We start from the raw sequence: 262,417 nt of genomic DNA on the forward strand, positions 1-262,417 counted from the left end.
TCTAAATTCTGCATATTTTTTTTTGTTTTTGATGTAAAAAGAAAGACATCAATTGATACTTTAATAATAAAATATTAGTGTTTTTTGGGGATTGTTCAAGTATTACGTAAACATCTAAGGGGGAGGGGGGAGGGTTCCTCAGTTGCTTACGCACCATTGGGATCTGAAATACTGTGATACGCCATCTGGTGACGACACCGTTGTGTCAGCCATTTTTCGTTTCATCCTTTTTAAAATATATGTAGAAGAAAGAGATAAAAAATGAAGATGGCTGACGCAACGGGGTCAGTTTCCCCATAATTCCCTATGATTTCAAATCCCAATACAAAATTCTTATTTTTTCCATTACAATATGCTTATTTGGGGAAGGGGAGGTCCAAAACCCTTTAAAATATGCTTACATAATACTTGAATGGCCCCTTGAAAACATTGCCAATAACCTCAAATTTTTACGCTAATACAATTCAATGTATTTTTGCATTTTGATTGATTTTCATTATTTCTAACAAAACATAATTATTCATAATTCTCGTCAACTACCGCACCCTGCTCTAGTGAAAATTTAGTTACTTTTATAGTAACTTTTAATTTTAACAATAAAGTCACTAAATTTTCACTAGAACAGGGTGCGGTAGTTGACGAGAATTATGGCGAGTGGGGATAATAAAAACCAAACGCGCGCATACTTTTAAGGAGAGACCACAATAAAGATGTCTAACGTGATTTCACATCAGTCGGTAAAGTCACAGAAAGTAGAGCGATTACTACAGTGGCCCCAAATTTCCATTGCCTTATATGGGAGATTTCAGAAATTAATTATTTTCTAATTTCAAAGAGAATAATTAATTTCTGAAATCTCCCATATAAGCCAATGGAAATTTGCGGCCACTATGATAATCACTCTACTTTCTGTGATTTTACCGACGGAGGTGACGTCACGTTAGAAATCTCTACCCAAAAAGCACGTAATATAACCTCAATATCAAGGTAATATTCCATGTAAGATTCGTAATATAACGTTGTAATATTACAGTAATCTTACAGTGATCTTAAAATGTCCGCCTCAAGGTAATATTACCAGTAATGTTACTGTAATATTACGCGCTAATATTAAGGTAATATTACAGTAATATTGCAGTAATATTATACCGTAATATTAAGGTAATATTACAAGAGAATATTACAGTAATATTATTGGAACATTTCTTTACGAAAAAAATTTACCCATCCAGGGAATCGAACCCCGAACTCAAAGCACACGAGTCCAGAGTTTTACCAATAAGCCAAATTGACTTATAATATATTTACGTTTTTTATGCTTTATGAATAACTCAAATCAGTCTGTAATATTACTGTAATATTACCGTTAATATTACAGTAATATTCCCGGTAATATTACCTTGAGGCGGACATTTTAAGATCACTGTAAGATTACTGTAATATTACAGCGTTATATTACGAATCTCACGTGTAATATTACCTTGATATTGAGGATATATTACGTACTTCTTGGGTATTACGTAGTTCAACTTGAGTGGGGGAAAATTCAAGATGGACGTAAGCCAGTGCACAAATAAATATTGGAAATAAATGGGACGAAATCGAATTTTTTTTTTAATATCTCGCTTTAATTAAATTTTGGAACGTAAGTATATTAGGATTTTTATTTCTATTTTTAATGGCCTATTTAATACAATAATAAAAAAAAAAGTTTATTTTCCTTCATTAATTTTATTATTATATATAATTAAATTCGACATTAAAAATAGAAACTCAAATTCAAATATAAATTCCAAAATTTCATTTAAGCGAGATATTAAAAAAATTCGATTTCTTCTCATATATTTTTAATGTTTGTTTGTGCACTAGCTTACATTCATTTTAAATTTCCCCCCACCCAACTTGAACTATCTAATAAGCTCTGTGACAGATTTTCTTTTTATACGAATTTTTATATAACAACATTTTTAGCTACCGAACTTTTGTTTGGCAGAATTTTTTGTTTTACAGTCATATTCATTACATGACTTATTTTTATTTAAAAGAAATTTAATTTTAAGGAATTTTAATTTAACAGAATTTTTATTGAGTCGAATTTTTAAATGAAGGAAATTCCAATTCACGGAATTTTAATTTGTCCGAATTTTTATTTGTACGAAATTTTAATTGACAGAATTTTTAAAATGCTGAATTTTTATTTATCCGAAATTACAAATGGCCGCGAACAAACAATTGACAGAAAGGTTTCGACACAATTTCCAAAATTGACCAATCACGATTTTCTTGATAATTTCTAATTGGTCAATTTTTAAAATTGTGCCGAAATCCGTTTGTAATTTCGGAAAAATGAAAATTCGTACTAATAAAAATTCGGACAAATTAAAATTCAATGAATTGGAATTCCTGACATTTAAAAATTCGAATGAGATAAAATTCGATTGAATGAGAATTCTGTTGATTTAAAATTTGATTGAATTGAAATTCACTTAAATTTAAATTCTTTTAATATAAAAATTCAGGTAAAAAAATGACTGTAAAATAAAAATTCTGTCAAAAATTCGATAGCTAAAAATTTTGTTATGTAAAAATTCGTATAAAAAGAAAATCTATGAGATTTTAATTAGAAAATTGGTCTAAAAAATAATTATTTCCAATAAAATACTTTAAAATAAAAATTATAATTGATTTTTTATGGGCAATGACAAAAAGATGCGTGCGCATGAAAAGAAAAGTTATAGAAAAATCTTCAGTCACAAGCACCTTAATTGTGGAATTGCCTTTATGATTTAAGGCCTATTGGAGTTGACCGAACCTGTCATGGAGCCTGCAATATGGCTTCTAGTTGTTTGCATGCATTTACAATTAAATGATTAGGGTTTTAAGTAATAAATAGTTTACTTTTGAAAAAATTTGTATACCGGCATTATAAGATCTCTTATTATTTTGTCGAAAAATATTTTGATTTCCCTTTCTTTCTCATTTGTTAAAGTGATTTTTAAAATATAAAGACAATAAAATAAGATAAATTATGAATGAAAAGAAATGTAAATGTATAAATAAAGTACATCTCGAATAAATTTAAACGGTGAAATTTCAATTTGAGTGTAAATTATTAAATATTGGAATATTAACAATGTGTGATAGCAAGTGTGATGACAGTGTACCAGAGGGTTGTCAGGATGTTGAGAGTGAAGTTGAAGATATGTTAGAGAGAACATCCGAAGATAATGTCAGTATTCAGCAGATTTTACAAGAAATGACTAATGAATTTAATAGAGGCGTCAGTCCAAAACAATCAGTTGAAAGAGATTGTTCAAATAAACAAGAATTGCCAAGTCCTGAAAATTTTGATGTTATTCTTAAGGACGATGTAAAAATATCAAAAGCGGCAAAAAATGTGAAACTTGGAAAAATAACAAATTTAGTGAATTCTTCGGGAAAACTCACGAAGGATATTAGCGAAAAATCGGGACAAGAATTAAAAGATAATTTAAAGACAAATGAATGTAATGAAATTAAAGAGAATCAAGATGCTAAAGAAAGTTTTAAAAAAGATACAAATATTCCAAGAATTGTTCTTACATTTAGAACAATTGATGAAAATACAGATTCAGGAAAGAAGACTAAAATTTCAAGTTGTTCGTCAAATTTAACATTAGTGCCAGACGAATTAGTTAATTGTAATCAAATTGGTGGAGTTTCAGTGAAAATTGAAACATCCGAAGAATATTCGGATTGTATTGATAAATCAGATAATGAAGAGGGTAAAGTTGAAAAAACCATTGAAACTATAAATAAAAAAAATGTTGATAATGAAAAAAATGAAGAAGATATAAATGAGGGAGGGCAATCTGAACATTTGGATTCAGATCAAGTTCCTCTTGTTTATAAAATTGACGAAAATAGAGATGCAGATGTTTCATTTTCGGAACCTACTGCCGATAAAGAATTTGAAAATAATTCAACATTTATTAAAAAACAAAGGAAAAGAAGACTGAGGGTTGCTAGGTATGTTATTATTTTGAAAATTTTTATTTTCAATGTTCAATTGCAAAAAAAAAAAAAAAAAAAAGTTCTGGAATTGACTTGATACTTTGGTAAATTGTTGTCCTATATGAAAGTAACAAAATCTGAAAATATAAATTTATATATGAGACACGGTCCACGCTAAACCAATTTTTTATCGTCAACTTTGACCTCTTTGATTTGGCTCAAACTTTTTTTTATCATTTTGTACCCTCCAAAAAAGAACTTCATGATTTTTTTCAAATTTTTTCATCAAGCCGCTTACGAGATATGAATTTTTCAAAATTGGAGAATTTTAATCATTTTTTATTTCTGAATGCTCATAACTTCCTTAAAAATGTATTAATTTTAAAGGTTTTTTTTTCAAAATGTGTGCTTTTAACTCAATTTTTCAAAATTTTCATGCAAAAAATTATAAAATTAAAATTTACTATATGAAAATTAAAATTAAATTAAATTAATAAAATAATTAATTAATTTAAATTTACTATATTTTATCATAATTTAAAGGTTAAAATCTTGTTTTTAAAACTGTTTGTATCCTTCGATTTTTTTCAAAAAAAAATACTTCCTTTTACAAAAAATTTTAAGCCTAGTCCGATCGAAAGGAAACAATATTTTCAATATTTTCAAAAATTTTTTAAATTTTGGAAATTTTGAATTTTTTTAAAATATCTCCGATTTTTTTGTATATTAGGTACTTTTATGTATTTTGATGCGCTAATTACAAAAATTATAGTGACAATACCCAAAAATTTGTATGGTGAAAACCATAAAAAAATCCTAAAATTTATGGTTTTTACCATAGAAATTAAATTTTTTGGTATTGTCACCATGATTTTCGTAATCAGCGCATCAAAATACATTTTTGTGTCTCATGCTTTTTTTTAATTTTTAGTATTTTAATCGAAAATTTGATTTTTATGATGAAAACCATAAAAAAATTCTAAAATTTATGGTTTTTTTTGTTTTTTGGGTAAAAATGAAAAATTAAAAAAAAGCATAAAACATAAATAATGTATTTTGATGCGCTGTTTACGAAAAACATAGTTACAATACCCAAAAATTAGACTTTTATGGTGAAAACCATAAAAAAACCTTAAATTTTAGGACTTTTTTATGGTTTTCACCATAAAAATCTAATTTTTGAGTATTGTCACTATGATTTTCGTAATCAACGCATCAAAATACATATAATTACGTAATATACAACAAAACCGGAAATATTTTTAAATAATTCAAAATTTCTAAAATTTTAAATTTTTTTGAAAATATTGAAAATATTGTTATCTCACGATCGGACTAGGCATAAAATTGTCATAAAAGTAATTAGCTTTTTGAAATTTTTTTTGAAAAAAATCGAAGAATACAAACTATAAAACAGATTGAATCTTCAAAAATATGAAAACTAAAATTTTTTTCTTTTTATTTTCTAAAAGCTGATAAAATTTCGAAAAAAATGACACCTTGACAAAGAGAATATGTTAATTTTTCAATTAGATATCTAAGAAAACTCCAATTTTCAATGTTTTTACTATTTTTTTTATTTCTGTGGCAAAAATTAATATTTTTTTTCGCCATTGACATGAAAAAGTTTCTTTTTTGTGCCTGTTTTGGGCAGATAAAGTAGCACTTTTTAAGGCAGTTTGGGCCAACTGCCTAAAAAAGACTTTTTTAGGCAGAAAACTGCCCTATAAAGTCTTTTTTACGCAGTTGTTAATTTTTGCATAATTTTTGTTTTGCTTTTATTTTATATACTATTTCATATATATTATATATATATATATATATATATATATATATAAATTCTTTTAAAAAATAAATTTTTTTCTTTAAAATTGTTTCACTTTTTCATAACAATGGCGAAAAAAATATGGCTCGCACGTAGTAATTTTTAGGTTCGGATGATTTCAATACTCGCTGTCTGTGCGACTTTGGTTCGACTTGGCTCGCCTTCGTCTCACCTACGTCACACTAACGACAGTTCGTACTGAAAATTACATCCTCATCTAAAAAGTACTACTTTACGTGCTTGCCACATAATTAACTATTAACGTTAATTACTATTAACGTTCTTGGGTTCATTAGAATGGTATTTTGTTATAAGATTCAAATTATTTGAAACAATTCATGTCCACATTCTTCCTTAGCGTATGCAAATGACAAAAAAAGATCAGTAAAATGTGTGAATCTTAAAACTGACATAAGACAGAGAAGTTTAAGTTGATCTATTTACTTGATTTTTAAACATTATATTTTGTTGTAGAATTGAATTTTAATTTATTGACTTTTTTGGATTCAACTTTTACAATTTGCATACGCTAAAGAAGAATGTGGACATGAATTGTTTTAAATAATTTGAAAATACCAAAATACCATTCCAATGAGCCCAAGAACGTTGAAAAATATTAATTTTTGACAGAGAATTAAAAAAAATAGTAAAAACATTGAAAATTGTGTTTTTCTTAGATATCTAATTAAAAAATTAACATATTCTCTTTGTCAAGGTGTCATTTTTTTCGAAATTTTATCAGCTTTTAGAAAATAAAAAGAAAAAAATTTTAGTTTTAATATTTTTGAAGATTCAATCTGTTTTATAGTCAACGAAAAACCAGAGGTCGCAGAATTTTCGACGGTAGTGTACTTAGTTAAATTTATTTTATTATTTCTTAAAGAGCATCATAATTTTACTTTTATTGGTTTAAATTCTGATTTAAATATAATTGCAGCAGCCTTGTTTTATAATTTGTTTTAATTATGGATCAATCCATAGACTTTCGTCTGAGAGATGTTGCAATCAAATTTTTCAAAATTTAGTTTATTGCATCTGAGAGTTACGAAACAATAATAAAATGATTTTGCTAAAGTAATAATTACCATTTACAAATCAGTAATGTTTTTTGCATTTATCATTAACTCATAAACCTCAATAAAATAAATAAGCGCTGAAGAGTTAAAAGATGGAGAAAACCTTGCTAATTTGTAAATGGTAATTATTTCTTTAACAAAATCATTTTTGAAAATTACATCAATTTTAAGGAATTATTTAAAACAATATGTAATATTTCCTTTATAGTCACGTTATTGAAGGTGCACCAAGTCCAAAACGTTCTGCTCGACGTATGTGCAAGGAATCACTAAAAAGTACCGTTCTTGAAAGTGCTATAGCGCGCAAGGAAAAATCAAATTACACTGAAGAACATTTACAATTTAAACCAATAAGAAAATATAATAAACCCGGAAGACCAAAAAAAATTTTATCAACAAAAGAGGTTTCGAAACAAATTCATTCTAAAGTGACTGAAACAGACAATGAATCTGACAATAATACAGTCGAAGGAAACAATAGTTCCAATGAAATAAATTTGTCTCAGGAAAATTCTAAAAATTGGTCTATTAATGAAAGTTCCACAAGTGATTTAACTATTAATGATTCACAAAATTCTTGCACAGAATTTGATGGAATGCCTAAATTATCTCCAATATTAAAGAATACAGATTCTTCACAAACAAAATCGGGAAATTCTATTAAAAATTCAATTACTGATGACGTTGCTTCTATGTCGGATAATGATAAGCCTTTTTTGAAACCCGTTATTGGAAAAACAAAAAGAGAAAGAGGTCGTCCTAAGGGTAGTTTAGGAGCTCGGAAAATTGCTAAATCTGATTCATTTGAAGGTTTTAAATTAATTTATTATTTTTTAAGTATAATTTTTATATGTATGCAATTTTTTCTTTAATTCTTACAGATGGATCAAATGAAACTGGAAAACATCAAGATTCAGAAGGTAAGTGTTAAAAATTTATTTTTTCCAATCAGGTCATAAATAATTTTTGCATATTTTAGAGGACAGTTTTCCTGCAAAAAGAACACGACGAAGTATGGCACCGAGTCCAAGTCTAGTCGAAATACAAGGATCAAAACCCGAATCAACTGTAATTTTAAATGAGGTAAATAAAATTTTAATAAATTTTAATAATAAAATTTTAATTTTAAAATTATTTCCATGGTAAAAAAATGATTTTAGACATGCAAAAAATCAATGATGTGCTTGTGTCAAGTAAGATCACAATTGTACGTAACAGTCAGCGACAATAGTACTCCACTTTATTGTACAGCAATAGATTCGATTGACAACAAAAAAGTTGGTTGTTGTAATGAAGTTGACAATAATGATGTAACAATGCGAAGACCAAGTACTTGCGTGCCTTTTATCGTTCTATGTCGCATGCATAAGGAAAGATTATTTCGTCATAATTGTTGTCCAACTTGTGGATTATTTTGTTCACAAGGAAAATTTATACAGTGTATGAATGGACATCAATATCATCGTGATTGTGAAATTTATCTTTCTAAACAAGGTGCATGTCCACATTGTGGATGTGAAAGTCCGGATTATGATATTGTCATATCAATAAATGGATTGAGAATACCAATTTATATTCCCACTCGTAGAAAATTTTCATCATTGCCATCTGCAAAAATGACATTACCAGGAAAAGGTGATAATACAAAACTTGCTGGTAGACCACCAAGTCCATTGATTCAGCCAGAATTGATTAAAATACCAGAACCAACGACAGGTAATTCTGATAGACCTGAACGCTACACAATAATGAGTCTTTATACTTCAGTTAAAAATGGTGATTTGGAGAAATTGGTCAATGTTTTAAGTAAGTTGATTTTTCAAATATTTTATAAGTCTATGTATTATTAATTAAATTTTTATTCAAATTGCAAATGAGTATTTGCGAATTTTAAAGATTAAAAATTTTCTTTTCAGCCTGTGGTTATAATGCAAATCATACATTTCGCGACTATGCTAACCGCACAAGTTTGCATTTAGCTGCTGAAAAAGGTCAATTGGCTTGTTTACACGTTTTAATTCAAGCTGGTGGTCAAGTTGATGTCATGGATAAAAATCAATTAACACCGTTAATGTTAGCAGCATGTAAAGGAAGAGCTGATGTTGTGCGATATTTAATTAGAATTGGAGCTGATACTACATTAAAGGGTGTAGATGGCATGACAGCTTTGCACATGGCTGCTAAAAGTGGACATTTATATGTTTGTCGAATTATACTAACTGAATGCAAAGTGCCAAGAACTTTAATCGGTAAGTGAATTTAAAATAACATTTTTTTTATTTCCAAATAATTCCAAAACTATATTAAAGATATCACACATATGTGACGCTCCACGAGAGAAGGGACCTATCCCCGAAGTAACATTAGGCTCAGTTTTCCGTGCACCGTACATGAAAACTAAGCCTAATATTATTTCGGAGATAGGTCCCTTCTCTCGTGGAGCGTCATATATCATTAATTATTTGTTTTCTGTAATGATCTGCATTCAGTAATTAATCACGTTTTTTACAATTTTTAAGAGAAAAGTGGCAGATTTTATTAATCTTCGATTCTGAAGCTGTTGTAAATCGAGTAAAAAATCATTTTGGCGAATTTACTATTCTTAGTTATCCAGATCTATCAAAACCATTTTATTAACAAACAGAGACGCTAGCGATGTAGCGATAGGAGCCGTATTGTATCAAATAGACAAATCACTCACCTATAGCTTTCGCAAGCCGTACTTTAAAAAGAGCTGAACTTACATATTTCACAACAGAGAAAGAACTACTTGCTATTGTATGAAGTTTATTAAAATTTTGATCATACATTTTAGGTTGTTATATAATTATAAGAACCGATTATAAAGCGTTATCTTTCGTGAAAAGTTGTAAATTATTAAGCGCTAGAATCACAAGATGGATCTTAGCTATTCAGGATTTCAATTTCGATATTGAGTTACACCCATAAAAAAAACTAATTCAGATGAATTGAAATGAATAAACTTTTATGTCAAGGTCCAATTCGTATTTGTCGCTAAGCAAGATTCAGTGAAGCTCTTTGTATATTCAATTCAATTCGTATCAGTAAGTTTTCACCGATTGAGAATTCAAACAATATGACCAACTCGTCTATTGAATTTGTACCGACGAATTGAAAAATATTAAAGCTCAAAAGTTTGTTCATTGAATTAGTACGAATAGAGAGTTTGGAAGTTAAATAAAGCTTTATAGAATTCAGGAGAATTGCAACATAGCTCCAATTCGAAATTATTACTAAGCGGGATTCACTGAAGCCCAGGGTGTATTCATTTCAATTCAACTGAATTAGTTTTCATTTACTGGGTTAGGCAAGAATAACACCGTAGCTGATACTTTGAGTAGAGCACCAATTTTTGAAGAAACAGGCTAGATTCTCATGAAGGAAAATTATTTTTTTATAATTTGTCGTAGAAGATAATAAAAAATTATGCTTAACAATAAGTATAATTAATGATTTAATTGACGAAATACATGAAATTTGGTGAGACGTAGGTCCACTGCGAGTTTTTCGTATGTTAAATGAATATTTTTATTATCCACATTTTGCAAAAAATGATAAGGCCTAGAATATCAAGTTGTGACTTATGTCAGAGAAATAAAATTTCCAACTAAACAAATTTTTATGAAATGAAAAACTATGCACCCAAAAAATCAGGTGAAATTTTTTTTTATGGTCCATTATCAACTTCTAAGGGTGGATTTATATATTTTGACAGGAAATTCTTTTATTGAAACTTAACACTCAAATTTTGAATAAAGTTGACATTTAGGGTCCTTTTGGTTAACGATTTGATCTTGGAGATTAATGAGAAATGGAACGTATACGTTTGACGGGACCCCGCACAGTGAGAAAAACTGTAAATTTTTGTGTCAAAATCGTAGAACTTGGGACAGAATTGATACAATTTAATAAAAAAAATTGGAGATGAAAGCTGTGACTCTAGAGATTAGAGGAAAAATACGGAGAAACCTGTAAAAAAATTGTTAACCTATAAAAAAAAAATATGCAAAGTTGGAATTTTATGGTAGAAAATTGGTTTTCAATGTACTGCGAGCATAAAAACGATGAAATCTTTGTCTATGTCGACTATACTTACGTACTTTTTCATGCTGAATACGAATCCGATGCCAGAATTAGTGAAAAAAATCGAGGAATAGAAATCGACCATGTTTTTTTCATAAAAAGTCCAAATTATTTAGATTGAAACGAAACTCACTTTTTAAGTGTTTTTGGGGTCGCTGATAACGAATATGACAGCAAAAATTCAAAATGGCGGATCCAATATGGCCGACTATAATTTTTAAAATGCTTCTGTTTTAATCAAAACTTATGTTTCTTATGTTTTTGGGGTCGCTGATAACGAATATGACCTCAGAAATTCTAAAGTCAAAATGGCGGATCCAATATGGCCGACTAAAATTTTTTAAATGCTTCTGTTCTAATCAAAACTTATGTTTCTTATGTATCTTATTCTTATCTCTGTAGTTAGCCATATTAGATCCGCCATTTTAAATTTTGAATTTCTGAGGTCATATTCGTTATCAGCGACCCCAAAAACATAAGAAACATAAGTTTTGATTAAAACAGAAGCATTTTAAAAATTTTAGTCGGCCATATTGGATCCGCCATTTTGAATTTTGAATTTCTGCTGTCATTCGTTATCAGCGACCCCAAAAACACTTAAAAAGTGAGTTTCGTTTCAATCTAAATAATTTGGACTTTTTATGAAAAAAACATGGTCGATTTCTATTCCTCGATTTTTTTTCACTAATTCTGGCATCGGATTCGAATTCAGCATGAAAAAGTACGTAAGTATAGTCGACATAGACAAAGATTTCATCGTTTTTATGCTCGCAGTACATTGAAAACCAATTTTCTACCATAAAATTCCAACTTTGCATATTTTTTTTATAGGTTAACAATTTTTTTACAGGTTTCTCCGTATTTTTCCTCTAATCTCTAGAGTCACAGCTTTCATCTCCAATTTTTTTTATTAAATTGTATCAACTCTGTCCCAAGTTCTACGATTTTGACACAAAAATTTACAGTTTTCCTCACTGTGCCCCGTAAAACGTCGTACTTGTCGGGCACATGGCACTCTTGAATCGATCGTTAATATCAATAGACGTAAAATTATATATTTTTGAATGTGAGTGAGTGTTTCGTACATTCTGTCGACTTAGGAAGATTTTACTTTGATAAATTATGGAAAATAAAATCTACCTAGTTGTCAATTGTAAGTAGATCTTACAGAAAATTAAAGGGCATTAAAATAAGCTGCAACGCTTATTATTTTAATAAAATTTTGCTTATTTTAATCCATTTTGGTATTAAAATAAGCAAAATTGGATTAAAATAAGAAGCGTTGCAGCTTATTTTAATACCTTATAATTTTCTGTGCTATTATTGATTCAATCGACTGATTGAATTCGCTTATTTAATTATTTTAGGTTCTCCCATTTCTCCCACCCTGTAATTATATTTCTCTTGCTCTAATCTGAATATAATTAATATATTATGAAGAATTTGATATTCAGTAGTTTCTTTTTTTTATATCAGTTCTGGAAAACCGTTCTTTTATGAAACTGCGTGTTTTATACCAATTTAAAACACATTTTTAAATTCTGTTATAACGTCAAAATAAATAAATAAATAAACTTGTGAAATTTATCACATACGTTTTTATTTTATAGATTCTGTTGATGATGGAGGTTGGACTAGTTTAATTTGGGCTTGCGAATTTCGACACACTGCTGTTGCGCGTTTTTTGATTGAACAAAAATGTGATCCTTTAATTAGAGACGCAGAACAAAACATTGCTCTACATTGGAGTGCATTTAGCGGAAGTTCTGAAATCACAGAATTACTATTAAATGAAGGCTGTGATGTAAATGCTGTGAACGTTCATGGCGATACTCCTTTGTAATATAAATAAAAAAATCTCTTAAATTTCATTTTAATATTTCTCGAAATATAATTTGAATATTTATTTATCTAGGCATATTGCTGCAAGACAAGATCAGTATGCAGTTAGTATATTATTATTGGCTCGAGGTGCAAAAATTGTTGAAGTTAATAGTGCTGGTGAAACGGCAATAAATTGTTGTTCATCTGATGGTGATACTTTAGCTGCATTAAAATTGAATGCAAAAGTAAATGAACTCTCAGAACATATGTGGGAGAAGACTGTTAAAATTTTATGCAAGTAAGTTATAGGATTTCTTTTATTGCAACATTGGGGTTTTTTATTTTTCTTAACAGTTGAATTTTATTTTAGTGATATTTCCCGTGGTAAGGAAACTAATCCAATTCAATGTGTAAATGGATATGATTCGGAGGATAAGCCAACTGACTTTTTATACGTGACAGAAAATTGTTTTACAAGTAATATAAATGTAGATCGAACAATAACGTCCTTACAGTCATGTCGCTGTGAAAATAATTGCAGTACAGAAAAATGTTTATGTGGTACTATTAGTTTAAGATGTTGGTATGACGAAGAGGGAAAACTCCTTCCTGAATTCAATTATGCTGGTAATGTAAATTGTTTTAATATATTAAAATATAAAAACGATAATAACATTGTGAATAAAATTTTTTTTTAGATCCTCCAATGTTATTCGAATGTAATCCATCATGTGATTGTAACAAAATCACTTGTATTAATCGCGTTGTTCAACATGGCACGACTCAGAGATTTCAATTGTTTCGAACAAAAGAAAAAGGATGGGGACTACGAACTCTTAAACACATTCCAAAAGGTACTTACGTTTGTGAATATGTTGGAGAAATCATCTCTGATTCAGAAGCTGATCACAGGGAAGATGATTCGTATCTGTTTGATTTGGACAACAGGGTAAGTGTGAAATTTTGAATTCTTGTAAAACATAATTTTATTCTTAAATCCTGGTTTATTTTCACATTTGCAAAATCGTTAAATTAAATTCTAATAATAGAAGTTTAACATTTTGAATTAATAGGATGGAGAAACTTATTGCATCGATGCTAGACGATACGGCAATGTAGCTCGTTTTATCAATCATTCTTGTGCTCCAAATTTACTGCCCGTTCGACTATTTGTTGAACATCAGGATTTACATTTTCCACGAATAGCATTTTTTGCAAATCAAAATATTGAAGCGGATGAGGAACTAGGGTAATAATAAATTTTTCTTCTCGAAATTAGTTAAACATTTTTTTTTTATTAAAAAAAAACAAAAGATAAAGCGAATAAAAACAAAATCTTAATTCTATATGAAAAAATAATCTATTTTCATTAACTGAAAATACAATTATTTAAAGTATAATTATTTTAATTTGCTTTTTTTTTAGATTTGATTATGGTGAAAAATTCTGGATAATCAAATGCAAATCTTTTACATGTACCTGTGGTGCTGAATCCTGTCGATATTCAAAAAAAACCATACAAGCAACCCTTGATAATTATCGTAGAAGGATTCAGCAAGAGGAAATGCTTATTACTCAAACATCTTTAGAATAGATTTCCTAAAACATTATTTATAAAAAAAAAAAAACATGGAGTACAAAAAGCACAGTAACCCAAAAATGGGTTTCTTTAATATTAGTAAATGTTGATTGTAAATATCATAAACGGCCAAAGGCTATAATTAAGTTATATGACGTACTTGCGTGAATTTCACATTTTACATTATTGTTATGAATATTATTTCAGTACGTTTCAAATTTATTGATTTGATATTTAATGTCCACTATGTTGAAAATATATATATATTAATTTTTAATATTACTAAATATTAAAGTGTAAAGTGTAAACAAATTTTTTTTTTAGATCAAAAATAACATTTTTTTTTTATTTCTAATAAATAAATATTATGCTGATATTTATTTTTTACAATTAAAACATTATTTTGTTTCTTTATTTTATGTTAAAAATAAATTTACAAATAACAATGAAATCTATATTATTGGGATGTGGTAATTTTTTTTTAGTAAATAAGTAGGTAAACAAACAATTATACGACGCATTGTAAATTGTTATTTAAAATTGATATTATTGTTTTTCTTTATCTAAATTTTCGTGTAAAAATATTTGAATAAGGAAAAAAATTGTATTAAAAAAAACTTTTTTTTTAGTATTTACTTTGCATGATATTTCCCATTTACTGATTACAAGATTTTTACTTTTATAAATCCTTCCTTTTTATAAATCAATTATAATATAATTATAAATCAATGAATTTGATTGTTTGCTCTGATTATGTTCATCTTACAACGAACAATTTTACAGTGGAGGTGGTGATGGTGGTGGTGGTGGTGATGGTGGTGGTGGTGGTGGAACATCATTATTTTTCTTTGGTTCTTCCTCAGGTAATGGAGGATTAATTAGTTTTAATTTTTCTAAAATTATCGCTTCTCTTTCCCTTTTTAAGCGGCGATATTCTTCTAACGGTAACCAAGATTCTCCATTAAGAAACTTAATCTTTTTTAATTTTTTATTAAATCCTTTTCTCTGTGTACTAGTGTATTTTCTTTTTAGCGCCGGAATATGTTCTGACACTGAAAATCAAAAATAAAATCTGTTAGTCTTTGTCACTATCAATCAAGTTTATTTCAAAGGGTTCATAGTATTAAGTGAATGATTTTCTTAATATTAGGAAATTTAATTTGAATTTTAATATCCTTATTATTAATTTAATTATTTAATTAGAAGGTTTCGTATGAATAAAACGATAACATTCGGACCATTGTTGTTTTAATAAAGGTTTACTCCAACGTTTCGAAATCTAAATGATTTCCTCTTCAGGGAGTCTATCAAAATTACAATAAATTGTCAAATAAATAAATACAAAAAATAATTTAAAAAAAAATAATTAAAATAAATACAGTGAAACATCAAAAATAAATATAGTCAATGATAAATTAAATACAATAATAATAATGAAAATAGAAATAAAAACAAATACAATAAAAATAAGAATAAACACAATAGATAGTAAAAAATAAATAAAATAACAATAATAAGCAATAAATTAAATACAATCAATTTAAAATAATCTTACCAAATAAGAAACATATGTCAAGTCATAGAAATAATGGTCAATTGCGGTGTCAAATTAATAAAAACAAAACCACCCTAACGTTGGAGAAAAACATAGAGTTTGGAGTTCAAATCTAAAATTGAATGAATCAAATTCACTATAAATTAAAAATTATATAAAGAATAAATTAATAATTTAAAATTCGAAAATTAAAATAATAGATTACATACCAATCAATCCATTTTTTAAAAACAAGTAATAACTGAACAGACACATTATAAATAAAACATATGATAAATAAATAAATAAATCACACAATCTATAAATAAACAATATAAAAAGAAATAAATAAAATAAAATATTATGTGTTCTGTTCCCAACGTCAACTTTAAAACTGATCTCCAAACACTATCGACTCTTTACAATAAATTATCAATTGAACAAAACGAAAATAAAAACAAAAACAATTGTATAAGAAATAGAGAATAACGAAAATGAGCAATTTTTCATTTTAAATTGTTAGAAATAAAATTCAAAATTATTTCATACGACTTATCAAAATTTTCCAAGTCTGTCATTTTATTTAAGCTATTTTTTCCTTCTTTTTTAATAAAACACATTTCAGCAAATAATCGCTTTTTTAGATTTGATTCAACATGCAATATCTCAAATTCATCCCATTTTATAAAGTGTGAAAAAGTGTCATTTTTGCAACTCGTTAAGTGATCACTGATAACATTATGATATTTTTCATTTAATTCAATATTTTTCATATGTTCTAATCTACGAATATGTAAAGGTCTTTTTGTTTGACCAACATATGTTTTTCCACAACTACAATCCAACTTATAAACACAATCACATTGATTTAATCCATCAAGTTTATCTTTTCCGAGTTTAATAAAATGATCAAGTTTTGAATTTACATTAAAAATAGTTTTAATATTTAATTTTTTAAGTAATCTTTTAATATTTTCTGATATTCGTCCATAATACGTAAATACTACACTTTTTTCTTCCTTACTGATATTGTCAACATCATTATTATTTAATTTAAATAAATTTTTGTTTTTAATTTCTAAGATTCGCTTTTTGTAACATGTTTTTTGATGAATTCATCTGGATAATTATTTAATCTTAAAATTTTTGTGACTAAATTAATTATTATATAAAATTAATTATTTAATATTATTTTATCTGTAAATTATATTTAAAATTTCCCTCCATTTATTTAAATTATTAATTATTTTAAACCTCTTTTATCAAGAATCAATTTCTGCAGCGATGCTTATCAGTACTCGCATTTGCCTAGAGCAGTTTTCTAGAGAAAGGGAAAACTGCAGAAAACCCATTCCTGAATACCTACTAATTTTATTTATAATTATTAATTATTCTTATGTTTATTTCCAATTTATATTCCTCAAATTAATACATATATATGTATAATAACAAATATACAGGGTGATTTTTATATTCCGGACCCCCTAAAATTTTTTTTAATCTCATTTTTTTAAAAAGTGGAATTAAAAAAAAATTAGGGGGTCCGGAACATAAAAATCTTTTAATTTTAAGTCAATTAATTCTTTTCTCAACTTCTTGCAATTAATTATCTCTAATTTATCTTTTTTTATTAAATATACAATCTTTTAATTCTATTTCATTATTTCAAATAAAGTATATATACAAGGCGAGTTTACATATTTTACTTCGGCCCTGTTGCAATCAAGAAATTTTGAAGTTATACTAGGGCGACTTAATATTTAATTCGTCCCTGAGTAACGCTATACCTAACGTTGTGTTCAGGCCTTAAAATACGACCACGTGGATTTCATAAAAACATTTCATATAAACAAACAAAATATTGACATTCATTACAAAATGAACGCTTCTATTTTGTCAAAGGATCAACAGAAACGAGTAATATCAGTCAAAAAGAAAGGGCCATCAAAGGGTTTACGTAATGTTCTTGCTCAACCGTTTAATAATTATTGGTAAGAATAAAATATATATTGAAAATAATTTATAATTTTTTGTTAAAATTATATAATAAATTAATCTCGAAATAAGTTAACGGTCAAGAGTGAGACATTCTTTGAAAAAAGCCACCAAAAAAAAATTTTTTTTTTGTCAATGAAATATGTTAAAAGTATATATATATATACATAAAAACAAGTATATATAAGGTAGGTTTATAGGTCTGTGTAAAGGAGGTTCTACAATAGATGCAAGTCCAAGTCCAAGTACAAGTACTAGTGCAAATTTATTGTACTTGGATGCGCGCGCAACGTACTGCCAACTGTCGCTGAGGCGCAGTTGAAAATACTGGATTCAATTTTTAATTATAAATTAAATAAATTAAATATAATTGCTGCCATTGCTGGTTGCATTTAATTAAGTGAGGTAAGTAATCTTAAAAAAATAAATAATATTATTTTGAAAATAAAAAAATTGTGTGTTATGTGTACATAACCTATATGCAGTTTTAAAACATTGAAAGTAATTTTACATTTTTCACAGCGTAATAAAATTGTAATTGTTTAATTAATTAATTAACTAATTAATTTAATTAATTAATTAACTAATTAATTTAATTAATTTAATTGATTAATTAATTAATTAAACAATTACAATTTTATTACGCTGTGAAAAATGTAAACTAATTAATTAAACAATTACAATTTTATTACGCTGTGAAAAATGTAAAATTACTTTCAATGTTTTAAAACTGCATATAGGTTATATACACATAACCCACAATTTTTTTATTTTCAAAATAATATTATTTATTTTTTTAAGATTACTTACCTCACTTAATTAAATGCAACCAGCAATGGCAGCAATTATATTTAATTTATTTAATTTATAATTAAAAATTGAATCCAGTATTTTCTACTGTGCCTCAGTAACAGTTGGCAATACGTTGCGCGCGCATCCAAGCACAATAAATTTGCACTTGTACTTGTACTTGGACTTGGTCTTGCATCTATTGTAGAACCTCCTTAATGCGTAGTTGCCACTGTTCTCAGGGGATAAATTTTTTTTTTGCAACATAATTTTCAAATGGTTACCCAGATCAAATGGATTTAAAAATTTTACCAACATTTTTTGCAGGAGAATTTCCTAAACTTTCAAATGAAATTATTGATTTTTTTCAAAAAATATAGTTTTTGAAAAAATCGTCCGCCATATTGGATCCGCCATTTTGAATTTTTAAAAACTGACATCGGATTCGTGATCAGCAACCTTGAAAACCCCCCGAATAACAAGTTTTGAGCCTATTTTATAAATTTAAAATCTTTTGTTAAATAATTTTTTTTAAAAACATTTTGCCAGTTTTTATTTAGAACAAACAAAAATCACAATTTTTATTAAATATTTAAAAACGTAATAATTTATTATGAAACATTCTTTACAATATCGTAAACTTTTTTTCAATTGTTAAAAATATGTTATTAAAAAATTAAAAAATAATAAAATATTTATTTATTAACTTTTTAATAACATATTTTTAACAATTGAAAAAATTTTAGGATTGTAGAAAATGTTTTATTGAATATAAAATAATTAATATTTATAACAAAAATTCGGATTTTATCTAAAACTAAAAGAAAATAATCAAAATATTTTTAAAAAAAAATGATTATTTTTAACAAAAGATTTTAACTCAACATAATTTTTTCTGAAAATTTAATCTTTGAAAATTGTTTAAAATGAATTTAAGTTTTAATTGTAAAACTATTTTTCAGTTTCGAGCTTATATTCGCCTCCTTAAACTTTAGATTAAAAAATTTTCTTTTCGAATTTTTTAAATTAAATTAATTTAAAATTATAATAATTAATAGAAATATTAAATATAATAAATATTTATTCATAATAATAAAATATTTATTAACTTATTTAATTATTTATTTATAAAAACAGTTTTAATTGAATTTATTAAGAATTAAATGTATATAATATATAATTTTTTAAAATTTTGATTCATTGAAACGTTTTATCAATTTTTTTTGGTTAATTACTTTAGAAACAATTTGCAGTAGTTTCATTATTTTAATCACTAAAACTGTTTTTAAACCTCTATACTTACAATATTGCTAAGCGACCGTAACGTTGCTAGGTAACAGTAAGCAAAACAATCTTGTAAAACTTAGTATACTATTGACATTTTTTTCTTCACATTGAATTGAATTTTACAAGTGAAAAGTAAATGTTTAAAAATAATCTAAACTCAAAAGATTAATTATTCAATATAATGTCGGACGAAGTGAAACCAGAAGTAATTAAAAAGACTCAAGATTTGCTTGGAAAATATTTTAAAAAACCTCCACTCACTGAAAAATTATTGAAAAAACCTCCATTTCGATTTATTCAAGACATTGTTGCTGCAGTAATTAAGGAAACAGGTTTTCTCGAAGGTTTATTTATTAATGAAGAATTAAGTGCAAATATTTCCAAAGATAAAGAAGCAAAACTTGCTTTTTTAACAAAACTTATTGATATTATTAAATTAATAACAGGTCTTAATCTAACAGTACGTGCAACAAAAATTATCTCCGGTCATGAACCAACAAAAACAAATGAACTATTGCAGGCAATTGGAAAAGCATTAGATAAAAAAATTAGCAGTAAAGAAGCAATTCTTCATTACAAAAATCGTAATGAAAAACAAGATGGTAAAAATTCGTTAAAAAAAGAACGAAATGTTAAAAAATCAATTACTGGTACTTCATCGTCAGTAAATCAGAAAAATGTAAAAAAAGATATAAGAGAAAATGATGGGAGAAAATTAAAAAAATCTAAACCACAGGAAGAAAAAATTGATGAAAAAAAAGTAAAATCAAAAGATAAAATTGAAACTTCCTCGCAGAAAGTTAGTAAAATTGAACAGAATTTGAATCAAACTCCTTTGGAAAAAACATCCGATGTTGTAATAAATCCACCTTCTGAAAAAATTCCCACAGAAAAGCCAATTGATGTTCCAATAAGTCGACCACCTTCGGTAAAAGAATCTCAAGATATTAAAAATCCTACAAATGAAGATATCAAACCACAAATAGTTCGTCAAAAGAGTATAATTTTAAACACTGAAAATGTAATTGATAAAGATTTACCAAAAATTTTAGATACTCTCAATAATACACAATCTAATGAGGAAAAAGATGGTGAAAATTATATGGAAGCACAAAAGAAAAATGAAAATAAAATTAATTTACCAACACGTGAAAGTACATTTTCAGCAAAAAGTCGCAATTGGATAGATGCAGGAAGCAATCCAATAAATACTTTTAATATTATCGTTGAAAATCAAGAAAAAGAAGAGGAAGCAGAAAATGATATGGTCGTTGTTGAAACTAATAAAGAAAATTTATTTAAATCCTATCAAGATAATGATAATAATAATGTAACGGAAGATCATGGATATCTTGTTGCACAAATTTTAAAAACAGAACAAGAATTAGTTAATACAAATAATATTGATCCTATTAATAAAAAAGTGGAAATTGTATGGCAAACAGGAGTTTTAAAAGAACGAGAATCAGCTGTAAAAGCAGTTGGTAATTTGAGAAATTTAATTCAAACATTAATTAAATATACAAATCCTTTGGGTAAAGTATTGGATTATTTACAAGGCGATATGGAAATTACATTGAAAGAATTAATGGATTATAGAAAACAATATGCGTCGGTTAATGAATTACTTGAAGAAGAGCGTATGCAGACGGAAAAATTTATGAATCATATGGAAGAATCATTGAATGATATTAAAATGCATGTTTTTAATGAACAGAATAAAATTCATCAAATTAAAATTAATATTTCAAAAAATGAACATCAAATTCAACGTTTATTAAATGATAGTGCCTAAAAAATTTTGTTGAAACAGTGTGTGATATATATTTTTTTTAATTTTATAAATACAGTCAAATCTCGAAACTGAGATTTTAGAAAATTTCGCATTTCTCAATATTCGTAAATGGAAGTTAACATCTTTTGTGTAATTACAAGTAAGATACATTACAAAAATATTTATTTATTTTTTTCATATTATGAGTGTTTCACTCAAATTTCATTATTTAATTTAAAAGAATGATTAAAAATAAATTTTTCTTCTATTATTTTTGTCTAAACATTATTTTCAGTTTATTTTAATTAATATTTACAGGCCTCGGATTACACGACTTTTTTCGACTTATTTTAATAAAATGCGACTATTTCGACTTTTTTTTACATTTTTAAAAAAGTTTTTTAAATAAAATATATTTTTTTTAGTATAAAATGCAGATCTTCTTCAGATCTCATTTATTTCAATTATTTAACAAATTTTTAACTAAAATTCTTCACTAAATTAATTATTTTTAATAATTTTAATGAAATTCATCACAAATTCAATTATTTCAAATTATTTTTCAATTAAAATTTTTATGAAATTTAACAATTGTTTATAATTTTAAAAAAATATCAAATAAAAATATCAAAAATTTTTAATTCAAAATAATAAATCAATTAAAAATCAAATAAAATTTAATTATTTTCAAAAATTTCAATTCAAAATCAACTAAAATTTAATTATTACCCAAAATTTCAATTCAAAATCAAAGAAAATTTAATTATTTTCAAAATTTTCAATTCAAAATCTTTTAAAATTCCATTATTTTCCAAATTTTCAATTTAAAATCAAATGAAATTCAATTATTACCAAAAATTTCAATTCAAAATCAACTAAAATTCAATTATTACCCAAAATTTCAATTCAAAATCAAAGAAAATTTAATTATTTTCAAAATTTTCAATTTAAAATCTTTTAAAATTCAATTATTTTCCAAATTTTCAATTTAAAATCAAATAAAATTCAATTATTTTCCAAATTTTCAATTTAAAATCAAATAAAATTCAATTATTACCCAAAATTTCAATTCAAAATCAATTAAAATTCAATAATTATCCAAAATTTTAATTATAATTCAATGATTTTCAAAAATTTGAAATTAAAAAGCTTCTAAAATTTAATTATTTCTAAAATTTTCCATCGAAATTTTTTTTTTGAAATTTAATAATTTCAATTATAACTCTAAGGAAATTAAATTATTTTTAACTATTTTTATAATATTCTTTGAAAATTCAACTATCTGAAACCATTTTTCAAATTATTATATTTTTGTCCGCAATTTATAATAAATTTTTTAGTGAAATCATCAAAAAAATTTTAATTAAAAATCACTTGAAGTTCAATTAATTTTTAAAAAATTTCAATTGCAAATCTTTGAAAATTCAATTACATTTAAAAAATATTTTCCAAAAATTGTTTGATAAATTATTTTTAGTTCTGTAAAATTTAATTATTGTCTGAAAATTAACAAAATCTTTTAAAATTCAATTATTTCTAAAAAATTTCAACTTTAACTATTTCAAAAGTATTATTATTTAAAAAAAAAATTATTTAAAAATCTGTAAAATATTTTTGTTAAAATAAAAAAAATCGACTTTTTCGACTTTTTTTGGAATATAAATCGACTAAAGCGACTTTTTTTTGTGCCTTTAAGTCGATCCGAGGCCTGTATTTATTATTCTATTACATTTAAAATATTTACTGATAATTATTGATATACTTTGTAATAATATATATAGTAAAGAAATTAAACTTTTGTTTCTATTTTATAATTTACAATTTGTTAATAGAAATAAAATATTTAAATTAAATTTAAAATTTAAAACATCGATTTCTTCTCTAGTTATTTTATACAAAATAAAATTTTAAATAAAATAATTTATTAAATTAAAAATAAAATACTTATTACTTTTTTTTTGGTTCAAATTGTAGATATTTCAAAATTCAATTTATTAGAAAATTTAAATCTAAAAAGTCTGCAAAATTAATTATTTTCAATAATTTTAATGAAAATTTTCGAAAATTTAATTATTTAAAACATTTTTCAATTGAAAATGCTCTATTCAATAATTGCCCAAAATTCTTGCAAAAAAGTTCAGAAATTAAAATTTACAAAATTTTCAATACAAAATCTGAAATTTGATTTTGTTGCAAAAATCTGAACTGTAGTTTCTCTAAAAATCAATTATTTTTTAAATATCTAAAATTCTTTGTCAAATTTATTATTTTAAATAATTAAAAAAAAAAAATGTTAAAAAATATTTTATTAAAATTGAATTATTTAAAAGATTTTATTTAATATGAAATTTATTTAAAATTATAAATTTAAATATTATTTATTTAAAATATTTAATTAAACAAATTTTCAATTATTGTCCGTAATTTGTAAAAAAAAAAAAAAAAATCTTTAGCAATTCAATTTTACAAAAATTTCAATTTAAAATCCCTTGAAATTCAATTATTTTTAAAAATCTTAAATATGTAATTTCAAAACTCAATTATATTTAAGATAATTTAAAATTCTTCTCTAAATTAATAATTTTCAATAATATTAATCAATTGTTTTAATTCTAATATTTTTTTTATCTAGTTCATCTGAAAATTAGTCAAATAAAAATTTAGTTGAATAAAAATTTCTTCAAAAGAAAATTTCCCATCAAATTAAAATTCGTTAAAAATTCAAATTCTGTGAAATAATGATTTGGTTAAATTAAAAATTGAAATTTTAATTAAAATTTATTTTTAAAACTGTTCGTATAAATCAGTTTTTTTAAAAAAATTTTTCTAAAAATCTACTTCCTCTTTTCAAAAATTTTAAGCCTCGTAAAAAAATAGTCTTAAAATTAAATTAAATCGGTGGGTGGTAGGTACAAAAAAAATTTTTTTTTCTCTGATTTTCTTCGAATTTTTATCAAATTTTCGTTGTTCAATTACACTCCCGAAGAGTCTGCTTAGGTGGCACTACAGTGTAATAAAAAAAAATTATTTAAACATTAATTAAATTTAATTTATTTAAAAATCTTTATCTATCAATCTAATGTTCATTATTTTTATAGGCCAGTTCTCAATAACGAACAAGTTGGACCCTTCGAACAGATTTTAAAGAAGTAAGTTTCTAAATACATATTTTATTGCATGAGATTTTTAATTTTTTTGTTTTTGTTTTTCATGTTTTTTGAAAAACTTAAATTTAGCAGAATTTTCAATGAACTGAATTTTTATTTGTCCAAAATTTTATTTATTCGAATTTATATTAAAATTCTTAAAATGCTAAATTTTTATTTGCCCGAAATCGCAAATGATCGAAAAACAATTGACAGTAAGATTTCGGCGCGAATTTAAAAATTAACCAATCAGAAATTATCAAGAAAATTTTGAATGGTTAATTTTTAAATTCGCGCCGAAATTTTTCTGTCGATTGGTCTATTCGTCAATTTGCAATTTAGAACAAATGGAAATTTGGCATTTTAAGAATTAAAAAAAAAAATTAAATTAAAAAATCCGAATAAAAATTCGGACAATTGAAGGTTCAGAGAATGAAAAATTCTGTAAAATAAAAATTTTGTTAAATAAAAATTCATTATCTAAAAATTTTGTTAAATTTCTTAGTTGAGTAAATATTAAAGATTAATAAATATTCACAGATCATTATCTTTTCTACATCAACCAAAGAAATCTATTCCTTGGACACAATTACGGAAAATGAGTCGAGAAGAACGTTTAGCAATAAAAAAATCAAAATTAGAAAATAAAGAAATTTCCCCTTTAAGCTTGTTATTTGTCAGTGGAATTAATGCTGTTACACGAGGATTGGAAAAAAAATGTTTGAGTTCTGTATTACTTGATTCCCATGTTGAACCAATTTTAATTAAGCATATTGTCATAATGTGTGAGAATGATAATATTCCAATTATTTTAGTACCTGGTTTGAAAATTATTTCTTTGGAAACAATAGGATTTAAAACTGCTGCATTTGCAATTAAGGTATACTATTTTTTAAGTTCTTTAAATTTAATTTAAGGAGGTTATAGGGATAATAGATCTGATATTACCAATTTAATGAAACTTGGTCCACTACTAGATAAAGGTTTCAAAAAAATGTTGTTAAATTTTTGAGACCTCTAGGTACTTGTGAAAAAAGTTATGAGTGTTTTTGTTTTTTAACATTTAACATTGAGTCTTATGGGAATTGAGTACTTTCTCATACATATTTGTTCACCACAAATTACCTGATATTAAGAAATTGATGAAACTTTTTTTAATACAAAACAGATATATAATGATTAAATATCCGTTTAAAAAAGGGTCATTAGGTTCTTGTGAGAGTTGCAATAAATTAATTTGTAACAATATTTCACGTTTTATACGTTAAATTGAACAGCTGTCAGAACGTCTGGCAACGTTGCACACTTGATCATGCATATTATACGTTAATTTTGCGCGCTAAATTTTAAAATGTTGATTCTGATAGCACGTATAAAATACGTTATATTTAAAAAGAAAATAAAAGTTAATAAATAAAATTGATTATACATTTTTAAAATTAAATTAAAGTTAATTAAATAGAGGGATAATTGTTTTATTAAAGTAAACAAGTCATAAAGCAACCATTTGCAACTCGACTGACGTAATGTGGTGTTGCCAGACGTTTCACAGTACCGAGAAAGTCAAATCATAAAATAATGGTTTCTGTTTTGATTTATTCAGTCAATCCCTATAACCTCCTTAATATAAACTTCTTTCAATTTTAATTTTCTAGAGTGAAGCTCAAAAGTCAAAGAATGAGAATCTCAGTTGTCTACATAAAAAAATATTTGAATTATCCAGTGAATTTGAACAACTAAAATTATCCAATCCTCTACCTTTAGAAGTGATTTCTACATGTGAGAAAACTGCAGGAGAGATTTCTGCAGATTTTCCAAAAAAAATTGATACTCCAGTTACAGTATTAACAAACATTTATTTGCATAGATCTTCAAATGAAGAAAGAGTTTTTATTCCCGAAGAAGAGAATAAAGATTGTTCTCTTTCTTTCAATAAATGGACCGACTATATACCATTAGGAAATGATGAAGATTCGGAACCAAAAAAATTGTGTAATAAACGATATACCACATCGAATGCTGTTTATATACCTGTTAAAATGAAACGAATGCAAGGGAATAATAATAGAATAAAAGCAACGAAAGCTCAAAACTAAATATTAAGTTTTTGTTTCTAAATAAATTAAATATTCGAAAATAATATTCATTTATAAGTTTGTTACGTATTATAATACAAATAAAATTTTAATACCAATAAAAATTATAATTATTCTTTTAATTTTTGAGTCTAGATTTTTTATCTAATAACTTGGGAATACCTTTTTTTGAATTAAAATAATAGGATTCAATTTGGAATTTACTAAAATAAAAGAAATAATTGTTCACTAAATGTACAATTTATTCTTTTGGAATTTTCATTTGTGAAATAGAGTATTTTTATTAGTGTGTCAAATAAAATTTTCAATTAAATTATCAAGACTTACTTTTTATTTGATTCTTTCCTAATTTTGTTCAATATGAAATTAATCCTCGGTTGAATTTATGATTTGAAAATTAATACGGAATTGAATTTTAATACGGGATTGGAATTTTGATGCGATTCTTGAAAAAGTTGTTTTTAAAGAATTTGATTTTAACTAAAACTTTTTAAGAACAATTGAATAACAAAATTTGAATTTGGAGAAAAGAATTAACTTGGAGTGTTGGAAAATAACTTGAATACAAAACTTGGGAGCAATTTCAATTAAAACATGGAATTCACTTAACTGTTTTTACGGGAATCCTAGTTTTTAATATAGTTAGTCCCCCACTACAATTTTGAAATGTTTGGGGGAAAATTTTTAAGGGAAATGGAAAAGAGGGTTTGAGAAAACTTATAATTGGATTTTTCAAAAGAAAATGGTTAGAGAAAAGAAAGAAAAACAGAGAAAAACTCATTATAGGGTACGATTTTTATTGGTTCTTTGACCCAATCCTCCAGACAGGTTGAAACTATTGTGCTCAATTGTTGCGTTCAATGTAGGCAATTCCTATGCTTTAATTTTGGGCAATATATTTTTTTCAATATAAATATTGAATACAAAAATCCTTAATGAGTTTTTAAGCTGTCTGGCACCAGGGCCTTGTTGGTGTGAAGGAACAATAGCTTTTATTAGACTGATTTTTGTTAAGAAAATTTTATATTATGTTATAAAGATCAAATTAAAAGTCTTGATAATTTACAGTCAATAATCTTGTATAAATATTTACTATATGCTATAAGAATTAGACTTTGAGAAGAATTCAAAATATAAATACCAAGATATTATCACAAAAAAGAAAAATGAATAGGGAAAAATGTACTAGCGTCATTTGGGGTAAATATAAATATTATGTTTGAGATTAATTTAAAGATTTAAAATTAAGTACGACGACAATAATTTTGAATTCAACTGTAAGAGATTCTGCGAGTATTAGTAATATATTTTATTTTGACAATTGACAATAACGTACTCCAAGTTATTTCTTAAAATTTGTTTGCCATAGAAAACTAATTTTTCTAAATTATCGTCATATTACCACTTATATGAATTTTGAATAGAATTTTGTTTTCCTAGAATCTAAATACAAAAATTCAACTTTTTTTGAAACTCATGTATATAAATCAATATTATTGCTATAAAAATGTTAGCTACAGCTAACCTTTGACATTCAAATTGTCGCTATAATAAAATATAGGTATTAAAAGAAAATACAATCAATAATATCGATTTTTTTAAACTAAAGGAGTCATTTTATTGTCTTGTTTAATTCTATTCTGATCAAATTGTTGGAAACGTGGTATACACTATGCAGTAGAAGTTTTTCATTTCAAAATAAAATAGAATAGAAATGTAATAGAAAAATACTGATTCGTAAGTATTTAAAACTAATAAAACAAAATTTAGTACAGATTTCTTTAATTTAGTTACATTTGATGAGAATTAAAATTAAAAATTATATATAGAAATCAAATAAATAATTAATACAATTTTTTTAGCGTTTAACTTACTTATAAAACAATATGGAGCTAAGTTTTGTTTTAAAACTTTTCATTAGGATTTTATTCCAATTGTACTGCATTTATGAAAAAACAGTAAATGCTAATTACAAGTGGCTGAATAACTTAGAAACCACTTTAAAAAAGGAGACTAAAATGCATCAACAGCTTCTTTTGTACGAAAACGATTTTTACAACAGTATTATTTATGAGCTTGAAAAAAGTATTTCTAAAATGATACCAACACGAGTTGCTGATTTTAAGAGCATTATGAATGAAGACAAAGGGAGTATAGAATTACTTCCATATTTGCTAAAGGTAACAAGAGTCGTGATCATTCCGGCAAGAAATGAAAATAATTTGTCGAACCTACACAACATTCTTGACTCTGTTGCTGAGATGTCACAGCAGAAAACTCGCCCAAAAGTTCTGATTGCAACCAAAGTTGAAAAAAGTATGAAGTATAAAGAATTCTTTCAGATGTGTTGGGTCAAACAGTTTTTGGACATCACAATTCTTGAGCTAAAACAGCGTAAAGATGATAAAGCAGTACTGGTTGAAAATTACAAAACAGTGAATGTAAATTTACACTACTATAATCCATTCACTAAAAAATATACTAGAACTCTATTCTCAAAGCAAAGTATTTTGTTTCCGTACAAACTTCGTAATCTGCATGGTTACAAGATGAATGTGAGTTTATTTCACTTTCCACCTTATATCCACATTAATCGTAATTCAACAGGGCATATTTTAAAAGTCCACGGTCCTGACATCAACTTATTGAATGCTATGTCAAAAGTGATTAATTTTTTTATAAAGATGAAAATTTACAATTTTACCGCCTTCCCGAAAGCAAACTGCACTAATAAAGAATATAATACTGAAATGGTGAGAGAAACTATATTCAACAATCATCAATTTTCCGCTATACAGTCAACACTGACGATATCATGCATTAGAAATTTTGCCGAAACATGCCGAGGTACTAGGCCAATTAATATGGTAATATTAGTACCAATTTTTCCCAATGAAGGAAAATTTCTGATAACTGAATGGAAGCTTTTAAAAATTTTATATATATTTTGTTTAATTTTGATGCCTTGGTTGATAAGTAAATATCTAAATTTCGATCAACGAAACTGGAAATTAATGTACATTATTCAAATGGCACTGGGTTTTACAGCTCCTCCGATGCCAGTGAAAAGATTAGAAAGAATAGTATTTCTCTCGACAATGTTTTTTTTCTTCTTACAATCGTCATTCATCCATTCGACATTGTCAAATTCTCAACTCGAGAAAGATGTTTCACATGAAATTAAAACATTTGAAGAGCTGTATGCCAAAAATTTGACTTTAAAGACACATGGGGCAAGTCATAGGTTTGAGAGCAATGACACTGCCTACGAAAAACTCTTTAATACTGCAATTTGATCAGAAAAGATATTTGATGATTGTGCACAATCCGTTAATAATTATCAAAATGTTTCCTGCTTTGGCAGAGAACACGTTGTTTATTTATCAATGAAAAAAATTAAAAATCCTGATGGCAAGGTACAAATGAAAATGTTTAATCAAGTTCATGTAATTCCTGGAAGTTTAATATATCTTGCCGGAGGCTCACCATATCCAAGTCGATTTGATTTAGTTACGACTGCTCTTATAGAATCTGGTATTAGTGATAGGTAGGATGCTGAATACATTCCAAAAGTGTCTTTTCAACAAAATCAAGTTGATTTAATTAAACTGGAAATCTCTCTTACATCAAAGGTGTTAAAATTAATGATACACCTTCTTGTTTTTGGATTTACAAGTGCAATTCTTGTTTTTGTTGTTGAAGTCATCATCCACAAGTTTTTGGGATTGTAAATTAGATTTTTAAGTTAAAAATGTTAGGAAAGTAGGGACAAATTCATTTTCTGATAATAATCATAAGGAAAAACATGAGACCTTTTTGTTTACTGCAAAATCTAATAAGGTTGTGTTTAAAAAATTTAGTGCTTTTTTGTAATGATTCCAGTCATTCTAGATTTTTACTAAACTTTATCAGAAACGCAATTCAAGAATAATTTCGAAGAATGGAAACTTAAACATCTACTTGTCGCTAATTTAATTTTTCTGATGGTTGGTAATAGTTTTGAGGAAGAGAAAATTGATGCAACTGATTCTTATCAGAAAATGATTAAATATGGAATTATTTTTCAAGTACCGCTTGAAAATTTGGAAGTTTTGTATTGAACATTGAACAACATAATCAATGTTTGTTTGGACTCGTTGGTGAATACATTCCCCAATCCGTTTTTCCCAATAGTTAAAATACCCAATCTTTCTGTTTCCCATAGTCCACTTTTCCCAACCTATTATTTTCCCAACGTACGCTTCTCCCAATCTATTGTAACAATTTTCTTTATCTATTGCATTTCAACCACAAAAAAATTATTTATAAATCAAGCGAACATTCGATGGATAATTATGACAAAAAAAAACAGATTTATATAAAAAAAATACTCATCGAGATGATGGAAGATCGAATTCGGTTTGAAGGAAGATTCAGAATTGTATCAATCCAGAAATTTAGGCTTGCTTCCTTGGTAAGGGATCGACTATGCATTTTCGCATATACATTATGCTTCCATTCAGTATATTAAAATAATTCTCCTACTGAACTCCATCATTGGCGAAATCGATGGTAAAACAATAAATAAAATTCCAACCATAAAAGTTGGTTTAGGCAAATAAAAAAATATAGCACAAAAAACGTCACACTCGAGAATTCTCGCCAAGGTCTTCGAGTGTGACGCGAAGTTTTAGATACAATATTCAACCGAATGACTAATTTACATATGTGACGCTCCACGAGAAAAGGGACCTATCCCCGAAATAACATAAGGCTCAGTTTTCCGTGCACCGTACATGAAAACTAAGCCTAATATTATTTCGGAGATAGGTCCCTTCTCTCGTAGAGCGTCACATATAGTGACAATAATTTTATATTAGTCAAATTTCTCCTTCCTCACAAAATTAAAGGCAAGTCTTCGTTAATTTATATATGATATCAGTGAACATAACGATCGCTTCACTATTGTTTTCACAAATTATACTTTTTCCAATCTATTGTTTTCACAACCTTCAATCTTCCAACCAACCAATTTCATATTATACTTGGCAATCTTTTTTGTTTTGTCTTATCAAACATTATGCGGTGAGAAATTTTTCCTCTTTGATTCTCTCAAAGATGATTCCACTGTGTCGAATTATTATATTTGCTACAAAAGAAAATCTTAAACAGCTCATGAGAAATTTAGCTATTGGAAAAATCTTTCTTTGGGAATTATTGGTTGTGAGAAATATATCCGTCGGGAAAAATAGATTGGGAAATGTGTCCTACAATCTTTTGGACTTTTTTCAGTAGATTAGACCAATAACGATTAATAGGTAAAAATTATAAATAAGATAGGTAAAATTATATATTTTTTTTATTAAAATTTCTTTGTGTATATTTTCAATAAATTGAGTAATAATTAATAAATAATAATAATGATACATTAAAGTATCTTAACATAATTAATATTACACAAGCAACGAGGAATTAACGGATGACTTGAACATTTTCGTAAAGAACATAATGCCTGTAGTACCGCCTGGAATGTGACTGATGGCAAACGATATCATTGCAATCAATTGAAAAATTGCACACAAAACAGTTAAAGGAGTCGATTGTAAATGCAGAGAAAAATAAAGTGTTCCAAATAACGTTAAAAAATAAGATATACTAAAACATCTTCTTTCTGGCGTTGAAAGTGATTTCAAATAGTTCATTGGACCCCATAAAAAGCAAAAACTGTAAAATATATTTTTGTTAAATACAAAATAATTCCATAGAAATGGAAGATGTTTATAGATATTATTTCAGAAATAAACTTATGTCTTACCTTAAAATGAAGAAAAAGCTTCCTAGGGAATAACAAAGTGCAAATTTTCTGGCCTTAAGTAACAGTACAGGTATATAGATAGCAGACAAAATAAAACAAACTATTCCCGTAAAAAAACAGAAAGCGAATGCTGTAAGTCGTTGGAATCTTGTCTAAAAAAAAGTAATTAACAAAATTTTTTATTTAAGATAAATAACATTTAAAAATTTTAAATTTAATTTAATTTTAAAATTGATGTATCTTTTAAAATCCTCCTATTTTTAAAAACCACTCCTATTTAATTCTTTAAATTTATAAATCTGTAGAAGAGCAATAGGGATGGTTTTTAAACATATAGGAGGGTTTTAAAAGATACATCAATCTGAGAATAATGTATCTATATCAATAGAGCTCTTATATTAAAAACACAAAAAACTAAAAACAGTTTATTTCATGTTTTATGGTTTTTTGCTTTAAGGGGGGGGTATAGTTAATTCGGTGAAAATAATGCATACTTTTAAGAATTTTTTTTGGCGATACAAAGAAAGTTAATATATTTATTAAATTTTTATATAATAGTACAACATTTGAACAGTATTTCACCAAATTTTCATTGCAAAATATTGCGAATTGAGCGAGTAAGAGCAAATCTCCTCAGGCGCTTGCAAAAAAAGTTATTTTACGGTGTACACTCTAACTCGCAACAGAATCATCTAAAACAAAAAAACCAAGATGCATTAGTCAAAGGAGATGTTTCTCGAGGTAACGCTGGGAGGATTTTTTTTTTTTCATTTTTCGATTTTTCGTAACACATAAAAGCCAAAAAACCGATTTTTTCTATAAAAAATCGACGAATTTGTTATTGTAAAATGAGTAATTTTTTAAAAAACAAAAAAAGCTCCCAGGGTTACCTCGAGAAACATCTCCTTTGACTAATGCATCTTAGTTTTTTTGTTTTAGATGATTCTATTGCGAGTTAGAGTGTACACCGTAAAATAACTTTTTTTGCAAGCGCCTGAGGAGATTTGCTCTTACTCGCTCAATTCGCAATATTTTGCAATGAAAATTTGGTGAAATACTGTTCAAATGTTGTACTATTATATAAAAATTTAATAAATATATTAACTTTCTTTGTATCGCCAAAAAAAATTCTTAAAAGTATGCATTATTTTCACCGAATTAACTATACCCCCCCCCCCTTAAGGGATGAAATAAAAGTGGTTTTTAAAGGTGAAAAGAATGGTTGCAAAGCTTTATTAATTCAAGAATATTATATTTACCTTACAAAAGAATTTAATTGCAAAAGATATTATCATTTATTAGTTTTTTTTTTTTTAAATTTTCACTTTAAGGGATGAAATAGGGGTGGTATATTTTTAATAGGGTTGATTTTTGCTTAAATTACACAGGCCAACAAAATTTGATTCAATTTAATTTCCAAAAATCAGACTACACATTTCCGAAGATTTTCGACGTGCTGAATCCGAATTCGGATTCAGAATTGACGTCAGGTTTTCGAGTTATTCTAACCTTAAAGTGCAAATCCAAGCAGCACGGTAAATTCCCTGAATATACCTTGAGTACCACAGTGGAATATTCTCATGATCTTCTAGGAAAATCAAAATGTCCGCATCATGGGAATATTCCTCGGTGACATTCATGGAATATTCCAGTGACATTAAGGGGATATTCAAGGTGATATTGAGGGAATATTCCAGTGATATTGAGAGAATATTCCACGGTTATTTTGAATTTTTTTTTTAATGTGTTTTTAATCTTCCTGCTTAGTCAAATAACAATTTATAACACATTTCTATTATTTCAACACTTTAAAAAAAAATTCAATATAACCGTGGAATATTTCCTCAATATCACTGGAATAATATCGAATTCGTGTTCAGCGACCCCAAAAACCCTTGAGTAACAAATTACAAGAAAATACAATCGATTTATAAAAAATCGTCATATTGGATCTGCTATTTTGAATTTTGAAAATCTGACATCGAATTCGTGTTCAGTTAATACCAAAAATCAGCAGAACTGTTTGAAATTTAGATGTTTGTAGTTATATTCTTCTGTATTATCGAAGTTTTATTTGTTTCTATTCAATTTTGGAATATCGAAGAATTCGCCATGCTCAGAAAATTCAATGAACGATTACTCAGAGACAAATGTAGATTTTTTAAATTTTCAAAATGGGTTTTAAATGGGAAGAATAGCACTTTCAGATGCAATATTGACCTTTTGGGGAAAAAGTTATCTCTTGATGTTGCATGTACTCAAATATAGTTAAAATCGGGTTTTTCAATTCTGAGTCCGGATTCGGATTCAGCACGTCGAAAACCTTCGAAAAAGTGTTGTCTAATTCTTGGAAAGTAAATATTGTCGGCCTGAGTTATAAGATTCATATTTTCAAATAATTCATAAAAATAATTTTTTCACATGAGATTATTCGTTTAGTTAATTTTTTCTATAAATGGCTGTGTTTAAATACATGATCAAAGAAAAGTATGATTTCACCCTTTTCCCCCACATGAATAGGATGAATTAGTATGTATTTCTTGTTCCTTATGAAGTAATGAGAGAATTGATACGCGAATTTGGGGCGGTACGAATTCAACACAAATAAACTCTACACAAGAAAATACTGCACCGCTAACTGTACACGAGTCAATTGTCAACAAAATTAAATAAAAATATATTCTTCACAATTAAATACTACATCGAAAAACCCTACACAATAAACTATTTACTAGAAAATTATCTTCATAAACTCTACACAAATAAACTCAACACATTAAAATTTAGAATTAGAAAAATGAAAAAAAAAAATTTTATAATTCTACACAAACAATAAAAACACAGCAATAAAAAATAAAAAATTAAATTCGACACAATTAAATTTTACACATGAAAAAAATATTTTCTTTATTTCCGATTATTTATAAAATTCTACACAATTAAACTCAACATTTATAAATCCTACACATCAAATAAAAATATTTTAATCCTACACAAGTAAACTGTACCCATTTAAAATTCAACATATTAAATGAAAATAATTAAATTCAAAACGAGAAAACTCTACACAAGAAAATACTCCACCGCTAACAGTACACGAGTAAATTCTCAATAAAATAAAATAAAAATATATTCTACACAATTAAATACTACATCGAAAAACCCTACACAATAAACTATAACTAGAAAATTATCTCCATAAACTCTACATAAATAAACACAACACATTAAGATTTAGAATTAGAAAAATAAAAATATTTTTTTTTATAATTCTACACAAATAAATATTACATTAGTAAATTCTACACAGCTATAAAAAATAATAAATTAAATTCGACACAATTAAATTCAACACATAAAAATAATCTTTCCTTTTGTGTCGAATTTAATTTATTATTTTTTATAGCTGTGTAGAATTTAGTAATGTAATATTTATTTGTGTAGAATTATAAAAAAAAATATTTTTATTTTTCTAATTCTAAATTTTAATGTGTTGAGTTTATTTATGTAGAGTTTATGGAGATAATTTTCTAGTTAACAGTTTATTGTGTAGGGTTTTTCGATGTAGTATTTAATTGTGTAGAATATATTTTTATTTTATTTTATTGAGAATTTACTCGTGTACAGTTAGCGGTAGAGTATTTTCTTGTGTAGAGTTTTCTCGTTTTGAATTTAATTATTTTCATTTAATATGTTCAATTTTGAATGTGTACAGTTTATTTGTGTAGGATTAAAATATTTTTATTTGATGTGTAGAATTTATAAATGTTGAGTTTAAATGTGTAGAATTTGGGGCGGTATAGATTCTACACAAATAAACCCTACACAAGAAAATTGCGCACCGATAATTTTACAAAAAAAAATCCTACACTTGGATAATAAGCAAAATAAAATTAATTAACAATTTTTTACTTTACACAATTAAATCAAACATAATTTTATTCTACACATTCAATTGTACACAGGAAAACCCTACACCGTTAACTCTGAAAAAAAATTCTACACAATAATATGCGGAATAAAATTTAAAAACAAATAATAAAAATTCTAAACGATTAAATACTACAAAATATAACCGTACAAATTAAATTGCACTCAGGAAAACCCTACACGATTAACTCTGCACAAGAAGATTCTGCACCTTATATACTTACTCATAAGTATGTTTATTTATGAAAAAAACAGGGTTGCCATGTCGACTGTGTAGAATATAAAAAATTCTAATTAACCGTGGAGAGTTGTGCAGAGTTAATCGTGTAGGGTTTTCCTGAGTGCAATTTAATTTGTACGGTTATATTTTGTAGTATTTAATCGTTTAGAATTTTTATTATTTGTTTTTAAATTTTATTCCGCATATTATTGTGTAGAATTTTTTTTTCAGAGTTAACGGTGTAGGGTTTTCCTGGGGTGCTATTCTGTAACTTCACTTCACTTTCACTTCACTCACACTTCACTTTCAAGTGAAGTGAAAGTGAATTGAGAGTGAAGTGAAAGTGAAGTCAAGGTGAAGTGAAAGTGAAGTGAAATTACAGAATAGCACCCCAGGGGTGCTATTGAATGTGTAGAATAAAATTATGTTTGATTTAATTGTGTAAAGTAAAAAATTGTTAATTAACTTTATTTTGCTTATTGTACAAGTGTAGGATTTTTTTTGTAAAATTATCGGTGCGCAATTTTCTCGTGTAGGGTTTATTTGTGTAGAATCTATACCGCCCCGTAGAATTTTATAAATAATCGGAAATAAAAAGAAAATATTATTTTCATGTGTAAAATTTAATTGTGTCGAATTTAATTTTTTATTTTTTATAGCTGTGTAAAATTTACTCATGTAGTATTTATTTGTGTAGAACTATAAAAAATTTTTTTTTTCCATATTTCTAATTCTAAATCTTAATGTGTTGAGTTTATTTGTGTAGAGTTTATGAAGATAATTTTCTAGTAAATAGTTTATTGTGTAGGGTTTTTCGATGTAGTATTTAATTGTGAAGAATATATTTTTATTTAATTTTGTTTGACAATTGACTCGTGTACAGTTAGCGGTGCAGTATTTTCTTGTGTAGAGTTTATTTGTGTGGAATTAGTACTGCCCCTGTGAATTTGAGGTTCCCTGTCGGGTCGAAAAATTGACTCTTTCTAACATTGTCCTTTGACTGTTCGTGTTATCGAAGTTGTCATTTATAAACATTTATTACAATGATTTATATAAAGAATCGCATATATTTATTTAAAGTGGTTTGAAATAGTCTGTTATGCTTTTCTGTTGGCTAAAATTCCAAAATCAGATGCAATTTCACTTGCTTAGTTTTTTTTTTTTTTTATTAAGGCACATTTTCTGATAGCATATGATTAAACCAATCTAATAATAAAACTTCGACGTCAAACGGTATTTAAGAAATAGAAACGTCATAATATTGAACTTTTAGGTTAACTCGTAACTAACCAAAGTTGGACAGCAATTAGTAGTTATACTTTCTTCTTCCTCCTTTTTTTGAAACCATTTGGCTAATTGTGGTTTAGGTATTGTCACTGAAGGAATTGATATTTTAAATTGTTTTTCATTTCTATTATTGAGAAGATATTCATTTAACTCTTGGTTAAGATTGGACATTTTGACACTTTAGAGAACGTTACCATGGTGACCGATAATGCCCTATGGCGGACCCTTTGGGCCAACGCACAATAGTTCCGAGAATCACAAGCTGATATTACAATAACTTTTTTTTCGTCGACATACCGAAGCTCCATCTCAGTTATACAATGCCCCCTCTTAGCTTGCTTTCTACAATTGACTATTAGGTTGTTCAAGTTGGGTGGGGAGAAATCCAAAATGGCGATTAAGCGGTGCACAAACAAACATAAGAAATGTACAGGATGAAGTAGAATTTTTTTAATATCTCGCTTAAATAAAATTTTGGAACTAAGTGTATTAAGGTGCTTTTATACCTCCAGTATTTTGGTCAAGCAATCGGCTGGATTGGATTTTCACGGTTATATCACTGAATTTGATTGGCTCTGACAAATATTAGATTTTCACCGTGAAAATGGAATTTTTTTAGAGCCAATCAAGTGATTCTCCGTGAAAATCCAATCCAGCCGATTGCTTGACCAAAATACTGGAGGTATAAAAGCACCTTTAGGATTTTAGTTTCTATTTTTAATTACCTATTTAATGCAATAATAAAATTTATTAAAAAAATAAAATCGTTTTTTATTATTGCATTAAATAGGTAATTAAAAATAGAAACTAAAATTCTAATACACTTAGGTTCTAAAATTTAATTTAAGCGAGATATTAAAAAAATTCGATTTCATCCTGTACATTTCTTATGTTTGTTTGTGCACCGCTTCATCGCCATTTTGGATTTCCCCCACCCAACTTGAACAACCTAATATATAAGTTCCCATTCTATATATAATATTATTCAGTGACTCAAACTGTTTATATCATTCTGCTTTCTACCCGATAAACTTTTTTTTGTTAATATTTTACTTTTTTTACACTGTTATTATAATAATACAAAAATATACTTCTATTTTGGTTATAAGAGATAAATCGAAACTTTTTTTAAAAATTTATAATAGATACTTTTAAAATAACTTTCGAATTCGTAATTTGATATAAAAATAATGTTTTTGGAAAGCCGGTAATTAAACGCGTGTAGTAGTGTCTGAACTTATATTATATATTTTCCGTTTGTTTTGTTTTAAATAATATAAAAAAATAAATATGGAAGAGAAATATTCACTTGAGAAAGATGGTACCTATTGTTTAGGTTTTCCAAATAAATTCGCTTTATCCGAAAAAGAAATTGAAGAAATTTTTTCTGATTTTGGTGATGTAATTTCGGTTAGAACAAGTGGCGATGAGCGAGGTTTTCGATTTGTAAGATATAGAACATTAGAGGAAGCAGAATGTGCTGTACAAGGTTTAAATGGTCATAAAAAAATTCGTATTTTACCTAAGAAACCAAAAGTTACCAATAATAATGGGAAAGGAAAAGAAAACCAAAGGAATGGACAGCAAAAAAATTTAGGTAAGAGTTGTTTAAAAAAAAATATTCAAAAAAAAAAAGTTTAGGAATTGGCTTGATACTTTGGTAAATTGTTGTCCTATTTGAAAGTAACAAAATCTCAAAATATAAACTTATTTTTTACAAAAAATTATTAAAAGTAGAGGGTATTGAAGGTTTTAGGTAACACTGTTATTTTCAAATCCGTATAACTTCTACAAAACTTTATAGATTTTACTTTGTCAATGTTTTTTTTGGTGGGTTTTCTAGTAGTTTTCTTTGTCATTTTTTTTTCAAAACAAATTTTTTAACCCATTTTTTCAAAATTCACCCTTATTATTTATTTTTAACTCCTTCAAATTTTTTGTTAATTTTTTTTCGAAAACAGATTTTTCCAACAAAACTATAAATATAAACAAGAAGGGGGTCCTTTATGTTTATTTCATAAACATTATGCTTCCTCATTATGTGAAGCAAAAAATTCGCTTCCTCGTGAAGGAAGCAATGAATTTGTCCAATTCAATTGATTGATTTAAAAAATTTCGAGTTAAAAATGTTTTAAATTAATTAAATTTTTTGAAAAATAAAGAAAATTTTAATTAATTTTGAGTGTAACATAAACTTTATATATACGAATCGATTCGTTTTAATGCAAGGAATACAATTATTTTATTCATCAACTTGAATTTTAAAAAAACACAAAATTTTTTAGCTAAAATATGAATTTTCGATTTTTCAATTTTTATTAATTCTCAAATTTTCAATCAAATCTATACTTTATATATACCAACCAATTCGTTTCAATGCAGGGAATAAAAATATTTCATATATAAACATGAATTTAAATAAACACATCATTTTTTAGCTAAAATGAGAATTTTTGATTTTTTAACTTTCATTAATTCTTTAAATTTCAATCAAATCTATATTTTATATATATCAATCGATTCATCTTGACATAAAGAAGACGATTATATTATATATTACCTTAAATTTTTCGATTTAAAAATTTTTTCAATTAAAAAAAAATTTTTGGAAAAAAGACGATAAAATTTTTTTTTTGGGGTATTTTTAAAAATCCTCTCGTCATTTTTGAGAGATTAATGTGTTAAATAAGCCTTCCAAATTTTTTCCCAAATCCATTAAAACCTGTTAAAGATATCGTGTTCACAAAAACTATCCACACACACATACACACACACACACACACATACACACACACATACATACATCCGGACAATTGATCAGGATCTCATATAACATGTTTCTATATAGAGGAAAATTTGTTTTCACCATTTTTAAAAATTTTATAAACGAAAGGACTACATAGCTTCCTCCACGAGGAAGCAAAATGGTATAACTTTGGGTTTACGAGAAAATTATTATATAATAATAAAATGCTTGGTCTGTCCTTCTGTCCTAATTTGAAGTTGTCCTTTTCTGATTTCACGTGTTTTTTTGAATAGTACGTAATCTTATGACGTGTCAAATTTTGACAATTCTTTTTCTCATTTTTGCCAAAGTTGTATAATTGTGTTTCCAAATTACGGAATAAGTTTCTTTAAAATTCCAAATTCGAAAATTCAATTCACGAAGCTGAAGTACACAACGTTTACCAACGAAATTTTTTTAAGTTGTATATTCATTCAAAAATTGTATACAAATACAAAAAATTTATGATGAGAAAAAAGATGCGCCAGGAAATTTCGTACAAGATAGTAATTTGAAAAAAATTTATTTTTAAAAATTAATTTTTAAGGTACTAGGGGCCAACGAATACCTATTAAATATTAATTATAAAAATACAGGCCTTGAATCAACTTAAACACACAAAAAAGTCGTTTTAGTCGATTTATATTTCAAAAAAAAGTGGATTTGTTTTTTATTTTAACAAAAATATTTTACAGATTTTTAAATAAAAAATTTTTTTTTTTTAATAATAATCCTTTTCGAAGGGTTAAAGTTGAAATTTTTAAAAATAATTTAATTTCAAAAGATATTGTTAATTTTCAAACAATTATTAAATTTTACAGAAGTAAAAATAAATTATCAAACAATTTTTGGAAAACATTTTTTAAATTTAATTGAATTTTCAAATATTTAAAATTGAGATTTTTGAAATTAATTGAAACTTTAAGTGATTTTTAATTAAAATTCATTTTTAATTGAAAAATGGTTTCAGATAGTTGAATTTTCAAAGAATATTATTAAAATAGTTAAAAATAATTGAATTTCCTTAGAGTTATAATTGAAATTATTAAATTTCAAAAAAAAAAATTTTCAATGGAAAATTTTAGAAATAATTAAATTTTAGATGCTTTTAAATTCAAATTATTGAAAATTCAATTAATTTTGAATTCAAATTTTTGATAATAATGAAATTTTATTTGATTTTAAATTGAACATTTTTGGGAAATAATTGAATTTTAATTAAAATTTTGAAAATAATTGAATAATTAGTTGATTTTAAAACCACAATTTTAAGAAAATAATTGAATTTTAGTTATTTTGAATTAAATACTTGGAAAATAATTGAATTTTAGTTTATTTTGAATTGAATACTTGGAAAACAATTGAATTTTAGTTGATTTTGAATTGAAATTTATGAAACTAATTAAATAGAAATTGAAAAATTTTAAAACAATTGAATTTTAGTTGATTTTGAATTGAAATTTATGAAACTAATTAAATTGAAATTGAAAATTTTTTAAACAATTGAATTTTAGTTGATTTAGGATTGAAAATTTATGAAACTAATTAAATTGAAATTGAAAATTTTTAAAACAATTGAATTTTAGTTGATTTAGGATTGAAAATTTAAAAAAAAATTAAATTTCAGTTGAAATTTGGAAAATAATTGAATTGGAGTTTATTGTGAATTAAAATTTTTGAAAATAATTGAATTTTAGTTGATTTAGAATTGAAATTTGAATAGAAATTTTAGAAAATAATTGATATTTTTGGATAATTATTGGATTTTTTATTGATTTTGAATTAAAATTTCGGGTAGTAATTGAATTTTAGTTTATTTTGAATTAAATTTTTTAAAAAATAATTCAATTTTATTGTGATATTTTTTTTTAAATTATAAACAATTGTTAAATTTCATAAAAATTTTAATTGAAAAATAATTTTGATATAATTGAATTTGTGATGTATTTCATTAAAATTATTAAAAATAATTAATTTGGTGAAAAATCATTTTAGTTCAAAATTTGTTAAATAATTGAATTGAAGAAGATCTGAAGAAGATCTAAATTTTATACTAAAAAAATGTATTTTATTTACATTTTTTTTTCAAATGTAAAAAAAATGTCGCATTTTATTAAAAGAAGTCGATAAAAGTCGTATTTTTGAAAAAAGTCGGAAAAAGTCGTATAATCCGAGGCCTGTAAACATATAATTTTCATTATTATCATTTAATATGTAATAATATTCTTATAAATTAAATTATTATTGATAATATTAATCTTTAATTTCTTTATAACAAACAATTGAATACTCAATTTGGCGCGCGTTTAATTTTGCTAGTATAAAATAACATATTATTTCCCCCTGTTTTAAATATTTTCTTCTTGTCCCATTTTTATATTTATACATTTTTGTTGGAAAAAATATCAGTTTTCAAATAAAACTGCTGAAAAAAAAATTTAAGTGAATTTAAGGAGTTAAAAATGAAAAATAATTGTTTAACTTTTTTTGACATTAAAAAGTACATTAAAAATACAACTAAAAAACTCTATTGATAAATTAAAATCAATAAACTTCTGCAATAATTTCTGGATTTTAATTTGTCGATGGGAATTTTTTTGAATGAATTTTTTTGCATGAATATTTTCTAAAAATCATTAATTAGAATTTTCATTTTATGGAATTTCATTTGTATTTATCATAATTATTTTTGAGCCGAATTTTTATTTGTTCGAATTAATATTTTGCAGAATTTTCATCAAATCGATTTTCTATATTACAAAATTTTTTTATAACCGAAAATTCACTTCATAGAATTTTTATTTGTTCGAATTTTTGTTTGCTCGAATTTTCATTTAACATAATATGCATTTTAAAGAATTTTTATTTGATAGAATTTCATTGCATATACAATTTCCATATAACCGATTTTTCATAATACACAATTTTTACTTAACCGAGAAATTATTTAACGGAATTTCTAATTGACAGAATTTTCATTTGTCCGAAATTGCTAATGTCCGAACAAACAATAGATTTTGGCGCGATTTTTAAAATCAACCAATAAAAAATTATTCATAAAATTATGATTGGTTGATTTTAAAAATAGCGCCAAAATCTTTCTGTCGATTGTTTGTTCGGCCATTTGCAATTTCGGACTAATAAAAAAAGTAAAAATTGTATAATATGAAAAATCGGTTATATGGAAATTGTATATGCAATGAAATTCTATCAAATAAAAATGCGAACAAATAAAAAATTTTATGAAGTGCATTTTCGGTTATAAAGAAAATTCTGTAATATAGAAAATCGATTTGATGAAAATTCTGCAAAATATTAATTCGAACAAATAAAAATTCGGCTGAAAAATAATTATGACAAATAAAATTCCATAAAATTAAATTTCTAACTAATGATTTTTAGAACATATTCATCTGAGACGTATTTTGTTAGATTTTTATGTACAAAAAAATGTTTAATGGAAGATAAGGGGTTAAAAATGAAAAATAAGATTTAATTTTGAAAAACATTTTTGTCATTAAAAACCACATGACAATCTCAACAAAAAACCCTATTAACAAATTAAAATCCATAAAGTTTTGTAGAAGTTATATGGATTTGAAAATAACAGTAGGTATTATGTAAATTTATCGCCCCGACAGAGTTCGTGATCAGAATTTGTTTAAATTTATCGAAAATCGATGTAGATAGTAAAATACCTAATTACAAATTAAATTATATTTAACAATTCTGATTAACAGAAAAATTAAAACCATTTTTTTATTAAAACTGGTTTAAGCTGCTTTTTAAAACAAGATTTCATAAAGTTTAATTGAATTTTTATAATTTTAGGTGCAAAGAAGAAGGTTAATGAAAAGAATAAAAAGAAAGATGATGATAACGAAGACTGGAACGATTCATTCAATGAAGATTCATCTTCGACACACTCCATAAATAAGCATAAATCACAATTATATGGTGGTGCATATAATGGATCCTTTAAAATTAAATCTCCAGTTGCTAATAGTGAAGAAGATTCAACAGATACTTCAGAGACTGAGAATTTAATGAAGATTTTGAGACTTCGTTCATTGCGTGGTCAATCTTCTTCAAAAAATTTTGTCCCTAATCTCAATTTGAATGTTCATGAAGATGGTAAGTAGAAAATTTCAAATTTACCAATTTACATAGAACTAAAATTTCCAAGTTTTAAAATTATTTAGTCATTTTAAGTTACTAATATTAGATTTAAAAACTTTTTTCCAGAAACCAAAACGAAAATTAATCAAAGTCATGACGAAGATGAGAAAATTAATAGAGATGTCTTTAATCCTAGACAATTAAATAAAAATGTTAAAACAAAAACACATAAGGCGGTGGATTCATCTTTAAAATTAATGAAAGAAGAAAATGAAAATTTATTGAAAAAAATAAGACGGTATTCCTCGCAAGGGAATTCAGAACGTAATTCTTCTAATTTGCCAAACGATAATGAACCTCCTGAACTTATTTCCACCGATGAACTCAAACAAAGAACGAGCAAAGTATTTGTTCGCAGTGATAATACTGTGAAAACTATTTTAGCAGAAGAAGTAATTGTTGCTAATATTAATGAAAAATCTAGTGTTTTATATATTTTGTATCTTCTTGAAAAATTTGATCCAATTTCTATCACTGAGATAAAAACAATATCTAAAAATGGAATTAGATATTGTAGTGTTTATTTCAAATCTCAAAAAGATGCGATTGCAGTTGAAAAGGAGTATGATAATTTTGAACTTTCGGGAAATAAATTAATTGTACGCACTCCACAATTATTGATAAAAGAAGTGTCAACTGATTAAAAATTCAAAAAATTATTCATTTACTAAATTACAATTTCCTAATCATGCAGTTATTTTTACAAAAAAATTTTTTTTTTATACAAATGTTCATTATTTTTACAAAAGTTTTATTTTTATAATAAAATCAGTTTAATATATATTTCATTCACAATTATAAACATGTTTAGTTAATACATTATAATCATTATTATGACTTATAGATATTCGATTAATTTGATGTATTAAGCGGAAAATATCACTCCTTCATAATGTAAAAATTAAAAAGATTTGTATTTAAAATCTTTTTTTTTATAATTAAAATAATTATATTTTATTGGCTTTGTCCTATTGTAATGTGTAGGGAACATGCATAAAGAACTTTGCACTTATTTAACTATATTTTCATTTTTTCTAAAGGTTGTTACAAATAGCTAACATCCCCTTTTTCCTTGAAGAGCAACGTTCTTTATAAATGTTCCCTATGTTATAGAAACTTATATGAATTAATACGTTCATCATTATTTTTGTAATACAATGTATTTAGAGATCACGGAAAGAATTTCTATTAATAATTATAAAATTGTTAACTTCATTTATTCTCATAAATTGTAAATTAATTTTTAATGTTATTATATAATCGTTTAATTTTTTTTTTAAACGTATTCCTATGAATATTCATTAATGGGCGCAAATGATTAACTGAACGTAAAAACTTGTACGTGCATTGAAAATTATTATATGTATAAGAATTATAAATCTTTAATGTAAAATAAACATACAAACATTTATTTCCAAATAGTGTTTTACAAATTTTTTTTTTAATTGATTAGAGGAGAATTGGGTGTAAATGTAACCAAAAATGATCCCAAAAACATAAAAGTAATTAAAAATATCCAAATAATTGCAATTATTTTCTCAAAATAATTAATACATTTGTTTGATGAGCGAGTAAAAAAATTTTGAAAAAATTGTCACAGTCACGCCATTTTAAATTTTTGAATTCGACACTTTTTAATTGGAAGAGTATGAGCTGACGATTATTTTGAGCCGTATTAAGATTATTTTCGTTGAGTAGATTTTTGGAAGGTGTGAAAATTCTTCAATAAAGCAAGGTCTCAGGTTTTCCTTCTGGATTATTATCAGAAAGTAAATTTGTTAATTTGCGTCCCTACTTCATAACATTTATACCAATCAAATTTACAATTTCAAAAACTTGTGGATGATGACTTCAGCAACAAAAACAAGAATTGCACTTGTAAATCCAAAAACAAGAAGGTGTATAATTAATTTTAACACCTTTGATGTAAGAGAGATTTCCAGTTTAAATAAATCAACTTGACTTTGTTGAAAAGACACTTTCGGAATGTATTCAGCATCCCACCTATCACTAATACCAGATTCCATAAGAGCAGTCGTAACAAAATCAAATCGACTTGGATATGGTGAGCCTCCGGCAAGATATATTAAACTTCCAGGAATTACATGAACTTGATTAAAAATTTTCATTCGTACCTTACCATCAGGATTTTTAATTTTTTTCATTGATAAATACACAACGTGTTCTCTGCCATAGCAGGAAACATTTTGATAATTATTAACGGATTGTGCACAATCATCAAATGTCCTTTCTGCTCGAATCGCAGTATTAAAGAGTTTTTCGTAGGCAGAATCGTTTCTCTCAAACTTATTAATTGCCCCATGTATAATAAAAGTCAAATTTTTAGCGTACAGCTCTTCATATGTTATAATTTCATGTGAAACTTCTTTTTCAAGTTGAGAATTTGACAATGTCGAATGGATGAATGACGATTGTAAAAAGAAAAACAACATTGTCGAGAGAAATACTATTCTTTCTAATCTTTTCACTGGCATCGGAGGAGCTGTAAAACCCAGTGCCGTTTGAATAATGTACATTAATTTCCAGTTTCGTTGATCGAAATTAAGATATTTACTTATCAACCAAGGCATCAAAATTAAACCAAATATGTATAGAATTTTTAAAAGATTCCATTCAGTTATCAGAAACTTTCCTTCATTGGGAAAAATTGGTACTAATATTACCATATTCATTGGCCTAGTACCTCTGCATGTTTCGAGAAAATTGTCAACGCATGATGCCGCCAGTATTGACTGTACAGCGAAAATTTGATGATTGTTGTAAATAGTCTCTCTTACCAATCCAGTATTATATTCTTTAGTGCAGTTTACTTTCAACCAGGCGGTTAATTTGTAAATTTTCATCTTTATAAAAAAATTAATCACTTTTGACATAGCATTCAATAAGTTGATGTCAGGACCGTGGACTTTTAAAATATGCCCTGTTGAATTACGATTAATGTGGATGTAAGGTGGAAATTGAAATAAACTCACATTCATCTTGTAACCATGCAGATTACGAAGTTTGTACGGAAACAAAATACTTTGCTTTGAGAATAGAGTTTTAGTATATTTTTTATTGAATGGATTATAGTAGTGTAAATTTACATCCACTGTTTTGTAATTTTCAACCAGTACTGCTTTATCATCTTTACGCTGTTTTAGCTCAAGAATTGTGATGTCCAAAAACTGTTTGACCCAACACATCTGAAAGAATTCTTTATACTTCATACTTTTTTCAACTTTGGTTGCAATCAGAACTTTTGGGCGAGTTTTCTGCTGTGACATCTCAGCAACAGAGTCAAGAATGTTGTGTAGGTTCGACAAATTATTTCCATTTCTTGCCGGAATGATCACGACTCTTGTTACCTTTAGCAAATATGGAAGTAATTCTATACTCCCTTTGTCTTCATTCATGATGGTCTTGAAATCAGCAACTCGTGTTGGTATCATTTTAGAAATACTTTTTTCAAGCTCATAAATAATACTGTTGTTAAAATCGTTTTCGTACAAAAGAAGCTGTTGATGCATTTTAGTCTCCTTTTTTAAAGTGGTTTCTAAGTTATTCAGCCACTTGTAATTAGCATTTACTGTTTTTTCATAAATGCAGTACAATAGGAATAAAATCCTAATGAAAAGTTTTAAAACAAAACTTAGCTCCATATTGTTTTATAAGCAAGTTAAACGCTAAAAAAATTGTATTAATTATTTATTTGATTTCTATATATAATTTTTAATTTTAATTCTCATCAAATGTAACTAATTAAAGAAATTTGTACTAAATTTTGTTTTATTAGTTTTAAATACTTACCAATCAGTATTTTTCTATTGCATTTCTATTCTATTTTATTTTGAAATGAAAAACTTCTACTGCGTAGTGTATACCATGTTTCCAACAATTTGGTCAGAATACAATTGAACAAGACAAGAAAATGACTCCTTTGATTTAAAAAAATCGATATTATTGATTGTATTTTCTTTTAATACCTATATTTTAATATAGCGACAATTTGAATGTCAAAGGTTAGCTGTAGCTAACATTTTTATAGCAATAATATTGATTTATATACATGAGTTTCAAAAAAAGTTAAATTTTTGTATTTAGATTCTAGGAAAACAAAATTCTATTCAAAAATTCATATAAGAGGTAATAAGACGATAATGAAAATTTAGAAAAATTAGTTTTCTATGGCAAACAAATTTTAAGAAATAACTTGGTATTATCAATTGTCAAAATAAAATATATTACTAATACTCGCAGAACCTCTTACAGTTGAGTTCAAAATTATTGTCGTCGTACTTAATTTTAAATCTTTAAATTAATCTCAAACATAAAATTTATATTTACCCCAAATGACGCTAGTACATTTTTCTCTATTCATTTTTTTTGTGATAATATCTTGGTACTTATATTTTGAATTCTTCTCAAAGTCTAATTCTTATAGCATAGTAAATATTTATACAAGATTATTGAATTGAAGACTGTAAATTATCAAGACCTTAGCTTATGTGCAAGCTGTAAACTTATTTAAAACTTATATTGAAGATAAAATACACTTTACTTCGATAACAAAAAAATTATTAGTTAATCAATTAGGAAATTTTAAGGATTATTAAACAGTCCTTAGACAAATGTCAATGGATGAACCCAAAACAAATTTTTTTTTGAAATTTCCTTTTGGTATCCTCCTTGGAACTGTGGCCACTTTGGGGCCGCCTAGCCTATAAAAAAGTTAATTTTCTTATTCCCTTCAAATACTGAAATTATTTACATTCGCCTTAAGTCCTGGTGAGACTTCCAAGTCCCATAAAAAAAATCACTGATTGTCAGCATAAATTAACATTTTCAAAAAAAGATACTTACATTTTAGAATATATGATCTAAGGAGCGGAAATCGAATGTGACTAGGAGTTATGGAAGGTTTAATAAATTAAAAATTTTTTTATGTGCAGGCTCACAAGTATACTTAACATTAAATATCATTCAAATAAATACGCAGAACTTTTTCACAATAAAAATATATTATGACTACAGTACTCGATATTTGACTAGAATGCTTTTTCTCTCGAATTATATTCTTTCAGTGAGAAGAAATGCTTTTTCTTTTTGTTTCATTCATAATCGAAGAGTTACAAATATCCAGAGATTGTTCACTAAAAATGCTTACACAAGTATTACAATCTTTAAACAAAAGCATATATATATCCTTTACTTAAAAAATTCTGTCAATTCTAAAATAATTATAAAAACAATTTGCAAAGTCAGTTAAAAATGTATATTAAAATTACTAAACACACTCTCCCTCTATTACAAGTAACTAATCTGTAACAATTATAATAAAAAGATAACCAAAAACATTACGCAAAACCTAAGAGACGTTTAATTTTAAATTTAAATTGTATTTAAGAACTTAAATAATTGTCAAGGTAAAAAAGTGTCTGTTGAAAATAATTTGGGTTAAACAAAAAACACTTATTTTCATTACGTATGTGTAATTTTTTATATAAAACATAACAATGTCATATGCTTTATTAAGAAATCATGTTGAATTGAATTTAGTAAGAAAAATATTGTTCAAATGGTTTCATACTTTTTGGAATACAAAAGTACGAAGTGAATTAAGATTGCGGAAGGGAGCTAACATGATAAATATATGCTCCATTGATATGTATAATGTATTCTAAAATACAGAGTATATTTAATTACATGTAAGATAGTTTAAATATCATTCAATAATCACTGAAATATTTTTCTAGTTAAAAGTCTTTCGAAAAGTTGTAGAAAACGAAACTGGTTAAAAGTGTGCTTTTTACAAATCCTAACTAAAATTTGAATATCCGACAAAAATAAATATTTATTAATTTCGAAGTCTTCTCTTCCTTTATAGGAAAAAAAATATTATCTCAGATTTCTTAAACATGATTTAGAGTTCGCGACTATACTATATTTATTTTCCTTCTGATGTCTATTCCTATCTGATTGTCATTCATTGTTTCAGTGAATGATTTATTGAAAACTGGACAAGGATTGTTTCTTTCTATACCAATTCATCGTATACGTGTTTTAAATAATGTTTCATAAAATGTATTGGTCAGTAGATTTATTTACCCCGTTCCCTTAGTTCAAATCCTTTTGCTTTGTATATAAATCGGGGAGCTAAAATATTAAAATAACTAAATTCATCCCTTTCGGACATAACATCCCTAACGTGGATGGGATACAGGTGAAAAAGCCACGTGTTGATGGATCTCCTGTTTCGAGACTGCAAAATAATTTTTATACACTACAAGAAAAAGAAAGGAAGGAAATTATTATTTCCTAATATTACAAAACGCTCCTTTAGTTGGTATTGCTATTTCCAGTTAATAATACCGATAAAATCGTTCCATTTATATATAGCCAAAGGCAGAATCCGGTTGCTATTAATGCATATCTTCTTCATTGTATGAATGAAGAAGATTCGTCATTGAATGATTCCATTTTGGATCACTCTAAAGAAATAAAGATTTCCTAAAAACTACATTCAAAAAGACACTTTTTTACCTTCTAAAACAATATTTTCTAAACTTTCAAAGAATTATTTTTTCTCACGGTTAGTTAATGAATAGCAAATTCAACGAATCAGTTATAGATGTAAGTCAACATAATTCAACGATTGATTGTTAACTAGGAAAATTTTTAAGCTCTGAACTAGAATATTTTTGGTTATTGCAGGTAGTATAAGAAGACCTTACGCTAATGGTTTGTAGCGACAAAAAAGAGCAGTTTGGAGATTATATGTATGAATGCTATTTTAATACAATATTTTCATTACAGAGGCTCTGTGATCTCTCCGACATTTTTAAGTCACGCGAGGTCTTCTTATACAACATCGTGATATATTCCAATAGATCAAATAGACATAATATCTCTATTAAAGGCGTAAATTATAATATTATTACGATTCGATGCAAAATTGTTAAGAGCCCAGAATCCATTCTTTTATCTCTGTCCATTTTATAATTCTTATCTAATTATCAGTATGTAACTCTAATTCTAATCAGTCTTCATAAGTTATATGTAAAACGGGGATTTTAATTTTTTTACAGAGGTGTTTGCTTTTGTCAAATCAAAGAAGTTATTTCCCTGGCGGATCTCGAAATCGGAATGTACGCTGAATTCGTTGAACATTCGTTACACATTGGTTAAACATTTAGTTGGAGTGAAAATTGTGTAGAAACTGAGTGGAAACTGTGGAAAAGTGTAATTGAATTGAATAATAAAAGTATTTAGTGATAGATTTGTGCAGTATTTGTGATAAATTAACATGTTATTATTAAATAAATAAAGTTTAAAGTGTAAAATGTTCGCGTAAGTGAGTTTGACAGGCTAGGGAATTTTCTAGTGACATCCAAATTGATAGTCGATAAAGAAGTTGAGCCGCCGACTTTGCACGGTAGGTGGCAGCATTCATACTTTCTCCTTTTTAAAAATTCTCTTTTTCAATTGTAAATAGAAAAATTAATTAATTAATAAGTTATATAGTTTCTATGTTGTCATTTTTTTTAACAATTGAATTTTTGAAGATTGTTTAATGAGATAAATTAAACTTGTATAATCGATGCAAATTGTTGTTTTTTAATTAAATTCAATTAAATTAATTTAATCATAATTTTAATAAAGAAAACTTTTTTTATCTTTCTTTATTTTATTATTATTGATTTTTAATATAAATGTAATTAAAAGAAAAGATTTATTTAAAAGTATTTAAAAAACAACAATTTGCATCGATTATACAAGTTTAATTTATCTCATTAAACAATCTTCAAAATTCAATTGTTAAAAAAAATGACAACATAGAAACTATATAACTTATTAATTAATTAATTTTTCTATTTACAATTGAAAAAGAGAATTTTTAAAAAGGAGAAAGTATGAATGCTGCCACCTACCGTGCAAAGTCGGCGGCTCAACTTCTTTATCGACTATCAATTTGGATGTCACTAGAAAATTCCCTAGCCTGTCAAACTCACTTGCGCGAACATTTTACACTTTAAACTTTATTTATTTAATAATAACATGTTAATTTATCACAAATACAGCACAAATCTATCACTAAATACTTTTATTATTCAATTCAATTACACTTTTTCACAGTTTTATACTCAGTTTCTACACAATTTTCACTCCAACTAAATGTTTAACCAATGTGTAACGAATGTACAACGAATTCAGCGTACATTCCGATTTCGAGATCCGGCAGGGTTTTAATTAAAATAAATGTATAGATTTTAGAATATTTTTTTTATGAAATACAGAGTAGAAAGGATTCTGGCTTCTTGTTAAGATTACTGTTAAAAGTTTTGGCGTTACACGCTTGCTACCCAGATAATATTCATGCTACGCATAGAAATCACATGTGAGATGCATTTTTAAAGCACCTTAGTTATACACATTTAACGCACATAATCTTTAAATTGAAAGCATTACGCGCAGTCACTTTGCAATTAATATGCGTATTCACAAATGTTATTCGGGTATTGTTATATAATTATTCATTAATTGTTACTTCAGATTATTTAATAAGTCGGAATTTACTTATCCAACTAAAGTTGGTATTTCTTTAATTATAAAAATCACCTGACAATATAAGGAAGAATGTAATAATCATTTAAATTCGTCATTCTTTGTGCGTGATTATATATATATATATGTCTCCTTTAAATATTTTGATTATCTTGCAAAGTAAAATAATAAAAATATATTATTAATACATTTATCTTTAAAGATAAAATAAAGCAAAATTACAATATTAATTGTAATTATATTATAATATCAAAATAAAATTAAAATTTGTGCAATGATTTTTATGTCAATTATCATTTATAGAAACTAATTATTATAAAACTGTGAACAACCTTTTTAAAAAGCAGTGTACAATAAAAACTTGTGTATAATTAATTCAGAAATAGAATTGTAGTCTTAAAGAATATAAAAATGCAAGTTAGTCATAAGATTTATCTGCTCATATATTATCAATCTTTAGGGAAAGTCTACTTTGGAATAATAAATTAAACATTTACTTTAATCAACTTATATGCAGAAGAATTATATAAATGTCACTATATTCTTTCAGCTACTGAACTATTTATTTTTTAATTGTACATAATTCTAGTTATTTGCGAATAGAAGACGGCTTTTTGATGGACATTACGTTTTCAGACATCTAATGATTTTTTAGAGCAATCTTCAGTCTCATATTTTAATTGAAATCTTTTCTAAGTTTTCTAATACATTCCTTATGCAAAAAATTAATTTTAATCATTATATGTTTATTTAGATATAGGCCTACGTTATATTGAGGTACAAATTTTATCAATAATCCTACAATTTTAAAGATACATGATGCTAAAAAACCTAGAATCATAACACTTTTTCGAGAGTCGTTTACATGAGCATTTATATCTTAGTTTCAAAATATTAATTGAAATTATTGAATATATGTATATTAAAAATATACCATATTACATTAAAAAACATATCAAAACACATTCAAAATTTTATTCTAAAATTGATTTCGTTCAAACTTTTCTATCAATAAAAATATTGATTACAGTCATGTGGTAATACTAGATTAATACTTTCTTGTTTCATCATTTAGTACTAGAAATAACTAACGTTATATTTTTCCGATTACTTTAAAAATGAATTTTAGTTTAATAATTCATTTAAATAAATATGATATATTTTATTGTTTTGTGATTCTGCAGTATAATATAATTTGAAGTTTATTTTGTCATTAAAAACTCTAAAGTTTTATTTTGATTGTCTCGTAATCAGATTTAATTTTTTGATTAATGTTAAATTATGATTAACTCAGTTTAATTGAAGAAACCGTCGGAGAACCCATCTTTGACGGCTTATTGTTATATGTGAATTGTGCGTCTTTTATAATAAAAAAGTTTCAAACTTTTGAGCAGTTTTCTTAATGTTAAATGTTTAAGAGATAAAATGATACATAGGCCGAGAAATAGGCTTACTAAATAATGATAACATTATTCAGATTCATTATTATTATTTCAGTTCATTGTATAGCGTTTCAGTACAATGCAAAGTGTTGTTATTGAAAATATATAATTGATATTAGTGCCTTCACCTGTTGAATTTATGAAACAAATAACATTTATTACTGGAAGCCTTGAAACTAGTATAATCATTTGAGAGAGGGAAAACGCCTAAACCAGATTCTAAATTGTAAACATAAAAAACATTTTGAGCTCAAACTTTTAGTGCAACGACAGCGGCAACTTTATAATGTAATTCTAAATTAGATATAAAATATTTAGGTAAAGAACTACTTGGTTACTTTAAAGTTCAAATCTTCTTTAAAAAGACTTATGATAATAGTTCCATATTAACTAATTATTCTGGATTTATCAAATACTCGAACTCTCGTCGAACTGAGATCTTTTGTGATTGTTTAATTGGCTGTGCTATTTTCACAAGGAAAGGTAGCTATCAATAAGTGTATAACTCTGAATAAGAGCGATTACTAGAAATAGTAATCCCTGTTTACCCTGTAAAGGATGCCAAACGGTAGGCCGAAAGACGATTTAAATCGTTTTTTTACTCCCATGACCTCTGAAGAATAATGACCCTTACCTATCGTAAAAAATTTAACTATAATCTTTTTAAAATCGATATAAAAACTTGAATTTAGATGCAGATATACGATTATTGCGTTAAATTATATCAGGTTGGCCACTAAAACTTTTGACAAAAAATTCCCTGCTTTTTCCGGTTTTCCATATATGCAGAAGAAATAGGTTTCCTATAATTCCTCTTGGTGCGCATCGTCATCATAGACGAATTTTCTAAGTTTCCAAGTTATGTTACTCTGCCTAAATTCATATTCGTTTGGACTTAAAGGAATTTCTATTACGACGTAAAAGAAGTTCTCCATCAACAGTTTGGAAGAAAAATCATCTATGTTCATGACAAGTCAACTCTATTATAATCCTAGGGGAACATTTTTACTCCTTTTATGGAAGAACTATTTTTCTTCTAATTTGTGTTTCGTCACAGTTAATTATAACACAGAAAATTATAAGGTATTAAAATAAGCTGCAACGCTTATTTTAATGACTTTTAATTTTCTGTGCAGGAGGATAAAATAAAAGTGATACTTTTTAAGGAATCAAGCAATGTGCTTGCAGATGAAAAGAATAATGTCTAAGGATAAAGAAATGAAGGATTTGAAAGTAAAATACGACAGTATAGTGAAGGAAAGAAATTTGGAAAAAAACCATTTCGAATTTCTAATATTAATTTCTTCGCGATGCGTTAGAATTAGTGCCTTTGTTTGATGGACAAAATATGCCATTAAAATCATTTCTTGACAGGTGCCATGAAGCAAAATTAATGTAGCAAGATTCACCCCAAGTGAAGGAAAATGTAGTAAAATTAATTCGCAGCAAGTTAATAGGCGAGAGCAGAAAATCAATATCAGGAAACAATTTTAAAATTGGGAACACAAAAAAATATTTGACCCAATAGAAGAATATATCAGTTACAAGGAGAATTGGGGAAAATCTTTATCTGGGAGAGAAAAGTGTCTTATGCAAATTGAGTAAAAGAATTATCAGATCAAATTTTTGATACATAGAGATTATCGAGTAAAGATGGTACATTGTCCAAAACTAAGAAACATTAGAAAACGATATAGTTTCTTGCTTCCGTCGTGGGTTATGCCCAGAAATTGAAATTCGTCTACTTTAAAGGAAACAACTAACAAAACTTTAGAAGCAAAAAAGAAATTAAGTGCGATGATAGAACTTAGAAACTTTAAGATTAAAAAAAAGGAAAATACATTTTTTCTTCTTATCTTAAGAGTACATGTTTCGAAAATAATACTATATTCCTTCAACTTATAAGTCGCCCTAATACACAATGATTAGATGGTCAACTCGTTTAATGAAAAGGTGGAAAATGCAGCCTACTTCCGAGAATTCGTCAATCCTCTTTTATAGGGCAGGTGTACATTTCTCAAGAGACTTCAGTTCAAAACTCTTCATCGTACACGTTACTTCTACTTCATATTTGACACCAGTTCATCGAAATCTTGTTACCTTGCACGATTTCTTATTCAAGTTCTATTTACGAATGATTCCAAGACAAGTATTATAAACCTCAACATTAAGAAGTAATCATCTCATAATACAAGGACCTGTTGTTTCCATTATATTTGGGAATTCTTCCTTTGTGGAAGAGTCTCATTGTTGGGTCTTTCGTCACGGCAATTCAAACTCCGGACTTGTGATCATTACATGGAGCCGTCAACCTTCCTGAGGGTCATTAATCGACATCGCTAGTACCAGCCTTTTCCTGTTATAAGAAGGACACGCGTCCTTTTTCACACACCTTACTACTAAATTTAAAGTTAAGCTTTTAGGCCCCTAACTCTTTCCTACACTTCTTGTAAATTTGTAGTAACCTTTGCATTTCTTGTTACAGTGGAATGCTGAACTGTTATCTCCTTTGGATTGGTTACTTCACCCTGTTGAAAATTCCGACCTCGTTTACGACGTCGTATTCTAAGTAGTTTGTGACGTAGTAAACGACGTAGTAAACGACGTAGAAAACGACGTCGTAAATGAAAGCGGAATTTGGGATAGTAAATGACGTCGTTTACTACGTCGTTTACGATGTCGTTTACTACGTCGTTTACGATGTTGCAAAAATTATTTTAATATTATTTATTTAGTAATTTAGTAAGTCCAATATCCAATATTAAAAATTTTAATAATAATTTAAAAAATCAATAATTTAAAAAAAAATTTATTTTTATTATTTTTTAATAGTTATTATTATTATTATTTTATTTTTAATATTTAAATTAAAATAAAAAAATGGTCATCAAAATATTAGTGAAACCATTTCTTCCAAAAAAGAATTTGTCTCAAATCCAATAAATAGGTAGGAGAGACATCGGGCAGAAAAAAATTTCGACAAGAAAAAAATTTTTGATCACTGCTTATATACCAATCTAATGGCACCTCAACTGCGAGAAACAGTTATGATGTTGGCCCTCCCTGTGGCGTTGAGCGAACTTAAGTCCAGAGCTGAGCCATCAGCGCAGCGCGGAAACATTTGAAAAATTTGATTTTATTAGATATTTTATTTTATTTTAAATATGACAAATAATTAACTTAATAAATAACTAATGTCATGAATAATTATTAATAACATAATGTCATACTTAATAATTCGTTAATTAATTATTTTTAACGAAAATTTGACAAAAAAAAATTGTTGGCCAAAAAAAATATTACCATTAAAAAATAATTTTTTTGTTAAATTTTTGTAGTAAAAAAAATTTTTTCAAGACAATTATTTGTGACCTAAAAAAATATCACGATGAGAATATAATTAACAAAAAAAATTACTCGTAGCACAGAAAAAATTTCACCATGAGAAAATAATTTTTTTAAAATTTTATTTGTAAAAAATTTATTGGTAGCTCAAAAAAAATATCACGATGAGAAAATAATTTTTTGTCAAATTTTCTCTGTAAATAAATTAATTAACTAATTAAATAATTATTATCCTTATCGTGATAATTTTTTTAGGCCACAAAAGATTTTTTTACAGAGAAAATTTAAAACTGATTAAATTTCTCATCTTAATATTATTTTTGTGCTACAAATATTTTTTTGTTACATTTTCGTAGTAAAAAAATGAAGTAACTAATAATTACCGTAAAACAGGGTTATTTCGCTCAATGCGGGTAAAGTCGCTCACCCATTTTTTTGCTTTAAATTTGATTTAAACTAAAATTTAGTATTTCTATTAACAAATTTAACATTTTAACCTGGTAATAAATGTATTAAACTTTATTTTAAAGCTGAAATAAAGCATAAAAGTGGGTGAGCGAATTTACCCGCAATGAGCGAAATAACCCTGTTTTACGGTACGTTATTTAGTTAATTAATTTATTTACAGAGAAAATTTGACAAAAAATTATTTTCTAATCGTGATATTTTTTTTGAGCTACCAATAAAATTTTTACAAATAAAATTTTAAAAAAATTATTTTCTCATGGTGAAATTTTTTCTGTGCTACGAGTAATTTTTTTTGTTAATTATATTCTCATCATGATATTTTTTTAGGTCACAAATAATTGTCTTGAAAAAATTTTTTTTACTACAAAAATTTAACAAAAAAATTATTTTTTAATGGTAATATTTTTTTTGGCCAACAATTTTTTTTTTGTCAAATTTTCGTTAAAAATAATTAATTAACGAATTATTAAGTATGACATTATGTTATTAATAATTATTCATGACATTAGTTATTTATTAAGTTAATTATTTGTCATATTTAAAATAAAATAAAATATCTAATAAAATCAAATTTTTCAAATGTTTCCGCGCTGCGCTGATGGCTCAGCTCTGGATTTAAGTTCGCTCAACGCCACAGGGAGGGCGAACATCATAACTGTTTCTCGCAGTTGAGGTGCCATTAGATTGGTATATAAGCAGTGATCGAAAATTTTTTTTTTGTCGAAATTTTTTTCTGCCCGATGTCTCTCCTTTATTGGATTTGAGACAAATTCTTTTTTGGAAGAAATGGTTTCACTAATATTTTGATGACCATTTTTTTATTTTAATTTAAATATTAAAAATAAAATAATAATAATAATAACTATTAAAAAATAATAAAAATAAATTTTTTTTTAAATTATTGATTTTTTAAATTATTATTCAAATTTTTAATATTGAATATTGGACTTACTAAATTACTAAATAAATAATATTAAAATAATTTTTGCAACATCGTAAACGACATCGTAAACGACGTAGTAAACGACATCGTAAACGACGTAGTAAACGACATCGTAAACGACGTAGTAAACGACATCGTAAACGACGTAGTAAACGACATCGTAAACGACGTAGTAAACGACATCGTAAACGACGTAGTAAACGACGTCATTTACTATCCCAAATTCCGCTTTCATTTACGACGTCGTTTACTATGTCGTTTTCTACGTCGTTTACTACGTCGTTTACTACGTCACAAACTACTTAGAATACGACGTCGTAAACGAGGTCGGAATTTTCAACAGGGCAAGATTCTCTCACTCAAAAGAACAATTTTATAACTCTAAATGTTTGTCAAACAATAAAGTGTAACCTTGTCATTTAATACATTTCTCTTTCTTAAAAGTTCCCTTAGCTTAGAGCCTTCTGCTCTGTAAATGAAACAGGAAAATATCACTGAATCACCGAAGCGGACATAAATAAAATAATAATATTATTTCTAAAATTATTGTCTCAATTTGAGACGTAACAGTAATATGAACGCGCAAAACATGACAAAAAATAAACTCTCCAGTGACCGAGTTGGAGAATTTATCCATCGAATTTTCATTTACAAAACCTATATACTCATTACCGGAATCGAGGAATCAAGATACAGCAACATAAAATACGAAAAAGATTACATCGAAGTGTCAATTTACAAATATTTCAATAATGACACAAAATGAAAAACTTGAGGAAATCATGTTAGAAAGATTACGTAAACGATATGATTTTAATAATCACGAAATAGATATCGATACATGGAGTGATCAAATTCAATTAATTAAATGGAGCTCTTCTTGTGAAAGATGTTACAAGATTCAGTCAATATTAAAAATTTTGACTATAATCCATACCAGTAACAAAACTAATTCAGATGAATTGAAATGAATTAACTTTTTTTGGCAAGGTCCAATTCGTATTTGACGCTATGTAAGATTCAGTGAAGTTCTTTTGTATATTCAATTCAATTCGTATCAATGAGTTTTGAGAATTCAAACAAAATGATCAACTCGTCTCTTGAATTCAGGCTGCGAATTGAAAAAAATTAAAGCACAAAAGTTTGTTCATTGAATTAGTTTTAATGAATGAAAGCTCGCTCGAAAATAGAAGGACAGATAGATTCAGTAATATTTTTGTTTAAAGTTTTAAAAAATACGCTTGATAGCTGTTATCTACTTTCTGAAATTCCTATTGCTGTTCCTCAATTCTTTTCGCGGGGGTCTAATCCATTTTATTCAGGAATGGGGAGTGCAAACAAAGCAACACCTATATTGAGTATGTGTGGTACTTTAAATAACATATATATAGTAATGGTCCTATGATTCTTGATGTCTTTGATCAATCATTTGATTCATTCTTGAAAGCAGTTCTCAATTTAGTTAATGAGAATACGATGCCTTAATATTAAGTAATTTGTCCCATTTTCAAAATTTGTAATTGATAATCCTGTAATTAGTCTTTGTGACTGTTGGATTTATTTCAATAAAATAAAATAAATATAGCTCCAATTCGAATTTGTCGCTAAGCGGGATTCACTGAAGCCAGGGTGTATTCATTTCAATTCAACTGAATTAGTTTTCATTTGCTGGGATGATGGTATCATTGTAAAGAACCTACGAAACACACCCATATTGGCAGAAGGGTAACCATTTTCATAGAATATGGAAATTAGTTGTAGGAGTTGACACTTTTGATATAATAGAATTAACAGGATAAAAGATTTTTAAAAAACTCTCTTGATATTAGAACTCTCGGGCACTAAATGATGTATTTTTATCTATATCTTAAACCTTTTAAGTAAGGTTTAAGTACCCTCGATGAAAATGATATGAAATTAATTAACAAAACATTTATGCTAATTAGGAAATAATGTAACAATAGGAAATCAAACGAGAATTCTAAAAACTTTATTGAATTCAGCATCGTATGACTTGAAAAACGTCTCGCTCAAAAAAAATCAAACTAATTCACGGTTTTCCCGTTTAGTGGCCATCCTGAAGATAGAGTAATCATCTATCTTTAAAATTTACATCTATCCTTAAAAAACAGAAGTATCTATCAGTCTATAGCTTAACAGTTATCTAAAAGCTAAATGGATTAAATCGTTTAAATTTTTTTTTTTTTAAAGACAGTGGCCAAGATTGAGATTTGATTAAATTCTTTCACGTCTTATTGAAATTTGATATAATGGAATGAAAATTTGCTCATGTAAATTAAGCGACACTCGAAAAGCAATGTTTGTACTACATTACAAAGAAATTTTTTTTTCTTTCATTATCAAGTGGCAGAGAAAGAATTTTTATAGTACAATATGTAATAATATATTAGTATAAGTATAATTTGTATTGAGCATAATTTTAGAAAATTTTGAAATCGTTGTAGGAAGTGTTTGATTATTGACTTCATTTCAACTATATACTCTAGATATTGGGTGCTCTATATAATAAATAAAATTTAAAAATATTTGTGCGACATTTGATGTGCAAAAAAATAACTTATTAAAATTTAAATTAATGAATTTACAAGAAGACAGTGATTTCACATTCATATTTTTCAAATATTAAAAAACAGAAAACATGTCCTTTTCAAAAAAACACCCGCGTTATTAGTTGTAATAAGTTCAGTTATCAAACCTCATTTTTTGTAATTACCCTCCTATCCGTTATATTTGGAATCTCTAGGAACTTGAGATAAGTGACTTGTTTCAGAAGTTACACGTTCAAGATTCCTGTAATTATTAAAATTACATTAATTAATTGTATTAATTCATTTGTATGAATAACTTACCTTAGAAAATACAAAATGTTCTTTTGTTAAAGACTGCCGCTCAAATGGTGAACTACTCATATAACCTGGTGATGGTGATTCACTTTTCTCTTCAACTGAAGCGATATTTGCATAATTTGTCAAAGCTGAATTTGCATTGCGTTCAGAATCTAACAAAATACTGCGATCAATTTTATAATATTCTTTGCCATTTCGAGGACGTAAAGTTGTAGCTAAACCTCTACTTTCGTGACTGCAAATAAAAGAAAATATAAAAATATTTTGAAAAAATAATTAAGTAAATTTATTTATTTTTGCTAAAACTAACCGAAGACAGTCTGGTGTTTCTGCCGAAGAATGTGATGAAAGAGACAAAGTCTCAATATAATCAGACATATCAGAAGTGCCGCTGCTTGTGCTACGCGAATCAGGAATTCTATTTGTTGTAATTTCAGTAGGATTTGTAAATCTTTTAGTTTCCTTTGAAGGAATATCTGTTTCTGTAGATGAAGATTTTGTGGGCATTGTAATTTTTTGAAATTGAAAACTTATATCTTTTAGTAGATCATTTGATTTTGATTTTCTTGGTAAACTATCGTGAAAACAAACTGATGATTTATAAGTTTCGACAAGAGTAGATTGCTTTTTTTTCAACGGTGTTGATGTTGAAACAGATGCGCATTCAAAATCGTGAAATCCATTATTTTTTTGTGTACCTGATCCTGTAAATACACCTGAATCATTACTACTGGAAGAATCTCGACTATGTCCTGATTTTGAAGGAACGGAAGATGATCTTCGAATTTTAATACAAGAACCAGAAATTAAATCTTTTTCTATTTTATTAATTTCAATATTGGGAAGAATTTTTTTATTCACTTCATTTGGACAATTGCAAATTGTCGATTTTTCCTCATCAACAAAACGAGATTCTTCTGAATATGAACGTTTTCTTAGTAAAATACTTTCTTCATTCTTATTGTTTACGTCAATTAAACGTCTCCTTAAATGAGGACTAGATAAAATTGCAGAACCAGGAACTCGGTACTCGGAGTCTGATCTCTTTCTTATCCCATCGAGAGATGATCCTGATAAAGTAGGATTACTTGAACTTTTAACACTGTTGAGTCTAGATAAAACTTGCTTTGAACAAGCAGGTTGCATTGGTAGATAGCATGAAGTAGGACTTTTAGGAGTTTTAAGTTCTACCTCGAGATAATCAGTTTTTGAATCTTTTTTTGAATTATGTATCTCTTTATTGTCCTGTATTTGTAGTTCCTTAGAAATTTGTTTCCATTCATTTTTTGAAATTCCGGTTTTTAATACAAGATCTTTACTGTTTTCATAATAATTAAGAGACTTAAAGTCAATATTAACGTAATTGGGTGTATTTGCATTGGGTTGAGTGTCAATAATTGGTTCAATATTTTCATAATTAGCTTTAGAACTTTTGTCATTTTCAGTGTAATGTTCACAATCTTCTGTTTTGTTGATACTATGATTTTTTGAAAAGAAATTCATTTCTGTGTTATTAGCATTAACTACGGGCATTTTACCTTCTCCTGAAAGGCGAATTGGTTGAACAGCGACACCGGTGGATTCAATTCCAGCGCCTCTACGACAATATGGTAACACAAAACCGGCCCAACTCAAGACATTTTGGCAGGGACAGACACGAGGCGTTTGTGATAATTTTGTGGGACAGCCACATTGTTGTAACATCACAGCTTGTGGCATATCATAATTAGCATATTCATTGGGTAATGACTCTTTAATTTTTCTCGGTGTATCGTAATATTGATTTTGTAATTCTGGTTGATTGAGAATTACACGATGAACCAATATCGGTTTAGGAATATCGTAATTATTATAGGGACCAATGAAAGAATCATTTTTACGGATAGAATTCTTTTTCTTTAGACAAGCACAAGCACTTGGAAGAGGCATTGGTGGTTTTTTCAATTTGGCAACATTTGTAAGTTCATGATTTTTAGGTGGTCTTGGAGGTACTCCTGAGTTTAATGATGAACAAACATATTGAGTTTGCTCCAATTTTGTACGTGAACAACATTCCGTTTGTTGGGAAATTGCATCTCTTTGTGAAACAGAATAATCACTCTCGTGACTGCTGCTACTGTATGACGATAATGATAATCCATCGAGTGCTCTATGTGTTAAATGACTTAAATTATTATGTTGAATTCCAGAATTATTTATGGTCGTTGTTTCGACATTTGTAACACATGTTGATGATTTTGATATTGTTCCAAGTTTTCCTATGCAACTTGCACATCTTTCTAATTTTGAATTTCCATGTCGAGAGAAGGAATATCTTTGCCAATCATTTGGTTGTTCAATTAATTCCGAAGTAGAAATAGAATCTCGACTGCTAAAATTTTCTTCTGATTCCATTTCCTGTGGTCTATCAGAAGAACACCAAAATGATGAATTCTCATTTTTACATGATTCATAATATTTCTCATGATGATTTGACGCGTATGATGAAGATGGAACAAAATTGCTGACTCTAGTTTCTGATCTTGAAAATTGACTTCGAGGACTTTCTTGAGAACCTTGATCACGTCCTATAGTTTTATTTCGACTAGGTAATTTTCCCTCTACGGCTAATTGAAATGTTTTTACTATTTCGTCGCCTTGATCAGTAATTAGTACATGAAGTCCTTCTCCACGATCACATCGTGAACCGCCTTCAAAACAAAATCGACCATCGATGACTCCATATTTGCGGAGATGGACGATTTTCCAAATTCCTACAAGTCTCGGTGGAATTCCAACTGTGATACAAAATCTGTAATTTTGAACACAAAGATGTGCTGGACCATTATTTATTTTTCCTTTAGATGCGGCAGTGGCAATGAGCACCAAAAATTGACGATCTGAAACAAATGTGTTTTAATTTTAAAATATTCATAATTTAAAATCATTTAATTATTATTACATACCTTCTCCTAAATTATTTGATATTTTAACCTGCCACTGTATCAAACGTTCCCTTGTATCAAATGCAAGAACTACAATTATATCTCGACAGATTATGGCAATGGTGTTTGATTCCTTATCAAGTGTGAATCCACTTTGTACACCAAGAAAATGTTGTAAACTCAATGACGCTTTTGTATGTGCATTTTTAAATCTATCCTTGCTATCTCCATAAAGTTGCAAGTGTAGACAATCTGAAATTAAATATTACCAATTTTTTTAAACACTTTAATTTTTTCTAATAGAGTTCTTATTGTTGAAGATAATAGTGCAAGCATATTGGTCATGTACGAAACTTGGGGTAACCTTAACCCAAATCCAAAATGGTATCGAGGTAGTAATCGCCTACGCGAACCTTTAATTACATGACCAAAAATATACCCTTATATCTAAAGAAATGGTATTACTGAGAGGAAATGGAAAAAGGAAACACAACAAAGGTTTTAGTTAATTCTTCTAAAATTTATAAGATAAATAGACAAAACAGAATCATCATGTTTATTTACCTGCTACTGGTGATAATTTTCTCATGACACACCATCGTGATTTCCACTGAAAAGAAAAAAAAGAGTTAAATATCAAAATTTACTGCGTTTTTAAAAATTTTTTTAATTACTATAAATTATAAATTATCACTGTCAACGAGGAATAATCGTGCTTTGCCTAATATAAAATGATTCTTTTATAGGGTAAAGGTAAAGCTAAAAATACTTTGAAAAAATTTAAAAAGGTTCTTTGACTCCATTGTATTAAAGTTACATTTATCGGAACCTAATATTTAACATTGAGTAACGATATAATTTTTAATAACGCTCTTGAATGTATTAAAAGATATTCTCTCTAAATAAATAATTGTTCCTGATGATGATGATAACAACGCTTGCAACAATGGAAATAATTCTATTGAAGATAGTTTTCCACTTCTTAGTCGAATTCCAGGATTAAATAATTGTTCATCTGAAGATTTACAGAATTGGCTCAATATTGATAGAAATGATTCTGATGGGGAAATTTTTAATATTCAACAAATATATCGTGGGTAAGTTTATAATTTTCATATTTAACAAGTACATACAAAAAAAGTAAGGCAATAGTTTTTAAATTTTAATTTCTGACTTAGCAACCAAAACAATGAACATGGAGAAAAAGATGAAGAAGAAAATAATAGTAATGATGATTTTCCAAATGAAATTGCTCATTTGCAGCAGAAGTTGGCTTTCGAAAGCCGTAGCAGTTGGACATTAAATAAGTAAATTAAATAATAATTTATTTATTTTTATTAGTTAATAAATTAAGTAATTAAATTATAATTAAAATAATTATATTAACTAAATTCATTAAATTGATTAAGTTAATTGAATTAAATCTTTGTCCAACTATTGGATATCACATACAAAGCGGTAGGTTAACTTGGACAGCAATTTTAGAGCATTCGTTTTATGTATTTTTTTTTGCTCCTTCAATTAATAAATTTTACTCTGTCAAAAAGCTAACTACTTATCTAAAGAGTATCTCAAATTATTTTTACTTAATTTGAGGGCTATTTTAATTTCTTTTTGCTACTGTCCATCTACTGGTACCAATTTTTGCTTTGTTCAGGTACTGCTGCTTTTACCTTACATCTCTATTGAAATTTCCCATATAATTTCGTATTTGTTATCTTATACGGATAACTAAAACAGTGAAGTTCACACATAACATTCTATATGGATTCCCACTCTCTAAATTTGAATTAGCGACTATTCGCTTATTCGTAGCTGCATACTCTGGGCTGATTAAAATAGCGACTATTCGCTAGTAATCAGCGAATTTTCAATTAGTGATTATTCACTTATTCCCAGCTGCATACTCTGCGCTAGAAATAAGCGAATGGTCACTAATTCAAAGCAAATAGTCGCTAATTCAGATTTAGAGAGCATATGATAAATTCTTACCTGAGATCTTATGTAGAAATCTATATAAGAACATATGTAGGATCTCATTTAAGATTCAGCATAAGATTCTATATGAATTTTCATATGGATTTCTACATATATGAAGGGATGCATGTAGGATCTTTTGTAGGTTATGATTTTTAATTTTTAAACTTTCGTTTGCATGACGCAGTCATCTGGAAATTCCCACCCAAAATCGTACATTGTTTCCCTTATATAAATTCATGTGAAATTTTATGTTTACATTTAAGAATCTACATGATTTTGGGAAGTTAGATATTATGCGACAAATGGAAATTCGGAATGTTAAATATTTTGACAAATTGCAATTCGGAATGTTAAATATTTTGACAAATTGCAATTCGGAATGTTAAATATTCTGACAATTGTAATTTGAAAAGTTAAATATTCTGACAATTGGAATTTGGAAAGTTAAATATTATGACAAATGAAAATTCGAGAAATTAGATATTCTGACGACTGGAGAATCGGGAAGTTAAATATTCGGACAAATGCAAAATCGGTAATTTCAATATTCTGACAACTAGAATTTCGGTATGTTAAATATTAATGACAAACGAAAATTCGGAACGTTAAATATTATGTAAAATGGAAATCCAAAATGTTAAATATTCTAACAAATGGGGAGTCGGGAAATTAAATATTCGGACGTATGGAAATTTGTTAATTTCAATATTCTGACAAATGTAAATTCGGCAAGTTAAATATTATGGCAAATGAAAATTTGGGAAGTTAATTATTCTGACAAATAGAGATTCGTCCCGTATAACAAAAGGATATCCCTAGGATATCCATATCAATGGTCGATATCCTAGAATGGTCCCCAGGATATCCAAACCGACGGTCTGTGGGACATAAACAGGACATCCATAGGATATCCACAGGATATCCCTAAGACATCCACAAAATATCTATTGGATATTATATCGCAGGATATATATGGGTATCCTCAGGATATCCATGGGATATTCTTAGGATATTCACGGGATATTTAATATCCTAGAATGGTCCCCAGGATATCTTGGGATATACATAGGATATCCCTAGGATATCCAAACCGCCGGTCTGTGGGACATCCATAGGATATCCCTAAGACATCCACAAAATATCTATTGAATATTATATCGAAGGATATCCATGGGATATCCTCAGGATATCTGTGGGATATTTAATATCTCAACATATATTTTTAAAGGTTAAAATTGTTAAGCTAATATAATGAATAATAATATAATAAAAAGAAAAATCTTATGAGCTTCTAATTTATTTTAAATGAAGATTTGAAACGCATTTTTCAAAGTTTTTAAATAAACTCATGCAGTTGATGTATAATTAATATTAATAGTTATTCGTTATTTGCGGGGAAGAATTTATATTGTTTAAAGCCAATTTATTTTCTGACAATATTAAATAAAGGAATGAATCACGAATGAGAAAAAAATTAGTTAATAATTTTTCAAATTAAACAACTTTCTTGAAAAACATTTTATTTTATTTATATAAAATTTAATTCACAGAATATTCTCACTTGTAGACTCATAATGACTTTAAAAGCAGTATCCTGAGAATATCTTCTTGACATCCAGAAGGTATACTGAGAATATCCTGAAAATATCTGTGGGATATCCTGACGATATGTATGGGATATCTGGAGGACATTTATGAAAGTCTTTAGAGATATCCAGTGGATATCCTCAGATATCCATGGGATATCCAAACCGCCGATTTTTTGGATATCCTTAAGAGATCCTTTTGATATCCATAGGACATCCCTAGGATATCTGCGGGATATTATTAATATATCCCAAGATATCTTGTGTTATTAGGGGTAAAGTTAAATATATTCTGAAAAATGGAGTGTTTGAAAGTTAAATATTCTAGCAAATGGAGATTCGGGAATTTAAACATTCTGACTAGGATGGAGTTTTTGTGAATTAAGTTGTCTGATCAGTTGACTTGAGATTACATAAGTATTCGGAGAAATAAGTTTTTGACATTTGGATATTCCGTCAATAGGGTTTTGGAGAAAATGATAGCGATCCAATTTCACATACGGTTTTTTTTTGGATTTCCATATGGATTCCTATAATTAATCTGGGATTTCATATGGGTTATTTAATAGGCTTCCATATAGTACGTAAGATCTTATATAGGAATTTTCAGTAGGTTGTAAAGAGTAATTATTACTCAAGTAAAAATTATTAGATTAATGTTTCATTGTTTTCTAGGTTTTTTTTGTGTAAGTTGTTTAGTGGTATAGTAGTAGTACAAGTATATTTAGAGGGGTGGTTTTTTATATTGGTAGGAGTTAAATTGAACATTTAACATTCCGGCTGTTATTGTTGTTACTCAATTATTAAATTATAGTGTAAACATGTCTTCTTAATGTTAATTCTTCATATTTTACGATTTTTAAATTTATTTTCCAATTCAGCAGGTCAAAATCTATTCTATTTTTACATATTCCTATTTTAGGTAAATTTTTGACTGTTTTTCAGCATCGTTCTTTGGATTGTGTTTACATTGAGCCATAAGTAACAATTTCCCAGTAAAACACTTTCCGAAAGTATAATAAACATAGACTAGATGAAGAAAGTATATTTTCTATAACTTTTTTCCATCCTGCATTAGACGTAGTTAATAAAATAACTAACCTTCTTTCCATCTCGAAATTTGACATTTCCCTCGATAATACAGCTATTATCCACCATTGTAGTTCGTAATATGCAATATACTTTTTCAGTAAAGAATGCTAAAACATTTTATTTTTTAACCACTAAGATCAAAATTCAATGAAAGCATTTAACTAGAATTTTCACAATTTACAAAATATAGTCTTTATTCAATCTGTGTGAAATAACTTCATTATTAACTAATAACCACAGTTCACTAATGATAATAATACCGGTTTCTAAATAAATAGAAAACTCATGAAGACTTAAACAACTTAAATTTTACAGTTCAAACAGTAAAATCACATGATTCTGTAATAAATTTAATTGAAAAAATTTTGGTGATTTTACTTTATTCGATATAATCGTTTTTGAGGTTATAAATACACGATCGTGTAAATTTATAGTACTAAATAGAGACAAAAAAAAACGCGTTGTTAATGTCCAATCACTGTTGTAAATTTATCCATTCTGATTGGTGGTTTTTTTCTCACATTACTGAGTGTGTAATTTTATTCGTGATTGGGCATTTACAAAGACATTTAAAGTTAATCATCTTATCAATGTAGTATTTATAAAAATATGTTCAATTTTTTATTTAATTTTACTGTTTGAACTAATAAAATTACACAAATCTTGTAAAAAGAACACACTCAGGGATGATTTTTTTCGCACATACTCAGTATGTATCTAAAATTACATTTATTTTTTTAGTGTGTAGAGAAAGAATCAGGCGGTAAAATCTATACCAATTTGGCCCATGAAAAAGCAGTACAAAGAATCATAAAGGTGAAATCACATAGAAATGATGGCGGTTTACAACTATTACTGCCAAACCTATTAGGTTGTTCAAGATAGGTGGGAAAAAATCCAAGATGTCTATTATCTGGTGCAAACACTTTACATTGAAAGTATTTATGGAATAAAATCTAATTTAATTATTTCATTCAAATGAAATAATAAAATCTAATTTAATTAATTCGTTCAAATGAAATTTTCGAACCTAAGCATATTAGGTCTTTCTTTTTAAAGAACTTTCTAAGAACTTTCTTTCTTTGCATTAAGAACAAAGTAGAAGAAAGAACGATTTGGTTTTTTTTTAAATTAATTTTATTTCAAAATTTCATTTGCACGAGATATTTAAAAAAATAGATTTTATCCCATATACTTTCAGTGTAAAGTTTTGTACCAGATAATCGACATCTTGGATTTTCCCCCACCCAACTTGAACTACCTAATATCTTTTGTTAAAAATTTCCTTTTTTTGTATTATTCAAAATGTGCAAATTTTTTCCATTAATTGCGGACAACCAATTAGGTTTGTGCATTTTGAAAAAGGAAAGAAAAAAAAAAAATTTTAATAGAAGGTGTAAATGCACCATTATACCTTCATCTTTTATTAGCATTCTCTATAATAATAAAGGTTGTGCAGTTAGACGTAACAAGAGGCAAGGATGGGTGATGTAGAGGAACGTCACTTTCCAACGAAAACTTCTGCGCGCCATCTCGTGACGAGGCGAAACCGAATTATGCTCATAGAGATAATATAAATAGAGTAGACAAGGTATAGGCGGCTGCGTAAGAGGGAAGTGTCCTGACATAAACAGAATGGGTTGGAAAGAGAAGAAAGATTTAACACCAGTATCTGTCCTTCAATAAGCACCAGCGCAAGAGAGACACCTACTGGTGCTAAAATTGCGTTCTCTTTCTATCAAACGGACGCCTCTATACAGACCATCTCCACTCTATTTATATTATCTCTATGATTATGCTCGATTCATTTGCTTCATGATTTTTAGTCTCCAGAACAGAGGTGGTCTTCTACCAGTATTGGGCACAAGTTAAATTCTTATGGAAAATTTTTTTTTGATATGAAATATATAATTACAAAAATTAAACCGCCGCCAAGTTGAAGTATGAATTTTTTGTGTTCATTTCATTTGATAGAATTTCCATCAAATAGTAGGATATGAATGAAAAACAATTTTCAATGATAGAATTTGATAGAATTTCCATCAAACAGTTGAATATGAAAGGAAACAATTTTTAATAATTCGTTTTTAATAGAACAGGATAGAATTTCCATCAAATAGTTGAATATGAATGAAAAACAATTTTCAATGATAGAATTTCTATCCAACAGTTAGATATAAGTGCAAACAATTTTTAGTAATTCATTTTTGGTATAATTCAATAGAATTTCCATTAAATATATAGAAAAGAATGGAATCATTTCTTAATAATTTGTATTTGATATAATTTAAAGGAATTTCTATCAAACAGTTGGATATAAATAAAAACAATTTTTAATAATTCGTTTTTTGATATAATTTCCATCATACAATTGGATATAAGTGAAAACAATTTTTAATAATTCGTTTTTTATAGAAATTAATAGAATTTGCATAAAATAATTAGACATAAAGGGAAACAATTTTTAATAATTCATTTTTGATAGAATTTGCTTGAATTTCGATCAAATAGATAAAATAAGGAATGGAAACAATTTTTAATAATTCGTTTTTGATATAATTTGGTTGAATTTATATGAAACAGTTGGATATAAATGGAAACAATCCCATTTAATAATTCGTTTTTGATATAATTTCCATCATCATACAATTGGATATAAGTGGAAACAATTTTCAATAATTCGTTTTTAATAGAACATGATAGAATTAACATCAACTATTCATATTCCATATTTCATACAATTTGTAATTATTCGATTTTGATATAATTCGATAGAATTTCCATCAAACAAATAGTCAGAAAGGAGTGGAAACAATTTTTAATTAATTAGTTATTATATAATTTGTAAAATTTCCATGAATCAGTTGGATATAAATAAAAAGAGTTTTTCTGAGTTCTTCGAGATTTTAGAAATTATTAAGTAATTTCGAAAAATATATTTTCTGAAAAAGCAGATTTCTGTATTAGGGCAGTTGCACTGTCGATATACATGAGATTTAAGATGCTCTAGTGAGAACATTGATTCTGAGAAATTGTTAACTTCTTTCACCTTTAATTTAATAATTATTACCAAAGGATAAATTCCTTTTCTTTAATTAATTAGAAAAAATTCTTAATAATTAGTTGTTGATATAATAATTTTATAGAATTTTCATCAGATAGATACAAAGGAATAGAAACAATTTTTAATAAATCGTCTCTGATAGAATTTCCATCAAACAGTTGGATATGAATTGAGACAATTATTAATAATTCCTTTTTGATAGAATTTGATAGCATTTCTAACAAATAGTCAAACAGGAATGGAAAAAATTTTTAATTAATTAGTTATTATATAATTTGTGGAATTTCCATGAATCAGTTGGATATAAATGGAAAGAATTTTTAAAAATTCGTTTTTGATAGAATTTCCTTCAAATAGATAGAATAAGGAAAGGAAACAATTTGTAATAATTCGTTTTTGATAGAATTTCCATCAACTATTTATATTCCATATTTCATACAATTTGTAATTATTCGTTTTTGATATAATTCGATAGAATTTCCATTAAACAGTTGGTTATGAATAAAAACAATATTTAATCTTTCGTTTTTTATATTATTTTTATAGAATTTCCATAAAACATTTGGATATCAAAGAAAACTATTTTTAATTAATTAGTTTTTATATAATTTGATATAATTTCCATCACAAAATTGCATGTATCTGGAAACAATTTTTAATAATTCTTTTTTGATATAATTTGATAGAATTTCCATCAAATAGATAGAAAGGTATAGAAACAATTTGTAATAATTCGTTTTTGATAGAATTTCCATCAAATAATTGGATACGATTGGGAAAACAATTTTTAATTAATTACTTTTTATATAATTTTATAGAATTTCTATCAAACAGTTGGATATGAATGGAAACAATTTTTAATAATTCGTTTTTGCTAGAATTTTGTATATCAAAGAAAGGAATTTAAATATTTTTTAATAATTCGTTTTTGATAAAAATTTCTATCAAATAGATAGAAAGGACAATTTAAATAATTTAATTATTTAATTATTAGAATTTGTAATTATTCAATTTTCATAGAATTTGATAGAATTTTCATTAAATAATTGGATATGAAGGAAACAAATTTTAATTAATTACTTTTTATATAATTTCATAAAATTGCTATCAAACTTTTGGATATGAATGAAAACAATTTTTAATAATTCGTTTTTAATAGAACATGATAGAATTTCCATCAAATAGTTGGATATGTAAACAACTTTTAATTTAATTACTTTTTATATAATTTGATAGAATTTCTATCAAACAGTTATAGATATGAATGCAAACAATTTTTGATAAATCATTTTTGTCATAATTCAAAAGAATTTTCATTAAATATATCTAGAAAAGAATGGAATCATTTCTTAATAATTTGTTTTTGATATAATTTAAGGGAATTTATATCAAACAGTTGGATGTAAATGGAAACAATTTGTAATAATTCGTTTTTGATAGAATTTCCATCAAATAATTGGATACGAATGGAAACAATTTTTAATTAATTACTTTTTATATAATTTTATAGAATTTCTATCAAACAGTTGGATATGAATGGAAACAATTTTTAATAATTCGTTTTTGCTAGAATTTTGCATATCAAATAGAAAGGAATTTAAATATTTTTTAATAATTCGTTTTTGATATAATTTCTCTATCAAACAGTTGGATATGAATGGAAACAAATATTTAATTTTAGTACTAAAAGAATCAAGAATTTAAATGGTTTTTGTTTTATTAGGAACTACATATTTTGTTGTTTTATTTCTAAAAAAAATTTTGTAACGTATATCTTACCTCCTGCGTTTTATATTTAAAAAATATTCTTTATGTATATATCAGTAAAAATATTGTAGAAAATTTCTTGGTATTTTTTGTGTGCTATCTGGAATTGTGATTGTTAAATCTCAGTTAGTTCTACGCATGCAAGGAACGATTCTTCCTAGTGATGAAATGAGGAAATGTTGGAAATAAAAAATGATAGCTTGGATGTCACCAACACTTGGTCCACGCGAAGCGTGTCTTCAACGGGACGATACGGTTCAGGATTTGGTTATGCTAGGTTCGGCATGACGTGAAGTTGCATAACTATATTTATAACGAACGTAATATATTTCATAATAAATTCTATTACTTTTAAAATTGTCAGTAACTTCTGTTTGTTAAATTATTGAGATTTTTCTTTGATTCAGTTGAAAGAAATTGCGACTTTGAAATTGAATTTTTAAATGAAACTTCAAAAGTTTCTAATAAATTCGTAAATGTTAGATTAAACTTTTAAAAAATTAAGAACACAATTAAAATTGTAATCAAAACTTTTTAATTCTTTAAAAAAATTACATGATATAATTGAAAACTGGTTTTAGATTTTTTAAGAACTTCTATTTATAGGAGTTTGTATTATTATTTGCCACTAAAATAAAAAGTTTAGATAAAAATATGGAATACCCTTGGTAATTCGTACACTTCAGAAAGCTTTTCCCTATATATAGTAAATCGAATATTTTCATATTTAAGTCTCTTACAAGGTAAAACCTTTTTTCTCGTTTAAAGGAGCAATAAACTCCAATGAACACAAAAACGATTATTTCTCAAGATACATAACTTTTCTCTCCATAATAATTTGATTTTCTCTATGAGATAGTTAAACTGAATATTTGTAAATATTATATGTTAGCTTATCCTTCGTGAAGGTCATTTTTGATAAAGTTTAGTTAAGTATAAACATTTTATAAAAAGAAAATAATTCATAAAAAAAATTCCATCACTATTTTATTTATATTGACTATAAAAACTATTGTCTAGAAAGCTAATTTTCTACTTGTATAATTAATACATTTTACTTCTCAGAAGCAACAGACTTTCAAGTGCACTTACCAATAGCGGACGAGGGAATCGCTAAGCTTAAGGGTTCAGGGTCGGTCAAGGACTCGTACTTGTCTTCTACCACATCTATAGTGAAACGAAGTTTCGATCTACGAAAATTATAGCAACAGGTTTATGTTTTCTGAGGTATGTTGATGACAAGAAGGAAATGAAAATGGATAAAAATCTAAGATCAGCGAAACAATAACTGAGTTTAAAAAATAATATTTAGTGTTAATAAGCTATGAGAACAGTGAATTTAAATAATAATCTTTACAAAAGTCCACAGAAAAATAATTTAGTAAAAATATTGAATATACATTAACTAATATTTATTTATTGTTTTTGCATACAATTTAATTGATTTATTTACATAAAACTAATTAATTAAGAATTTGATATTTTATCTTAATAATAAACATTCGCTGTCCAGTTAAAGTACTAAATGTTTTGTTTTAGTACTGTTTTCTTAGAGATTTAATATGCTTTGTTAAATCAACATCGTTAAATCCTACACACATTTATTTATTTAAAAAAAATTAATTTTGTTAAATTCTACACACTTAAATTCCACATGGCTATAATCTCTATTCACATTTATTTTTTATTCAGAAAATTGTTTCCATTATTCTACTTATTTAATCGAAATTTTATCAAATTCTATCAAAAACGAATTATTACAAATTGTTTTCATTCTTATCCAACTCTTTGATGGAAATTCTATCAAATTATATAAAAACCAATTAATTAAAAAATTTTTCCATTCCTTTACGCCATTTGTTAGAAATTCTATCAAAAACGAATAATTACAAAAATTGTCTCCATTCCTGTCTATTTATTTGATGGAAATTCTATCAAATTTAATCAAAAAACGAATAATTACAAATTGTATCCATACCTGTTTATCTATTTTATGAAAATTCTATCACAAACGAATTAATAATAATTGTTTCCATTTATATCCAACTGATTCATGAAAATTATACAAATTATATAATAACTAATTAATTAAAAATTGTTTCCACTCCTTTCTGACTATTTGTTAGAAATGCTATCAAATTCTATCAAGAAGGAATTATTAATAATTGTTTCCAGTTATACGCAATTTTATGATGGAAATTATATCAAATTATATAAAAACTAATTAATTAAAAATAGTTTTCTTTGATATCCAAATGTTTTATGGAAATTCTACAAAAATAATATAAAAAACGAAAGATTAAATATTGTTTTTATTCATAACCAACTGTTTGATGGATGGAATAGAATATGTTCTATTAAAAACGAATTATTGAAAATTGTTTCTATATCCAATTGTATGATGGAAATTATATCAAAAACGAATTTTTAAAAATTCTTTCCATTTATATCCAACTGTTTAATGGAAATATCATTAAATTATATAATAACTAATTAATTAAAAATTGTTTCCACTTCTTTCTGACTATTTGTTAGAAATGCTATCAAATTCTATCAAAAAGGAATTATTAATAATTGTCTCAATTCATATCCAACTGTTTGATGGAAATTCTATCAGAAACGATTTATTAAAAATTGTTTCTATTCCTTTGTATCCCTCTGATGAAAATTCTATAAAATTATTATATCAACAACTAATTATTAAGAATTGTTTCTAATTAATTAAAGAAAAGGAATTTATCCTTCGGTAATAATTATTAAATTAAAGGTGAAAGAAGTTAACAATTTCTCCGAATCAATGTTCTGACTAAAGCATCTTAAATCTCATTTATATCGACAGTGCAACTGCCGTAATACAGAAATCTGCTTTTTCAGAAAATATATTTTTCGAAATTACTTAATATTTTCTAAAATCTCGAAGAACTCAGAAAAACTCTTTTCATTTATATCCAACTGATTCATGGAAATTTTACAAATTATATAATAACTAATTAATTAAAAATTGTTTCCACTCCTTTCTGATTATTTGTTAGAAATGCTATCAAATTCTATCAAAAAGGAATTATTAATAATTGTTTCCAGTTATATGCAATTTTATTATGGAAATTATATCAAATTATATAAAAACTAATTAATTAAAAATAGTTTTCTTTGATATTCAAATGTTTTATGGAAATTTTATAAAAATAATATAAAAAACGAATTATTAAATATTGTTTTTATTCATAACCAACTGTTTGATGGAAATTCTATTGAATTATATCAAAAACGAATAATTACAAATTGTTTTTATACCTTTCTATCTATTTGATGGAAATTCTATCAAATTATATCAAAAATGAATAATTAAAAATTGTTTCTAGTTATATGCAATTTTATGATGGAAATTATATGAAATTATATAAATTAAAAACTATTTAATTAAAAATTGTTTCCACTCCTTTCTGACTATTTGTTAGAAATGCTATCAAATTCTATTAAAACCGAATAAGTACAAATTGTTTCCATTCCTTGTTCTATCTATTTTATCAAAATTCTATCAAATTCTATCAAAAATGAATAATTACAAATTGTTTCCATTCCTGTCTTTCTAATTGATGGAAATTATATCAAATTATATATCAAAAATGAATTATTAAAAATTGTTTCTATTCCTTTCTATCTATTTGATGGAAATTCTTTTAAAAAGGAATATTCCTTTTTAAAAGAATTATTAAACATTTTTCCATTTCTATCCAACTATTCTATAGAAATTATAATCAAAAAGAAATTATTAAACATTGTTTTAATTTCTATCCATCTATTTATTTATCTATTAACTACTATATTCAATCTTTACACAAGAACCCAGTAAACAATCAACAATTAAAAAGTAATCGAATAATTTTTGCTAGAGTAATAATTATTTTTTACAATCATCGACTGAAAATTCTATCAAATAACAATTTTCTAAATATGATTTTTGTTATATACAAATTCTGTTTATTGGTAATTCAGTTAATAAAAAGACTTTTAAATGAATATTAGGATAAATAGAAATTTGACAAAAAAAACACTTCTGATAAATAAAAATTCTTATGAAAATTTTTCTAAATATAAATTCGATGAAATGGAAATTATTATTTGAAAATTTAATATATCCATTAATTTAATGTATTAATATCTGCTTTATCAAAGTTCAGTTATATATAGAAATTCTATAAGATCAGAATTTGTTATAAATAGAAATTCTTCGATATTAAAATTAATTGTAAAATCCTCTTTTTTTTTAAAAAAAAAAATTCTGCGAAATGTAAATTTGATAATTTTTCGTTCGATACAAACAAAAATTCCGACAAGTCTAATTTGGGAGATTTTTGATGCGTTCCGACTAACCTCATGGGTCTATAGTTAGACGGATCGTCACGGTCACCTTTTTTTTTAAAGAGCATATGCTTATTGATAATGACTCCGATGAGTCAGGGATTTTATTAGGGTTCCATAATTTTATTATACAGTTTCTAGAGATAATGTATCCAATTTTGCGGATGTCTTTTATAAAAATTATTATTATTATTTCCTTTTGATCTTTACATTTATTTGTGCTATTAAATAATTTCTGTTAGTTCAAAATCTTTTAAAATGTATATTGTTTTTTAATTTAAGGATTCGGTTTTGAAATTTTTTAAATCAGATATCTTCCGAAATATACGATAGCGATATATTTTTTTACAAATAATTTCATTGAATTCACAGAAAATTAAAAGGCATTAAAGTAAGCTGCAACGCTTATTATTTTAATCCAATTTTTAATACCAAAATGGATTAAAATAAGCAAAATTGGATTAAAATAATAAGCGTTGCAGCTTATTTTAATGCCTTTTAATTTTCTGTGATAATAACTAATGCCATAGTAACTAATGCCACAGTAACTAATGCCACAGTAACTAATGCCACAGTAACTAATGCCACAGTAACTAATGCCACAGTAACTAATGCCACAGTAACTAATGCCACAGTAACTAATGCCACAGTAACTAATGCCACAGTAACTAATGCCACAGTAACTAATGCCACAGTAACTAATGCCACAGTAACTAATGCCACAGTAACTAATGCCACAGTAACTAATGCCACAGTAACTAATGCCACAGTAACTAATGCCACAGTAACTAATGCCACAGTAACTAATGCCACAGTAACTAATGCCACAGTAACTAATGCCACAGTAACTAATGCCACAGTAACTAATGCCACAGTAACTAATGCCACAGTAACTAATGCCACAGTAACTAATGCCACAGTAACTAATGCCACAGTAACTAATGCCATATAGTAAATAATGCCACAGTAACGAATGCCACAATAACGAATGAAATAGTAACTAATGCCACAGTAACTAATGCCGCAGTAAATAATGTCATCACAGAAAATTAAAAGGCATTAAAATAAGCTGCAACGCTTATTATTTTAATCCATTTTGGTATTAAAATAAGTAAAATTGGATTAAAATAATAAGCGTTGCAGCTTATTTTAATGCCTTTTAATTTTCTGTGTTCCTTGTAAATAAAATAATTTTTGTATAAATATATTAAGAAACAAAGCAGCTATTTGTTGATGTTTGTGGCATGAGTGGAGGTCTGAGACGGTGGTCCGTTAATGTGCCGCCACTGGGACGAGAGATTCTAACCGGAATTTTTTTTTTTTTATACCATTTCGTAACATGAAACTTCTATTCGCTTCCCTATCAATTCAGAACTTCCGCTAGATCGTCATATGTTTCTCGACTTTTTAGTTATTATACAATTTCCGACTGACCGCTAATATTTAATTTAAACATATAATCAACATTTTCCATTTATTGCTTTCAAGTTCAGCCTTGAACCTAGAAATCTCTGAAATAATAGATCTGTCTTATAATAAACTTGAAGTAAATTATACGGAAGGAAGCAACAGGAGTTGACAATAAAATTCTGAAGAAAGAAGAAGAAAAAAAAGAAGAAGAAGAAGAAGGTAGTGAAAAAAAAATGGTATAAGGTACAAAGGAAAGAGAAAGAGGGAAGGCTAAGTGAAAGAGAGAAAAACGGTAAAATGTCACTGTTCCCTAATTATACGGAGTAACTAGCCTGCAATTCCAAAGCAAAGAGGATGCACGGAAATGTTCAAGTTCTACAAGATTCACTGTATAGTCGAGAGCACCTTGACTTCTCTCAAGGTACCGCTATCCTAGCAGCCAATTGCGTCACAGCATAGAGCAGAACAGACCACTCCGGACTCTTCTTTAAGTCCCTTTGGCCGGATGCCACTACCACCTTGGTTTATAAAGTCAGGACATTCCGCGGCCTCCAAGACAGAGCCGTGTCGACAGCCCAGCCATCAGGACGTTTTTCAAAAAATCGAAAAGTGTACGTGTGGTCGGGTTCGCGGTGCGAGTTGGTTTTTTCTTTTTTTTCAATATACTAAAACATATTTCTTCACTTTTCGCATCGTGATTGTTGTTGAAGAAAAATTTCTCCAAATACAAAACTCAGTGGCTTGTGATTTATTATTCAAGGTGAACTTTGAACCCGGTTTGTTGGTAACATTGACTCGGAAAGGTACGTGTGTTCAAATTTGTGTGGATTATTGCAATGTGTTGTAATTAAATATGTGTTAATGGTGGTTGTGTTTAGAAGAATCCTAAATCTCTTGGAATTCATTTTCAACATTTCCTTTATTTTAATTATACATGATCATAGGAAGGCGAGATTTCGTTATCACAGTTTTCACAATTTTTACATTAAAATTAATTCAAAACAATTTTTGAAATAAATTAATTATACTCTCTAAATCTGAATTAGTAAAAATGTTTGTTAATTTGAATTAGTGATTCACTTTTTGCTTCTGAATTAGTAAAATTTTACTAATTATTATAGTAACTTTTACTAACAATTAGTAAAATTTAACTAATTCTAAAGCAAAAAGTGAGTCACTAATTCAAATTAGTAAACATTTTTACTAATTCAGATTTAGAGGGTAAAGGTAATTGGATTTAAATTACAAATCTATTAAGAATTTTAAAAATATCAATTTACTTTTATATCCCAATTATCTATTTTCAAAATTACACTTAAGGCACTCTCACACCTTTTTGGCTGCCTGCAGGTTACCATGGCAACGCACGAGTGTGAGTGAGACAGAAAATTTGAATATTCAAATTTTTAAATTTTCTGTCGCACTCACTCTCATGCGTTGCCATGGTAACCTGCAGGCAGCCAAAAAGGTGTGAGTGCGCCATTAAATCTTCATATTCTGGTGCTCTTTTGTGTTTCAAATTATTTATTTTTATTTGAAATTCTGCCGTTTTGTTTCCTTAACAACTAAATCAAGAAAATGTTCTGCAATATATATCTTAAATAAAAAAAAAAAGTGATTTCATTTTTGTCTTCATTTATAGCAAAAAGCAAATCTTCTCGATGAACTCTTTGAGAACAAAAAATTAATAGTAAAGTCGATTGCTATTTCTTTATTCAGCTGTGCGGCTGAGGAAATCTCAATTATTTTCAAAGCAATTGAAAACAGAAATTGATCTTCAGATCTGTAAAAAGTCTTGATTCCTCGATATTTGTTTTTGAATAATAAAAATAAATTTAAAAATAAAAAGCCAATTTTTTGAGGGAATTTTTTTTTTTTTGCCTTAAAATATTTGGATAAAATAATTTTTTTTTTTTATTTACGTTAATATAACTGCTTATTTGCAACTTTGGGGATAAAACACGCGAGAGCAAGAATAGATAACTGTAAAAGTAGAAAAACAATCGCTCTTCATTTCACAGGTTAAGTTAGAATAATCAGGGCAAAGTGTCATTGTAACCTCAATTTCCCTCAAATACGAACAATCGTAACATTCCGTTTTGTTCTGAACTGTTTTTGGCTTCCAAGAATGATCACAAATTACTTCCTTTTTTTAAAATTCGAAAATAATAATTATAAATTCTAAATTATCTGTTTATAAAAAAAACAAATTATATACTTTTAATGGAGGTGTATCTATTTCTTTTCTATATAAAATACATTAAATTATATTAAGCATTTCGTCATGGTTTAAATTGATTATTCTACCCTCGAAATGGAATTTTTTTTTCTATTAGTAAAAATTATATACCTCCTTTTAGAAATACATCTATTCTCGTATAGAGAGAGAGAGAGAGAGAGAGGAGTTTTTTTTTATGCACACTTAGGAGGAAATTATAAAAAGCATTTTTTTTTTCTTTTAATGAATTTTTTTTTCTTTTTATAAGATATTTCAACACACTTTTAAGATTCTGAATTGTAGATTCCCACAGGGAGCGAGTTATACAGTATAAGTCAAAGTCAGGGTCACCGACGCTCCAACAGTCACACATTGAGTAATACTTTGTGTGTGCGGCGTGCGTGAATTTGACTTCAGTTGTACGAGAAAAAAGCATTAAAAAAAAAAAAATTCTTATTCAATGTTATTTTCTCATATAATGAAAAATTCCCCAAGAAATTCCTTCGCCTGAAAGTTACTAAAATTCTTTGTCAATAATGAAATTTTTATAATTTTATAAATTTCTAAATCCATTAAAAAAATTTAACAATATTTAAAGAGCCGACAAAAAATTAATTTTAACCCTTAATTGGCACTATGGGTCCAGTAGACCCGAGCATTTTTTCTCGCTCAAATTAATTGAATATTTTTTTATATTTTAATATATTAGTTTGATATATTCTTAGTAATTTTGTAAATTTTTGGATACAACTAATTCGATACAAAAGAATAAATTAGCTTCAAACATTAATAATAATTATCAATTTTTAATTTTAACCTAAAAATTCACATTTTACAAAATAAATACCTTTTTTGCAAGTTTTGCTGTTGTGGTAATTTTTTCCTTAAAAGAATAATACTTCATAACTTTAAATTTTTAAGTCATAATATTAAAATTTAAATAACTGACGCGTTTTGAAGAAAGGGACCTTAGAAGTAAAAAATTATAGGTTATGTTTTAAAATTTCTATAAGTGAAAATACACGCAGAGGATCAATTTTCAATACAAATTATTGATATTTAAGTCATTATTACATCCAAAATATTCAATAAAACATGATTTTTATTTTATATAAATAGAAAAAACTTTTAATCAAGGTAAAATTATCGTAAACATAACCTATAATTCGTTTGCTTCTAAGGTCCCTTTCTTCAGAGCGCGTCACATTATACTCATTATACACGCAATTTTTCGTTTTTATTTTTCACAATTTTTTTTAACTAACTTAAAATAAATTAATTCCTGCAAAACGAATTACATTTTAAAAAACACATCATAAGCTACCTTAGATTAAATTTTTGTGCAAAAATATTCAATACCGGCTGTACAATACACGCGTTTAAATACGTCGGGTCCAGCAGACCCGTTGTGCCATTTACATTCGAATTCGGAATTGTTAAGGGTTAAATAATTTTTGTTATATTAAGCCAAAAATTTATTATTACGATAAAATAAAATTCTGAAAAGTTATATGGTTCGTGATTATAAATTTTTACAGCGTCCTCTTCAATAGTCAAAGAACAAAAGTTTTTGTTTCTTGAACTGTTTTGCCTAAGTTTTGAGGTTATGTTTATGACTATAAATAAGTTATATCCATAGAATTTTTTCAAAATGGAATAATGTTAATCCTTTTAAAAATATTTACTTGAAATTTAAATTATAATATTATGATTATTAAATTTCTAACCTATAAATAATGACGAATATAACCTACATTATACATTTTACACCCGCATTTTTGTTATTCTTTTTAACTGTTTAAACTATTGTTTTCTCAATTGCAGAAAGTTATATATACTCAACGAATAAAAAAAATAATTAATTGATAAAATAAATTTCAGTAAAATTTTAATAAAATATAGAAAAATATAAATCTCTACTAGCCATGTATTATTTCGTGATCATTTAGTCCTAGAATAATATGACTATCCTGCTGTAAACAAAAAAAAAAAAAATTATATTTAATTATAATAAGCAAAATATTTAAAATTAATTAAGGGGCCGTCCATAAACTACGTTACCTATTTTAGGGGGGAGGGGGTCAAAAATTCTAAAAAAAAATGCATTTAACGCAATGGTAACGAGGGGGGGGAGGGGGTCTAAAAAGAATGAAGAAGTGGTAACGTAGTTTATAGACGGCCCCTAATATAAAAATTTATTAATTGAAAATTATAATTCAACTCAAATAAAAAGTTGAAAAATATTAAATAATAATAATAATAATAATAATAATAATAATAATAAAATAATTATAAATAAATTAAGCAAACAAATATAGACAGAAAATAAATTAAACTATAACAAAAAAAATAACGTTAATATAACGTTCACGTTTAGTCTTTTGTTTCACTATATATGTTTTGAAAAACGTGAAAATTTTAAAACTAAGAGATTTTAAAATAATATATGTGTGTGGTTTTCTTAAATTTTTATCTTTTTTTTTTTTTGAATATAGATATTTGAGTATAAAAACAAAAGTCAATGACATAAAGAGACGTCAATGAACTCAAAGTGAAACACATCCTCACCTGAGCCGACGAAACATCGCAATTTGACAAAAAGCCTGGGAATTTCTTTATATTCCATTTGCCTTCCTATGATCATTTATCGCCTCATACTATTCATTTAACGGTGAAAGGAAAAAAACTCTTACTTATCATCTAACGTTAATTTAAAGTTTACAATAAAAAAATTTTAATTTTAAGTTTCAATGACATGTTTTTTTTTATATAAAAATGATTATTTACGAACAAAGGAAATCGAAAGTAGTTCATTTTGAAAAAAAAGATTTGGATATCGAAGAAAATACCTTTTTTCGTTTTTTGACTATAGATATAATTATTTAGATTATTACACTAAAAAAAAATTTATTTGATTCAAATACTCGATTACTTGACTATTATTAAATAAATATTTATTTGAACCAAATAATTTTTATTTAAATTAAATAAATTGTATTTGAAACAATAATTTCTATAAATACTATTTAATAATAATAATAATAATAATAATAATAAATATTTATTTGATAATAGTAAAGTAACCGTTTATTTGAAACAAATAAATTCTTTTTTCAGTGTATAAAATATGTAGTTCATTTAAGTAGTTTTGAAATTATTGAAATTAATTTGGATTATAAAATATGTTGCAAAATATTTGTGGCACGCTCTGAAGAAAAGGACCTTAGAAGCAAAAAAAAAAATGTATTGAAATTTTAAATTGAAAATACACAAAGGGGATGAACCAATAGAAATAATTGATTTTAAGTCTTATAATTATACGCATCCAATATATTTTATAAAAACTGATTTTAATTTTACAAAAGTAAAACGAAACTTTTAATCAAAGTATATAAAAAAACCGACAATGCATTGCTTCTCAGGTCCCTTTAACAAATTACACACTGTAACAAAAAAATAGATTTTAAATTCCAACGGGACTTTATATAAAACTCACATCCTTTTGAAATTAAATCAAAGGAAGTTATAATGCTAAGGGAATTAATTTTATACCTTAGGAATTAATCTTAAGAGTGTTAATTTAAAATTAACTTTTTTTTCAAGTTGATTTTTAACTACAAAAAATTTTACTCCCAACTTCATTATTAACTTCCAAATTGTCATTAACTTTCTAAATTTTGTTCACATCATCAAATCAGTACAATAATTTAAACTATTTTATATTAATTTTTGCGTTGGCTTCGATCGATATCAAATTTCTTATCTTTTTTTTTTTTTGTATATTATAGTCGTTCAGGTCTTTTGCATTTCAAGGAAGAGTTCTCGCTTGACTGGCATCGAACTCTCCGTGAGCATTCTATATTATATATATATATATATATAGGTATATTGGTCGTTTCAAGTTGGGTTTAATCGACCTGCAGTCATGTGTAAATTCGTTGCACGCCTTTAGTGTACAAGCGGTAGGCATGCATCTTGAATACAAATCGGTCTAGGTCGAACAACTACATTATTCTTATCCAGAGAATTCGAATTTATTTCTTTAATACCGTAAATCAAAATATTTCATATATACACAATACCTATTGTAACAAATTCTTAGACCAATTTTATATTTTTAAAAAGATGTGTATTTTAGAATTTTTTATGTATATAACACCAATAGATTTTTGAAAATTTGAATTAGCAAAAGTACTATTAAAAACGCCACACAGCGCCTAAAATTGCAACAATATTGCCAATAATTCTTTAGGCCGTGTCCACAGTAAACCTTTTTTTTAGCGTTAGTCGCAAATACATGGAGAAAAATGTAAAAACGAATAAACTAACTTTTACTATACTTTAAAAGTAAAACCGGAACTGCGCATTTCTGACAATTTTTATTCCAGAAATAGTAAAATTTACTATTTCCGGAATAATTTTTACTATAACTCAGGAGTAAATTTTACTATTTCTATGGAGTAAAAATTGTCAGAAATGCGCAGTTCCGGTTTTACTTTTAAAGTAGTAAAAGTTCCTTTATTCGTTTTTCCATTTTACATAACCTCCAAATTTTAAAAAAAATATGTTAATATTTATGTTCCTTCGAGATTCAAATTACAAAAGGACACCGCACTTTTTACATTGAAAATGGCTTTCAGCCAAATCTTTTGAAACTCTGTAGTTTTGTAGTTTAAGGCTTCCTGAACAAAAAATCCTTATGCCAAAATTCAATCCTATGAGTAGTTTTTTAGCTACAGCACTTTAAAGTTAAAAAATAATAATAACCCTCGATTAACAGATTTTAAGCGATTTTGATTCATTTGTGAAAAAGAAAACATTCATAAATACATTATTTTTACGTTATTATTTTTTAAATTTAAAGTGCTGTAGCTAAAAACTACTCATAGGATTGAATTTTGGCATAAGGATTTTTTGTTCAGGAAGCCTTAAACTACAAAACTACAGAGTTTCAAAAGATTTGGCTGAAAGCCATTTTCAATGTAAAAAGTGCGGGGTCCTTTCACCACAATTTTTTGATAATTAATGAATAAATTAATAAAACATTTCTTCTTTTCTCCTCCTCCTTCTATAGTTTAGAAGCATATGAATATATACTTTAAGATAAATTAATTTTTTTTTAAATTGCAATTTAGTTTAACATAAATAATTCATTTTACCTATTTGTATACTGAATCACAACGTTTTTGCATTAAGATTCCTATGCGAGGCGTATAACGTAATGGTTGGATTATTATTTGTATTCGGTGCGTTGTGTAAGATAAGCGTGGGTTCGAATTCCAAGCGTTAGAAATTTGAATGTGTATAAAATTACTTTAAGTACTAACCGTACTCAACGGTGCTTAACCCCGATGACCGCAAGGCGCTTCGCACCCTGAGCTGTATCATCGATTTAACCATTTTTTTTATTGTTTCTAATATCTCAACAACAAATGTAATTCTAACATATTATAAAACATATGTTTAAAAAAATCTTTCCTTTACATATTTCACATTATTTAGAATGCTGTTTGCAATTTTAAGAATTTTATTATATTTTAAAATTCAAAACTTCTATGTGTTTTTCAATTTTTAACATATTCTATCATTTTTTAGATCCTCAAAGAATTATACAAAAAGAAAAGCCGGGTTTTCAATATTCACTTTAATTTTAATATACAGAAATAAAACTGTCAGGTTGTCTACCCTGATTTTATCTATTTTTAACTTAAGTGCTTTTGTTTGTTACAAGATTCTTTAATTATTATTTAAAAGAAGAAGAAGAGGACAGCTCCGATAACATCAACTGTTCTCTATAAAATTTTTGTTTCTTGAAACCTGTTTTTGATTATTTTTCACTCTAACAATGAGATTAATTTCAATTAAATTTTATACCCTCTGCTCCACCCTGATATCATAAATCTTTAACATATTTAATCACAGAGCACGAGGTTTTTGCTCATTTTCAATTTGTGCGACCTTGAAAAGCATGCTCAGCCGTAGTGAATTTATAATGAAAGTGCAAGCAGCAAGCGTAAATCCGCTGTATTACCTGAAAGCACATGTCTGAGTAAATAGTAATTATTTTGAGATCATATATAATTTCTGATGTTTATAACGTGTCAAAAAGGGTCTCTCGAAATATTTATCTTTAGTAAGAAAAAAAAGAAGCAATCCTACGATTTGTATCTAGAGTGAATTTTCACTAGAGCGATGAATGTTGTCGCCAGTTATTTTATTTCTGAAACTGCTTTTTGAATTTTTCATATATATATTTATAATTAAAGTTCCCATGGCTAGTAATGGAACAAATTGTACAAAGCAACTTTATGAAGTACATGACTGAAGGTAATATTATGGTAACCAGATGGAAATTACAAGATCCACTTTAAGAAAAAAATGCAGTATAAATTACTAAATCTATTTATAGAATAAAATGAAAAGTAAAAAAAAAAGTAATTACTATTTCATATTACTGGACTGCAAAACAATGAATTTCTATTCTTCACAAATAATTTTGCAAATGAACTTTTAGAATTGTTTTCTCGATTGATATACACAGAAAATTAAAAGGCCTTAAAATAAGCTGCAACGCTATTATTTTAATCCAATTTTGCTTATTTTAATCCATTTTGGTATTAAAATAAGCAAAATTGGATTAAAATAATAAGCGTTGCAGCTTATTTTAATGCCTTTTAATTTTCTGTGATGACTTTAGTTACTGTGGCATTAGTTACTGTGATATTAGTTACTATTTCATTCGTTATTGTGGCATTCGTTACTGTGGCATTATTTACTATATGGCATTAGTTACTGTGGCATTAGTTACTGTGGCATTAGTTACTGTGGCATTAGTTACTGTGGTAACAGTCAGTTACTGTGGCATTAGTTACTGTGGCATTAGTTACTGTGGCATTAGTTACTGCGGCATTAGTTACTGTGGCATTAGTTACTGTGGCATTAGTTACTGTGGCATTAGTTACTGTGGTAACAGTCAGTTACTGTGGCATTAGTTACTGTGGCATTAGTTACTGCGGCATTAGTTACTGTGGCATTAGTTACTGTGGCATTAGTTACTGTGGTAACAGTCAGTTACTGTGGCATTAGTTACTGTGGCATTAGTTACTGCGGCATTAGTTACTGTGGCATTAGTTACTGTGGCATTAGTTACTGTGGCATTAGTTACTGTGGTAACAGTCAGTTACTGTGGCATTAGTTACTGTGGCATTAGTTACTGCGGCATTAGTTACTGTGGCATTAGTTACTGTGGTAACAGTCAGTTACTGTGGCATTAGTTACTGTGGTAACAGTCAGTTACTGTGGCATTAGTTACTGTGGCATTAGTTACTGCGGCATTAGTTACTGCGGCATTAGTTACTGCGGCATTAGTTACTGCGGCATTAGTTACTCTGGCATTAGTTACTCTGGCATTAGTTACTGTGGTAATAGTCAGTTACTGTGGCATTAGTTATTGTGGCATTAGTTACTGCGGCATTAGTTACTCTGGCATTAGTTGCTGTGGTAACAGTCAGTTACTGTGGCATTAGTTACTGTGGTAACAGTTAGTTACTATGGCATTAGTTATTATCACAGAAAATTAAAAGGCATTAAAATAAGCTGCAACGCTTATTATTTTAATCCAATTTTGCTTATTTTAATCCATTTTGGTATTAAAATAAGCAAAATTGGATTAAAATAATAAGCGTTGCAGCTTATTTTAATGCCTTTTAATTTTCTGTGTATTCAAAGAATTTTAAAACCCTATTTTGAAAGATCGCTCCTTTACTAATATTCTTTATGTAAATTTTTAGATATGATTGATTATAACTGTTTTTTCTCTTTTATAGGGTTTAGGGTTTAGTTCGTTAGTGATGTCATAAACCAGACACCCATAATCAAAGTAAACTTTCAATTAGTAGGATTCGAGAAGATGTATATGGGAAACTCATTTTTAGGTTTGAAGATCTTAAAAACTGTTATAGATTTATGAAAAAATTCCAAGAACGTGTTTCCTCCGAAAGATATAATAGCTGAGATCGTTGACTTTAAAAATTCGATGGGTGATTTAAATTATAGTTTTTTATTGGTACTAATTTATGCCATCGTTTTAGATATGTTAGGTAAGAATTCTGACTTCTCAAATTACTCAAAATATTAGCTGAGGAATTCCATATGGAGTAGAAGTATCAGTGGTTTAAGCAAATTATTCTTTTTAGAGAAATTGATTTGTGACAATAATAAGGATAGTGATTTTTGGGTGATTTCCCTTTGCGATTTTAGATTATCATTTAAATATTCCTTGATGTAATCCTAGTTCTCTACACAGAAAATTAAAAGGCATTAAAATAAGCTGCAACGCTTCTTATTTTAATCCAATTTTGCTTATTTTAATCCATTTTGGTATTAAAATAAGCAAAATTGGATTAAAATTAGAAGCGTTGCAACTTATTTTAATGCCTTTTAATTTTCTGTGTAAATATTCCAAAAAAATATATTTTCTAGATCTTATTACGAAGTTCACTTCTGCCAAACCAACGTAATTACTTTTTTTCAATCTAGAAATGTGATAATCAAGTAAGAATTTCAAGAATCCGTGAGGTATGTGTACATATCTTGTTGTAATTTAAACTCCCTGTCTAAATAAAGAGAAACAAGGAAAGCGATAGTCAAAGGAAGTTTTCTTCTTCCTTTGAAAATGGAAAGGTAGAAAATTGTGGGAGCTAGAGGAGCGATTCATTAATTAAGTATTCTTTTCCTGTGGCATACACGACCTGCCCCACTATTCAGCACTCGCTCAGGTCGTTCAGGATCTTAGGCGCCGCCTGGCCATTGACCCTATTGCTTTAGCCCTGACCAAGACTCCATTTAAAGTTAACACTTATACAACATCGACATACACACACACATACATATTCTGTATTCGCTTGAGGCATCAGCAGGCGCAACTGTGCAAAACGAAAAAAGGTGCCATTTTAAACACCCTGAAACTATCTTCTTCAAGGCTACATTCTACTTGATCTAAAAATAACCAGTAGTCGTTTAATGACTATTTACCGATCAAACGTAGCATTCAAGAGTCAACCGTTCTCGCGTGATTTCGATTTAGCACGGCTAATGATGCCACACAAAGATTTACTGAGATATACTTATAAAATTCTCCTTTCATTATAATTTTTAGCACCTTTTTCCCTTATTCGATCGTTAATATATAGGGAAATATTCTCTTTATGAAAATTATTTATATCTTGTTCTTGTTTCGAAAAGATGTGAGTGAGCACGAAATCTTTCATGCGAATAATAAAAAGAAAAGAAAAATATTTGTATAATTAATTTTTCTATATCAATAGTTCCCACAATTTTCTCACAAAGGTAAATATATTTTACTTTTTTTGAGTAAAATGCAGAAGCAAATGCAGAAACATTTACTGATTGTAAATGTAAATATATTGCATTCCTAAATATAAATTCTAAAGTTTACCAAGCCTTAAAACTGTTGATCTTTTGAGTTTAAAAGCTAATGTTTAAAGCAGGCAGAAGCATTTGAATTACAATGAAAACATACTCGTAAAGAGACTCTCCAAAGAAACTTGAGCTTATATACTTCAGCTAACATCCCATTTACAAAGAAACTGTTGTACCTTCGCAACATAATATAGTGCATTAATCCTGCACATAGAGGAAGCGAATTTAGAAAATAAATTCCATGGGAAGTCATGCGCCGTTTTAAGAAAAAGATTATATTAAGGGGGGTTTTTTTAATATTCATATAAGTTATAATAAATTCTGTAAATTTAATACCCATTACAGTGATTCAATTATAATTTACGTTTTTATATATAAATGCAAGTGTCAAATTAAAATTCTTATGTATTAAGTTATTTAAATCCAAAATAGGAAGTTTAATATCCTGTTTATCCATACCGCAAAGAAATAAATTCAGAAGAAAATAATGTCGCATAAAACTTACAGATAGTAACTGCAGTATAATTATTGTGTATAATTATTATGCATAATGTTTCAAGTATATATCTGCACATAATGGTATAACTAAATTATTATTATGTAAAACATTAGACATACCCGACAACTTTTGTTGTCCTTATAATAAGTTGTACTGTTACATACTTCATTAATGCGATTATTACAATCTGATGCCAATTAACAAAGAAATAGTGGCACATAGTCATATAATTTTTTTTTTATTGTGAAATATATTAATTATATAATGCATTGTTACAATTATCCATAAAGAGTAGTGGCAGACGCCATAGTAACATATGCAATATTCAAATTACTCTCCAATTACTTACTTGGAAATAATTTTTTATGTATTAAAAATTTTATTTTTCTACATTATTTATGATCACAAATCATATTTTGATTTTAGGAAATATAAAATAAAAAATAATTTTATAATATAATATGTTTTCACTATAATAATAATTAACATTAATCTATTCGTATTGCAAAAATTATTTTTGATATAATTTTAAAAGTAAAGAGCACGCATTAATTTTGTTTAATGCGGGAAAAATATCTTCTAAACATATATATTAATAAACCGGACTTCAATTCGAGTTGGCGATTAAAATAGTACATGCGTATATCTATACCGGATGATAAATTTTTTAAACACGTTGAGCTGAGAAGAAGATCTAGAACAAGTTCTTCAACAACAAAGTACAAATAAAGTGAATGTTGTAAGGTATATGTAAACGCGTTGGTTGCTACTACCTTAAGACCAAATAGCGCCACAACATATATATTGCTAAAAGATTGAGACAATATAATATTCATATATTATATTAAATATTAATAGCTCTATTTTTATCAAAAAATCGTCTATTTTCTAAAACATTTTAATTAAATTTTTCCCTTCAATAAAATTTAATTAATTAATAATAAATTTCAAAATTCTACCAAACTTCAATTTGATGCATTTTGGAATGCAACGTTTTGGTTTGATATAAGGACATAAGGTATCAAATTAATCCAAATATTGGAATCATTTTAACACAGTTTTCTTGTGTGTATCAAATTGATACAAGAATTAAGATCAACTCATGCAACGTTTTGATTCGATATGCGGTATCAAATTGATATAAATATTTGAATCATTATTTCAAGGAATGATCCAGAATATGGGATCATTTTTTGCTACCTGAATTGGTATTAAAGTATAACTGTCATGGCTGACATGCTCCTATTGACAAGTTTATTAATTAATTTATTCACTGCACTGAATATTCAGATATTAAAAATACTTTTATTATGAATTTTAAGAAAGAGAGAAGCGAAAACTTATAAATTGCGAGCAATTAAATAAGAAAAAATTTATTTCGAAATAAAATGAAATACACTAACCTTTATTTATGTTTATCACATGAGATTTAAGTTCACAATCACAACACTTGAAAATTTTTAATTATTTTTATGGTTCAAATAATTATCAATAATTTATTTATTATAAATGAACAAATTTTAAGCAATGCACGCTTGATAAATATTTCTAATGCGTTGTCAATTAATGCAATTAATAATTTCCTATTACACAATATCATAATCGACATATATGACATTTGTAAACAAACAGGGTTGGGAAACAAGAGCCCAAAATATGTTCGTCCAAAGCAGAGTTGGGTAGGATTGAAATTCGCTTTGGATGAATATATTTTTGGCTCTTTGCTTCCCAACCCTATGCGTTTATTTACAAATGTCATTTGGCAATTAAGAATTCAATCAAATTATATCAAAGCAAATTATTAAAAATTGATTCCATTCATATTCCAACTATTTGATGAAAATTCTATGAAATTCTGTCATTAAAAATTGTTTCCATAACTGTTTAATGGAAATTCAATCAACTTCTATCAAAAATAAATTATTAAAAATTTTTTATTTTCATATCCAACAATTTGATGAAAACTATCAAATTCTATCAAAAATGAATTATTAAAAATTGTTTCCATTCGTATTTAATAATTTAATTATAAAATGAACAAAATTTAAACATTGCATAAATAAAAATAAATGCGTATACCTAAATATTTTTCATGCGTTGTCAATTAATGCAATTAAAAATTTTCTGTAACACAATATATATCTTAAATGCCAGATGACATTTGTAAACAAACAAGGATGGGAAGCAAGAGCCCAAAATATGATCTTCCAAAGTAAAGTATAGGGTAGGATTGAACATATATTTTGGGCTTTTGCTTCCCAACCCTGTTGGGTTGGGAAATATTTCGTTACAGGAAATTATTAATTATTATATTAATTGATAACGCATGAAAAATATATTTATAATAATTGTTCAATGTTTAAATTTTGTTGATTTATAATTAAATTATTAAATATGAATGGAAACAATTTTTAATAATTCGTTTTCGATACAATCTGATAGAATTTCCATGAAATAGATAGAAAAGAATGGATACAATTTGTAATAATTCGTTTTTGATAGAATTTGATAGCATTTCTAACAAATAGTTAGAAAGGAATGGAAATAATTTTTAATTAATTAGTTATTACATATTTTAATATTTCCATTCAACAGTTGGATATAAATGGAAACAATTTTTAATAATTCTTTTCTGATTTAATTTGATACAATTTCCATTAAATAGATAAAAAGGAATAGAAACAATTTGTAATAATTCGTTTCTGATAGAATTTGATAGAATTTCCATCAAGTAGATAAAATGGAATAGAAATAGACAAATAGTTAGAAAGGAATGGAAATAATTTTTAATTAATTAGTTATTACATAATTTAATATTTCCATTAAACAATTGGATATAAATGGAAACAATTTTTAATAATTCTTTTTTCTGATTTAATTTGATAGAATTTCCATTAAATAGATAAAAAGGAATAGAAACAATTTGTAATAATTCGTTTCTGATAGAATTTGATAGAATTTCCATCAAATAGTTGGATATGAATGGAAACAATTTTTAATAATTCGCTTTGATAGAATTTAATAGAATTTAATTTGTGTAATTCAAAACGTAGAATGGCATAAACATTTAATTATTTTTATTTCATTTTAATTGAAATAATCCTTTAGTTTATAAGGATTATTTTGTCTGAATTTTAAGTTATTGTCACACCTAGTTGAAGGGAAAATGTTAATTAATATATATTAAAATTTTTTTAAATAATTGATTATTTGATAATAATATTGTAAAGATAATTTCCGACAGTACTTTGTAATAGTTAAATTTGTCACTTGGTAAAAGAAAATACAATAAATGAGATGAAAAGTATCAATTCTTGATGTCCTTCACCTTGACTTCGAGGATTTTTACTTTTCATCTAACGCATTTATGTGAACAATGCATTATAATTCTGTCAGGTAAATGTCATCATTAAACCAACATTAATATTGATAACTTTATTAAAAATTGAGTTTTCTTCTTTTTATATACAATATTTAGAGTTTTTTGACAGTTTCATTTTACTATTTTACTGATACAAAGTAAATAAATAAAAAAAATTTTAAACAATTTCAATATGAATAAATTTGGATTTTATTTAATTTATGTACTTTAGTAAAGCAATGTATTTGCTCAACGTAAAGCTTATATAAAACACGTATGATAAAGACTTAAACGTCCCTTACAAACGACATCGTAAAAGGAAGATGACAAATAAATAAAGACAGATGAAACAACTTTCTTTCACGCGCTTGCAACAAGGCGAAGATGATGAATAAATTTGCAAGACGCGAAGCTTATAAATCAGACTTTGTCATTACTGTTTGAAATTTCATATACCTATATATATGAAAAGAAATTAAAAATTCAAAATGGAATACAACACATAGATGTTAGAATCCAATTCAGAAAAAGAAATTAAAGTCAATGTCCTATACATAGTGAAAAAAACAAAGATGGTAATCCTAACTGTAAACTAAATTCCAAGGAATGAATAAATAAAATATATTAGTTCTATTTGCAATAAACTTTGAAAATATCGAAGCGTTACCTTAAAAATTTTCTCCCCTAATTTATATTTCTTTTTAACCATAAAATCAGTTTTTGGTTCGTTTTGATTTTAAAACTCGAAAAAAATGTGAAATTATATCTATATTCGAATCAGGATTTGAATCAAATTTAATTTAGAAAGCGAATAAGATTTTCTTTTTTTGATATGACATTAAATGTCATATTTTAATTATTTATTATATGCACTTTGAGAACTGTTCTCATACCATCAGGAGGGAAATAAGCAAAATTTTCTAAGGAGCGTATATATACATTTAATGGTCGATACCTGGACGATCACCGCACCGTTATGACATAAGGTCGTCGATATAACGGTGTCTCAAGAGGCAAACATTAATTATGCTTCTTATTAGTCTAGTTGACCAGGAGATGACATTGGAAAAACTTAAGGATATTAAAATTTTAACTGCTTCTTAATTTTTTCACGAGTAGAAAAATATAGCAATATGTGATAGTAATTATACAGTAAATGTCGTGTTTTACTACTCACGTAAATAAGTGTTTCAAATCTGTAGCGTTTTTTTTCTATTTAGAAGCGAATCCCTTTTCATTTTGTATTCCACTATTAAACTCGTTATTAATTGTTTAAGTTTACATTGAGATTTTAATTGTTTTACCTTTCAAGAATCCAGTAAAAAATTTAAATATTTAGTTAACTTAAAAATTTAAATATAAAAGAAAACTTAATTTTCATTGCTTTTTTATTAAAAACTAAATTTACAATCAAGATTATTAATTTCTACTTTTGACCTGGTATTGCAAACACATTTAGAACTATTTCAGATATTAATGTCAATGAATTATATAAAATAAAAATTTTTAAATTCATGTCACATTTACATTTTACAAGCTTCAGGTTGGTAAACGTAGTTTTATATGTAAGAACGTTTCGCGAAATAGATCAAATTTTTATATATATATAAACATCACGACTCTTATAGGAGCAGGTAAATTGTAATCAAAACAAGTAGAACTTTTTGTGATTAGAAAATGATCTTATTGAATAATCTAGATATATCGATTAACTAATATTAATTTTTCTAATACAAAATAACGGAAAAAAACTTTACTGCGAAAAGATATTTAACTGAAACAATTAAAATTTGTTATAGTAAAACGTTTTTTGAATATTTGTTAATGTCATCGAAAGCAAATTTACTTAATGAGAAATATTTGTACAATACTCGAGGAAATTCTAAAAAAATTCTTTGTTGTTTCATATATACGTTGAACCTGTTTTAGAAAGATTCTAAAATCATTTCCTTATAAAATATGCAACAGCAGAGTATGTAATACCGTATACCTGTGTTGAGTCCAATACCGTTTCATCTCTAGGATGACGTAATTACTCTCCGTTAAAAAAAAATACGATCTCTTTAAACTTGCTAACGAGCTAATAATAATTTTAAAGAATAATGTTGTGCCTCAGCAGTTCTTAAACTGTTTCGTAATTTATGAGGATGTAAATTACATACAAAAACGCTATATAATCTTTTTTAAAAAAAAGCACATTCACTTTAAAAAAATGTCTTTAAAATTTTGAAATATATTTATTTTACATTACTTATTTGTCAAATTGATACTTATTATTTTTTAAAAAAAACTTTACAATCTTAATGAAGTGTTAAAGGTGTATTATACAATTACCGCATTAAACAATAGACATATATACCATTCATGAACAGAAAATATAACCTGTTTGAATGAATATTAATAAGACAGAGAGACTCTGAAACCATTGTTTGACAATTTTAGCTTCCGTCACTACCTCCAGATTTCTAACTGTAAAAACCTTGTCATTGGAATAAAAATTAGCCTAAGTGGAATGAGATTAATGTTAGCCTGATTTGTTTAAGGGAGGGTCGCAGATGAAACGACCTTGTTACATTCATAAGTTATAATAATTTTTATTATTTTAATTCAACGAGATATTTCAAAAACTTGTTCACAAACTAGAACTCCATACAAGCTAATTTGATTTTTACTAAATTATTAAAAACTGTATATTTACTATAATAAAAAAAAAATTTACACCGTTAACTGAATTACAGAACTTACAAAATTTTAATTATTAAAAAATTACTAATGAAACAATTGAATTCATAATACTAGTGTTTTAGAATTTTGTTGTAAAATTACTAAAACTATTAAAACAGCAAAAATCGAAGATTTTGGTTTAAAAAAAAATATTCTCGACACAAAAGCCTAATACAAAATATTTAGGTTTAAAAATTTGAAACACATATTATAATTGAATGTCAAAATTGAGTTTTTAATCATTTTTTCGAATATCCTCAGGGGATTTTATCTAATCCATTAAAAATTTCATTCTTATGGAGTTTACGATATGTTTCTCAGAGCTATCTTTCATTTCACACTAATCTATATTGCAAAAGCAATAAAATCAAAATTCCTCGTATCTATAAAATACTAAGTATTCCTTCGACGGAAGTAAAGGAAAAAGCTTAGAGGAAGATTTATAAGAGCAGTTAGAAGTCTTGTAAAGGCTAAACTTTGCAGAAAATGGCGAGAATTCCTCATGTAAACACATAATGGGCTTCCATTTTTTTTTCCACGAATTGATCTCCTTCCATTTTCTTCATCTTGTCCCTTTCTCTCTCATCATTCTCAAAGTGTATCGCAGTAGTATCATATATATATATATATACGCGTACTACTTGATGTTGTGCGGCATTTGGATCATTTTGTTCTTGAGGAATAATAATCTGACAAAGAATGTAATCAAAATTTAGTGACATTTCGGGAAAAGCTATATTTCTGCGTAAATTATGTAGCATAATTTTTTTTTACAAATAAATATAATTAATAGCAGTTAATTATTATTAAAAAGAAAGCCTCGTTTTGTTAAAGTAACATTTAATGTTATAAAATAGCATTTTTCAGTGGAAAAAAAAATTAGTCATTAACTGTATGAATCGCAAACCTATAACAAAATTAAGATGAATTAGTCTTTTTAGAATTCTAAGGGCAAATAACCTTCCCTAATAACACAAGATATCTTGGGATATATTGATAATATCCCGCAGATATCCTATGGATGTCCTATGGATATCAAAAGGATCTCTTGAGGATATCCAAAAAATCGGCGGTTTGGATATCCCATGGATATCTGAGGATATCCACAGGATATCTTCTGGATATCTCTATAGATTTTCATAAATGTCCTCAAGATATCCCATAGATATCGTCAGGATATCCCACAGATATCATCAGGATATCCCATAGATATCGTCAGGATATCCCACAGATATCATCAGGATAAAATATCCAATATATATTTTGTGGAGGTCTTAGGGATATCATGTGGATATCCTATGGATGTCCTGTTGATGTCCCACAGACCGGCGGTATGGATATCCTAGGGATATTCTATGGATATCCCAAGATATCCTGGGGACCATTCTACCCTGTGGGCAAAAAACCATGTACGTTCTAAAAACGTTTAAAGAACGTTTTTAGAACGTTTCATATCCACCAAATAATGTTCTGGAACATTATTTGGCGGATATGAAACGTTCTAAGAACGTCCTTAAAACGTTTTTAGAACGAACATGGTTTTTTGCCCACAGGGTAGGATATCGACCATTGATATGGATATCCTTTCGTTATGAGGGTTATGGGAGAAGTTTTGTAAATTTGAAGGAAATTTCATTGTAAGTTAAGGGAAAAAAGTGAAATTAGACATGGGGAACAAGGGGGTCTTATATATATTTAAAAATGTAGACGAGATTTAGATTGTAAATTTAATTGAAATGTTTTCATTCAACTGGCAGAAGGTAGAATGCTTTTTGATAATGTTTTTAATGGTCGTTGATGGAGCCAATACGTAATTGCGAAAAAATCTTTGGTGGAATTTTTTGGGGTTAAATAATATTGGAAATTGGGAAGTGGGGTTGATAATCTTATAGGAATAGGTATTTAGTTCAGTAACATTAAAGACACTTGTCGTGGAGGTATGGGGTTAGAAACATTAAAGGGTCTTGCAGGGTTGGTTCATTTTATCTTGTGGCCAAATTCAATAGATTTGGTTTGCTTATAAAATTGCATAAAATGAAAAAAATGTGATAAATATTTATTTAGTCAATATTTAATAGAATAAGGAGTGTTGAAAATGTGACGTGATTCCAATTCGAAAAACGTTAAAGCCTAATTCGCGGATAGAAAATTTTCTCTGCGTTAGGTGTAATAAAAAGTTTATCATAATTAAATGAAGATTTCTATAAAAAAAAAAGATGAATATGAATCTAGTGTATATATAAAATAACAGTTTAAATTAAAATAATTAATTAAATGAAATTAAAAGATAGTTATCAAAAAAAGTTTTAATTCAAACGTGTTTCAAATTGAGTAATTGATTTCTTTTTTATTGTTTATAATTATTAAAAATATTTGAATAATTCAAATTAAATTCTATAAATATTCAAATTGTATAAAAAATTAGTAAAGTTAAAAAATAATTGAATAAATTTAATTGAAAACTTTTAAATAATTTACCAAAGTTAGCCAATTATTGACTGATAAAGAATACTGCAATAATATTTTGTCTTTTATTATAGTATTTGTTTTTATCGGTTAGTACCACATAATATTCTGTTTGTAAATGCAAATGACTTTACCGCATTGCAAAATTGTGAAGTAATAAAAAAAAAAAGTACGTTAGGATGTGAAAATTTTATGCATAAATTGTTAAACTGTAACGGTTGAATAGCTGAGTGGCGTCATAAAATTGGTGACAGAAAAGATAGAGTTCCATGTCTTATGGCATGTTGTTACTGTGCGTGAGATCGGTGGAAGGGAAAAAGAGAAAGAATAGAAAAGAGAAGGAGATAAGGCAAGTTTATCTACATACTTGAGAATTTGTGGACCGCGCAACGGTAACCGCTTGGTCGCTTCGACCATTGCGTCCAAACACCGTTACACTTATGGGCACACGTATTCATTGGATGTCGGCGGACCAACAAGAAAATAATGGTGTAGAGCTCACCATTATTTTACTATTAGCCCATCATGTCCGCGAGGGAATAGTGTGTCGATGCCTTTCATTGATATATAATAATGCTTCGGCAATTGCAATATATGATTCTGAAAAAAAAAATCAGTAACACAACTTCATCTTGCACTGGTTTTTCAAATTACATTTTTCCTTCAAGTAATTTGGATAAAATAAAAAAAATACAATTTAACTTTTTTCGGAGAGAAGATTTTTATGTTAACAGCCAATTTTTATTTACATAATTAAGGATATGAAAGATAGAAGAAGGTTATTGTAACACTCAGTGACCTACAGATAACAAAGAATTTTCTGAAAGCTCATTTTTCACATGCTGCACTAATTGCAGAAAAATAATACAATAATTTAACTTTGAAAGTGGAAATTTTACATTATGTGAAATTGGATCAGCATTTCAAATGACAAAGTCATTCTACAAACATAATAATACAATTCTCAATTGTTTGTTGTTTTAGAACAGTTTTTCTATTTCTAATTTTGAGTTGCAAAAATTATTCATGAATCATTGAGGCAATATTAGGTTCTATAATTATGGGTTGCAGTTTCCCCTCTTGTATGAAATATATTTAATTTAAGATATGCTAGCTTTTTTTTCGCGTCTAAGAAATCATAGAAATTTTCGTTTTTAGAATCGCATCAAATTAAAAAATAAATAATTTTGACCAGATGGCAATGCGAGGAAGGTAGGACACAGTAACTAACTCGTACCGTTAAAGTGCGTATCGCGCGGTTTACTGAATAGATCTAGGTGAAAAAAGGGATTATTGCACACAGAATTGGCGGCCCCGATCTGGATTCTGTCTTGCGGTATATCTCCACTTATCTTCAACTGCTTCCCGGCTTCCGTGGCTAACGCCGGTTTAACGCCAATTTAACGACGAGTGGCGGCACCGTTAGTATGCACATCCACAGTTCGCCCGCCTGCCTACCTTATATTACAACATATCTGCTTCCTTCCAGAAAGAAACGCAATCTCATAAGGAACCACTCTAACTGGATATTCAGTTGCTTGATTCCGCCTCCTCTAAACTAACAACTTTATTAATATATATATTTCCCTTTGGATAACAATGTTTCATCAACATTCCATTATTTTTGCATTTTGGCTTTCATACAGCATAACTATATCCTTCCATTAGTTTGAAAAAATATATATAATGAAATAAATAATCGTGACTAGACAAGCGGTACTATGTAAAATTAAATTAATTTAAAATAAACATAAATATAAGATCACAATGAAATAATTTGGTTAACCAGTCCGAATTTGGTTAAGACAGTGAAGGGAGATCGACTAAAAGAAATTTTTAATTAGATCAAGTTGTAAAGGCGCTGTTACACCTTTTTGGCTGCCTGCAGGTTACCATGGCAACGCATGAGAGTGAGTGCGATAGAAAATTTGAATATTCTGAATTTTCTGTCTCACTCAAACCCGTGCGTTGCCATGGTAACCTGCAGGCAGGCAGGCAGGCAGCCAAAAAGGTGTGAAAGCGCCCTTAAGGAGATTCTCTTATAATTTGAAAATATAAAGAGGGGAATCGAAATAATTAATAAATTTAAATTACGTCCCTCCCCATTCTCTTGAAAAGAATTATATATTAGTAAACGCATCTGATTTTAAATCAAATTATTATATATTTGTGTGACATGTGTTTTCAACGGTATCTTGTCATTTTCACGAATCGAATTTCCCTAATAACAAAAATCCCGACTGCCTTTTTCCCGAATTGCTATGTCCCCGAAAAATAAAAAAATATTTTTTATTAATAATGAAGGATTTACTGCAAAATATTTATGAAGCGCAAAGATTTCTCCTATGAGAAAACAAACTGTTTTAATTTTTTAATGTAATTTCATTAAAGACGCTTTTTTTCACTTATCATATTTTCTTTTGTTGGGAATCTCAAAAAATTTAATTAAAAGTATCAAATAATAATAAAGACATATAAAGGATAAATATTTAAAAAAGGAAAAATATCTCAAATAATGATTGGACATCAAAAACTATATATTAACAAAGGAGATTAATTTTTGGAAAGAACGACCATTTTGTATCTTTTGGATTTTCTGGTATTTTATTTCTGTTTTTACAAAAGATATTTCAAAATTGTTTATTGTTTAAATTTTCTAATAATGAATCTTATCTAATTTTGAATTTAATCTAATTCTGAATTTAATCAATTATTAATCAAATTTTGAATTTATTTAAAATTATTTCTCTAAATTTAATCTAAAATTTGTGAAATTAATTGAAATATTCATTTAATTTTAATTATAATCTATTGTATCTATTTCCATCTAATTTTGAATTTATTTCAGAATGAATTTGATTCTCTAAATTTAATCTAAATATTTTTGAAATTAATTATGAAATATAATTCATTTAATTTTTATCAATAATCAATTGTATCCATTTTCATTGTTTTTTCTTTCCATTCCTCGAATTAAAGAATCCTTATTCTTAAATGAATAAGTAAACAATTTTTTTTTAATGAATATTTGAAATTATATCGAGTCTAATTGAATTTTTTATATTATTTTAGAAATGAAAAATAAAGAAATTTATTAATTTTGATTAATTGAGATAATTAATTTATTTAGTTTTGTTTATTTGTTAAGATTGACGTGATTAGCCTGGTGGCCTTGTTCACGTACCAATTTGACATTTAAATATTGAGATTAATTAATTAATTGATTCAATATTTAATTTCTTTGTCCCTTAATCATTTTAATTTTTTTAATTTTGTCCCAAGAAAGAAAATCGGTCCAAAACAATTCCTTCGAGTATTCTTCATGTTATCTTAGTTAATTTTTAATTAATTAATTTGATTTAATAATTTCATTTAAAAATTTACTATTGATAAAAATAAAATTTTATTGTAATTAACAGTGTTGCCAATTACATGGAAATTTCCCGGAGTACGAGAAATTTTGACAGCATTGGGAAATTTTACGGGAAATGAATAAATTACGGGAAATTCCGGGAAATACTCTAATAATGCACAAATTTAATAGATTTTTAACTAAAACTCAAGTTTTCTAACAGAATATATTTTAAAAAAGTTTTAATGATTTATAAAACGATAATTACATTCAAAAATTAAAAATAAAATACATAAAAATTCAATATAAATAGTAACAATAGCAATACAAATAATAATAAGTTTTTAGCAGAGCTTATATATTATATTATAATTCTAATAAATTACAATTTTATATGGTGGGAAATTGCAAGGAAATTTAAGAAATTTTTCCGAGAGAAATCGGGAATTTTATATACTAGACTGACGGGAAGTTGAGGGCTCTCGCTCCGGCAACACTGGTAATTAATAAGAAATTAAAATTTCTTTAAATTTTTTTTTATAGATTATTGATTAATAAATTCTGATTCGGAAACCGGTTTTTCGAAACGTCAAAGATGATTTTGATATATCTTTCCAATCCTAAAGAATTGCAAAAAAAAAAAAATTTTAATGGAATTTATAGGATAAAAGTTTGCAGCACTTTATTTTCTTTACATCGCAGCTTTTATATATTGTTTACTCCGTAAAGTGGTAAGAAAACTTATTGTGAAGAACATCAGTGATTGGTATTTACAATCTTTAACATTTCTCCTCTAAAATCCAACAAAATTACTGGTAGAGACTATTTTCGATTTTTAATAAATAATAACTAAAATTATCATATAATGAAGATGATATTTTAATATAAGTTATTTACTATATACTCGTTTGCTAGATAGCGTTTTTGGTCCAAGCTAAAATTAACGCGGGAAACCATATTCAAGGTCCGCATTATAATTTCTGCACGGAAAGGATTAAAACTTGTTTACTTAAATAAAAGTAAACATTTTTTTTTTTTTGTTCGTTTCTCCTATCCAATTAATTATAACCAATTCTGTTTAGGGCTTCCGCAAGTGTATATGTTTATTCCATTTCATTTAACTTGCAAACAGTCGGTTTAATTTTATAGTGACTTTGCATTTTCTGCCATAAGCCATTCAGTAAAGAAGCAACATCTTAACGATTTCCACTAATGTTTATTGACTGCTCATGCAACCAAGCAATTTTGTAACGCTCTTCTCATTTCCAATTTAATTCATTGCGCTTATGATATTATTGACTCAACGATGAATATTGATTTGATCTATAATATATATATCGGTGAAACGTGATTAAAATTAAAACGAATCAATTTAGAGAAGTAATTTGAATTTAATTTAGAAAAATGCGGTTTTTTTGTCACATTTTTATCATTTTACAAGTAATTATTATTTTATATTACTATAAACATTAATATTAATTAAGAAAGGGAGAAAATAATATATGAATTAAATATTGAGAATTTGTTTTAGTGGAATGAATACGTGATATTTTTTGTAGTAACTTTTTTTTAGAATTTTTAGAGAATCGCTAATTCCATCACGTATATTAGTAGCGTACGTGATGTAAAATGTGATGTCTCATAAATGTCAGGAATTATTATATGACTACTCACATCCATATGCATAAGACATAAATATTTTCTAAGTAACAGTTACGTATTCCATCAGACATCAGTAGCCTAATCCCGTTAAAAACTGAACGGAAATGAATCGCGTCCAGATTATTCTCGGTGTGTCTTCCGTTATTGTATTTTTATTTCAATTAAAAAAGGTCACCTAAAATTAATATTTATACAAATAATAGCAAATTATTTTTAAAAATTTAGTTTCTAATTAACTTTTTTTAATTATATATTCCTAATATATTTCAAATATCAATTGAGTTAAAAAATTAATTTTAAATAGATTTCGTCACGCTATATAGTGACATAATTTATTGGTCATTCCTTTTTTTTTGAATAAAACTAACGGTCAAGGCCGTTTACACATGTACTGAAAAGTGGTATATACTGTGACTGACAGGACGTAAAAGACAGCATAGAAATAATGTGCAGGAACGCGTGGAATTTCGTAACGCTTTTTATATGTTGGTTTTTCATTAAAGTAATTCAGAAGGGAAATAAGAAGAAGATAACATCAAAAAAATTTTTTCTTTTTGATTGTTGTATAATAATATGTCATGTAAATAATCACCAGGAAGGTTAATGGAATAAAAATACAATTATGAGTTGTAAAATATAGTAATGATTGGTCAATCAAGGTTTGATGACCTCATCAGATTTCATGATTTGACTTATGAGACTATAATGAGGTCGACAAACTTTGGTCAATGTAACGTTTCTATTTTATAACGCATAATTTGATTTTTATTCCATTAACCTTCCTGTCATCATTTGACATAATTATTATTTTATTTCGATTAGTATATATAAAAGCATTTCACATCCTCGTGATTTGTCAATATATAGTGAAACAGTTATACTTAAGGAGGCCTCACTCTTATTTTTCATACTACTATCATAATTAGAACGACGACGACGACAGTTGGTTCTAATTAACAGTTATGTCTTTTCATTAATACTTATTACTCCTGTTTGTACCAATCAATGAAATAAATTAAATCAAAATTCTTTTTTTACAACTGTTACAATTTAGAATCATTTCTTTAAAATGATTTTTATTAATTTGAAGAGGTTTTGATTATTTGTTTCAAAGAATTTTTTTTAAAGAAATAATTTTTCTTAAAAAAAATTTTATTCAGAAAAGAATAAATTTTTTTTGTATGATCCAAACTGAATTTTCAAGGCAATGTCTATCAAGGAAATCAAAGCTAAATTCTATGATATCTGACTAAGAGGGTCGACCTACTATCACAATCGTGAGTCGTGATTGCAAAACCGTTATAGTTTCTTGTTCGGAGGATCGATTTATTGTTCACGAAACTCTTTACAAATTCTCTACATCACAAATATCCCAGCAATTTATTTCATATGGATTTTTGTTACATTCTGAAAGATATGTTTACCCGGTGTAATGATAAATTGATAAAAAAAAAAAACGATCCAATATTGGAATCCCATTTTAAATTTTATTGAACTGAACGAAGAGAACTATTCAGAATTGAAATTACAATTAAATTAACCCTGTAGGACCTTGGATTTCGTGTGTGTAAAAAAAAGATTATTCTGAGGTGTGGCGCATACCATTTGGATAAAAATTAATGACCTGGATTAAAATTTCTTTGACTCTATCTTGAACCAACTCTGTCTTAGGGACGTTAAGCTTATGATGGATGGGCAGAAAGGATGGAATAAAATAGTACATTAACAAGGGGCTAAAGGAAGCATTTCATTCACTTCTTAGGGGTTTTTGGAGACGGTAATTTTAAATTAATTTTGATATTTAAAATTGGAAATATTTTTTCTAATACTTTAAAAATCTATCTAAACTTAACAAATTAGTTTGTATAATAATTTTGAATTCAAAATAACATATATTTTTATTTTAGAAAATTGTAGAATTATTATGTCACTATTCCGAATTTCATTTTAGATTCTGTTTTTTACATTCCAAATTCCACTTTTCACATTCCGCTTTTCACATTACAAATTAAATTTTCCAGATTTCGCTTTTTACATTCCAAATTCCACCCCTCACAACAAAAGGATATCCTAAACTAATGTAGGATATCCTGAAAACGTCCATAGGATATCCTAGGCTATCCTGAGGATATCCTCAGAATATCCAAACCGACGTTAAGTAGGATATTTTTGGGATATCCTGGGGATATACTGAGGATATGCTAGGGATATCCTAGTGATACCGTGGAATATTCTTGGGATAAACTTGGTATATCGTTAAAATATTCTAGAAATATCGCTAAGATCTCCCTAGGATATCATTATGATTCAAATTTTGACTATTTGAGATAGCAATTTTTTTGATACAAATAGGTTTCCCGTGATTGTCAATCATCTTTCAAATCTGGGCCTTAAAGTTGATAATTAGAGCATATATTTAAGCCAAAAATGCGATTTTCGACACTTTAAATTCGTTTTTTATGAGACTGACCGAATGAAAAATTTTTGTTCTAACACACGCACCGAAAGTACACCATTTCTTACCTGTTTAGCGGGAGAAAAGTATATCCTTTCCAACGAGCGGGAGGGAAATGATTAGGATATCCCTGGGACGTCCTAGGGACATCCTTAGATATCCCTGGGATATCCCTAGGATATCCTAACCGCCGCTACTTTGGATATCCTTAAAGTATCCTTAGGATATCCCTGGGGTATTCCTAGGATATCCAAGGGGTGTTTTTGGAATATCCTAGGATATCTGGTGCTGTGAGGGACTTTTCAAATTTTGGATTCCAGATTCTGCTTTTTACATTCTAAATTCCACTTTTTACATTCCGGATTCCATTTTTCAGATGAACGTGAAACGTGGAATTTTGAATATGAAAAGCGGAATGTGAAATTCAAAATTTGAAAAGTGGATTTTAGAATATGAAAAGCGAAATGTAGAATAATTACATAATCGATCCCAAGGGGATCGATAAACAAAGAAACCAATTCAAATCTAATATCGGAGTTTAATTTAATTTAATTTAATTATTGACAATTTATAATTAAAAATTGAAACAATGAAAAAGAAAGTATATAATAATTAAAGTCAAAAAACGTTATTTTATTATTGAATATATTTACCCCGATGAAAATTTAAGTTTTTAAAAATTATATGAACTGGTTCATCAAACAATTAATGATATTAGTTATTAATTAATTAATTAGTAAATGAAAATGAACAAAAATAAATAAATTAAAAATGAAATTAAAATAAATTAAAAAGTAAAGTAAAAATTAAATTAAAATTAAATTAAAAAGTAAATTATAAAGTAAATTAAAAATTAAATTAAAACAAATTAAAATGCAAATTAGAAATTAAATTTTTAAAAAATTTAAATTAAAGGAATTCAATTGCAGTGTAATTTATTATTATTACTGCTAGAATTATAACAATCAAAAATATTTAAAAGCGAAATTTTTTTTTAAGATTTTACCTAAAAATCTTGTTTACTTAATTTAATAAATACCAGAAATCGGTGTTTTCCCAAGTGACCAAGTTTTTTTTTAAGCAAAAATAGAATAATTAAATATTCCAATTAGTCTAAAAGTTATAACACATAAAAGAATTTTTCTTGTATTTTAAAAGAAAAAAAAAGTTATTTAATTTAAATAAACGGTTACTTAACTATTATTAAATAAATATTTACTAGAATCAAATAATTTTTATTTGAATTAATTATATTTCTATATTTGAAACAAATATACCATTTATTTCGACTTAAATGTAATAATTATTTAATACAAATAAATAATTTTTTGATAATAATCAAGTAACCAATCCCTAATAACACAAGATATCTTGGGATGTATTGATAATATCCTGCAGATATTCTAGGGATGTCCTATGGATATCAAAAGGATCTCTTAAGGATATCCAAAAAATCGGCGGTTTGGATATCCTTTGGATATCCCATGGATATCCTGCGATATAATATCCAATATATATTTTGTGGATGTTTTAGGGATATCCTGTGAATATCCTATGGATGTCCTGTTGATGTCCCACAGACCGGCGGTTTGGATATCCCATGGATATCCCAAGATATCCTGGGGAACGATCTAGGATATCGACCATTGATATGGATATCCTAGGGATATCCTTTTGTTATGAGGGATTATTTGAATCAAATTAATTTTTTTTGTATAATCTTTGTTACTGTTATGTATTTTTTTAAGGCAATGTCAAATCCTTGAATATACTTGGATGAGTTCTTCTTGATGGAGAAACTTTATTTTTATTATAATATTTTTAAAACTTTTATTGTTTTTTCAAAAAAATGATTGTAATTGAAAAAAAATTAATAATCTAATAGGATCCAATAGGTAACTAGCACAATTATTTCAGTTATATCTCATTAGCCATCAGATAGCGCGCACGAGTTTGAAGTTGAAGAAGGTCGCAGTGAATTAACAACATTTTGTTCACAATCTGATTTTAGAATCAACTCAACGGAATGTACCGTGATCAATTAAATTTTGTCTAAAATTTCCGTCCAAGTTTGGCAAAACTAAAAAAATTTATTTACGTGTACATATAAAGAAGATTTTAGGTCAAACTCATTTTTTTGAATAATTAAACCTACACAAAATAATAATATATGGATTGAGAAATAAGATAAGATGATCAAAAGATATCGACTTTTGCCTCCTACTCTTTTTATTGACGAATCTAACGGGATTGTAAGGTGATATGTTAAAAAAAAACTCAAGCCATGAACAACTACTTGCGTAACGGGCGTGAGATGTGATTAATTGTTTTGTGAAAACAGTGAGCATTGAACACCTCGCAAAGAGTCATGCGGCCGAAAGGTTTTGACCGTACCGTTATCTTCTGTTAACCCGCGTACAGATCGCATATTCTCATATCATTCTGGAATAATTCTTAAAAAAAAAAGCAGGAACATTTTCGAAAAATTTCTAAAATTAAAACAATTTCAATATAATTAAATTCAGAAAAATTGCATATAAAGGAGAAAATAAATATTAAAATATACTTACAGCTCATTTGCTTTTAAATTGGATTAATATATATATATATTTCATAGTCATAAGATATTATCATGTAAATGGAGATGGAATCAAAGCCACAGACTGTGACACCAAGTGAATATAATTATATTAGAAAAATTTCTCGATTATATAATAATTGCAAAGCGTGGAGTATCATTATATATTATAACGGGAACATCAAGTCAAGTTGTTATAAAAATTCTAATTATTAATACTCGAGTTAGCTTATAAATGGTTAAATGGTTATTACTTTGTCTAGTTAAATCATTTTCTAATTGGTAGACTTCATATCACTGAAGGTGAGAAAATGTTTTACAAATACAAATTCTGGAAATAAAATAGATGACCAAAAAAGACGAGGGAAAAATCCCTCATAACAAAAGGATATCCCTAGGATATCCATATCAATGGTCGATATCCCAGAATGGTCCCCAGGATATCCCTAGGATATCCAAACCGCCGGTCTGTGGGACATCAACAGGACATCCATAGGATATCCACAAGATATCCCTAAGACATCCACAAAATATATATTGGATATTATATCGCAAACCGCTGATTTTTTGGATATCCTTAAGAGATCCTTTTGATATCCATAGGACATCCCTAGGATATCTGCGGGATATTATCAATATATCCCAAGATATCTTGTGTTTTTAGGGATGGGTTATCAGAAAATTCACTTTAAATGAAAGTGCAAGTCGAATCGATGACTGTGATGATAAATTATCAAAAAAAAATGGAAATTAACCCCGGAGTTATAAATCGATAAATCTGTCAGAAATTATTATTATAATATTTGTAGCACCAGTTAAATATGTTAAAGCACATCATGAGTCGCGAAATCTTTTAAAATGAATTCTTCCGGGTGCAGGTATGCTATGGGCTTTACGGTTCATAAGTCTTTGCGCGAGATAATATAGCAAAGTCATTCTCAACTAAGGGTCGCGGCCTCTTTGCTGTCGCCGCGGCATTGCAAAACAGAAAAGTTCTGTTAATTTTTAATGTAATTGTATCTTTCATCTAAACTTATAAGAACTACACCATAAGTATTTGAAATACTAATGAGTTTACGGTTTTTTTACTGTGTGAGAATATTATTTCTAAAAAACATCAAAAACTATTTTCTGACTTGCAAAAATATAATTTTAACCAAATTTATTTATATAATTTATTAAAGATTTTAACCCCTTGGGTGTCGATGACGTGTATACACGTCATGAAATAGGCGGGCTTAAAGTGTCGATGACGTGTATACACGCACATAAATTTTGAGCCCAATAATAAGACTGAATTGGCCTAAAATTTGTTACTCGGGGGTTTTTGGGGTCACTGATTCCGAATTTGATGTCAGAATTACAAAAATTCAAAATGGATACAATAATGATCACACCCATACTATATGCTATTTTGAATTTTCAAAATCTGACTTGAATATCGTAAACAGCGACGTTCAAAACCCCAGAGTAACAGATTTTAAGTAATTTTAATTAATTTTTAAATTTTTAGAAAATTATCTGCCACATTAGTAACGCCATTTTGAATTTTTGAAATCTGACTATAGATTCGTAATCAGCGACCTTCAAAACCCCTGAGTAACAATTTTTAAGTATTTTTAAATCATTTTTGCCATTTTTTGAAAAATTGTCCGCCATATTGGCTCGACCATTTTGAATTTTTGAAATCTAACTTTAGATTCGTAATCAGCGACCCCAAAAACCCCCGAGTAACAATTTTTAAGTATTTTTAAATCATTTTTGTCATTTTTTGAAAAAATTGTCCGCCAAATTGGTTTCGCCATTTTGAATTTTTGAAATCTGAATTTAAATTCGTAATCAGCGACCCTCAAAACCCCTGAGTAACAATTTTTAAGTATTTTTAAATCATTTTTGACATTTTTTGAAAAATTGTCCGCCATATTGGCTCGGCCATTTTGAATTTTTGAAATCTAACTTTAGATTCGTAATCAGCGACCCCAAAAACCCCCGAGTAACAATTTTTAAGTATTTTTAAATCATTTTTGCCATTTTTTGAAAAATCGTCCGCCATATTGGCTCCGCCATTTTGAATTTTTAAAATCTAACTTTGGAATCGTAATCAGCGACCTTAAATACCATAGTATACACATTTGCATAAATTTTGGTCATTCAAAAATTTACTGACATTTTGAGCCCACTTATGAGATTTTGGCCTCGACTGTGAAGGGGTTAAGGAGTCTTTTTAACTTAGATAAAAGGAATTCATAGAACTTGAAATATTAGCTAATTGTAAGTGTAGAACCTTGCAATTTTAACAAAGTATGGATTGGCGGCAAGAATTTACACTTGAACCTTTCATGTAATTTTTAAAAAATTCCTAAAGCATATCCTAATCATTTAGAATTCTTGAGCTATATTGAAAATTTTCACGCTGGTTGTAGTATGTAATACAGTCTTGACATTTAAAGAGAAGTATTAGGTAAAAGGTCTCCAGGTCAACGTGGCTGTGTGGTCTGCGTATGCGGTTTACATCGTTTTTCTCTTGAGTGTGCGAGAATTTTTAATTCCTTATTTTATTTTTTTATTTACCTAAGTTGCAATATAAATTAGAAATTTAAAATTGTAAACATTTCTTATAAAATTAATTTAATAAATTTAAAAATTTTCTAACAAGAATATAGATATTTTAAAATTATTTTTTGTCTTTTACAAAAAACTAAAAAAATTCCAAAGTACATAAACTCTTTTCAATTAAAAAAAAATTTTCTAAGTTATAAAAACTAATACTAAAAAATTATTAAAGGCTATAATTTGTCTAGTTTTTCTATACCTAGTAAAAGGTTTATTTTTTTCCGTAGACAATTTTTAGTTTTTTTTAAATATTTTTATGTTTATCAAAAAAAAAAGTCGAGACTTTCTAAGTGTTTTTTTTTCTTCAAGTCTTGACTCGCGGCATGTGGATTTTGTTGAGGAAATAAAAATGGTCCGGTGTTACCCATCATGTTAACCGTTATTTTACTCCAGATGCGGAGGTATTCTAATAGATATAATTTTATTTGTACTGCAGTAAAGTCGTAGGTTAAAAACTGTGTTAGACCGTGACTACTGTCATGATCATCATAACCACTGTCGTAACTTGCTCTTAAAGAAAACATTAAAGTACCACAAGTATTTTAAAGATTCTACTGGAGTTTTATTTATTTTTTTTTTTTTATCGATTCTCTCTATATCTAATTGTTCAGATTTACAACGTTAAATTCTATGGACATCACAATTTATGTACCAAGTTCAAGTAACCCGGAGATAAAAAATTATTTGTGAATGTTGTTATTTGAACCTCTGACAAGGGAATTTATTTCTTTTGCACGCAACATCTAATGGGTTAGGTAATAAAGCAATTATGCGATCGTTTTCGCCAGCTCCATCAGTGCCACACTGCTATGCTGTCCTTAACAAAAAAAGGGGTCTTCGCCAAATCCGAAGAAGAACCGGATTCTTTTTGTATTAAGGTCTTCAAAAATATATTTCAAGATCACATGCCAATCTTTATTTTCATTTTATTGATATAACTTAACTAATAGCAATCAAACATTTATTAAGGATCAACAAAAATTTATAATTCGTATCTTATCAACTCACTTGAAAAGATTCCCCGGAAAGTGCCCCCTGGAGCTTCTATCAGAATTCCGCCGGAATTCCATCAGAGTTCCAAAGAATTTCCGATGGGATTCAGACGGAATTCAGACTCTAAAAATTTTGAAACAAAAATCAATCGGAATTCCGTCGGAACTCCGTTGTAATTCCATCGGAAATTCTTTGAAACTCCGATGGAATTCCGACGGAATTACGTTGGAAGTTCCGGCGGAATTCTGATAAAACCTCCAGGGGGTACTTTCCAGGGAATCTTTCCAAGTGGGAACATTTGTGTTAATAATTATAGTTTTCATTTTGGTGACAAATTGATATCTTAAATTGGAACAAGAAATTTGTTTTGATTCGATTTTAGATATCAAATTAATACAAATATTTGGGATCATTTTTTAGAAATTATCTGGATATTGGGATCATTTTTTGATACTGATAAAATTTATTAGATTATGTCACATTACATTAGAATTTTTATATGAATTTTGCTAATTCAATGATATTTTATGTTACAGGTCTTGATCAACTGGTATTTCTACACTACAAACGCTTATAAGGTAAGAATCAACTAGAAAGACACAAATCAACACCTATGTCTAATATTATGTCGTTAATTGTACATGTACACAAAGGAACTTGTGTTTTAGGACTTGTTTTTGTAAACTCATCTTGATTACTTATTTTGTAAATTATTTAACTGTAAAAGTAATTTGCCCCCCGGATGTTGCCTATATGATGATTACGGTAATCAACTATTTATCGTTAACGGGTATAAGCGCACTGCTCGACCTCGCCGCAACTACTCGTATGCGTTACGCGGGCGATATAAAAAAGATCTCGCGACTTTTTTCTCAAAAAAAAAGTCACAATTGAGCCAGGTCACTAAACTCACTAAACGAAATAAGAAAATTGAATCCTGAAATGTAGAAGTACTTACAACCCTCATAACAAAAGGATATCCCTAGGATATCCATATTAATGGTCGATTTTCCTAGAATGGTCCCCAGGATATCTTGGGATATCCTATGGATGTCCCACAGACCGGCGGTTTGGATATCCCAAGATATCCTGGGGACCATTCTAGGATATCGACCATTGATATGGATATCCTATGAATATCCTATGGATATCCTAGGGATATCCTTTTGTTATGAGGGTAATTAGAAAATATATAAATTTAAATTGACCTACTGGTATTGTTTTCAGGTCGAATGAAACTTGAATATCATATGAATTATAGATTTTTTAGAATTGCAGACAATTCCTTTTAACAAAAGGATCGTTGTATCCTAATCCATTATATGAATTAATCTAGATACATGAAACGAGTATTTATTTATACCCATCTTGTGTCCTTGATCTCGAATGTCGATAGTCGATGAACGATGATTGTTAGTATATAAGAATGCTGATGGACAGGTTTAAATATTTATATAGGTATAAGAAATATTGTATGCTATTTTTGTTATAACCATATGCATTCTATATAATTTGATTCCTATGGATATCTAGTCAGTTTTCTAATATATATATATATATATATTTATATTTATATATAAGAAACGGGAACTGAAGCCCTTTGAGAAATAATATGAAACCTGCGGATATAATGAAAAAAGTGCAATCGTATAGGATCGCATGGAATATATAGGAAAAGAGGTATATGGTATTGTGAGTGTGATAAACGCCGGTCTAACCTTGCTATAAAACTGGTAAGAAGATTTTAATGGCGACCCTACGTGGCAGAAGATGATCCTTAACGACATAGAATTTCCCGGCATTCTTCAGCTAACACTTACGCTGCTGCTTGGTTTCATAGTATCCTCCTTTTGCACGACTATTTTTCCTTTGGGGGCTGAAGGTATTCATCTGGGTAAATGTAGCCAAGGTAAAATTTATGAAGACGATTTATGGGTATATTTAAATCTTAACTTTACATCACTGAATAACGATATTCCAAATTTTTAAATATTCCACTGAATAAAATTTATTTAGTTTTATTTTCACATTTATATATTAATTTTAACATTCTGAGAAATTTCAGGTTAATTAAATTGCTTCCTTATTCAAATCATGTAATTTAAATTATCTCAATATGATTCAATTTCTAATTAATTAATTAGGTGATAAATAATATCTCCATTATCTTCTAATACAATTTTGAATGTAGAAATCACTATATAATAGCACAAGGGGAAATTAGTTTAAAATGTATTAGCATCAGGCGATTCTAATGGAAATTCCAACCTTGGAATATTCCTTGCAACCTCCAAAGGAAATTATTTAATAAGGAATTTTATAATTCAAAAGAAATTGTAACTTGTAAAATTAATTTAATTTTACAGCGTTACAATATACTAACTTAATTTTTCCCGAATATTTTTTTTTTCTTATACGGTTGTTAATTCTGTACATGACAAATCTGGCTGCTGATTGTAATCATGTACCGTTTGCAGACTATTATTTTTTCGTACCTACTCCTCCGTTCCGTTGTTGACTTTTTCGCTCATATGGGGTACCGTTAAATTAGTTTTAACATTTTTCAAATTTTTCTGGTCAATTAATTTTAAAAGAATTTGTATTTTTTTCAATTTTTTTCTATCTATTTGAAAAAACTTTCGTTGGGAATTATTGGTTGTGGAAAATATTTGGGAAGATTGGAGAAAAAGGATTGGAAAAAGGGACCTATATGTCGCAACTTGACAAAATAACATAAATCTGTTTTATGTGTTTTTCTTTACCTTCCATTGATCGAATTTACTTCATATCAAAATATACACTTGGAAGGGAATTTCTCATTCATATTTAAAATACTACTATTATGTATCATAATATCCAAACTTTTTCCGAAAGGTTCAAGAGGATGTAAATTTCCCTTCGTGAATTTAGATCTCCAAATTTTTCTACAAGTTTTAATAATGGAAAATAACAATTTAATTACGGAGCATTTAAATTAAATGCATTTTGAATTAAAATAGATTTTTAGTGATACAATAAGTATTTTCTTCTTTTTCTACAATTTCAAGGGATTAATATATGGTAACTGCAAAAAAGTATTAATTTAAGACTCTAAAGAATGCAACATTTCATCATTAGAGTTTTATCCTTGTGGAAGTGTGTTCGCAGTCCTATAACAGGAAGATAAAATAAGAGACCAAAAACCGGTGACAGAGTTATCGTTGTTGTACGCTGTACACGATCATTCCTCTCTCGATAATAAAAAAAAAAAGGAAAGGATAAAGAAAGGCAGCTGCGTGAGCTAGAGTTAGAGAAGTTAGGGGAGTAGTATAGAGTCACGGTTTTTCTCCGATCTTGTCATTGGCGCGGTAAATGAACGACCAAACGATACGATCGTGTCGAATAGTACAATACCCCGAGTCAATACACGGCCATGCTAAGCTTCAACACAAGAGAGTCTACCATTAAATCGAGTAGCGCCTCTGCGCCTGCAAGTTGATTACAGAGCCTACAGCTGTGTAAGCTATATATATATATATATATATATATATATATATATATATAAAAGTACGCTTTGCGTTTGATAACAGGCGTCTTCCGCACTCATCATTCCAACGCAAGGCCACATTGGCAAAAAAAAAATAAACCACCGACTGTGATTATTTATATTTATATATCTTTATGCAATTTTCCTATTTATTTCCGACACGTTCTTGGAAGCTAATGGCAACTCGGGATACAAATTACATTCTTTTTTTTTCCAGGGTAAATTAAGATTCTTCTTTTCCATAATCATTCCTGAGTCTCCCTCCTTTTATTGCCTTCTCAATATATAGGTATATTTGTTTCATACTACCCAAGATGGAATTTATTAACTATAGGGAAAATAAGTTTTCATATTTTTAGTTATCATATCCCAGGTGAGAATTTATAACCGGCGCGTATATCCGCCAGACAGTACCGCGTTAGATTGACAGTACTATAGTTGCGAACTGGCAACCGGATGCTGAGGAATCAGCATGATTACGGTATACGTGTCGAAGCAAATATTTTCATTAATTATTAATTTTTAAAATTATCCTAATTTAATTTGATCAATTGGAATGGAATAAAATAATAAATAATCAAAATTCCGCCCCTCAATAATAATTTTTACACGCTCTAATTAATTTAGTGAAATCCTGAGAATTCGTCAATTATTACAAATAATTAATACTCTCTAAATTTGAATCAGCTAAAATCCGCTGATTGGCAGCGAATAGTCGCTGATTGAAAAAGCTATAAGTATGCAGCTGCGAATCAGCGACTAACAACTATTTCAATCAGCGGAATACTCCATTTTTAAAAATAAATTTATCTTCCGACGAAAATGACCGACGTTCGCCGATCCGATGATTCAAACAGTGAAATTTTAGCTAATTCAAATTTAGAGAGTAATTAATCAATTATAAGTTACTCGAATGTTAAGAAGGTGGCATCATCCAGAAGTTCACGAAGATTTTAAATTACCGCTTCAAACTATATCTTCGTTTATCTTTATAGTACATTTCAATGAAACTGAAATTACAAATTAATTACCTAGTAATTTTGATTGATCACGGTAATTGTTTTCCAATGAACATAAATAATCGTGATACAATTAAATCAGAAAATTATATTCTCTTCATATATAGATGATTGAAGATTGACGATAGACGCTGCTGATGTAAATTTGGTAACGACTTCGACATAAACAGGTATCGATGATTTATGATATATATTCATTGGCTACTCTTCGGACAATAGATACGAGACACTGGATGACCGTTTAGGAGACTTACTGATTGAATTATCAGTGTATTTTGACCTGAACGTAGACTGCAATAACTGGAATGATTGATGCAGTGAATAATAACAGAGAGACTTCTGATGTCCGCCACTGTGTTGATCATCATATTTTCTCGCTTTTGGGTCGTTACTATCTATTCCTTATATCTTCCAATGTTTTCAATATCATTTATACATCGATAAATTATACACTCCAAATAATCATTCGGTTCTTCTTTCATAATTTTAATGTCGATAAATGATTAATTACAATAACTTATTAAATTACATTGTTTCAGAATTGGTGTTTTACAATTATTCGTTATCACAATTAATTTAATTAATAATAATAATTATCACTTTGATGATAGAATTTAAAATATGAAAACCAATTTTTAGCATTTGGTCTTCATCCATCTGGCAACGTTCAGGATTTTCTTATTAATTTCTCCTATTCGTCATCTCCATTATATATAAATAATTAATTAATTGTTTATACCTATACAATATATATTTATAATTAATTAATTTCTTAAAATTAAATAAATGCACTGCGATAATTAACAATTTGGAGAGTACATGGATTTTTATATGAACAACGCGAATATGTAAATATCCCTAGAAACGAAGATGATCATCCTTTTTCTCCTCTTATTTGTTGCATCAACTAATAAATGCAAATATGCAAAAGGGCATAAATAAATTCGCACATGCTGTGAAAAACTGATCTTGGAATGACGATAAATTATCCAGACTCTCTGTTAGTACCGCATTAACTTTAACCATAGGAAAGTACAATTATCCTATAGGGTCGTTGATGATATCTGAAGAAATACACTTTGAAACCTGATGAAAATTCATGAGATTCATTTATGAAAAATGCATCTCATATATATATATATATATATATATATATATATATATATATAAGTAACTCCCAACTATAATGTAATAACTGATACTGTAATTGGTTGAGAGCCAGTAAACGATGACTTGGTACCTGTAAACTAAACAGTGATAACTCAGCTATGAGCCGGCAGTCATACCAGTTAGTACAAAAATCTCTGGCAAAAGGTGGGGGACTACGCCCTGCCGGCGCGACGCTAGTACCAACCCAGGTATTGGATTAATAAATAGTATGTACGCAGATATTTAATATAAAAATTTACATATATCGTATATCATGAATTTACTGAAATTATTAACATCAAACATAATGTTGAAACATACAAATTAAAATTTATGAAAATCTGAAGACATGAAGAATCGAACACCCAACGGCTGCAAATCGCATAAGAAGATCCATTGGGCTACATATATATAGTTTAGAAATACTTTATGTCAAACTATATTAAATTCTTTTGGACTGACAGAAAATAACTTTGCAGATAAATTTAAATTATTGGATCACGAAATTAATTTTATATATAATTTTTATGTCACAAAACTCACCAAAAATTTAATTCCAACACTAATGGTTTCTTGAATGATAGAGAATTCAATGACGTTGAGGAAAATTAACCATTATCGTCACAGGATTCCCGTCATTTGAGATTAATAATTGGTGTATAGAACTTCGTACATTAAAGAAAATTAATTAATTAATTTCTACTCTAAATCCATTTGAGGAAGTGTTTATACTTTGGGAGAATTCACTGTACTATCATAAGATCAGATATTTAAACTGCCTGTTATCTTTACAATAATGATTTTGGTAAAGGACTGATATAAAATTATCATACGGGATAAACAATGAGCGTGCGAAGTGAAACTATTGGCTACACTGGAACTGCTCTTCGCTTGGCTGAACCCAAATTGCGTGCAGACGATCGAATTGCATCCCAAGGGATGGTAGTTATATATATATAGAATTGCGTGCAGATCTTTGTACCTTCACATATTTTCCCTTCGCACTTTATTCAGACAGCTTTATAATCAACATTGCTGACATGTTTTAAAAAAACGTGAGTTGTCAATAATTTAAAAATTACGACAGTAAGTTTAAAAGTGGCAACACATTGCCTTGTCATTTCAGTAAAAATCAAATAAACAGATAATAATTGAATATTATATTATTAAATTAAAAGAAGTTTTTATAATTTTGACACTCACTTTTTATTTGTTGGTAATTTCCCTATATAAATCGTCCTTGGATTTAATTTACTCCAATGGAAATTATAATTAATTTTCCTTGAATTTCCTGCACCAATTTAATAATTTCCGGCTAGTATGAATTTGTTCTTATCAAAATTGTTTATTATAATGCAGTTAGGTTAGTTGATAAAGAAATTAATTTACAACATAATCTATAAATACATATACAGTTTTCGTTCAATATTCCTTTATGTCTAAACAGATATAGAGACCTGTTTGTATTTTATTAGATAAAGTGCGTAAAGGAATAAATATACAATCTATAATTTTAAACTTGCAGTGCAACTTCCGTTGATATTTGATTAATTAAAAATAATTTCATATCACAGTGAAATGTATATTGCTTTAAATTCAATTTGTATTTTTCGTTAAATGAAATATTTTTTTTAATTTGAGTTTTTTTGTGTACGAGTATAATTTTCTCCTATAGAATTTATATTGTATATAGAATAGTAACATCGGCAGAAACTTTTAATTGTGTTAATTAAAAAGTATAATGTGTGAATAAATGTCTATATAGATATGAAACAATGTCTATAGTTTTTATTTATATATTGTAACAAGAAATAAAAGTTGGAGAGCAATTTGACTTTTTAAATAAATAATTATATTGAATTAATATATAATTAGACTAGATTTAATATTTTTCCTGTTTTTAAAATGCAAATTATATCTCCGTTTCTATGCATATACTTAATTATTTATTATTATAATAAGTTTTTTTAGCATTATTTTTTCTTTCCTGGAATTATGATACCAAATTTTGTGTCAATTATTCGCAAGTTGTCTATCAGGATTTGTGCGACTTAAATTTTTAATTTAGGGAATTTCGACATTTAAGTCAAAATGGAATTATGATTAATTAAGATTTTTAATTACCAATAAAATGGTAAAATGGAATAATAATGAATGTATATGGACTGTAATAGAAGTGACTTTAAAAGTATATATTGAAAGATGTCCTTCAACCTTCAATGGTCTCGTTTACATCTTGCATCGATGAAATTTTGTTCAATTATTTCAACTTTTGAAAGCAATGACAGAATAAGAAACTCTGTTTGAATTGAGGATTTCTATATTGCAAAAGTATCAATAAATCAATTTTTTTATCTCCAAGGGTTTCGTTAGTCCGAAGAGAAGATTTATGAGCACAACTTGTATTTTGCCAATCATTCCCAATTGTTTTCATGAAGAAGATCTGAATTTTATATCGTTCATATAGTGTTATACTTCTGTCGAGACTGAAAAATCCTTGAGATAGGTCATGTGCTTTTACGAATCACTTAGCCAGAAGCCATTGAAGGAAGTAAATAACTTGGCTATACCCTTAATTTTCTTTTTGTTTTTATTGATTCACTTATTTTCTGTTTCTTCTTTTCATTCTTCATTCCGCAACCATCTTCTTCATGAATTGCCTTTAAGTACCTGTGTCCTTGTGGAATAGTTCTGCAATGCTCTCGAATGGTTTATTTGCATAGGCCAATAAGGAATGAAAGATCCGCTTAAGAAACATTGAAAAGAAGAAGGATAAAGAGTGATCGAGACATGTTTTGGTGCAACACTTTTGCCTTTCAGTAACGTTTTACCTAAGAGTTTACTTATTATCATTGGAGGTTTTCTCACAGAAAAGTCGTGTTGCAAAATTTACGTGAGTAAGCAAACAAGAAAAGATTAGATTTCAGGTTAAATTGTATCTCGTAATTATTTCCCTTTATGTTATCTAATTAGAAAAAAAAACTAATCCTAAGGAATCATTTGCAAAAAAGAATGGATAATATATTTTTTTTTAATTATTTATTATATCTGATTTTATACATACCTGTACAGCTGTTTTCCAAGAATAAGGGCATTTTCATAAAGACAGCTGTTACAACAAAAGCTAACCAGCATCGTTGAGGCGGAAACTTATGTTGAAAAGATCAAGAAAACCGAGCATAAATATTGCATTAACGGTCCTTTGACGATCATCCAAGAAACTGTCTGACATGGCATCCTGTAAAACTTCGCTTCCCAGAGTAATGTTCTTCCAATGTTCCATTAGCACGACTCACGCAAGTTACGTCAGTTTAAGTGATTTTCAGAACTGGAATGCTTGAGCCTAAAGCAACTATCGTTTCCTGCTTCTTGGAATATATCATTTCCACAGATTCCCTAGCAAGAGCGAAACGCGCGAATTACGTCAGTGATAGTAAAGTCTCAGATGCGCGCGATCTTCTTCAAAAGTGCTTATTCACACAAGGTTCTCGCAGATATCTGACAGGAAAATGTCTATGCCTTCGTCGATTATCTTGATATGTGATTATAGCATTCAGATGCTTGTTAATTAGATCCACGAGCTCTATGCGGTTTCAATGACTATATCAATATATTTTTTCTACGTAAGAATCTTGAGCTTCAAATCAGAGAAGTAAAAATTACTTCCCTGATTTGAAGCTCAATTTCACTTTCTTAAAGAAGGAAAAACACTGCCTTTTTGGATGAGAGAAGAGCTTTCTAAGATATAGCGAAAAAGGAAAATCCCCTATCATTCTCCCTTGGATCCGACCCTCTTTTGAATCAAACCCTTTTTCATAAATTGCGAAAGTGAAATTCATCTTAATTAACAGTTGATATCATTTGGGTCCAAAGAAGGGGATAACATAATGAAAATGTTAAAAAATAATCAATTATTTAGTCATTTTTAATTGTAAATACAGATCTGTCGATATGCAATTAACTTGAAGAAAAAAACGATCTTCAGAATTGTTACCCTCTGTTCCTGTAGAAGGAATATACGTACAACCAAAAGAAGATGCTTTCAATTGCGTTAACGCCTTCTTCCGTTGCGCAGAACTTTTTTTAATTCAGCTATTTCTTATACCCTTAAATTAAGGAAATATTTTATATTCTCCTTCCCCCTACATTTATTTTGTAAGTTCAAATTAATTTTTCAATATTTTGATCATGAAAAATATGTATTTGAAATGGATTTGAAATTCTTAATTTTACTATTCTTTTGATAAAATATTAATCAAAAATCTCCAGTTAAATTAACTTTACAATTTTCAGAATTAATTAAATCAACTAAATTAGATGTAGATAAGACAACTATCAAAACTTAGCGGAAACTCACACATATATTCTATGCACGATCTGAAAAATGTTCTTTTGTTTTCTTAACCATACGGATATACACACTACAGTAACAATCAGTGAGCAAATCCTTCTTTGGTTCAACCCCCTGTAATCTTTTTGAGTATCAATAGACCCACGTGACCTTTTTATGATACTCACAGTCACTTATGATTCCTCTCTCGCTTTTTGCCGGCTATTTCCTAACGTTTTACAAAACAGCTGCTCAGTCGCCTTTTTTGCCTATATATATTCTATTCCGCGGCACAAAATACATAAGCTTCTTCGTCCTTTGCGATGAATCCTGTCGAATCGTGAAGATGCTATAAGTGACACTGCAGGCGGATACGATCTAATCCATTATTCATCAGCCGGAATACAAATGAAAGGATAACCTACCGCGAGCCCTATTTGTTCGTTAAAATCTTTGCGTACACTGTACGTCATTGGCGTTTGTCGTACTTTGAAAGACGAAATTGACTTCCCTCGCATCTCTTCTAGTTACAGATCAAAGATGGAATAAATTCTTCAGAACGGCTTAATACTTAATATTTATTATTTACCTAATACTATCGCCATCCACGTTTGGACATTGGAATTTACAGAGAAATAATAGCTTTTACCGATGAATCAAATTTATTTTTATCTTTTATATACATAAATGAATAAAGTTAAATTATTGATTAATCGGAAAATAACAAACTAAACTTGTACCTTTATGTTCGATGTCAATAACAAACTAATTAGAAACAACAAAAATCTTGCTATTAAACTTTTATACTGATGATTAAAAAAAAAAATTAAATCACAATATTGATATATTCAGAAAAATTAAATAATTCGTAACAAATCTCAAAATACGATGATTTCGCCTATTATTACGTAAATTTAATCGTTTTAGGAAAAGGAGAAGGTTTTATTTAATTTAATAAATTCCAAGTAAAATTGTTAAAATACCACGCGAAATTCCATTTCGATCTGGAATTCGTCCTCATTATTGAAACAGTTCATTTAAGGATTACAATAGTAGAAATAAATACTAAATGAAATTTTTTTTGTCAATATCCCTCTGATTTTCATGCAATTTTTTCCGTACAATATGGTGTCAAATGTCTTAATTTGAGAGAAGATATTTTTAATAAAGTCAGAATACTCAAAGCACAATATACTTATTACCCACAAAGTTAAATTATGTTTCTGATTCGAAATTAAATTAATTGAATTGAATTAAGTAACAATTAATGAATTAATTAGTAATTCATGAAGTAAATAAATTAAATTAAGTAACAATTCACGAATTAATTAAATTAAATTAAGTAACAATTCATGAATTAATTAAATTAAATTAAGTAACAATTCATGAATTAATTAAATTGAATTAAGTAACAATTCATAAATTAACTAAATTGAATTAAGTAGCAATTCATAAATTAACTTAATTGAATTAAGTAGCAATTCATGAATTAAAAAAAGTAGAATTAATTAAATTGAATTAAGTAGCAATTAATAAATTAATTAAATTGAATTAATTAGTAATTCAAGAGTTAATTAAATTGAATTAAGTAGCAATTCGTGAATTAATTAAATTAAGTAGCAATTAATGAATTAATTAAATTGAACTAAGTATCAATTCATGAATTAATTAAATTGAATTAAGTAACAATTCATGAATTAATAAAATTGAATTAATTAAATTGAATTAAGTAGCAATTCATGAATTAATAAAATTGAATTAATTAAATTAAATAGCAATTCATAAATTAATTAAATTGAATTAATGAGTAATTCAAGAGTTAATTAAATTGAATTAAGTAGCAATTCATGAATTAATTAAATTAAGTAGCAATTAATGAATTAATTAAATTGAACTAAGTAACAATTCATGAATTAATTAAATTAAATTAAGTAACAATTTATGAATTAATTAAATTGAATTAAGTAACAATTCATAAATTAACTAAATTGAATTAAGTAGCAATTCATAAATTAAATTAATTGAATTAAGTAGCAATTCATGAATTAATAAAATTGAATTAATTAAATTGAATTAAGTAGCAATTCATAAATTAATTAAATTGAATTAATTAGTAATTCAACAGTTAATTAAATTGAATTAAGTAGCAATTAATGAATTAATTAAATTGAACTAAGTAGCAATTCATGAATTAATTAAATTGAATTAAGTAACAATTCATGAATTAATTAAATTAAATTAAGTGACAATTGTTGAATTAATTAGCAATTCATGAATTAATTTTCAGTAACAGAAAATTGGTTGCACGTTCATAAATTTAGGAACAAAAGAAAGAATAACTATTGTCCAAATTTAATGAGTATTAGATTTAATTATTTGATATAATGAAACACATGTGCTAACTATATCAACAGATATGATTGAAACAGATATAATAAATAATTTAAATTAGATTGATTTTTAAATTTATATATATATATATATATATATATATATATATATATATATATATATATATATTTAAAGAGAAATATTTATTTTGTTTAATTATGTTTCTGATTCGAAAGAAAATCACGCGTAGATAATTCGAAGTTACTTTAAGTTCAAAAAACAGACATGTAATGCGTTCAAATTGCAGTTTGCTCAATATATTCAAAAGAGAAGTCATTTTCTCACAGTTTATGAAAACAGTTCACAACTATACAAGAGATTCGTGACGTTCGTGACCTTATTCGCAACATTTGCGACGAACTCCATAACTACATGACGTCAGTTAGCGCATGTGCAAATGTAGTTTATTTATAGCGAATCCTCTTTAAAAAGTAGGATTATTCTTTACCCGAGAATATTATTTTCATTTAGAGAGAATGAACACATCATAATAGCTCCATTATCTCAAAATCAATGACTGCAGAAGATATTTTAACCGCTGACTTCTAATTTCCATCAGTGCTACGGTTCCGACGATTTTGGGTAATAGAACGAGAATGAGTTCATTTTATTTTTTTTTTATATACTTTTCTAATTTATTCTAAAACTATTTTATTTTTCATCCAGGAACTATATTTTATTATTATGATTCTTTTTATTTATATTTATTATTTTGTCACTTAAAGAATTTATCTATATTAAATTTTTCTTAAAGTTACATTATATACCTTCTTTATTTTATACCTTAAAAGAAATACCACAGATGGAGTATACCCTAGAATGTTCAAGCACTGAAGCATCTCTTGAGGTTTATTTATCCTGCAGCCTACAACTATCGAGAAGAAAGTCGCGTGTTAAGGAGGAATTTTCCCCTTCTAGACTTAACCGTAACCTGACTCTCGGGAGATGAACCAAATTACGATATAATTATAGGCAATAGACCTAAGTTCTCGATCTTCAAGGCAAAATGAGTGAGAGTTGTTGGTGTTGTACTTTCCAAGGACCTCTTTGTTTAAAGCCTTCTTTGCAGAAAGAATTTGTTTCTTATACATGTTCCATATAAAAACGCAAATAATATATTTTAAATATAGACGCATCTGTTGTTGTGCATTTAAATCATTTTTTGACTCTCTTTTATTGCTACGTAGAAACAACAGGAGGATGGATTTTATTGCTGTAGTGATTTTTGATTTTCAAACATTTTAAATGAATGCATTAAAAATATATACAACACATCATTTCTAGGCTAGCATAATTTTCACTTATTTCAATGAAATTGATATCTTCAGATGAAATAAAATAGTCATCACCATTCATAAAATAAAAATCAGTGAAGCAATTTTATGTAATAATGTGAAATTATTCTTTTACAAAGTTTTAATGTCTTGGAATTACAAATACAAGTAATAAAAATATATAGTAAACAATTAAATATGACATTATATTTACGAAATTCAAAAATGAAAATAAAAATGATGTAACTTACAATAATTACGGGACTGATGAGGATTTGACGATTATTACCGGAACTGATCGAAGGGTTTAGCCGGGTCAATCGCTAAATTCCCAAATCGTCACTTCTTCTCAAACTCCCGGCTCTAGTGTTTGCTCTCGATGCCGTAAAATTTTTGTATAGACGTTACGCGAGTTATTCTCATCTCGGGGAACCATTTTACACTGACTTGGGTGAATATGACATTTGTGAAATCTTTATTTGCAAATTGGATAATGAGTAATTAATTCGTATTAATATATTAATAAGTTAATTACAAACTAATTAAATAGAATTAATTAGTACCTAATTCATGAATTAATTAAATTGAATTGAGTAACAATTCACGAATTAATTAAATTGAATTAATTATTACCTAATTCATGAATTAATTAAATTGAATTGAGTAACAATTCACGAATTAATTAAATTGAATTAATTAGTACCTAATTCATGAATTAATTAAATTGAATTGAGTAACAATTCACGAATTAATTAAATTGAATTAAGTAACAATTCATGAATTAATTATTCGAATTAAGTAGCAATTCATAAATTGATTAAATTGAATTAAGTAGCAATTCATGAATTAATTAAATTGAATTAAGTAACAATTCATGAATTAATTAAATTGAATTAAGTAGCAATTAATGAATTAATTAAATTGAATTAAGTAACAATTCGTGAATTAATTAAATTGAATTAAGTAGCAATTCATGAATTAATTAAATTGAATTAAGTAGCAATTCGTAAATTAATTAAATTGAATTAAGTAGCAATTCGTGAATTAAGTAACAATTCATAAATTAATTACATTGAACTAAGCAGCAATTCATGAATTAATTAAATTGAATTAATTAGTAATTAACGAATTAATAACATTTAATTAATTAATTGAATTAAGTAACAATTCATCAATTAATAAAATTGAATTAAGTAGCAATTCATGAATTAATTGAATTGAATTAAGAAGCAGTTCATGAATTAATTAATTAAATTAATTAGTAATTCATGAATTACTAAAATTGAATGAATTGGTAATTCATGAATTAATTAAATTGAATGAATTAGTAATTCATGAATTAATTAAATTAGATTAATTAGCAATTCATGAATTAATTGAATTGAATTAAGAAGCAGTTCATGAATTAATTAATTAAATTAATTAGTAATTCATGAATTACTAAAATTGAAAGAATTGGTAATTCATGAATTAATAAAATTGAATGAATTAGTAATTCATGAATTAATTAAATTGGATTAATTAGTAATTCATGAATTAATTTTCAATAATAGAAAATTTGTAGCACGTGCATTAGAAAATTTGTCAATTTATTGTAAAATTAAAGGAAATTGATCCAATAATTATTAGGTTAATTAGCTATTTATTTTCTTATTCACTTCTACTTGTATAGATAAATAAATATCTATATTGTTTCGAAACACAATATTTTTACTTTACCAAAATAAATATTATTTAATAAAGGAAATTTAATAAATAATTAAAATCACATGATATCGTTAATTTTTTTATATTTAATCATAAAACTTATTTATTTCTCTGAAAATCAAACTAAATAAATAATTTGAATTATTTATTTCCTGAACTAATTAATAATTTTAGTGGGCAGGGATTTATAATCGCAATTGAATCTTACACATTGTCCAATTAATTGACTATTGCAATGAATTTAACATATATGCATCTTCGAAAAATGTTCAAACTCTGTTATATATCCTAAAACACGAATTCAAAGTTAAATTTTTTCTTACAATTAGATTTCTACATTTGGTCAGAATTCATCCTACATAATCATATTCCTAAAAATTGTTTATTTTCGAAAGAAATACATTTACTAAATGATCGATTGGAATTCTGTTCGTTTAATCGATATTCTGACATGAACAGAATATTTTTTTTTGTCTGATTAACTTTAACATATTCGTGACAAGAGTCTTCACCATCGGTCACGAGCGTTCAGAAATGAAAATCAAGACAAGGAGAATTCGTGTCCTTAACAGTTTATCTGCACACTGAAACCGGGGTAGGGCACTTTACGAAGGTCAGTTCTGGGGACACTAAGAGATCGTACTTCGAATGTGCGCTTGTAAAGATCGAGTGTAACGACTTCTCTCCCATGCAGAGGGTACATTGATACTGCCACCATAGAGAAAACTGGTTTCAGCTAAAAAAAAAAAAAAATTAGTAACGAGGACTTCATGCTAACGTAGTCCTCTCTTCCCTGAGAGAGAAAAAGATTTTTCCCTCTGTTTCTTTGCGTTTAAACACATTAACATACAACGTATTTACGTATTACTCTTGTTGGATCTCAGTTGGTTTCTCTTCACCTCATTTGCGTACCAAACTGCCATATAGATATATACTGCTATTACTTGTTAATGCTGTAACAGTTCACTGTATTCAACAATGTTGGGATGAAGAAATCCTAAAAATACCTGGTAAAATCTTACAACAATTGAAATAGGTGAAATATTTTTGAATTGAAAATATTTTTGGATTTAAATCTAGTTGGATTCAATTTAATAGATTCTAATTTTTATAGGGATTTAATTTTGATTCTATATCCCACCTATTTACACAGTAAAAAAAACTAATTGAGATAAATTGAAATTAATTAATTTTCTATTTAAATATGTCTTATTTGGATCCTTAAACTGCAGATTTTAAAATTGAATCTTAATACAAGAAGTCGTTGGCTACTTATAAATGAGCCCTTGACATTGCAAAACCCGTCAACCGTGTTCTGTATATACTTATACAAGACTGGTTGTGACGTAAAGTTCACAACATAAGGTCTTCCTTTGATGAGGAACAACTTTTACCGTACACGTAATACTGAAAGTCAGCTTATGACTAGAATAACGCAAAATCATGCATCAAGAATGAACGGCCTTAAACAATGAGAACGAGAACGTTAACTGTTGGTTAATGTCAAGATACTTGTGCTACAGTTTACATTTCTTCATATTACTCTAAGTTATAAATAATTTGTTTTCTCGTTTGTCTTGATAGAGTGATTTTTAATTAATGTAACGTAAACTTAACATTTTTTTATTAAATTATCTTCTATGTTTTCGGGGTCGCTGATTACGAATCTGAGGTCAGTTTTTAAAAATTCAAAATGACGGATCCAATATAGGGCGTGTTTTTCTGTCCCTTAAAGAGAATCTGATTGTCAGAATTAGTTAAGAATCGGAGTCTTGCTAAATTCTACAGTGGGTTAAACTTTAGATTAGGTTGATATTACAGTCTTAAATATTCTAATTCAGATAATATTTTAATTTTGCATCATACAATTAATAATTAATTCTAATAGATATTTTCTCAAGATTAAAATATAAAATGTTATAAAACAAATATTAATTTTCCTACAAACTATCGAAGACCAGAAGTGTTAGAAATTCAACTGCAGTAGCAGATTCTCGTCATCGAGAAATTCTTGGCATTTTGAGTGTATATATAAATGACAACCACTGATTGATATTGAGAGGATGTTAAGAATGTGGCATTAATGTTATGTTATGTCGAGAATGAGAACGGTCTCCGAGGAAGAAGATGTGAATCTGTATACGAACTTGTTTTCAAAGTGATATTTGATAAGACTGCATTTTAAATTCACATTTACGCACTAGTAAAGTGAATATAAAATGGATAAAGAGGACGATAAAAAAAAAATCATATATAGATATCTGTCGCGATATATTATCAACATTTTACATATATATGTGTGCTTCAAACTTAATAAAATTTGAATAAAAATAATTATTTCATTTATCTAATAAAAGAGAATATAAAAATAACGAAATTGGATTATTATTATAATTATAAGAAGAACCTGTTTCACGTAGGTGGTATTAAGACAGTTAATATATATATAGATCTCATTTCATCATAAAAGATTATAAATAATAAAATTTTGTGAGCCAAAAGTTTTGCAATTTTACCGATTGAAAGTAGATAAAAATTTCGAATCATATAAAAATAATGACCCAATCTTTCTTAGTCTAATTTTTAAGGTTTCATTTGACCTCATAATTTAACCTAGATTTTGAGATTTTATTTGATCCTTGACCGTGAGTTTTGATATTATGACATTCGTTCACTGCTCCTTGGCCTTGAGGTTATGTTCATTTATTGACTTAATTAAAAATCTACTTAGTATAAATGAGTGGTAATCTGACCTACCTTCAGCCTACATACCAAGGTTAGATCAACTGAAGTATATGACCTTTGCGTTCATCGAACTCCGGTTCAATTTCCACTTCATTTGTTTTCAAAACTTCTATTGTATAATTCTATTCCGAATTATATCTAACAAGAATAATTTTTTGCTCAACGACATTAACGATATACTGAAAAAAATTTATTTGATTCAAATCCAAAAATTTGGGGTCACCTGAACAGCAATTATACTTTTTATTTTTAGAATATCAAATTCACTTGGATATATGCTACAATAATTTCTTTATATTTCCTAATTTTCCAAATAAATGTAGCAATAACTTTTATACATTGAAAATCTTACATTTGACAAAGTTGATCATACTTTAGTTCGTCTTATTTCTTAACATGAAGTTCACTAATCCCAATTCTGGCGAAATAACAATAATTGATTTCAAAAATAATAATTAGAAAAATTTAGAAATAATTGTTAATTGATTTTGAATAAATAATTAAATATTTTAAATTAAAAAATGTTTTTGTTGCTTGTCATCCATTTGCAAAATGTTTAAATTGAATAAATTTTAGTAAACACACTGTCAATATTGAATGGAATCTTATTCGTCTTCTTCGAATGCATTATTTATGTATCATCTTAAGAGTCCTTTAAACTTAAAACAAGTCGCATAGAGAGAACATGGCGCATTCCTTATTGTTAGCAGAGTTCGAAGCTTGGTTGAGGTCGCAGAATCAGTGGGAGGAGATGGTGAACCCTTGACCTTAGGTTTGATCAGACACGACATTGCACGCGGATCGTGCTAGTCCTCTAGACCTACTCGTGTATGGGACAAAAGGCGAAGGGAACGAAAAGACCTCATGGTAAAATCTTCTTCCGCAGTGGACATCTCAAGAGACTTTACGACATTTTTCGAAAAAAGTACAATGTATAGGAAATGTTTTTTCATTTAATTTTTAAATTCACTGGAATATTGAAAATTTTTATTTTTATTTCATTTCTACTCGAAAAATTATTATAAAAACTGAAAATCAAAACGATTTTATTATTTTTTTATAAAATTTTAATGATCAACTTTATATAGATGATGGTTGAACTGATTTTTTTTTCACCATATTGAATGGAAGCTTCTGTGAGGTGTAATGGCTTGAAAAAGCCTAATGAATCTCCAGTGACGGAGTCGATTTCGCACGATCGCCGCAAGTGATGAATTGAGTAAAAAAAAAAAAGCCAGTGAAGAAAATCAGGAAGGATGTTGTAAGTTGCAATAGACGCAACCATGTTCTAATTGCCACGAAGGTACAAGGACGATTGAAGAAACGATGTTTAAGACGTGTACAAGAAGACTAGGAAGTTGCACTTCGTAGCAAGTTACGTCCCAAGCAAGAAGAGAACTATATAAAAGACATGGCATCTTCCTCGACTTTCAGTTTTTAAAAAGTTTTATAAATTGAGAAAGAAGACACAAAACAGTCGATTCACTACGATATAAAAAGAATCCAATAATTCATCCAGTAATTAATACAGTAATTCTAACAGGAATTCATCCAGTAATTAATTCAGTAATTCATCCAGTAATTCTACCATTAATTTCACCAGTAGTTCTTTCCGTAGTTAATAGTGTAATTCATTCAGTAATTCATCCAGTAATTGATTCAGTAATTTACACAATAATTCATGCAGTAATTAATACTATAATTTATCTAGTAATTCACTCATTAATTCAGTCCAATAATTCATCCAGTTATTAATTCAGTAATTCTTCCCGTGGTTAATCAAGTAATCCATCCAATAATTCATCCAGTAATTAATTCAGTAATTCAATCATTAATTCATCCAGTAATTGATTCAATAATTTACACAATAATTCATGCAGTAATTAATACTATAATTTATCTAGTAATTCACTCATTAATTCATCCAGTAATTGATTCAGTAATTTACATAATAATTCATGCAGTAATTAATACTATAATTTATCTAGTAATTCACTCATTAATTCATCCAATTATTTATCCAGTTATTAATTCAGTAATTCTTCCCGTAGTTAATCGAGTAATTCATCCAATGATTCATCCAATAATTAATCCAGTAATTCATCCAGTAATTGATTCAATAATTTACACAATAATTCATGCAGTAATTAATACTATAATTTATCTAGTAATTCACTCATTAATTCAACCATTAATTCATCCAGTAATTGATTCAGTAATTTACATAATAATTCATGCAGTAATTAATACTATAATTTATCTAGTAATTCACTCATTAATTCATCCAATTATTTATCCAGTTATTAATTCAGTAATTCTTCCCGTAGTTAATCGAGTAATTCATCCAATGATTCATCCAATAATTAATCCAGTAATTCATCCAGTAATAGGGAGTTTGCATTAAAATTTTTTTTAATTTTAATCGATAGATTAGGTCTAATTTATATAACAAATTTTTTTTTAAATAATTTTTTAATCAAAAATAAGCATATAATTAAATAATAATAGTTTATATTATTTTAAAACATCGAAAACGGTCCGGAAAGAGCCGAGTCTTACCGAACAGAATGTGACGTATGTAGTGCCCAAATATTGCTGCTGTCATGAACTGTTTGTGAATAACCTAATGGAACGAAAGTTTTTTCTGGAAATTTTTATGAAATGGAGAAAATCAAGAGATATAAAACGTGTTTTGTGCCAAATTGTCTTAGTACAACAATTAAAACACCCGGAAAATTGTTTTTTACTGTGCCACAGAAAGAAGATATTAGGAGACAATGGTTTCAAGTTGCAAAACGAAATGATAATAATATGTTATCGATGAATTCAAAATTTTTTTTTTGTCAAGATCACTTCAATGTGAATATTTACATTGAAATAATTTAAAATTAAACTAGTTATAAATTATATTTTTAGACATGCAAAGTTAAAAAAACTTTCAAATGTCACTATATAATGTAAATAAAAGTAGTCAACATAACCTAAAAATAAAAAATTTTAAACCTCAAAATATTTTTATCACTTATTCATTGTAGTTGAAGGATGATATGGATAATTACAATAATAATACAATAATAATTACAATAATAAATAAACACAATAAATCACTTATTTTTACTTAAAAAAAATAAAATAATTTGAAAACAGCGAACGCATATATTAGTAAACACAGATCACACATGGATCATGTAGCAGACGATGCGACAGTAGACACTTATGACGTCACGTCCCAGCACCAATAAAAATCGTTTTCTTTCAGTATAAATAGTTTCAACTTTTAAATAAAAATTTTAATATGTAAAATTTAAAAAAAATTAAAACTTTCAACACTAATATATTTTAAAATACCTATATTTACGATTTTATAAAAAAAAAACGTAACATTTTTTTTATGCAAACTCCCTATTGATTCAATAATTTACACAATAATTCATGCAGTAATTAATACTATAATTTATCTAGTAATTCACTCATTAATTCAGTCCAATAATTCATCCAGTTATTAATTCAGTAATTCTTCCCGTGGTTAATCGAGTAATTCATCCAATAATTCTTCCAGTTAATAATTCAGTAATTCTTCCCGTAGTTAATCGAGTAATTCATCCAATACTTCATCCATTAATTAATTCAGTAATTCAACCATTAATTCATCTAGTAATTAGTTCAGTAATTCAACTATTAATTCATCCAGTAATTCATTCCATAGTTAATCGAGTAATTCATTCATTAATTCATCTAGTAATTTATTCAGCAATTCATCCAGTAATTCATCCAATAATTCATCCAGTTATTAATTCAGTAATTCTTTCCGTAGTTAATCGAGTAATTCATCCAATGATTCATCCAATAATTAACCCAGTAATTAATTCAGTAATTCAATCATTAATTCATCCAGTAGTTCTTCCCGTAGTTAATAGTACAATTCATCCAGTAATTCATTCAGTAATTAATTCAGCAATTCATCCAGTAATTGATCTAGTAATTCATCGAGTATTTCATCCAAATCTAGGAATTCACTACGATATAAAAAGAAAAAGTATAAAAGACATATATTTAGTTTTATAATATATCTAAATTAAAAATAACTAATTTTTCAAAATTAAAATTTTGCAGTGATAAAACATTTTCTTTTTGTATTTTTGAAAGTGGAAGATACTTGAAAAGATATTAAAACTTTTGGATTTTTATCCAATTCAATTTGGATTTTTAAATTTGTAAATCTGAAAAGTGGTGCTAAATCAAAACTTTCTTCGCTTTTTTGAAAGTCGAAAATGACGCTGAGGCTGAAAAGAACGTTATTAAAGAAGCAAATGGAAAAATTTAACTTTATTTTAAAAAAAGATTTAATAATAATAACTATATCGCCGTGCAAGAAAATATACTATTAAGGTCGCATATTGCATACACCACCGGCCCTGTTGAAGCAAGATAACTTGGCAAAAAAAAAAACAAGATATAAAAAAAGAGAAAATAGAAAAGGAACCAACGAAGATAAGAAATAAAATGCATAGTAAGAAGTAGTATTCCACTCATGAATGATGATTTCCTCTTTATCTCGAATGCACCATCTCTGAAAAGAAAGAGCAGGGAACCAGTGGAAAATATCTTGAGCGTAAATAATGACATAAACTACTGGGAAGGAAAAAAATTGTAGACTAAAAATGATAAAGCTATAGTATCGGTTGCATATAAATATATTTGTCTAAACTAAAGTATTGCGAAGGATTGGATTAAAGTTGCGTGTAAATTGTAATATACAAAAAACCGAATGGAGAGTTTCAATTACTTTTTGCATCTAAAGGCAAGTATTACTCTTTTTATTGCCTCTCTCACATGAATGTCTTGGTGAGTTACAGCCTCTTTCATATTAAAAAAAAAATCATCTTTAAATATGTTCCAACATTTATGAAATGTGTACATAAAATATGTCCACATTACTAATTAATGCAGTTACAGTTATTATCATTTCCATAAATGATACGTGATCGATACTTAAAATATCATATAAACGAGTCCTTATCATAGTAAAAATTCTTATTGAAATAAAATGTTTCCTGAACGTATAATTATACCGGGATTTTATGCAAGGCAAACTGGAATTCTTTATGTCGATTTGGTCCATGGAAAACTAGATATTGTATAAGAAAAAGTGGAAAAAAAAGTTTGTTAAAAGAAATAAAAAAAAAAAAAAGCAGAAGGGTAAGCTGGAATAAGCGATGAGAAAACCAGGAAGCGTCACTTCGTAAAACGAGAGCAAAAATACTTTGAGGATAAGCGACGTGGATGTGCATGTTGTTGGTATAACTTCACGATCTACTTGCTAGTTTACACAACTTCCTCGATAGCCGGTTGAATAGTAGGTTCGTCCATGCAATTCAATTTTAAAAATGAAGAAAAAAAAATTGCAAATATCTTTATAAAAATTTTTTTCCCAAATGAGAAGGAATCCATTTCTTGAACGTAGAATATTACGATGAATATAAAAAATTAGTGAAATTTTCTTTCCTTTCTTCATCTATTTAAATTTAAAAAATTTAAATAACAAATTAAATTAAAAATAATTCATATGAAAAAGTCAGTCCCTAATTAAAATTAGTTATAATATTTTCTACTAATTCAGATTTGGAGTATAAATACTGCGAATAGTGTTTAAAAAAATCATTGCGTTTTTATCTACTGACTAAAGTTTTATACAAACCAGTTTTGCTACTCACGAGTATAATGGTATAAGATATCGTAAAGGGGTTTCGACTTGTTAAAACTTCAAGCTTTGTATATATGTAAAGATAAACTAATCAGAGTTCTAGAATTGGAACAGAAATATGACGGTATTTGTCTATTGTTAAGTAACAATGTCCCGCATAATTAAAAAAAACAATTGATAATAAATGACCAAGCCATATACTTAGTAGTATATATATGTGTAAAAGAATTAAAGATAACAATTTTAAATCGAAAATTCTAATTAATTAGAATTTTTAGTATTTTACATTTTTTTTATAATAAATATTATATGATGATTTATTTTTTATCACAACTATTCATTATAAACACTAAAGAAAATATTACAATTTTAGTAAAAATTTCATTATTGTATCACATTTATTTAAAGTAAATTCATAATTTTGTTGTAGAATAAAATAAAATTTTGCAATACTAAAACTTATTCTTTTTCGATTTTTGAAAGTGGAAAATACATTCTTTTTTCACATTATTTTTACTTTTTATGAATATGCGACGAATTCGTTATGCACATTCGACACTTAAATACTCACTGAAATATCTTTTACTTTAAATATTAATAGTTTAATAATTGCAACATAATTTAATACAAATAATATAAAAATTAATTATTTTATAGTTCATTAATTAAATTCAAAAGCATTTTTCATCAATTTTCATTCATATTCCACATTATTTCCACTGATTATGAATGTGCGACGAGTTCGTTGTACATTTAGTGTTTCCCTAATTCTACAGGAGAACTAAAGGTAGCTATACTCTAGCTAAATTTAGCTATTTAGCTGAATCCAATTTCTATGATATGGATAGCAATTTTTTTCATCCAGTGAATTATCTAGTAATTCATCCTCTAGTTAATCCAATAATGCAACCATTAATTCATCCAGTAATTCATTCAGTTATTTATCCAGTAATTTATTCAGTAATTAATCCAGTAATTCATACAATAATTAATCCAGTAGTTAATCCAGTAATTCATCCTGTTGTTAATCCAATAATTCATTCAGTAATTCATCCAATAATTCATCAAGTAATTAATTCATTAATTAATCCAGTAGTAAATCCAGAAATTCATCCTATAATTCATACAGTAATTTCTCTAGTATAATCGAATAATTAATCGAATAATTAATTTAATAATCGTGCCAGTAATTAATTCAGTAATTCATCCAGTAGTTAATTTAATACAAATAATATAAAAATTAATTATTTAATAGTTCATTAATTAAATTCAATTGCATTTTTCATTAATTTTCATTCATATTCCACATTATTTCCACTCATTATGAATGTGCGACGAATTCGTTGCACATTTAGTGTTTCTCTAATTCTACAGGAGAACAAAAGGTAGCTATACTCTAGCTAAATTTAGCTGAATCCAATTTCTATGATATGGATAGCAATTTTTGATAGGCGATACAGATAATAATTAGCTTTCACAACTGAACATGAATCCGTAAACAAAATTGCTCCCATCACTTTAGGATTCCGAAAACGACCTTGAAAATTAAAACTACGGTTTTAGGCTCGGTTTTAGGGTAATTTACGGTTTTTTTTTAATTTCGAAACCAATTTTTTTTTGTTTATTGAACATATGAACTTGACAGCTCATATCTTCCTTAACATTTCCGTAATTCATTTTTTATGTTAGAAGACATGGGCACTTATTAAGATGGCTATAATTTTTATTATGAAATATATAACAAAATTTTTCTCAGTGCACGTTATATTTTACAGCATGTTGAGTAAATAATGAGGATCGATTATCCTATTGCAATGATGATGTGCCTGCAATTAAATGAAAAATCTTCTCTTCCGTGTTTGGATTAGTGATTAGCATTCGGCGTCCACTGAAGATACCTTGGGAACTGAACCCAAGGTCGTAATAAGTTAGTCCTGTTTATACGCTTCCGCTATATTCTGCGTTTACATGTGTATATGTATATAAATACATGTATATGTATATATAAATATATGTGAGCGGGCGTTTGCAGGCGTTCACGCAAAACGGACGAGACGGGAGCGATAGAGACAATGGCAGGTCGTGGCAGGTCGATGTACATAAGAATCTTCCTCCACGACTGTAATTAACCTGCAACGCTTCTCTTGTTACAGATGGGCTCGCACACAATCGGCTTCATCGCTCCAGGGTTCCTCCTTCTAGTATTCTTAACAGGAAGTTTTGCTTTTATGGGTAAGTGCATTGACTTTTCGATTTTCTTTTCCTTTTTTTTTTTAAATGTCAGGACAATGTATTTTGTATTTACAAGAAATTGTAGTTTAGAACTTGCTGTTTAAACGTGACAAAATGTCATGGAAGTTAAAGTGTAAATTATATAGAGGGAAAAACGAATATAATTACAAAATAAAATTTAATTTTTAAAAAAAGTATTTTTAAAAAATACTTCACTTAAGAAAGTAATTTAATATTTAGTAGACTACAAAAAAGTCTATAAAGTTATTTTCTAAAATATATATATATATATATGAGATTCAAGATTCTCTTGATATGCACCCTTAAGAGCAACGTATCGGTAATTGGTTTAGTTCCACGGTAATTATTATTCATACCTCTTTATTCTGAATAATTACATGTCATTATTATTTTGCCGTGCACCATTTAATTTCAATTCTGTATTTTTTTTCGACATTTCCAATCTTTCTTAGAATCTCGTAGATAAAAAAGAAAAATTGAATAGATTTTTGTTCACAAAAGTATAGACAAGACCCCATATTAAATTGATAAAAAATGATTGATTTTATATCACAATAATTTTATTTTAAACTGCTACGTCCTAATTTTAATGATTATTTATTTAAATTTTTCCTAATCTATTAACTTATAATCAATCTTCGGATGGTACCAGCTAGCAAAGGCAGATTTTTACAAATATTTGTTTATTTACAAATACTTGTTTAATTATAAGCAATCATATATTATCTAACATATTTATTTATTTCTTTAATTAAAAATAATATTCCACATTACATTTGTTTAAAAATTATTTATTTATTATTAAATAAATCACGGTGACGTTACAAAACATTATTTAAATTTTTGTTTACTCAATTTTAATAAACATTTTGCGTATCAATTGTATATTAACTAATTGAAAATGAATAAAGTTTTTTGATCATTTTAATAAAACATTAAAATTCATTATTTAAAAATATAAAAAAAAATTTATAAATTTTTCATTACATTGTTTGTGTAATAAAATGAATGATTTTTTTTTATTATTGGTTTATTATTAACTGGTATTAAAGAACAAATGATGGATGCCAATCATATAGTCAATGTCGTGATCATCCCATAAGATTTTCCCATACATGGGCCATCAATAGTTAACAATAATAATGCACCAAGATAAAGACCATTGAGTTCCAAGGTTGGTCCATTAATACTCCAATGGTAATCATTGGCAATTTACCATTGGAAATAAATTCAGTAAACATGCTACGTGACATCACGAACGGAATGAACTTCTCTCCTTTTCCCTTTGATGCATGACATCATATCTTTCCTTTTTTAGAAACTGCAAAAAAAAACAATTTTTTTTTATAATTTACTTTTATTGTTATCTTATACTTATTTTTACATGTAATTGAAAAAATACTCTTGGCTATCTAATCAAATTATTTTCAAAAAATATAAACATGACACACAAAGGAGAATAGAATTCTGTTTAAAAACGCGCTTTGCAATAAATTAAATAATGCAAGTGCTTCTAATAGAAAAAAATCATTGAGAGTTTTATTAATTACAACATTTCTCTATTTAACTACATGCAACCCGATATGTAAATACTTCAATTATCTTTAAATACAAAAAATTGAATTTTTTTATAATATTACAAAAAAAAGTATTTTATAATTACAATTGTTTATTTTATTAATAAAAATCAATAATGTATAGAATTTACTGTTAAATGTTTTTCATTTTCATTTTCTCGTTCTTAAAGCTAAAAAACTACTGAATTTCCAGTAATTCATCTCGTAGTTAACCGAGTGATTCATCCAGTAATTAATTCAGAAATTCATCCAGTAATTCATACAATAATTAATTCAGTAGTTAATCCAGTAATTCATCCTATTGTTAATCCAATAATTCATTCAGTAATTCATCCAATATTTCATCAAGTTATCCATTCAATTATTCATCCTGTAGTAAATCGAGTAATCACCCTGCAATTAATCCAGTAATTAATTCATTAATTAATCCAGTAGTAAATCCAGAAATTCATCCAGTAATTTCTCTAGTATAATTCAACCCGTATTTAATCGAATAATTAATTTAATAATCGTGCCAGTAATTCATTCAGTAATTCATCCAGTAATTCATCCAGTAGTTAATCCAATAATTCATTCAGTAATTTATCCAATTATTCATACAGTAATTCATACAGTTATTCATACAGTAATTAATTCAGTAATTCATCCTGTAGTTAATCGAGTAATTAATCCAGTAATTCATCCTGCAATGAATTCAGTAATTTATTCATTAATTCATCCAGTAATTCAGTCAGTAATTCATCCAATAATTACTTTAGTAATTTATACAATAATTCATGCAGTGATTCATACTATAATTCATCTAGTAATTCATTCAATAATTCGGCCAGTAATTAATTAAGTATTTCATCCAGTAATTCTTCCAGTAATTAATTCAATAACTCATCCAGTAATTAATTCAGTAATTCATCCTGCAATGAATTCAGTAATTCATTCAGTAATTCATCCAATAATTACTTTAGTAGTTTATACAATAATTCATGCAGTGATTCATACTATTATTTATCTAGTAATTCACTCATTAACTATTCCAGTAGTTAATCTAGTAGTTAATCCAGAAATTCATCCAGTAATTTACCTGGTAATTTATCCCGTATTTAATCGAGTAATTCATTCAATAATTCAGCTAGTAATTAATTAAGTAATTCATCCAGTAATTCTTCCAGTAATTAATTCAGTAATTCATCCAGTAATTAATTCAGTAATTCATACAATAATTCATCCAGTAATTAATTCAGTAATTCATCTAGTAATTCAACCATTAATTCATCCAGTAATTCTTCCCATAGTTAATCGAGTAATTCATTCAATAATTCATCTAGTAATTAATTTAATAATTCATCCAGTAATTTATCCAGTAATTCATTCAGTAATTAATTCAGTAATTAATTCAGTAATTAATTCAGTAATTAATTCAGTAATTCCAACCATTAATGTATCCAGTAATTCTACCCGTAGTTAATCGAGTAATTCATCCAGTAATTTATCCAGTAATTCATTCAGTAATTAATTCAGTAATTCCAACCATTAATTTATCCAGTAATTCTACCCGTAGTTAATCGATTAATTCATCCAGTAATTTATTCAGTAATTCAGCCAGTAATTCATCTAGTAATTCATCGAGTATTTCATCCAAATCTAATAATTCTTTTTAATAATGGCTTTTCCACAAAACCTTAGTTTAATTCAATTAATATTTTAAGAATAAATTTCCCGAAAATATTAACATTGTGGACCTAACAATCACATGTTGTTACGAGAAACTTCTTAGGCATAATCATACCAAAAGCAATCTTCTTACCACAAGGCCGACTAGTTTATTTCGGTTTTTGTTATGAAATTGCGATGAAGCTAAACTGATCGTGTGGAACGTACTATCCGTTGTTTCCCTGCTGCACATTGCTGCATCAAAACAAAGAAGCCTATGGAAAAATCAATGTAGAGACCACAAATTTTAAACATTTCTTATGTTTCATTTTTTTACACTAAATAATAACAAAAATTCATCGGAAGACTGCTTTTTTTTGTTTATTCAAAATCAGTCACGTTTCATTGTTCGCATATAAAATATGGAATTTAAAAATAATCTACTTTCCAGTATACTAAACAAAGTCGTATTTTACAAAATGTTGTGTAAAGTTTTTCTTTTTATAACAGTGCGCATAAAATAAATTATTGTACACATTGCTGTGACTGCGAAGTAAGTGCGTAAAGTGATTTACATTATGCACTGTTATGATATAGCTCAAGAAGTTAATGAAAAAGTAAGAGAGAGACAGAACCTTTCATAGAAAGAAAGCAACAAAGAGATCAATATAGAGTGAGAAAGAAAAAGAGATTCACGCCTGAAGGTGTGTTTGGAATAACGTACAATCTAACAAAGACTCAACGAATGGAGCACATACATCTTCAGTAAAATAATTTTTTTTTTACTAAAGATGTAAATGCTTCATAAGAAATTCCGAATTTGTGTGAAAATGAATATCAAAATGTATTGTTAGTTTAAATAAAATTTAAAAAGTATATATACATAACAAAATTTTATAATGAATTAAAAATGAATGCTGAAACCTAAATTGAGTACATTAAAAAATTAAACATAAATTTTTTCTAATTTTTGTTCACTTTAATTAATTATTAGGAAAATTATTTTTATTGATAAAAGGTGCTAAATTAAAGAAGTAAATTTATAATAAAGAGATATTAATTTTATTTTATATCACTACAAGTATACTGTGTGTATATTCGCAAGAAGGTCGACATTCAACTAACTAAACTTAATACAGTCCTTACATTCAAACTCACAATTACTGTTACCAAAACAAATATACAATAATTATATTGCCAACCTTATATCCTTCAACATTTATTTTAAAAAATATCGTTACTTATACTTACGAAAAGTTATTCCACTTCCTCTACACAAATCACAATAGGAACACAATAAAACCATTTTATTTACACATAAAATATAGGCAATTTTACAAATAAATAAAAAAACACTTGACAACAGAAAACCACGATCGATCGAGATCAATTTCGGTTGATCACAGCGAATACACTGATACACTGTCACTAACCACCTGACTTGCGCGCCACAATTTTGTACTTATACTACAATCCAAGATGGCCGCTATGTCTCACATTCCTCCCAGCATTGCCTATCCATAGGGCAAAAATTTACAAGGCAATTTAATAATTTCAAACTTTAAGAATAATACAAATTTCTTAATAATAATTTATTAATAAAATTAATAATATATGTTTACAGTAAAAACGGCATTTGAGAAACTGACTGATTACGACTATAGGGGAACGACGTATTACAGTGTTCGAAATTTGACTCTTTATGAATGTCAAGGATGGTGCAGAGAAGAAGCGGCATGTCAAGCAGTGGCATTCTCCTTTGTTGTTAATCCTTTGGCACCCATTCAAGAAACACTTTGCGAATTGCAAAATGAAACTGCAGCATCGAATCCTTCCGCTCAACCTCAGAAAGCTGTAAATATGTATTACATGACAAAACTTCAAATTAAATCTGGTAAGCAATAATTTTTTATAACTTAGTCCAAAAATGTTCATTTAATTGAAATTTTCTTATTCAAAAAATTTAGATTTCTACAAAAATTTCTTTTTGTAGAACGGAATCTAAATCAACAGAATAAATGCAAAAAGATGCTTATAAATTCCTATTACATGAATCACAACTTCTTATCGTCATAAATTTTAAATCTTTATCTGCATTATAATTTGAATAAAATATATATAATTTATTACCATGGAATGTAAATAAATTCTTAATAGATATAAAGTATTTTAATATTAATTTTTATATTTTAATTTGAACAACATTTTTAAATAAATTAGTTTTGCAATTGAGTTATTGCAATTTTATAAAGAAAAATACAAATAACAAAAGTTGATAAAGATATAAATTTTTTGAATTACCGAAAATAAATTTTTGGTTTATTTTTTAGAAAAAGTTTGTAAGAGACCATGGGCCTTTGAACGTGTGACGAATAAAATGATAAGAGGCTTCGACAATGCTCTAATTTATGTCTCAACAAAAGAAGGATGTCTGGCAAATTGTTTAAACGAAAATCGTTTTACTTGTCGATCCGTTGAATACAATTATGCCACTCTACAGTGCCAATTAAGCGATTCAGATAGAAGAACCATTGGTCACATTGCACAATTTGTCGATTCACCAGGAATTGACTATTTTGAAAATCTTTGCCTTAAAGGTAAATATAAAAATAATTATTTATTGTAAAGTAGAGTAAATTAATTTAAGATTAATAGATAAATAATAAGCGAAGACATTTCGTTGCAAGGATTCTTTTATCCGTTTTCGAAATATCGTAGGTAAAACTTCTGGACTATTTCCGAATTAATCTGGAATTAGTTTTAAATAGTCTGGTTTATTGTCAGGTTTTTGTTATCCGGAATTAGTCCAGCTAAATCTAAAATTTGTGTAACTAGTGAATTTGGAATTAATCAGGTCTAATCCGAAGTCAATTCCTATTAGTACAATCAAAATGGAGATTTTAGATTTACTGACTGTACTAGCCGGATTGATTTTGGATTCAATAGAAGTAATTTTGCATTTATTAGTTGTTCCGATTAATTTCGCATTATACCAGATTTACTAGTCATATAAATATCACTAATTTCGGACTTAACTGGAGTAATTCCGAATAATAGAAACACAACTTCCGTTCTGAAGATTCCGCTCCCTGCGATGTGGTTGATGTTCGCTTTATCGCCATAGTTTTCTCTACATAAAAAGCTGCTTGGGCTTCTACTGCATTTTGCAAACTTATGGTCAACTTCACTGGATTTAAAGCACGCAGTTAATCTGTCCGCTGCCTTACAAACTCTTCCTATGTGGCCGTACGCCAGGCAGCGATGACACTGAATCACCATTTTATTGGGCACTCCAGTGTGACTTGTCGATCCACGGTCTGCACCTTCCTCATGCTTCCAACCGCTTTGGTGACCTCAGCGATGAATGCCTCCTTATTGGAGTCTTCTCTGATTTTGATCAGGAGATCTCCCCTTTTTGCAGGCCTTGCGCCAACGATCTGCGTTTGGCTGACGTCCGGATCACCATTATAGATCCACTCAGGCTGTGTGGACATCGGAGGACGAATAATTCCAACGTTGCCCTTTGCGTGTCGTAAAAGGAGACTAATAAGGAAAAAGAAGCGGCCAGGTTTTAGATAGAATCCTCAAACTGGTACTGGCACCTGATTCTAATGGTATCACGAAGATCAGGTGTCCCGGGAAGCTTTCCTTACTTGAGTGAAGAAAGAGTCCCGCCTAGTCATTAGGTTTTAGACTCGTGGTGGCAGTGGTTAAAAGCTCACCTCGCTTAGAGCTAGACAATGAAAAAGAAACCAACCAATCAAATTTCTTTAAAACTGTCGAAGTGTGAGTTACGGTATAACAACTTGGGCAAGAATCTGCATAGTTCCTAGAGACTGGAAAATTTCCGTCCAAAGTCGAGGGTCCGTAGTGTTCTATATAAATCAACGGAGAAAGGACCGCTTTAAATTAAAGCACGATCTGTTCGCTGCCTTACAAACTCTCCCTATGTGGTCGTACACTAGGCGTTTAACGATTGTTAAACGACGATATACAGTGAGAGTCACGAATCAATTTGCGAATTTCTGAAAATAAGAGATAAGTTGAACATGGACTACAGTCCATATGAGTCATACCGTTGGTAAGCTGGTACAACGGAGCCCATCTAACCTCTTTTTAATAGATCTTTCAGACTGTAACGCAATTCCAGCTGTAGATCAACTCGTCGCATTCTTCTTACTGGTTTGTTTAGGATTCGGAGTTGCCGTCACCTTCGTAATCTTTTCGACGAGTGGTGCCTTTTTTTCCTTTGCCTCGGCTTCATTCCTTTCCGGACTGCCAGAGCTTTTTCTTCGTTTCTACGCCTCTATGACTGGGCGCTGAAGTCGCCTATCATGGATACGCTCTCTTTACCTGTTTCACTCTTGCGGGTTTACCTTCACATTGCCTGTAGTATCACCAAGGTTGCTATCTCCATTATCTGCTAGGGCGTGCTTTGTTTTTGCCTGACTGACAAGATCCTGAAGAGTCTTATGTCCATCCTTAATAATCATGTTGACATTCTTCTGGATTTCGCAAGACTTTACCATCTTGGCGACCTCCTCTTCAATCTTTTGAAAACCCTCAGCTTTTCTTGATCTAACTAAAATCAAATTTTTACAGATTAATTGTGGATTTATTTCATGTCAATTTCGAACTATTCCGTACTGATCTCCGATTTATTTTTTCCTCCAGACTAAATGCTAATCAATACGGATCATTCTCGGATTATTTTCGTCTAATTTCTCAACAAATTCAGATTGATCTTTCTGTATTTAATTTGAAATCAGTCCTAAATTTTTATTTATTTGTGACGCTCCACGAGAGAAGGGACCTATCTCCGAAATAATATTACTCTTAGTTTACATGTACGGTGCACGGAAAACTGAGCCTAATGTTATTTCGGGGATAGGTCCCTTCTCTCGTGGAGCGTCACATTTATTATTATAATTTTTTAAAGACTTGATTAATTTAAGAGTAATTAAATGATAAAAAATTATTTTAATAGGAAAAGAAGCGTGTAAGACGAAAAAGAAGTTTGTATCACCAAAAATTGGAGTAAGTGAAGATAAAATCAATCAATACGCTGGTTTAAATTATTATTCGGACAAGGAGCATCTAGTACAAAATGAATCGGCTTGCAAACTTGCTTGCGAAATAGAAACAGAATTTCTCTGCAGATCATATCTTTATCGAGGAGCACCTTTATCGAGCAACACCTATAATTGTCAACTTTTTCATTTGGATCATTGGACACTTCCTGATGGACCCAACACATATTTAAATGCCGAAAGACCTTTAATCGATAATGGAGATCGTATTGGCTCTTACTATGAAAACTATTGTGAAAGTAAGTATTGTACATACAAGAAGTTATTAACGCGATTTTATTTTTATAAAAAATATAATAATTTTTGTGCCAATTCGTTGCATCAGAAATATATTTAAAAAATTTATATCACTTAAAATTTTGTTGAATTAGAATTCCTGTTTTCAGTAAAAAGTTGTGTAAAGTGTTAATTACAATTTTAATCATCACAAATTGGCAAAAAAAATTACTTTTTTTGAAGAAACAAAATTGCTAACTAATATATATTTACTATTCATGTCTCTGCAAACACTTACCTCTCTAGTTACATATATATATAATTCTACTTTCTTCTTTACGGTGTATTATTATCTTTTACTACTATAGTTTATATGTTTTCTTAGAAGAACCAGTTCCTTCCATCACCACCACTGAAGATCCTTTCGGAAATTCTGGATTCAAGAATGATCTTCCAAAGGAACAAGCAAATTGCGATAAGACCGGAACATGCTACGATGGTAAGATATATTCGAGTCAATATTGATTTTGTTTTTGAAAATTGTTCAAATTTTTAACAAAATAAATAATTTTTTCTTAGTATCTGTGGACTGTAAAGACACACGTATTGCTGTTCAAGTTAAAACAAATAAGCCATTTAATGGACGCATTTATGCTTTGGGTCGTTCTGAAACTTGCAATAACGACATCATAAACAGCGATCTTTTCAGACTGGACTTAACAATGAGTGGTCAAGATTGTAATACGCAGAGTGTGGTAAGTATCTGTAATTAAATGAAGAAATATTGCCAAAATTGTATTAAGGGATCATTTCAAATCATTCCATAATAGAAGATGATATTTTGGGACGAAGAACTTATTAACAGTAATTCTTCTTGAAATATTAAAAATTTATTTATCTATGCAGGGGAAAAAAATTTGATTACAAAAAAAATTTCAAAAAAAAAATTTCATTTGAAAATTTTTTTTTGAAAATTCTGTAAAATTTACGCAAACTCTCCATGTGGTTTCCACTCCTACAAAATATTGAACGCCGAATAGATGTAAATAATTCCATGGTACAATTTTCCATGGGAAATTTTTTTTTTAATTTTACGGATTTTTAACCATTGCTGAAATCTTGGAAACCATGGGAAAATTAATTTTTTAATTTTACTAATTTTTGACCATTGCTAAAAACTTGCCAACAATGGGAAAATTAATTTTTTAAATTTACAGTTTTTGGACCATATTGCTAATAAATCTTGCCAACCGATGGAAAAAAAAATTTTTTTTTTGATTTTGAACTATTGATAAAATCTTGCGAGCCATGGGAAATTTTTTTTTTAAATTTACGGTTTTTAAACCATTGCTAAAATCTTAAAAACCATGGGAAAAAAGTTTTATAATTTTTTTGATTTTAAACCATTGCTAAAATCTTGCGAACCATGGGAAATTTTTTTTCTATTTTATGGATTTTGGAGCATGGTTAAAAACTTGCGAACCATTAAGAATTTTTTAAAATTAATTTTTCATATTTCGCATGATTTTTGCAATGGTCCAAAATCCGTAAAAACCCTAATAACACAAAATATCTTGGGATATATTGATAATATCCCGCAGATATCCTAGGGATGTCCTATGGATATCAAAAGGATCTCTTAAGGATATCCAAAAAATCGGCGGTTTGGATATCCATTGGATATCCCATGAATATCAGAGGATATCCACAGGATATCTTCTGGATATCTCTATAGACTTTCATAAATTTAAAAATATATGTTGAGATATTAAATATCCCGTAAATATCATAAGAATATCCCACGGACATTTTGAGGATATCCCATGGATATCCTGCGATATAATATCCAATAGATATTTTGTGGATGTCTTAGGGATATCCTGTGAATATCCTATGGATGTCCTGTTTATGTCCCACAGACCGGCGGTTTGGATATCCTAAGGATATCCCAAAATATCCTAGGGATATCCCAAGATATCCTGGGGACCATTCTAGGATATCGACCATTGATATGGATATCCTATGGATATCCTAAATATATCCTACGAATATCCTAAGGATATCCTATGGATATCCCAAGATATCATGGGGACCATTCTAGGATATCGACCATTGATATGGATATCCTAGGGATATCCTTTTGTTATGAGGGAAAGAAAAAAAAAATTTCCCATTATTTTCAAGATTTTAGCAATGGCCCAAAATTAGTAAAATTAAAAAATTAATTTTCCCATGGTTTCCAAGATTTTAGCAATGGTTAAAAATCCGTAAAATTAAAAAAAAATTCCTATGGGAAATTGTACCATGGGAAACATGGTTTTTGAGATTTTTGCCAAGGTTTAAACCATTTCCACGTGGGATATTATGTTAAATGCAAGTCAATATTTTCTAATGTTAAATTAGAATATATATTATTTTATGTCGGTTACCGTTTAACAAAAAAAATTCTACTATTTCAGGCGCACTTATTTGCATGGAATAATCACACTGCACTAAAAATTTAATATGTAAATAAATTCACAGCTTTGCACCCATAAAAAAAATTCATTATGGGAAACATGAATAAATTTTAAAAATCAATTGTTAGAATTTTCATTTAATTGAATTTCATTAGATATAATTTTTTCTTTAAGTCGAATTTCATTTGTTTCGAATTGATATTGTGCAGAATTTTTCATAAAACCTATTTTCTATATTTCTTACGTCTCAAAAAATAGAGAAATAATTCGAATAATTAAAAATTCTGTAAAGCGAATTTTTAAGCGAATATAAAATTTTTTTAATATAGAAAATCGGTTTAATGAAAATTCTGCTAAAATAATAAATCGAAAAAAATGAGATTCGGCTTAATGAAAATTATATTTAATAAAAATATATTAAATGAATATTCTAACAATTTATTTTTATGAATTTATTTATGCGTTCCGAAAAAAATGTATTTGAATTTTTAGAAAATAATTAATAATAATTATGAAATTTTAGCGAATTTTTTTCGATAATTGTAAAATATTTAACGATTTTATAGAAAATATGCTAAAAAGCAAAAATTTTATATAAAATTATTTTTTTATATTAATATTTATTATAAAATGTTTAATAGTAAAAGATCTAGCAAATTTAGTTATTTTTACTTTTAAAATAAATTTATTCAAACTATCGTTTTCTATATTTTAAATATTCAGTTATATTTAATTAAAAATCGTAAAAAGAAATTAATTTTTGAAAATTTATTTTTTTTTTTGAAAAAATAGCTAAATTAGGTTTGATATAAACAATTATTGGTAACAATTACTAAAATTTGAATTAATTATTGAATTTTAAAATTAATTCTTGGTTACTTTATTTGCATTTGAAAAATTGTTTATGTAAAATAAAACTCGTATAATAAACCGTTACCTAGTTCTAAAAAAAAAAATTTTAATTAAAATTTTATTAGTTTTTTTTATTGTATATTTTTATTAAAATTCATTGATATAGAATACTATATTTTACAAGTTGAGTATTTTAATTAAAAATAGGTAGTAATTGACGTTATCAACAAGACGACATCTATTAGATGCCGTTTGAACTCTTTGATTTAAGCTCTTTCATGATAATTGCCAGAGTTCTTTCAAATGCACGATTTCCTTCTTTAACAATTTATTTTTTCAGAACGCAAATTAATTTCAATTTTGATAATTATTTATTGATAAATTCATTGAGATGTAATTATTTCTAATTATCATGAAAAAAAAGTTTTTACCAATAGAGTTCAAATGGTATCTAATAGATGACGTCTTGCTGATAATGTCAATTACTACTTATTTCTATCTATTTTTTGTCGTCTTACCTTATAAATTTTATTTAAAAAACTTAGTTTTCCTATAAAAAGAGTAAAGGAAATATCCATATTAATTATAATTCAATTATTTTCAAGTTCTGAATTTTATATTTTTTAAATTTAGTATAGTTTTTACAAGTTAAATATTTTACAATTTATTAACATTTCGAAACTATTTTATCTTACAAGGATTAATTTTAATTTATTCTTTTTTTAAGGAACTACAAAAGAATAATTCTTAAATAGGTTTTGCACATTACATATCTGCACTGTAGACTTTAATTTCTCAAAATTGTTTTTTTTTATAATGAAACCAAATTTATATTACTTTTTTGACTATATAATTGATTAAAAATTTTTTAAACTAAATTGTTTATTTAGATAATATTTTTAATGAATTTTTATAAAACAACTAATTCTGAGATTTTTTGGGGGGGCTAATCACGATTTCGAATTCAGTTTTTTAAAATCCAATATGGCGCCTGAAAGTTAACTATTTGGACAATTTGTAAAACTTATTATTTCAGCCAACGCTCATTTCACTGTGAATTCACTGGTTCTCGTCCGATCACCAAAGTTAAGCACAATTGAGCGCGGTTAGTACTTGGATGGGTGACCGCTTGGGAATACCGCGTAGTGTTGGCTTCCTTTTTTTTTTTTTTAATTTTTATAATTTAAAATTTTACAAAATAATTTTTTAAAACTGATTTCGAATTCGTGATCAGCGACCCCAAAAAAACCCCGCGAGTTCAAATCCAATTTATCAAGAATTTTTTTTTTTTTTTTAATTCAATTTATAAATATTCGACATTGGTTTTCGTATTAGTTTTTTTCCGTACTGTATTATTTAATATGTATATTTGGGGATGCACCAATTTATATTTCTTAATGCCTTCACGGTGACAGTTGGTTTAAAGTTTAACATTTTTAAGCTGCCTGTTGACCTGCAGCGTGACGGTTTTCAGACTGGTATTTACTCCAATACGGTTGTATTGCAACATCATTCGGTGGTAATGACCAAGGCTGACAAAATTTATAAAGTCAAATGTACTTACGACATGTCTTCAAAGAATATTACCTTCGGGATGATGCCAATTAGAGATCCAGAGATGATAAGCATTACCAGTGCACCTGAGGCACCACCTCCAAGGATAAGAATCCTCGACAGCAGATCACGAGAAGTTGAAACTGTTCGTATTGGTGATAAACTTACATTCAGAATTGAAATCCCAGAAGATAGTAAGTATTTTCACTAATTTATTTAAATAATATTTCTCTTTTCAATTTGAATGTAGTTTTAAAAAGAAATTTCTTCCCTTTATTTCAGCTCCTTATGGAATTTTCGCTCGAAGCTGTGTTGCAATGGCTAAAGACTCAAAAAGTACTTTCCAAATTATTGACGACGAGGGGTTAGTAATTATTGTTCGTAAAAGTGCGTCTATGTGTTTAAAATGAATAAATTAATGAAATCAAATGATTTTTATCAGGTGCCCATTGGATTCTTCAATTTTCCCAAGCTTCACACATGACGGAAATGCTCTGCAATCAGTTTACGAGGCATTCAGGTTTACTGAATCCTATGGTGTAATCTTCCAATGCAACGTCAAATACTGTCTCGGACCATGTGAACCGGTAATTATAAATTATATAACAATCTTTAAGACATTTATGCAGAATAGAGAATTTAAATTTTATGTAAAGAACACAGAAAAATTAAAAGGTATTAAAATAAGTTGCAACGCTTATTATTTTAATCCATTTTGGTATTAAAATAAGCAAAATTGGATTAAAATAATAAGCGTTGCTGCTTATTTTAATGCCTTTTAATTTTCTGTGAATATAATTTGTAAAAAGAACATAATCACATTTGGGGAGTTATAATAAATGCTTCATCTTATAAAGTAAAAATTTAAGTTTTCAATTTTCAGATTAAAAAGATCTAATCGTAAAAAGAATGTAAAAATTACTTTACTGAAGGAGAAACAATTGTCAGGGGCTATCTAACGATTTCTACCAATACGATTAATTTTCCAAGAGTGCGGTATCAAAAACAAATCGTAATTCGAGTTTCATATTCTTATTAGATATGTGCATTACAATATGCAATCCACATGACAGTTTGAAAGATTAAACAATAGAGATGATTCGTCTAAAAATTAATTAATTTAGGATATAATTAATCCCTTAACTGACATGGCAAAGATTTGTCGGCCAAAATCTTTGCCACCGGCAGTTAAAGATTTAATTTATTTTAATTAATTAACTACTAGGGAGCTTTCAGAGATAAATCTATTAATTTTTTATGAAAGAGTAATAATTTAATAATTTATAATCAAATTATGATTAATCATTTAAAGTTGATTTATTTACAAACTAAAAATGTTAATTTAAATATGTGACGCTCCACGATGAAAGGGACTTTAAGTCAAGAGCAGATAAGGTCCCTTTCACCGTGGAGCGTCACATATTAATTATTAATTAATTATAATTAATTATTATAATTATAATTATTATAATTAATTTAATTAGTTTTCATATAAGAAATATTTTAGTTATTAATAGTTTAGATTAAAAATTAAGATTTCTGTAATTCTAAAACAACGCGAATAATTTTCTGGTGATATAAATCATATCTATTATTTTTTGTATTTTTATCTTCAAATATTGATAGAAAGTGAATTTTATATTTCATTCAGATTAAATAATAAAATCCACAAATAATTTATTTAACTAATAAAAACTGTATCGTCAAATTATAAATAATCGTTTAAACAAGTAGGGGAATTTTAAAAATATAATAACAAAAAGCAAACAAACTAAATAATTATTGCAAAAGTTCCTCTAATTTAGTTTAAAAAGTGAGAAATAAAATCAAAGATATTTAGATAAATATTGAGTAAGAAATAAAATAAAATAAATAAGAAATTTGATTACATTCGCAAATTTCCATTATAATCTGACAATCTTATCTGATGTTATTATAGTTAGCACCTGATTATTTATTCAATAATTTAATCCAGAAATGTCTCTTTAAATTTAGACAATATAGCTTTTATTTCTTTTGTTCCTAAATGTATGTTATGCGGGTGATAATTATCTAAATATTTATGTTTACGCGGTCATTCAACCACTTGTTTGAACTCATTTGCAACTCATTTGCTTCTCAGAATCGATGTGTAATCAGAAATTTATAAAATAGAAATAGATATACTAGAATATTTAATTAATTAAATTCTCATGTTGCGTTGCCAGGTATTTTGATTATATCATAAAAAAAGGAAATATTTTTAGATAATAATTTAATTTCAATGGAGGGTAAAAAAAATAAAAACAAATTTAAGTTATTTTTGTCAAGTTGCGACGTTTCAATGGTTTGGTTTACCGCATCTTGCGCTTCGAGGTGCATGAATTTTCTCCGCAAATTTCAAATGGCCTAACACTTAATTGACCTAAATTCATTTGGCCTAAAAGTCATATGGACTAACTATTATTTGGCCTAATCTGTATATCATCTAATTCTTATTTGGCCTAATCTTCCTTCAATCTAACCCTCATTTGTACTAATCGTCATTTGTCCTATATTCTCATTTGGCCTAATCTTAATAAATAACCTAATTCTTATTTAACATAATATTTATCTGCCCTAAATCTCATTTAGCCTAAATTTTCTGTAACCCAATACTTTTTAGCCTTTTTTTTAATCTAACCTAATTATTTCTTGGCCTAAACAAAATTTACCATAATTATCATTAGAAATCATTTTCATCTGGCCTAATTATCATTTGGTCTAAACGCCGCCTTAAACCTAATTCTCATTTGGCCTAATCATACTATAACCTAATTATTATTTGTTCTAATGTTTATCTAACCTAATTCTTATTTAAAATTTTTGGAGAAAATTCAGCGCTTTGTTTGACCAATATAATTCGCAGGGCAATTTTTACAATTAAATTTGTAAACAATATAGTCGCACTTCTCGGTTTGATCTTTATCAAGTTTTACAATAGATTTAACCCTCACAGCACTAGATATCCTAGGATATTCCAAAAACATCCCTTGGATATCCTAGGGATACACCAGGGATATCCTAAGGATACTTTAAGGATATCCAAAGTAGCGGCGGTTAGGATATCCTAGGGATATCTAAGGATGTCCCTAGGTCGTCCCAGGGATATCCTAATCATTTTCCCGGATATCTAAGGATGTCCCTAGGACGTCCCAGGGATATCCTAATCATTTTCCCGGATATTATTAGGATATCCTGTGGATATCCTTAGAACGTCCCAAGGATATCCTCAGGACGTCCTAAGGATATCCCTGGAATAATTAGGGATGTCCTTAGAACGTCCCAAGGATATCCTCAGGACGTCCTAAGGATATCCCTGGAATAATTAGGGATGTCCTTAGAACGTCCCAAGGATATCCTCAGGACGTCCTAAGGATATCCCTGGAATAATTAGGGATGTCCTTAGAACGTCCCAAGGATATCCTCAGGACGTCCTAAGGATATCCCTGGAATAATTAGGGATGTCCTTAGGACGTCCTAAGGATATCCACAGTATGTCTATATTATCTTATGGGTTAGAATATCCTTGAGTCGTTCTAAAAATGTCCCTAAGGTATCCATAAAACGACCCTAACATACAAATTAATTAAATAAAAATGGAAAACATTTTTTTTTATGTATTTATAATGTATTTCCAAGATATCTAAAATGATTTACCTTGTCTACACAAGAATTCTTTTTTCTACTTTTTCTTTAAAAAATCTCTTGAAACCAACTCAAGCGCTAACTATGAAACACTTGCTCAACTTTATACATATTTTATGTTATTTGGCACAAATCTAGCCCACTGCTCCATGTGGGCAAACAGCCGAGTTGTTCTAGATCTTAGCGATATTTCTAGAATATTTTAACGTTATACCAAGTTTATCCCAAGAATATCCCCACGATATCACTAGGATATCCCTGGAATATCCCAGGGATATCCCTAGAATATTCTCAGGATATCCCTGGAATATCCCAGGGATATCCCTAGAATATCCTCAGGATATCCCTAAAATATCCTCAGGATATCCCCAGGATATCCCAAAAATATCCTACGTAACGGCAGTTTGGATATTCTGAGGATATCCTAGGATATCCTATGAACGTTTTCAGGATATCCTACATTAGTTTAGGATATCCTCAGGATATCCTTTTGTTGTGAGGGAAGATTTGTATTATAACAATCGCGGAATTGAATGAATATCTTCTAAAACAATTAAGATTACTTAAATATCAAATTTTAGAAAAAGTTTATAATGAAATCATTGATTTTATTTTATATTCCAGGCAATGTGTGAATGGGGACGTGATTCTGTGGAGTCTTGGGGCAAAAGACGTAGAAGGAGTGTTGTAAATTCCACTGAAGAAAAGTCGGAAGACATGACTCTTTCACAGGAAATTCTTGTATTAGACTTTGGTGATGAGAAACAAACTGACTTCCTGAAGAATGACGCCAGCATAGATTTCAATGAATTGGGTAATTTTTATTTCTGAACTATATATACGTTAAAATATTAACATTTTACTGTTTCTATTTAAGAAATTTTGAGAAAATGAAATGAAAATAAAATAAATGAATGTATAACTAAATAAATATTTTCTTTGTTTCTGATTTTGCAGACAAAACCATAACAATTGAACGACCATGCCCAACGGCCGGCTCACTTTTGGCAATGCGAGTAACGTGCGCTCTTTTAATTCTCATTTACATCTCCACAATCTTCTGTTATTACATGAAGAAATGGCTGACACCTCGCAAAATGATGCCTTAAAAAGTTTTTTTTTTTTGACTTTTATAACTTGTGCAAAAAAGGGAAAATTGTATGTGAGATGAATGAACTGCTAGAGATAGAGAAAGAAAGAGAAAAGGTGCGAAGAAGCTAAGACTCAAAACATATAATATAAATTTACACTTCATACACATATAGAGTATACTCAAAAAACCACGTCAAGTTATTATCAAACGTAAAACGTGATTAGCTTATGACCATCATTCAACGAAGACATTTGTCGATAACTGACATAATTACATCTATTGCAGATAACACTTTAAACATTACCCTAACTCATTATTATTATACTAATTTTGATCATGTTACAATCATTTTTTAATTTTGGTTTTACATTTTGGTAAATATAAATTCGCCCTTTGATTTGTAACTTGTATCAAAACTAGTAGTAGTATTTAATTCACGCTTGATTAACTTCTTTTTATAATTATAAAAAAAACTTAGTTTAAAAATATAATTTAAGATTTAAGCGACAACTAGGCTTAAACATCTTTAAAGCAGAGATGGGTTGTCACTCCTAGAAGCGCTTCAAACTCAAAATTTAATTTATAATATTAAATTCTATTTGAAATTCCTACATTATGCTTTTAAATCTCTAGTACTTAGTTTTCAGAAGCTATTTTCAAATTAAAAGCTTCTTTGAAGAAAAATTGTGCAATAAAGAAAGCAAAGGATTATTAAATTCAAATAGAATTTTTTTATTATAAATAATTAAGGCTGCAATTTAAAGAAATTTAACGAATGATTTTTATGTCTGTGTACGAGTGCAATTTTAATATTGTACGATTATTCAATTATTCATATATTTTACAGCTTAGCATTTTTTTTATATTTAAACTTGGACTTTACTGGTAGCGATAATTTTTATTAAACTAATCAAAGTACTCAGTAATTTTCAAGTTTTCATTTGTCGATAGTAAATTCTCTTATTTTTTTTTCAATTGTATTTAATTATTTTAATTTTTAAATTAAATTATTAAATTTAATTTACAATCGACAAATTTAAACTTAGTTTTAGAGAAACAATATTGGTTTCGCGACGAAAAATATGTTTTTTTGAGAAAAAAATTATGTATATTATATTTATTGTATTTATTTAATTTACTTTTGTCGAAATTGATTGGAATTTAGAAAAATTGGATTTAAAATTCAATCAAAAAAAAAAGTATTTTGAAAAAAAAAATTAACCAAAGTTAAGGCCCATGTGCAGTTTTATATATACGAAAAAGAAGTCGTCGCGAAACATAAATGCAGTTTCAAGATATTCTTTTAGTTAAATGAGCGTTTGAATGATTCGGGCATCTCGTCAATACATTTTGCATGTATTTTTTTTTTTAAGAGGAGTTTCAAAAACTCCACTATATTGCCAAGTGTACTTATTTTCACAGACTGACATTCTTAATGCGCCAACAACACGTTTTTTTTTTTTTTACAGAGATCTTATTTTTTGAAAAACAATTTTTATTTACAAATTTAGAGCCAAATTGAACCGTAAAAATTCAATTCGTTCTTTTACACTAAAAAAAAATTTTCAAAATTAAATTTCTTCTGCTTTTCTAAATTTTTTTATATAATTAAAAATCTATGTGTTGTTGATGAAATTCCAGTGAGATAATGGAACACTCATAATTGTAAAAAAAAAAAAAAAAAAAAATTTCATAATGAGATTATATAGACTGTAAGAGAGAGAGAGTTTTCTAATAGAGATAGGAAAACTGGAACAAAAGTATCTGTATTAGCCAGGTTGAAGATGGTTTCCGGTTAAGATATGCTTATTTTAGCCGGCAGAGGGGAAGGGCAATCGATTTGCAAAATTAGCTTATAGGTATTCTATAATTCGTATATGTGTATTTTATAAAGTAGCATTGAATAGAAAAAAGAAAAACAATTCTCGTAGGCTTCAAAAAAAAAAAATTAATAATAATAATAATAATTAAAGGAGAAATAAAATGGAAAAAAAATGTATATACTACAACGGATAGTAAGCCTTTGTCCGACGTAATCACACATACATCATGCATCACATTTATTTGTATTCTATTTATATACACATCTGTTTTAATAATTAAATGAAATCAATTCTGATAATTTTTGACTTTTTTTATATTCTACCATTGATAATAATTTATCAAAAAAAATTTAATTCAATTACCTATTTTTACATTTATTTGATGACAACCGTTACCATAACAACCATTTCCATGGCAACCGTTCTCATAACAACCGTTTCCATAGCAACATAGTTACTATAGCAACCGTTTCCATAACAACCGTTTCCATGCCAACCGTTTCCATAGTAACCGTTACCATAGCAACCGTTTCCATGGCAACCGTTATCATAACAACCGTTTCCATGGCAACCGTTATCATGACAACCGTTTAGATAGCAACCGTTTCCATAGTAACCGTTACCATATCAACCGTTATCATAACAACCGTTTCCATAGCTACAGTTACTATAGCAACCGTTTCTATAGCAACCGTTTCCATAGGAACCGTTACCATAGCAACCGTTTCCATAACAACCGTTTCCATGCCAACCGTTATCATAACAACCGTTTCCATAGCAAAAGTTACTATAGCAACCGTTTCCATTGTAACCGTTACCATAGCAACCGTTTCCATAGTAACTGTTTCCATAGTAACTGTTTCCATAGTAACCGTTTCCTTAGCAACCGTTTCCATAAGAACCGTTTCCATAGCAACAGTTACTATAGCAACCGTTTCCATAGTAACCGTTACCATAGCAACCGTTTTCATGACCATTTTTTTCCTTAGCAACGGTAATATCAATATTGTCCACGAAACTCTGCGATGAAGGCGCCATGTGCCAGTTTCTCTCATATTTTTTAAAAATGTGATTTTTGGATTCCTGAGATCGAAAATCATAAAGATACATAAAAAATAGAGTTCGAGAAATAAAATTTTTATAAATTTCGAAACTATATAAGAATTTAGAGCTTGTGCTTTTATTATAAAATATTAAGAAATTATTGATGTTAAAAATCCTATCTCTGCAAACATCTGAAAATAAAATTTAACATCTTTTTTTAAAATTCAAAATTTTGAATGTTCTAATAATGTGAATAGAAAAATGGTGATGAATTATTTTAAATCTTATATACTTTAAAATGAAGAGAAAAACCGGAAGAGTTGATATTTATTTAGGATTGTTATCTTTGTTTGAAATCGCTTGGCACAGCTATATATATAGGTGTTATCATTAAAAGGTGATTAGTTGGGTTACAGACCCTCCATGGTTGATGTGACTGCCCAAACAAGTGAAAAGATAATTATATACAATATGCTTTGTCCCTTATATACCTTATGAGATTGTTAAATATATAATCTATTAGAGTACCGACAAATTATACCTAGAACTCATCTCGAATAATAGATTTGTAATTCGTAATCTTTTTTCGAGTTTAGCTGATATCTTATGCTATGTTTATACGCTTTTTAACATATGTAAATTGATAAGAACATTTTAACAGAAAAAAAATAGAAACTCAATTAGTAAAAATCTAAATGCTTTTAGGGAAAATGTTCATTACAATTGAGTCGCATATTTCTGCAGCCCTATTCGTTGGCCTCTGTACTGAAAAAACTATATTCTAAACTTGAGAATATCTTCTTGGCGCCTATTTAAGAATATTTCCCATGTATTTTATTCTTAAAGTTATAGAATAAAATTAATGCATGGGATATATTCTTAAATAGGCGCCAAGAAGATATTCTTAAATTTAAAATATAGTTTTTTCATTGTGACATCTCAAAAAAAAAAATAATAATTTAAAAAAATTGAAAAATAATAAAAAAGCAAAAACTAGTATTTTGACACGGACATTGTCTTAGGGATATCCTGTGGATATCCTATGGATGTCCTGTTGATGTCCCACAGACTGGCGGTTTGGATATCCTAGGAATATCCCAAGATATCCTGGGGACCATTCTAGGATATCGACCATTGATATGGATATCCTTTTGTTACACGGAGAGACCGCCAGTTGGAAAAATTACTAAAAAAATTTACAAGTAGCGGAAATAAGGTTACATTGTCAAATATTGCTGTAGGAAATCGAAAATTCTACTAGCAGCATACTTAATAAAACCTGTAGACTATAGTAAAATTGTACACAAATTGGAATAGAAATTACTATAGTCTACAGTTTTATTAAGTATGCTGTATGACAAAGTAACCTTATTTCCGCTACTTGTAAATCTTTTTAGTAATTTTTCCAACCGGCGGTCTCTCCGTGTATGAGGGCAAGAACCAAAATTGCCTAACCAAACAATTTTGTTGCAAACACTAAATTTTTTTTCACAGGGTAGATTTATAAATTTGATTTTTCTTCACAACAAAATAAAATACAATAATAAACCTTTGGTTTGCTTTTACCGTGCACTATGTCAAGAACTGATTTCGTTTGCTAGATTAACGGATTAGCAGTGCCACCTTCTCTACGACATATTGTACTACAATGAGAAAAAAAATTTAGTGTTTGCAACAAAATTGTTTCATTAGGCAATTTTGGTTCTTGTAACCAAGTTTTGGTTGGCTGAAACAAAGTCATAGAGTTATCTCAACCAAACATTTGGTTAGGCCAACAAAATTATTTGGTTGAACATTTTTAAATTGCAACCAAAATTTAGTTACGACAACAAAATAATTTGGTTAACACAACAAAATAGTTTAATCTAAAAAACCAAATGATCGTTTGTTGTCCTAACCAAAATTTGGTTGCGACAACCAAATAATTTGATTCGCTCTCAGTTCATAGCTTAAGAGAACCGTTAGTTTAAATCTCTCACAAGAATGGGTAGTCCAGTGGTCAGAGCTTCCGATCTTCAGTTTTAAAACAGAGGTTCGATCCCAGGCGGAGATGAGATTTTTCAACATCCACAAATATTTCAATTAGATAAATATAAATTCAATGTTAAATTGATAGTAAATAAATAATGAAATAAATAAAAAAGATAAAAAGAAAAGAAATAAGGTAGAATAAAATTTTTAAATTTACAAAAAAAATTGTTTGTTTGATCAACCAAACATTTTTGTTGACCTAACAAAAAAAATTTGGTTGTGCTAACCAAAAATTTTTGTTGACCTAACAAAAAAAAATTGGTTGAGCTAACCAAAAATTTTTGTTATTCCAACATAAAACACTCAACCAAATTTTTTGATTGACTCAAACAAATAGTTTGGTTGCTTAAATACCAACAAAAATTTTTTGTTGTCCCAACCAAATTTTGGTTGTGCTGACTAAACATTTTTCTCAGTGTAATTTTCTTCAGTCAGGATCCTAGACAGGGCCTGGCTAATTCCTAGACAACCTAGTATAGGAACTTGTACTAAATTTTAAAATCAGTGTCCTATATAGACAAATTTTAGCCTGATTCTAGACAAGCATTCATATCAAAGAAAATAAAGGGAAAACTGTACATTTACTTTTCGGGGCCAGGACAGTTTTTTCAGAATAAATTTCCACGACAAATACTGTCTATTTCTAGGAAGGCCACAATAAATTTCTACACGGGATGTAATTTATATAAGGGACGTTCCACATTAGACGGACTATAAAGCTTTGTCCAAAATTGTACGCAATATATATAAATAAACGTAAAATATATGAAAAGGTTCATACACATGTAAACTTTCAAAAAATGAGTGGCAAATTAAAAAATTTATAATAATATGCTTTTATTATAACAATTATCCGCCACTTTGAATTTTGAAAAATGATATCAGATTCTTAATTAGCGATCCCAAAAACCTCCAGATAACGAGTTTCAAACAAATTGAACGAATTTTATTAAATTCGGCTGACATATTGGATCCGCCATTTTGAATCTTTTAATTTTGACTTCAGATTCGTAATCAGCGACTCTGAAAACCCCCAAGTAACAACTTTCAAGCGAATTAGACGAATTTTTTAATTAGGTCGCCATATTGGATCCGCCATTTTGAATTTTTTAATTTTGACTTCAGATTCGTAATTAGCTACCCCGAAAACATTAAAAACATCTTTTACTAGAATTTAATATTTTTATCCTTAAATTAGAAATTTTATTACTTACGAATTTACATTTATGGTATGGTTTATAATTGTCATAACAAAAGCATTATTATAATTTTTTTAATTAGACACTCATTTTTTGAAAGTCCCAAGCCTTTAGTCATCCATATTTGGTCTATTTGGACTAGGGGAACTTTTTTTTAAATAAATAAAAATTAAAATACGTATATTAACTTATTTTTTGCATATCTGAACGTGAATGTTGCTACAGAATTGTTATGTGTATTTTACGAAATAGGGTTTTTAAGTTTTATGTAAGTTCAAATTTAAATTGTACTACAAATAGTATATATGTATCAAAAATTATAGAATTTAAATATTGAAAGTTAAATTAAATTTTAATTTTAAATATATTATTTGAAAATAATTTTTGAAAATGCTGTAAATTTTTTAAAATCAAAAAAGTGATAAAAATTTAATTTTTAAAAGAAATATTTTTTACTTATTCACCTAATCGCACAAAAAAAAGAAGAGAATTTGAGTGATAATTCGGAGAAATAGATAAACTTTTTTGGTTTGTCGGTCCCACAAAAATTCTCTATCTCAAATACAATAAAGGGACGCACGAATAAGTTCTAAAAACTTATTACTAAAAATAGGTCGAAATAATCTAAAATTTTTCTATACAGGCTTCAAAGATTATAGAGTGTTAATTAAAAATTTTTAGAAATAACTAAATTTCACAAAGAGTTTTATATATTGAAAAGCTTAGAAGTATATAATTAAATTTTTAAATTAATTTAAATTAAAAATTTTATAAGTAAATGCCCTCAAAGCACCAGATATCCTAGGATATCCCAGAATATCCTCAGTATATCCCCAGGATATCCCAAAAATATCCTACGTAACGGCGGTTTGGATGTTCTGAGGATATCCTAGGATATCCTATGGACGTTTTCAGGATATCCTACATTAGTTTAGAATATCCTGAGGATATCCTTTTGGTGTGAGGGTGAATTTAAAAAAGAGTCAAATTAAAATTTCTAAAAATTTTAATTGTAGATTTGATACCTATGTTTGTCGAGAATAACGAAAATTTTTTTGTTTTAGTAAAATATATATCGCTGTTCCAGTGAAACTTTTCGCTGTTCTAAGTAAAATTAAAAAAAGAAATTAAAAATTTAGTTTGCGTGTACATATTTACAGGGAAATGATAAAATTAAGAAAAACACACGGAAAAAAATCTTTATCTGAAACAGCGATATGTTTCTCTAAAATAACGAAATCTTTCTCTGTTTTAGTGAAACAAATCGCTGTTCCAGATAAACAATTTATTTCCATGCACTGAAAATAGTACATTTTTAAAATATCTAATGAAAAAATTAATAGAAAAAATTTTTTTTTAAAATTATTTAAAATTGAAAAATTAAATTTAAAAATTTCACGTTTTGTATGATTTTTTGAAACTAAAAATCCCATAGCAATTTCCGAGTTCTGTAGAGGAATTCCATTTTTAAATTTAATAATAAAAATAAAATTGTTTATTTAAATTTTTGTATATATATTATTTTCTCTCTATAAAAAGAGACCTCTACGAGGAAGCAATAAAAATAATCTAATGAAATGAGGACAAATTACAACGTGGCAGGGGTTTTTTTTTTTTTTTTTAAATCTCAGGCGGTCATTCCAATCAGAGCCAGTGATCGACACTATTTTTTGTACTATACTGTTTTCGTCTAGAAAAATAATAAAAATTAAAAATTTTAAATCGATTTTCAAATCCAAAAAAATTTATTTAATTAAAAATTTAGAAAATTTAGCCTCAGTGTTGCTAAAAATTCAGTAAAAATGAATTATTTTTATAGAATGGTGTTTGTTATATTGTAGAAACAGGCGCAGAGAGAAAGAAGACAGAAGAGTCGACATCATTTGGGCGCCGAGAAGTCTAGAGCGCGTTTCTGGTTACGAGAACATTTGGGGCGCCAAGCGCTGGAGGGGAGAGAGGGTTTGCAAACATGGCTACTCGCCGTGAATGTATGTAGGTCCTCGACCGATCCACAGCATAGCGTCGAGAGCCTTTCCTCCCCCCCCCCCCCTCCTCCTCTCCCTCTCACCACCCTGGAAACGATTCTCGGTAATCCCCTTCTCCATAACTTTCGATTCCCCATACCCCCTCCCCCCCCGTTACCTTCTTCAACGTATAAACCCGGACGACCAGGCCGACCGAGTTGGCGACACCCTGTCTGCCAAGACCGGCTGTTGGACAAAGGAGAGGGGAATGAGCTGCGTTGCCACGTCCTCGGTCGCTGCGCCTACCTTCGACTCAAGGACATATCCGATCTTGCCAGCCGTTGTGGCGCGGTGACCGGTTACTGTTGACTATACAATATCGAGATTCCTACACACAGAATTATGAATGCGTTTGCAGGTTGGGCTCAGCATGAAATGTACCTGCGTCTTAAATACCCGTTCAAAATAATCCCCCCCTTCCCCTCCAATCCTAACTTTCTATATAATGTCTATTTATAGTTAAATTTTAAATAGCGATTCAAAAAAAAAAAAAAACGTGGCAAATAGATGCGAGACTCAGATAACGATCAGATTCCTAAACGATGACTCAAGCGCTTCGAGGTTAAAGTGAAACAGGTGAAAGAGACTTTGATTCGAGAAATAAGTTCTCTGATTAAAAAAAAAAAAAGAAAAAAAAAGAAAAGAATTTTAAATAGTTAATATTTGAGATGGTTCGAAACTTCGAAAGTTTTAACTTTTATAATATCTTTGTGGTTGGTGTTTCCTCAGGGTATAAGTGGTGAAAATTTACGAGAACTGCCTTTACCTCTTCTCTTTGTCGGCATACCACAGTTTGCGTCATGCCTTCTTACTGAGACTTGGCAACTACGCGGGAAGCTAAACATATTAACTGTCGACTCACGCCACAAAAACAACATGATCTCATTTTACGACGTATATATGCGCAAGAACCTCTTAAAATCTCATTCAAAAACCTCTGTTTTTAGACATAAGACTTTGCATTAAAAATATATCATTTCATGTTATAACGGTAGAGATTAGGCAAAGGTTGTTCTTTGTTCAACTCAGCATTTTATAAATTTAATTCCCTTATATTATAATGAAGAAAAATTAAGAAACATATTAAGTGCAAAAGAATTGTCTTTGAAAATCAAAGTAGAAAAAGGGTTTTTGTACTTATGAACACCCCCATAGTACCGAAAACTTTCCTAAAGATTTCCTAAAAATTTATTTGAAATATTCGGAATCTTTCAAATAAATCTTTAGGAAATTTTTAGGAAAGTTTCGGTGCTATGGGGGCAAATTATTTGATTGGGATTTCATTAGCAAAAGTATTTTTTAATTATTCCGTTTGTATTAAAGTTTGAGTAATCTTTATCCCTCATAACAAAAGGATATCCATAGGATATTCATATCAATGGTCGATATCCTAGAATGGTCCCCAGGATATCTTGGGATATCCCTAGGATATCCAAACCGCCGGTCTGTGGGACATCAACAGGATATCCCTAGGATATCAAAACCGCCGGTCTGTGGGACATCAACAGGACATCCATAGGATATCCCTAAGATATCCACAAAATATCTATTGGATATTATATCGCAGGATATCCATGGGATATCCTCAGGATGTCCGTGGGATATTCTTAGGATATTCACGGGATATTTAACATCTCAACATATATTTTTGAAGGGTAAAATTATTAAGCTAATATAATGAATAATAATATAATAAAAAGAAAAATCTTATGAGCTTCTAATTTATTTTAAATGAAGATTTGAAAGGCATTTTTCAAAGTTTTTAAATAAACTCATGCACTTAATGTATAATTAATATTAATAGTTATTCGTTATTTGCGGGGAAGAATTTATATTGTTTAAAGCCAATTTATTTTCTGACAATATTAAGCATATGAATAAAGGAATGAATCACGAATGAGAAAAAAATTAGTTAATAATTTTTCAAATTAAACAACTTTTTCTCGAAAAACAAGTTGCATTTTATTTTATTTACATAAAATTTAATTCACAGAATATTCTCACTCGTAGTCTCATAATGACTTTAAAAACAGTATCCTGAGAATATCTTCTTGACATCCAGAAGATATACTGAGAATATCCTGAAAATATCTGTGAGATATCCTGACGATATCTATGGGATATCCTGATGATATCTGTAGGATATCCTAACGATATCTATGGGATATCTGGAGGACATTTATGAAAGTCTATAGAGATATCCAAAAGATATCCTTGGATATCCTCAGATATACATGGGATATCCAAAGGATATCCAAACCGCCGATTTTTTGGATATCCTTAAGAGATCCTTTTGATATCCATAGGACATCCCTAGGTTATCTGCGGGATATTATCAATATATCCCAAGATATCTTGTGTTATTAGGGTTTTTACTTTTTACGGATTTTGGACAATGGCTAAAAACAGTTAACAGTTAAAAGTTTCTTTTGGTTGTATAAACCAAACGTTTATTTAGCTCAATCAAATTTTTTCTTTGTTCAAAAAATTTATTAAAATAAACCAAACTGTTATTTAGATTAAATAAATATTTATTTGAATTAAACAAATTTTGTTTGAACTAACCAAAAAATTGGGTAAATATAAAAAAATGGTACATTTGGTTCAGATGTATCTTTTTTCTGAGTGTATTTGGATAAAAGCAACATATTGATATTGTATCAGCTTGATCCTCATTAAATGGATCATTTTTTCGAAATGATAGGAAAATTGTAATTATTTTTTGATACCTAAAATTTGTATCAAAGTACAACTGTCATGGACAGTATACAAATATTGAAAAGTTTATGAGTTCTTTTATGAAAAATAATTACTGGCATAATTATTGCGATAATTACTGGAAATCCTGGCGGATTATGTGGACTTGAGTTTAAACCGAGTTAAATTAAAACTCGGTTCATTTTGGTCAGAGGAAAAATATTGTAATAAATTAATTAAATACTAACTTCTATTATATACAATTTCCAAAGGTGGAAATATCATCTCCATCAAAATTCTGCTGAATTTTTCAAGTACTAATTTTCAACCACAAATATGAAAATCTTTATATAGAATTAACTTATTATAATAGAAGATGTTTTCTACATGCCATTGTTATTTTAATTACATAATTATTTTGCGATTGACTGTAGTTTCAATAATCATTAGGATAAAAAAAATATCCCACGTATAGTAAAATTCCCAGGGGAAATTCCGATTATTTTATTTGAAATTTTGAAAATTTCTCCATTAAACAATCAATTTTTTTTTTTAATAATCATGAATCATTTGGAACATTTCCCCAAAGCACCGAAACTTTCCTAAAGACTTATCTGAAATGTGCGGAGTATTTAATTGCAATGTTTAGTGAAAATTGTGTAAAGATTTAAATGTCTCACTTGAATAAATGTTCAGGAAAATTTCACACTAAACATTTATTGTAATCGAGACATATAAATCTTTACAGAATTTTCACTAAACTTTGCAATATTCACAATATTAATTGCAATATTTATCAATATTCACTGGTATTAAATTTTTGGATAAAATTTTTTCAGTGTTTTTAAAAATCTTTCAAATTTTTTAAAATTCTGAAAATCATACTTATTTTCTCGACATTGATTATTGTATTCTTTTCTATACACATTACCGCAATAATAATTAAATTACATTGCTTTTTGTACGTAGAATTTTATGTAATCTCTCCTTGATATTTTTTAAAAATAAATATTGATATTTAATAAGATTTTCTTTGTGTTGATATACGATTTAACAAAAGAAGCAACAAGTATTAAGTTAAAACCATTTTAATTATAAATTTTTCCAAATAACTAATTGTAAGTTTTTTCATAATTTTGAGTAAAATACGTAATTTTTTTTCTTATATTAAACAGGGGAATAAAATTTCGTTCTTTAACCATATTCAGTATGGTATAGTTTATCACATTCTCCTCCTATTAATGGAATACTGTATTCTCTAAATTTGAATCAGCAAAAATTCGTTTATTAGCAGAATGCGCAGTTCATTTAAAAGAATATATTAATTTCTAATGAAATAAAATTTGGCCGAAATTGTCACAATCGTCAAACTTTTATTCGGTCTAACATTTATTTGATTTAAATTTTTATTGGTACGTTAATTTTTATTTAATTCCAAATAGCAAATCATATATATGCTACAATTTTGTCTCAATATTGGGATAATGTTTCAATATTTATATTTATTTATTTTTTTTTATATTTCAATATTTTAGCAATATGATGGAAAACTTAAAATGATACTGAATCACATTAATTTAAAAGTATCAAATTGATACCATAAATATCAAATTGATAGAAAAAATTTGTATCAATTTGATATTTTCAGTATCAATTTCATATTTTTCAATTAGTGCTCAAGAAAAGATTTATTTTTATATCGTAAAAATATGCAGCTAAATTAATTTTTTTCAGTAATTTGCCATAACTATATCACGAAACCTGAAAATTTCGGAACGCATGAATATATGCTCTGAACCAAATTTTTTATAATTATGATTTGATAAAATCTTATATATAGAATATTAATTTTGCAGTACCTATATTTATTTGTTCGAATATTTGACAGAAATTTAATTTGATCGAAACTTTATGTCTTGTAGAATATTAATTTTGCAGAATTGTCATTTAAAAGAATCTTAATTTTGCAGAAAGAGGATTATAGAAAGAATATTAATTTTGCAGAATTAGTTGCTGGAATTAGTTCCAGAAAATTAAAACGGTCGAATATCAATTTACCAAAAATAATTCGTCGCGGAAACTTCAAATTTGACCGCAATCACAATTTTCTTGATAATTTCTGATTGGTCAAATTTAAAGTTTCCGTTTAATTTCTGTTAAATTGATATTTGACCGTTTTAATTTTCTGGAACATTAATATTCCAGCAAATAATTCTGCAAAATTCTTTCTAATCCTCTTTCTGCAAATTCTCCAAAAGTAATTTTTTTTATATATACATATTGTAATTATTTAGAATAGAATAAGAAATTTTGTTGTTGGAAAATAAAGGAAAATTATATTGATTAACAAAGTTCCACTCGATTCGCATTCTTTAACATAATATTGCATAAACATCAAGGTTACTTGAGATTGTACAAGAAATATAATGTATCGAAATTATTCTAATAAATGAGATTTGTTCTTTATAGAATAGAAGTTGTACTTTTGAACGTTATCAATTAGTTTCTGATAGGGGAATAGGGAATAAAACTTTTCAGAAAGATCAAATTCTAAATATCTTTGTATTTAACTATAATAATTGTAGTTTCAATCTGAGTCGGCAGTTGTTTTTCTTTGCGTGTATTGGACTGTTATATGTAATACATATAAGGCAGCAAGACAGACAACATGGCGCCGAGACGTCACGCCAGTGTGACGTTTACCGTCGGAGAAACCGAAAGAGAACTTTGCTAGATGTTGGGTCGGTAGCGTAAATGTAAGAATAAACTATATAATAAGATACTGCAATACACACTCAAGTACATACACACTTTATCCCATCAGAAAAGAAGGGGAAGACAGTGAGAGGAGTTGACTGGAAAGAGAAGGGGGATGGTAATATTAAGTTCCACAGAAGTGAGAGGCGAATAGGGCGTGCGGTGGGGTAAAGTTGGTAATGAGGAGGGGAAAGACATTCAGTGGGAAGCAGACGCTGCCAATCGAGTGGGGATGAAAATTAGTTACGGCATCTACCAAGTCCTAAAAGGAACTCCGTGCGCCAAGCGATCAGGCTGCTTCGTGCAATGTTACGCGTTAAATTGTATTCGCGCGTCTCTTTTTTAAATTTCTTTATCTAAGAATTCAGTGCGCGAAAACATTATGGCTCATGGTGTTAACGATGTGATTAGTGAAGGAAGTTCTGTGAAAATGGTGATTGGAAAGAATCAGCAAAACGTTAGGAAAACAGTGGGTGTGATGGGTAGTCGAAGGATATTCGCGCCAGCTTTCAAGTTGAAAGTATTAGATTCCTACAGAAATGATATAGACTGTCGTGGTAATCAGCGGGCAACTGCAAGAAAATATGGAATTCATCGAAGACAAATACAAAAATGGTTACAGTGCGAGGATAATTTACGTAGTAGTTGTCCCGAATTGGGAACTACTGGTGGAATTTTGAAACTAGAGGAAAATACAAGATCCGACATTGCTTCAACATCGCCGGCCTTGAACCTCAGTCTCGCCAGACTGCACGGCGACGAGTTGCCGATTCCCCCACCTTCGCATCCACCCTCTCGAAATTCACCCCTCACAACTGAATTCCATGTTGGATATACGGAGGATATTGAAAAAAAATATTATCCTGAAACTGGATTTCGTGAAATGTATCAACTATCCTATCGATATGAGGAATCAAATTATGAGAACGTGGATACTGGAATTACTCGTGCAGTACTGCACGCACCGGCGGAGATAAAGGCGGAACGAGTGAGTCCAGACTCAGCGGCGACGCCAGGGATGTACGAGATGCCTGAATCACCCAGTGCTTCGTTTTTACCACCTCAGACAACTACCAACTCACCGACTCACTTCGAACCAACACTACCCCTATATCCTTATCAAACAGATAAGGCACCTTGTTGCCAAGAGAATACAAAGATAGAAGGCGAGGTAGAATTTAAAGAAGATCATCCCCCTCATGAAGGCGATTATTCCGGACCTTCGAGTCCACAAGGTCCAGTTAGTTCCAGCCGATCAACAAGCAGTTGCTCCGACAGTGAATTGGACAGTACTTCCTATCAACCCGGTGACCTAAATAGAAGAAGATCATTTTCCCTGCTTTTTAAAATTAACGTTCTCGATGCTTTTCATCGTGACGTTATTGTCTCTGGTAATCAGCGAGCAACTGCCAGAAAATTTGGTATAAATCGTCGTCAAGTACAAAAATGGCTAGGTCAAGAAATGGAATTAAGAGAGGAAATTGCACGCCGCGGTGGAAATTCACAACGTCTCGGCTCTAATCCAATTGAAGAAACCCCAGTGGATCTTAGAGTCGCAGGACCAGTTTATTGCTGCGATACTGTTCCATATTTATTACACGAATCTGCATCGTGCACAATATGCACTGAAAATCCTCAATACGAGACAACACAAGGGAAATATTATTCCCCTGAATTGGGAACGAATCAGGAATTTTCATCAAAAAGATCAGCATCTAGTTTATCATGCTGTTATCCAATGACACCATCTCCAAAAAAGCTTTGTTTGGAATCGGAACTTCCACCACAGGAAACACCATTGTGCCTAGTGAAACCAAAAATTCCGGCACAAATTGAACTTGTCACCAGTACAGTACAATCTGCACCAGTTATTTCTTCCACACCGTCTTCAAAGAAGGATGCTATTCTCTTCAAGCCTTATTTGGATAATCCAATCAGCAAACCCAACGACGATTCAAATCATCATCGTTCGATGATTAATGGTAACAACAATAATAATTGCCAGGGCATTTGCAATTTGAATGAAGGCAGGGGCTACGATTATGCCCTTGAACTCAGTCTAAGGGTACCTGTCTCCTGGAGAACGCAGCACAGTTCCTACTGTGATATTCCTCACGTTAGGAGCGCCTTTGTTAGGTATCCAGCGAGTCCTCATTACACCTAAATAGAATTAAAAAGCAATCATATCAGAAATTATATTTCGAGCTTTAATTTTCTAGAATTTAGTCACAAAAAAAAGTCCACGTGTAAAAATGGAGTTCTGCTAATTCAGAATTATAATAATCAAAATTAAAAAAAAAATTACATACCTCATTAGAAAAGGCAAAATAGAAAAAAGTTGTTTTAATTTTCCCTTGGGATTTAATTATTATGAAACAAATTCTAATTTTATTAAATCGTTTTCAAAAAGGGCTCAACTCCCTAAAAACCGTAAGAATCATTTTCACTATCAATTGGTTAAGCGAAAATGACACTTATGCATTCTTTACGAAAAAATGGAAAAAAAATTAAAACAAATTTCAATTTTATATTTTCCATTTTATTTGTTCGGGATAAATATTTTTGTATTCGGAATAAAAATTAAATTCTTTTTTATTTCTTTCTTATCCAAACAATTCTTAAAGATTAGGAAATACTTTTCTACTTTTCCTTTTTTAATGAGTTTTGCAAATTATTGGTCAAGTTCTGATTCTATAAATTTATCTGGATTCATATTTTTTTTTAAATTTTATAAAATAACTAGATAATTCATTTGTATAACAAAATTTTAATTATAGACAGATAAAATTCTCACATTTTCTACTTTATAAATTCAAATGCTTTTTAAAAATTCATTTTTAATTTTTGTAATTAAGTTTATATTTAATTACATTTTCATTTCAAAATTTATTTAAAACAAAATATTTTTAAATTATTGTTTTTAAATATCTTTTTCTAATAAAAAGCTGTAATTAATAATTTTTTTTTAATTCTTTGGGAACGCATGATTATCCCATAAAAATCATTAATTAGAATTTTCATTTCAAAATTTTTTATTAAATATAGGTATATTTTTTAGATGAATTGAAAAATTTTTGAATTTTAAAAATTTGATATAATTTCTTTTTATATACGAATTTTTACTGAAAAATTTTTTTTTAGAATTTTAATATAATTCCCATTCAATCGAATTTTATGTGATTCGAATTTTTAAATAACAAATATCAATTCACCGAATTTTAATTTGTCCAAATTTTTATTTCTTCGAATTTTTAAGACACCGAATTTTTATTTCTCCAAAATTATACAAATGTCCGAATAAACAATCAACAGAAAGATTTTGACGCAATTTTTAAAATTGACCAATTAGAAATTATCACAAAAATCGTGATTGGTCAATTTTAAAAATTGCGCCAAAATCTTTCTGTCGATTGCTTGTTCGGCCATTTGTAATTTCGGACAAATGAACATTCTATCAGTTAAAAAATTCGGACAAATAAAAATTATATCAGTAAAAAATTCGGTCAAAAATAAAATTAGGTGAATTGAAATTTCTGCCATTTATAAAAATTCGAATCATATAAAATTCGATTGAATGAAAATTCTGTAAAATTAAAATTCGCATAAATTTAAATTATTTTAAATAAAAATTCATGTAAATAAAATGACTGTAAAATAAAAATTCTAGCAAAAATTCAGTAGCTAAAAATTTTTTTTATGTAAAAATTCGTATAAAAAGAAAAAATCAGTCAAATTTTAATTGGAAAAATAAAAATTTATTGAAAAAAAAATAATTATTTTTAATTAACTACTTTTTCAAAAATAAAATTATAATTAATTATTTTTATGCGAAAAATTTATGCGTTTCTTTGACGAATCAAAAATTTGAAAAAAAAACAATTTTTTGATTTAAAGGTTGCTAATGAATCTATATTAGAAAAAAGTATTTGGAGTTTCTTTTAATATTTAACTTTCCAAAGAAAATGAAGTAACTCAACAATATTTGTTATCAGTAAAATGATTAGCATAGTCGCTATTTCATGATGGTGAAGTTCACAACGTTGATGCGGTCAACGAAAAAAAAATTTATTAATTTTTTATTTGAAAAATAATTTTTCTCAACTTGGAAAGCAATAGCAAAAAAAAAATGTTTTGTTATTTCCAACTGATAAATAAAATACTTTAAAAAATTAGAATTTTTAAATTTTTTTTTAAACGTTGGGAACTTCCGATTTTTCGAAGGTAATAGCAATTCTCTTAGATAAATTTAGAGTTTAGAACAATTGACAAAATTTTAATAAATTATTTTAAGAAAAACCAAACTCTAGAAAATATTTTACCTCACTCCATATTTTAACGGTTGGGCAATGTGAAATTAATGAAATTGCTCAAAATGAAAAAAAAAACGTATATGACGAAAATAGAGAGTTTTATGCATAAATTTTGTTCCATGATTGGTTTTTTTCTGTAAATAAATATGTATAATAATAATTTAATAACAGTTATGTTCATGATATGTATATTTTTAAAGTGAGGAAGGGCGAAGCAATGACAGAATTAATATAGAATTAAAAAAATTTTCTTTAGGCATTACTTGCGTATCACAATAAGTTGAATTATATATTTACCAATAAAAAAAAATCGTAGTTAAAAATTCAGCTACTTAAAATTAATTTTTAATTATTATATTTTATTCAATACCTTTAATATATAGAAATTAAAATCTATTTTTTATTGGAAATCGTGATTTACTGTTACTGAAAAAAGTTTTTAAAAATTGAAAATATTTTTTATAAGAAAAAAATTTAATTGATATATATATATAAAAGAAACAAAACATGTGTTCTGTGATTTAAAAAAAAGTTTCAATTTCTCGTGCCTTTTTATGAAAATTGGTTTATATTAATAAAAAAAAAAAAAAGTATAATTTCTTTTTACTTTATTTGAAAATCATAATAAGGAATTATTTATGTGCCTTATAAACGTATATCCGAAGTTCCGAAAAAATGAAATCTCAGTATTTTTTATTTCCTAGAAAGTTTTGGGAAATTATTTTTGTATGACAAAAAAAAACTCACCAGAACGAGAAAAACGAAGGGATTTATTACTGACGATTAATAATTTCAAATCCATATGTATACAAGTAGTTTATAAATAATAACCTAGGCTTGTTTCTTTTCTATTTGTTTTAAAATGATTTAATTCTACGAGGCCGTTTTCATCGTTTGGATAAATTTAATCCTCCGAGTGGTTAAAAAGGCAATTCTGCGTCTGCGCAGAATGTTTACAGCTTCTGCGCAGACGCAGAACTTCCTTTAACCTCTCGGAGGATTAAATTTATCCAAACGGTGAAAACGGCCTCTATGACGATTTTTCTTTTTTTTTTACACGGAAAATAAATCTTTATCTGAATCAGCGATACGTTTCTCTAGAATAACGAAAACTTTCGCTGTTTTAGTGAAACATATCGCTGTTCCAGTAAAATTTTTTTTCCGTATTCTTACATTATATTGTATAGGTAAAAAAAAATTGCAAACAATCGAAATAAATTAAAAAAATAAAAACAAGTAGAATCAAGGCTGATTTATCGAGTGGATCAGCAGTAAAGTGTAATTGTAAGCCATAATAAACAAATAATTACATAATGCCATAACGATTACACAATATAATATATAATAGCGATAAATGACTGATGAAAAAGGAAACGTATGTATTTTGGAAATAAGTTTAATATTAGCGTTTCCATGCGCTGCCTACCAGAGTCTATTAACGGAATATAAGGTACATTTAAGCAATATTTTTAAATAGACAAACAAAAAAAAATATAAAATAAGATATATTCTTAAAAAAAAATTAATTTCTAATTAAAGAATTAATTAAAATAATTTTAACTAATATTTTTAATATACTATTAAAGTTTAAAAAAAAAAAATTTTTTAATAGTGTTTTGTGTCCTTTTTGGATATTACTAAATATCCTTTTCGGATCATCTGATAATTCTATTAAATGTCAATTAACTTTTTAGCCTCTATGTGTACATAAATTAAAATTATTGTAATATCTATACGCATATCTCTCCATACAAGAGCAAAATTGAGGAGGCATCACTGTACATAAGGATATATGACTATTTGCGATGTTTATAAAATTTATATACAAAGATATAAATTTATAAAATTATGTATATATTATATCAAAATATTCTCGAGAATTAAATATACTTCGGAGGCTCTGCAAAAAAAATTTTCAAAAACAATATTTTCCGTTTTCACCGTGTGGATAAAAATCCAAGTTAAAGGCAATTGTGCGTCTGCGCAGAAACTAAACAAGCATTCTGCGCAGACGCAGAGAGATTAGAGAAAGTTATGCGTCTGCGTAGAAGTTGTAAACAAACATTCTGCGCAGACGCAGGTGCCTTTAAACTCTCGGGAGGATTTTTATCCACACGATGAAAATGGCCTCTATGTCAAATAATTTAAAACTGAAGAGTATTAAAAAAAAAAGTTAAAATAAAATATATTAATGTGATATAAATAAGTTTTTTAAAGTTAAAAGTATTTTTTTTTTAGATTTGTTGTTACTTCTCACGTTTAAATTATTTGTGAAAAATATTTTTTTTGGGCTCATTCAAATATTACGTAAGCTTTAAATATTTTTGTAGCCAAAAATTTAATTTTCTTTTTGAATATTTTAAAATTTCTTTTCTATTAAACTAAAATTCAAATTATGAAAATATGAAATTGATCTAAATTTTTATATCAATTTAATATTTTTAGTGTTTAATTTGATAATTTTCAATCAAAATTTTTATATAAATTCGATATTTTTGGTATTAATTTTGATACTTTTAAATTGTACTTCAAATTCGGGATTCATTGACCTCGAAAATTCTCAAAGTAACAAATTTCAAACGAAAGCGTATTAATTTTTTTTTAAATGTTTGCTATATTGAATCCGTCATTTTGATTAACTTTTAAATCTAATCGAATAGCTTGAATGGAATTATTATTTTTTAATTATTTTCTAAGATGGAAAGTGTCTTGACGCAAAGGTGGCACGACTTTTGTTCGGCCTTATACGGGTCATGGACTGTCAAGGGTTTAAAAATAATGTTTGTCGTCATGTAACAATGAAGTACGTTTAGTATATATATATAAAGGAAGCATTATAGCAATCGAAAATCGAAACTACTCGATATATCGAGTTCATTCTTTGAAGTTTTTTTTGGGAAAAATAAATCCATAATATTATTCAATTATAATTAATTAATTTTTAATTATTAATTAATTATAATTAATAAATTAATTATTAATCATAAGTAATTACACTAATTGGAATTAAATACCCACTTTCCCTCCCTAAAACATGCTTACGTAATAATTAAACGAGCCCAAAAAAAACCTGTTTACGAAATTTTATCAATTTTTCATATCAAACTTAAATTATATTCTGCTATTTACGAAAATCCCATAAAACGGAATTACAACTGAATAGGGAATATATACAAAAATTGTGAATGAAATTGTTGAACCTAAATTGTATATATATATAATATATTGTATCATGCGGAAGGATTTGCGAAAAAAAATTCCGAAAGTGATTTTATAAAATATTCAATTGAATTAGATAAAAATGCAAATATTAATCAATTAAAATTTTTTTTTTATAAATTTTATTTGCTAAGAACGTTTGTGATAATTAAAAAAATATTGAAATAAAGAAAATATGTTTTATGTAAATAAAAAATTGAGTCTCCGAAGTTGTGAAAATGAAATTTTACAATTATGCATGTCATTGTCAAAGATATGCCAAAATGTCTGTCAGATATATGTTTCAGAAAAGAAAGAAAAATGTATATATTTATAATATCTGTTATACATGTGAGAGTGACTGTAAAAAAATAAAGACAAATAAAATTTAAGAAACTGACGTTGAGTGTCAAAAAATGAATTTTGAGAAGAAAATTGTTCAGAGATGAAAAATAATTATTGTGTTACATATTGTATTATATAATAATAGGTATATATATATATATTGAGATTAAAATTTTACTGAACTTGAGAGAAAATATAAACGATTACATATTTTAAAATTTCTTTGTTTTATTTACACTTTCCTTCTCCTTTTTTTATTGTATTACATTCGAAATACATTTTTATAGATATAGTTTCTATCTAATTAATAAATAAACTGGCAAAATTAAACGTGCGCAAGCACGCCAAATTGAGTATTTAATTGTTTGTTATAAAGAAATTAAAGATTAATATTATCAATAATAATTTAATTTATTAGAATATTATTACATATTAAATGATAATAATGAAAATTATATGTTTACAGGCCTCGGATTATACGACTTTTTCCGACTTTTTTCAAAAATACGACTTTTATCGATTTATTTTAATAAAATTCGACATTTTTTTTTACATTTGAAAAAAAAATCTAAATAAAATACATTTTATTATTATAAAATGTAGATCTTCTTCAGATCTTCTTCAATTCAATTATTTAACAAATTTTGAACTAAAATGATTCTTCACTAAATTAATTATTTTTAATAATTTTAATGAAATACATCACAAATTCAATTATATTAAAATTACTTTTTCAATTAAAATTTTTATAAAATTTAATAATTGTTTATAATTTAAAAAACAATATCACAATAAAATTGAATTATTTTATAAAAATTTCAATTCAAAATAAACTAAAATTCCATTATTATCCGAAATTTTAATTCAAAATCAATTAAAAATCCAATAATTATCCAAAATTTTCAATTTAAAATTTAATTATTTACCAAGTTTTCAATTTAAAATGAAATAAAAATCAATTATTTTCTAAAATTTCTATTTAAAATTAATTATCCAAATTTTCAATCAAAAATGAACTTAAATTAAATTATTATCCAAAATTTCAATTAAAATTCAATTATTTCCCAAAATTTTCAATTCAAAATGAACTGAATTTCAATTATTTTCCAAAACTTAAAATCAAATAAAATTTCATTATTCTCAAAAATTTGAATTCAAAATTAATTGAATTTTCAATAATTTAAATTTAAAAGCATCTAAAATTTAATTATTTCTCAAATTTCCATGGAAAATTTTTTTTTGAAATTTAATAATTTCAATTATAACTCTAAGGAAATTCAATTATTTTTAACTATTTTAATAATATTCTTTGAAATTTCAACTATCTGAAAGCAGGCCTCGGATTATACGACTTTTTTTTACTATTTCCGACTTTTTTTGGCTTATTTTAATAAAATGCAACTATTCCGACTTTTTTTTACATTTTTAAAAAAGTTTTTTAAATAAAATATATTTTTTTTTAGTATAAAATGCAGATCTTCTTCAGATCTTCTTTATTTCAATTATTTAACAAATTTTTAACTAAAATTCTTCACTAAATTAATTATTTTTAATAATTTTAATGAAATTCATCACAAATTCAATTCCCACATAGCACGACTTCTTGCTGTGAGGTTACTGTAAGAATATCTGTAGGATTTGTAAGGTTACCGTGTAAGCCTGCAGTAAACTTGAGGTCATCTTAAAACTTCCGCCTTACAGTAAAGCTAGGTAAGCTTACACAGTAAGGTCGTGGTAAGTTTACATGGTAAGGTTGTGGTAAGCTTACATGGTAAGGTTTCTGTAAGCTTCCCGTAAGGTTACTGTAAGGTTGCTGTAAGGTTACTGTTAATATAAAGTAATATGAAAATATATTAAAAATAATTATATTATAATATATATTATATTATAAATTTTTTTGTATAAAAAATTATATATTTGGTAAAGTACTTTATGAACCCCAATAGGGTTTGTCAAATAAAAGTTACTGCGCAGCCGTATGTGCCATAGAAAACTACTGCGCATAAATATTAATAAATTTTATTTATTAACAACATTCTATGTTTACAGTAACCTTACAGCAACCTTACAGTAACCTTACGGGAAGCTTACAGAAACCTTACCATGTAAGCTTACCACAACCTTACCATGTAAACTTACCACGACCTTACTGTGTAAGCTTACCTAGCTTTACTGTAAGGCGGAAGTTTTAAGATGACCTCAAGTTTACTGCAGGCTTCCACGGTAACCTTACAAACCCTACAGATATCGTTACAGTAACCTCCCAGCAAGAAGTCGTGCTATGTGGGTTATTTCAAATTATTTTTCAATTAAAATTTTTATAAAATTTAACAATTATTTATAATTTTAAAAAAATATCAAATAAAATTACCAAAAATTTTTAATTCAAAATCATATATCAATTTAAAATCAAATTAAATTGAATTATTTTCAAAAATTTCAATTAAAAATCAGCTAAAATTCAATTATTATTAACCAAAATTTAAATTCAATTTTAATTATTATCAAAATTTTCAATAAAAAAATCAACTAAAATAAAATTATTATCCAACATTTCAATTGAAATTCAATTATTTTCCAAAATTTCAATTCAAAATCTTTTAAAATTCAATTATTTTCCAAATTTTCAATTTAAAATCAAATAAAATTCAATTATTACCCAAAATTTCTATTCAAAATCAATTAAAATTCAATAATTATCCAAAATTTCAATTCAAAATTAATTATAATCAAAATTTTCAATAAAAATTTCAATTAAAATTCAATTATTTCGCAAAATTTCAATTCAAAATTAAAGAAAATTCAATTATTTTCAAAATTTTTAATTAAAAATAAACTAAAATTCAATTATTTTCAAAAATTTCAACTCAAAATTATTTATTATTAAAATTTTCAATCAAAAATCAACTAAAATTGAATTATTATCAAGAATTTCAATTATAATTCAATTATTTTCAAAAATTTGAATTTAAAAGCTTCTAAAATTTAATTATTTCTAAAATTTTTTGAAATTTAACTATTTCAATTATAACTCTAAGGAAATTCAATTATTTTTAACTATTTTAATAATATTCTTTGAAATTTCAACTATCCGCAATTTCTAATAAATTTTTTAGTGAAATCATCAAAAAATTTTAATTAAAAATCACTTAAAGTTCAATTAATTTTAAAAATTTCAATTGCAAATCTTTGAAAATTCAATTAAATTTAAAAAATGTTTTCCAAAAATTGTTTGATAAATTATTTTTAGTTCTGTAAAATTTAATAATTGTTTGAAAATTAACAATATCTTTTAAAATTTAATTATTTCTAAATATTTCAACTTTAACCCTTCGAAAAGGATTATTATTAAAAAAAAAAATTTTTTTATTTAAAAATCTGTAAAATATTTTTGTTAAAATAAAAAACAAATCCACTTTTTTTTGAAATATAAATCGCCTAAAACGACTTTTTTGTGTCCTTAAGTTGATTCGAGGCCTGTGTTTTTATAATTAATATTTAATAGGTATTCGTTGGCCCCTGGTACCTTAAAAATTAATTTTTAAAAATAAATTTTTTTCAAATTACTATCTTGTACGAAATTTCCTGGCGCATCTTTTTTCTCATCATAAATTTTTTGTATTTGTATACAATTTTTGAATGAATATACAACTTTAAAAAAAATTTCCTTGGTAAACGTTGTGTACTTCAGCTTCGTGAATTGAATTTTCGAATTTGGAATTTTAAAGAAACTTATTCCGAAATTTGGCAAAAATGAGAAAAAGAATTGTCAAAATTTGACACGTCATAAGATTACTATTCAAAAAAACACGTGAAATCAGAAAAGGCCAACTTCAAGTTAGGACAGAAGGACAGACCAAGCATTTTATTATTATATATAATTCCTGATTAAAGTTTAAAAAATATATTTTTGGGTAATTAATTTTCCATATAGGTGTTAAGTGTCCAAGAAAAGCGCAAAATTATGAGATTTTTAATTCTAAAACTTATTAAAGGGAGAAATGTTTTACTTTAACCAAATATAATATATTTAACTTAAATAAACGTATATTTGTCTCACAGCCTACTAGCCTATTTATTTGGCGCATATAAATTTTTTTTATTTAAATCAAATAAATATTTATTTGAATCAAACAAAAATTTTTTAGGCTGTGAGACAAATATATCATTTCTCTATAGGTGTAAGCATTTTTTATGTGTTTTATTTTTTGGGACAAAATTGATGATTTAAAAACATCACTTTTGAACGTCCTCTAGAAGGTCCATTCAAGCGAAATATTCTACACGTATTTTCTTTTTGGGTATAGACCATTCGAACGGTATATTATTTCTTCAATTTTGGGGATTAACACCTAAGGTACTTTCCCTTGTAAGGGGTGTTAAGAAGGGTCTAAATTTCGACTCGGTTATAACAATCAAATTAATGACACCAGAGACCCTATTTAGTGACAGGTTCGGTTCCTGGTCACTAAATAGAGACTAACGTCACGCTTTCAAACTACAGGTATGTACATCGCTGGGGCACGTAGAGCCCTTCAATTTTAGTGTAAGAATTTACAGAAAAAGAAATTTTACTAATTCTATTAATTACTTATAATAATATTAACAGTCATTAAATGTAATTATAAAATTTATAATCAAAAAAAAATTATTTAAGGAAACAAGGAATTCGATTTTGACTTAATATTTTTTTTTTAAATAAATCATTTTTAATAAGCGATTATATGTTATTGTAATAAGATTAAGTCACCGCGGTTAGTAAATTTATTTACAAAATTAATAATTAGGGTAAGTGCATCAATTACGGCGCGTTCATAAAAAATAACTATTATTACTATTATATTTACTTTCTAAATCTGAATTAGTAAAAATGTTTACTAATTTAAATTATAGTTACTCACTTTTTGCTTTAGAATTAGTTAAATTTTACTAATTGTTAGTAAAAGTTACTAATAATTAGTAAAATTTTACTAATTCAGAAGCAAAAAGTGAGTCACTATAATTTAAATTAGTGAACATTTTTACTAATTCAGATTTGGAGAGTAATATAACTGTTGCAAAATGATTAAAAAAATTATTTCAATCTTTTTTTTGATACAATTTACTAATAAAGATGCAAATTTAAACAATTATTAATTTAATTATTTGAGATCAAATTTTTCCCTCGCCGTAATTGAAACATTTTTAAGATTTCCATTGGCTTCAATTACGGTGGGCAAAGTACCTTCAAAATACACGTAATTTTGCGGTCACCGTAATTGATACACCAAAACTGATACAAACGCGCCGTAATAGAAAATTACGTTATTAGTTTTAATTTCTCATATTTGTTTAAATAATCGATTTTTATAAAGTTAAAATTTTTTTTAATTAAATAAATCAAAAAATCAAATTGTGTTGCGCAGTCGCTTCTGCGCATTATATATATGACAAAATTTGAATTTTGTAAATTCAAGAGGGAATTTCATATATTCCAGCTTGACACTCTGCGAGATAGTGTTTTATGATTATGTCGAATAAAAAATTTTCAGTAAAAAAAAGATGTGATAAACAAGCAAGATTTACGGAGAGACTCAAAAGAATAACACATCAAGTTGGCAAATATGGTAAAGTTAAGTATATATATGAAGCTGGTACATATATATATTGTTTCCGTTATCACAAATGGTTGTTGAGTTCTATGACCATATATAAATATTGAAGCTTAAACTTTCTAACTGTTCTAAATCATTTACAGCTTATCGTATAGTATTGTATATAAATATTATTATAAAGTTAAATGTTTATATGTGGCGGTAAATTTTATATGATAATTTAAATACGGTTCAATTGCATACGCACTAAATTTATAATGTAAATATAAAATTTATGAAAAAGAAAGTACGAACTTAATTTTTTAAAATCAATGTATGATAAAAAAACTGCAGGCATATTCACGTCATTAAACAATGACGTGAAGGTAGGTGCAAATCTGCAAGACCGTCACTGATATTAATGACGTGAATATAGCCACAAGTTTATACTCACGTCAGTAATTAATAACGTGAATATAGCCACAAGTCTATATTACCGTTATGGAGTATTTACACACTTTTGGTAAAAAATTTTCTTCACTTTGCAATTTTCCGAAATACACTTACCTGATTGGTTGTCCACAATAAATCAGATTCTGTACAACCAATCAGGTATCTGTATTTCGGAAAATGCAAAGTGAAGAAAATTTTTTACCGAAGGTGTGTAAATACTCCATAACGGTAATATAGACTTGTGGCTATATTCACGTTATTAATTACTGACGTCAGTATAAACTTGTGGCTATATTCACGTCATTAATATCAGTGACGCTCCATTATTGTTCAATGCTGTGATTATAGTCTCAAGTCTAGTTTAATGACGTGAATATAGCCACAAGTTCATATTCACGTCACTGATTAATAACGTGAATATAGCCACAAGTTTATATTAAAAATATAAATTGTATTTAGTAAATCGCCTTCGAATATAAAACGTTAAGCCTCGCATCATAGAATAAAATTAACTAATTTCAGTCATAAAATGTGAATGTTGCGTTTGAGAATTTGTAACCTTTACTTTTTATCATTGATATGGACTTATTAAATTATTATTTTATTAATTTTTTTTTGCCACTTTCACTTAAGGGGTTAAAAAATAAATTTTCGAAGTACTCCAATTTTTTTTTTTTCATGTATTGAAGAGGTTAAAACTCAAGAAATAGCTTGCGTCTCGTGAACTTAATTATTTTGTACACTTAGACCGCAGAAATACATTTATATACAATTTTTTTTTTAGCAGAATGTTTGCGTACAACACTTTTTTTTTTTACAACCCACACTTAACTTCATAAAGTTCCACGATTTAATAATTTAACACACCCACACGCACACATAGCTAATAATAAACAAAGTGAATAATTATTGATAAAATAAAAAGTATTTTTCATATTCACATATACCCACATTCATTCTAGTAAAATTTCACGAAGAAGTTAAACTTCAAAGAGTAATTAACAACAATGAAAGAAATTAACATATATAACCTTAAACTAAAAAAACATTTTGATTGAATCAATTAAAAATTATAATAACTTTCTTGAATATATTAATATAGTAATTGATTTTAATAACTATTTGAATCATAATTATCCATTTGAATTCTGACTTCTATTAAATGAAAAATAGTAAACCAAAAAACCAATCCAATTTTTAAATTTCAACTCAAAACTTACTAATTCTTTGAAACTATAAATAATTTTATTTGTAAAATAATATAAAAATATTTAACAAAATATTTTTATTTAGTTTAAGGTTAATGGAGTAAATTTCTTTAATCAAATTCAATATCTTTCTTCACTTCATAGACAAAATTAATATATATATTGAAAATTTTCTAGTTAGATAAAATAAATATCAGGATTACAAAGACGTTGTAAAAGAGATATAAAAAAATAAAATGATTTGGTATCATGTTACTGCCAAAAATTATAACTTATTCATTTGTAAATAATAAGAACAATTGGTCAATTTTTGTCTATTGACTAATTGACTAATGTTCTTGAAATTATTATTATTATATTTTATAAATGTGTTACGAGGACAGTAGGCATAAATGCAAAAAATTATCAGGATAACTGAAGTGTTCTGAAAGCCACTGCAACGGTGTTTCCAAAGGGGGTAAAATTCCATGTGTTCGAATTTGAACTGAAAAAATTTATTTATTAGTATATATAATAATGCTGAAAACTTTATTAAAGTTTGATTTCTATTTAAATAAATTTCTAAATAAATTTTTATTTAAAAAATATAATTAAAATCCAGTGAAAACTGATAAAAATATATCTGACCAATTGGGAGGAAATTACTTTTAACATTTTTATAATATACTAATTTTTTTACAAGAAAAAAAATTATTATAAATGTAGGGTAAGTGTACCAATTACGACGCGTCAGGCCTCGGATCGACTTAAAGGCACAAAAAAAGTCGCTTTAGTCGATTTATATTCCAAAAAAAGTCGAAAAAGTCGATTTTTTTTATTTTAACAAAAATATTTTACAGATTTTAAAATAAATTTTTTTTTTAAATAATAATACTTTTAAAATAGCTAAAGTTGAAATTTTTATCAATAATTGAATTTTAAAAGATTTTGTTAATTTTCAGACAATAATTAAATTTTACAGAACTACAAATAATTTATCAAACAATTTTTGGAAAACATTTTTTAAATGTAATTGAATTTTCAAAGATTTGCAATTGAAATTTTTAAAATTAATTGAACTTCAAGTGATTTTTAATTAAAATTTTTTGATGATTTCAATAAAAAAATTTATTAGAAATTGCGGACAAAAATACAATTTGAAAACCATTTTTCATTGAAAAATGGTTTCAGATAGTTGAATTTTCAAAGAATATTATAAAAATAGTTAAAAATAATTAAATTTCCTTAGAGTTATAATTGAAATTGTAAAATTTTAAAAAAATTTTCGATAGAAAATTTTAGAAATAATTAAATTTTAGAAGCTTTTAAATTCAAATTTTTGAAAATAATTGAATTATAATTAAAATTTTGGATAATAATTCAATTTTTGTTGATTTTTGATTGAAAATTTTGATAATAATTAATTTTGAATTCAAATTTTGGATAATTATTGAATTTTAATTGATTTTGAATTGAAATTTTTGATAATAATTGAATTTTATTTGATTTTAAATTGAAAATTTGGAAAATAATTTAATTTTAAAAGATTTTGAATTGAAAATTTTGAAAATAATTAAATATTCTTTGATTTTGAATTGAAATTTTGGGTAATAATTGAATTTTAGTTGATTTTGAATTCAAATTTTTGAAAATAATTAAATTTTATTTGATTTTTAATTGATTTATGATTTTGAATTAAAAATTTTTGGTATTTTTATTTGATATTTTTTTTTAAATTATAAACAATTGTTAAATTTCATAAAAATTTTAATTAAAAAATAATTTTAAATAATTGAATTTGTGATGAATTTCTTTAAAATTATTAAAAATAATTAATTTATTGAAGAATTTTAGTTAAAAATTTGTTAAATAATTGAAATAAATAAGATCTGAAGAAGATCTGCATTTTATACCAAAAAAGAAATATATTTTATTTAAAAAAATTTTTTTAAAAATGTAAAAAAAAGTCGAAATAGTCGCATTTTATTAAAATAAGTCGAAAAAAGTCGGAAATAGTCGAAAAAGTAGTATAATCCGAGGCCTGCGGCGCGTTCATAAAAAATAACTATTATTACTATTATATTTAATAAAACTGTTGCAAAATGATTAAAAAAAAATTATTTTAATCTTTTTTTTGATACAATTACTAATAAAGATGCAAATTTAAACAATTATTAATTTAATTATTTGAGATCAAATTTTTCCCTCGCCGTAATTGAAACATTTTTAAAATTTCCATTGGCTTCAATTACGGCGGGCAAAGTACCTTCAAAATACACGTAATTTTGGTCACTGAAACTGATACAAACGCGCCGTAATAGAAAATTACTCTATTAGTTTTAATTAGTATAATAATTAGTATATTTACCCTAGTAAAAAAAATTCTAAATTAATTTTCAGAAATTAATATAGGTTAAAAAATCCTAAAAATTAGAAAGAAATTAATTCAGAATTTTATAAAAATTTTTTATTCTATATTTAGAACTAAAAATTAATTTAGAATTTTTTTTTACATTTATTCATGTACCCCCTTTTTTTACTATTGTATTAATTTTTTTTGGTACCCTAAAACTATAGTTGGAAAATGCTCTGGAAAAAGAAAATGTCAAAATCATATCCTACTCTAATATCGAATCAAAACGTAGTCGATCTGATTTACGATATCAATTTGAGAACTATACAAGAAAACTCTGTACCGGTTTATATACTTCAATTTACCATAAAAAAAAATCGGACAAGTGCCAGTTACACTCGCATTAAAATCGAGGGTTCTGTACCATTAAACCTAAAATTTAAGGGGGTTAAAGTGTGAAGGCAGGTGGAAAAATTCCAATTTTGCTAAATTTTTCCTGTAATGTGAGCATAAAAACACATAGTCACAAATAACGAAAATTATCAGTTTTTCTTTGAAAACGCTATAATAATCAATTCTAATCGTTCTCGCTATATTTTTTTTGTAATCTACACGTAAAAATACGTAAAAATTTATAAATTTGAATCCCTTAAGATAAAGTTTTCTTTTTTTTTTATTCGAAAAATTCATGATTTTTTCCTAAAAATATGAGTTTTCCTTAAAAACAATATGATCATCAAGTCCAATCGTGCTCGGTAAATTTTTTCTGTAATCTATACGCAAAAATACGCATGTATACCAAATATGAACTGTCTTGGTCAAATAGTGTGTGCGCTAGGTGGATTAAACGCTTTTTTTCAAAATTTTTGATTTTTCCTTAACAACGCTATGTAAATCGATCCGAATCATGTTCGCTATATTTTTCCTGTAATTTTCACGTAAAAATACAAGTGTACCAAATTTGAGCTCTCTATGTGAAAAAATGTGGGGGTCATTTTTAGGGATTTTTTGTAAAAATTCATGGTTTTTCCTTGACAACGCTATGATAATCAATTCCTATCAGGTTCGCTATATTTTTCCTGTAATCTACACGCCAAAATACATATGTGTACCAAATTTCAGCCCTCTAGATAAATTCGTGTGGCCGCTACGGGGGGGGGGGTACATGCCTTGCTTCACTAGTCTCATTAATAGGGTTCCCCCTTCGGGTATGGAACCCTAAAAATTACTAACTTTGCTGAAGTTTTTAAAGCGCACAAAAAATTAAATCAAGAATTCTCTATAATTTTCCTCTATTCTACATTTATTTAGTTCCATTTTTATCTAAGGATAATAAAATTTGGTGAAAAAGCCATTCATTTGTTCTACCGTGTGAAAATGGCGTTCATTGGGGTAAATTTTTCAAACGGGAGAATAAATAATTGGCTTTACTTGATCTGAAAAAAAAACTTTATTAATCGAAAAAATTTTTGTTTAAAATTAATTTTAATTAAAAAGTATAAAAATACTTACCTTCTTCTTTATCGGGAAAAACTTCATGAAGTAAGTCTTTTAACGTTTTCCGATAACCTTCCTCATTAAGAGGTTTAACTAATTTTTGAATATAACTTTCGTCATTTACATAACAACGGAAAGGTATGTATTTAAAACCTTCCTCGTTACTGGGTTCCATTAGTCGATGATTAACAGCCCAAAATTGATCAAATTTATCGTTCAATAATCCAAGCCAAATTTGATTATGATCTTTTTTCTGCATACTAGAAACTACTTGACCTCGATGTTTGAGAACATCAGCCTCCTTTATACAAGACAAAAAATACGCTTCCACGACTTCTCTAAAAAAATAAATTTAATTTAGAAATCTTTTATTCCTTGGTTTATACTCCTTTATAATAATTATAATAAATGTATTAAATTAAAAAAATTACAATTTTTAAAAACGATAATTCAGTGAACTGAAAATTAGAACAAAAATTCATTCGCAGGTTTTTGCATTCAAATTAAATTGAATTTTCATTTAGCATAATTCTCATTCAACGGAATTTTAAGTGATACGAATTTTTAAAATTTCTAATTCACTGAATCTTAATTTGTCCAAATTTTTATTTGTACGAATTATTATTTGATAGAATTATTTTTTGTCAATTTGCAATTTTTGAACAAATGAAGATACGTCGTTTTAACAATTCTATTAAAATAACAATTCGTACAAATAAAAATTTGGACAAATTAAGATTCGTTGAATTGGAAATTCTATAATTTAATAATTCGAAAAATGGAAAATTCTGCTAAATTAAAATTCGGTTAAATTGTAATTTTTCTTTGAAATAAAAAAAATTGTGTAAAGAGAAATTCTGTAAAATAAAAATGTTTGTAACTAAAAAATTCTGTAAAGTAAAAATTTGTTATAAAAGAAATTTTGTTATAAATACTAAAAATTAAAAATAATTTCATACTTATTTTGACAGTGCATCAAAACGTTCTCGGGAAATTTATCAAAATGTACAATTATATTCCATGGTAATTGAATGTCATTACAATATAAATCTAAAAGTACTCCTATGGGAAAGTGCCATTTTAATGGAATTCCATTAAATTCAAGCCACATTTCATTTTCTTGTTTCTCTTGTTGAATGTGTCGCATAAAGTGTTTTCGCACCTATAAATTGTGAAATTGAATTTTATTATAGAATTTAAATAAATAATTTTATTATTAATAAAGAGTAATTTATTTACCTTATCAGTGCAAAGAGGAAAATAACTTAATCGAGGCACCATCAAGTAAAATGGATCTGGTGCTTGGAGTTCAGACACTTCTTCTGAGTCTAATTGAAAGCAAACTGGAATTTTTCCTTCCCATATTTCTCGCAGCACTTCACGATCGTTTGCCATTATATTTTTCTTTGTTTATGACTTATTTCAATGAAGAATTGAAAATAAAATTGATAAATACACGAGATAAATTATATTTTTGATGACATTTTGTCTAACATTGTAGGTTATGTTGACGTTTGTCTAGAAAGAGCAAGAGAGGAAGAATAGTGAGAGAGGTCATCGCAAGGCGTTTACGTTTTTATCAACATATGTTCATTCTGAAGTCGCTTATTTATCTGCTGCAGAGTACAGTTAACGGCGAACTTCATGTTTACAAACTAAGTGTAGATTTACCATCTGTCGGTAATAATACAAGCAGAAGGTAATTATATCCTTTCTTAAAAAAGACAGTGCATGCAAAGCACATGAAAATGTATCGAAATATCTCGATGGTCGAAAAAATCGAATGTAAGAAAAATATTACTAAAATGACAATTGACCCCCCCCCCCCGCCCCTTCACACAATGTAACAAATGATAACATTTTTTCCAGCCCCTTCCCCTCTTACCAATACGTATTACGTAATTTATGAATGGCCCCTTAGTATTATTTGACAGTAAAAAGTCAAAGAAAAAATTTGTAGGTTATGTTAAAATAAACAGAAATTTTTGTTGTAACTAATTGAATTACTCAAATTTTTTTCAGTTATTTTTACAATGAAAATCCCTTTTATACCTTTTATTAATAGTTAGTTATTTTTTTTTACTAATTACTGAGGTAAAAAGTCAACCAAGAGTTATTAACTGAAGAGTTAAAAACTCATTCAATTTATTTAACCCTCCTTTTAATAATTTAAAAAAAATCAAAATACTTTAAAATAAAATTTATAATAATGTTTAAAAAAATGGATTATAAATCTAAATTTTAACACTATTATTACCTTTTAAAAAAAAACAAAAGGGCTTGCCTGAGAGTTAACTATTTAGACAATTTGTAAAACTCATTATTTCAGCCAACGCTCATTTCACTGTGAATTCACTGGTTCTCGTCCGATCACCAAAGTTAAGCACAATTGAGCGCGGTTAGTACTTGGATGGGTGACCGCTTGGGAATACCGCGTAGTGTTGGCTTCCTTTTTTTTTTTTTTAATTTTTATAATTTAAAATTTTACAAAAATTTAGTTTACTAATTTTTTTTTATTATTTATTACAATTATTTCTTAAATTAATTCTTATTAATTAACCTAAAAATTCTGTTATGTAAAAATTAAGTAATTTAATAAAATTAAAATTTTTTAAGAAAATTCTATCATGCTCTCTCAATTTTCTTCGTTTACTTAAAAAAATTATATTAAAAAACAAATTTTGAGATTTAAACAAATTTTTCTTTTGGTTGTAGATCGTAGCTCCTGCGCGACGGCAACACAAAAAACATCAATGTAGCGAAGAGTGTTTATCATCTGAGTAGAAAGGCAGGACTAGCAAAGGTAACCAGCGCTGAATTAACTTTTTAACCATCAGATAAACTTGTAAATTCACAGGTGGCGCTGTTACTTTAATACTGTGGGATTCTTGGTAAAATAATATTAAAAATGTTTTTATTTAAAAGTTATGTAGAAGGGAATCACCACTAACACGTGTTCCACAATTGTAAAAAGGTTAAATTAAATAATTGTTAATTATTAAAATAATATTTATTTGGTAGATAAAATTACGTGACATCTCTCTCAACGCAAGAGAGAAACGCTCTGGACTCACACTTATCATACTACGATCCCCACAATACTTGGTACAATTAAAAACAATGGAACGTTTCAACAAAAATTTTCTTATATAATTTGTTACTTCGGATCTGCTTAACCTTTCACAAACAGCACAACATATTGCTGTAAGGTTATGTATTGTAAGGTTACATCGTAAGTCTGTACATCCAGAGAAATAATATAGTTGTCTCACAGCCAAATAAATATTTAGTTGATTCAAATAAATTTTTATTTGATTTAAATAAATATTTCTTTAATTTAAATAAAAAAATTTATTTACGCCAAATAAATAAGCTAGTTGGCTGTAAGACAAATGAGAGGCTGATAGTAAAAATGATTTAAAATAACATTGGGAGCAAAAGTGGGATAAGTGACTTGGGAGCAAAAACGGGTTAAAATGATTCGTGTAATTTATTGATAAATTCATTATATTATCGATTAAAAAATATTAATTATAATAAAATATGCATTTTTTCCTATTGTTAATATTTTTTAGTCGATAATATAATGAATTTATCAATAAATTACACGAATCATTTTAACACGTTTTTGCTCCCAAGTCACTTATCCCACTTTTGCTCCCAATGTTATTTTAAACCATTTTTACTATCAGCCCCTCAAATATACGTTTACTTAACTCAAATATATTATATTTGGTTCAAATAAAACATTTCTTTGGGTGCGTAGTAGTGAACTGACTTCAAAGTTCCGTCCTGATAGTAAGGTTACATGTAAAGGTTGTAGTATAAGGTTACATGTCAAGTTTGTAGTATAACCTTACACACCGAGAAAAAAGATTTCTTTGATTCTTCAAAGAAATCAATTTTTTTTGACAAATTTTTCTTTGATTCGAAGGAAATTTATTTGTTTCCAACAAATTTAGTGTTTGATTCAAAAAAAAATTATCTTCATTTCAAAGAAATTTGTTATTTAATTCAAATAAATGTTTCTTTAACCCTATATCAATGTTAGAATTTCTTCGATTTAATGCAGAAATTTCTTTCATTCAAAGAAAGTTCTTTTGAATCAATGGAATTTTCTTTGAAAAAAACTTTTTTTTTAAAAGAACTTTTTTTCTTTCAAAGAAAATTTTAATTTGAATAAAAGAAAACAAGCCAAATAAACTGGTTTCTTTAAATCAATGAAATCTTTTCTCAGGGTGCATGTAAAGATTGTAGTAAGCTTACTCGGTAAGGTTGCGGTAAGCTTACGCGATAAGGTTATGCGGTTTAACTGGGCTGAGATTTTTTTCCCTTCTAAAAAAATTTCCAAAAAACAGCTTTTTTATGCTTTCTAATTCAGGAAACCCCCTTAAATATATATTTTCAAACTGTTGCGCGGAAGAACAATAGAATATTTTAATATTCACCCCTCATCGTTTTATTTTATTCATGTAAGCGACTCTTTTTATTTATCTTTTATGATCTACCTCGCTATCATAAACTTTTCATCGCAAGCCATCAGAAGCTTCTAATGTCATTCCGACACAAAATGATAAAAAAAAAAAACAAAAAATGTCTATCGTGATATTATTTTGATTTGTCTCGAATTGTGGGCAGGTGATTGCGGCGACAGACGGAGAGCGAACATGAATCGCAGAGGTCCTTTCTTGATCTCTTAGCTAAGTTTATAGGATATATATATAGCCATTCCAGTTTGAATCATTTCCGATGTTACTCTGTCCTGTGCTGGCTATTATATATACTGATGGTATATAACATATGCTCAACATAAAGAGCAGATGGCAAAAGTGTTAGACTTGCAACAAAAAATTAGTTCATATAAGACACGTACAACACGAAAATAAAAGGGAATTAATGATTTTTCTCCTTAGAGATTTACCCCATTATACAATAATCAATAATAATTAATACAGTGGAAGCTTATAATTATCAGTCACTCGGTAAACCGTCAGCGCTGTTATCCGTCACTGAATCCATCACATAAAAACATGTTTAGACTGATTGTCAAAAAAATTAATTTTTTATAGTTAAATTCAATTTTCTTTTTTGTTAATGATAAATTTTAAACTATAATTTTGCCTTAATTTTTGTGGTTTATATATATATTTATATGTGTATAGATATCGAGAATTAACTTGTAAAAACCTTAATTAATATACTGTTTGAAGTAACGCGTTACTTTAAACGTTGTTTCCGTTACTTATTTTAGATAACGATAACGGCGTTACTATCGAAAAAGTAAAGGTATAACGAGTTACTTTTATAAAAGAAGTAACAGTAACGAATTACTGTTTAGAAAAAGTAACGGTAACGATAAAGCGTTACTATTTTTTAGTAACGGAGCAAATACTAACTACTATTACTACTTTGTGTATTTAAAATGTTTCGTAACCTTAAAAAAATACCCCCTCACGTAACGGATCATATCAAAATTACAACCCTCCCTGTTTAATATTACGTAATTTATGAAAGTATGAGCAAGTATTATACCCACTAGAAACTATATTTGACTTAAAGGGAGGAGGGTATAGTTATATGAAAGTGACAAGGGAAGTTGAAGCATTTTTTGAGGATCTGTGATTTACTAAGGGAGGGGTAGAAACAATGTTCAAAACAGCGTGACGTAATTAATGATCGGCCCCCTACTGAAAATTCTCATATAGGATCTTATATAGGATCTCACATAAATTCATATATTAAAATCCACATAAAATCCTATGTGTCATGTAAGAAACTATATAGGATCTTATGAAAAATCATTTAGGAAATTGAGACATGATTTGAAGTAGGATTCGATGTAAATTCTTACAAACGTATTCTTAGGTACCCAGATAGCAATCGTGCGTAGCATGTCACGCATTTTACGTGCGGGGCACGCAGTGATGGCTATAATGCATGCATTTCGCCTGCACTTAATAATTATGTGTGAGAGCTAGTTCAGTGCAAGCAAAATGCCTATCATTTCGCTGACATTTACATGCGTGTAACAAAACACTTAGAAAATTTTCGTGAATTTTTGAACTTGAAAATTTTTTGTCGAAAAATGAACTTAATTAATTACTGTTCGATTGTCGAGTGTTGAATTCAACATATAAAAACATATATATAATAAAATAAAGTCTTCTTTTTTATACACGTATTTTTATTTACTTAACATATTTTAAAATACTGTAATTCAGATATTCATTTAATAGTACATAATATAAATTTTATGAACGGCGCATGCATTTTACCGGCACGCGTGGCACCCCATGCGGGTTAATCATCACGCGTGCGAGCGAAATGTTAGGCATTGTGCGCGCATTTTGCTATCTGGGTAATAAGTTATGTAAATTCCTATGTGAAATCCCACAATTTTTTCTGGTCACATTTTTTCCTTCAATTTCTTATGTCAATTTCTCATGTCAATTTCCTTCGTGTTTTCTCATTAAAAAACATACCAAAATTCATTGCTCAATCCATAACCAGAAATTTTCCTATATCAAATCAAACATCAAATCTTTTTTCGATTCTTGAATAAAAAATTATTACAAAAAATCTGATATGAAATCATATTAAAAATCGTCACGTGGGATCATATATATGATTGATTTGAACGTAAGAAATCATATAGGATTTCATGTAGATTCTGAAATATCTATATCTAAGATATCACATAGAATTATATAAAGGAAACAATATAGGATTTCATATAGGAATTTTCAGTTGGCAGACGGCAGTTTATAAAAATTAAAAATTATTTAATTAAAAATCAAATAATATTACTGTAATTCATCTGAAAAGAAAAGAAATTGTGCTTTGCAATACACCTTCTGAGTTAGAGTCTCAGCTTTTATAGTATTCAAGATTGATCTCAACTGTGAGAAAAAAAATTAGCACCATCTGGCGGCGTAAGAGTGGAACTATGATGATATACATCTATATTTGAATTTCCCATATAATTTCCGACATAATTTCTCATATAATTTCCGACTTGGTATCTTAGATGAACAATTAAAACAATGAAATCCACACATGACATCCCACATAAATTCCTATATGTGATGAATTCTTACATGAAATCCAATAAAGGATCCTATATAGGATTTTATATATGATCCTACATAAGATTTTACATGGATTTTTATAATATATTTCAGTATGATGAATTCTTACATCCCAATGGGAAATAAACGATTGGTTTAATAATGGCCCAATAATGGGAGCCATTCGTTCCAATATTGTTGCAATGATGGCACACAATATTGGACCGCGATTGGTAAAATCTTGGGATGATCACGATGTTGCCAATCATTGGTAGCCAATGTTGTTTCATCATTGGCTGCCAAGAAAAAAATCGGTTTCTGAAAAGCTCGGTTATTAATTGGCTACCAAGATTGGACCATTATTGAAAACCAACGATCGGCTTCCAATAATGGTCCAATCTTGGTAGCCAATTAATAACCAAGCTTTTTAGAAACCGATTTTTTTCTTGGCAGCCAATGATGAAACAACATTGGCTACCAATGATTGGCAACATCGTGATCAGCCCAAGATTTTTTTAATCGTGGTTCAGTATTGGGTACCAATAGTTCGAGAAAAAAATAAATTTCACACATTACAAAAAAAGATAGTTAAAATATCTTCAACCAATAAAAAGGGAAGAATATTTGCAAAGTGCGAACAAAATTGAACTGAATCCTTGACGACAAGGGAGGCTATTCTTATAGTGTTAAGGAAACATCTTGTTAGTGAGCAGAAACGACTACCGCACACCCTATATGTTACTTGTCGGAATTAATTCCATGCGCGTATGTTTTTGCGCAGCGCGGGGATTTTCAAATATCATTAGAAACATTGTAAGAAAGATGTAATAAATTTTTATTACAATACATTAAAAAAAATTAATTTAATTAAATGAACGAAAAAATAACACAAATATATATATATATATATATATATATATATATATATAATATATACTTACATATTAATTATTTTTTTATTATATGTATACATAAAATATTTTTTCAACATTTAAAATTGCCCTAAAATATTTCCGACAAAAATTTTTTTGGGCTGAAAAAGTCTTTTTATTTAAATATCTAATTAAACGAATCAAAAATTTATTGATTTTAAATTTCATTTTTTCATAAATCAAATCACAGCACAGTTATTTAAAAAATTATATCTTTTTAATTTAATTAGTTTTAAAAAAATTTTATTTTAAAATTAATTATTTAAAAATTTTTTGAAACTAATTAAATTTATTGATTTTTAAAATTCAAGTTTTTTAATTTGACTGTGTTTAAAATTCATTTGAAATAAAATCTAAGTATTTTGAAATTTACTTTTTTTTTAATTAAAATGTTTATAAAAATTTATTACTACTTTTAATTTTATTTCTATGCAAATTCAATTACCTATTTTATAAATTTAATATTTTCTATTTTAATTGTGTTTAACTTCAATTACATTAAAATCTAATTGCTTGGCAATTTACCTTTCAAATTTTAATTATTATTTTATTTTTCAATTCAATTGTTTTTAAAAATTATTTACTATTTTTAATTTCATTAACAAGAAAATTTAATTGTTAATGTTAATGAAATTAAAAATAGTAAATAATTTTTAAAAACAATTGAATTGAAAAATAAAATAATAATTAAAATTTGAAAGGTAAATTGCCAAGCAATTAGATTTTAATGTAATTGAAGTTAAACACAATTAAAATAGAAAATATTAAATTTATAAAATAGGTAATTGAATTTGCATAGAAATAAAATTAAAAGTAGTAATAAATTTTTATAAACATTTTAGGGTCATTCCATTATATTTCACCTAAAGTCGTTGCGGCCTAATTTTTAAAGAAGTTGATACTTTCAGAAATGATTTTTTATGATATTTAGGAAACGAAATAAAAAGAATTAAGTTAAAATTTTTATTATTTATCTCAAAATATGTATTTAAAGTGGACAAGGTGCGGAAAAATGTCACCTTTTTAGCATTTAGAAACTTTTTTTAAAAACATAGAAAAATTGTTAAAAGTGTAAAAAAAATTATTTTTTCTTGTTTAGAATCGATTAATTATCTATTTTTTAATGATTAAAGTAGTAAATAAATTAAAATAATATATAAAATAAGTTTTCAAAGTTGGTCTGTCAAATAACCTAATTTTGGGATTTTTATTAATTAATTACTAAAAAGTGGAGTTATTAAATAAAATAAAAACTTACCGAATGTAAAGTATTTGTGGTGAACTTTCAAATTTTCTTAGCACTTTGTACTTTTTAAATTTATAAATGTAAAAAATCTTGAGTCGAAAATTTGCACTTTGTTGACTTTTCCGATTTTTAATCGCTTGTAACTCTTTTGGTGCAAAATAAAAACTTTTGAAACCTTATGGAATATTTAAGTTAAATCTAAATAAAAACTCACTGCAATTTTCGTGATGGATTTTGATCAAGATTAGAAGAAAATTTAATTCCAAAATTGTACGTATATTTCCAGGTTAATGTATGTAATTTTTCGTCTTTGAAGTAGTGGCCCAACTTCAAGTTTAAAAAAATTACATACATTAACCTGGAAATATACGTACAATTTTGGAATTAAATTTTCTCCTTATCTCGATCAAAATCCACCACAAAAATTTAAGTGAGTTTTTATTTAGATTTAACTTAAATATTCCATAAGGTTTCAAAAGTTTTTATTTTGCACCAAAAGAGTTACAAGCGATTAAAAATCGGAAAAGTCAACAAAGTGCAAATTTTCGACTCAAGATTTTTTACATTTATAAATTTAAAAAGTACAAAGTGCTAAGAAAATTTGAAAGTTCACCACAAATACTTTACATTCGGTAAGTTTTTATTTTATTTAATAACTCCACTTTTTAGTAATTAATTAATAAAAATCCCAAAATTAGGTTATTTGACAGACCAACTTTGAAAACTTATTTTATATATTATTTTAATTTATTTACTACTTTAATCATTAAAAAATAGATAATTAATCGATTCTAAACAAGAAAAAATAATTTTTTTTACACTTTTAACAATTTTTCTATGTTTTTAAAAAAAGTTTCTAAATGCTAAAAAGGTGACATTTTTCCGCACCTTGTCCACTTTAAATACATATTTTGAGATAAATAATAAAAATTTTAACTTAATTCTTTTTATTTCGTTTCCTAAATATCATAAAAAATCATTTCTGAAAGTATCAACTTCTTTAAAAATTAGGCCGCAACGACTTTAGGTGAAATATAATGGAATGACCCTTTAATTAAAAAAAAAGTAAATTTCAAAATACTTAGATTTTATTTCAAATGAATTTTAAACACAGTCAAATTAAAAAACTTGAATTTTAAAAATCAATAAATTTAATTAGTTTCAAAAAATTTTTAAATAATTAATTTTAAAATAAAATTTTTTTAAAACTAATTAAATTAAAAAGATATAATTTTTTAAATAACTGTGCTGTGATTTGATTTATGAAAAAATGAAATTTAAAATCAATAAATTTTTGATTCGTTTAATTAGATATTTAAATAAAAAGACTTTTTCAGCCCAAAAAAATTTTTGTCGGAAATATTTTAGGGCAATTTTAAATGTTGAAAAAATATTTTATGTATACATATAATAAAAAAATAATTAATATGTAAGTATATATTATATATATATATATATATATATATATTTGTGTTATTTTTTCGTTCATTTAATTAAATTAATTTTTTTTAATGTATTGTAATAAAAATTTATTACATCTTTCTTACAATGTTTCTAATGATATTTGAAAATCCCCGCGCTGCGCAAAAACATACGCGCATGGAATTAATTCCGACAAGTAACATATAGGGTGTGCGGTAGTCGTTTCTGCTCACTAACAAGATGTTTCCTTAACACTATAAGAATAGCCTCCCTTGTCGTCAAGGATTCAGTTCAATTTTGTTCGCACTTTGCAAATATTCTTCCCTTTTTATTGGTTGAAGATATTTTAACTATCTTTTTTTGTAATGTGTGAAATTTATTTTTTTCTCGAACTATTGGTACCCAATACTGAACCACGATTAAAAAAATCTTGGGATGATCACGATGTTGCCAATCATTGGTAGCCAATGTTGTTTCATCATTGGCTGCCAAGAAAAAAATCGGTTTCTGAAAAGCTCGGTTATTAATTGGCTACCAAGATTGGACCATTATTGAAAACCAACGATCGGCTTCCAATAATGGTCCAATCTTGGTAGCCAATTAATAACCAAGCTTTTTAGAAACCGATTTTTTTCTTGGCAGCCAATGATGAAACAACATTGGCTACCAATGATTGGCAACATCGTGATCATCCCAAGATTTTACCAATCGCGGTCCAATATTGTGTGCCAATAGTTTGACAAGAATAAAACGATTGGAAACCATTCTTGGCCCATTATTTGTCCAATCGTAACCAATGGCAATTTCCCATTGGGATGAGATCCTATATAGGATTTTATATATGATCCTACATAAATTTTTATATATGTATTTCAGTATGATGAATTCTTACATGAGATCCTATATAGGATTTTATGTAGGATCCTATACAAGATCCTATAGTTCAAAACACTGCTTTCCTAAATGAAATAAAATTAAACGGAAAAAAGTTCATATTTTATAAACAAATTAAATAATTTAATATTAAAGGTTACAAAACAAAATGTTTATTTAGACAATGCTTTTAATGGAATAATTTGAAACTTGTTACTCGGGAGTTTTGGAATATAGTAAATGACGAATATTATTATTTTGCTAATAAATTAAAATTATCGATAGAAAAAGAATGAAAACATGTTGAAAAAATTGGAAGAATTATTATTTTGGCTGCATTGTAATTTTTCCATAAAAGAAAAGTTTTAAACTCGTTAAAAAATGCAAAAAAATATTTTTACTTCATTCCGAAGATTATTATTAAATATTGTTGACTTTGGATTTTATGTTTCTTGTAATAAAAATATAGAAACGTGAAAAGATTAAAAAGAATTTTTGTTGCCTTGCTCTTTTAAATTTCTTTTTTAAAAAAGTTTTGAAATCGTTAAAAAAAATTTTTTTTTAATTATTTTGCCTAAAGGGGCACTCCATAAACTACGTTACCTATTTTAGGGGAGGAGGAGGTCTAAAAAGTATGAAAAATTGGTAACGTAGTTTATGGACGGTTCCAAAGTAGTTGCAATTATAAAATTAAGTAATTACTTTTTAACGAATTAATATAAGAATTGATTATTATCATAATAATTGATAACTATTAAAGTAATACTAATTCGTTAAAAAATATTTACTTAATTTCATAATTTCCCAACTACTTTAGGCAAAATAATTATTCAAAAATTTTTAACGATTTCAAAACTTTTATCGCAAATACAATTTAAAAGCAAGGCAACAATAATAACATTTTAATCTTTTCAAGTTTCTATACTCTATTACAAGAAACATAAAAATCCAAGGACAATAATACCCCAACTGACCCTATTAGTTGGTATCAGCATCCCTCAAAACTCCCGAATAACAAAAATCCTGTAATATTTTATAAGGTGTTATTATTGTTGATCAGAGTCCAATTATTGTCATAGATGTTGATTTTGTTTATATATACTGATCTTTATTTCATAAAAAATAATAATATTCTATTGAGAAATTTCTCAATGATTACAAATAAAAAATATATAATAAAAAATCGAGCTTTCGCCTCTCTAAGAAAGGCCTTTTCAAGATAACGGTTTTAAAACTGTAACATAACAAGTTAAAAAGTTATAAAGATTACGTCGGAATAAGTCAAATTATCAATATTACAGACGATTCTAACCTATACGTACCATGTGAGCATTTACACTTTGTTCCTTTCGGAAACTTAAAGGCATATCAATTTATATTTTTTCATAAAGTAAGAGTAAAAAATTGTATTTGTGTTTCTATGACAAAAATCCTGTAAATCGGATTTTTTTTACGAATTTGACAGATATTATCCCCAATTTTTTTCAGTATTTTTTCCAAATCTATCAGATATTCTTTCTCATATTTACTTATCATCTTTTCCGAATCAATTGGAAATTATACCGACTATTTTTACAAATATTTTTCCTATCGTTAAGTAATAATTTTTTCAAACTAATCGGAAATTTTATCCTTATTTGATAAATAAGGACTATAAATAAATAAATAAAAGTTTGTATAAAAAGTTAAATTTATTTACAAAACGACATAAAAATAATTCTATTCGAATTCTTTTAACATTAAAATACTTAAGTATATTTCTTAAAGAAAGGCAGAGGAGTATCTTTTATAATATTTTGGTTTCAGGAAAATCACATTTATGAATTAAAACTGACAATATTTGCAATTAACCTGATCACTTTTGAATCCTCTTCCGTTTTTTTTTATTTATTTTTTCTTCCTCTCTTGTGTCCTGTTTGTGGATTAATGTCCATGAACATCCTAGAAAGGTATTGCAAAGCACAATTTCTTTTCTTTTCATATGAATTGCAATAATATTATTTGATTTTTAATTAAATAATTTTTAATTTTTATAAACTGCCGTCTGCCAACTGAAAATTCCTATATGAAATCCTATATTGTTTCCTTTATATAATTCTATGTGAAATCTTAAATATAAATATTTCAGAATCTACATGAAATCCTATATGATTTCTTATGTTCAAATCAATCATATATATGATCTCACGTGAGGATTTTCAATATGATTTCATATCAGATTATTTGTAATAATTTTTATTCAAGAATCGAAAAAAGATTTGATATATAATTTGATATAGGAAAATTTCTGGTTAAGGATTGAGCAATGAATTTTGGTATGTTTTTTAGTGAGAAAACACGAAGGAAATTGACATAAGAAATTGAAAGAAAAAATGTGAATAGAAAAAATTGTAGGATTTCACATAGGAATTTACATAATTTATTACTTAAGAATACGTTTATAAGAATTTACATCGAATCCTATTTCAAATCATGTCTCAATTTCCTATATGATTTTTCATAGGATCCTATATAGTTTCTTACATGACACATAGGATTTTATATGGATTTTAATATATGAATTTATGTGAGATCCTATATATAAGATCCTATATGAGAATTTTCAGTAGGGGAAACAATGGTCAAAACAGCGTGACATAATTAATGATCGGCCCTACATTTATTTACTCATTTAACCCTTTAACGTTTAATAACGTGCTACTTTTCGACATGGATTTTAATTTCGTATACAATTAGCAGAAAAAAGATTTATAAATGTTAAACATACCGTTTTCAACTATTTTTGAGTTTACTCTTTCTAATATTTTGTTGTCAAAATTGGCCAAAAATGACATTTATAACCACCCCTTTTCTTCAAAACACCAAAAAAAAAATTAAGTTTTCGTTATGTAAAAATTTTTTTTATTCAATTCTATTAAAAATGGCGCCTGAATTCCAAAAATATTAAAAAAAATTCCCCATGAAAATTATTTTACTCAAATTTGCTTCAAATTTATTACTAGAGGGTTTTCGCCGGAGTCGCTAATTACGAATCTGAAGTTAGATTTTAAAAATTCAAAATGGGGGATCCAATATGGCGGACAATTTTTTGAAAATTGGTTATTTTTAGAAATTTTCTTAAATATTGATAGATTTTTATGAAAATTTGTTACTTAGGAGTTTTTGGAACCAATAACAGCCATATAAAATCCGCCATTTTTAATTATGAAAATCCGACTTTAGATTCGTAATCATCGACCTCTAAAACTCCCAGATAACATAAGTTTAAAGCGACTTGCATTCGATTTTTAAAAAGTCATCCGCCATATAGGGTCAGACATTTTGAATTTTTAAAATTTGACTTCAGATTCGTGATTAGCGACCCCGAAAACCCTCTAGTAACAAAGTTCAAGTAAATCTGATGAATTAAAAAAAAATTGTCCGCCATATTGGATCCGCCATTTTGAATTTTTAAAATCTGACTTCATATTCGTAATCAGCGACCCCGAAAACCCCCAAGTTATAGAAATTCCAAGTAAATTTGAGCAATTTAATCCATAATGGTTAAAATTCGCAAACATATTTAAAATGAACTCAGAGGGTTGATTCCGTATTTTTTCCATTATATACACATCTCACTTTTTTACTTCACAATTTTCACTTCCCAATTTGCAGTATTTACATTCCACTTCCAACAAATGGGAAATTGCAAAATGTGGGATATGTAAGAAGTAAAAAAGTGGGATGTGAAATGTATAAAAAATAAATGTGTGAAGTAAAAAGTGGAAAATGTGAAATTAGTAGGAAATTTAAAGTATATATATAGGAGCTGACATATTAAAAATCTTCCTAATACGCGTAAAAGAAGATGAACAAAAGGAGAAAAGAAGGAATTTATTCAAGAAGACGTTAGAGAGAACATGGCACCTGCAGTTCATTATGGGTGGTCGATCAATTCGACCCTCTTTTCAAAAACTATGGAATCACACAGATATATGTGTATTCAAGTAGTGTAAGTTTCGACCGTTGAAAATCCACCCTGTGTCAGGGAAGCGAACGGTCGCCGTCAGGTGCTTCTTCCTGAACAAGTGCAGACGGCACAAGTACTTTCGACTTAATGACATGTTACAGGCACACACACACACACACACAAATCTTTTTCGTTTTTCTTGCGCGAAGCTGCAGGTGGCATATTAGATCGATAATGATTTCAAATTCGATTATTATTAAAATAAAGTAAGTTGAGTAACCTCAACAAAAATTGTTTTCATATAGTTTACAAGAATATATGTAAATGATACGCCCAACAATTGGACAACGTTTTTTGCATATTTTTTTAAAATACTCTTTTTAAAAAGAACCCCCTAAAATCTAAGGGTTAATTTGACCAAAACACCCCCGTTTCACCTAAAATCAATAAATACTCACTTTTTCTACCTTAAGAAAAAGTTTTCAACCATTTAAATTAAAATCCCAAGGTGGCGAAATATAGGGCCTTATACGGGCCCTCCTTCTTTCACTAATTCAATCAGTAAACTTTATTCTAACTGATGTTTTAGTTTTTTTTTTGGGAATATATTCTATATGGTGGAAAATTATTAAAAATTTTTCGAATTATAACCGGAATTGTAACCACAAACCCAACCGGAATAATGAGTTAGAAAAGGACAAACAATATGTCTATCCTTCTCTAACTCATTCTTCCGATTGCGTTTGCGATTAAGATTCCGATTACATTTCTATTCTGCTCAGACCTTAATACATAAATTAAAAATTTAAACGGGATTCTCAAAGGATGAAATAATATCTTGAAATTTGTAAAAGAGGGATAGAGAGAAAGAGCTACAATCGGCACGCGCTAACACTCTTCTCTTCCTCTCGCTCAGATCCTTCGCCGCAGGATCTCGATGCGTACTTCTTGGATCTAGTGGAAGCATTTACAATAAATAAATATTTTACAACTGTACATTGCAGTAAAGTAAATTATGCAAAATAAGTGGAACAATAATATAAAGTGATTTTCAAAAAAATAAACATTAGGTAATTTAGATTATTTTGTAAAATTCATGTTTTTCTTGTTCTATAATTTCAAAATTCGACTTTTGTTCAATAATCATCGAGATATTTCGATACTTTTTCATATGTGCTTTTCATGCACTGTCTTTTTTAATAATGATGATGATGATAAAAAAAAAATTTAGGATATATGAGTATTCGTTGTCACGGATCAGACACACACCCTATTTTAAAACGTAAATATAGACCGGTATACGGCAAATTGAAAAACATTAATTTAACTCAAATTAGTGATGTGTGCATTCAAGTGGGTAATCGTTCGGAAAAGATGAAAAACGAAAATCTCATCAAAAATACATATTCAAAACAAATGAAATGCACACGAAGAAAAATGGAAAAACGAATAAAGTATAACTTTTGCTACTTAAATATAGGAAATAGTAAAATTTACTATACTTCCGGAATAATTTTTTATTATTTCAGAAGTAAATTTTACTATTTCTGGAGTAAAAATTGCCAGAAATGCGCATAAACTATGCGGACAATTCCTGTATTACTTTTAAAGTGTAGAGTACAAAGTTATATACTTTATTCGTTTTTCCATTTTTCTTCGTGTATATTTTTTTTCTCTTTTCTTTTATAAAACGAGATATTTTTTAATGTATCCCGCAGAAAACACGTAACTTTGCAACAAGTTTTCGATCAAGCTTGCTATGAAAGATATATTGACAACCCCAACAGCACTGAAACTTTCCTAAAAATTTAATATTGAAATATTCGAAATATTTAATTGCAATGTTTAGTGAAAATTGTGTAAAGATTTAAATGTCCCGATTAAATAAATGTTTAGCGCGAAACTTTCCGAAACTTCCTGAAATTTTCAGGAAAGTTTTACACTATAAACATTTAGTTAATCGGGACATTTAAATCTTTACACAAATTTTCACTAAACATTGTATAATTAAATATTCCGAACATTTCAAATAAATTTTTAGGAAATCTTTAGGAATGTTTCGATGCTGTGGGGGAAGTTTACTCAGCAAACTTCTTGCAAATGCAGAGTATATAGGTATTATAACAACTGAATTAATTGTCATGGTAACCGTTGTTATGGAAACAGTTGCTATGAAAACATAACTACTACAGAAAGGGTTGTCATGGTAACGGTTGCTATGGCAACAACTACTATTGAAACGGTTGCTATGGAAACGTGTTTTATTCACTTGGAAGAGGCTTTGGTTTTCAAAAATGATATTTTACTTTTCATTACGTAAAATCGTATCAAACTATATATAAATTCTTCTGTAATGGGAATTTATCAGAATAATTTAAACTGAAATATATAATTGTTACATAACTGTTAGAAAACAGTTGAAACGTGCGTTTATGTTACACACACATATATATATATATTAAAACTGCATATCTTGCGATATTATAACTTTGATAAAAATTCCTTTATAATTTAGTTTTCGCCACGCGCAAAATAAGATCAATAAATCTAAAGACTTTTTTTGAGACTTGCGCTTAGTAACAATATCGAAACACCTTTTATGCATGCGTGGATTCCTCTTCTCCACGCGCGTATATATACCATCGTCTTCACATTCACCTGCTGCTATTCGAAGATCAGCTGCCTCAACCGCCACCTTGGCAGCACCTTGCCCACCAATGTCGTCCTACTTCTTCTTAAACATTTTCTGTCTTCCCTCTTCCACCAGTCGGTGCACATCAGCTCTTCCTCTTATTTCTTTTTTCTCTTTTGTTGTATATATATATATACCCTATCAATCTATATATTACGTGCCACGAATCCCTGTATGTATTTTTCAAACTTATAGATTATAAAGAAAAAAAAAAAGAAGATAAATTTTCTTAAATTAAGACGCGCATATGTTTCCCGCGCTTCAACTTGAATATGTAATGTATATTTGGTAACAATATATTTTCAATTAAAATACAAAGCAATACTTCAGACAACAAAAGAAATTTTCTCAACATTTTCTTAAGTTGATCTATACAATCTTCGAAATAATCACCTGCGCGCAGTTTTAGAATGTATTAGATATTTTATTTTAAATATGTCAGTTTTATATATATTTCTTGTGCTATAAATCATTAACTGATATTTTAAAAAAACATGTCTAATAAATTAAAAATTTTCAAATATTCCCGCGTTGAGCGAAAATGTGTGCGCCCAAAAACTTAGTTCGCTCAACGCCACATAGGGGAGGACGAATATCATTCATTCTCGCAGTTGAAGTGCCACTGGATTTGTATATATAAGAAGTTAACTAAAAATTCTATTTTAGACTATTTTGTTATTTTAATTAAATTATTAAAAATAAAATAATAAATAAAATAAAAAAATAAAATTTTTTTTTCAATAATTAATTTTAATTATTAAATTTTTTTAATATTGGCTAATTATTGTCTGCCAATAATGGTTAGTAGGCAAAAATATTATTGCGGCAACTCTAATTACGAATCCGATGTCAGTTTACAAAAATTCAATATGGCGGCTTTATTATTTTAATTCATCAGATTCGCTTGAAAATCGTTACTCGGGGGTTTTCGAGGTCGCTGCTTATAAATCTAAAATCAGATTTACAAAATTCAAAATGGCGGACATATTTTTTAAATTCATCGGTTTCACTTGGAACTCGTGACTCGGAGGCTTTCGAGGTCGCTGATTACAAATCTGTTACCAGATTTTAAAAAATTAAAATAGCGAAAATTTATTTTAATATATATGTATAGAATTTAAAAAGTAACTTCAATTTCGTTATCAACTATACCCAAAAACCTCTGATTCACGAGTTTCAAGGGGAATCAGACATATTTTTCCTTTTTCTGTCAGCCATATTGGATCCGCCATTTTGAATTTTTGAATTTTAAGGTCAAATTCAAATTCAGCGACCCAAAAAACCCCATTATATCAAATTTCATAAAAATCGGTACAAATTTTAAAATCATGTCCGCCATTTTGGATCGGCCATATTTTTAATTTTGAAATTTTAAAATCAAATTTTCAGTAACCCCTAAAACCCTTATATACCCAATTCGATAAAAAATAATCCAACATTGATGAACTAGACAACACGATTCCGTCTAAATAAAAGAAGAAAGATAAAAATGAAAACCATAGTCCGCAGGGTGGCATCGCGAGGTGCAACGGAGGTAATTCGTAAGAGAATGAGAAGAAACCAGTTGAATCACCTGCAATGCACCTGCTGTGCAGGGTGAAGCATTAGTCATTTCTTGGAATATACCATTTCAAGAGGTCTTCTGTGATCTCGTATATATATATTGTAAGTAAATATAAAAAATTATTATAAATCATTTCAATGAGAATTCTCTTAAATAATTCATTATGGTCTTCTGTAAAAGAGAAATCACTCTAAAAAATATATTTAGATTTAAAAAATTATTTTTCTTTTACTTTTCTTTTAAAATTGGCTAGAATCATTTCTACATTTTACAACAGAAACAAGATTTGTCAGTAATATGGAATGAAGTCAAAATTCAAAATGGTGGATCCAATATGGCAGACGATTAAAAATATTTTTTTTTAATTTTCTCGTAACTTGCGGTACCTAGGGGTTTTCGGGGTCGCTAATTACAAATCAGAAGTCAGATTTTGAAAATTCCAAACGGCGGACCCAATATAACGGAAATTTTTTCAAAAAAATTTTTTTTGAATTTTTTTCAATCTGACATCAGTTTTGTTATCAGCGATCCCGAAAACACCTACATACCGCAAGTTACGAGAAAATTCAAAAAATAAATTTTTAATTTGTCCGCCATATTGGATCCGCAATTTTGAATTTTGACTTTATCTTCGTAATCTTGCGACAAGCTTGCACCGCAAACTTAAATGTTATCTGGGATAATATAATAATAATCTATGTCTGATAAATTAATTCTTAATTTACTGAAATTATTTTCTATTTTTTTAAACGATTTTATTGCTTTAAAATTTTTAGTTAGAAAAAAATATTTTTTTTTATTGTCTTAAAAGAAAGAGATAATATTTTTTTATAGAGCGCAACTGTCCATTAAAAGAAAATAATATAAAAAGAAATTAAATTTAATCAGTATAACACTAAAAAGTATTGCTTATATTGCAAATAGTTGCAGAATTGTGGGTGCCCTTGCAATAGTAATATAGAAGCGAGATTTACATATTTATTTTAAAATTATATATATTTTAATCCCAAAGGTTTAAATATTGTGATTTTGAAATCTTCAACTTTCGTATGAAAATGATTTCTGTAACAAAATTTTTGCTTCTATTTGTCTTTACCTTCATCATTTTAGTAAGTTTTGTTAAACAAGTATTCTAAATATAAATAAAGTCATTTTTAAATTATTTTTAAATAATATATATTTTAAATGTTTGAAATTAAAAAATTTTCTGGAGAAAATAATTTTTCACTATATAAAAAATGAAAATTATTAAATTATTTTTAGAAATAATATATTGTAAACAGCCTATTCAACTTGATTTTCTTTATTTTATTTGTTATGCATGAAGCTTACTGATAATAAGTTTTACTCTCTAACGTTTCACCTAGAATTATCAATTATATATATATATATAAAGTATACATTTGAGGTAAATTTAAAGAATTAATGGAAGTTAAAAAATCAAAAATTCACATTTTGGCAATAAAATTTTGCTTTCTCCACGAGGAAACAAATTTTTTTTGCTGATCGTAAAGAGGAAGCAAAATGTTCATGTAATGAACATCTGAATTTACAACTTGTATTTTTTGCATTTATAGTTTGAAAATTTTTAATGTGCATTTTTTTAATATATTAATTTTTTATTATGTATTTATGTGTTTGATATTATATTTCCTTTATCTCAAAAAAAACCCCCGAGTAACAAGTTTGAAGTCAATTTCATGTTTTTTAATTTAAATTAATTTATTAATCAAGAAATTATAAAAAGATATTTTTTTAAATGAACTATTTTATAATTTTTTGTGTTAAATAAAAATTAATTTCTAAACGTTGATGATAAACGTTGTAATTGATAATCAAATATTATGTTTTAGAAAATAACTAACGGTTATGAATCATATAAGTTCGTAAGTTGCAAAAATTAATACATATTTAAATTAAGCAAAAAATAATACTAAATCCGTAACTTAATTTAACAAAAAAAGAATTTATTTTTTGATTGTCTACAAATTTATAAAACAATTTCAATTAGGGTACAATCGAGGATCACACCAATGGCATGACTACTATGGTACCTTATTTTGTGAGAAACTGCATAAAAGAAGTGGAAAAACGTGGAATGAAAGAAGAAGGATTGTATATGACAAACGGCAATTTAAAGACGATTAAAATATTGCTAAAATTACGTTTTAAGAATAATGTAGATTTATCGGATTTTGATATTCATGATATTATCGGAGCACTTAAAACATATCTTCGGTAAAGTTATAATTAATAAATTTAGTAAATATCTCATTTAATTTATTATTTCGAAAAAGATTTAAAAAAATATAATTAATACTAATACAGAACACTGTATGGACGAGTAATTAATAAACACGATGGACAGTCTTTATTATTCTATAATGAATTACCATCAGCTATTAAGGAATTGAAGTTGAAAAATTTAATTTCCCAAAAGTTAAAACAACCAAATCGTGATACTCTCGCTTTTTTGATTTTACATTTGCAAAAGGTAATTGAAACACCAGAAAATAAACTGAAAAGCTCACATCTGGCTTCAATTTTTGGTCAAACTTTATTCAGTAATGTTAACTTAAAGGATAAGAGAATTTCAATAATATCTCCTAAGAGAATTAAGGTAAATAAATATTCAATTTTTTTATTTTAAATAATATATAGAAATATGTAGACCTCGAAAAAAATATTTATTAGACATTTAAAAAATTAAAAAGTCGCTTCTTTAAAATTAAAAAAAAATTATCAGTTTTAAATAAATTTTGGTTTATTTCAAAAAATAATTCTTAACATCTTCACCACAGGGATTTTTAAACAAATGCACCGTTTATATATATATATATATATATTATTTTGTAGGTCGTTGAAGAATTGTTAAAATTTCCATCCAGTTTCTGGACACAGTTATTGGGTAAAAATTCTCCTAAAGCTTCTCCCTCGGCTTCTCCAATAGTAAGTTTATAAAAAATCTACTATAGGAGTATACATAACGTGTATCCTTAATTGAAATTAATTGCAAATTTATTAATTAAAATTTTATTTGTTTATCATACATATTTTATCACATTTTTTATATTATCTGAAAAAATTATGACAAAATCGATGAATAGAAATTAATAATAAAATAATTAAAAACTTAGTTCTCCTAGCATTAAATTCAATTCAATTTTTTTATGAAAATATTAATTAAAAATATTCTGAAATTTAATTATTATTTAAAAATTTGTTCATAATTTTCAGCCATTAAATTTTATAAAAATATAATTATTAAAAATTTCCTGAAATTCAATTAGGTCAAAAAAAAAATCTTACTCTAATTTTTCCAAAATTCGCATTTATTTTTCCATAACTTTTATTTAAAAATTTCTCATAAATTTGAAATTTTTCATTCTTATCAGATCTTCTATTTTACATTTTGACAATCTGACATCACATTTGTAATCAGCGACCCAAAAAATTACCAGATACCAAGTTTTATGAAATATTATTAATTTTTTAAAAAATTTTGAGTGTCATATTGGATCCGCCATTTAGAATTTTCAAAATCTGACTTCTGATTCATAATCAGCGACCCCAAAAACCCCTAGATACCAAGTTTTATAAAAAATTAATAACTTTTTAAAATTTTGATCGCCATATTGGATCCGCAATTTTGAATTTTGAAAATCTAACATCAGATTCACAATCAGCGACCCCGTAAACTGTCAGATATCAAGTTTTATAAAATATTAATAATTTTTAAAAGTTATCTTGTCACTTTTTATTTTCAGGGTTTTTTTCACCCCTAGAAATCACAATTCGACTTGATCTAGCAAAACGAACAGATACGGGTATTTTTTTTTGCTCCTAATTTCCGAAAATGTTTTTTTTTTTTTTTGTGGGTCAAAAATCGTGTCGGACGGTGAAATATTTTAAATAAAATTTCTTTAAAGTTTTTTTTATGAAACATTTTTATTAAGCAATAATAAAATTTATTAAATTTTTAATAACATTCAATATATTTTCTCTTTTTTAGAATAGTGATTTAGAAGATTCAGAAGAAACAAAAGAGTCGTATAATTCAGATGAATCTTCTACATACGGTAAAAACTGTTTAATATTTTTAACGTACATATATAGAATGTATAAAGAGGCATATTTTATGAAAAAAAAAATTACAAAAAAATTTAAAGTTATTGAATTGTCTTCATATTATTTTCATGGTAGATTGAAGGTTTTTTTTTTGTATTTCTCTCAAAATTTAATCATGAATAGAGGGCATAAAATGTAATTTAAAAATAGATCTGCAAGTTTTGTGTAAAATATTTTTAAAAATTAGTTTCTTTACATTTTCTCGCAAATTTATTTTGTTGTCCTATTTAAATATTTTTGTATAGACTGTTAGGAAAAAAAGTTGATGAACATAATGTAATTTAATACACTTAATATTAAAATAAAATTTACTTTAATTTTAATTTCTTATTTTTTAGAATGAAGAAAGAATGCGAAGCTTAATAAAGCAACATTTATAAATAAATGTATAAATAAGATTTTGTTCTTATTAATAAAAAAATTATAATTACATTAAAGTTTTTATGTGAAAGACACATGCTTTTAATTACCCGTACCTCATTCTGAAATATATATATATATATGTAAATTATAATATATCACAGAAAAAACCTATAGTCTTATTTTTGTTGCAAATCAAAATGAGCAAATACTAAACGACATAGACATTTTTATTGCACATCAAAATGAGCCGCCTACACGACTCATTCTGATGTGAGTTCAGATTTTTTCTGGTGTAAATGAAAATATAACTTATTAATAAGATGATATTATCTATTGCTTTCGATTATTATTATTATTATTATATATTTATATTCAAATCCACGAGGCTACTAACAATTATGCAGATGTTCGAATTCGAAAATTTAAATTTAAAAAATTACTGACAAATCGTAAATTTCTTTAATGCACTTTGGAAATTTAATTATTTATATATCTTCTTTGTTTCAACTTACTGACAAAATTTTTTTAAAAAAATTTTCTAAGAGCCTTGAATTGCAGGCAAAAGTTGTTTTCCAAGACGTTCAGGTCTCAAGAAGTTATAGCGATGGTTAACAGGTGTGTAGCAGGTGCACCCAAGCACCAGCGCATCCAAGAGTTTTGACTGAAAAGTTTCACATCCACCTGAAGGTCCCACGCAAACAGAAGAACGACTTTTAACCGTCACTCCCAAGGACCTACCCTTCGTCTCACACCCCACAAACGAACTTGCGAAAAACGTGAGGCTCATATTTGATTAGCGTCGCTTTCCCAAAAAACCGTATTTTTCCAGTTATTAGCCACCGGCGCTCTACAAAGTCGATAGTATACTTAAAGTATATATGTAATATATGGCACACTACTGACAACGCCGATAGTTGCGGCGTTGTAGTAAATTTATAAAAATTTTTTACAATTCTTAACAGATTTTAAATTTTTTTTAAAATAAATCAGCGATAAATTCTTAGGAAAATTGTCAGTTTTGATTTTTTGAATTATTTATTTATAACAATTAAAAATAAATAAATATAGGTAGTGTAAAAAATTTCAATTTTTGTAAAAAATAAAATTTTTTAAATCCAAAATGGCGACAGAACCAGGAAATAAAAACTTACTAATGATTTTTTTTTAATTTTGAATTTTTAAAATATATGTCAATAACACCGCATCGGAGATCGTTTTAGTGGCAAAAAGGGCGGAGAAATAAAATAAAAAAAAAGAATCGGGCTTCCTTAAAGTCGTTCCCATGTCTCTTCCTATGGGGCTTTTCGTTGTCACTGCTTCCCATGGTCTTTCTAAACATTAACTTCCTTAAGGAGAACAGATGGTCTATTAATTTGATGGTGCATCGGCACTCCACTGACTTCCCCACGGTTGATACGCATGCACAATCACTTGTTGCCCTTCTTTATCGTTATTTTCTTTCGAATAACACTTGTTCTTCAACCAGTTGCACCCTAATAAAGAGTCTTAAGATTTAAATACACACTGCATTAACCGAGATTTCAAAACCTTAACGAATAACAATATATACATATTGGAAACTTTCTGTTTTCTTGTAGATCAAATTTATATATATACCGTAAATGGGATCATCTCATACAATGTTTTGATTCGATATATATGGTATTAAATTGACATTGGAATCATATTTTTTAGAAATGATCCGGAAATTATCACGGAGAAAAAAGTTTGCTAGCTAACTCTTAGCTATTTAAGCTAATTTTAAGGGATAAAATGAATATAGTATTTGAATAAGTATATATACAGTAATTGGAATATTCGAAATAGTATTCCAAACGGTATTGAAAGTATACAGAGTATACCAAACAGTATTCTAAGTTGTATACAACATCTCCAAAGTAAACCTGAAGGGCTCCCGTAATATTCGAAACGCATATGACAGTATACTGAGTAAACTAAGCTGAGTCTTCAAATGGATATTCTTAGTTTCCTAAGTATACCAAAGTATTCAGAGTAATCTCGAAGGTCTCCAGAAATTGATTAAAAATATGAAAATCTTCCGGAGTAAATAAAATGAATACTGCAGTCTCTGAATTTTTGGCTACATAATTGGTGATACAACACATAGATAAATAAAAAATTAGAATGGCACTAATAAATAAAATAATACATAATAAACTGAGATTTACGGTATTTTATTTAAATTTTAGTATTATATTTTGAGTAAGAACTATTAAACATAACTGATAACAAGAAGAAAGATTTTTTATTAATACTGCAAAATATTTTTACTCTAAAGCAGAGATTAGAGTATTTTTTTGTTTTTAAAGGTTTGACACATCTGATTTGCATTAGGATGACGAGTCAAGGGTTTCTCGACGCAAGAGGTCCTATTTTATGAGTTTTTCGGTACCTGTTTTTTTCTTATAGATTTATTTAGATAGAAAATATGTGAATTTTGAAGATGCAAAGAGACGAAGGAAATGTTTTTAAATGTTTAGTATTTTTTTGAAAATTTTCCTAAGGCAGACCTTCAAGTTTTCAGTTGCTTTCTAGCATTTGCCAGGAACGAAGGGGAACCTACAGTCTGTAATTAATGAGTTAAAGTGAATAATTTATTGAGAATTTATTTATTAATTATTATTTTAATGTAATATTTAAAGTTTTTTATTAAACGAAATAATTTGAAGTGTAAGATAATTCTTTAACTAAAAGAATCCTGCACTAAATGATACAAAATGCATTAATGACAAATTACCCATCGAATGGTACGAAATCATATGCTGAAAAAATTATAAGGAAACAAGTAAGTTTTTCATATATTTTTTATTTACTTAACCAGAAATTTATATTTTATTAAATATCATAATATAATATTATAAATGGTAACCTTTTATTCACTGTCAATTGTAATAGTTTATTTAATAAATTATTGTATAAAAAATTATAACAAAAATATTTTAAAACAAAAATAATTTAATAACATATTAAAATATTTAAATATATCATTAAAGAATACAACTTAAAGTTGACATTTTCAGGTACGGAATTATGAGTTTTGTAAAGGATATACCACATTACTTAATCGCTTCAAATATTTAATTCAGATAATTATTTTTTTTTTATTTTTATCTATTTATTTATTTAACTTGTATAGTAGTTAATTAAGTATTACATATTATGTATAATTATGTTATTTAAGAAAAAAATTTTGTGTATATTTGTGTTTATATGTATCAAAAAATATTCAATGTATAAATTAATTATCAATGAATATTATTTATTTTGATTTATATTTATTATTAAGAAGAATTTTTGTCTATATGACAATGCAACTTCTATTAGACACTATTAGAACTCTATGGTTATGGAGTTCATTACAAGATAATTTAGAAAAATTCATATAATATCCCAATGTATACAAATGGTATACTCTCCTCTCTATGTGGTAGATCTTAGTATACCATCAGTTTACTTTAGCAACTTTTCTCAAAGTATTCCACAGTCTACCTTTTGGCACGGAGGAATACTTATTCGAATACTATGTGACTCAAGTTTACTTTTGGAATATCTACATTTTTCAACCCGGGATATGGATTGCAATTTTATTAGCTATTTCTGCTAACTTGGATGATGTTAGTTATGGCAGCTAATGCCGTGTAACACAATTCTGATTGTTGTTAGTGCAAATGTATTTTGTTTTATTGACAATACAAATTTATCATTTTCAGCTTGTTGAATTAGGAAAAACATATGGATTAGATGGATTGTATTCTAATTGTATTAGATATTTCTGCTAACTGATGTTAGCTGGATGCTATTATATATTAGCATTCAAGTAATTTTTTTATAATTCAACAAATTATTTTTCTGTAATAAATAACATATATTTGATAAGGTACTTGATTGAGAAAAGGGTAATTATTTATAATGAAAACATAGTTTTATTATTTGGTTCCTCATTTTTGGAATTCTTTTATGTAACTCAGAAAAAAGATTTCTTTGAATCAAAGAAATCAATTTCTTTGAATCAAAGAAATCAATTTCTTTAACAAAGTTTTCTTTGACACAAAGAAAATTTATTTGTATGAAACAAATTATCTTTGAGTCAAAAAAAAAATTATCTTCGTTTCAAAGAAATTTTCTATTTAATTTAAATAAATGTTTTTTTTACCTCTTATATAGCAATGCTAGAATTTCTATGATTTAATGCACAAATTTCTTTAATTCAAAAAAAAAATTTCTTTGAATGAAAGAAATTTTCTTTGAAACTATAAAAAACTTTTTCTTTGTTTCAAAGAAAATTTTATGCACACTTTATGAATAAAATGTAAAGAACTTCAGTGGAGTCTACTGTGACTGAGCGTATGATCGGACACAGGCTTCAGAGGCTGCTACCTCTGCTGGGGGCGACTCACTCATTTTTCTTTTTATGGTTCTCTTTCTCCGTCTGTCTCTCTTTCTTCTCCCGACTCTTTTTGTGTTACATTAGAGGGACTATACATTTGGAGCCGATGCTGATGATGCTTATAAGAAATTTGGAATGTGCTCGATGTATGTGTTAACACGCGAGGGCAGATGTGTGAGCAGAAAGTGGGAACAACAGGTGGATATATATACGCAACGGATTTTAAACATCTCTGATATATGCAAACACTTTCAAATATTATTTATAAAATTTAAAAAAAAAAAACTACACTATACCGATTAGAGTTGCACAACCACCACTTTTTTTCAAGTATATGGAAAAAGATCTAAAAACCAAAAATTCATTAGAACTAAAATCGATTTCATTATGAAAACAATTAAAAAATAAAGAAATATACCCCCAGAAAATAGATTTCTTTGATTTAATGAAACCAATTTCTGTGACTTGTTTCCTTTCATTTAAAATAAAATTTTCTTTGAAACAAAAAAAGCTTCTTATTTTCGTATAGAAAATTTCTTTAAATGAAAGATATTTGTACATTAAATCAAAGAAATTGATTTTTTTTGAATCAAAGAAATCTTTTTTCTATAGGTGTAACGATCCTTAAAAGATAAGAAAATTCTGAGAAAGAATAAGACCTGAAAGAAATGATTTTGCTATTTTTAGATATTTTTAAAACTGTCATTTATCTCGATGTATCATAAAAATGTGAATTTACTTCTAAAATAATAAACGCTTTTTAATATTCTTAGGCTTATTTTAAAGATGATTTTTCAAAGAACGATTATTAAAAAATTAAACGGAGAAAATATTTTAAGTTGAGAGCAAGATTGTTAAAAAGTTGTTTTAGAATTTTTAAATAATAGTTCGTTCTCTTATCAATAGATAAAAGAAGTCTTCATTAAGTATATATATATGAAATAAGATGTGATAAATATTGCCTCTTCAAATGCAAAAAATACAAAGCATCGCAATTTTTTAGAAAGTAGTTTAGGTAATCTCATATATATATATTTTTTACCATGTGATTGTAAAACCGCACCTTTCAAGATGCTATTCAGCAGCGGATTCTGAATAAGAATCCCAAAGGAAAGGAGGATATATATATGTAATCTTCCCTGCCATTGTACTGATGCCAGCCAGTTTCTTCTAAACCTTTTTTCATCAGGCTTTGCTAAGACTTTTTCCATTTTTTAACCCTATATACTATGGCACCAAAACATATTACATTGAACAAGGCTGTCAGCAGTATATGACCCAATGATATATAGTTTCAGACGCGCAGTACTTTCGACAGTTTTTGAGAACAGGCGCGTTGATGACATAATGCCATCATTTTAGAGCAAATAAAGATTTTAACCTCAAATACCCAGAGGCCTTTTGATCTAGAAATTGATCTAATTTTGAAGGTTATGTTAGCCGATTTTAACCTCAAACCCAGCGGCCTTTTTGATTTAGAAATTGATCTAATTTTGAGGTTTAATTTAAATTTTAAATCTCAAACCCATATCTGCCTTTGCCCTAGAAATTGGCCTAATTTTAAGGTTATGTTAGCCGATTTTAATCTAAAACCTATCTGTCTTTTGCCCTAGAAATTGGCCTAATTTTGAGGTTATGTTAGCCGATTTAAATCTAAAACCTATCTGCCTTTTGCCCTAGAAATTGGCCTAATTTTGAGGTTTTGTTTTAAGGTTTTATAGTATATTTTAGTTCTGAACATATTGACAAGTCATAAGTAAAATAACAAATCTATAGAGGACACAGGGTTTAAGATTAAAATCGTCAAATCCGAGCAATAATGAAAACTAATTCAGTTGAATTGAAATGAATACACCCTGGGCTTCAGTGAATCCCGTTTAGCGCCAATTTCGCATTATTTTGAATTTAAAAAATTTATTTTTTTAATCCAAATAATTATTGAAATCACAATCAATCATACAAAATAATTGTGTAATTGAAATAAAAATTGTATGTAGAAATAATGTTAAACTACAGAGACGATATCTTATATAGCAGAGTTGGGAATATAAATTACTATTTGCAATTTAGAGTCAAACGTCCAAAATGTGACATCTTTTTCGTGTGAGTTTCTTAAAGGTGTTTACATACCTCAGTATAAAAAACTCACACAAAAAAAGATGTCACATTTTGGACGTTTGACTGTAAATTGCACATAGTAATTTACATTCCCAACTCTGCTTAGGTATCGTCTTCCGATTATTTCTACTTGCATGCCATTTTTATTTGAATTAAATAATTATTTTGTGATTGATTGTGGTTTCAATAATCATTTGAATAAAAAAATAATTTTAAAAATTCAAAATTATGCAAAATTTGTGCTTTTTGTATTTAAAAAAAATTGCTTTTTTATTTCTACGTTTTCAATCTTGTCAAAAACTATTGACTTTACTATAGTAAAGAGGTTATAAAATTAGTGAAAAAAAATTATTTCGTGTTAAAAAAAATAGTAAAAAGTATTATAGGGATTTTTTAAGAATAATATAAAATTCAAGTGGCATAAATTTCATTTGACATAAAACTTATTTATATTCAATAAAATTTATATCAAATAAAATTTATATCAAATGAAATTTATTTATATGAAATAAAATTTATATCAAATGTAATTTATATCAAATAAAATTTATATCAAACGAAATTTATGTCATATGAATTTTATGTCAAATATAAGAATTATGTCGAATGAAATTTATGACAAGTGACTATTATGTCAAATAAATTTTATATGAAATTATAATTATAATTATGTCAAATGAAATTTATGTTAAGTGAGTCTTATGTCAAATAAAGTTTATGTAAAGAGTTATGTTAATGTTAATTAATCAAAGTTTATGCAAAATATTACTATACGTTGATTTTAATTATTTTTAAAATATATATATAAAAAATAGCTTTTTATTGAAATGTTTAGTAAATTTATTTTATGGTTATGTACTTACGGTGCCAATAACTGAAAATTTATGTTAGCGTATAACTATTTAACAATTATAAACTTTCAGCGTATTTTCATTAAATTTTGAATACACCAAAAAAATAAATTCTTTGATTTAAAGAAACCTATTTCTTTGACTTGTTTTTCTTTCATTCAGAACGAAATTTTCTTTGAAACAAAAAAAGCTTCTTAGTTTCTTTGATTCAAGGAAATTTTCTTTGAAAGAGAAATTTGTGCATTAAATCAAAGAAATTCTAGCATTGCTATAAGAGGTAAAAAAAACATTTATTTAAATTAAATAGAAAATTTCTTTAAAACGAAGATAATTTTTTTTTGACTCAAAGATAATTTGTTTGAAACAAATAAATTTTCTTTGTATCAAAGAAAAATTTGTCAAAGAAACCTTTTTTGGCGTACATACGTCACAATCATTACACTAACTTCTATTAAATTAAATTCTTGAAGTCAAAATTTAAGATAGAAGTATCAATTACCCTAAAATTTAATACAGGTCAACCAAATGTGATGAAAATTCATAATAGTGAATTTCTACCTGAAAAAGGTCATAAATAGGTTTATGTAATTTTATTCTGAAAATTAAATTTCTTCATTGTGTGCTTATTCGATCAGAGATTGGTAGCTTCAAAAGAGTTTCAAAGATCTTATGATCATTAGTAATATGCGCCGTATACACCTATACTAATACATTTAAGTAGTTTGTATATAGACTTGTGGTTGTGTACAATGGAAGAAGAGACGATCACTGATACAGACATAGTCGTAGCCCCAAAGGATATCCTTCTTTCTTTGGGAAGCGGCGGCGACGACGACGACGAGGAGCGAGAGAAGATGAAGAATAAGGGGTGTCGTAGTAGTGGGGAGTTAAGTGAGGTTAGGGGCCCCCACTCCGTGAATGTGAAGATCGCCTCCCGGGGCCCAGGGACCCATGGCTGCAAACGCCACACCGTCGACCCTGAAAAAAAAGAAAAATATACCGAAAACTCATGCTAAAGCCGAGACTCTCAAGGCGAGGCTTCAGTTCGAACCCATCCTTGGAAACCGGCGGTTCGATTCACTGCATTCGATATTATTAACTTATATATATTGTGAGAAAGTGCAACGAAGACAATAGAGAAAAGCACGTGCTTTTAATTTTTCGGTTATAGAAAGAAAGAAAAAAAAAATTTGAGTTTTCTCCAAAAAACATTTTTGTGAATTTTTACCTTTTTGTTATAAAAATATTTTTATCGCTTTTTTTGACCACGTGGTTTACATTTTTTTGGTGCTTAGTGAAATTCCAAAAACTTGGACAAATAAAAAATCCTTTATATCGGCTTCTCGGCCGTTGGTGAGTGATTTCATCAGCTTCTTTAATATTTAAAGCAAAATTTTTTATTTTTTCAAAAAAAAAAAATTCATTCTGATAAAGAATAGAAGAGAACTTAAATATTTTTTAATAATTTCATTTCTTCAGTGTCAGTTAAAAGTTTTCTCGCCTTACCAGAACGTGTTTATAGATCTACTGAAAGTAAAATTCCAAGAATACTTTTTTTTTTTCATAATTCCAGTATTTTCTATCTTTCTTCATTATTTATCTTTCTTCAATTACTATTCTGCATTTTATTGACAAAATTTTTAGTGAATTTTAGAATTTGAAATAGAATTTTGCTTAGTATTTAAAATATAGAATATGAAATATAATTTTAAAAATACAATTTATATAATATCTGAATTGTTTATAATTATATTAAAACGTGCAGATCTCGTGTAAAATTAATACATACTTAGATGGTAAGATTTGATTCATTTTATATGGTTGATGTTTACTTTAAAATACTTGGAAACTGAGGTAATGTTATGTCTTTAGGTATATGTAGATCCGCCTACCTAAATCATTATTTGCCCACGTGAACCGATTTTTAAAAATTCCATATAGAAATTGATTGCTAACTATACAGAGATTTTTGAATTTTCATGGAACACTATCCACGTGGGCGCGATGATACAAAAAAATCCTTGAATTAATTAAATATCGTCAAAATTTTTAGACAGTGTTCAATAAGAATGGAAGATCCGTTTGATCTTGATCAAAACAATTAATATTTTTTTGTAAAATCTCCAGTAAAAATAAAATTAGTTTCTTCAAAAAAATTAAAACTTTTCTTCTTTTTTAATATAGAGGACAAATTTGAAGTATTATATAAAGATCAAAGTTTTCAAAAATGTCAGCAAAGAATTCTGATTGAAAAAAATAAGTCTTATATGTGCTCCTTGGGGTACGACATCAATGTCTCATTTCTCATCCCTCATTCCCTTTTTTTTCCGACCTTCTGTATACTCATCCGACTGTACAACACAATGTCTTTGTCGTATAGAAATATCGAATAAGACTCAACCAGTAATGTTTACCTTCACACTTGGACACAAAGCACCCCACAGGCACACAGGGACTTCCCCCCTATACGGATATCAATACTTTGGTACAAGATATACGTTTTTCTTTCTTTTTTTGGTCCCCTATTTCCACTGATTTTCAGTTAAAATATCCGCGCGCTCTCCTTCTTGTACAAGATGGAAAGGTATGAAGAAATTCAGCGCATTCGCTTTATGGGATGTTATAATATGACAATGAAATTTGGAACGGGCACAGTCCATGGGGGAGCAAAAGCCCCACAGGAAAAAGGAATAATGCCAAGGATGGGATTATCTCTAAGCCAGGTACCAGCATATTATTATGAATCGTATATGTCCCGGTAGGTCCTCTTACAACAAATTGACAGCAGGAATTTTGATGGCCTAGCGCAAAAGTCGAACAAGTATACATATATATATTTAAAGTGTGGGAGTCTCCAACAAAGGGACGAATATAAGGGGGGTCTAAGGTTACTAAGAGTAAACATGTTTTATTAACCAGATTTCTTTTATAAATATATATTTTATACTAATTGTTCGTTTACCCTGTTTCTCTGCAAAACTTAGTTTTTTCTATATTTCAATTATCTGCGATTTGTATAACTCTGGAATAAACATGGTTTTAGGTACTTTCTCTCTTAATTTGAATCAGTGAAATTTCACTGGTGAAATAGCTAGAAGTCGGTTACTGAATCATTTAGTGAAATTTTCACTGAAAATCAGTCATATATCACTGATTTCCAGTGAAAATTTCACTAAATAAATCAGTCAATCTGTATTATCGGTAATGGGTAAAACAGATTGACTGATTCATTTAGTAAAATTTTCACTGGAAATCAGTGATATATGACTGATTTTCAGTGAAAATTTCACTAAATGATTCAGTAACCGACTTCTAGCTATTTCACCAGTGAAATTTCACTGATTCAAATTAAGAGAGTTAGATAGAATTTTATTTTTTTATTTAGATTTTGGTTTCTTTGTATTTTTCTTTTCATCATAATCATATATAAATGTTGCTTAAGGTAAACGTACAAAAATTTTAAGCTGAAATTTTAACCGTGAGGTGGTTTTGGATGTATAGCTAGAACAATTAACCTACAAAAAATTACGAAAAACTGAGTTTTCTTTTTATTTCTTCCATATAGAAGATTTTCATTTTTCTCTCAAATTACTCAAATCTGATACTAGAATGAGAATTCAAAGTAAAATTGCATGGGGGGACACTTTTGGGTTAAACCTCTCTAATTCAAGAGAAAAGAAATTTTATTTTTTTGTGATATTATTAATCAAAATATAGGATCTTCACGAAAAAAAAACCCAAGTTAAAATTATTTTGTAAAATAAGTCGAAAAAATCGACTTCTATTATATAAGGAAGAATCGGAACAAAAGTTAGTGAAATTTTAAATAATTTAATTTTAAAAATCGTTACAAACATAAGAAATTTCACTTAAAATCAAAATTAAAAGTTTTTATTCATTAGGAAATAATTAACGTAAAAACCTTATTTTTATGTTATTCTGTTTCTTTCCTTAAAATAAGTTGAAAAAAGTCGAAAAAATCGTATAATCCGAGGCCTATAAAAATATAATGTTTTCTCCTTTTTTTACCCTGAAAGCGCTACTTTTTGCTATACTTATTTTTATTTACTAAGAGCTCTATCACTATAGGAGCAGATTAGATTTTAACCCAATTAAAATTAAGCTCTTACGACAAGGTAATATTTACCGTAAGAGACTCCATTTTGATTGATTAAAATCTAATCTGCTCCACATGTGACAGAACCCCTAAAAAGTGCGAAATAGTTCTTTTTTTTATTAGTTACAAAATAAGAATTTTCTTTTTAAATTGATATACCATATACCAACGGATCTAACGAATTTTTTTCTAAACTTGTTGAAACTAGAAACCAGTTCGAAAATAAAAACCTAAAACTCGATTCCAACGTAAAATCTTGAAGTATATTAGATTTTTGAAATAGACATAATTTTCCTCACTAGATTCCCAGAGACTGTCCGTTGGAATGACATATAGTCGATATAAAAAAAAAAAGGAAGGAAGGAACCTATGAACTTTGGAGAACCGTTAGATAGGTTCCCGAGTCATTTGAATGCTTCTAATCTCAACTAGACAAAAGCCCTCTGAGGAACGTCCCGCACCAGGATATGAAAAACCGGTATCCGGAAGCAGGACCGTTGGGAGAATTTTAAACTTCCTCGCGGGACAAATAAGACGCTTCTTCACGAATGAAAGTCGAAATAAATGGGGTGTTTGACTAGTGTGCGTATTGTATTTAAAGGGGTGTACAGAGGAGACAGGTTTCATTTACGACGTGTATGCTAATATAATGATCCTTTCGAATCTATGCTCATATAGAGGGGAATCCGCTGCAAGTTGCTTTTAAGACAGGCCCCCATAGGAATGAGAAATAGCCACGATATTTGCATATTTTTGGCCCGCATTCTTGTAATGGTCCCACGTGGGAATGATTCCAAAGTGGAAGCTCGTGCCATTTTTCCCCTGTATTTTAGTGTGGTTCAAAGGTCATTCAAAGCATTGCACCCTAACCTCCGTTGGCCCGTTGAAGAAACGAAGGAATTTTATTATTTTCTGAAAATTAGAATTCTGAACTTTTGCAATTATTCTAGCCTCTAAAAAAAATTGATTTGAATTTTCCAAGACCTCTTACTGGTAGCCAACAATAAAGAAGATACAATATCCTTTTGATTCTTCATGGAGGTCCCAGAAAACCCCAAACAGACCGTAAAACGGAACAATAAATGCTTTGGTTCGATGGTTTGACCTAACACTGAAAATACATTTCTTTTCAAATCACACCCTTACTTTATTTCCGATTTTGTAAAGTGCTAGAGAATTTTAGAAACGAATAATCTAACAAAGAATATGTAATCAAAAGTTAGTGACATTTGGGAAAAAGCTATAATAATAGCATATTTTTTACAAATCAATATAATTAATAACTAATTATTACTAAAAAGAAAGCTAGATAGGGTCATTATCTCTGCTTTTGTGTTCGATTCCTCAAAAAGGATTCAAAATGTTGCTATTCGCTACTTTTTAGTAAACTCTCTGCAATATTGAAACTTTTATATTAAACCTATATGTTAAGTTTAATATAAATATGTAATTAAAAACTAAGAAATAATTAAAAAAAAAATTAGGCAAACTAATGCCAGAGTTTATTTTTAAATGACAATCTATAAAATTCTGAATTTGATATATAAAAATTTTTGAAGCGTGGTTAATCGGCAAACGCAACCGGCAGCAAGTTAAATGACTGGTTCTGTCCTTTTCTATATTAAGCCTGACTTGACCATATTCCCTCCTCTTTCTCTCTGGTACTTCTCTTTTCGAGAAGAACAAGGAAAAACGAAAATAAGAAGAAGAAGAAGAAGAAGGATAAAGGAAGAACCTGCGGTGGGAGATCCTTCGTGTGTGGTCCCCATGAGAGGTGTCGCGTTGTGTGTGGTACACTAAACTGTCTTAAGATAGTCCAGCCTACGGATGAGGACCACCTGAAGAATGAAACATACTCCTCTGAGATCTCAGTCTTTGGTGGTCAGAACATATCATCTGACCCCCTAAAGTTTTCTTACTGATATCTACTGTCTATATTTGTTCAAAAAAAAAGTCAAATGGCTAATTATAAATAAATTTTAGAGATTGTTTACGAATTATATTAATTAAGAAACAGAAATTTTAAATAAAAGTTGATGAAAATTAAATATCAATTATGATGGTAAAATTCATGAAAAACGAATTTCTCTTTTAAAACAAATGATTTATAATACCTAAGGGCAAATATTAATTTCGTAATGACGGACGCGGGTTGGGACTCGCGAACGTATATATATGTAATACGTATTACAAACGGGACAGGATGGCTACCGGTCGCAGCGGGAGAACACGACGGGAGTCCTCTCTCTCTCTACCATCTCTTGACTTGGCTACTATATACCGAGAAGCAACCAACGCAGCACTTCGTTTCTACTTGTCTTCTCATTCTCCTTCTTTTTTAGCCTCACTATACTATATATGTATAAAATAATTTCCCATCGGAGTGTTTTCTATCTAAAAAGTTTGTAGTCGTGTCACATGTAAGAATTTATATATTTATTTTTAACAGAAATTCTATTCTAAATTTTTTCCTCTTTTGCAGTAGCGCTGTATTTACAAATAATTTTACCGTAATTTTGTCATCTAAAACAGAATTTTAGAGTAAGATAGATTTATAAATGCAGCGTTGCTTTTGCAATTGTATTTCTATTAAACATTCTTTTCTGTAAAAAGAAAAAGTATACTAAAATATTATACCGATTTTAGATATTAAAATATAAATGACAATTTAGTATACCCAAAGTTGGTATTAAATTAATACTTTTCGTTTTGTGAAAATTTAAGATTAAATCAAACTGTGATTTTTAAAAAAAAGTTCATTTTTAAAAAAACAACTATTATTTTTCATGAGAATCAAAATTATATTTTTCAAATATTTTTTATATGAAAATAAAAACAACATTTTACCCCAAAAAGTTTTGGGATAGTTTTAACATTGGGTATAGCCTGTAATTTTATTGCGAGCGAACAATGTCTGGATGCCTAAATCTTTGCTTCATTTTCATAATTCGTCCTTAGGGATCATTTTTAATAGGCCCCTGGCGCCAATACTCCAGATAATATAGGTTTATCTTAAGTCGACTAAAGGTCCATTGGACTTTAACTTCCTATATATATATACCTGATTCACTATTATGATATGAAAAATTTTAACTTTTTCTCTCTAACATTACTTCTGTAATTATTTATTTTTATTGTAGATTAGTCTGTCATTCAATTTAAAATTTATTTATCGCAATTTTAAAAATATTCAATCATCGAATCGAATCACTATATCCTATTTTAGAAATAAATTTCCATCACGCCTACCATTTCGTTATGCGAGAAAAAATCTTTATTGAACATACACCCCACAAGGACTTTGAATAATAAAACGAGCTCCGTCAAAGAGCGAAGACTGGGAACCAGTATATATGGTCGATGCGGTGTCAGTGGAACGAATCATTAAACTGGACCCGCATTGACAAATGATTCCATCGGTTATGAATGGGAAGAGAAAGAGAGAGACCTCCCACATTAAAGAAACGCATCTTCCCTTCTGTATCTGATTTTTTATCATTTTTCAACTTTGACTCATATATATACAGAAGTCTGTGACCGGATTCAAGGCTTCCGTTTCATAGTTAATAATCGTAAATTTCTATTTAGTATAGAGGAAAAATAAGGAATTTTTGACAGAGAGAATAAAAAAGCGGTTAAATTATATATTATATGGCATAAATGATGATGTTCTTTAGACAGTGGCGCCACCAACCTGACTCATTTTTGCTGCATATCAAAATGAGTAGCATACGCTATCATTTTGAGTTCAGGTTTTTTCTGTGATTTGTATTCTTAAATGTAGTTAGTTTCTTTATTTTTAGTTCTAAATTTTCTATATGTAAATTCATGTTTTCTTATATAAATATCTAAAATGTGAGTTGCGTTTCTTTCACGACGTAACACTCAAAATCAAGTTGACTTCTTTAGGGAAATTAAAAAAAAAAATTTTAGAGACGGCCCCCACAGAGCAACTAAAATACCGTCGTGATAAAAGCATCAAAGGATTCCCCTGCTGTGACAAGCGGGGAATGTGACCAACAGGTTTATGTACAATCAAAGTCAACTATATCTCTCTCTCGATAAGATTTTATGTTCATAAACATAATAGAATCATATCATTGTCATTAGATCTAAGTATTAAATAAACTACTATTTAAATACTAATTCCCCCTCGCACAGTACCGAAACTTTCCTAAAGATTTCCTAAAGACTTATATATTTGAAATGTTCGGAATATTTAATTGCAAAGTTTAGTAAAAATTGTGTAAAGATTTAAATGTCCCACAAGTTTCGCGCTAAACATATTTATTCAAGTGGGACATTTAAATCTTTACACAATTTTCACTAAACATTGCAATTAAATATTCCCAACATTTCTAATAAATCTTTAGGAAAGTTTCGGTGCTGTGGGGGTCTAAATTCGCAGTATTCAAAAGGGAAGATTTTTTCAATCTTCTGTGTTTAAAAAGTGAAACAATGACCGACGCAACCTTAGGATCAGTATATTTAAGCAGGTGAAAAAGATTATCTTCAGAACTCCAAAGAAAATACCTCAATTTTTTAACGGCTTTTAGTCATTTGACGCAATTTTGAATATATTTTGTTTCCTCCCTTCTTTCTTATGTTGTAATTACAAATACTTGTTATTTAAATAAAAAATAATAAATTTAAAAACAATTGAAGAAATTTTAATTTTCTTTTTAACAAACCCGCATGAATAAAAATCAATTATTATTGTTATAATTTATTTTTATTCATGTGGGTATGTTTTTTCTGCTGTATATGATTATTGAAAGACCTTGAAAGGCTTTTAGCGAAGAGCTCTTATTTATCATTATAGAATACCCCCAGCATCTTTTGCAGTATATATATATATATATATACGTATTAATGAGTATTGTTGGACCTCTTCTTCCTTCCCCGCACGTTACCACCTCACCCACCATTCTACATGACACCCCACGGACCAGTGAGTCGGCATCCTTTGATCTGGAATGCGGCAAGCAACAAACAGGTAGAGAGCGCCAGAGAGAGGCTTCTCCCAATCACAATCATGCCGCGCGACTCTAAACTCGAGAAAATATGTTCCGAAAGTCTTTAGATATTGAGATCCTTGAGATAGCAAAGCACTGATTCTCCCTTTCCTCTACTACCTCAACCATCACACACACCCTTTCTTCTTTCTTATACTCATTCGTATGGACGTGTTTGAAAAACGCCGAAAGGCACCTTACCCCTCCACTTTCCCTCGCCATTCTCAGATTTTTCATTTAGATTGTATACCACTTATATATATATGTATAAAATGCTATTCACAAATTTCAGAAAATTTTTCAATCTTAACCTCAACTTACATATTTTCACTCTTTTTTTTATTCTTATAAACTTTTGAATTCAATTTTAACCCTCCAAAATGAACTTTTTGAAAATAAAATTTAAATAATCACCCTTTGATCCCTGGTGGATCGCAAACGGTTAGTTTTCATTGCCACCACTCGCTAAAATCCCCACTCGCCATTTGGCATAATTCTCGTCAACTACCGCACCCTGCTCTAGTAAAAATTTAGTGACTTTATTGTTAAAATTAAAAGTTACTAAATTTTTACTAGAGCAGGGTGCGGTAGTTGACGAGAATTAAGACAAATGACGATCCACTTGGAAAGATTCCCCGGAAAGTGCCCCATGGAGGTTCTATCAGAATTCCGCCGGAACTGCCAACGTAATTCCATCGAAGTTCCAAAGAATTTCCGATGGGATTCCGACGGAATTAGGACTCTAAAATTTTTGAAAAAAATTAATCGGAATTCCATCGGAAATTCTTTGGAACTCCGATGGAATTCTGACAGAATTACGTTGGATGTTCCGGCGGAATTCTGATAGAACCTCCAAGGGGCTCTTTCCGGGGAATCTTTCCAAGTGAGGAGTAGGGACAATGGAAACCAACCTTATATTTTTCTAGTTTAAAAATTTTAAAATTCAAAATGACGCATCCAATATGGCGAATAAAAAAAATTAAAAAATTAATCGGATTCGTTTGAAACTCTTTACTCAGGTGTTTTCGGTTTCTTTAATAACGAATCTGAATCCATTTTTAAAAATTCAAAATGGCGCATCCAATATGGCGAATAAAAAAAATTAAAAATTTGATCGGACTCGTTTAAAACTCGTTACTTGGGTGGTTTTTGGGGTCGCTGATTATGAATCCGATGTTAGTTTTTTAAAATTCAAAATAGCTTCAAAACTTGTCCGCCATATTGGATCCGCCATTTTAAATTTTCAAAAACGGATTTCAGATTCGTAATCAGCGACTCCAAAAACCCTTGAGGGTATACAGTGATATACGTAAACTGAAAGGGTTAAATAAAAAATAATATTATTAATTTTAAAATTAACTATAATAATTTCTAAAAACTTTATAATAATTAATTGAAAATAATAAATTTAATTGAAATAATAAATATAAATATGTATTATTTTATTCTTTATTTCCAAATTGGGCAACAGGAAAAATAATTAGACTGCCATCTATAGTATGAAGACGCGAAGCAATTATTTTTACCGATAATGTCACCACCTGTTTCACAAGAAAATAATAATTTTAACATTAAATTACATTTAATATAAGAATCAATATAAATTGATCGTTAATTCCTTTATATTATTCTATATAAATTGGTAACATTAAAATTATATACTTATTTCTAAAATAATTTCTCAGTTTTTGCACTTTTTCGCACTGTTATTAAAAATAATAAATAGCATATTTTTCATAAATTTTCATTCATTTTCCACATTATTTTCATTTACTACGAATGTTCAACGGTTGCAACAAATTTTTGTCGCACATTCGTATAGTTTTTGTTCTAAATTTTTCATTCATCCTTTTTTCTTATTTCAACAAGACATATAATGTATATAGAAGAAAAGATGATCTTTAAATGAGAGGAAAGTTCCTCGTACTAAATCCACTAACTTAATTGTCTGCTGATTCATCATCCAAAAAGACAATCCCTCCCCTCTTTCTTTATATTATAGTCGAATGGGCCGCACAGAGACAGAGAGAACTCGTCGCAAGATAACGCAAACAGTATATATAAGGAAATATCACACATTGAATAACGCAATTAAACGTTGTTTATGTCTTAAAGAACAATCAACTTTTTATCATTATTATTTACGTATATTTCATAAATAGTGTCTTCAAATTTTTCTCTCATTGTCATATAATCGCAATATACAGAGACGATCACAGGAAAAACCAAACTCATTAGAGAAATAATGATTTTTAAAAAAGTAAATACAATATAAGTTAAAAATTAAATGAAATAAAGTTGAAAAAAGCCAGATCTTCCAGTAGACGCTTTCTAACTTGCGCCAGGCTTCACTCTACTATATACAAGAAGCACGGCTTCTTGCTGTGAGGTTACTGTAAGGATATCTGTAGGGTTTGTAAGGTTACCGTGTAAGCCTGCAGTAAACTTGAGGTAATCTTAAAACTTCCGCCTTACAGTAAGCTTACACAGTAAAGCTAAGGTAAGCTTACACAGTAAGGTCGTGGTAAGGTTGTGGTAAGCTTACACAGTAAAGTTGCTGTAAGCTTCTTTTAAGATTACTGTAAGGTTGCTGTAAGGTTACTGTAAGGTTACTGTAAACATATAATGTTGTTAATAAATCAATTTTATTAATATTTATGCGCAGTAGTTTTCTATGACACATACGGCTGCGCAGTAAATTTTATTTAACAAACCCTATTGTGGTTCATAAAGTACTTTACCAAATATATAATTTTTTATAAAAAAAAATTTATAATATAATATATATATATATATTATAATGTAATTATTTTTAATATATTTTCATATTACTTTATGTTCACAGTAACCTTACAGCAACCTTACAGTAACCTTACAGTAACCTAACGGGAAGCTTACCTTACCTTACCGTGTAAGCTTTCCTTATAGCTTTACTGTGTAAGCTTATACTGTAAGGCGGAAATTTTAAGATTACCTCAACTTTACTGCAGGCTTACACGGTAACCTTACAAACCCTACAGATATCCTTATAGTAACCTCACAGTCAAGAAGCCGTGCTATGTGGGTATAGACGTTCCGGAAGATTTTTCTACACGGAAAATACTTTTAACCCTTAAATGGCTGTACAATACACGTTTGAATATGTCGGGTCCAGCAGACCCGTTGTGCCATTTACGTTCGAACGTAAAATTGTGCCATTCAAGGGTTAAGTAAAAATTTTCTTTCTGTTAACTATAAATAAATTGCATTTATCGAAATGAAGCAAATTTTTATTTGAATTAACTAAAATTTTTATAATTATATGTCAAAATGGTTAAGTCAAATTAACTTTTTCTTTGAATGTATAAGAAAAATATATAGGAGACCTCTACGAATTCGGTAGGTCACGGTCTCCCCAGGGGGCAATATAATGTCTTATCGGTTTATTGCTATGGCATCCTTCGTTCTTAAAGAGTTCAACCACAGTGTCACTCGCCAATTAATTCTTAATCACTCGACGTCATTCTTCATCGTCAAGTCATCAAAAAAATTGCAGTTGATAATAATATCGCATATACAAATTTTAACACTAAATATATAAATGTATATATCGCGTTAGGATCGAAGAACTCATAGTCACCCACTCCACTTGACTTAACACTGTTAAACGAATTCTAAATTTTTATAAATACTAAGAGAAAATTAAAAGAGATTTTTTTTTAAAAATAAATTTTTCATACCAGACAAGAAAATATGTAATAATTCTCTTTAATATGTTCTGTATACTTATATTTATTGTGATTGTGAAAATTATAAACACACACAATTGTAATTTTTTTTATATCTTTTAGCAAAACCAATCCTTTATAAATAATAAAAGATTATTTGAATAAAAAAAATTTATTTTTATTATACACGAAGAAAAATTGGATAATGCATACCATATTTTGGATCCGACATTTTAAATTTTGAAAATCTGAATTGTGAAACGTAATATTTAAAAATTGAATTAGTTTTCAATTTTTTAAATCAATAATTATTCTTTTTTATTAAAAAAACACATATAAATTGCATTTTTCAAAAAGCAGTTTTTGGAGAATTTTTCAAATTACTTATCTCAATGTTGTAAAAAATAATGGCTAAAAAGCAGATTATTCTTCAATTTTTTAAATAAATAATTATTGTTTTTCATATAATTTTTTCAAAAAGTACATATAAAAAAGCAATTTTTTTAACAATTTTTTAAATTGCTATTCTCAATATTGTAAAAAAGGAGATTAAATTTCAAATTGTATTTCAATTTTTCAAATAATTAATTATTGTTTTTTATCTTTTTTTCAAAGGAGAACTTATAAAATAGCATGTTTTTTAGAATTTTTAAAATTACTCATCTCAATGTTGTACAAAAGTTTGAAAATCCAATTATTTTCAATTTTTTAAATAAATAATTATTGTTTTTTTATGTACTTTTTTCAAAAAGCACATATAAAAAAACAATTTTTTGAGAATTTTTTAACTTACTCATCTCAATGTTGTAAAAAAGGTTGAAAATTCAATCATTTTTCAATTTTTTAAATAAAAAACAATAACTATTTAGTTGAAAAATTGAAAAATAAATTGGGTTTTTGGCCTTTATTTTTTACAAAATTGAGATGAATAATTTAGAAAGCTGTCAAAAAAATGCTTTCTTATATGTGCTTTTTGAAAAAAGTAAATAAACAACAACAATTTATTGTTTAATTAGTAATAAACAATTTTAATTATTAATTATAATAAAATTAATTTAAATAATTGATAAATTAAATAAGAATTTTCCAATTTTTATCCTGGTCTTTCCAAACAAGGGCCTACATATAAGCAATTTGTGTATTTTTCCTTACTTAAGGTAACTTAAATTTTCCGCACATAACAGACAGAGTCTATGTTAATCTGAACATTTTCCAAAAGGTTTTTTTTTAAAAATATTCAAAATTGTGCTTTTCACATACCTGAGAAGTTTGCGTGTTATGTGCCATGATTTGTGACGTCACGAAGGTTCAAATGCTCTTAAAATGCATGGGTTTTAGAGCAAAAATTGATATTTCAATCTCGATTTCAAAAAAATTACATTTTTTTCCTAAATTTACGATTGCGGGACTTCTTTATGAAATAGGGACTTAAAATTCTGGTTAGTCAAATATTTTTCATGGTAGAAGCCCACCAAAAAAAATTACAGCCAAATCCGAATACCACGCTGTATACAAAGTGTGTATTCTTTGGCATATGGAATCTCCCAAACACAGAAAATTATAAGGTATTAAAATAAGCTGCAATTATTTTAATCCAATTTTGCTTATTTTAATACCAAAATGGATTAAAATAAGGAAAATTGGATTAAAATAATAAGCATTGCAGCTTATTTTAATGCCTTTTAATTTTCTCGTGAAAAGAATTTTTTTGTTAATTCTGGTTTTGAACAACTGTTTTTTTTTAATTACCTACTTTTTTGAGCTTATTTTTTTCAAATTCTAGTCTTACTTATTAATTTTTCAAAAAAAATTCTTGCAGCCCAATAAAAGTTGGTGCAAAAATTATTTTTGAATCGTTTGATTTTAAAATTGACAATACCTCTTCTTAATGCGTTCTATTTTATAATTGAAATATAAATAATTAAATTCGCAGTATTTAGGCTTAACATTGTCTGCAATATTAATTTAATAAGACTATGTAATCTTTATTGAGATTGAAATTCACGTAGACCGTGCGAAGAGGAATAAATTGATGCTGAAGATGGAAACTTGTCTGTCTAAAGTCAAGTGGCTTTGTGTGAATTGTATTTCATTATCAGTTGGCGCGAGTTGATGTCGCACCGACGGGACTACAAGAGGTTTAGGGGGGTGGGGGAACGTTGCAGAGAGAACTGATAGCGGGCCTATTTATAAGAGGTTTCAACCATCTGCAATATTAGTTTGACATTCGTCTCTTCCGCTATAACAGTAGCTAGTAAATTTTTTCTTTCTTTTCCCATCCGATAGTCAAAAAACGACGTGTCATCATATCCGTAGATTGAATCCCAATTTCTAAATATTCCTTTTGAACAAATTTTAAAGTGCAAAATTTCGGAATATTTCATAACTAAATCACTATGGAAATTTACATTTCCTAGCGTTACCAAATCCTTTCATTTTTTTTGCTTTCATAAAAATCAATTATAGAAACTGATTTCCGTTTGTTTGAAAAAATAACAATAATTATTAAATCTGTGATTTTTTCAATTATTCTGTCTTATGATTTGTTTTGTGCGTCCCAGCCTAGTTATGTTTTCGATCGAGTACAGCAAGCAATTCCTGAGCTATCGCATTCTCAAGTCCAATCGGTTCAAATATATTTGACGATACGGACTCGGACCAAGTGCTAAAAAAAGGTGCGTGAGTGTTTTTGTGCGTTTAGAAAGCACTCCCTTTGGTAAGACCTGGAAAGTCTTGCCATTTATGAAAATTCGCATATCTCCATCTAAAAAGCGATTTTCAAAACGGGTGAATTCAAGTTTTTTGACGAAGGATTCCTTGAGGAATTATTTTTCAAATTCAATTATATCGAATGTCTAAAAAATTCAGAAGTAAAAATAAAACATCAAATTAAGGAAAATTGTTAGAATTAAGAAAAAAAAAACAAAAGAAATTGAAAAATTTGTAAACGAGATCTGCACGTATTTAGTGATTGAATTTGACAGTAGTCAGAAACTGAAATCATGATTGTTTATGTTCCGGGCAGAATGCCAAGTCACGTTGGTCCGTACGGTGTTGCTCGCTATCCGGGCAGCCTACTTGGTGCGGTACCAGGTTACTATAATCCGATTTCTGGATATTCAACCAGCCAAAACTCCAACTACTACGGAAATTTGGGTGTTCACCAGCCGTCGCTGGATCTTCCGCTTTGGCCACGGAGGATGCCGGCTGAAGAAGAATTGGTAACATCGCCCTCTGCAGGATTGGCAAGCCTGGGGGTCTCATCTGGTATCCTAGGAAATGGTGGTCCACCCAGTCCTGCTCATAGCGATTCCGATGCTTCCAATTCAAGTTTAGAACTTGGCTCCGATAAGAGAGGAGATAACGCTCAACTTAAGTGCAGGTAAATTTTTATCAATTTTAAATCATTTCTTTCAGAAACAATGTCGTGAATGCTTCGGATTTTAAAAAGACAATTTGCATCACAAGTTTTGGTCTCTTAAAATTTTGAAATTTATCAACTCACAGAAAATTAAAAGGCATTAAAATAAGCTGCAACGCTTATTATTTTAATGCCTTTTAATTTTCTGTGTTTTAACAGTTATTAATTCTTATCTTATTGGAATTTAATTTCAAAATTTTAAGAGGCCAAAACTCGTGATTGCAAAATTTTACCCTATTCAGATCCGCAGCCTCAATTATATATTTGTCATAGCGATAGCCAAAAAAAGTCGTCCACATGCACTCAGTGGGCAAAAAACCATGTTCGTTCCAAAAACGTTTTTAGAACGTCTCATGTCAGCCAAAAAATGTTTCAGAACATTATTTGAACATCCATGTTCTTAAAATTTTTTAGAACATTATTTGGAGGACATTAAACGTTCAAGTGGCTTTTTTTTTGTTAGATCTAACAATTAGTTGAAAATAATTTCACTTAAATGGTAATATAACTTCTATATTTAAAGATACAAATATTGACATCCTCCACAGCACCAAAACTTTCCTAAAGATTTATTTAAAATGTTTGGAATATTTAATTGCAATGTTTAGTGAAAATTGTTTAAAAATTTAAATGTCCTACTTGAATAAATGTTCAGGAAAGTTTCACACTAAACATTTATTTAATCGGTACATTTAAATCTTTACAAAATTTTCACTAAACATTGCAATTAAATATTCCGAACATTTAAAAGAAATGTATCTTTAGGAAATCTTTAGGAAAGTTTCGGTGCTGTGGGGGATTTTTGTATAGTTACTTTAAGTTGATAATATCGGTCGCTTCTAGTCAATTAGAAATTGAAGAATATTACAATAATATAATTACAATAATAATTAATATAATAATAATAATAATAATTAATTCATAATAATAATAATAATAATAACAATAATAATTACAATTCTTAATAAATTATTTTAAAAAATTCGGTCGTCTGATTTTGGGAAATGACTTTCCGAAGTCAGACAACCGAATTTTGTTTAGGCTTAGTGTTATAAACACAAAAAAATTTAAAAGAAATTTAATCTAAAAAAAACAAAAATTCCAAACTGTAGATTTATAACCTCAAAGTGGAAAATTTTTTAATTCTTATAAATTGGTGATTATACAATATTATTTTTGATAGGACACTAATTTCACAACCTATCGCATATTTTACAAGGAACAGAAATGAATCTATCGCATTTAACACACATATTGTGTGCATATAGTATTATTAAACATGGATATTAGTTATTTTCAAAAGGCAATAAATCATTTATATTATCAGTGACCAGCGTGTTTAGAGAATACTGTCTGAACTGATAGTTTATATATTTTACTATATGAATATCAATTGCACACAGTGTTATAAAGTATAAACTAAATACGCATTAAACTATTTGCCAATATACACACTCCGGTATTTTTATACATTATAATATATACATATAGGTTATGCTACATAATCTCAAAACTGAAAAATATTTTTTAACACTTAAATTTAATAATAATTAATTTCTAACCAATTTTTAGAAACAATATATTCTATTCAGTGAAACATTTTTTACAATCGTAAATTTTTTTCATTTAATAAATTATAAATACAAATTTTTTTTTTCATCGTCTCTGAAATTTTTTGGCAAAGAGAGAAAGACCTTTAATTATCGTCCTATAAATCCTAAATCTGATAGATTGTCCGAATCCGCATGTAAAAGCGCGATTGCAAAATTGGAAATGAAAGCAATATATAATGAAAGGTTTATTACGTTATGTCCCCGTCAGATGGCGGAAGCATGCAGTCGCAGCTGTCGCATATATTATATTACTTTCCTATTTCTACCTCATTTTGCCATCGCATTTTAGCATGGATTCGGACAATCTTCCGGATGTAGGAAATTTATATGATAAATATATTTTAGCCGATTTTATAAAAAGTGTCCATGTTTCTGGAGTACAAAAGTACCCCAGAGAAAATTCAAACTAAGGCACCTGGCTTTGTATTAACTATCATAGCGGCACTCTAACCTCTTACTTCAGTTTAATTATCGAACTATCAATTTTGACCCCAGCGGCGATTATTTGAGGAACAAATTTTACTATTTCTCAAGTAAAAATTGCTAGAAATGCGTAAAAACTGCGACCACTTCTGATTTTACTTTTAACCCTTAAGTGGCACAATTCCGTGTTCGTATACGTAAATAGCACAACGGGTCTGCTAGACCCGACCTATATTCAATCCTGTATTGTACAGCCGGTATTGAATATTTTAGCACAAAAATTTAATCTAAAGTAGCTTATGATGTGTTTTTTAAAATGTTACTAATTTTACAGGGATTAATTTATTTTAAGTTAGTTAAAAAAAAATTGTAAAAAATAAAAACGAAAAATTACGTATTTTAAAAATTTATCAGTTATTTAAATTTTAATATTATGACTTAAAAAATTTAATGTTATATACTATTTCTTTTTAAGTAAAAAATTACCACAACAGCAGAACTTGCAAAAAAAGGTATTTATTTTGTAAAATATGTGAATTTTTAGGTTAAAATTAAAAATTGATAATTATTATTAATGTTTGAAGCTAATTTATTCTTTTGTATCGAATTAGTTGTAGCAAAAAAATTTACAAAATTACTAAGAATATGTCAAACTAATATATTAAAATATAAAAAATATTCAAAAACTACACATTCAATTAATTTGAGCTCGAAAAAGTGATCGGGTCTGCCAGACCCTTGATGCCAGTTAAGGGTTAAAAGAGTTTTTTGATTTAGTGGAAAATATACCCTAGTTCTTAAATATAAAAATTCATAGCGCAATTTTTATGTAATTGTTAAATTATTCTTATGCTAGATTGAAATATTTGCTGAAATGTGATATAGTTATATTTATTATTAAGACTGAAACACATTTTTTTTGGAATTTCTTAACTTAATGAACGTCATAGGAACATTAGTCCAATAATTTGTAGCATAATAATTAAGAGATAAAAAAAAATTACATTATCGCATTTATCAAAGTGAAAATGTGATAAAAATAAAATATTTCTTTTTAAATATATAAATAAATTTTTCTTAAAAGCAATAATCCAATTTTAAAATAAAATATATATAATTTGAAATATATTTGTAATAAATAATTATCTTACTATAGATATAGTAATAACAAAGAAATTAAGTCAAAACACCTATTACCTTATCTATTCCTAATCGCAATTATAATTTTAATACTAAGTCAATAGACGTTCAGAAATCTAGAAATATCCAGTTTTTTTTTCTTATATTGAGACATATTCACAATAACATATTTCATTGCGTTTCAATATACGATTATAACAGTATAGACTGCGAAAGAGTCACAGATTGGTCGGCGCGTTCCACGATATCTAATAACTTATTCATTTTGCACTTGTATTTACACAGACGTACAATTATATATTCTCATCTTAAACAATTTATTAGAAATTGTAAGAATGAAGAAAGACAACTCTCCGTTTATTTCAAACTTCACTGAAATTACAAGGATCGAAAGCTGATAAGATGTGAATCGCGGCCTTTGATACAATTTCCAATAATAATTTTCATCTATATAATAAATTTTATTTATATACAATTTTAGTATTAGTCTTTTATTTATGTCTGTATAATTTGTATTCTGAAATTTAAATCAAAAGTTTAGTGTTCAAATTAATAAATTCTGGGTAAATTAATAAATTTATTGACTTTTATTAGTTTCTTTGTTTATAATATGTATTATGTCTCGTATCATGCACATGGCATTCACGTGCATCATGTAAACAGTTTTAATTCAAGAAATTTCTTATCTCTTCCAACATTCTATCTTTTTATCATTATTGAATATTTAAGGAAATCATATATTAATTCGAAGACAAAATTTTTTTAAATTATCTACTGAAAATTTCAAAAAGAGATTTTATAATGTTAATATAAGTAGCAACTATTTGAAAAAAATTGAACTTATATATAAACTTAAACTTAATCAGAATCAGATCTCTTAAGGATATCCAAAAAATCGGCGGTTTGGATATCCTTTGGATATCCCATGGATATCTGAGGATATCCACAGGATATCTTCTGGATATCTCTATAGACTTTCATAAATGTCCTCCTGATATCCCATAGATATCCTAAGAATATCCCACGGACATCCTGAGGATATCCCGTGGATATCCTGCGATATAATATCCAATAAATATTTTGTGGATGTCTTAGGGATATCCTGAGGATATCCTATGGATGTCCCACAGACCGGCGTTTTGGATATCCTAGGGATATCCCTAGGATATCCAAACCGCCGGTAGATATTTTGTGGATGTCTTAGGGATATCCTGTGGATATCCTATGGATGTCCTGTTGATGTCCTACAGACCGGCGGTTTGGATATCCCAAGATATCCTGGGGACCATTCTAGGATATCGACCATTGATATGGATATCCTATGGATATCCTAGGGATATACTTTTGTTATGAGGGATTATTTTTAATTGCAAAATAAACAATGTCAATAAATAATTTTTCGATTTAAAAACAATGTACAAAAACTTATCAACGTCATTTTTGTTTTGTTTTTTTTAAACTAGGAGGGCTTCGCGTCCCAACTTCCGGTTTATTTTTGTTTTTGTAGATGGCCTTATGATGAGTTTATGTTTGACCAATAACCATGGGAGTTGTATTTTTGGAATTTAAAACTATTGTTAATATTTCATTTGAATTTTTAAATATTATTATTAATACCTATTGATTTTTAGCCAAATTTTATGACAACGCAAATTTTTATTCTTTATTATTCATAAATTTTTGAATTAGTATTTTAAAAAAAAATTTTAATTTTATATAAATTTCAAAAAATTTGTTTCCAATATGTATAACACAAGGAGATATAATAAACTTTAAATATTTAAAGTTCATTACAAACCAATTTTACATCTCACCTAAACTAAAAAATCATATAAATTGTCGATTTCCGATAAATTGTGGCCTAACTTTTGACGTTATGTTTGTTTCTTGGTCTTTTCCCGCCAATATAACATAACCTCAAAATTTAAATCATTTTTGGCGGGAAATCTACGCCCGTTCCTTTCAATGAAGCGAGAAAAGAATTTGCGGCTATATTCAGAGTCTTGAAACGAACATAACCTCTTAATTTATGTCGTTTTTGGCGGGAAATCCAACCCCCCCCCCCTCAATGAAGGGGGGAGGACTTGCGCCAATTTTTACTACAAACATTTTTTTTTGAAAAAATACTAATTAGGACTTGAATTTATTAGATATAATTATTTTTTAGAGGAATTTTCATTTTTCAGAAATAATGAAATTTTAGATTTTTTAAATTCAAGTTTTTGAAAATAAAGAAATTTCAAGTTATTTTGAATTAAAATTTTTGGTTATTTTTATTCGCTAATTTTTTTTTTTAATACAATTTTTGAGCTTAAAAATGTCTTTTTCAAATTCTAGTCATTATAATTTTTCCAATAAAAAAAAATTGTTGAAGCATAAATTGGCACAAATTTTTTTTTTTTAAATAATAATAACACGTTCTTTCATGTATTAACGTAAAAAATAAAAAAATACAATTGTTGCCATTGCTATACTCTTATATTATTTCAATAAATAATATTGATAGATTGCTTTTATAGATATTAAACAGAAAATTTTTATTTTTTGCACGATTAGGCCTAAAAGATATAGAAAAACACGAAATGTCACGTGAATATTGATCTTATCACCTGTGCAAACAATATCGTCTGTGAAAATCCCTTACAATTGATAACAACAATGTATAACAACTACCTCTTGACATATTATTCCTTTTATCTTTTTTATAGAAGAGATACATTCAAGACCCACTGATAAAAAAAAGTCGTTGCAAAACTATATATATATATATATATATATATATAAATATACTTAAAATAATGTGAATTTTCGCTTATTTATCACATTGAAGGTCACGATGAAATTTATTCTCTTAAATTTTTTTTTATTTTACTCCCTCAGAAGCTGAGGAATAATTTTTCTTATATTTTCTTAAGTTTTAATTTTTTTTTTTACTTTTACATTTTTTACTTTTATATAAAAATTGAATTATTATTATAAAATTATTAAAGATTGATTAAAAAAAAACATTGTATAAAAACCGTGAAAAAACGGAGAAATAAAAATTGACGAAACTTTCAATTTGGAAAAATTAGTATTAGAGAGCGCACTAAATATAAAATACCTTTTTGCGTTTAAAATGAAATTTGTAATAAAGTGAAGTTAACTGATGCCAATTGACTCAGAATTAGCATTCATTCAAACCAGCTGAAACATTCAAATGACGCAAATTGTGCATCTCGTTGTCATTTTTCTATTCACAATAATATTCTTATAAAAAAAAAAGCTTTATTTGATCTCATTGTAATAAAACTTTTAATTTAAAAATCAAGTCAGTTTAAAGAATTTTTTTATACTACAAATATATATATAGGTATATACAAATAAAATTATTATAGACCTTCAATGTAGAAGATTATTAAGGATTTCAAATAAATAAATAGAAGATCATTCATTTTAATTAAGATTAAATTTTAAGGTTCATCATTTGTCATTGATTTCGTAAACCTGATATATATTTTCAAATACGTCATAGATTCCTAGAAATAATCTCTAAATCGTCTTTATATGTATTAACATAAATTGACTTTTGTATTCACTGATAATAAAATGATTGAAAATAAACGACAACAAATGTGATTAAAAAATATGCATTTATACTTTTTAATCACATTTTTCCCTTTCTTATTTTCTTTATATTTTCAAACAAATTCACTAATTAATAATAACTATGAAAACAAATATTTTCAAATTATTAATTACAAAAAATATAATTATCTTCAAAAATAGGAACAGTTTTTAATTTACTATATTATTTAATATTATACTCAAAAATATTAACTATTTATAATTATTTTTTAATTATTTGTAGAAATATTCAAAATTAAATTTTGTGCCAGTTCAATACAAAAAAAGCAATTAAAAAAGATAAAAAAAAATTAAAATTGTTTAAAGTAATTAATTTTGAAAATAAAAAAAAACTTTAATTATCCAAAAATAATTAATACCTAATGTTTTTTTTTTTTTTTGTTTCAGATGGCTAAATTGTGGACGATGGTTCACATCATTGGAACAATTGGCAGGTCATGTTGCACGACTACATGCAGCACCTGGACCTCGAGGACTGTTTTACTGCGGATGGGAAGGATGTGCCAGAGGAGAACGTGGTTTCAATGCGAGGTAATTTTTTTTACCAAAGAAAATTAAAAAAGAAAATTAAAGATTAAATAAAAATTAAAAAATTTATAAAAATAATTTCTTAAGGATTGTTCAGGAAATGGTGCGCGGTAAGGTTTTTTCATCAAATGTTTAAAAAAAAAGGATTGCAACCCAAAGAAAATAAAATATCAGTTTTCCAATAAACTTAAAGAAAAACCTTTATATTATTAGTGGATTTATTTTAAAAAGTTTTAAAGTAATGGATATTTTTTTTCTTTTTAAATACTGTGCATATTGCCAACCTAATTTACATTAATTTTTCTTTTTGAGAAATTAATTTAAATTAGGTTGGCAATATATTATGCGCAAGCGTAGCATTCATGAAACTCTAACCTCAAAATTCCCATGATTTTTAGAAGCAAGAGCAATCTGTTAAATTGCACAATTTTTTTTTTTTTTATAAACTACATGGTAAAAAATTCTCAACTCTCTAAATTAAAGAATAACAACCTAACCTAAAAATTTTCGATCCTATTCATACCTTTTTATCTGAATCCGTTAAATGGTAATAAAAAAGCAAATCGTAACTCTCTTGAAGATGCATATATTTCAAATTCATTGCAATAGACGAAAAATTTGTCAAAATGTATAAGATTCAATTGATTATTAATTCCTGTCCTCCAAATTGTTAGTTAATTTAGGAAATAAATTATTGATATTCAATTATTTATTTAGTTTGATTTTTAGAGGAATAAATAGATTTTCCATAAATTTCTTGACGAATTTGAGCACTCTAAGAAATTATAATTATTATAATTTCTTAGATAAATCAACATTTAAATGAGAAATATTGGTGAAGTTTATTTAGAATAGATTAATTAATTTAGGAATAATATGAGAATTTGACCTTAGTTATTTGTAGGAATTGACTAATTTATTTTATTAAAAAATTTTATTTTTAATATTTTTTTTTAGATAAAATTACTAAAATGAATTCGAGAATAATTGAAAGGCAAATCTTTTAAAATTATTTTTTAAAAAAAGGTGAAAAGTTTTGGTTATTTAATTACAATCATAACAGTTGATATAGTTAGCACGTATTTTTAAGAATACAATGTACCTTTAAATTTTGACAATAGCTATTCTTTTTTCTGTTTCAAAATTTATGTGATCTGTGTGACAATTAACCTAAACATTTATGTTTACGATCATTCAACCACATGTTTGAACTTATTAATTTTTCAGAATCGCAATAAGTCAGGGACAGAGATAGGAAAATAAATATAAATTTGTATAATATATCCCCGATGTGAGAGTTAATAAATATCTTTTTTTTTCCTGGGTGAATCATTTCTGAACAATCCTTCAAGAATTGTTTTTTATTATTATTATTATTTTTCAAAAAAATGATATAAATTTTTATTACTCAGGTACAAGATGCTGGTGCATGTTAGAACACACACGAATGAGAAGCCACACCATTGTTTTCAATGTGACAAGAGTTTTAGCAGAGCGGAAAATTTGAAAATTCACGCAAGATCGCACACCGGTGAACGTCCCTATGTATGTCCAGTTGAAGGTTGTAATAAGGCCTACTCGAATTCTTCCGATCGATTTAAACACACAAGAACTCATGCAGTCGACAAGCCCTATTGCTGCAAAGTGCCTGGCTGTCCAAAGAGGTACACGGATCCATCATCATTACGAAAACACGTTAAAACCTATCGTCACTATGTCAACAATAATGATAAAATTCAAGAAAAAAGCTTTGACGAAAGTGGCAGTAGCAACACTGCCGACAAGACCAGATACGATACAACACCCGAGAAACGAAGTTTTGAATCCAGTGAAAAAAATTCCAGTATCGAGAGCTCAGGTTCTAGTCAAAAAGCAAGCAACAGCTTTGAGGAGCAACGAAAATTTGTCGAATGGAACAACATGTACAATGCACAAGAACGAAAAGAACATTTAATGACACCACCAAAAAATTACGATACAGAAATTAAAATTTATCCAATGATTTACGAAGAGAATTACATATTACCAGATCGAAATCCTTTATATCAGACTCCAATTATGAACGAGCGTTCAATATCATCATCGCCAAACACTAGTCCAAAAGATGTTCCCGATATGCTACATCGAATAGGAATGCAATCGACTCCAATTAAAATTGAAGAGACCTCCACTGATCGAAGTGCGATCGTCGATTACAGAAATATTGAGTCAATTGTCAACAGCACGCCCTGCAAAAGAGAGAATACAATAAATTGCGACCCTGTGAGAAATTCTGTGATAAAACGAGCTGAGCATTTGAAAATGGAAATAATGGAGGAACCAGTTCCAAAAGAAGAGCCAAGAACAGAAGATTGCTGCTGTCGTCACAAATGTTGTCATCACAATAATGAAACCATCATTGAAAAAACAAAAATCCTCTCTGACTTGATTCTAAAAGCACAAAATCCATTGTTCAGACATCTATTGGGTTCAGTTGATCTTCAATATGGTTTGCAAAATATGTGGAGCAATATGGTTGACGGTAGCAACACATGCGGACAAGATCTTAGAGTTAAGAGTAGTGAGGTCACTGAAATGGAGCAGGATCTGCCATTAGATCTGACTATTAACAAGTAAATTGTCAGAACCAAAAAAAAAAAAAATATCCATATTATATCAAAAGGTCTAGCTGGTCTAAGCCTTCGCGGGTGAAAATTAGAATTCGATTCGGTTATCTCAAAGATGAAAATAAGCGAAGGTACACTTTGCTCGATACTAATTAAGGTCAGAGTACCATCTCATGTTCTGGTCAAATTTTCAAGCCAAATATATATATATAATGTATTATCGAGTCGATCAAATCAAAAACATGACTTGCTCAATACTTAAAGTACTCTGACTACATTGTTGTGCGCTTCAAGAGAATTTTTCTACGTTTACAAAATTTTGTTTTTATCATTGTACCAGTGAACGTTTTCACTGGTACATGTAAATTTCTTCTGCAAGTTATCAAAGTATATTCTATCAACTATTCTTTTTTTTTTTTTAATAAAATATGATTTTTCATAAGAGTTAACGGAAATGCTGTACAGCCTTTCCATTTATTCTTATGATTTTTTGATTTCGATTTTTTTTTTAAATTTTTTTGTCTACTGTAGAAATTTCCGTTTATATGAAAATCAAATCTTTATTTGGACGAATTTCTCTTTGAATTTGTAAAGCTTTCCGAGTAACAACCAAAGAGTTTTATCTTTAAATGAAAGTAGAGACTTAATTAATTAGTTTCAGGAAAAAACTAGCTAAATCTAAAAGTAGCCTGAAATTAGTTGATAATGAATCAATAATAATAATAATCAAGTAACTAAAAACTCTACTCGAAGGCAAATAAATGTACACGCCCTACATATAAAAACATTGTCAAACAGTTTCATAGGAATTTCAAATTCCTTGCTTTGAAAATTTTCTTACAAAATTGTATATATATATATGTATCTGTATATGTGTAAAAGACGGCAGAAAATTAAAAAAAAATATATATCAAAAAAAATAAGTGCCTTATTCTCAAAGATATGTCAGATTATTCAATAAAAAACAATATTTATACGAAAGGAGTTTTATTAATCTTTATGGCGTTACAAAAATACCTTAATTCCTTAACTCCTCAATTAACTTAATTCGGTGATAGCGATAGTTTATTATCGTTATTTTAACGTCGAAGAAATAGAAAATGATTTTATTTCACTTGCCTATCTACTTTTTCAAACTAAATCATATCACATTTTGTATGAAAATGAATTTCTCGTAATTAAAAAATTTAATTATTAATTAACTACCTGGGGAAATTAGTAATAACAATCGAGAAAATTCACACACCTTTGAGTTGGTAAATTTCACAAAGTGAAACATTTCGTCATTATGTGCGAATACGATGTAACAAAAGATTTTACCTTAAATAACGTCAATTGTTAATTTTATTTCAGGAAGTACCATGATTTCCAACTAGTTCAGACATACCGTCTTTAATAATTTTTAAACACTGAACATCTGCATTTATCGTTGCTATTAACTGTTCCATGCCTTGTTGTTCCATACTGAGATACTGAAAAATAAATTGGTTATTTATTTAATTATTTTTTTTTAAAAAGATTCTAAAAGTTAAAATAAATTATGTGACTCACAGTTTTAATATCATCTTGAGCAATTGGATCCATTGCGTATCTTTCCTGTGTTTGAATATCAACATGTCTCCTCATTCTTAATTGCGATAACATTTCACTGATTCTACCTTTAAATTGTGTTGGTGCACTAATCTGTGAGTGCATTGATTCAAACCTATTGGTCAAAATCTCTTCTTCTGGTTGTAAGGAGAGACCAACTTTTCTAGTAATTTCTTGTCGGACTAATACCTGGAGGAATAAAATTTAAAAAATCATAAAAAAAACTATTTATTTATAAGAAGATATTTGGATTTTTGAAAGAATGGTTTGTAAATAATTATTTAGAAAGAAAGAAAAAATCCTAAGCAAACCAATAAGAAGAAAGCGACGAGTGGATCTACAATTGTGATCCGAGTAGTAACAGGAACAACGTATGCCAACGTACTGAGCAAACTTCATTTAGTAAAAACAACTATTGCGACTTTAATAACATAAAATTTATACCAATACCACTTTTGGACATACTAAAATAGTTTGGGTTGTTCCCGAAAGATAAAGTGTCGTTGATTCTTCTATATTCGTATAAATGTCATGTGAATATAGTTCCTCATTCTACCATGCGAATTTCGTTCAAGGCACATACTAATATAGCGTCATACGTCGAGCGATTATTTGACAACTAATTGAAAAAATCGCTCGATGTTGACGCTACATTGGTATGTACCTTGAACGAATCTCGTACGGCAGAGAGGGGAACTATGTTCACTTGTAATTCGTACAATATAGACATAAAATTGCTACAAGTGATCTTTTAACGCATGGGAATTTTTGGAACTATTTTAGTATAACTTTAAGCTTACTGAGAGGGGAGATCTCCTGATTAAAATTGGAGGAAACTGCAATAAGGAGGCATTCACCGCTGAGGTCACCAAAGCGATTGGAAGCATTGAGAAGGTGCAGACCGCGAATCGACAGGTCACACCGGAGATCCGCGACCTGGATTGCCTTACCCAAAATAGGGAAGGTCTAGCAGGCGTTTTCGGAATTGCTCCAAAAGCCAGGAAGCAGGAATGTGACGGTCCTAGGACCCAACTGACGAGAAATGAAGCTCGCAGACCCAGAAGAGGCGGATAGGCTGGAGAAGGTGGGACGCATAAGGATTGGCTTTATATATTGTCCAATAAAGAGAAGGTGATGGTCGTCTGAGCCAACTGGGATTCCCAGGTCCATGTAGGACTATACTTCCAATGTTATGCTGATTCTACACTCACCTAAAACTGAGCGAGCGTTCCGCTTTTCCGTGACGCTTCCCATATTTAACTATATCTATATATATATAAAAAACGTAACTCAAATTCGGTCCGCTCGCACAGTATTTTAGGTGAGTTTAGAACCAGGATTAATCTCTTGAACGTAATGGCGTTCCAATTGGCGTCGCACGTAACGGTGACAGAAGCATCAAAAATGCGAAAATGGCGTTCCTATTTGAATTCAATTTGTAATATCTGTACACATATTTTACTAATCAAAACGCATGTTTCTTATTTTTTAAGATTCATGAAGACAGATGTAACATAAAAAAATTATTTTTATAAATATTTAAATGGTTTTTTCGAAATTTAAAGTCGTCATTTTGCAGTACTCAAGAGGTTAAAGCAATATCTTTGGGTATTTTAATTAATGAGCAACATGGTTTTATGAGAGGAAGATCAACTGCAACTAATCTTTCGATTTTTACAAATTTTCTTTCTTGTGAGTTGGAAGCAGGTTCACAGGTGGATACTGTTTATACAGATTTTTCTAAGGCGTTTGACAAGGTCAATCATGAATTGTTATTGCATAAATTGAAATTTTTTGGCGTGGGAGCGAATATTATTAATTGGTTTAAAAGCTATTTGGTAGGTCGTTCCAATGTGGTTCGTGTAAATAAGTCTTACTCATCTGAATTTTTTGCTGACTCTGGGGTGCCCTAGGGTTCTACACTGGGTCCCCTTCTATTTTTACTATTCATAAATGATATTAATTTTTGTTTTCAGTTTTCCAATTTTCTATTATTTGCAGATGACTTAAAGATTTATCGTATAACTGATTGTTTGAATGATATTGTCAAACTGCAGGCTGACCTTGATAAACTTTTTGTTTGGTGTGAACATAATGGTATGCCATTGAATATAAAAAAATGTAATGTTATTTCCTACTCTAAAAAAAACTACTAAAAACTTATATTTATTCTATTGATAATAACCCGCTTTCGAGAGTATATCAGGTTCGTGATCTAGGTATTATTTTAACTTCTGATTTATCTTTTGATGTGCACATCTCCCATGTTGTTAGTAGATCTCTAAAAATAATGGGTTTTGTGACGCGTAATTCCAAGTATTTCCACAGACTGTCCACTCTGAGAATTCTTTATTTTTCTTTAATTAGACCAATTTTGGAATATTGTTCATTAATTTGGTTTCCATACGCGAGTGTTCACATTCATAGACTTGTGCGAGTACAAAATCGTTTTTTGCATTTTATGGCTAGACAACTTAATGTTTACTTTGATTATTATATTCATGATCATGCTAGTCTACGAACTCAGTTTAGAATTCCTAAGATTGAATCAAAATTTATATTTACTGATCTTTTTTTTCTATTTAAAGTAATTAATGGAATTATTATATGTCCCTCTTTATTGTTTTTGATTAATTTTTCTGCACCAATACGACGTTTGCGATGTGTATCTCCTTTTTACAGTTCATTTCATAGAACGAATTACTGTAATAATTCAGTTTTCAACAGACTTAGTTTTGAGGGTAATTTTTATTCTGAAAGATTGGATTTTTTCAATAATAATGTCACGGCTTTTGTTACCTCTTTGCGTAATTTACTGTATAATGATAATTGAAATTTTTTGTTGTATTCTTTTTTCTCATCGATATACCACTTAACTTGATTAATAATTAACTTTGATTTTTAACATTTAACATTTGGCGATATACTTTTAGTTTATACATATGTAAATCTTAAAGGGTCTTAATTGTTACCCGTATAAGTCATGAATAAATAAATAAATAAATATCTATTTTCAGCGAAACCACTATACGACATAGAGAAACGATTGATTTGACAAGTCTCCTCACTACCAATGCTCTAGAGGGAAACGGTTATGGAAAAATCGACACTATAAGGCCTTAAGACCAAAGCGGAATTAAGAAGACCGAGCGCCCTTCCGAGAGGAGACGGTTAGGATTTTAATTAGAAATTAATTTAATTAAATTTACATTACTCTATAAATTACCTGCAGTACTCTATGCTGAAGTTCCAAAAGTGTTCGACGATGGTCTTTCAATTTTGCTTGCGTTGCTGTATGTTGTCTCTGCAATTCTTGTATTCTTTCTGCTGCCATATCAAGAAAAGCTCTATGCCTCGCAGTTTCTTCTTCTTGACATTTTAACCTATGTTTTACTTGATGGAATCCAATCATTGGAACAGGTATATATAAATCTGGATTAGGATTATCCAACTGTGCTTGTTTCCACAAACGCGGATCAATTGAGCACGGTGGATTTTCGAGATATTCTTTTAGCTGTGTTGGTTCAAGTTTAACAAAGGGATAAATATTATCTACGCCCATTTGAACAAGTTGTTGTTTTTGCATTGTTTGAGTGAAATAAGCAAATAATTCATTAGCGGGAATTTTCCTCGATGTACCAGTTACTCCCTTTTCTGAGACGAAAACTGTGGATTGACATTTAGTCTCACCGGTTGATTTTATTGAATCAACGGTCACAGTGAGATTTGGTTTATTGCCTAATATTGTATTTAAAGAGGCTATCAAATGCTGCTTTCCATCTTTTATTTCTTGTTCCTTTTTATTGAAGCAGAGAACAACGAGACCTTCGTTATTGTCTGCATCTGGCATTCGACTGTAGCCAATAGCTTTGAATCTACATAACGGATTTTCTTGATTTAGTTCTATAGGTGCTGCGTTTACAGAATAATACGCTTTTCCCGTACCCCACAATGCTTGTATCAGATTCCACCTTGCGATTGTACTATCGCGCTCATCATTAAATAATTGACAATTAAAGACTGCATTATAAAGCGCTTCTGAAATAGTGTTTGCGGTTGTTTGTTGTTGCTGTTGCTGTGTTTGCTGTTGTGGTTGAGTTAATCCTCCACCAAAACCCCCAAATCCTGTGCCTAAAAAATTTAATAGAAGTTGTTGAGATAGAAATTTTGTTGAGCTTTGATTATAATTTGAATGAATTCTTACCAGTACTAAATCCACCAAATCCAGTAGCAGTGGTTGTCGCGGGTTTGGCTCCAAATCCACCGAATCCAGTGGAAGTTCCAAAACCTGTTGTCGATGTATTTGTGGTCCCAAAGCCTCCAAATAAACTTGGTGCTGTAGTTGTAGCTGTTGTTCCGAAACCACCAAAACCTCCAAAACCACCAATAGTACTTGTTGGAGCAGGAGTAGAAAGAGCAGCAAAACCTGTTGAGGTGGCTGGCGTGGATCCAAATGCACCTGGTGTTCCAAATCCAAAACTTGTTGAAGGAGTGCTAAATGTATTAGTGTTCGTTGTGGTTGCTCCGAAACCAGTTGCTGTGGGAGTACCGAAACCAGCTGCAGTTCCAAAACCGGCACTTTGAGGAGCTGGAGTTCCAAATAATGAGGGAGTACTTGTCGCCGGAGTACTTGTGCCGAATCCAAAAGACGGTGTTCCAAAGCCAGCTGCAATTAGAAAACAACAATTTTTCATTGTATTTTTAGGGTCAAATCTTTCGAACCTGACGATTCAACGTTATGAATATGAAATTTTTTTAATTTAAGAATAAAAATAACTCTAGATGTGAAGAAATGTGTTTTTAAAAAAATTAATTAATGCAAAACTTCAAGCCACGATGCAATTGACAGTTTTTTGTCATTGTTTGTTTATTTTTTAAATGTCAAAAAAAGATTTATTTGTAAAAAAGAATGTTTTTTAAGTCGTGTTAATTTTTCTTGTATGTATATTTTTTGTTTTTTATTTTTAAGTTTTTAGGTTGTGCCTTTTATAATTTTTTGAAGTGAAAACCAACAAGAATGTCTATTTTTAGTGGTTATACGAAGTTTAAGGTTTATACGAAATTTACTTTGAACTTATGTTGCATTTCAGATTTGTTCATCAAAGTAAATTATAAAAATATATTTCAGTTTCGACGTTATGGAAATTATAGGCAACAACCGCAAATTCATGAACGAAAAAAAAATTCCTTTAAAATATTTAATAAAACATCAATTCATCGACGAGACAATTCACAAAAACAAATTGGAACAGAAATATCAAACGATGTTAGGACTACGGATCGAGTTATCGGAGTAGACTCAGTTTTCGACTAACTGAATAAAAAATTTATTTGATTAAAATAATTGGTTACTTGACTATTATCAAATAAATATTTATATTAAATAATTATTATTTGAATCAAGTCATCAATTATTTGAATCAATTAATTTTTTTATTCAATGTAAACAAAATTTAAAAGTATAACAGTTATTGAAAATTTCAGGAGGTCTTAGCTGAAGAAATTATAACAACTTCTGGTAAAATACCAAATAAAATGTACGAAATAGAAACTACACCTCAAGTATCAATAATAAAATTGGAACAACATTTGCCAAGATCCAGAGGTATTGAAGTGAAAAATGAAACTGATGCACAGCCATCTGTACTTTTTGTTATAGTAATTATCACTGGAAGTTTAATTATCTTTATTTGTATGATAACATGTATAATCAAAAAAGTGAAGAAGAAAAATTACAAGACACTCAGCAAAAAAGATGTTGAATATTGTACATTGAATCGTCCTTTACTTAGTATGTGCGAAGAAAAAGATTCTTCTGTCTGTTGTCAAAATTAAAGAATACTTAAAGATAATCATATCTAAAAGCAATAATTTATTCTCAATCAAACAATAATCAGCAAAATTAGTGTTTATAAAATTGAGTAATTTATTGACAATTAATATTTAAGAAATATCACACATGTGTTAACTTCATAATCTTCAAATCTTAATTAAAAATAAATTCCAAATTGACAATCAAAATTTGACTTACATTGCTTTTGTACTACACATTTCATTTATATAATTTATTTAGTAATCAAGTATAATCAAGCAAAATGGACTTTTTCAGTAGGTTCCAACATTGGAGACCTCATTTTGCAAAAAAAATTAAAATAATCCATCGGGACAATTTTTAAAAAACTAATTTTTAGTGTTTCCATCATGAACTCTGAATAAAATCACCTTAGAAAAACGTACTAAATTAAATTTAATTTCAATTTCAATAAGTATCTTGGATTTTGAATCACTGAATCTGAATCCGATATCAGTTTTTGAAAATTCAAAATTTCGGATCTAATATGGGAACCAAAAAGTTTTAAAATATAGTCTAGATTTGCTTAAAACTCATTACTCGCAATTGCTTGGGGTCGTAATTTAAAAAAAAAATCTTACGAAATTGGATCCCCCACAGCACCTAAAATTTTAGCAATATTCACATTATTTCTGCAATTTTAGGTGTTATGTGAGATTTTGTAATTTAAGGAAACTTATTACGTGAATATTCTCCTATTATAGTTATTTTAAACGAGTGACAATCTAGAGGAATATTCACGTAATAAGTTTGCTTAAATAACTGTGGGGGATTTAATTTCCTAAGACTTTTTTTTAAATACAATCCCAAAAAGTCCTGGGTAATGAGTTTTAAGCAAATCTAGATCATTTCCCAGGTGAAAATGATTCGTATGAAAATCGTTTAGAACACGGAGAAAAAATGAATTTTGAAAATTAGTACTGAACACTAGATATATTTTAAGGCGAATAATTTATTTTTAGAATTCTATATTAAAATTAAAATATATTGAGTTCTAGGATGTTGTATTGAGTCTTAAAAGTCTACCATTGTGAATCCAGGATGAAATTTGATCAACTATTCTAAAACTGTTTGGGATTCAGTACCAAAAGTTTTCAAAATAGTATATAATCGCCACTTGTTTACGTTCATAATTTTTTGTTACTTAGTCTCCCACGTAAAAAGATTACCGGTAAACTCCGCGAAGTAGCTCCGCGGATTTTCCGCGAAATTTCCGCAAATTTTTTTTTTGCATAATAATATATTTATGTTATTATTTAAAGTAATATAATATTAAATTCAATACATTCTATTTAAATTACGTTTTATACTTTAGTTAACAACTGAGACAAGATTTACTGTTAGACACGTCAATTTTTTGAAAAAAAAATATTGATAACCTTTAGGATAGTTTCGTGGTTACAATCGGTAAGGATTTTTTTAAGGATTTTAACATTTCAAGACATGATGAAAATACGAAGCATTAGTAGAATAACAAATCGATGTCACTCAAGAACTAGGCAGCAGCAAGAATACAATTTTTTGGGGAAGTTAAACATGTCGTATAAAATTTTCATATTACGAAGCCATCAATAAGTAACGGTAACGACCGGGAAATCATTTCTTTTTCCAAACCTTTTTAAGAGCTTATAACCTGTATTTAGATTATAAAGTTATTTTCTGAAAGTTTTAATTGTAACCTAATTTAACCCTACTAAAAATTAAAATATATAATGAGTGAAATAAATTTTATTACATAAATAGAAATCAGTATCATATGGCAAATGCATTTTTATTTTTTTATTAATAAAATTTTTATATGAAATGAATTTTATTATTGTATTATAAAAAGGATAAATACAAGTAAAAAACTATTTAATCTGTTATATATTTAACTCTCTTTAATGCAATAATCTGATATCAATTTTGGGATTACTTTTTTAAGTAGAAAAGAAAAATACATACATCTTTACCGGCTATAACCGTGAACCTATTTTTATAGTTTTCAATTTTTTGTTAACAAAATTAGTGTCAAAGTCTTCTCTCACTTGTTAACTAAAAATTAAAAAGTAATTTTAAGTAGAATATACACAATTTAATTTTATATTATTTTAAATAATAACATAAATATATTATTATGCAAAAAAAAAATTTGCGGAAATTTCGCGGAAAATCCGCGGAGCTACTTCGCGGAGTTTACCGGTAATCTTTTCACGTGGGCTTACGCTTCTAGTTTACGTTCTCACTTCCTATTTCTAAATACAAAACTTTAGGACTTTTCTCCTAAAATTCATCGTGGATCCGCATTCCTCAATTACTATACTCAGAAAAAAGATATGTTTGAACCAAATGTACCATTTTTTTATATTTACCCAATTTTTTAGTTAGTTCAAACAAAATTTGTTTAGGTAATAATTTTTACGAGGCCTTAGTTAGGGTCTTTATTGATGTTTATTGATGTTATAAAATTGGTTGACAACGTTTCGATACCTATTAGTATCCTCTTCAAGTCACAATTTTGGAATAATAATGTGGAAAAAAATTTTTTGAAAAATACATGGACGTAAAAATTTTGCAACAAAATTTGTTTAATTCGAATAAATATTTATTTGATCTAAATAACTGTTTGGTTTATTTTAATAAATTTTTTGAACAAAGAAAAAATTTGATTGAGCTAAATAAACGTTTGGTTTATGCAATCAAATGTTTGGTTAACTGTATATCAATGCATTTATTTTGTTGATTTAACCAAAATTTGGTTGCTTCAAACGAATTTTTTTCTGAGTGTAGGACTCAATAGATAATTTTTAAATTTCATTTTTCTCCGTGAATTCGTGTTAAATTCTTATAAGAATTCATGTGGCGTTTTGAAATAGAATTCGTCTGTAATTTAATCCTAATTCGTGCACTTTTTAATTCGGAAAAACGAATACAGAATTGATAAAAAAAATATTCAACACGGAAATTCAAATGGAATTCTGCCTCTGTAATATTTATGCCAAATTTTTTTTTAAAATTCAGGTTCAATTTTCCTGTACGAATTTCGTAGGTTTTTTAAAAGAAATTATGCTCGTAATTTTTGCTATAAATTTTTCATTTTAAATTCGACCACTTTTCTGTAGGAAATTCGTTCAACTATTTGTGCGATTTAGTAACGAATTTTTTAAATATATTTTTTTTTAATTACGCTAGAAATTTGATAGGAATTTCGTACATAATATTTACAGGGAAATAATTCCTATCGAATTTCTAGTGAAATTAAAAAAAAAAAATATTTAAAAAATTCGTTACTAAATCGTACAAATAGTCGAACGATTGTCCTAAAGAAAAGTGGTCGAATTTAAAATGAAAAAATTTATAGCAAAAATTACGAGCGTAATTTCTTTTAAAAAAACCTACGGAATTCGTACAGGAAATTGAAACTGAATTTAAAAAAAAATTTTCCATAAATATTAAAGAGGCAGAATTCCATTTGAATTTCCGTGTTGAATATTTTTTTTATCAATTCTGTATTCGTTTTTCCGAATTAAAATGTGCACGAATTACGATTAAATTACAGACGAATTCTATTTCAAAACGCCACATGAATTCTTATAAGAATTTTGACACGAATTCTAAAAACAATTTTCGTACGAATCATTTTCACATGGGATGAAACGTTCCAGATTACAATAATAATAGAAACGAAATGTTTATAACGAAGATTTATTGCACAGTAGAAAAACAAAATAAAATTGACAATTGTATCCAAATAAAAAAATGAAGAAATTAAAAATTAATGAAATGTTAATTATAATACGTAATAAATTGACAATTATATATATATTTATTACGAAAGAAAAAATTTGAGAAATGTTGTGATAACCTAAAAATATTTATTATATCACATCTACCTGGTTTTGCAGCTGGAGTGGAACTTGCTGTTTGTCCAAAACTAAATGAAGGAGCTGAAGCCGGCGTCGAAGTACCAAAACCTCCGCCAAATGACATTTCTTATATTTATTATTACACTAAAATTAATGTAAATCTCTTTCACTTTTCCCGCCTACGTTATAGAAAAGTGCCAAGATATATACAGAGCAAATCCAAAGTAAGTATAAATTGCAGGTTGTTGTAGAAACATCTTGTTAATTGTCGAGCATTGGTGAACTAAGTTAGCCATATTGCCTTTGCGTATAAAGCGCCATATTTCAAATCTAATTTTTTAAATATCTCGCTCAAATGAAATTTTCAAACCTAAGTATATATTGAGATTTTATATATTTATTTTTAAAGAACTATTTAATGCAATAAAAACGATTTTTTTCAATAATTTTTTAAAATAAATAGTTCTTTAAAAATAAAAAAGATACTAATATACTTAAGGCGCTCTCACACCTTTTTGGCTGCCTGCAGGTTACCATGGCAACGCATGAGAGTGAGTGCGACAGAAAATTTAAAAATTTGAATATTCAAATTTTCTGTCTCACTCACACTCGTGCGTTGCCATGGTAACCTGCAGGCAGGCAGACAGCCAAAAAAGGTGTGAGTGCGCCATTAGGTACGAAAATTTGCCAGGTTCAAGTGAGGCAGCGCCATCTACATTGAAACTAAAATTTTGGAAAATTTCCAACAGCCTTGTCTTGAAAACAAGAAGGTAAAATGCTTTTTCCTTTATGAATAATTGATTATTGGCAATATAAATACACCAGCTAAAACTTTTTTTGAGTTAAAATAATGAAAAAAATTTCATGTCAATAAATTAAATATGAGCATTTTTTTCACAATAACAGTACTTTCTCAGAAATTACAATCAAAAATGCAATTTCCATTTGGAAAATTAATAAACGCTAAAAAATACACCAGCTAAGATTTACCAATCACGAAAATAACAAAAAAAAAAGTTTTTTAACATAACATATTTTACTCATTATGACAGCCGTTTGGCAGGATATAAATGTCACCAGACGTTTCACGATTTTGCCGAAAGGAGGAGATTGGCGCTGTTGCTAACTACCTGTGACCTGAAATACATAATCTACCAAAGGGCTGTCACAATCAGTAAAACAGT

At 27.6% G+C, this 262,417-nt stretch overlaps 14 protein-coding genes and 2 non-coding genes across 26 annotated transcripts; 11 read left to right on the plus strand and 5 right to left on the minus strand.

Moving 5' to 3' along the window:
• Positions 1–2,804: 2,804 nt before the first annotated feature.
• On the plus strand, positions 2,805–14,665 carry LOC127285319 (histone-lysine N-methyltransferase EHMT2). The gene is made up of 12 exons (XM_051311271.1): positions 2,805–4,008; positions 7,103–7,704; positions 7,776–7,814; positions 7,874–7,977; positions 8,055–8,700; positions 8,811–9,143; positions 12,609–12,837; positions 12,914–13,120; positions 13,193–13,449; positions 13,521–13,771; positions 13,896–14,071; positions 14,248–14,665. The coding sequence occupies exons 1-12, from the start codon at positions 3,134–3,136 to the stop codon at positions 14,414–14,416; spliced, it is 3,888 nt and encodes a 1,295-aa protein (XP_051167228.1). The 5' UTR covers positions 2,805–3,133; the 3' UTR covers positions 14,417–14,665.
• Positions 14,666–14,864: 199 nt separating this feature from the next.
• Positions 14,865–27,667, minus strand: LOC127285323 (mitochondrial association factor 1 form b1-like). 5 transcript variants are annotated; one of them, XR_007843586.1, is made up of 3 exons: positions 16,166–16,476; positions 15,957–16,068; positions 15,320–15,453 (listed from the first exon to the last, which is right to left on the minus strand). XR_007843586.1 is itself a non-coding variant. In XM_051311276.1 (2 exons), coding segments are annotated over exons 1-2 (276 nt in total). In that variant the 5' UTR covers positions 27,351–27,667; the 3' UTR covers positions 14,865–15,178. The 5 variants fall into 5 exon arrangements, 2 of the variants coding, with proteins under 2 accessions (XP_051167233.1, XP_051167232.1); XM_051311276.1 differs by lacking the exons at positions 15,957–16,068; positions 16,166–16,476 and adding an exon at positions 27,350–27,667 and having other exon boundaries at positions 14,865–15,453; XM_051311275.1 differs by lacking the exon at positions 15,957–16,068 and having other exon boundaries at positions 14,865–15,453.
• On the plus strand, positions 17,706–27,144 carry LOC127285322 (uncharacterized). Its single transcript, XM_051311274.1, has 4 exons — positions 17,706–17,926; positions 24,879–24,929; positions 25,467–25,806; positions 26,582–27,144. Exons 1-4 carry the CDS (start codon positions 17,814–17,816, stop codon positions 27,020–27,022), a joined length of 945 nt encoding a protein of 314 aa, XP_051167231.1. The 5' UTR covers positions 17,706–17,813; the 3' UTR covers positions 27,023–27,144.
• Positions 20,067–21,935, plus strand: LOC127285320 (TRAF3-interacting protein 1). The gene has a single exon (XM_051311272.1). It carries the CDS (start codon positions 20,188–20,190, stop codon positions 21,799–21,801), a length of 1,614 nt encoding a protein of 537 aa, XP_051167229.1. The 5' UTR covers positions 20,067–20,187; the 3' UTR covers positions 21,802–21,935.
• A 4,675-nt stretch (positions 27,668–32,342) lies between the features above and the next one.
• Positions 32,343–38,477, minus strand: LOC127285324 (uncharacterized). Its single transcript, XM_051311278.1, has 3 exons — positions 38,257–38,477; positions 32,817–32,968; positions 32,343–32,725 (listed from the first exon to the last, which is right to left on the minus strand). Exons 1-3 carry the CDS (start codon positions 38,422–38,424, stop codon positions 32,455–32,457), a joined length of 591 nt encoding a protein of 196 aa, XP_051167235.1. The 5' UTR covers positions 38,425–38,477; the 3' UTR covers positions 32,343–32,454.
• Positions 38,478–39,241: 764 nt separating this feature from the next.
• LOC127285100 (uncharacterized) lies at positions 39,242–46,636 on the plus strand. The gene is made up of 3 exons (XM_051310912.1): positions 39,242–39,850; positions 44,870–45,172; positions 45,284–46,636. Exons 1-3 carry the CDS (start codon positions 39,544–39,546, stop codon positions 45,859–45,861), a joined length of 1,188 nt encoding a protein of 395 aa, XP_051166869.1. The 5' UTR covers positions 39,242–39,543; the 3' UTR covers positions 45,862–46,636.
• Positions 46,637–60,481: 13,845 nt separating this feature from the next.
• Positions 60,482–70,843, minus strand: LOC127285101 (uncharacterized). The gene is made up of 6 exons (XM_051310913.1): positions 70,439–70,843; positions 66,336–66,381; positions 65,793–66,023; positions 63,158–65,726; positions 62,851–63,082; positions 60,482–62,791 (listed from the first exon to the last, which is right to left on the minus strand). Exons 1-6 carry the CDS (start codon positions 70,493–70,495, stop codon positions 62,783–62,785), a joined length of 3,144 nt encoding a protein of 1,047 aa, XP_051166870.1. The 5' UTR covers positions 70,496–70,843; the 3' UTR covers positions 60,482–62,782.
• Positions 70,844–81,566: 10,723 nt separating this feature from the next.
• LOC127285220 (uncharacterized) lies at positions 81,567–161,768 on the plus strand. Of its 2 annotated transcripts, none has more exons than XM_051311108.1 (13): positions 81,567–81,835; positions 115,931–115,972; positions 141,393–141,471; positions 146,341–146,610; positions 147,047–147,313; positions 149,704–150,045; positions 150,408–150,521; positions 150,602–150,777; positions 154,775–155,081; positions 155,170–155,251; positions 155,330–155,474; positions 159,178–159,367; positions 159,511–161,768. In XM_051311108.1, exons 3-13 carry the CDS (start codon positions 141,393–141,395, stop codon positions 159,660–159,662), a joined length of 2,124 nt encoding a protein of 707 aa, XP_051167065.1. In that variant the 5' UTR covers positions 81,567–81,835; positions 115,931–115,972; the 3' UTR covers positions 159,663–161,768. The 2 variants fall into 2 exon arrangements, with proteins under 2 accessions (XP_051167065.1, XP_051167067.1); XM_051311110.1 differs by having other exon boundaries at positions 154,808–155,081.
• On the plus strand, positions 154,369–154,487 carry LOC127285343 (5S ribosomal RNA). The gene has a single exon (XR_007843591.1). It is a non-coding gene; the product is annotated as a 5S ribosomal RNA (ribosomal RNA).
• Positions 161,769–173,399: 11,631 nt separating the features above from the next.
• Positions 173,400–176,181, plus strand: LOC127285219 (uncharacterized). The gene has a single exon (XM_051311107.1). It carries the CDS (start codon positions 173,604–173,606, stop codon positions 175,383–175,385), a length of 1,782 nt encoding a protein of 593 aa, XP_051167064.1. The 5' UTR covers positions 173,400–173,603; the 3' UTR covers positions 175,386–176,181.
• An 11,579-nt stretch (positions 176,182–187,760) lies between these two features.
• LOC127285103 (autophagy protein 5) lies at positions 187,761–193,678 on the minus strand. The gene is made up of 4 exons (XM_051310914.1): positions 193,377–193,678; positions 193,097–193,299; positions 192,153–192,475; positions 187,761–188,792 (listed from the first exon to the last, which is right to left on the minus strand). The coding sequence occupies exons 1-4, from the start codon at positions 193,530–193,532 to the stop codon at positions 188,680–188,682; spliced, it is 795 nt and encodes a 264-aa protein (XP_051166871.1). The 5' UTR covers positions 193,533–193,678; the 3' UTR covers positions 187,761–188,679.
• A 787-nt stretch (positions 193,679–194,465) lies between these two features.
• On the plus strand, positions 194,466–194,584 carry LOC127285346 (5S ribosomal RNA). The gene has a single exon (XR_007843593.1). It is a non-coding gene; the product is annotated as a 5S ribosomal RNA (ribosomal RNA).
• An 18,203-nt stretch (positions 194,585–212,787) lies between these two features.
• Positions 212,788–243,532, plus strand: LOC127285106 (rac GTPase-activating protein 1-like). 2 transcript variants are annotated; one of them, XM_051310921.1, is made up of 7 exons: positions 212,788–212,991; positions 213,736–213,768; positions 213,894–214,120; positions 214,211–214,502; positions 214,739–214,831; positions 215,895–215,961; positions 243,521–243,532. In XM_051310921.1, the coding sequence occupies exons 1-7, from the start codon at positions 212,932–212,934 to the stop codon at positions 243,523–243,525; spliced, it is 777 nt and encodes a 258-aa protein (XP_051166878.1). In that variant the 5' UTR covers positions 212,788–212,931; the 3' UTR covers positions 243,526–243,532. The 2 variants fall into 2 exon arrangements, with proteins under 2 accessions (XP_051166878.1, XP_051166877.1); XM_051310920.1 differs by lacking the exon at positions 243,521–243,532 and adding an exon at positions 216,349–216,461.
• On the plus strand, positions 224,954–250,928 carry LOC127285105 (zinc finger protein ZIC 3-like). 3 transcript variants are annotated; one of them, XM_051310918.1, is made up of 4 exons: positions 224,954–225,103; positions 239,615–239,971; positions 247,201–247,344; positions 248,754–250,928. In XM_051310918.1, the coding sequence occupies exons 2-4, from the start codon at positions 239,616–239,618 to the stop codon at positions 249,955–249,957; spliced, it is 1,704 nt and encodes a 567-aa protein (XP_051166875.1). In that variant the 5' UTR covers positions 224,954–225,103; position 239,615; the 3' UTR covers positions 249,958–250,928. The 3 variants fall into 3 exon arrangements, with proteins under 3 accessions (XP_051166875.1, XP_051166876.1, XP_051166873.1); XM_051310919.1 differs by lacking the exon at positions 224,954–225,103 and adding an exon at positions 238,791–239,264; XM_051310916.1 differs by lacking the exon at positions 224,954–225,103 and having other exon boundaries at positions 238,791–239,971.
• LOC127285104 (nuclear pore complex protein Nup54) lies at positions 250,918–261,456 on the minus strand. The gene is made up of 5 exons (XM_051310915.1): positions 261,261–261,456; positions 255,742–256,203; positions 254,764–255,668; positions 251,499–251,726; positions 250,918–251,419 (listed from the first exon to the last, which is right to left on the minus strand). The coding sequence occupies exons 1-5, from the start codon at positions 261,355–261,357 to the stop codon at positions 251,297–251,299; spliced, it is 1,815 nt and encodes a 604-aa protein (XP_051166872.1). The 5' UTR covers positions 261,358–261,456; the 3' UTR covers positions 250,918–251,296.
• LOC127285107 (uncharacterized) lies at positions 256,430–257,500 on the plus strand. 3 transcript variants are annotated; one of them, XM_051310922.1, is made up of 3 exons: positions 256,430–256,587; positions 256,666–256,830; positions 257,022–257,500. In XM_051310922.1, the coding sequence occupies exons 1-3, from the start codon at positions 256,555–256,557 to the stop codon at positions 257,370–257,372; spliced, it is 549 nt and encodes a 182-aa protein (XP_051166879.1). In that variant the 5' UTR covers positions 256,430–256,554; the 3' UTR covers positions 257,373–257,500. The 3 variants fall into 3 exon arrangements, with proteins under 3 accessions (XP_051166879.1, XP_051166880.1, XP_051166881.1); XM_051310923.1 differs by having other exon boundaries at positions 256,666–256,821; XM_051310924.1 differs by having other exon boundaries at positions 256,666–256,803.
• Positions 261,457–262,417: the final 961 nt, after the last annotated feature.

This window comes from Leptopilina boulardi, unplaced genomic scaffold (assembly GCF_019393585.1).
Source record: "Leptopilina boulardi isolate dan_hultmark-lab unplaced genomic scaffold, ZJU_Lbou_2.1 LbouV2_330, whole genome shotgun sequence".
Taxonomy (NCBI): Eukaryota; Metazoa; Arthropoda; class Insecta; order Hymenoptera; family Figitidae; genus Leptopilina; species Leptopilina boulardi.

Coding starts and splice junctions, on each gene's coding strand:
- LOC127285319 (XM_051311271.1), top strand. CDS start 3,134: ATGTGTGATAGCAAGTGTGATGACAGTGTACCAGAGGGTTGTCAGGAT. Junction 7,978..8,054: donor CAACTGTAATTTTAAATGAG/GTAAATAAAATT, acceptor AAATGATTTTAG/ACATGCAAAAAATCAATGAT. Junction 13,121..13,192: donor ACTGTTAAAATTTTATGCAA/GTAAGTTATAGG, acceptor ATTTTATTTTAG/TGATATTTCCCGTGGTAAGG.
- LOC127285219 (XM_051311107.1), top strand. CDS start 173,604: ATGGCTCATGGTGTTAACGATGTGATTAGTGAAGGAAGTTCTGTGAAA.
- LOC127285320 (XM_051311272.1), top strand. CDS start 20,188: ATGTCGGACGAAGTGAAACCAGAAGTAATTAAAAAGACTCAAGATTTG.
- LOC127285323 (XM_051311275.1), bottom strand. CDS start 16,211: ATGTGTCTGTTCAGTTATTACTTGTTTTTAAAAAATGGATTGATTG. Junction 15,454..16,165: donor TTTAAAAAATGGATTGATTG/GTATGTAATCTA, acceptor TTTGATTTTCAG/TGTCAGAACATATTCCGGCG.
- LOC127285100 (XM_051310912.1), top strand. CDS start 39,544: ATGGAAGAGAAATATTCACTTGAGAAAGATGGTACCTATTGTTTAGGT. Junction 39,851..44,869: donor TGGACAGCAAAAAAATTTAG/GTAAGAGTTGTT, acceptor TTATAATTTTAG/GTGCAAAGAAGAAGGTTAAT. Junction 45,173..45,283: donor TTTGAATGTTCATGAAGATG/GTAAGTAGAAAA, acceptor ACTTTTTTCCAG/AAACCAAAACGAAAATTAAT.
- LOC127285220 (XM_051311108.1), top strand. CDS start 141,393: ATGGGCTCGCACACAATCGGCTTCATCGCTCCAGGGTTCCTCCTTCTA. Junction 150,046..150,407: donor CTATGAAAACTATTGTGAAA/GTAAGTATTGTA, acceptor ATGTTTTCTTAG/AAGAACCAGTTCCTTCCATC. Junction 150,778..154,774: donor ATTGTAATACGCAGAGTGTG/GTAAGTATCTGT, acceptor AACATTTTTAAG/CTGCCTGTTGACCTGCAGCG.
- LOC127285101 (XM_051310913.1), bottom strand. CDS start 70,495: ATGGTGGATAATAGCTGTATTATCGAGGGAAATGTCAAATTTCGAGAT. Junction 66,382..70,438: donor AATTTCGAGATGGAAAGAAG/GTTAGTTATTTT, acceptor TTTTCTTTTCAG/TGGAAATCACGATGGTGTGT. Junction 66,024..66,335: donor AAAATTATCACCAGTAGCAG/GTAAATAAACAT, acceptor ATTTAATTTCAG/ATTGTCTACACTTGCAACTT.
- LOC127285104 (XM_051310915.1), bottom strand. CDS start 261,357: ATGTCATTTGGCGGAGGTTTTGGTACTTCGACGCCGGCTTCAGCTCCT. Junction 255,669..255,741: donor ATTTGGTGGATTTAGTACTG/GTAAGAATTCAT, acceptor TAAATTTTTTAG/GCACAGGATTTGGGGGTTTT. Junction 251,727..254,763: donor TTCAGCATAGAGTACTGCAG/GTAATTTATAGA, acceptor TTATTCCTCCAG/GTATTAGTCCGACAAGAAAT.
- LOC127285322 (XM_051311274.1), top strand. CDS start 17,814: ATGAACGCTTCTATTTTGTCAAAGGATCAACAGAAACGAGTAATATCA. Junction 24,930..25,466: donor TTCGAACAGATTTTAAAGAA/GTAAGTTTCTAA, acceptor AAATATTCACAG/ATCATTATCTTTTCTACATC. Junction 25,807..26,581: donor CTGCTGCATTTGCAATTAAG/GTATACTATTTT, acceptor TTAATTTTCTAG/AGTGAAGCTCAAAAGTCAAA.
- LOC127285107 (XM_051310922.1), top strand. CDS start 256,555: ATGTCTATTTTTAGTGGTTATACGAAGTTTAAG. Junction 256,588..256,665: donor GTGGTTATACGAAGTTTAAG/GTTTATACGAAA, acceptor AATATATTTCAG/TTTCGACGTTATGGAAATTA. Junction 256,831..257,021: donor CTACGGATCGAGTTATCGGA/GTAGACTCAGTT, acceptor TGAAAATTTCAG/GAGGTCTTAGCTGAAGAAAT.
- LOC127285106 (XM_051310921.1), top strand. CDS start 212,932: ATGAAAATGATTTCTGTAACAAAATTTTTGCTTCTATTTGTCTTTACC. Junction 213,769..213,893: donor GTTATGAATCATATAAGTTC/GTAAGTTGCAAA, acceptor AATTTCAATTAG/GGTACAATCGAGGATCACAC. Junction 214,121..214,210: donor GCACTTAAAACATATCTTCG/GTAAAGTTATAA, acceptor ATACTAATACAG/AACACTGTATGGACGAGTAA.
- LOC127285103 (XM_051310914.1), bottom strand. CDS start 193,532: ATGGCAAACGATCGTGAAGTGCTGCGAGAAATATGGGAAGGAAAAATT. Junction 192,476..193,096: donor TTGATGCACTGTCAAAATAA/GTATGAAATTAT, acceptor TTATTTTTTTAG/AGAAGTCGTGGAAGCGTATT. Junction 188,793..192,152: donor TTTTCCCGATAAAGAAGAAG/GTAAGTATTTTT, acceptor AAATTTTTTCAG/TTCAAATTCGAACACATGGA.
- LOC127285105 (XM_051310916.1), top strand. CDS start 239,592: ATGATTGTTTATGTTCCGGGCAGAATGCCAAGTCACGTTGGTCCGTAC. Junction 239,972..247,200: donor AACGCTCAACTTAAGTGCAG/GTAAATTTTTAT, acceptor TTTTTGTTTCAG/ATGGCTAAATTGTGGACGAT. Junction 247,345..248,753: donor GAACGTGGTTTCAATGCGAG/GTAATTTTTTTT, acceptor TTTATTACTCAG/GTACAAGATGCTGGTGCATG.
- LOC127285324 (XM_051311278.1), bottom strand. CDS start 38,424: ATGTCCAATCTTAACCAAGAGTTAAATGAATATCTTCTCAATAATAGA. Junction 32,969..38,256: donor CTAATTGCTGTCCAACTTTG/GTTAGTTACGAG, acceptor ACTTTTTTTTAG/ACAAGATTCCAACGACTTAC. Junction 32,726..32,816: donor AGCTTTTTCTTCATTTTAAG/GTAAGACATAAG, acceptor TATATTTTACAG/TTTTTGCTTTTTATGGGGTC.